Source organism: Diplotaxodon limnothrissa, linkage group LG13 (assembly GCF_057381915.1).
Source record: "Diplotaxodon limnothrissa isolate DT_005_m linkage group LG13, D_limnothrissa_male_GT1.1, whole genome shotgun sequence".
NCBI lineage: Eukaryota > Metazoa > Chordata > Actinopteri > Cichliformes > Cichlidae > Diplotaxodon > Diplotaxodon limnothrissa.
The window spans coordinates 16,322,236-16,579,113 of record NC_140608.1 but is presented as its reverse complement, the minus strand read 5'-3'; the positions used below and the strand labels follow the sequence as shown (position 1 = coordinate 16,579,113).

The window sequence follows — 256,878 nt, the reverse complement described above, 5'->3', positions numbered from 1 at the left end:
GATGTAGGTGATAGTAATCAAAGACAACGACACAGGAGAGAAGGTAAAACTAAACGTAAGATCCTAGAAATAAAAAACTGCCACAAGTGACTGAAGTGAGAATGGAAGTGATAACTAAACAGGGAAACAAACATGTAAGCGAACTTAATATAGGGGAAGTGACACAAGTGGATGGAACAAAAAGCACTGCGGGAACAATTAAACTGTTATGCAAAGAGGATGTAAGAACTTACGAGTAAATTCCCTAAGCAAATAAATAAAGTTGTAAATATAACCACCAAGCAAACTCAAATAGAAAATATATAAATAAACAAAAGTTGTAATAAACTCAAAAACACTTGTTCAAAGACCCAGGACCATGAGAGGCATTTCATGCAAAATGCTATAAAATTTGAACACAGGAAAATTAAGTGTTAGCTCATAGGAAATGTGCCCCGACACCTGTGTTCTCTTGTAGAAACACATGATTATATGAAGGGGAAATTTGCAGTCAGTTTCTGCTGGTTTTGTGTAGGAGGAATTGGAAAGTAAAAGCAGAACAAATAACCACAGGGTCTTTTCTAGGCTTTTTAAATATATATATATATATATATATATATATATATATATATATATATATATATATATATATATATATGCTTGAATGCACCATTATGACCTTAAAAATGGATATGGGTGTTCATCACACTTTGTTTCTGCCAGTCATTCAAGCTGGAGGTGAACACGAGGCTCTGCAGGATCCGAAAGAAGTGATTAATCTGAAACTATTTCTCATTTCAGCAAACAAACAATAGTTAGGCTCCTGGGAAACTTTATGAGAGAAAGGACATTAGTAGCTGTTGAAATATGCAAGATTGCAATCAAAATCTTCCCACAATATCATGCAAAGGATTTGAATTTGCATAACATATAGAGGCTTTAGGACCAGACAATATCAGATACAATGAAATATATAAAGCAAACAGCAAAACTCTTGAAATATTTGTTTTGCATCTTGGTTTGTCCGTGATTTTGTGATGCCCTCCAGCCTCACAATCGATCCTACCTGCATATTATATTGCTGTTGTTGCTGTTTTTTTTCCTAGCTGCAGGTGGCACATATCTAAGGAAAGTCAATTTAATTGTGCAGTGCTTCTGTTTTATTAAGCAGCTTCATGTCAAAGAGAAGTGTAACCAACTTTGACATGCAGGCACCTCTCACTGCAGCAGCCAATGAGCTGACATCCATGTTATTAACTCCATGAATATATAATACACGCTCGAAGCAAGTATTTATTCGAAGCCAATTGTGAGAGTGCTTCAAACTGTAACTGGAATAGCTGTGTCTTATCCATCCATCCATCCATCCATCTATCTATCTATCTATCTATCTGTCCATCCGTCCATCCATCTTCATTTTAATCAAATTCTCCATCTCCGCTGTTAAATAATGCCTGTAAATTATGGATGACATTTAACTGCCAACACAGAGAAAACAGTGCTGAATAAAAAGTAGCGAGATTGCCCCCTCACTGAAAATGAAGCATTGTGCATGCACAACATCTGTGCTTACAGCAAAATGAGATTGGAGTCACTCCAGACTCCAGATACTCCGACCAAATAGCTTCCATCTTTGGCTAAAGCTCCACTTTCCCCTCTGTATTTGCCTATTACCAGTTAAGATGCTTCATCCATTGTTTCAGTTTTTTTTGTGTGGTTTTTATTGCTATTAATTTGTACCCACGCTGGCTGCGTCTTTTGACATACGTATGATTGTCAGAAGACGCAGCCGGGCTGTCAGTCAAGAATGTAACGGGGCAGAACAGAAGCATCCCCTGAAGGTTCATCTCTACACACTTGACTGAAATTTAACAGCAGTTTCTTGTCATTAACATTGCCATTTGACCTTTTTGTTTTTAACATGATTTATGAGCATATGGGAAGCTGTCTGAGGGATCCAGATCCAAACAACCAGATATGAAGTCTCATCCTGACAGTATTACCTATCATGTAAAGTTTGTTTCTAAACAGTCCTCATCTGGTGTTAATTGGACGTCATTTAAGACTGATATATTCCAGCTTAAATTAAACACTCGTTCTCACATAACTTAAAAGTAAAACTTGTTGTAGTAGCACCCAGTCATATATTGCATACTGCTTGACATTTCATCTTGTTTGCTTTTAGAACAATTTTGGCCCTCATATGCTCACAGTGCCGGCACTCAGGGGTCAGGCAGGACAGGGGTGGGTTGGGCTAGTATGAGGCGACGACTGGCATCTACCCTATAGCACCGCTTTCTGATGGTGGAGCAACTCTATTTATATCCTGAAACACACGCTCAGGCACACAAACACACACACACTGGGACAATGTGAACGCGAGAGGCCTCAAGCACAACTATTCCCCACTGCTAAGTCTGCAACTGCTCTCATTTGCTACAGCAAACACAACATGTTCATTTTACTGACATACAGTGGGTGTTATTTATACTTAAAAGGTACTCAAGATTGATACCACTGATTAAAATCACACCAAGCAATGTCTTTCAGGTTGCAGTTGCTGTGTATATGTAAAGACATTTGCAGATTGCTCCAGTTAACTATGTGTTGAATGAATAAGAGGGGAGACAGACTGACAGTACCAGAAGGGAGGAGAGAAGAGACGAAAGATGCTAATTGGATGATGTAGCCACAGGCGTTTGTTCTCTCACAGCTATTCTGCAGTGAAAAACTATCTCTGTGGAGTGTGATTTTTGGAGGACATCAAGACTGAGCTCACATCAAGATTCGTGCAGGCACTGGGAGAAATTATTTGTAATCTGCTCTGGTTTTCATAGGAGATGAAAAAAAAACCCATGACATATACTGGCAGTCGGATTAAATAGATATGAATACCCAGGGAATACAAAGAATCTTTTGGGGAAGCAACAGCAGAGGGCTCCTATTCTGTGTTTTCCTACTTTATATCCCTGTAAGGAGGAGGACTCCCTTACTACATTTATTTATATTATATTATCTGTATAGCACTTTAAAGCACACCTTTCACTTTATTAAACACACCTTATCAAGCACTTTATTTAGCATTGCACTTTAAGCATGGATTTGCACACAAGAAGTTTAAATATTTATTGCCTATTTATTGGGAATTTTAAAATCAGTTGTTAGCCTTATTTCAGATCCTGCACAGCTGCTTCTCATCAAGGAATGTGGTGGTTGTCTGTCAGGAGAGAAGAATGGTGATTGAGATTGTGATTAAGGTTTACCAGTAAGGAAAACTAATGCAAATGTGTGTGTGAAATCTAGGAATAAAAGTGGTGCAAATAAGTGTTCGTAAGATGTTTCCCCGGGGGTCCAGACACCATTTAAAGGTTCCGGGAGAGACCATTGGTGAAGAGAGTGTGGTGAATCTTTTTGTGCTCGGGGTTTCTGGGTTTTTATAATATTGGGTTTGGTGTAAAATTAATGTGTGAAATATTTAGAATATTTATGTATTTATTTATTCTAATTGATATATTGTATACTGTGGTGGAAGGTTGGGATTTAAGAATTTACCTGAGAGTGGAAGAATGGGTTAGTCTGTGACAGCTGAACATATTTAAGGCTGCCAGTTGTCATTAGAGAGTGGGGATTTGTGTGCTGAGATTTGATGTAGAGAAGATGCTGTGGACATTAATTAGATGACAAAAGTTACAAAATGATGCATTTAACAACACAACTGCCATCAAAAAATAAGAAGATGAAGAAAGAAAGCTGACTAATTGCCATGTAAATTTCTGATATGATCAGTGTGTCTTAAACTTATCCAATAACCTCACAATGCTCTGATTTACAGACTATCCTCACTCCCCACAACTTGCAAAAAAAGAAGAAATGAATAAAATGATTAACAATTGGCTATAAATATGAAGCCATTTGTCATACGCCTTTCTGGACCTGAAGCATGCTGCTAAGTGTTCCTTGTGCAGCATGGGGCGATTAGTTGTGACCAGCTATCAATAATACTAACATGGCTGTAATGGACATAATAATGTGTTTCAGCTGGGAGAGGCTAAAGTTCTGCCATTAACTGAATGACTGCTGTCTGACTGAATCTATAGAGGCATTTGTTTGTTGACTGTATACAACACGGAGGGAACTTTCTGTGGCTACTTTATTCATTTGTTTGTCAGCAAAAGTAAAAAAGAGAATATCTAATAATGGAAATCAGGGCAGTTCAGTTTTGCCAGAAAAAGAAGACGGTTGATGCCAATCTTTTCGTCCCATCGGCGCTGTGCTGTCTGCGGCACACTGGTCCATGATGCTGACGCATAGTAGCATCAGCAGGAACTCTAATCCTTCAGGAATCTGCTTCTTCTCTCCAGCTGTGTGTCAGCCTTACCAGTAATGGCAGATGAATAACAATTGCACCCTAAAGAAATAACACAGGCCTTTGGAACTACAGGGGTCCCGCCAAAAGTTGTGACAGAATTCAGGGTTTTAAAATCAGAGAATATTTTACATCTGCTTTCGACAGGTGTGGGAGAGACGGTCAGTGGTCCACCATATTACTTTGTTTGTTTCATAACTTCTTTTCATAGCTATGATTATGTAAATTATATTTTAAATACACCTAATTCACTCACACAACAGACAGATAAAGTCAATAGTTATTGATTAAATGATAATAAATATATTTATCTATTTTATTCATTCCAGTTTTAAACTTAAACCTTCAAGATGATGGTAAATGGACTCATTCTTATATATTCTAACTCAGCTAGTCACACAATCACTTTTTTTTTTAATGCAAATGCTTTCTATCTAACATTCACACACATTCATACTCCAGTGGATGCATTAGAATGAACACAGATTGGAGTAGACGGGGATCGAACCACCAACCGTTTGAACAGGAGGTGACATGCTCTAACTCCTGAGCCACAGTCACCCCTGATGATGTGAAACGATGCGTGTCAGATTTTGGTAGCAGAGTAAATAGATCACAGAAGATCACAGAAGAAAATCTGCTGCTTCTAATTTGTCATCTGCACATCTTTTAGGGGAGAGGCTGACTCTGCAGGATTGATGACGAAACAGAAAATGTTACAGCAATAATTGATCCGCAAGAAATTCTTCTTGGGAAGAAGGGGCAGCTTTGACTGGATGCAGAGACTGCAGCACACATGACTAGATGTGTTAAGATCTCAGAGTGGAAACGATTACTAACAAAGCACTCAGGGAAACAAAAAGGAAATTAAATATGACCACTCGGAATGAGAAAAAGAACAAGGCCTAAGGAGAAAATCGCACATCAGTCCATGCTACCCTGAGCCTATGCCACTTAAATGTCATGAAAACAACGTTCAGTGCACCACAAATAATGCCTTTCAACAGTAACAAAAACGAGAGACGCCAATGTCAAAATGTCATCTGTTTTTTAATGCTTTTGAGAACAGTGTCAGTGGTACAGTTTCCTGCAGCAGTACAATAAAGGTCAATCAAAGGAACTTGTGAGATGCCGCCAGCACATCACTCCAGAGAGAGGATATGTTAGAAGATAAAGCATATTACAGGAAAATGAGTAGGAAGTTGCATGTGCATCAGAATGGAAGATGAAGAGCTGTTTCTTCAGAGACTGCTCTGCACAAGTTCAACGAGCTTTAGCTCAAGGAGGAGTGGAGAACTTCAGAAGAGATCCCACCAGAAAGCCATATTCAATTACATCACGCACGCATTCATTAAGAGACAAAGTGAATGGTGCAGCGTACCCACTGTTTAGTGATATAAACGATATTTCATCACTGACAGCAAACAAAAGGGGAAGAAAAACAAACAGCTTCACCACAACTGGAAAAACAAAGAAAACTCTGCACAGAACCAAAGAAAATGAACATATTGAAACAGAGAGGATGGCGTGACTCTGCTGCCGGGGACACAGACTGCATTTGCGTCACAGACACGAAGGCATGCAAAATAAACATATGTTTCGTGATGTAAAATGCTTTCTGCTTCGATTGTTTGTGGACGTACCAGCACAAATTGCGAAAGCAGATCTGCTCCGCACGATATGGTCTCCAGCATCCAACTGCACTGCAGATTCATACATAAGAAAAGAGGAATAAGAGACAAAGAACATATGTTTCGTGATACGTGCTGGTTTCTGTTCTGATTGTGTGTTCTGAACGCATCAGGAAAGACTGTCAAAAAACCAGATCTGCTCTGCACCATGTGGTCTCATGCATCCAACCATAAACAAAAAAGACAAAAGACTTTTAATAAACAACGAGGAAACCAGATGTGCCAGTGGGCAGCACACTGATCCAAATCAAGTCAAAGGAGGGCAGCTGGGATGTTACCAGCCGTGCTTTCTCAAAGCAAGTGAGTGCAGTGGAATCACCTGAAGAGGGCTTGATTAGCTTAGAGTCCTATTTTTCTTATGGAAAATAGATAAGGAGAAAATTGTAAGGACTGGAGGCGACTAATTTATTGGAACTGGAACTTAAACAGAGGAGTGCTGGGGGAACCGTTCTGAGACACAGCTCTTCAAGGACAGCCTCATTTGAAACGTATGTAGTTTTAAATGGAGATAAATGTTTTTCATTTCAGCCTCTCAGCAGCTCTTAGTTTGTTTCCTTGAGTCTCTACTGTGCTGCCTTCATAAAAGTTATGAGCCCTGCTGGTTGAAATAACTGTGTAACAGATGATGCCTTCTTTAGCGATGGAGAAATAGATATGTCTGTTTTCATTAGAACAAACCAAAATGCTCCTCGGTCAAACTACAGCGTGATAAGAAATGTAAAATGTCCATAAATCCTCTTAAATGCACAGTAATAAGTGTGACCTTTTTACTGGTTCAGGGTTTGTCTTCACTCTCATCATCGGCCAATCAGCAGTGGCCTGTCGCACTGTTTCCAGGCTGAATGTTGCATTAAATATTGATATTGAGCAGAGACAGGCTTTGCATCATTCTTTTTTTAATGGTATGAAGCTGGCCACCGAAAGAGGAATAACACAAAAGAGTGAGAAAGTAGATCAAAGCTCATAACGTGCAGAACAGAAAATAGCTCAAATTGAGCTTCTGCTGAAGGATGGGAAAATCTATGACTACTTTTCTATCACTGTATCAGTGCTGCTACTTTTCCAGGAGCACCCTGTATTCAGGGAGAACAGTAATTTTGGATTCAGTGTCCTTTATTTTGCAGTCATTCACAAGGTCCACTGAGAAATGCGCCTTAAGAAAATAGACCTCAGTGGAAAAGAGAAGGTGTAAATCGAGAAATTCTTAGCTGATTTCCATTTTTGGCTGGCTCACTTGCTCTCTTTCTTTCTAGGACACTCGAACAGTGAGGATTCATGATTAATGCACCAGTAACACCTGTGCTTCTCACAATTAAATCTGTTCTCCTGTTGCATTCATGAAAACCACTGCGTACATTCTAAGAGGATTTCTGAGTCCTTTATTAGGACCACAAACTACAAAACAAAGTTACCAAAAAGACTTGTCACTTTAAAAAGGAGAAAAACAAAAACATACTGGGGCAATATGGGTCACCTCACAGCAAGACGTTCCTGGGTTTGAATCCACCAGAAAGCTGGGGACCTTTCTTTGTGGAGTTTACATGTTCTCCAAGTGATCATGCTGGTTCCTCCCACTGTCCGAAAACATGCATGGGGTTAGGTTAACTGATCAGTTTTAAGTGGCGCTACATGTCTCTCTGTGTTAATCCAGTGATAGACTGGCAAACTGCCCAGGGTGTCCCCTGCCTTTTGTCCAGTGACAGCAGGGATAGGCTCCAGTAACCCTGAACTGGATAAGTGGAAGAAAATGGATGGATGGATGGATGGATGGATGGATGGATGGATGGACGGGGGAAATGTGTTGCTTAATTTACACACGCATATCCCTATTAAGCCAAAGAAGCTTTTTTTTAATTCAATTCAATTCAGTTTTATTTATATATCGCCAAATCACAACAAAAGTCACCTCAAGGTGCTTTATATTGTATAGTAGATACAGAGAAAAGCCCAACAATAATATGACCCCCTATGAGCAAGCACTTTGGCGACAGTGGGAAGGAAAAACTCCCTTTTAACAGGAAGAAACCTCCGGCAGAACCAGGCTCAGGGAGGGGCGGCCATCTGCTGCGACCGGTTGGGGTGAGAGAAGGAAAACAGGATAAAGACATGCTGTGGAAGAGAGACAGAGGTTAATAACAGATATGATTCAATGCAGAGAGGTCTATTAACACATAGTGAGTGAGAAAGGTGACTGGAAAGGAAAAACTCAATGCATCATGGGAATCTCCCGGCAGCCTACGTCTATTGCAGCATAACTAAGGGAGGATTCAGCGTCACCTGGTCCAGCCCTAACTATGTGCTTTAGCAAAAAGGAAAGTTTTAAGCCTAATCTTAAAAGTAGAGATAGTGTCTGTCTCACGAATCCAAACTGGAAGCTGGTTCCACAGAAGAGGGGCCTGAAAACTGAAGGCTCTGCCTCCCATTCTACTTTTAAATACTCTAGGAACAACAAGTAGGCCTGCAGAGCGAGAGCGAAGTGCTCTAATAGGGTGATATGGTACTACAAGGTCATTAAGATAAGATGGGGCCTGATTATTTAAGACCTTGTATGTGAGGAGCAGGATTTTGAATTCAATTCTGGATTTAACAGGAAGCCAATGAAGGGAAGCCAAAACAGGAGAAATATGCTCTCTCTTTCTAGTCCCTGTCAGGACTCTTGCTGCAGCATTTTGGATTAGCTGAAGGCTTTTCAGGGAGTTTTTTGGACATCCTGATAATAATGAATTACAGTAGTCCAGCCTGGAAGTAATAAATGCATGAACTAGTTTTTCAGCGTCACTAAGAGACAGGATATTTCTAACTTTAGAGATGTTGCGCAAATGGAAGAAAGCAGTCTTACATATTTGTTTAATATGTGCATTGAAGGACATGTCCTGGTCAAAAATGACTCCAAGGTTCCTCACAGGTTCTTTTTAAGAGTAAATCTAATCTACAAAAGTAATATACTCTCTCTCAAGGTTAGAAATGTAACATAAGATGATTTAAGGGAGCAGGAACTATGAAATAATAGTACACCTTTAATAATATTACACCTTTCTCTGTGAGAAAACTGTAGATACTTTTTTCATGACTTACTATTCGACGTGTCACGTAGCAACAAAGCCCACCACAGACGTCACATATTATTAATGAATGTGCTCTATTAAAGTGGGGCAGCTCCATGCAGGGCCCTGCCACTATGAAGGCAGGCTTTGACATTTAATGGAAGGGAGAAATTGTAAGTAACACCTCTGCTTTTCTTGAAATGGCAGGACAAAATGTCAGCTATGTAAAGGTTGATTGGACCTGCTTTTAGGGAAATAAATAGATTGTTTAAGTTTTTTTTAGCAAAAAAAAAACTGGGCTAATTTTATGTTTCTTGGCCTTGAGCTTTGGCTCTCATTTCAAGACAGAGCCATATTTAGAAAGGAGTGCAGTGTCCTGTAGATCGGGGCATCAATTAGATCACTATCAGAGGTCTGCTGGAGTGGAAGATGGTGTACTGGATAGCACAGAATGACTGCTTTGATATGTACGACCCGCGCGTCACAGAGATTTTGCCCACATGATTACGTTTTGGCAAAGACGAAAGTCAAACTGTGAGAATCGATTTGGCCTGGGCTGAGCTGTGAAGTTGAGAGGTGCATTATACAAGATGAACTTGAGCCTCTCCTCCCTAAGGCTGTCAATGAGAGGTGTTGACCTCCTTATCGATGACTCGACTCTACTTTTTTTTTGCCTCAAGTAAAGGCAGGTGCCCTTGCCAACCACCTACCACAACTCTGTGTGAGGTGTGGCTGCATTGATCCATGCAAAACCCATCTTCAAAACACAGTCGGCACACTGCAGTGAGGAGCTCACAGCATGCAGATGCAATGCAGCGGGTGGAGAACAGACCTAAGAGGTATGGACAACACTACCCAATTTAAGCAAGGTAGAGTTTCAGTCTCTGCTTGACCTGCATGTACTGTTTCAGTTTATTTAGGAAGAAGAAGAAAATGAAAGACTTCATTTAAACTTCGTCAGATGTTTAGAGAATGAGAATCATGTTTAGGCTGAACAGTGAGGATGTTTCTCATTTAATAAATCCACATTCATTTTATACCTTGATAGTCAGGACTATTCTAGTAAGTTGATTTGAATTTCCTAGTTGATACAATCACCATCAGTGAGCAATTATCTCACTGACTATACTTCTGATTGGATGTAATCAACCACATCAGACTGTTTGGTTCTGTGTTCGTGAAAATAAGCCTCTTCTTGAATTTCTACCACTGTTCACTCAGAAATTTGAAGCACCGGCCTTGCTATCGCCTTAAAACATTGTTGGAGATCTTCGGTAAAGTACTTATGAATAATAGAACAAAGCGAACCCCAGAGGCTTGTCAAATCCGCAGTAATAGTTGCTGGACAAGATAGCCTGGTAAAGATGTTGGCAGCGTGCTAAGAAACATCTTGAACAGCCTGGACGTGTGTAGCTTATATTTCTGTGACAGCCTAAACATTCAAGAAGGAAAATTCAATCTATCCTGTACTGGAAAAACAATGCAGGAAACAAAAGCAGTACTGCGGGACAATGACTGAGATATGTCAGATTTTTGTGCATTTCTGTAGGAAAAACACTTTTGTTTTTGTCAAGACAGTTGGGTTGATTTACTATTATTCTGCTTCACTGTCATTTAAAAAAAGCTTCAGAGGAGTTGATAAGGCTCTGAGACAGAAATAGCTGACACAATTAGTAAATACAAGAAACACTTCACATTTAAAGCAGGTTTATTTGTCTTTTTTTCCACCTTGAGCTTGGGGAGACTGACTGGTCCTGTTTGAACTATTTAGGGGAACTGTTAAAAAAGGAGAGACTAGTTCTAAAGCATTGCAGTTGCTACAACCTATAAGCTGCAAATCGTGCTGCAACGTACAGCTGCCACACAAATGTCCACTCTGCATGTTCCACATGATGATGCTTCCCGTGAATCCGGCAGATGACGCTGTTGCTGTGCCTCCAGGACTCGGCATCATCCAGAGCGCAGCACTACCTTTTAATGTTGAGACAGTGTGTGCTGTAGAAGCCAGGCAGTCATGTGTTTGTGGTGGTGGGAAGAAGCAGGACGATGCTACTTGTTTCCGTAAGCCTTGGTGAGGATTTGGATTCACAGTAGCTGCCCTGCTGCATGGCCCTGAGGATGTACGGCGATGGAGAGGGCACTGTGTGGGACCGGGTCGGACGGCCCCATCGGGACTGTATGTGCTACCTTGGACCTCCTACCACTTTAATGCCGCTGTAAGACATTTAAACTTTTACTAATGCAGTGAAGCCAATCGATAGGAGGCAGGACGACCTGTTGCGCACTTGATTTCATAGCTACAACGATCAAATAAATTGACTTTATTGAGCTGAGATGTAAAAAATACAAAAACAAAAACATCCCGATTGATGCTTTATACTTAACTGCTTTTGCTGCCTCGTAATAATTGTTTGGAGCCATATTACAATTCTGCAATGGTTATACGGTCTGTGCTAGAGATGTCTGCACAGGGGCACATTTTCCACACCAATTTTCTCTGAGTGGGTCAGTAAATCATGTTTTGCTGTCACATTATGCCAGTAGAAGCTGTCAGGTCGTCGTTACTTTTTGCCAGGTACTCCATACAGCAGAGCCATAGTAGTGCAGATTTCGACCGTTCTTCTTTGTGGTTTACAGACAGCACCAAGTATGCATCTCCTTTGCGTGATAAAAGCACATTTGTTGTAGGGTAGGCGCAGTTTTGTGGTCCAGTGCCTACATGAAGCTGTCACAAATGTCGCTTCTCCATCTCTACAAATCACTCGAGATCGATTCATTAGTTTCACACTCATATAAGTCTATAATAGGCGCTGCACAGTGCATAGTATACAACAAGTGCAGGAGCAGTCACTCTTGCTTAGTGTCTTCACAGTGTTGCCGCGCGCAGGGCCACTGAAGGATGATGATTTCTGTACTGTACGAAGGAGGCGTTGCAGCGGCCCTTAACCCCGGTCTCCGTGGAATAAGCAACACCGACTTTCCTGTTTTACCCAAGGAGAAGTCTTACATCATCGACTCATATACACGCTTTACTTCCCTTTGCCAACTGGCCCCACTTTGTCTCAACACCCCTTGTGCTCTCTTTCCAGCGGGATGCGCAAGTCACCCGACGTGAGCCCGAGAAGGCTTTCGGACATCAGCCCTCAGCTCAGGCAGCTCAAGTACCTGGTGGTTGACGAGGCTATCAAAGAAGACCTCAAATCCTCCCGCTCAGTTGAGGACATCAACAGCGCGTCGATAGAGGAGCGAATATTGCGCATCACCGGATATTATGGATATCAGCCTTGGAGTGCAAGCTACAAGAGTGAGTTACACCTGGAGCTGTTACATTTCTCTAGCTGTCATGAATGGAGGGGTTTATGTAGTGGCCAGAGAGGTCAGGTAGCCCAAATATAAGTACTACCAGATTATAAAGTCCTTCTTATCTTGGACACTGGCTTGGCTTTCAGACTGTGCTAATGTTGAGTCTTGACAGATTTAAGATCAGCCTGGTGTGTTCCCTTGAGTCCAACCCTCTGTGGTGGTGGTGACTCGGAACTTGGTACTATAGCATGCCCAAGCACTGTACACTATGAGGCCTTCACAGACAAAGCTCATCAGTCGGCATCTTCGTTATTATTTACACTAATATGAATGCAGTTTTGTTCCATTTAGAGAATTAACTGTTAAAGTCTGTGTTTCTGGTTGCTGCAGAAGGCGGAGCTGATGTTTGCTTCAGTGGAGCTGGCTGAGCTTGAAGTCAAACAGGGAGAATTTTGCTCAGAGCAATTCATTCTTTGAAGAAAGAAAAGTTGCTAACGTGGCTTTTATTTTCATCTTTCATTTCCTTCTCTGCATAGCTTCACTAGATTTGCACATTTTCTTTTACACATAACATCAATTGCTTGTAACTGCTCTGTAGCCTGTTACTGATGATGGCTTGATGATGTGCTGGATTGCAGTCTTGCTTCACCTGCTCTGTGGCCTCCTGGACTTCCTTGGCATGGTAGTGTCATGACAAACCAGTTTCTCTCCATTTATCTTAATGAATGTTTCACTGGGGTGACTATTTAGTAGATAACATTATGATGACTGACACCAAATAGCTGGAAGGCACTTTTTTGTAAATTTCACAAGAGACTGCAATGTAAATCAGCTGCAAGGCTCCTTTAAAATTCACAGACCTATGGCCACCCTGAACTCAGAGCACTATAAAATTCAAAAGACGGCTTCTCTTCACATTCAGATATATCCTTACAAAAATAATATCTATATACGTAGTATGAAAAAAATATGCATGTTGATCAAAGGGGGCATGTGAGATGCTTCAATTATTCAAATAAAAAGTTTCAGGTAAATAATGGAATAAAAACACAGATATCAATAACTGACTCTAAGCAATTTTTTTTTTAAAGCCCACATTTTCTTCATAAAATCTTACCATCCATCCTTCCATTTTTTTCTGCTTATTCAGTTCATGGCTGGGGTGAGCGTGGGGTAGGGGGGCACCGAAGCCTATCCCAGCTATGATAGGGCGAGAGGGCAGGGTACATGCTTGAACAGGCCGCCACCTTATCACAGGGCTAACATGCAGAGACAGAGAACCATTCACACTCAAATTCACACCTATAGCTAATTTAGAATCACCAATTAAACTAACCCCATGCATGTGTTTGCCTGTGGAAGAAAGCAGGTGAAAACCATGTTGAACATGCAAGGCAGAACGGCAGCAGCATGGGTTCAAACCCAGGACTTTCTTGCTGTGAGGCGACAGTGCTCAACACTGTGAGTGCTAACCCGGCCATACCAAGAGTAAACAAGACGATAAACAAAGACAAAGCAAATATAGAGAAATATTGGTCTTTAGAGCCTTATATGCATATAGCAGTAAGCAAAAGTCTCAAGCCTCCCTTTATTTCTTCTTCATTTCAATCATTTTGAATTTATCTTGTCATTTTTTAAAGTGGTCTTAAGCAATATTCTTCAGGATTTCTGAAAGTTATTCTAGGTTTTGGTTTTGCTTGTTTGCTTGTTTTTCTGTGGACATTGGCTATTATTTGCTCAGTTTCAGTCTAGTCCACACATCCAAACATTTTTTTTGTTTGTTTGTTTGCCACACTGACCTATGAGTGAATAAAAAAAAGCACCTATCTCAAGCGATGAACCAATTTAAAGAACTGTCTTTAGAGACTTTGTTTCTAGCAGTCTGTTTCAAATCACATATTTATATAAAACCCATTTTGCAAGCAATGTTTTTTGTGTGCAGGTGACTTAAATACATCATTAAGAACAATGATTTAAACAATTTCAGCATTTCATTCAGCTCTATACAACTGTAGCTGCATCATTTTAATGTAATGTAATTATAATTATAGTAGCTGTTCTGGAACGACATCACTAAAAATTGCTTGTTAAACTGGAACTGTTTTTATATCAATTGATTGGTACCAAAAATTGGATTCTTTTAGCTTTCTTCTGTTTCTGACAACGCAGTCCAAAAGTAAAATTATTACAGGCCAAATCAATACAGCCTTCAGATCCTCTGAGACCACCGTGTCGCAGGTGTTTTTCGTGGGGACAGAGGTCCCACTAGCCATCCTTTGCACACAGCTGCAGGCTACATGTTGATTGGAGAGCAGCTCAAAAATCTGTAGCTAATGGCTAAAGAGTGGAGGACTGATGCTGAAAGCAGCCAATTTCAAGACAGGTGGGGGGACTGAGTACATCTCAGCAGAGTGTAAAGAATTGCCTGTTTGTTTCATTTACCACCAGCCTTACCAAACTGGCACATGTGCTCTTTAACACAGGAGTGAGCACAGAGAGAGAGGGGAAGAGAGAAAGTGGGAGCTAGTAGTAAGGCATGACTCAGGCTGGGAATGAAAGCTGTGTGTGTGACTTAATGGATCATAGTAATATCCTGAATATGAGTCTGCAGGGATCACACACATGCAGGAGGCTGTAATAGCCCTCTGAGAATTACTGCATGTGCAACAGAGCACAGCATGAAAACCTTGCTTGTTTTTCAGGCCTGGCTCTAAGTTACTTTCCTGTTAGTGGTGTACATGCAAACTCACACTAGACACATTAATCTAGTGTTTTGCTTTTGATGTGTTAGATGCACGTAATTTAGTTTTCCAGTTTATTCCTTATTAGGGTGTGATGGAGCTACAGGCTGTGTTTAGCACGTGTTGATGTTTACACTTCATGCTCGTCTGGCTGCGTACCATGTATCTTGAATCTCTTTTTAACTAATGTGGCATCTTTCACTTTAACCTTTTGTCAAACATGTAAATACCACTAATCAATTCCCCTTAGTGAAGATCAACAAATCGTTCCATTTTCCCTGCTTGGGATAAAAACACACTTACTCCGGCCACAGATGGAGAAATTGATGTCTGGATCAAAGGAAAGGTCACTGGTTACTGGGGAGAATATATTAAGCCGCGATATCTACAGTCAATACATCATCATAAAAATCCCAATTTTTCTATGCCTATGGTTTTTAGTAGGAAGTCCATATAATTGTGTACTTTGTAACTCAGATTAAAGAAGCCGTTACTGGACAGCACAGAAAGGAAAAAGACACTTTAACCAACTTCCTTTGGAACAAAGTGGAAGAGCATTTATAAAACCTGCCCTCATCATGATTAATTAAGCGTAACTGAATGTCCTCTTCTAAGACTGATTAAAATTTTGAGTGAAGAGCGACTCCCTGAAGCAGAATAACGCTCAAAGGTACAAGAAAACTTTATTAAGAGAGTATCATCGCTTTCTTCTTTACCTCAGGAGCCTGTGAAACACACGCTAACAAAAAATAGACATATTTTACTGCTTAATAAAATGTAAACCATTTTAAACTAATTTTTTTTTTGCAGTTACTTAAACTTCTTTCACCTTTGCTGGATATATAAAATGTGCTAAAATGTGAGGTGGTAGTTTTTGAACATGTTGAGGATATTTTAATGCGCCATCATAAAAAGAGAGTTTGCTTGCTGCTGCTGCTCCTTTCAGAGTTTTGCTAAGGCGGGGTTTCCATTCGTAAGTTTGGTCTGCTCGTCATACTTCCTCCCCACAGAGAGAAGTGCTGTTCTCTAAGATTAGACCGTTTCTTTTTCTGCGTAATTGCCTCCTTTGGTTTCTCAGGTTCCACAGAGAAGGGAACAATTTGTCAGACAAACAGACTTTGCTCTTTCTTCTAATATACTTGCACTATCTATCACAAATGTAGTGTCCCCTCTGGTGCAAATTTAGAGCTTCACGAGGCATGAAATGAGGTTAGATTCTATTTTGAGCTCAGGGTTTGGGCATGGTGAGACACAAACGCTGGAGCAGGTTGAAGAAAGCACAGTCTATGCGCATATACAGATTCGCTGCTCGCTGTAACAGGACAGCTGGAAGGGGTGGGCGAGGTGTGGCTTTACTGTGAGAATGACTCCTTTCAACTCTCTGGAAGCTGAGGGGAAAGATGGAAATAGTTATGCAGATGCACTGTCTCACCTGCCCAGCTGCCTATGGATGAATGCAGCTTGCACACTAGCTTAAAACTCCTAAACGACAGCTAAAGATTTCCTTTCCACATTAGTGTTCAACAAATGATGGAAGGCGTAAATGCAGTAAATGCAGCTTTCAATCAACAAAGCAAAAAATAGACATAGTGTACTTATCCTTAGGTTGCATCAATGTAGGGACCAGACTTTGATATCAGCTGATATCATCCCTGTTCATATAGATCTATCTGCAAATGACAATTTACAGACTTTGTCATTTCACCAATTTGTTGTTGGAAACATGTTCAAAGCTGCTGTGATGAAGAACTGACGCAAGAACCAACAAAAATGTAAAACAAACAAACAAACAGGGGGGAAAAACTGGCATTGGCAACTCTCCATTACATTTTGCACGTCAGCAGTGATGTCGCCCCAGAATTGGTGCAGTCCAACTTTTTTTTCTTATTTTAATATTTTATTTCTTGATTTTTATCCTGCCACAGCATAAAAAAACACACCGACACTGCCAGACACTAAAATACAGGCGACTGAAGATGTTGTGACCGCCACGACAGTATTGACATTGAAGACATTATTTCATCTATTAAGTTGTCCAAACCCACCTGGCCATATGTTCAATTCAATTCAGTTTTATTTATATAGCACCAAATTACAACAGCAGTCACCTCAAGGTGCTTTATATTGTACAGTAGATCCTACAATAATACATACAGAGAAAAACCCAACATTCATATGACCCCCTATGAGCAAGCACTTTGGCGACAGTGGGAAGGAAAAACTCCCTTTTAACAGGAAGAAACCTCCAGCAGAACCAGCTCAGGGAGGGGCGGCCATCTGCTGCGACCGGTTGGGGTGAGAGAAGGAAAACAGGATAAAGACATGCTGTGGAAGAGAGACAGAGATTAGTAACAGGTAGGGATGGGTACCGGTGTCCGGTGCCATGATGGCACCGGTTCTGACATTTTTCTTATTTTATTCTCTGTGCCAAGTGGAACTATCACTGTGAAACCTCAGCTTTCTCCAATCCTGTAGCCCCTGTTCAGGTCAAGGGACTCGGCGCACAGAGCAGGCACGGGTCGTGATCATGCTCAGTCGAAGGAGAACATCTGTTTACAGATTCACTATTAAATTTCTGCCTGTTCACATGCGGAGTCATCCACAAAGAAGCATAAAGGGGTAACAGGAAATGAGAGGGCAGCAGAGCAGTGCTTAGGTAAACACTGGGTACCCTGCACAGCTTCTTCTGTGAACTATTCTTCTTCTTTAGTGCATTCATTATTAAAACACTGCTACATGTTTTAGTGATATGCATAACATAGAACACACTATAAAAAACCTAGATACCCAGAGGACTTTAAAATCATGACATATTTATTATTTTATTATGTAAATGGTCTAACAGTGGAGCATGTACAGTATAAGCCCCCCTGGACAAGTGTATTTTTGGCTTTTTACCATCTCCAGTACAGTAGATGCAGCTCCTCTTGCGTAACATCGCATCCATAATTGAGGAGGACGCATAGATCATCACACACCTGCTCCTGAAGTCCAGCTTGTGCTTATTGAACGGGTGGCGCTGCAGTTCAGCTACTGAAGAAACACTTTGAAGATGGGGAAAAAAAAGAAAGAAAATCCAATCTTGTCTCTGCTCTCAGTGTCATCCAAAGTGGTGCAGATTACTGCAGAGAAGTGGTAGATGCAGAGGAGTAAATGAGTGTGCAGGTCCAGTGGGTTTTGACATAGTATAGTGTTAGGATTTGGTGCTTCATGCAGAGGGACTCAGAGAGAGGAGAGAGTTTCAAATGTATTGCATGCATGTGCGGTGTAGCTGTATAGCTGTCGTTGTTGGTGCTTGTGTTTTAAAGAATTAATCCTGATGACAACAGCCCAAACTGAAGTACAGCTGTAGTGCTCGGTTCTCAGTGCTCGCTCTTCCTTGTAATGGAAATCCTGCCAGTTGAATGCCAAATCCGTTCTGCTGTCAGCCCTTTCTTCTTCTCACTCCTTTTATCTGCTGTTAATTAGAAGTTGGGAAATGATGACTCCTACCTCTGCGTAATTAATCCAGGGTCTGCTGTGGCCTGCACAGTGCATCATTGTCTGCGCTGGCCACAGAAGAGCAGTGCCTGGGAGCCGGAAGAGCAAAGTGTAAATGGGGTTGTGCGAGTAATTAGGAGGCTTATTTTGGGCAGCTTGATATACAAGATGAATACAGATGGCAGCTCGTAACACTGATACACACAAACACAACGGTTCAGTAACTTCTCCAAACCACAACATGTTGATACATTGGACTTGTGTTTCCATTCACTCTGCTCATTGCCTTTAGACATCATTAAAAAAACTGGTGCCTCATTAAAAACAAGACTGGAATTTAATCTTGATGCTTGGCACAGATGTAAGAGTCAAGAGTGAAAGTGTGGAAAACTTAGAAAGGAAGAAGTTCCTTCTATATGTCAGTCCTGTGGTTTTAGGGAGCAGTGTTATATCTAGTTATAAAAGTCCTGGACTGGGTAATATCCTGTGGCCTCTTTTCTCACCTCTTTCCATTTCTCGGTCACATTAAACAAAGATTCCTTTAATTTTCTGCCGGTTTTGCATGATCACCACATTATTCTCCCCAGTGCTCACTTTCTTATTACAGTCAAGCCTAAAAGTGCCGTAAAATCCAGCAATGACTCGGAGAAGTTAGTTACATACTTGGAAGAGAAGTATGTCTCAAAAAAATTGAGGAAAACTGTCAAGCTGGTTGCAAAACAACTAACACAGTTGTATTTTTTTTGTCATCTTTGGAATATTTTTTTAAAAATCCAATCTTTTTCGAAACACTTAGAGACACGAACGTGCTCGTACGTGCTTTTATTTCTTCGCGCCTTAGCAGAAAATCTGTTGAACGACTGCAGCTGGCAGACTTTTAACTAGAACAAAGAGATGGTATTACATCACTGCCCCTCCCATTTTGGTGTTTTTACGCTGTCTGCCAGTTTGTTTCCGAATCAATTTTAATACATTGATTATCTTTGAGACCCTACGTGGCCTTGCTCCCAGCTACACGCCTGACCTCTTAGCACCATATGCACTTTTGTTTTATTCTGTTGCTCTTGTAAAGCACTTTGTCACATAGATTTTGAAAGTGCTATATAAATAAAGTTATTATTATTATTTTTATTTATTAATTTGTTTTAATGGATCAAACAGCTATGTACTCTATAAACTGCGAAATTTAGATTTTATATAAAAGATAGTTGTAGTCACCCTGACATCACCCACTGGCGGTCTAATATGTTAATCTAGCATAGAAACATATGAGAAACGTGTTTACTGAGGCAATAAAGTGAGATCTAATGTGCTTTCTAACAAAAAATACATAAAACTGTGCTTTCGCAACCAGATAAGTGCTCTTTGCTGCATATTAGAAGGAATGCAGGTTCAAGCCGCTTGCACATCGTCATTGCATTTCATTGCAGACCTGGAATTGACCTTTTTTTGTACTAGCCATGCAGACTATCTGCCTAAAAATAAGAGGAAAACTAAAGTATCAACCAACTAATAAACATGATTAAAAAGTTATTTTCCTTAGGATAAGAGAGGTAAAAGGAAAGGATGGACTTTTAGAAGTGGAATCACAAAATAATAAATATATTTGTGTATGTACTAAAATATTGCAAGAGTTTTGAAAACCTTCTTTTGTGAGTATAGTGGCCTAAAGATAATACTGTAGATAAATATATTACATGTGGAGGTATATTTTTAGCCAGCTTCCAGGAGCAGGACCACAGTTAATACTGTCATAAATCTATAAATGCCTACTTGTCCTGCACACCTGCTTAATCTCAGTTTAGAGTTTCCTACCTTCCCCCTCCCTGACTCTTTTTTTCTTTCTCATGGGGGGATTCCCAGCAACACTTGGCAGCTGCATGCATCATTTCTCAGCATCACACTAAAGTCTGCTTCAAAGATCAGCTGTGTGCAAGCATTAAGGCTTTATCAGTGAAAAACATGCAGTAATGTGTGTCATCTACACCAAAAACAAGGTAATTATCCAATAAGCAGAAAATGTGAAACGAGCCCGTTTACCGCCAGCAATCAAAACAAAGGGCAGCGAATCTGCTGAACACTGTTGAGAGCACACTATCTACACACTCTGTGCAGTTTCTCCAGGGTCAGCGCTCCTCTCATCTGCATTAGTGAGTCACGTTAACCAGAGGCACACAGCAAAGAGCTGATGACTCATTTTCAAGTTCTAATTTGTGTTTGTTTTAAACCTGATACTTTGTCCCCGGGAATAAACACCGATGTTGATAAATTGCATGAAGTATTTCAGCAGGATAAAGGGACAGCTTTTAAAGGTCATAGCTGATTATGATCACTTTAAGTAAGCGAATAGTAATATTGTGCTTGAGTGTGCTAAACTGATGTGTTGCTGCAGATATACGGTCAGTATTTAACTGTTTGTTAGAAATGGATACAACTTTGTTGATCATTAACATCGGGCTGTGAGACTGCATCATTGCAATCAAGACTGTGTGAAGGGACCGGTTCTTATAAAGCGCTTTTCTACTCTACTTGAGCACTTTTATACAACGTGTCTCATCCACTCATTCATAAGAATTTTTTTCCTATCTAACATTCACACACATTCGTACGTAGAGCATCCTGGGGTTCAGTATCTGCACAGGTTTTCCTAGTTTTGAGAGCACAGTTACATCAAACCTTATTATACAGATTAAAAATACAGTATTTCATAATGGATCTGTAGTTTTTATTTGGCAGCATTGCTGATTTACAAGCAACTTAAAAATGCCCAACGACTGAACCAGTTATTGACTGACCTTAGCGTGGCATTGACACACTCGGCATCGCTTTACCATACCAGAGGGCGTTATATGTTTGGATTACATACGGTCCAGATACAAGACTTTGCTGGTAGCAAAGATGCACAAAGCCATGGCCATATAGTTTATGGTGCATGATTATCCACAAAACTAAAGAGCCTTTTAAAAAATGCACTATTATCTATTTTCTGGCACTGTAGTCATGCAAAGTCTGCGTACACCTCTTTCCTATTTACCTATTTAATGTGTCTGGAAGTTATTTGTTATATATGTTAATGTATTTGTGACTGAAGCTTTGTAACAGAGAGAGAGCTGCAGTTTTATTGCACAAATGTCAGTGATATACTCTTGAAACTTGAAGTCCAGCCACTCCCAGCCACAGGTTCATCTGGCTTAGACTTTACTCTTAAAGAGAAACTGGTCTGTACCATCACTGCTGTTGATCTCAGCATACAGTATGACACTTGAATGCATGTATTGTGGTCTTTTGCAAGGGAAAGAACAGCTATGAATGCTGCAAGGTCTGGTAAACAGACTCATTTGGCACAATGTTCATGTATCAGCTGGTCTTAGCTGTGCTTTCTGTTGTCTTTAAAAGATGGCGAACAGTTAGTGCTCTGGGGCTGGAGGGTTGTATTCGTGCAGCCCGGGGGGAAGCAGGGATAAAACATTACAGTGAAAGCACAAGGAAGCTGTTGCAGCTGACGGATAATTTTTCATGCTAACACTGTACATCACTATTCACAATGAAGCAGCTTCGCTCTTTGTCACTTTTCTCAATCCCAGGAATAATGGACTTGTTTGACATTTTGGGAAATTTGCATACTTTTTTTTCACCTAGGCATAAAACCCCACATTTTCCTGCCTCTGTGTTTTGTACAGATTTGTTTACACAGACATCCGTTTGGGTAATCCTCTTACCTGACTCTTAGGAAGAATGCGAGTAAGCACATTTCACCAAATGTCAAACTGTTCCTTCCAGTGTTACCTGATGATACTCGATGTGCAAGCTACTTGTGAATGTGTGAGACAGACTTGCTTCCTAAGAGAGGAACAAAAGCCACAAAAAGCCTGAACAGATCTGTCAGAGAAAAAGAGCGTGCTTTGGAAGAATAGCAACAATAAAGACTAACAGGATGAATCTATTTCTATATCTAGATGATAGAGACCTCCTATACACCCTGCATAACGTGTGATAGGCCACGGGCTATGATAGGCCAGTCTCTGCAAGAGAAAATGATCACCGCTTATCACTGGTAAAACATTTGACATCTGATTCCTTTTGTCTAAAATTGTTCAGAGGGGAATAATCATCAGTGAGCACTGCACAGGCAGCGCCTTTAATCTGTTTTGAAAGCGATATTTTGGTTTTATGGCCTGCTTAGAACGAGATCTAATTACCGTATTACAAGTTTGGACTTCAACCAGCCGAAAGGTTCAAATTAAATAGAAGGATGGCGGTGGTAAACTGAAATAGATAAGATTATACAGATGTAATACCACATCAGAATCACACTTATAAGGAGCACGCTGCTGTCAAGGCAAGTCTCTCAATCTCCTCTTCCATCTCACAGATTATTGGCACGCTCGCAGGAGTCTCACTAATGAGTGAGTGTAAGCAGTTGATTTTCTGTGGACTCTAGAAGCTATGAGCCACCAGACATCCAGCTATCTCCCTGGTTCCTCAATGAGTTTCTCAGTGATGAACGATAACCCAATGTAAGCTTTGAAAACTCCCCAGATGACTGGTTTTTATGAGTGTTGCTGTGCTTTAAAGTCTCAGTGCAGTATATTAATGCATAATTGAAAGAAAATGATCTGTACTGTGATTAAAGCAATATCAGTGCATCTCAGTTGTCTTTAAAACATGCAGAAAGATTCAGTTTTATGCAAAGTCTGCACAGGGGGATTAAAAAAGTATCTTCCTTGATTTGGTTCAGATGGTTTCATCTGAACTGAAACTTTTTGGTGTCTTCCAAGAAAGTCAATTTTCTGTGAGAAACACTCTTCTATATCATAATGGGAGGATTTAAGTATTAAATTAAGAGGTCTGTAATGGGGCTGTAGTTGGATGGTGAGAGATGCGATAGCCGAGGGAGTGAATCTTCCCCGTGCATGTCACTATAAGTCATTATTATAGCCTTCCAGCCCTCAGCGCACAAAGTATCCAACGCTGGGTCAGGAAATCAGGCAATTAAAGGAGCTGCGGACGTGGATCAGAACTGACAGCCAATGGGGGAGCGCAGAAGGAGCCAGGAAGGCTTAAACCTCCTCTACCCTCAGGGAACTGACTGGTCCACATCTCTCAGCCCACTACATGTACAGAGCAGCTACTTAATCAGATTGCTTATTCAAATCAAAGAAAGCAAAAGCCTCCATTTGCCCAAGTATCACACCATCATTTAAAACCAGTACTCTCACAGATCAGTTCACAGGATGAAAATTGTGTTGAGAATTTGCTGCTATTATTTCTTTATATTTTGTTTCCAAGGAGTCAGACTATCTTGTAACTTTTTAAAGTGGCCATGAGCAATAGGTCTCCAAGCTTATAGAGGGTTTTTTCCACATTTTTCTTTGGACATTGGCTACTTTTCACTCATTTCAGTCTAATTCTTGTACCTGACCATTTTCAGAGGAATTTGAGTTTTGTTTTCCTTCGTTAAACAACTTAACACTGACCTATGAATCCCTCAAGCATGGAAAAAGTAACTCAAAGGACGGATCAATCTTGTGTCTACACCTAACAGACAACTTAGCAAAGAACCAATGTTAAATTGTATATTTAAATACCTGCAAACAAGCATGTTTATTTAGTGAAGCCTATGAAAAATGACAAAGATAAGACAGTTTAACGGGCATGAAGGAGAGTCCTAAAGAATGATATTAGCGAAAAGCTTCATATATTGGCGTGCCATGTGGACAAAGGAGAAATTGCAGATGAACAGTATCTAAAATGAACTCGAGAAATACGCGGAACACCTCCAGGGATCTGCCATTCAGTTGATCCATCTACTGTTTGCTGAAGCTTTATCAGAAATGGTCTTGAGTCGTTCTTAAGGAAGGAAATCAGAGAGAAAAGGGCGAGGTATTGCAAATTCCACAAGAACTGGATGGAAATAACAGTCTTGTGGAGTGATGAATACCAATATGAAATTTCTGGCTCAAATATTTGTTAGTATGTATGGTAGATTTTTCCACAACACTAAATGGAACACCACCTCGAAAGCATTTAATGGGCAACAGCTTAAATTTTCAGCATGGCAATGATCCCTAACATACTGCCAATGCAGTAAAAACATACCTGGGGGGAAAACCCCCACAGTGTAGCAATATTAGTGATGGACTGGACTCCCCAGAGCCTGGAGTGCAACAGTATTAAATCAGTGTGCCATCATTTTGACAGAGAAAGGAAGAAAAGGCAGACAACATCCGAAGAAGAGCTTTGAATGTCCTTCAAGCAGCCCGGAGAACTATTCCTGAAGACTACTCAAAGAAACTACAAGAAAGCTTGGCTAAGAGATTCAGTGTTTTTGCCTTATTTATATTCTGTATTTCCATATAGGTTCCAGCAAAATGCTGCACCTATTTCCCATTTTCTTAGAGAACTTTAGATTATATCAGTTTAATGATTTGTGCATTGAATTAGTGAGGAGCATAGTGTTTATGACAGGCTATTGAGTTTACTGAGTTGTCTGCTATTTTTAAATAAGAGTTTTACATTTCCCCAGCTTGAATATGATCATTATATATCCTGGCTAAATGGCGTAAATGGTCTGAAAATCAGATAAGCCCTGAAATGCAGCGCACCTCTCTTTCCTTTCCACCCTTGAATCCAGGGTAATTACTGCAAAGAATGAAACATGATATTTTTCGCATATCTTTCTTATGCTACGCTTATAATGAGGAGACTACCCTGTAATAAGATCTACTTTCAATTGAAGGATGAATTGCCTCATTTAGGAAACTCCATCAGCAGCTGATGAAGAAAGCAGCTCCTCCATAAATGCTATAACACGCACACAAAGCTGTGCATTTTACAGCTATGGGAACACAAAGGCATCAAGCTCTATTTTTGTCCAGCACTGACTGCTCACTCACTGACTGGCTGTTCTCGGTGTTTGAGGTTGGAGTGAAAAAGGGGAGCTGGAGGAGAAAAAGAGTGTGAATATTACACTGATGACAGCACGCACACCTGCTGGTCTTTTGAAGGCTCTCCAAACACCTTCTGCTGTAGTGGATGGGATGATAGGTTTTACTAGTGTTCAGAAAACCAGTTTGATCAGTGGTGAAAGCGATCTAGCTGGACCCGGCAACTAATCAACACTTCAAAGACAAAGACTAACAGATCAGAAGCTAAATAATAAATCTCTTTTTTTCGTTTGGTCTCTAACAAGAAAACACTTTTCCCTCCCTGGGAAAGGCTATTATATTGTCGCTGCTGCAACTGACAACTGTTTTTAACTGCTGCTTTCTGTTGTTTGAGCCTGTTCCCCGTCTTTGCATTAACCACAGACGATAGAGCCCTATGCCCAGTTTTTGTGAGTCTGTCAGGCTCAATTACGTTCAAGAAAATCACCAAATCTGGGTGTAATTGAGGTGTAGAGTCTCAGGTGTATTGTTTCACTATTATTCTCATTTTGTGCCGAGAATGCGCGCACAGCTGTCGGGAGTCTCCATCGCGCCATTTGGAACAAAGATGAAGATTAGTTGAATCCCTCATCTAAGGTCTCATGTTAAAGGCTGTTTCTGTCGGAGCACCGAGTGAAAGTTTTCAACAGGTTCTCCATTTCATATGCAGGATCCTAGGCTTAGCCGCTGATTGTCAGTGTCATTTAAAGCCGATGTGCAGGATATGACTGGCAGCGAGCCAGGGTGTTTTCTAATTTGCATGTTTGGGGTTTGATCACCTGCCTATAAGTGTCGAGGAGACATAAATAACTCCTCACGCCTTCTGCAACCCTTTGAATCGACTGTGGTTTCCCAGTTTTTCAGTGCTGCATGTCAAATTAGAGAGAGAGGGTAAAATGCTTATGCTTTATGCTTGAGGGATCAATAAAACTATATCAAAAGTTCTGGGGATAAAAGACAGTCAGCGAAGACTTATTTTGAAATTCGACTTGCCAAACTCTATTCATGTTATAATGAATCTTTTATTCAACTGCAACTTGGTGTAAAATAACTTTCAGTGTGCCTGTGCATGAAAGCTGCTGATACATGAAGATTCCTCACATATCCAGGGTGTGACAGTTATATCTTATATATCCATAATGTACTTGTTATTTCTTTATTACCCTGTTATGCAGTTTTTGAGTTAGGGATATGATAGCGATTCTATTTTTTTTAATAAGCAAACCCATGAAAAGGTGAATACAAACATGAATTGTCTCTGGAGCTGCAGTGTGATATTGCTTTTTTCTCTGTGCCAGACTGTGCTGCAACCATATGTGCAACATTTGATTAACATCTACTGTGTCAAGCTGTTTCAATTAAGCTGTTTGACCTTTTAAATTCATTTTGCTAATACCACATTTGGCTGCCAATAGAGTAAAATCTAACGTTATGTTCTTTTTTGGTACTGAAAGCTGTAAGGTTATCGTTTATTATATGTATATAACTGTTTTCCATTTATAGAAACTCATTAAAATTCATCTGCCTCTGTTTTATTGTGTCGATCTGGAGTCTCTGTAGCCCTTATGTCACCTCACCTCAATGTCTGGTGGAAAAGAGAAAGAAACACAAACCCTCAAATACAAAATTGGAGTGATTCCCTCACAGCATGACAGAGCTTTAACCGTGTCCCCAGAAAGGACAAGAAAGTGAGTACAAAGAGCTGACATGGCTTTTGTTACTATTTTTACCTGTGTGTGCGTGTGTGTATTAATTTAGGATCTTGTCTTTTCTTCACCATGTGCTAAAGGTGTTTATTGGTTCTTACACAAGTGAAGTGTACAGGTTATATGTGTGTGTGTCTCTGTCTGCTGTTTCTTGTGTATGTGGGTCAGTTCATCACCTTTCATTACTGCTATTCCACTTTTTTTTCTTCTCCACTGCTGGGCTGTATTTGGATTTCTTGGTCATTTTTCATCCACAGTTTGAGCAAGTGTCATTTATGTATCAGCGAGTAGACGTGGTCACAGTGCCCCCTGCAGGCGCGAGGAGCACTTTGCAACGTGAGGATGTTACTGAGCGTCTAAACAACTGTTATCAGCAGGCTAGTCTCAATATTTTCAGTTCATTTATTATTTATACATTAAAACGGGAATTTAAAAATACTACATGGCAGCATTATATACAAAATATGCTATTTGGTTAGAGTGCATTTAGAGACTTAGCTTTGGCGTAAGAGCTCATCGCCTTGATATAATATTCAATTTTTTAACAGTTTTATGCTTAATAAAGGCTCATGTATAATAATGTTTTAGAATTTCATGCCCACACGTTTCTGGTTTGGGTAACAGCCTGATATGAATGCAAGTGGCAACGAGATGCTTTTGGAAATGCTGCCCCGTAATTACAGCAATTTAGAGCAATCTGAATAATTTCAAGCACTGCGGGATAAGTGCAGTCAAAAGAAGAGCAGCTTCGGCAAAAATAGCTGGTGACAGCTCGGAAAATGCATTAAAAAAAATATTTTTTCTGTTTTTTCTCTTTTTCCCCCCCAATTAAACACCGGACGGGTTTAAACTGAAAATCAGTTTAACATGTCCCAAAGTTTACTTTTTCCCCAGCTAAGCTACCCAGTAAGGCTTAGAGAGGAATTAATCATACTGTAACCTGACAACAGAGGGAGCCAGTGCCATTTAGTGGAGGTAAAATATCTTTCTCAGCAGACATAAACCATCTCCTAAGGGAAACTTCTCACTCTAACCGGTAAGCATGGTACAAGGATTAAAGTCTCTGCTCATGTAGTGTGTCATGGTTAAATAACTTCCTCGAGCAGAGGAAGCAAATACAATCATGCAAATGATGAAACCAGAGCTCGCACAGTGGTGAGGTAACCTCAAACCGAACCTGCTCTTTTCATCAGTAGCTTTGTTAAGAAATGTGATGAAGATGGCAGTTAGAGACTAGGACGATAGAACCGGATGCTGAAAGCCATTAAAACAGGTGCACAATATTTCTGTAAATGAGAATAATAACAGTGATCTCATTAATAATATTAAGCTCAACCCTCAAAAATGCCTTCTTTACATCCTGCTTAGTGGCTACACACCTGAAGCAGAAATTGAAGCTGAACCAACATTACGATGCCTACTGCATCTCTTATATCCTGTTCTTGATTTCACTGATGTTTGCCATAAAAAGATGAATGCTTGTTTTATTTCTGTCACTGTCTGTCACATTTATTATATGTGTAAATAACAGATGGGTCGTTATGTAGGTGAAACAATATAAATTCAGTTCAGTTCAGTTCAATTAAATTTTGTTTTTAATAATGTCAAATCACACCAGCAGTTGCCTGAAGGCTTTATATCGTAAGATAAAGAATCTACAAAATTATGAGAGAAAACCCCCAAAAATAACATGACCCCCTATTAGCAAACACTTGGCAACAGTGGGAAGGAAAAACTCCATTTTGAAAGGAAGAAACCTCCAGCAGAACCAGGCTCAGGGAGGGGCCATTTCCTTTGACTGGTTGGGCATGAGGCGAGGGAGACAGTGTGTGGAGGAGAGCCAGACATGAGCAATAACTAATGCTTAAATGCAAAGTAGTGAAAAAGGCATGGAGGGTCAATGGCTCAGTGCCCTCAGCAGTCTAGACCTATTTCAGCATAACTAAGGGAGGATTCAGGGACACCTGACCCAGCCCTAAGCTTTAACAAAAAGGAAAGTTTTAATCCCAAACTTTAGAGATGATGTCTGTCTCCTGAATCCAAAGGAGGAGGTGTTTCCACAGACGAGGGGCCTGAAGCTGAAGGCTCTGCCTCCATTTCACTGTTAAATACTGTAGGAACCACAAGTAAGCCCGCAGTCTGAGAGTGGAGTGCTCTACTGAAATGAAATAGTACTATGAGGTCTTTAAGACAAGGCAAGACCAATTATGTATTAATAAGGATAAGAGTCAAGTTACATTTACAAGTAACCTTCAACATACCTGCCTTAGCATCAGTTTCAATTTTCCTAACTGGCATAAACATGTAGTAGTGGCCCAAATCCTTCGTGTTTCACCACTGCCCAGTGTGCTGGGCTGTTTACAGGATTATAAAACCTTTTGGTGTTCGTGCACAGCTGCACCACAAATAAGACTTTTACACTTAACATGTGGTGGACTTGAAACATCCTTAATTAGGAAGGAGAAATGTGCTGGCAGGAGCTGATTCCTCTGGTGGGATGTAAATTTAAAGGAGACTCACTCTTCCTGATTAAGCGTGGGCCACCGGGACAGAGTGTGATTACAAGTGCTATCACTGGGTGGTACAACTTGACGGCATTTAAGAGATGCGGACGGACTTTATTAGCTGTGGTTGTAATTAAGAGGTAGTCCCACATTTTAAAGTGCCTCCCCGTCTGGCTCTCTGTCTTCCGACAGTGTTTTGAGTGGTTGGAGGTCATAATCTCTTTCACCTGTTTACAACCTTTGCAAAGTGCTAGTCAGACTGTTAATTTTGGTTTGCAAATGTTATTGGGCACTAATAAGCTGCTGAGAAATTAAATGAATAAAGTAAATATATTTGAATTTTTATGTAATTTGGCAGCTTTGATGTAATCATAAATAGATAAAGAACTAACCTGCTATCAGGATAATAGGATAATCAAGGTCACATGTGAGAATATGGGTTATTAGTTCTATCCATTTTTATCAAACTCTATGATTATTTTTCCATAACTTCAGTAAAACAAATCATCCTGCCAGCCAAAAACTGAACAAGTCCACTGAAGAAAGATGTTGTGTTTGCATACTCTCAGACTGCACACACATTGCTACTGTGGGGAGTGCCACAGATGCTTAATTATGTGGAAGCGCTGGATCAGAATATTATTGTTTATTCTATCATGAAATATTTATGGCGCTTTTGTCCTGCATAGAGAAAGAAAAGCAATAAGACTGCAATGCACCGAGGCAACAAGGGATTTGCAAAATCCATTAAAAATCATTTTGAATTTATGTGTTGTGTAAACACATATTTTCAATGACTTTCAGTCTGTATTTTAACAAAAATGTCCCTGCAGCTGTGTTATCAGTTACACTATGGCAGCAGAGATTTATAGTCCCAAGGGTGTATCTGAGATTATGTGAAAGACCAGCGCGAGCCTGTGCTGCCAAGTAGCTCTGCAGTGTCACAAAAACAGGGAAAGTGGTTTTGGCAGTGGTTTTCTAATTCTCAGAGGACCCCACTCAGGCCATTAATCCTGTGAATTGCCACTGTTTGCGGTACCTCGACAGCCACTTGCCTTTAGAGATGAGCTGTGTCTTTCTCTGAAGATGTAAAGGACCTCAGAAGAGGGAAAGTTAATTTGACTTGACCTTTCCGGTGCTGGGAACAAGCTGTTATTTAGGACTCTATGCCACAACCTCATCTTCTGTTTCCACACCCTGGGAGGTATTATTGCATAGCAAGACATGCTCTTTCAGGTTTGTAATGAAGTCCCAGCCTCTATGTTTGCTGCTTTGCCCCGTATTCTTCTCTGATAATCAGGAGTCAGAAGTCCCCTGGGAGACAGAAATGGGAAGATTTTTTAAAAAAAGGAAACAAAGAACGAAAACACAGCCAGTACTTTACATCAATAATAATGAGTCATTAATATTTATGGCAACATTAAATTTAATTGTCCTATTTTTGTTTGTTTTGTATGTGTGTGTCTATACCCCATTATCTTTGGGTGTACTGTGATTGTGCTCGATCATTTTAATGAAGTGGAAAAAGTTTGCAAAAAAGTGAACCTCTGGAAATTATCCAGTTTACTGCTGAATCATGAACCATCCCTGTGACGGCATCAAACACAGCAAGTTTAACTTGCAACATTTTCCACCTTTTTCCTTTACTTTTGTTGTAAAGACATTTAACAACATGACTAATCCTTGATATATATTTAGGAAAACAAGTGCAATTTCAAAAGCACGTCTCAGCTTTTCTACATTATTAGGAAATGCTGCTGTACTAAAACAAAGAAACATGTCAGCGCAGCTCTTTTGGCTTAAATGTCAAGAAATAAAAGTGCAAAATTACAATACTGGCAGCTCATTCAGTTTTTATTTTCAGTACTTTGTCCTGTAATGAAAAAAGTTTTCTGTTAATTCACAGGAAATGTCCTTTTTCATTTTTATTTTGAGCTACTAAGGTCACAAAAAAAATGACATTTCCCATGGTGAATGGTAAGAAAATGGTTTCTGTTACTTGATGGTTTATCTGTTACTTTTTTACTTTACTGTAGTGTACCAGGCTGTGGCTCTTTGTCAGTAGGAAGATTGTAAAACTGACCAAAATAAATTGACAGGCTAGTTCTGGCTCCTGGGTCATGTGTTTAATAAAATTACATAATGAACTGCATCACGTCCTTTAGGAGGTGACTGGGCGCCTCCAATATTCCCTTATTTCAGCAAACTGAGGCTTTCGTGATGTGAAGACAAGGAATTGATTTGTTTTGAATCAGGATTTGCAGTGTCATTGGATAAGGAAATGCCGTTAACAAATCTGGCAGTGTCTGGCAAAGATGCACTACAACAGCTTGGACTGTCTGTAAGAAAAAAAACAGCTGTGCACAAATTAATCTGGGCACTTTTACTCGTACTGCCACTGTTACTTTATTTAGGTCAGACAAGAAATCATTGAAACTTTTACTCTTGGACACCTTTTAGCAGTCCGAGTCAATCATCTTCCAATATCAAGTCCAACTTGCAGCTGTAATACTTGAATGCATTATCAGTGAAATAGATTTCCACACCACCTCATTTTACTCCTTCCCATCCAGCTCCAAGTTTACACAGTCTGGAAACTGTAAAAGGAGTGAATACATGTTATATCAAGTAGGGAGTTAATCAAAAGATTTGCTTCTTGTTTCATCTTAATCCAAAGCAAAAACTGCCCTTTGGTTATGAAGGTAGGTCAGTTTGTTCCCCAGAGATTCTGCTTCAAACTACTTTCCTGTTATGATTTTTGCTGGCTACAAAGAAAACTTCTAGCTGGATTTCTGTGTCTTCCTTGCATAGCTGTAGATGTTTTCCCCAAGGCCACCACATTTTTGGGGGAATGCAGTATCTCATTTCTTTATATTTTTCTTCCAAATGGTGACTTTTTTGTGTGTAATTTTATAAAGTGATAACCCCCCAGACTTTCTAGAAGCATTTGGAAGTTTTTCTTTGGACATGCTGTTTTTTTCACTCATATTCCGTCCTGGCTCCTGTACCTGACTATTTTCAGAGGGCACACAGTAGCTTGGTGGTTAGCACTGTTGCCTCACAGGAAGAAACTCATGCGTTTGCATCTTCTCCCTGTGTCTGTGTGGGTTCTTTCCAAATACTCCAGCTTCACCCCACAGTCCAAAGAAATGCATGAACTTAGTTTAATAGCTGATTCTAAATTGACTGCAGGATGGATGAAAAGGAACATAACTCAAGGGAAGATCTGGTGTTGTGCATATATATAACAGGGAATTTAATAAAGAACCAATTTTGATTAGTCACTTTGTTACAAGCAGCCTGTTGCAAAAACACTCAGTTTGTTCCAATGTCTTTAGTTGAATCTACAGAAAATGCTAAAAGATAGCACAGTTTAACTGGCATAAAATAGTATTTTTGCACCAACAATTGATTCCCGAAGAGCTAATAGTTAAAAATTGGCATATCTTCGCATGGTGCACTGTGTGACCTTCAAAAACATAAAAAATCATCAGATAACTGAAAGATAAAAAAGGAGTGGCAGGCCTAAGTGAGCAGTATCTGAAAGTAACAAAGAAAAAAAGAAACAGGAAAAAGTCCCGTGAATACCTGACACAGGATGTGAGAGAAGAGGGAGAAAATTCTGAGTTATGCCAAATTACGCAAGAGCTAGATGTAAAATCTGTGATATATCCAAATTTTAAATGATTGTCAATAAGTATGGAGGAGTTCAGGAGAGAGGTACAACAGTGACTGTCTACTATGTTTCAATAATTTGCTACATGTATTTCCCAATTTCTTAGCAAAATATACAAAAATGAGTGCAGGCTCAAGATTTCTGCACACTACTGTATGTGTTAATGTTGTTTTAGACCAAATATTTCCCTGATCTTTCAACACACAGTGCTGCTAAACTGTGTTGTTTGAGCTGGAAAATGGCTACTGTAGCTTCCCCCATTATTCAGCATGAATAAACAAAAGGAAGAAAAGTACAAGCCGCTCTTTGGAGCACACTAGAACATTCCTGTGTACATGGAAGAATAATCGCCTCTCTTTGCGGATCTGCTTCTTTTAGGGATAAAAAGGAGGATCCATACGGCTGAGTTGGTGCAGGGACAGGACCTCAAAGGATTTGGCTTTTTATGTGCCGTTACAGCTCATGCACACTGATTGCTGTAGATTGTTTGTTAGAGAGAGGGAGTTGTCATGTGGTGTCTCAGAGCATGGACTGGTTTGATCCTCCTCCGTGTTTGCAGATAAAAGTCTGTGAGTCACTGACTGGGATCTGTTAATGATCTCACCCACTCCACCTGTTTCCACCTCCCTGTCTTTCCTATTGGTAATAACATGTATACAGTCTCTGAATCGTCATGTCTTTAACACACAAAGGCACCAAGAGCTGAAAACATCAGCTCACAAAGACATCTGGCAGCTGCAGAGCCTTAAACACACACACTACAAACACACATACACACACATACACGCTGTGGAAATTTTTACTGTGACACACAATAATATAATTCACAGGTGACATGTTTATAATGTTTATCCATCAAGCATCCTGTTCTGCTCTTTTAGTTCATTCACAGTGAGCTCTTGCACTTCATCCATTGGCCCTCATCCGCTCTCCCTGACATTTCCCTTTTTCAAACCCAAACACAGGAGGTATGTGTAGCAGTGGAAAATAGTAAAGGATCCAGTAGAGCCAGTGCAGCATTTCCAGTGGTTGCTGAGGGATGCCAGAATGCGTCTGGGCAGAGTGTTTTTAGAGCTCCCTGTCCTAGTTAGCCACGGTCAAGGGATTGTTGCTTGACTGTGGATCTAAAAAGTGAATTATTCAGCACAGTTTCCTTTAGCTGGATCACACTTACATATGAAGAGCCTCTGCAGACACACACTTGTATGTCTACAAAGACATTAACTCTGATAGTGACAGGGATCAGAGGCACTCTCTGATAAGTATGGAGCTGGATAATTTGAACCGCTGACAGCTCTTCTCTGACGTATCCACCAATGGTTGCTCAGGAATAAAACACAAGCAAAACATGGAATGACATGACACAGATACACCGGGGCACAATTTCAGCTGACCAGCTGCTGCAACAGCAGCAGTTTAAGGACAGCTTTCAGTTTAAGAGAGTTATGAAACACACACAAGTCTGAATTGTCACTCCAGGCTTTAGAGCCAAGTTTTGTCGTTGATAGATCAAAAAGACAAGAGTCCAAGGAACTGGAAATGGTTTCAGCGCCTCTCGTTCGTTCACCTGAAGAAGAATCCAGATATCCTCGGCTCATTTCTGTTATCAGAAGAATGCAAACAGTGACATCTTTATCAAATCATAGATGTGACAAGCACAGAGAAGAAGTATTGGGAGAACAACTTAGGCCACTCAGTTTATTTGTACACCTATCTGCTAATATGGTAATGATATGCTACAATATAATATGCAATTTATTCATGGCTATGTAATAACAGGTGCAGACCATGTGCATATACGTAGGTATCACAGTGTTCTTAGTTTTCTTAGGTAGACGCTGATATGTCAGCTTGGTATCAGTGCAACTTATTAATTATTAGCCCTGACAACACCAATCCACAATAAGCTCATCAGTATCTGAATGGTTGGGAGATGGGAAACTATAGAAAAGACTGGGTGGGTGCATTCCTCCTAAGAAGTTTGCAGTAAATGCAAAAACATGCAATTCCCTGTGCAATTTTGAGATTACATAACCTTAAAGGCAATTCACAACTAAATCACAAATAAAAATCATGAGCTTGTAAAACCACCGTGTTAAAAGCCCATCAGCAAGCTGTATTACAGAGATACTGGAAGCTTCATTAAGCTTTAATTGTGAGGATTTTACTTCATCAAGAGGGGAAAAGACATCATATTATTTAATTATAATCATGAGCTATAATTGCAGTTTTTATAGACTAAATACACCCACACCAGCCTCCCACTTAAACTGCACTGGTCCCATCATATCTGTCACACAGGCCATTTATAGCCCAGAGTTTTAACGCACATCTCCGGGTCAGCGACTGCGTCTACTCACTCCCATGCAGACTTTGCTTTGTCCCGGAGGGATCGCGGCTGCTGGGAGTGTGGGAGGAAAGCAGTTTCACGACGAAGGGTGGTGGGTGGATGCGTGACGTTGGCGAATTGCAGCAATCTCCAAACTGTACGTGAAGGAGAGACCGACCAGGACGCACTGGATACAGCAGATCTGGGGAGGGAAGTGGAGGAAGGGGGTGGGGGGATCCGACAGAGGTAGAGAGAGAGAGGGAGAGAGGGAAGAGGGAGAGAGAGAAAAATTAAAAACAGGAGGTTGGATGGATGTGAGGGGACAGACAGCAGGACACCGGCTCTAGAAACATCAAGGGTCCCATCAAGAGGTCTGGTGTCTGCACCAAATCAGCCTCAGGGATGTAGTCGAAGCGGTTCGGAGCTCTGCCCATCCGAGCTCATCATCATGAAGAAACACTCTGCAAGGGTTGCCCCGCTGTCCGCCTGCAACAGTCCGGTGCTCACCCTCACCAAAGTGGAAGGTAGGGAGTTCCGTTGAGACCGCCTGTACCCCCGCAAACTGGGGGCTGCCGGTGTGCCTCTGACAGAGACCGGAGCTCAGCTCAAATATTTCTGTTCACGAATCGTTTTTTGTTTTTGTTTTTTAAGACAAGGATCAACTTTAGAAAATCTCACTGTGAGCAACACGAAGCGACGGGAATCAGTCAAGCGCTCAACTTCAAATCAATGATGCAATATTTGTGGGTTTTGACATCAAGGCTCAAGATCCATTTTCTTTACATGAGTGATGTCAGATGCTTCACTTGGATGTTAGGCTGTTTTATTTCTCTCGTTATACGACAACGATGACAAATTTGTTCCGTTGCGTTTAAATGATTGCGTTATTGACGCACTGATTTTTGGGAATGAGCGCGACTCGCGAAGGCTGTGCCAAAAATTTACTGGTCCTTGGGGAGGGTCTTAAGTTGTTATTGCAGCAGGGATTCCCCTCGCACTCTCCCCCGTGTACCCATCATCACAGGCTGCAGGAGTCTCTGCTTAAAATGCCAGCGGATAATGCCAGGGCAGCCGGGACATGAACCCAGCAGCAAGCGTGTTATCGGTGGTCCCATTAAACGCTCCGTGGTAGTGTCCTTCAGTCTTCCTCATAGCTTGATGTTGGGTCTCACTGGGTCTCCCCTGTCTCGTCTGAAAATCCCTCTGATCTGCAGGAGCGCTGGCATTTCCTGCTGACATCATTAAGAGACAACACCTCTCGGAGTTCTTGTGTGTGTCTTGTGTGTGTGTGTGTGTCTGCTGCAGCATTCTCAACACCTTCTTGAAAGAGTATAGTGTGATAGTCCCTTTGATGCCTGTACAGTATCCCTCCTATGATGTTCTCCTCTGCCTGATTCTTGTGCAAAGAGCTGATGTTATGCTCCCCCCCCCATCTATTACTCAGACTACTGAACATCAGTGTTTTTGCAGAAAAGATGTTCACCTTTCAGCTGGATCAAATAGAGAAATAACTGCAATTATTTTGGTGAGTTTCATAGAGCCTCATTATGACAAACTCACAACATGAAACTAGAACCTCAGAGCTTTTATAGACAAACTCATTGTGTGACCATGACGGGTTTGGTGGCGGCTGTACTTTTGTGCAGTGCAGTATTGAAGCTCAAGGTGACTGATCATCAGTGAAGCCACTAAAAAAAGCTATTAGGTTACATAAAACACAGAAATTTAAGAGAACAGTCACATAAATACTTGTTAAACTGTTTACCTCTCTGCTTCCGTCATGCAGGGCTCGAGTTGTTGCTGACTCAGACTTAACTCTGCCTCTGCTCCTGTTGTTTGGGAGTTTGCTATAGTCTGGAGCATTAATGTGAAACCATCTGAAAATGCTTCATTATTCATAATCGATCACTCAACCAGCAGATGGAAGGTGAGTGGCCAATTTTTATGCAGGTTTTTAAATGGACATGGATGAAATCGACGCCCGAGGTGTTTAGTTTGCATTGCATACACTCAGACAAGGCGCCCCGGGTAACTTCAGAATAATCCGTGCTGCTGGATTACCAAAGATTTTAAGCTCATTAGTGTAAATTTCAGGGTCGACGGGTTTTATTTTCAGAATAGCTGGGATGGCGGGGTGTTATCTGACAAGCTTGTGTATACAGGCTTGACAAAAACTCTGCTGTGACACGAGGCAGCGGGGAGAGAAAACGTGCATATAGGCGTCTTGTGTTGGGGATGAAACGGTATTGTAAATTTTTGAGGGGAGTCAAAGCAGTAAAGTTTGTGATGTGAGCGCTCGGCTGCTCGTTTTTAGCAGCTGCTGGTGGAGGAGTGGGGGGATCACAGGGGGCCACAGCATATCAACATGCAGCTTTTCAGAGTCTCTCATGCTTATGTAACACCAGCACTGAAAACTCTGTTCTCCTCACTAACAACCTGCAGCAAACTGTCAAAGACTTTTTATCCCCCAGTCTTGAATTGTCAGTGGTCTGTCTTTTCTCTTCTTTTTTGTGTCCAGTGAACAGGCACACTTCCACACAGCGTGAAGCAACAAGTACAGTATCTGATTTGAACATGAAATTCTATTTTTTCTTACATTTATTGCTTGAATTGATACATTTACTGGATAGTAACCAATCTGTTCTTCATCACAAAGCATTTCCATAGTCATCCTATGATCTCCTCTTTGTTGGTTGACTCATGGTTCTGGTTATACAGTTCAATGTTGTCTCTTACAGCTTTAATTCATTCCTTTGGAGTATTTACCGCTTCCTCTGTGTTTTCTTCTCATAGACAATAATTATTATTGATTTCTCTTTTAAACGTATTTCTATCCATGGCGTCTTTAGGGAATGTCGGTCCCTTTATCTTCATAAGCAGGGGTAAGAAGTTCATAAACGTCCCTTTAATCTCAGCAATTTAATTATATCCTCTGAAACTGTGCAGGCACGTTTTCAGAGTGATTCAGCACACATACGCCCCCCCGGGAAGCTGGTCACCAGCTGCCGTTATGGGCACACTAAATTTTTCCCAAAAGGCTTCATGCACTTTGACCATGAGTTTCTGTATGTGTGCCACTCAGACGATAGCAAATTAAAAGCCTTTGTATAGAGAAGTAGACCCTTTAGATTAACTTGATTAAAGCAGTTGGACGCTTGAGTGCTGGGCAATGTTAGGAGTTCTTATTTTGACCTTCCTGCTCTGCTTTTTTGCGCCTGTGCATCTATCTGATCCAAGTATATTCATACGGGCCAACTTTAAAACATAAATGATTTGGACGATTCAAGACAGAGAACATAAAAATCTGAATTGCAATCATTGCTTTACAGAAAGCGAACACCGCATGTTTGCTTCAAGGACAGAATCTTGAATCTTGTACTCATTTGCATGTGTCTTATTTGTATGTAAATGTGCAGCAGCACCCTCAGTATGGAGATCAGGCTACATGTGCCAGACAGAGGTCAACATATTGCATGTACATATTGTGCATGTATTAGATACATCAGTAAAAAGCTTACTGGGAGTATTAGTGGGATTCGTCTTAGAGTTTCTTCCTCAGCCTTATTAAATTCTTCACATTCATTCTTTGAGCGTAATTGGAGTTGAAATTGTTGGTTGTCAGAGGAGCAAAAGTAAATCTTGATCTTCGTGCTAAATGTATTTTAAAAGCCAGTGAAACGGGTCTTTGGGCCTTGATAAGTGTGCATTGAATACACAGTGACAGGGCTTTTGTTTTATTAAGAGGCCGAGCTTTTGCTTAGGTTTATCAAGTACAGCATGCGTGTGTGCAGAGAGGGCTGTGAGTGAAGCCGAACGTTATTGGAGGTTTGTTGCACGACTTCTTTTCTGTATGTTATATTTGTAATTTATATAGTAAAAGCAGTGCGTTTAAGCAAAGCCCGCTATAAATATGTGTAAAGACGAAGCTCCTCAGCGGTAATCCTAAATCGAGTGAGCTGATCCAAAAGCTTTTCGGTGAGAAGGAAGACTGCCTGTCTTCTCCAAATACACAATGCACCCAGCAGACTAGACGCTACAGCTGTGGTTGGGTTAACACGCTGTTTATGACAAATAATTTAACAACAAAAATGTAAAAAATTATATTTATTTGAGCCATTTAGACAGAAATGTGAATACTCGAGTGTGCAAACGTGCGTTTCATCTGTGAAAGTGAGTAAGCAGTTAGTTTGTTGAACATACTTTTTGATGCCATTAAAAACTCAATTGCCAAACTGCGAGTGTCTCACAGCAGTGACACAATAAAAGGGTTAAGATGTGTTAAAAAAAAAAGGTGCAGTCGTGACTCAGGTTTGTGAAATTTGATAGAGTCCCTGTGTCATCAGTGGCCTTGGGGTGCAATAAAGGGAGTAAAACCACAGTTTGGGCAGACACTCAGCATACACCTGCCGTGGTTGCCTTTCCATTACCTTAACAGGAATGCTGTGGCCAATCTCTTAAATATTGATTTGTCGCAGAAAGTGCTGGGACTCTTGCCAGTCTGTTAAACTGCGGGTACATCACAGTGCATTCACTGGTATAAGGCACTGCAAGCGAGGGAGGGCTGCTTCAGAACAGGGTTATCCTTTAGCGTACCCGATGCCAAATATGATTGCTATTACTCTGCTGCAAAACACAGTGCGCAGACCTGCACAATCACTCTCTGCTTGCATGCACGCAGTGTAACCAATAAGGCATGAAGGGGGCTGCAGCATTGACCTGTATCATGAGCATCTGTTGAACCAGCTGGGCAGGTCAAGGCAGACACAAACAACAAGTTTGTTCCTCGGTGAGGAAGTCGCCGCGCTGTCCTTTGAGGTTGAAGGAGAAACCGAGAACGAAGGAGAGCAGGATCAGTAACAGCTGACCCACCCTTGTCTGCCCTTCTGGGCCTTTAGTCCCCTCAGCCCATGTGGTCCTACCTATCAGCTGGTTGACGCAGCAGGGTGTGTTTTCCGCCTGTCTCTCTTTTGTGTTATTGAGTGGGACAGGCTTGTCAGATGAACCTGCTCTGGTGTGTTGAAAGGACGCTGACTGACAGCTTGGCCTGACCAAGTTGTCACAGTCAAGTATCACAGACTCACACTGTCTGTCAGACTCTGAGGCCACAAAGACAGTAACTGCTGTCTGTGTGCTGCTTGTCTTTCTAGCTGTCTCTGCGATTAAATTACCATCCTTTTTTATAAAAGTACAGTTAATGTTTGTTTGTTTTTTTTAAATATATGTATATATATATAAATCGCCTTTTTTTCCCAAGCAAAAAGAAAACAGTATTTCTAAAACACTCTGCCTCAGACTTATGTCAGACCTGACAAACCAAATAAGTCAACATGGATCTGAAGGATTTATTTTTATTGAGGTATTTATTGAGTGATTGATGCTGTGTGACAGCCATAAACCAGTTTAAAGAAGAAGAACTGTGATTTTGAATTTGTTTGCTTGTTTTTTATTATTATTTTTCAGAGCATTACACAAAAAATGTGAAAGGTTCAGTTCAACTTACTTAAAGACACCTCAGGCATACCTTACTATGCGGGTAACTTTATTTAAAAATGAGAGATTTTCTTCCCTCAGCCTTGTACAATGACACTAAAAAGTAAAAGTGTCAAAATTAAGACGATCTGACTCCTTAAGGTTTTTACACAAAGACTTCATGCTGTAATGTTGGCTTGAGTAAGTTGAACTACTTAATTTGTATTCATCACCAAGCAAAACCAAAGACAGTAAATAAAAGGAGAAGAGTTTCTCTGAAGTGTGTGTGTGTGTATGATTGATCTGTTTACCCTCTTGAATCGCTGAGGCAGAGCACTCTTGCTCCCACGGAGGTGTTGCCAAACAGACAAAACTCTCCTACCACTACGTCTCCCCTTGTTGAGGTCCCGGGTAAACACTCCCTACTGTTGCACCCTGCCGCCCTGGCAAACCAGGCTTGGGCGGTGGCCCGTTCAGGGAGCAAAGACAGGGACGTATCGAGACTTTCTCAGCCTGTCACGGCCGGGTTCTGTGAAGTGTGAGAGCGAGCAGTCAGGCAGGGCTCTGCTGGCACGTTTGGGATTTGCAGCTATCAGCAGGAGAGATCTGCACTGCAGAGACTGCAGAGGGAGGGAGGATAGCAGAAGTGGGAAGGCTGGCTGGGAAGCAGGGAAACACAGACTTATGAGGGAGAGGAGCTGGAAAACTGGCTCGATAGTGAAAACTGGCTCGATAGTGACAAGATTAATCTCAACATCCACTGGAGTCCTTTGCCTCTACTGGGAGTGGGATGTATGTTCAGTATCCGGCATACGAGGTGCTTAGTGGACTAAAGTACTTCAGGCAGATATATGAGCTTGCAGCACAAAGATTGATTTACTGTGCCATATTTTAACAAATATACACTTGTAGATAAATAGATAGATGCTAATAGGCTACTAGTTTACCTGTGCTTATTAAATCCTATGATTCTAGCGTGCTTTCATTCTACCGAGCAGTAGGGATGACTGTATCTGAGGAAGCAACAAGAAGAAGCCATACACAGCTGTCAGAGCAGATCACAAGCTGCCCCTAGAAACACTTTCTTCTTGTCTCCTGCAATTTTGCAGATGTCCGTTAGCATCCAATGAAGTATATTTGGACATAGAATGGGTTGAATAAATGTAGACATTTTCATCCAGGGTTTAATTTTTCTATCACAGTAATCTAAAACTAAAACTAATTTGCGATCCAGTGCACGCAAAGGCTGAGATTAATTATTAAAATGTCAGAAATGCACTGTTCCTGTGCTCCAGACAGCTAAGTGTGACAGACTCACCTTGACGGTTGACATTAGATTATGAATTAAAAAGGTGAATCATTTAACACTTTAAGAAGACTCGGTCTGAGTATTTCATCTATGGTCATAATAGCTTCAAATGTCATTAGTGGAGAGGCCCTTCGATTTTGCCGGGCCACTCCATCGACTCAGATCCAGCACACTGATGAGTTCACTCGATATGTTCGTTACTGGCATTCAGGGTTCATAGAGCATCATTAGTCACCATCAGTCTAAGTGTAAAAGAAGTGCGCTCCGTTTTAAGTCATTAGTCTGGGAAGATATACTTGCAGCTCTGCATTTAATTACAGGGGCTTTAATTAGTATTTTATTGCATGACACATTTTTATTTAGTAAGAGACAGACTATTGTATTTAAGTATTGTGGTAACTGCCACAGCCTGGAGTACAGGCTGTATAATATCACTAATGTTGTCACTTCACTAAGTGTGCCAGAGCTGATAATGCTTAGCTAGGCCCCAGAGTCTGCCTGGGGGCTGATTGGCTTGGTCCATTATCACATTTGGGAGATTAAACTGTGGTCCAGAGATGTGGTCAGAGCCACAGGATGCGGGATGGAGGCCCAGGAAGGACACAAAATGGGCAGCACCAATAAAGAGATGACCTTCAGAAAAAGACAAAGAGGCCTCAGAGCTCAGAATAGAGAAACTTAATTCTCACCCCTGTGCACAAGACTTTGATAAACATCCATGTGTGCCTGTTTCTTTTTTTGGCCACTGCTGATTCATCACTTCATTGCGGTGACAATGACAACAATCTCGAATCATCTTTAGTTTTTTTTGTGCCTCCGTGCTGTCAGATCCGTCAGTTGCTTTCGCAGCAGCAGCAGGGAACATTGTTCAGGTTCCTCTAACAGCGCCGCATCTTAACTCCATCTCTTTTTGACGTTTGCGATAGATAAAAAGAACGTGAATCTCTCGTGCAGCCAGTATAGGTAGCCCGGCGAAGCCGGGGCATTAGCATAAGAGTCATCAGGGGAGTTAATCTACGGTATGATGAGACCACCTGGAAAGGTCAGAGTCAGCTCTTCCAGTAGCAGTGAATTGCCTCATTGGGTGTGATGGATGACCCCTTACACAGCTCTTTTGTAAAATATGCAGGTTATATTAGACAAGGTGGTTTTATTTGTTTTGGGGTTTTTTTATTCTTTTATTATTACACAGATCACATTCACAGAACTGCAGACAGTGCCGCGTATACAGCAACAACTGATACGGCACAGCGACAATATTTTGAGAGCTGAGTGTCCTGTTGATGCCGTCAGACAATCATTTCCACAGCGTAATCAAATCAAGTTAAATTTATTCTTCCCTCACCGAGGCCCTTTGAAGTGCATTCAGTATTCCAGTCAACAGCATACAGTGCAGTGATGAATTGGCAAAAGGCTCCCCGCAGCACATCATTACCACTGGAAACACCATTAGGGAGATCGCTCATTTTCAACATTTTGGAAGGTAGGAAGCGACCGAAGATGCATGATGCCTATTATGCAGCTGTTATGAAGTAGAGCTGATATGAGGTTGTGCTGTTTATTGTGTTGCACTCTCACTAAACGGATTGCAGAGTTGCGGTCATGTAGTTTTGCTCTAGGTGGTGCGGGTTTAGCTACGTGGTCAAAAAGACAGCCTAAAATGATTTGTGAAAATCTGTAAAAACTTTATGTTACACACAATTTTTTACTGATTGACTTTGAACATCACAACGATATTATAGGCCTCGGGGGACGTCAGTACATAAGTTGGCTAAGCGTTTGACTTTGACTGTGGTTTTTGACTTTCAAGGTCAAAGTAGACCTTTAAAAAAATTCAAGAAATCATATTGAGTAATATGTCATATGAAAGGGCATGGAGAGGGCTGTACGATACACTTTTTAGTTTTTCAGTTTGACGCCATATAATGTCACAATCACGCCATAACAGGCTGATGTCAGCATGACTAAAAATATCATCGGGGGGAATTGTGCTATCTGAGTGCTCTTATTATTGTTAGTTTTAGAAAGACATTAATTATCAGTACAAATCGAGTGAAAGCTTATCTGTCTAAATTAACCCCCTTAATGCCCAGCGTGTCATATTTGATACATGAGTTTTTGTTCTGTTTTTAAGCAATAAATTTAAAAAAAAAAGTCAAAAGTAGCAAATATGATACAATTAAAACTCATATATGTAAATTAATATTAATACATTTTTATTTTATTTTTTTAAAGGTTCAATAACTCCTCCCATCTTCAACAAATTTGAATTTTATGGCAATTATTTAATTGTTTTAGCTTTAACGGGTTAAGAGCTGCCATAAATGTTGCATTTAACTGTCATATTTTTGTAAAACACTGTGTGTCATTTCCATGATCATGCAGCAGTGTCTGAACTTTGTAGAGGACACAAAGTTGGTAAGTTCAGTGATTCGAGAGAACAAAATGATCTTGGTAAGCAAATTGGTTCTGAAGCACAGAGTGGGTGAGAGTGGGGCCGAAAACTGTACGCCAACACTTCGCTTCAGTTCTCACATTAGTGAAGAAGTATGGAGGCTATCAGGTTTTGACAAGAGAAATAGAAAAGTTAAGTGTTGCGGTGTGTGTCTTTGCACGCTAGGGCAAACACACATGCCGCTGCAGCTCATGCGGTGGAGAAGAGGTCATCTTGGATTGGATATCACGTCTGCCCTCATATGCCCTCTGTTTCACTGCCGCCTGTCACACTTGATCGCCACATTTCTAACTCGGATTGATTACCTTCAAGTTCAGTTTAAGTTTGAAAGCAGCTATTTTTATCCGGAAAATGATGACAAGACTGGTATGATCTGGAGTCAGTTTTGCTGCAAAAGATAATATACTGTATCCACATGATGCTTGGGGAGAAAAAAATGCCACAACCTGGCAACCTCTGAAGGCTGTGACAAAAAGCACTTTATGTGACATTTTATCAAAATAATTTGATCAAATCAGGTGTAAAAGTAGGCATCAGTGAAGCAGGACGTGCATGGGAGTGGAAATAGTGTGAAAGTGCTACAAGGTGCTGGAAAACAGCATGAAAGAACTGAAAAGAAAGTAAGTACATGCAGAAACTCAGACACCAGGCAGGAGAGAAAGAATCAAGTGGCATGCCAGCAACAGTTTCATAGTCTGGAAACACCAGGCCCAGATGTTTCTATTTGGCATTGATGATTTCCTGCCCACCAGGCGCCTAAAGCACATGCAGAGGAAGAGGAAGTTGAGAAAAATTCAGCAATAAGCAAGGACAAATATGTTAAAATGTGTCAAATAATGAATGAGCGTACAGGTCTGCAGTATCGGTGTGTTTGGACATCAGTCTGTCATGTATGTGTCCGTCTTTAGGGGAAGATCGCTCCAGAGAGAATGTGGTGGGCACCACAGACGCTCAGTCGGCCGGTGCTGCAGGAGCAGAGTCCGGCTCCAGCAGACGGCGGCTTCACTGCTGCATCCGAGTGACAGCTGTACAAGTGCGGAAGGCTCTATGGGGAGTCGCCATGGTGATGTGCGTGTGTTCCTCCTGGGCAGGCTCCACCCAGCTGGCCAAGCTGACCTTTAAGCAGTTTGATGCTCCCTTCACCCTCACCTGGTTCGCCACCACGTGGAACTGCCTCTTCTTCCCCCTCTACTACATCGGCCACCTGTGCAAGAGTCCGGAGAGGCAGACAGCCAGGCAGAGGTTAAGGTTAGAAGACACTCTCTCCTTTAGAGCAAGCTCCATTAGAGGTCCAAGCACTAAAGCTGCTGTCACATTATGATCATTCTTTTTATATATATATAAATCGGCTTTTGTGCTCTGACATGTTGTGATCATCCTTTAATCTCAGAATTTTCCACATATCCTCCTTCTTTACATCCATGAATCTTCTCCATGATCTTCTTTCATGGCACCTCCATATTCAGCATCCCCTTTTTGTTTAATTTATGGGCTGGTACATGGCAGCGACACCAGCCTGGGTGCTGTAACTCTGTTATAGCTTTAGCCAAGACTAGTTGTCCTGTGACCAGTCTTACAGATGGTGGATTTTAGATGAATTAACACTTGTTTGACAGCTTTTGATGCACTTAAAGTAGGCGATAGCAGTAGGTTGTTATCAATTCTAGTCACTGTTTCTCTTTTTTCTGTCTCGCCTTTCCTGGTGCACATGGACTGTGAATAAAGTCTGTACGGGTCTGTGCCCCTACCCACCGACACGCACAGTGACAGCGGAGGAAACAGACGATATAAAAAAAAAACCTTAAGTGACTGTAAAGTGCAGTACAGGCTCTCACACAAATTCTGACTTCAGTCAAAGGGCATTGTTTCTTTTCTAAGGTCAAAGACTTCAGCAGTTACAGTTTTATAAGACAGAACATAAATCAATTTTTGCAACAGCAACAGCAGACCAGATTACAGCACAGTCATTAAAAATCAAATCAAAGTAAAGTTTCCTGTCTATATAGATAAAACCTACAACCTTTAAAAATAATATCTCAAATCAGACCTGAGGGGTCATCAGATCATTAACAAACAATTAATCTATCTGTATCAGCATTTGTAATGGCCCATAAGTTAAAAGCTGAAGACTAGATGGGAGAAACACACTTTAACCACGTTATGAGTGATGACATTGTATAATTCTTCTACCTGTATGCAACCCACAACTTCAGTGTTGGCTACACAGCCAAATGTTTGGAAACAGAAACCAGCTGATCCGAGCAAAGTTGGGCTTCGAAATTTAAATGTCAGTGAAATTTGTGCCTAGCATCAAAAAGTATCCTCCGATATGAAGGAATATCTGATGTTTAGATTGCCCAATTGTGGTATCAGTATCTGTATTAAAAATCCCATATGAGTTTTATTCTCCCTTTTTATTTTCTATCCAGTTTTTCTAGTTACAACAAGTATACAACTAATCGGGATTTACCAAAATATCCATTCAAAAGGTCAGTTTGATTCCCCAACGAAATTAACCACCACGTAACATCTGGCAGTGTACTAGTGAGATGATAGAGATGTACTAATTGATTTTTTTCAAACACTGTGTGACAGTTTCTGTCCTCTTTGTATTTCATGGAACAAACGCCACATGTTCAGCCTGATTCACCAGCTGCTTACAGTTTATCATTTAGGTCCATTTTCAATCTCGCTGAATAAGCTAATTCTGTTTTTGCTTGTCAGGTAAACACAGTCATCCTCTCTTCAGTAATCCTAATTGTGTTACAGTGGCTTTCACAGTTGAAGCAGTCCATTAATCATGGTCTTTAGACAAAAGTCTTATCTCTGCTACCTGCAATGCTACGTTAGTGCAAAGAGACAAAAGAGAGCGGTAGTTTAGAAGCTGTGGTGTGCTGGTGAGCTCGGGGGATTGGCTCTGTATTTCAGATGCTCCTCTGTGATGTAATCCTTCCTTTTTTTCTAAAGGCCTACATGAGGATGTGGGTCTCCCACTCCTCAGTTGGAGCTCATGTGAACTGACTACAAATTACAATACCGTCTTCTGTGAACCTGACAGTGCAGAGAAATAGAAACCAAAGGATAGCTTCGTGACAGCAGGCAGCCGAACGAGAGACAAGGACTTAACTTTAGCAGTATATCTGTGAGGAGAGGATTTTAGTGCACTCATCAGCCCTGTTGTTGTATAGACTTGATATTTACGGGCAGATTGTATCAGCAGTGGAAGGATTTATCTCTTAACTCACAAAGTGTCATTTTGCACGTTCATCTTTTAAATTCAAGCTTGTAGTTTGAGACCCTCTGGCTGCTCTTGGGTAATGTTAAGTCAGTTTAGATGTAAGTATAAAAAGAAGGATGGATTAATTCAATTCAATTCAATTTTATTTATATAGCGCCAAATCACAACAAAAGTCGCCCAAACGATTAACTCAGTTTGTGCCAAATTCTAAAGAAACCAAATAAAAGTTCTGTGCAGGCGCTAGAAAGTGATACTAAATGATTCTGGAAGTGCAGCGCTTAACTGTTTAATCCACGCGCCTCTAGGTATATTAATATCTGCTGCTGCAACACTTTATTTGGCAGCTTTGCAGAGGTTTGACGTATCTTAAAAATCACTGCGGATTACAGTGCACAAGTACACAAGTGCAGGAATAATGCGTGAAAAACAGTCACCGGTTTGGCTTTAAGGTGGTGTAACCAGTGTCTGTAATGAAACGCCGATAAACTGGTTGTCGCAGAATTAGTGTCGTGTCCACAGAGGAGGTTTGAGCAGTGTGTTCTTAGTGCAGACTCAGCTCTCTGGAGCTGATTCATAGCAGCGCTGCTCTACAGTATCCAGCAGGACACCCTGGCAAATATGCTACCTGCCACTCCTCACTTATTGCTGCTTCATCACTTTTCACTGAGCCAGATGCGCTCAGGGTAAACGCTACAACTCTGTAGTAATGGTAACAATAGCAGTCCGGTGTGGGCGGAGTCACTCAAGTTGAGGGTGAAACAGAAAATTCTCACAGCAGAGCAACGCAAGGTCTTACTCAGCAGACAATGTAGTAACACGACAGAGCAGGACCACTATGCAGTATTCTGATACTGATACATAATGTCATGGTTTGGTTCCTCTGTTGCATTACTGACTCATGCCAATAGCTTTTGGACCGTCAGCTTTTATTCAAGGGTATTTTCATTTAGCTTCTTGTGCGTAGTTACAGCGCCTGAAAAACATGAATAGTGGATGACTAAGCCTCATGCAGAAGCACTTAAAGATTAATCATTTCTTCAACATAGCAGACTGCCAGACTGACTGTTAATCATACGTCTCCAGATTTTGTGTTTTTTTTCTCAGTATTTTCTGTTAAAACTTGACTGGTTAGAATTCCTCACACAATCATGGTATCGCTTTTAGCAGCAATAATTTGAAGTAAACATTTTCTGTGTGACTTTATCAGTCTCTTACCTTGTTGTGGAGGACTCTTGGCCCACTGTTGCTTCAGTTCATTGAGGTTTGTGGGCATTTATACTCAGCTCTGTTTAGGCCCCAACACAGCATTTCAATGAGGTCTGGACTTTGACTGGATCATTGCAGCACCTTGATTCTTTTCTTTTTCTGCTGTTTGCTGTTGTGCTTGGGATCAATGTCCAAGTGCATGACCCAGTTTGGGACAAATATTATTTATCAGACAGATGGTCTCACATTTGACCGTATACTTTGGTATACAGAGGAGTTCATGGTCGACTCAACAACCACAAGGTTTCCAAGTCCTGTGGCTGCAAAACAAGCTCCAATCACCACCCCTCTACCCCCGTGCTTGACAGCTGGTTTGAAGTGTTTGTGCTGATATGTGCTTGGTTACTACTAAACATGGTGCTGTGCATTATATCCAAACATCTCCACTTATCTGTCCAAAGGACATTGTTACAGAAGTCTGGTCGTTTGTTTAGATGCAACTTTGCACACCTAAGCTATGGGTAGGGGTACTTGTATCGGTATTGAACCGTTCATACAGTGCTTTCGGTTCGGTACGCATATGTATCGAACAATACAAAATCTTAAAAAAATTTTAACAACTTTTCTTCTGACGATGCTGTTTGTGTTGAGCGCTCAGTGGATCTGCGTTCGACTACTTCGCCTAGGCTGCACTGTCGAGCGCAGATCCACTGAGCCCAGCGCAAGATAGCAAGACAGAAGTTAAGCTCGTTGCAACATAGCAAATTTAACCTCCCCCACCCTCATTCAGATCTGGCGTTTGGAACTATTTTGGTTTTCATATGACGTATGACCCTGAAGGTAAGCGCCTCATGGACAAAAGTAAAACTCTATGTCGGATGTGCCACGCAATGCTCAATTGCATTGGTGGGAACTACTGCGTTAGCGCAGTTAGCTCGTTAACGGAGATTTGCGGCGTTATGGCGTTAATGTCATTTTAACGAGATTAACGCTGACACCACTAGTGGGAACACAACGAATATGACTGCACATTTACACCGACTTCATCCTAGTGCAAAGACAAGTGGAAGCACACAAAAACAACAAGCACACATGCTACAAACTTTACCCGTGTCATTTAGACAGCCGTTAGCACATGATTCTCCTTACGGGGACCTGATATGTTTAATATGCTGCTGAGAATATAGCCCAGAAGAAGCGTATAGTATAGCTTTTATTTTGGAAAGAGCCATTTCTCTGTAATAAACTCTCTTTTTCAAAGATGAGCGATTTCTCGATTAGATAGATTTATTTATTTATTTTTGTTTCAGCAACATTAAATTTAAAACTGTACTTTTGAGTTAACATATATATTTATAATTTTAATAAATGACAAATTAAAAAGGCATGAACATTTTTTTGTATCGAAAAAATATCAAACCGTGAATTTTGTGTATGGTTGCACCCGTAGCCTAGCTGTGGGGTCACGTTCTTTTTGTAACAAAGAGGCTTTCTCTCCAAACAAGCCATATTTGTTCAGTCCTTTTCTGATTGTAGCATAAACCTCAACATTTAACTAACTCAGACCTGCAAATTTTGAGATGTAGCTCCCAGAGTCTTTTTTGAGGTTTCTCTGACCATTGCATGGTCTGACCTTGGGGTGAATTTGCTAGGATGTCCGCTCCTAGGAAGACTAACAGCTGCCTTGAATATTTCCACTTGTGAATAAACTTTCTCACTGTAGAATGAAGGATTTAAATTGATTGCCAGCAATAGTTGCTTCTCTAAGATCGCTGCTGATGTCGTTCCTCTTCGGCATTGTGTTAATACAACCTCTTAATTCCTTTGGAAGCGATAAAGGTGTAGTTAGTTTTTCACACACATCTTCTACATTTTAGCTCAATTTTAGTTAAATAAATAATGTCATGGTGTAATATGTCATGCTTTGTAATTCACCTGAGGTTTTATTCACCTAAATCTAAGACCAGATGATTTTTATCATACATAAAACCTTAGAATTGCATGGCTGTTATCTGAGTCATTACAAATTTGCCTGAGTTATTCATCACATGCATCAGTCACAGCAACATTTATTTCTGTCCCCATTTTCCCTTCATGTTTAAGTCCATACGGAAACTCATACCCAGAAGCGGAACCCCCAGAGTGTCCACAAGTAATGCTGAGAACGGAGGAAGATGAAAGAAGACTTTTCTGAGTACATTAAATACATTTCTGCCTGTTGTCACTATGAAATACCAAACAGCTGTTTTCTTCGATTTAGTCATTGAATATGTCCTGTTGTAGCAGCAAAGATTATCCCATTTCTTTGCTGTACTGAGATATTTGTCAGATGTAACCAGACAAAACACCTGAGGACCAAACAGGTTGTTTAATTTCTTAATGGGGACAGTTGAATATTTAACTTTAATGCCTTGTGGCAGATCTTAATTTGCAATTAAATATTAAACCATTCTTCTAGTAGGGTAGCATTGGTCCCCCGTGTCTATAATGTGGGACGAACATAATTTAGATGTAACTGTTGAAGTGGGAATTACTGCAGTCACTCATTGGCATTAAGTGTGTTTTTCAGATTGTGCTGTTTGTGTTCACTGGTGTTAATTGGTCCCAGAGTGATAATACTCATCAGCTTTAAAATCATACTACATTTTTAGAAGGTTAACAGTATTCATTTTGGTCGTGCACACAGGGAGTGCTGCAGGTTTTTCGGTGACGATGGCCTGACACCGAAGGTGTTTTTCACCAAGGTAGCTCCTTTTGGCCTGCTGTGGATCCTCACCAACTACCTGTACCTGCAGGCCCTCAGGAAGATCAACACAACAGATGTGTCAGCGCTATTCTGTTGTAACAAGGCCTTCGTCTTCCTGCTGTCATGGATCGTGCTCAGAGACCGCTTCATGGGGGTCAGGGTGAGTATATCTGCATGCGTGTGTTTTTTTTTTTTTTCTTTCAAGGGAAAATTATGAGTCTTTAGTTAAGATGTCTAACTCGAGCACAGGACACAGAAAGCAAGGATTTTCACACTGTCCCCTCTTGGCTTGTAAGTTTTATTTGCAGTAAACAAGCTAACAACCAAAAGCGTGTCTTTTGAATTAGTTTTGAAGAATAATTTACTATGTTATATAAAGTCACTATATCCAACAAGATATTTACCCCTTTGTACTTAATGTGGCAAGAGCATAACCACAACTCACCCCCCAGACAGCCAATGAATGATTTCTAATTACATCATTGTAGGTAATTGGCGAGCTGTGGGATGAGCACATCAATATATATAGATATATATATATCAGTATTATATGTTGTAAAGCAGTTTTGCACCATCATCTGTCCCACCATCCTGTTTTTAGTGCAGTTGTTCTGTAAAACGGAATTAATAAACTGGAGTTTCTGTTCGATTTTTCATCAGTGGCCAGATACGTTAATGTTATAACATCTGCTCAGGCTTTCATTGGGTCTTTGTTGTCTATGAGAAACCGTAGATCCATAACAAATGACAGCAAAAGGAAATAGAGGCACACTGAGTGTAAATGAAATGGTTGTAAAGTCTAAATATCTTTGCTTTTCCGTGGGTGTGCATGGTGAGCTGCGACGAATGGCTTTAATCGCTCGCTGATGCGGTTGTGAAGAATACTGCAAGCTGCAATCAGCCCGTTCTTCACTCCCACGTTTAGAACGGGCACTGCACTCGTGTATTTTTTGGTGAGATGTTTGAGCGTCCCAATTATCTTGAATCTCACTGATTATGACGAAACTTATTTAAGATAAGAGCGTGGCCAATATTGGCCCCACAGGCTGACTGTCACACGTTGATTTATGTGATTTATGACTAGGTCCACCAAACCTTTTATTTTTTTTCCTTCCTAGATTGAATCAGTTTGATTATGTTCAGATCCCCAAAGATACAAAAGTATCCTGTTCATCATGAGACACGAGACAAGATTGGGGGGGAAGGCAAATTTTTCTTTCTTCTCTCTTCCTTACAGGAATATAAATGTCTCCAGGACTTATCTTGTAAACCGATGCACACGTTTGGGTCATGATCCCAAGTTTGATATGGACAGATTAAAAAATTATCTTTGTTTTTCTGTATTGTTTATTATATTTTGAATATTACAGTATAATCTTATGAAACCTACTCTTTAACATGACTCTACATGAGATGGCAACATACCTCTGATTACTTTATGACTGGACCAAAAAGAAAAGAGGTATTTTCATCATCTCCATACTGGCATTTGAACCCATACATTACAAGAAAGCGGTAAATCCCTTGGAAAATCTAAGGACACTTTATGCATTGACTAAAGCAGACCCTGGTTTACTCTCCTTTTGGCTTTTATCAGGATCATACTTTCCAACTCTTACTAAACTTAGAACAGATGATTGACACTATAAACTTATCAGGAAAGTGCTTACTGAGGTCGTGATGTCATAGATGTTTACTTTACAACCAGATTTCTTTTTGAAACCAGAGTTGCTGCCACCTACTGGCAGATTTAAGGCAATCCTGCAGTTTTACCTTCTTAGAAGCTGCACTCATCTCTAATACTGTCTTCTCTGGTCAAATGTGCATTTTTAACTGCAAGTTTTTATACCAAACTCAGTTTTACACTTCATCAGCCATCATGACAAAAAAAAGGTTTCTAATCTGCAAAGAAATGCAAATTTGTGATGATTTGCTTTGACTGAATTTCCATTTGAATCTGTGAGCTACACACACAGCACGGTTGAGTAGAGAGCAGGTTATGAGCACCACGGGATGATTACCTACCGGTGATCACGGTGTCATTCAAATGTTGTTCCTGGTCTGTGCATGTGTGTGTTAGCCGGCAAGTTTGTGACTGATAAAGACAGAGAAGCAGGACAGTAAGGGGTTACTTACCTTTGTGAATTAAGATATCGGTTTATCTCCTCTCACTGTACGCCTCAGATGCTTTCACATCTGCAGCCGTCCCGCACTTCGCACGATGCCCCCCCTTTTTCCTCTCACACACTCACAAGCACCCCGTCTCTCCCTTGTGTATGCCCCGACTCGTCACCCCCATTATTTGTGATGAAAAGCCTCGGTAAGAGACAAGTACAGTAATAGTCCCGCTTCACTCACTCGCTTACACGCCCTCCCCTCTCTTGCTCTCTGTTGCCTGGTAGTAAGGATTGCAGTGTTTGGATGTCTGCAGTAATGCAGGGGAACTTGAACAAGTATTTCATGAAAGTGAAGGAGGAGAAACAGAAAGGGAAGAGAGAGAGAGCGATGAGGGGGATGCTACATCAACCTTGTTAAACAGGGAGGTTTTTTTCAGTGGTACTTTGTGGATAAAACCGATGACTAGCTCCACTCGGTGGTTTTTTTTTCTGTGTGACCCATGTTTAGATTTATGATTTGTAAAAAGTGCAAGGTCCACGTGCTGCAGTTACGCCACCGTAATGACATAAGCTACCCACCGGACTAATCGGTCACGCCTGCTCATTGCAGAACAAGTTTGGGTGAAGCCACAGTCCTTCCTCCCTCTGACCCTCCACATTGTGCTGAAACATCTTAAATTGTTGCTGACGCCGTGAGCAAATGGCCATTTTCTAAAATGAAAGGTGTAGCAGTGACTGACAGGCAGCCTGCAGTGCAGAAAGAGACATTTAGCCAGACTTGCTTAAGGTGCTTTGGCCAAGCAAAAACACGCGGCTCATTTATCTTCCCGACACCTCCTTAATGCGGTGCTAATCCACTCAGCTGGGCTGCACCGTAGCCCCATCACTGCTGCACAGTTCTCACATATACACTATGAACATATAACCCAGACAAACCAGATTTTAATGCAATAAAACACAAGAGGTTTGCCTTTTACGCATCACAGTTGACCCCGAGCAGGGTGAAGCTGATGGATTCTTGCCATCTTGAAGCTGTGATAATTGCAGAGGCGGGGAGTGGTGTGAGGGGGGATTTGGTTTGTAAACACGATGGCTTTGTAACGGAAATCAATGTAACACAATCAAGCCAACACTGTAAAAGCTGCCTGTCCTGTGTTGGAAGCGCTTACAGGGTGAATCTGAGAGCAGGTCTTTTCTGCACTGCACGTAGAAAATGTAAATATCAAATGAAAAGCTTGTTTCCTATGAAATAACAACCCACCCACTAATTAGGCTGCTTCAAGCCTGGTTCTGTGAGGCTTGTTATTTCTGCACTGAATGACAAAGCTGAGGCCATGTGGGCCTGCTGTGTCCCTCCGCGGCGGTAAGGGGATAAGGTGCCTTTTTCACCAAACTGTGAGCAGCATGTTGTCCATCCTTCACTCACTGTTGCTCTCTCTCTCTCTCTCTTTCTCTGTATAGATAGTAGCTGCTATCTTGGCCATAGCGGGCATCGTAATGATGACCTATGCCGATGGATTCCACAGCCACTCGGTCATCGGCATTGCTTTGGTCGTGGCCTCTGCTTCGATGTCAGCGCTCTATAAGGTATTTGCTGTGCGATACTGCAGATTTTGATATCGATGTGATATCAACTAAATCCAGGGCCAACATTGATGATATCGATACTTTTAAACTACAAAAGCAGCTTATGATTTATGAGATGAAGCATCATCAAGTGATATAACAAAAACACACCTTTCAGCTACTCGTGCATATTGAAGCTGTCCGTCTCTGAAACACTTTGGGTTCTGTTGTTTCCGTGTGCTATAGTCTATACACAAAAAGGACATTTTTCATATTGCATGTTTGAGGTATACTTTTCCACACAATTCAGTGAGCTACATACTGAACTTGGAGGACATTCTTTTATGCTAGTATCGATCTGATACAATGCCAACGTTGGTATCGATACTATCGGTATTTAGATCGATCCGCAAAACCTCTAGGATTTGATTGCATTTCTCAGTGTGTATTGTACCGCTGAGCATAAAGTTCCATTGTAGCGCCACTTCTATTCACGGTGGAATAAAAAATAGGTAAGCATGCTGTATGTATGGACACGTCTCTGTAAGTTGCCCTGTCTAGCTCCCTTCTAATTATGTAACCAGGTGGCAGAAGACAGAAGGGGATTATGTAGTGTGAGACTCACCTGCCAGAAGTACGCAATACCTACGCATTTGGTTGCAGGCCTCAGGCTGTGTTACCCTGATCAAGGAGGTTACAGGACAGATATTATATAGCTATGTTTTGACAGGGTCTGGTCTCCTTTGCCCTGCTGTCTGTGCCGCCCTAATGTGATAAACAGACAGCAGTGGCCCTGGGCCAGAGACATGGCAGGTACTTGGCAGGCTTCGCCCTCTGTAATATACCTCAGCTCCTGAAGAGGGCAGATTCGATGTATGCATCACTCTCCTTCCTCTTTATTCTCAGGTGCTCTTTAAGATGGTGCTGGGAAGTGCCAAATTTGGAGAGGCTGCACTCTTTCTGAGCATCGTTGGAAGCACCAATTTTGTTTTCGTCAGCTTTGTGCCAGTCATGCTGTATTTTACACATGTGGAGTACATCGAATCACTCAGAGACATCCCATGGGCCTACCTCTGTGGGGTCGCAGCCCTGCTTTTCGGTATATGGCGACAGAGCAGTAATGTGCACCGGCTGGTTGTGTAATCTACAAATAGCAACATTCTCATCGTGTAGTCCGCTGCTGCTCTAATTCTGCTTTGTTCCTACAGCTTTCAACGTCCTGGTGAACTTTGGCATCGCGATAACATACCCGACATTAATTTCCCTTGGCATTGTCCTAAGTGTTCCTGTAAACGCCAGTAAGTCTCTTGGCTTTCCTCTAAGAGTGCTAGCTTTTTATATCTGGTCACCATTTAATATTTGATGGCACTGGATTCTCCCAAAGGTTTCTATCTATATTTGATGAGAGACTCCATTTAATTTTCAAACCAGGCTCCCTCTCGATGTACAACTAACCATTTTTATTTCATAAACACGCACAGTTACAATTTATATTCATTTACATAAACCCAGTTGTTCCCTTCTATTGACACAGTACCTTTTTATTTATTTGTTTTTTTACAGTGGTGGACCTCTACACGTGTGAAATTCACTTTAACTCGGTGCGCCTCATTGCTGTGTTCATCATTTGCTTGGGTTTCCTAATGCTGCTGTTACCAGAGGACTGGGACCAGTGCATTATCCAGCTCAGCCAGAAGCTGCGCAAACGTGACGAGCCAGCAGAGGGCAGCGGAGAGGCCGGAGCTGGCACAGGGCTCAACTGGAGAGGGAGAGCCAGGACCTCCATGTCAACATATGCACTTTGAATATATGAAATATCATCACACAAACACATATACATGAGGTGGGAGGGAAATGAGGGGTGTTAACCCACGTGATCTGCCTGGTTCCTTGCCTTTTGGACTGCCCTCTGATCTGCAGCTTTTCAACCGAGGGGGAAGATCGCGTTTCATTCATTCGGCATCATTCTTGCTCACAAGTTAACCAAGTCGGTGCATGGACTTCTATCATTTGTAATCCTTAAAATGATCAGGTATAACTGATTGAACCATGCGTTAATTTTGCTGTACCTCTTAATCATTCCTCTGATTCCTCGCCTCTGGGAAGACTCGCCAACTTGCCTGATATATTTCAGTGAGGAGGAATAAAGAGGCAGACATCTCTCAAGGCAGCCCTAACACCTTGTAGACCAGCTGGCTTTAACATGTACACATTTACACACCTCTAAGATCCAAAGAAGAATGCCTACAAAGCTGAATGCCTGAAAACAGAACACGAGGCCCGGTAGCCTTCTGCGGGTGTAAACTTAGTGACAAATACCTGCCTTTTGTGCACTTGTACATAGCTATATTTCACACCTTGGATGTCCCGGAGTAGTGGACCTGTGAAGCTCATCTGGTGTGAAGGGACCTGTCTGGACGTCTGAGGATCAGTCTGGGCTGAAGAAGCTTTCACAATGTGTCTCTCTATTCACTCTTAGAGAAGAGGTCAGTTTCATTTCATCCGCACTGATTGGCTCCCCGTGGTTATGTGCTTTCCTTGGGCTAGACTCCCACTTCTGTCAACACTCACTCATTGTTCGGGCCCCACAGTTTAGTCACGCGATATCTACATTCGCTTTCAATGCATTATATCATTGAGGTGTTTGTCAAACAGTGGGATTGCTTTCAATCCATCCACAAAGCAGTTGCCTAACACTTGCTTTATGTTGCCAGCACACCAGTAGGAAATAGCGTGAACATTTTATTAAGCAAGCAATTTAAACAAACACATTCAAATATTGTTAAAAGCTTTGATATCTCAAAATAAGGCTGACAGGTTAATGGAACTACCCCTTTAATTACTTTAAACACAGCTATCTCTGAGCCTCTCTTTTAACATTTTAGTATCATATGCACACAGACAAATGTGCAGCAGTTCAATTACATCGTTTCATTTCGCGTGGGAATTACAGACTGGAAAACTGTCCCACTGTGGCTTGAGGAGAGGAGTGCTGACACACGGCTCTTCTAGTGATCAAAAAAAAGAAGAAGAAAAAAAGAAACCTTTGTCTGCTTTCGTTTATCACATTTCTGAGGCAAGCATCACAGCCACCATGGTGTGGTTGACCCCCGAGAGAAACTGAGGTACACGCCTTGTAAAGCAACGGTGGAAACTCTGCCTTGTTGTGAATGTACGAACATCACTCGACCACACACACGCTCGCAATGTGCTATCTGTTTTTTACAGTGCCACCACAGACTGCTGCACAGAGACTGTTTAATACTATCCTTCTTATACTCATCTGAACGATTTTCTTTTTCCTTCTTTCTTTATTGAGACAAACTTGACACATTTATATTTGTTTGCATTTGGTTGCCGACTTAACCTTGAGAAGACAGCGAGTGACGTCTTGCAGAACGAGCATGCACGTACTGTACGAGCAGATGCAGCCGAAAAAGTCCACTTCACTGCCTTTTCTTTGTTTCGCAATAGAGTACATTAGCACTGTTTCCCATTGTCATTCTGTATGACAATAAATAATAATAATGTATTCCTCTGGAATTATTGCTAGACATAAATGTAAACCTTTGTAAGGAATGACGATTTTTACACTGAGATGCAATATATGATTATCACATTTGAGGAGGAGATGTTCCGAACATGAATAAATGACGGGTTTATTAGAGCTACTGTTGGGTGTCTTCAAGTGTAATCACATGTACTATATAAAAATATTTCTTTTCAATACATTTCCTTGTCGAGGTGTTTTTTTCTTGCCAAAGAAAGTCATCAAGTAAACAACTGAGTGACAAACCAAACAATTTGGCAAGGTTTAGCAGGTGTTGGGTGAGACAGCACACTTAAAATTAAATTAAAAAAAAAAATCGATGAACCTGGAAACCAATTTAGAAGTACACTGCTTTTTTTTGTTATTTATATAAACAACTGTAGTCTTGGTTACAAATCAGTCTGATTTGAGCTTATAAGTCTGAGTTATCCAATAAAGGCAAACTAGAAACAACAATTAGCTTAGCATGCAGGTATCTGTGGAAACCTAACCCAAACAGGCAAGGAGGAGATGATGCAGACTCCACACAGAAAGGTGCCTGAGACCTTGGATTGTCCAGTGACTACTTCCATTTTTTTTTTTAATTCTAGGACAAATGAATTATTTGTTAGCTTTGATTTTTTTTTTTTTTTACTGATCTTCTGTGATAATAACGTCAGTTTGCTTGGGTTGAAGACTGGTGGTCAGACAAAAAAAAAAAAAAAAGGAAGATTAATCAGAAATTAGGTCAAAATGGGATGGACATTTCCATTTTTCTTACATTTTCTTGACCAAACAATCAATTCATTGCCGGATAAAATTAAAATAATAAAATAGTTGTTAACTGTGGTCTCATGTCTGACGCCACGGGTATCCTGACTAAGTAATATCATGCTCAACTCTCACTGTTATCTGGCCATAGAAAAAAGTGGCCTGCCGCTCCTCGGTCACAGCAGAAAAAGGTAGTCTGCTGCCCTCTTGTGGCCGGGAGGGGACTTGCAGGCAGTCTCCTCTCCTGTCACTTGATGCATCTTGCCACGTAGACCTCTTTTGAGGATGACACACACTGCACAGATGTTTCTCAGACTGATGTTTGAAGTCGGTGCTGACTGTGAAAATGGAGTGAGAACACAATGATCTGTTGCTCTCAGAGCTGGAGGCCAGCCCGGGATGGGTTGTGGTCAGCGTGCTGGGCTCGCTGCTCCTTCCATCGTCTCCCTCTGGTCTGAGCTCATTTCCCCTTCCCACTACGCTCCCCAGACGAATGCTTATTTTTTGCCTGAGTCCCTGAAGAGCGTTTTGGAAACGCTTGCTAAGCAGTGCGTACAGTAGAGGATTGATATCAGAGTTCAACAGCACCAGCCAGTAGGAGAAAGTAACAGCAGAGTTTGGGACTAGGGTGGACTGGCCTGAAATTGCAGTTTCTGTGGCCTGAACAAGGGCCACGCTTATGTAAGGGGTCCAGCAGAGGAAGAAGGCTGCGATGACCATGAAGAGCCGGACCACACCATGGTGGCTGTGATGCTGCTGGGAGTTCTGGAGAGGAACTTGGGAGGCACTTTGAGCCAGGAAGGAGAAAAAGCGCCTGGACGCCGACCTTCTCTGCTCTGTGGTAGCTTCAGGGAGAGCATCGTTGATATAATCTTCTTCCCCTGTACCAACTTGAGACACAAACTGTCCACTTATGTGGTAGATCAGTGTCGATGGGGTGTGGTGGCACCCGCTGTGCTGATTGGAAGAATCCCCAGGAGCATAGTCTGGGAGAGTCCTGCAGCGCTGCACGGAGTCCTCGAGAGTGTGGATCCTCCTGGCGTGGCTGCGGGCCACCTTGACAATGTTCACGTAGCAGAAGAGGATGACCACTGCAGGTAAGACGTACGAGAGGAAAGCCATGAAAGCGGTGTAACTAGGACTGCTGGCCCAGTTCACTGCACAGCTGTACATGGGGTCCACATAGCTGACTGAGCTCCAGCCCAGCAGTGGGGGGCAACTGGTGGCCAGCGCCTGCAACCAGATCCACAGGACCACAGCACAAATTCTCCACAGGGTCCAGCGGGAGCTGTAGCGCAAGCAGTCTATGATGGAGTGGTAGCGGTCGAGGGCAATGGCAGCCAGGGTGAGTACAGAAGCTGTGCAGTACACAGAGGAGGTGTAACCCACATACGAACAGAGGTCCTGTCAGACAGAGACACAACCTCATCACACGTGCACACAGTGGAGCAAAGCAAAAACGCCGTTTCCGGTGTTGTGCCAAAAACTGATTTCCAATGTTTGCGTGTGTTTTTTAATGTGTAACATCGTTACGTATGTTGCTAAACAGACTTTGGTGAACAGGTATTACAAAGGGGTTATATATAAAATTACAAAATTGCCTGTTTCTCAAGTATCTTTGTGACTGTGTTATTGCACTTACATTATAATCAATCAGCTCCCTTTTGTCCACGTAAAATATATTTACAGAACTATTTTCGCATTTGTTGCAATTCCAACTGTCCTCTTGGCCAGATTGCTCTTAAAAGAGACATTTTTCAAGTCGACAATATTTTTTTTAAACTGCATACATAAAGGATACATAAAACTCACTGCCAAAAACTGATTGCGGCTTCTACCTTGTTACAGGAATGTTGTTTGTTGCTCAAGATGACGTGATATCATTCATGAGGGATACATTTGACATATGTTTCACATATGAACCGCCAACGAGTTATTTATAGCAGTTTAAATTACAAGCAATCAGTTTTTGGCAAATACCGGAAATCACTTTTTGGCAGACAATCACTTTTTGGCACAAAATTTAATCACGCTAGACTGGACACGGGTGACGTACCGTGCAATCCACCCATCCACGGTTCATGACGGACAGGGCAACAAACGGCATGACCCCGATACCCACCAGGAGGTCGCTGATGGCCAGGTTCATGATGAGCACCGACGTCACCGAGTGGAAAGTTTTGGTTGCAGCCACAATAACAATAACAAGAATGTTGCCTACACAGAAATACAACAACACAAGCACAAACACGCCGTGACACACGGGTCAGACTAGTGGGTGGATTTTTTTTTTTTTTTAAGTATTTGTTTTATTTGTGACTCAGACAGAGAGGCAGAAATTAATTAATTCTAATTAGTGGATACTACAAGCACTATGTTAACAGAAGATCCTATAAACACCTAAAATACTGAAATGCAGGTAAATTAACCTTTAACAAATCTTTAAAGCTCTACTGTGTCAATCAATGAATTGTTCTGGTACTGAAAGTGCTTTTTTTCCACTTTATGGATATGAGAAGATCACAAAATTTTTAGTAATTAAAATACCTTAATTGGCAATTAAGTATCAGCAGATGAGTCTGTACCTGTCACGGCGCCCAAACACATCAGCACCATGAGGATCTCCAGGACCAGCTGGGTCTGCTTGGACACCCCCAGCTCCGAGCCTTCAGTCCAGTTTGCACTCACAGTAGTTGCTACCTGCAGGAACAACCTGGGCTCCAACCAGGAGCCACCCGGATCGTCCATATCCCAGTCAAATAACTACTATCCTCACATGATGAGTCGAGTACAAGCCCGTCTCCACAGGAAAATACACAACTGTTATCGCATGTAAGCTACTCCATCTGCTCCTGCTCTGCCCGGAAGGTCTGCAGGTTTTAAGGGGAGGGAGGGGGACGTATGAGCACCTGCTGTACCTTATTTAACTCTTTCAGTGCTGAATGTGTTATAGAAAATCACAAATCATTAAATACAGGTCAACATAAAAAACAAGAGTCATGTTTATTTATACATTTAGAAAAATACAAGCAGTATTTAAAGATTAAGTACATCTCATTGAATACTGTCATTATAATTCAGTCCCAAAGCTCCATAGTCAGCCTCCAAAGGGGAAAATTTCCATTGATGCTTTGGCTCTTCTAACACAGACATAGTCTTCATTAATATGACAGCAAGCAGAGTGGAACATTTAGACATAATAGCCAGGGCTGATCTTTATTCATGACTCTCATTAAGGCCTGAGAGCAGCGCCGATGGCTCCTGACCACGCTGTCTCGACAGAAAGCCCTTGAGGTCATGATGTGAAGAAGCTTTACGCCTTCATTTAAAGTCTCCCCAGGAAATACTTTTCTCAGGAGATCGGCAAGAGAGGTCAGCATCAGGTGTCTTCATCAGCTGCGTTTTGAGTCGACCTCTGCCGAGCCAGAGCTGAGATGTTGTCGCGTGTATTCCCAGATTAACAGGGCAGCGCTCACGTGCACGTTGAGTGAGCGGATGATGCCTTGTTGAGGGATCTCCACGCACACGTCCAACATTTGGAGTAAGTTGGCAGGAATACCTTCACGTTCATTGCTAAAAGGAAGAAAAATAAAGAGGGGAAACGAGTGAAGAATGTAACAAAGCATACATAAATATCTAACACTAAAATTAATTTCATTCAGATGAATCGTCTCTAATTCAATTCACATAAAAGGAGAGCACATAAATCTTTACTCAAATCCTCTTGAGAAAGGCCACTCACTATATTTTCAGCAAGTGGAGCATTTGGGATATGCTACTATCTTATAACTAAATTACACCTCAGTTAGCGAACTTGCTGCGCATCCTTTCCACAAAAACTTCTGTGAAATCATCCTGTGCAGCATGCAACTAGTGGGTATACTATTCAGTTCAATTATATTTATATAGCGCCAAATTACAACAACAGTCACCTCAAGGTGCTTTATATTGTAAGTTAAAGACCCTAAAATAACAAGAAGAAAAACCCGACAATCAGCCGATGCCCTATGAGCTAGCACTCATAGAGAAGCGGGAAGGAAAAACTCCCTTTTTAAAGGAAGACACCTCTGGCAGAACCAGAGGTTCAGGCTACGTCCACACTAGCCCGTATAGATTTGAAAATGGCGTTTTCGTCTAAAAACGCTCCGCGTCCAGACTATTGTTTTCAGTCGTTTTCACAGAGTTGTGAAAACCATTGAAAACCAAAACGAGCCATTGAAATGGCCGAAAACGCTTACGTTCCAGTACTGCGCATGCGTGAAACGCAAGAAGATTTGGCCTGCCTCGTTTAGTCTGCCGTTTATTTACTTTCCGGCTCTTTAAAATGTCGCGGCAAAATGTTGAGGAAAAGCACCGAGTTTTTTTAAAATGGACTGACAATGAGGTGGAGTTGTTGCTGCGAGAAACACAAAAGTACAAAGTTGCAAAAGCGATTGAGAATTAAACAATTTGAAGAAAAGCTATCTGATGCATGAACAGACTGATATTAATCTTTAACAGGGCTGTCAAAATTGAGAGCAAACAAAACAACTGCTGTATAATCCCCTCCGCTATCTTAGTTTAATTGGTCACATGACTGTTTTCGAAAAGGCTCCGCTGTCCACACTGCCACATGAAAACGGCGTTTTCAAATCTATCCTCTTTGGAGAGTGTTTTCAAAACGCTGTGTTTTCCTTGACTGAAAACGCCGTCTCAGTGTGGACGGAAGGCCAAAACTAAAACGTATTAGTGTGGACATGGCCTCAGGGGGGGGACAGCTGTCTGTCATGATCATTTGGGGGTGAGGATAGAGCGACGGGACAAAGAACCAGAGATTAATAACAACAACTGATGATTAAATGTAAGGTAGTGTCTACTGCAGCTGATGCTTTTTTTTTTTAAACTTTCCTGTGGCTTTGTGACGCTACCCATATCATTTCATTTACGAGCTCTTACCAGGATCAGCCTTCAATTTCTCAAGTCTTTGCAATTATGAGTGAAAAAGCTCTTAATACAGACAGCTAATGAGTGCAAGTCCAATTCAAACTGTAATCAAATGAGCTCCAGCAATACATGCCAAGCAAAGCAAACGCAAAGACTTTGACCCAGTCTCTACTGAGGGTGCTGCACAGTAAGAAAGCGTGATTTGATGAGCTACATTTATCTTCGCTGTGAAAGTGGGTGACATAATAGCAACCTGATGAGAAATTACAGCTTGGCCATGCTGCGCTGAGGAGAGCGCAGCTGTGAAAGCACTCGCATGGGTGCTTAAGCTAACAGCGCTGCTCACACCTCAGTTGCCTGAATGGTGAACAAAACCAGACACCCACACAGAAGCCAGCACTATTACTCTCTCCCTCTCTGCCAGGGCAGCTGCACAGAATGAGGCTGGCTGCTAAAAAAAATCCTGTCACGCAAGCTTCTAATGCCTCAGTTTGCTACAAACTGTAAAAACAAATACACGCACCGACTAGGAATAATTGGGCCAAAATTAAGACATTTCTCAATCATTGCACTGCTTGTGCTGTTCTGTATAATTCATGGCTTTTCCTCTGCTTCTCGGGGACAGCCAATTATATCTCAGCATGCCCAGACAGGTACACAATTGAGAGGAGATGTGCAAACCCCACAGGGACGCACACTAAACTGACGAGATAAAATGAAATGGCCTCGTCAGCGCTAACCGTTATCTATGTGACAGTCACAATGGCATGGGAACACTGAGGCCTGCGTATGTTTAGGCACAGCTGGTTGGGTTTAGGGGCCTGAATGATGGAAAAACACAACACGGAGCCTTTTTGGACTGTGACAAAATTAAAAGCTGCCGTACCCTAAAAGCAACAGGGTCTTTTCAGGGAACTGGTACTCCTGGAGGCTGTGACTGTTGGCTGTTTGCTCCACTCCCACAACGCAGTAACCTTCACTCTTCTTCACCTGCAAGAATTCAGTGAGCTCCATCGGCTTCACCTAAAGGACAGAAACAGTGTAAGATTTTAGAGATTGTTTACACAAATATTCTTTTAAAACAACAATTCCAACAATCAAGCTGTGATAAACTGTCCTCGTATATTTATAAGGACGGTAAATTCAGTACCCTTCTGCTACAGACTTTCATGCTGTGATATCAACAGCAGATTTTTCTGCTCCTTGCTGTGGATTAAAAGATGTTTCAGACCAATTTAATTTTTCCTGAGGAAATGCACCAGTCGCCTGGAATTAAATTGAAAGCACTTTTACATTAATACCAGAGGTTAATTGGTCTGGAGGGCAAACTTGCATACAAATCTTAAAAAGACTTGAGCTCAGTTTAGAATGTGAGATTTTATGACTTGAACATCATCCCAGCAGCAGGATCAATACTGCATCCTCTCTGAGAGGAGCTTTGTGCAATTTACACAGCTGGCCCGGAAGATCTATTAGTCACTTACATCACTTTTTTGCACGTATTCACAGGTTCTACAGTAAAGATCACAGGCAGTCGTGCTGAGAATGATCGAGCATTTTTAATTTTCAGCAAAAGTCCAAATATTGTTTCCTCCAGGGAATGATGTATCAAATTATCTGTGACAGTCTCCAGTTTTGCTGCATAATACAATCATATATTCTAATTCTAACATATATGGCAAGCACTAAAAAACCCACCAAAACCCATCACAAGGCAAAAAAAGAGCTTAATGATGACAAATGGTCTGCATGTATATGTACCTTAGAGTGTTCCCTGTGTTTTAGTCACACTTTGTGCAGGGTTGCCATCAAAAGCAACCTGGAGTTGAGTTTCTTCAGGATATTTCAAAAACATTTACCACTTTATCACCTGACTCACTGCTTCATCGCAGTCAGTCACATTTTATTACACTGAGCCCAGAAGTTACTGCTCACTATTTATTGTACTCAATATAAAAAACATTTTTACTTTTATTTAGTAGTGTTGTCAGAGTTTTGTGAGCCACTGTTTAAATTAAATACATGTATTAAAAAGGCCTCTATATTCAGAGTGTTATGTGTAACCAACTTTAAGGTATAAAGGTGAATTACAGCGCAATAATTACTTGGGCTCGTAATAAGACCCTGGCCAGAATCAGAAGACACCAAATTCGTATGGAGCCAAAGTATTGAGCAGCAATAATGACCTGGACACAATGTTAACTTTTGAGTAGCCACTCTTGTATTGTTACAAAGTATAACAGGTATTTGTCCAATTTGTACAGATAAAGTATAAAATAAAATAAATAGTGTGCACACTCAACAAAATAAAAGTACTCGTTGGGGCCCTTTAAGAATTTAGAGTTAAGCTGGCGATAGCCAACTTCAAAGGTCCTTGTGAATGTAACTGGAATGTATGAGTGTGTGGTGTGTATCTTCTTTGGGGTAGATCGTCCTCAAAGTGGTTGGCTCGCCATCTATCACAACCAGAATATAGTCCTGGTCCTTGGACTTTTCCGTCCTCTCCAAAAAACCTGACCGTTGCTCTGTTTCACAAAAGCCCAACACACACTGGCGTTGGAATTGCAGCAGCTCTCCGGATGAAAGGTGAGTGGTTAGCCGACGTTGCCTCTCTCCTTCATCCAGCCACTCGACTCCGGACTTCCAGCAGGTAAGTAGGCTGGCTTTCCTTCCTCTCAATCCTGAGTTTTCCTCTCTTTTGTCCGTGGATTTCTCGGTTTGAGTAGCAGATGCCTCCACTCCTCTTGCTGAGATAAGAAAAACCCGGGACACCATGCACCTCCACCTCACTTCCTGGCTGACAGGGTCAATGCGGCCTGGGTAGGCTCTGATTGGTTGCTGAGCTAGGTGTCCTCACGTGGGGTGAACTGAGAGGTGCATTCAATGGTCATAGGAAATACGACGCTTGTTGATGTGGACAGTTAATATAAAGAGAATAAGTATGATTTTTTTCATCTGGGCTACATATGGTACATCCATCATTAAAATTCCCAAACAGTACAAAAAGAATGAACCTTTTAGACACGTGGGCCTTTAAATACAGAGCTACTGTAACTCTCAATAATGCACATCTACAGATTAACTGAATAAACAGCATTATTTCTACTGCTGTCTGGATATTCTGTGTGTGTGTGTGAGATCCTGACAATCTATTTTAACCTTAATCTAACCATGTGCACTTCTGATCATCAAAATAAGTTTATTTTCTGCACATCACCTCTAACAAAGGAAGCCACAGCTCAGCTGAGACGCTCAGGGACTGGAAGTTTTTGTCATTCACGTGGCGGAGGCTATCCAGAACCAGAGCGCTGGCACCGAATATTTCACAAGTCCGGCAGAGACCTGCAGCGACAAAGACAGTGTGTTTGATTTGGGTGGGGTTTTTTAAAATAAAAATGCTCCATGACATCCAAAGCACAGGAGGTTAATAAAAAGACTGTTCCAGTTTTGAGTTTCCTAGAACACCACTGTGTGTACAAAGAGATGCAAATTGAGTCTGGGATTCAAAGTAAAACATTTACAGAAGGACCAGGCTAACAGTCTTTCTTGCATTACACAGTATCAATATTGGCTTAAAAAAATCTTTTTCCTCTATAAACAAATTCTCATTGTGTTCGTGCCTTATCACCTGAGACAACAGCACTCGAGTACACTTCCAGAGAACATATATTATGTGCTTGATGAAGGCAGGTGCAAAACCGTGTAAAACCAGATAAGATGGTTCAAATGGATGTGTTTCTCTGTTCTTCTATATCATTGTTACGAAACAGAAATACACTGACATTGTGTAAGGGGTTTGTGCACAAGGTAAAACTGAGAGCCGAGATCCAGGGAAGTGCAGAGTCATTTCAAGTCATTCTGGAAAAGCAGCTCTCATAATCTAGCTAAAAGGAGTTTTCACTTGTGGTTTCGAAACTCCTGATTGGCTGCATTTAGGACATAAGGGCAATATGAGTCAATTGTGGTCATGCTACTCGTGACCTCAAGTTCTCAATCTGTGGAAACTGCAGTAAAATTGTGGTGCTCTCAAAATAAACAATAAAAGTAATAAAAGTTGGTTAAATGATTTATTATTTAACAGCTCACTTTGTGTTTACTAGCAGCAACACGCACATGTTGTGTGTATATATCTCTACAGCTGTCTACCTACTGTCTACATGTGAGGTGTTCAGGGGCCATCTGTAAATTGCAGCTGCAGAAAACAACTCTGCTTACTCGCTCCCTAAACGTAACCCGTACTAGTAACCAAAAATGTACAATAACACATTGATGTGTGGTGCTCCTGACCTCCCAGATTGGTGGGCTTGTCGATAAGCGAGGCCACAACCAGCAAGGCACCGTGCAGTTTTCCCAGTCTAGCAGCCCTCTGTGGTGGAACCAGCTGAAGTTCAGGCTCCTGCTCCTGGATGCCCAGTCTCCAGGGCGTGATCTTCTTTTGCACCTCAGCCCAGCGTTCCTCCTTATCCTGCTCACCTGGAAGACATAAAGCCATGACGGTCAATAAGAGAAACCTTATCACTGACTGGTGCTTAAGAGTGTTACTACTACTACTACTGCTACTACTGTACTTCTGTCTTGCTGGATCCAGTCTCCAGGTTGAAGCTGGTTCAGATCAAGAGCAGGATTTCTCAAAGGCAAAGATGGACCTTCTGAGAAATATGAGAGTTTCTCAAATTTCCAGGGTGGTATCCACTCATCATCAGCCAACTCAGAAAGACTGGGAAACGTACAGAATATTGTCTAGGAAAGCAAAATAAGAAAGAAAACAAGCATGTTAGACTGTGTTACTATATTTTAGCAGGATTTAATTGCAAAATAGCGTACCTCAATACTGTAATCCCTGATTGGATGAAAGGCACCAAAGAAGAAGTGCTCCTGAATCCTCGTCCAGTTTTTGTTGGCATTTCTACATGTGAGACAGCAAATATGTACTAAAGCATATTAGCCTGATGCAAAGAACAAAACCTGCCAACATTTGAACCGCTCTGCTCTCACCCAGTGCTCTGCATGGCTTCAGCCTGGTTCAGACAGGCCTTGATCACAGAGGAAAGCCCCCCTAAACCATCTGCCTCTTCCACGTGGTTTTCCGCCAGGCTCCACACCCTTTTCAGAGCCAGTAAGGCATACAGGCGCACGCTGAAGTTATGGTTAAAACACGACTGCAGGATGACGTCTAGTGCTTTTCGCAACTGCGCCGCCTTAAGATATAAAAGAAAAAACACAATGTGAATACTCAAGAGTTTATTAATAAAAACAAATACTGTCTGGGTGGGAAAAAATAATTAGCGATACTACCTTTTCTTTAAGATTAGGAAAGATGACACTGAAATGTACGAGAACAGATAAGAAAGTGCAGACGCTCGTCTTAGTCTTTTCGTGATCCTGCACAGAAACAAGCACCAGAAGTGGTTTATAATTTAATTTAGAATGAAAAACCATTCCCTCCAGTTCTACAGAGTTTGAAAGAGCTGGAGCTCACCAGGCTGAAGCAGGACCAAAAGCTGTCAGTGTGTTGTGGATATCGGACAAGGATCAGAATCATCATCCATTCGATCAGGTACTTGACAGAAGCCTGGTTACTGCAAAATCCCGCTTCAAACACACGACCCCACAAAGTGGCAACAAACTCCTGCAAATGAAAGCGCAGTCACTCACAGAGAGGATCAGTCGATCCTGGAAGATTTAAGGTGAGTGTATGACTATCTTACCTCTCGGAGTTTGGGCAGCAACAGCAGCAGTGTTTGCCATACTCGGTTTTTAACACGATGTTGCAGGGAGTTGCTATAGTAACGCACTTTTGACCTTGATATATCATTATCCTGTAGAAATGAAACAAAAATCATGGGAAAGGATGCAAAGTGGCTGTAACTGCTACTTCGCCATTTATTTAAAAGAATCAGGAGCTCATCTAGTCCACAATCCATTGCAATTCCCAGGTTATTGCCCATAAAACGACAAGTGTCACCTTGATCTTGAGCAGAATTTGGGTGAACATCTATGAGATGATCATTGTGTGACCAAATTATGACCAAAACTGTGGGTTAATAATTCTTGTGAACTGTGACAGGATGGACGGATAACAAATCCTCGCTGTGGAATAAGCTCTAAGGCTAATTCCGCATTCTGATTTTCTTTGAAAGCTGTGAAAGAGTTTAACTTCAATTTAATGCCTGTATATATTAATTTGCATATATTTGTGATCTCCAATCAGTCACAACTGATGGATAAAGAGTAAAAAAAAAAAAACTATCATCATACAACGATCCACTTTGGAAGTTTGATTGCTGGCAGTCATGTAGACCTGGAGTCTCACCACACCACAAAAAACCCCAAAACACACTGCTGTGAACCTGACAAGGCCAAACGCACCTTTTTCAACAGCTCCATTGCCACTTCCTCCATTAGTCTTTGATGCTGGAGATTAGAAGAATCCAGGTGGCACAGGAAAGCCAGAACACATGTGCGAGGCAACTGATCATCTCTGTTATCACTGGAAAATAAAAACAGTTGTTCAGCTGTGGAAACATCCACACAGCAAGAGAGACCTCTAGTGGCACTATTATAAATCATATCAATAAGAAGTGAGCTTTCACTGAATTGTTTACCTCGTTACTGCGACATTAGCTGCACACTTTTCACCAAGTTGCTCCACATATATTTGGACATCCTGGACGAGTCTTGGAAAGAGCACGATTAAATAGTTAAAACAGCTCTAAGAAGCTACTAAATAAATGTGAAAAATGCGGCTAAGCCTTACCGTTGATCTCTCCTGAACACTGGACCGTAAACACAAGCTTCTGTAATTATGCTGATGTGGTTGAAAATACTAGAAAACACCGTGTCGGCCTGGTCACCGCTGCCTCCACCTGCAGGCAGCCACATCTGACAGCAGTGTTGAAGCAGTACGCCAAAAACTCCACTCTTTGACTGAGACAACTCCATCAGATCACGGGCGATCTAAAAACAAACACAGACACAACAAATATTAATATTTCATTATTGAAATTACATTTTCAAAGTCCAAATTTCTGTCTCGCTTCTTTCCTGCTGTGAGGTGAATCACCTGTTTCAAAGTGGCCGCCAGGGTCGGAGACTGAGCTTTTGTCAGCTGAAGCAGTTTATGGTGGAAAGCCGTGGAGATGAAGCCTTTAAGTGCCGGCCAGAAGTCATTGGCATTAGTGCTCAGGCCTTGTACCAGCTCCCAGCTCAGACTCACAGCCTCCACACACAGGGCCTCTTCATCACGCACTAACTGGAATCAAATGTCACCACAACAGACGCACCATGAGGAAATCGCTTCATTGGCAGTTAGTTTACAACAAATTATTCACATAAAAACTGGAAGAAAATGACTGATATGAAATTAGCCTCACTTGCGGCAGGACTGTCTCCATAAAGGTGAATACAGGGAGCACCAAGTCACTGGGCAGGAGAGCCAGGGCCTCCACACTGCAACTCAAAGCAGCCTTGAGAGTCTCAGCTGCTTCTACAGACTCAGGAATTCCAAAAGCCTTAATCAGGAAATTCAGACAAATCCACTGGTCTCGCATAAAGTTGGCAGAGAAGCGTCCCCAGTCCTGTAGCAGATCTTGAACTTCCAGATCACTACCAAAAGAAGAAACAGGCCCATCGCTCATTACGGCAGCCGAGAACTTATATTCATCTGAATTAAAGTCTTTAGTTAGTTACTTTAGTTAAAAAAAAATAAAAAAAACGGCTTCCACTAACCAGTCTATTGTCTCTGGTTTCAGTAGACGTTGATTGACATTTCCTAGAGATGTCTGACTGTGTGAGGAAGGCAGCTTTGGGCTGTAGAAGTATTCATTCAGTGATTTCAGAGCAGAAACTGTCTCTGGTTGCTTGTCAATCACTTCATGCTCCATAACACCACACACCGTGGCCAGCGACGCCATAGTAACTGCTCTAGTTACCTGGTATGCTAAAGAGGGGACCTGGCAACAACAATCAGTGAAACAATCAAAATAGTGACTGAAATCCTGCCTAATGAGAGAGACATTAAAGTTTAAGTTGGTACCTGCTGGTCTGGTTCTCGCAGGACTGTGAGCCCGTACTTAATCAGTTTAGAGAAACCACTGTGAGGAATCTTGTTGTGGTATTGTGGCATAGAGCGACACATGACAACCAGCTGCCTCAGGACATAAAGATAGAGCTCTGCTCGCTCGATATCAAACACCTGTTAAAAAAAACAGACAACATACGTGCAGACGTCAGAGTTGGCCACCAGGGGCATCTGTGTAATTGGACTGAGACTGGCCTGCTTGACTTGCTAAATACCTCCTGCAATTCCCCACACAGCCGCCTAAAGATGAACTCCTGGATGGGATCAAGAAGCCTTAAAATCGCCATCTCAGTAGATACCATCACACTGTCCCCTGTGAAACAGAGAGAGAGGTGGAATGTAATGAACATGACAGCGACGGTTCTGGACAAAATACTCAAAAAATAAAGGGATAAAATCAAACTATAAATCAATATAAATGTCCAGTGTTTCCTAATAAAGAGGTAGCAGAAGTACTGGGAAAAACAGCTTAATAATCAAAGGCAGTGATATCAAACTCATTTCCCATCGCACGCCACATACAGCCCACTTTAATCTGATATCATAAATGTCACCAATAGATGAAAGAAAAAGATAAAATATGCAGATCTCTCACCATCAAATACGGATGTAAAAGTGACATTTACAAGGACGTATGTTATACAATATAACACCAAATAATAATTTGGGAGGACAGGTTTAATGATTTGTTCAGTGAATAAAAAAATCAGATAGAACAGCTCGGACAATAATTCAGCGCTATCCTTGCAAACCTTGCTCCGCTCCGTCCTGTTGACTCCTTGGGATTTCTCCAAGCTGGAACAGTCTGAGCACCAGCTGCAGGCTCTTGTCACTCTTACGCAGAGGCAAGTAGATATTGGTGCTGACTCTGCTCAGGGTCTCCAGCAGTGGTGATAAAAGCGACTCCAGGGTGTTGCTGATCTCTGCCCCAGATTGACCCCTCTCCATGTCCACACACAGCAGAATAGCTCTGGCCAACCTATCGGCCTCTCTGGAGTCAGGTAACCTCTCGGTCTGACCTGGGAGAAGATAAAAAGCCTTAAAATATACACACACCAAACCAGCAGATACAGCGACTGTATCACTTCAGACTCACCTGTGCTAGCTGGGACTCGAAGATAGGAGACTATTTCGCCTTGAACATAAGCTCTTACGGTTTCCTTACTCGTTAAAGCACCAGTGCAATCTTCATCTGTAATCCTGGGCTTGAAACTGCCTTCATTTTCCAACAGCCAAGCACACAGCTGCAGTGATGCCCCAACATGTAGGATAATGATTAGGTAATCACAGTTTGCAATCTGAATCATGTTCCATTGTTGATACAGCGTACCTGCTTCCAAAGCTGCGTCCCTCTACACAGCGACTCGTCTGCACGGAAATGCGTCAGGAAGCTAAAAACATCATCGAGGGTAACTTCACTCTGACAAAAAAAACAAAACACAAAAGCTCAGCTATTGGACTGAATAACTTAAGCTATAGTCTTACAGAAAATCTAGTAGAAGAGATCGATAAAACGAGTAAATTAAAGTAAACACATCCATGTGATGCTGTCATGGCAATATAGACCAAAATATCAGATTTTTTGGTCGTAGAACAACAAAAGCTTGATCAACTCAGTACTTGGAAGATGTGCTTAATAAAGAGTCCAGTATTTTGCGTCGCACTTCTGTCTTACCACAACTGTGAGAGAGAGGGCACTGTTCAGCAGGAAGCACTGGGCAGCTCCTCTTAAGAGGACTTGATGAGTGATCATGGTGCAGCGCAGGACGTCCCTGTACAGACAAAAGACACACAATGACCACTTTATTAAGTGTCACCAGCTTCGACAGAGTATGTCTAAGTGTAACCACTGTAAGTTACCTCAGAGCAGTGAGCCCGCTGGTCCCCAGTAGTGGACAAGGGGGAAGTTTGGACAGGGCCTGACAGAGGAAGAGGAGGGGAACTGCACACCAGTGTTTAGAGCCCAGCTGCTGAATCAGCTGAAGCAAGACATAACCTACAATGTGAACACAGTAGTCAGAGGTGGATTTAGCAATTTAACCATGAGCTGTGAGAGGACTTTGTTCATAAGTGTTCGCTGTGGCTTCTGTGACCCTTTACCTCTATGCTCTGTTGGCAGGCTACTGAAGAAGGTAGCCAGAAAGACTTCGAGTTTAACCCCCAGTTCGGGACAGTCTCCCACACTCTGACCAACTGACCTATATGTGGAAAGAAGCTGGGTTAATTAAGGCTAGTGCAAAGCAGTACTTAACATAATAATCCCTGCATTACTATTACTTCCAATTGTTAATGAATGTTAAATTCTCACCTGTGGAAGAGGGATGTTTCCGAGAGAACATCCATAAAGGGGCCAACGATGAACTTAAGAGCAAAGCAACAGAAGAGGAAACTTTAATGCACGCTTTTAACTTTGTACTGAATGAAAACAATCAAGAGCCAAGGAACAAATTAAGTCTACCTGAGAAAAGGCCAAAGCAAAAGTCGGCTGCTGAAGAACCCGGAGCTCGAGCAGATGACACACTCCTTCTCGCATTAAGGATTTATTCTCACTGTGGAACATGCGCTGGTACACACACAGCAGCCAGGAGGGGTGGAAGAGTCCTTGACCTGAAACATTAGAAACAAACTACCACTCTGAGATCTTTCACACTTACTTTACAGTTACTTTACTTTTCAAAGAATTTAAGTGAGAAAAAACTGACCAAGGGATTTTCTACTTGACTTATGTACTTCTGAAAGAAGATATAATCAGTTCAGCCCATTTCATTCACAGAGGCCTAATAAGCTGGAAGACTCGCTACATCGAATCTACTTTTAAAAGGCTGAAATAATGTTTTTTCCTTGCCTTGATCATCATTCGCTGTTGTTTGGATCAGTGTGTCTATCCTGTTTAAAACTGGCCGGACCACGTGAATCTGCAGAGGGAGAGGAGGAACAGTAAAACAGATGTATCGAGATCCCTCCTTGGAAAAAGCAGTCAAACACTGGTGCAGGATATCCTACTTGGTTTTCCTCTAGAGTCTCCATCACCAGTACGTAATCCTCCCAGAACTCTCTGAGCAGCTTGCTCTTGCTGAAAGCCCATTTAAACAAGTTCTCATCTGCAACAGTTTAGGAAAAAAAGTTGTCTGACAAGCCATAAAATAACAGTAAACCTAAAACTGGCCTAATGTCTGCTTTCAGTGTGTGCGTGTTTTTTTTTTTTTATACCTTCCCCTGTTGCAGAAAGAGGACAGTCTAATCCATCCTCTTCAGACAGGGCTGCACACCTTTTCAGCAGGAACAGTGCTCTCTTTCTTGACACGCTGTCTCTGTGGATCAGTCCATCCTGAACCATCCTCCAGAACTGAAGGGACAGACGAGGGTCGGAGTCAGAGCAGCAGGAAGAGGGGAGGTGGTGGTGAGGTTTAAGGAGGTGGTCTGACAGGGCTGTCAAACACAGCAGAGTGCGCTCTGTAACCGCAGGAGTGCGGTCGGTGGAGTGCCAGCTGCATAGATCATCCAGGATGAGCTTGAGGATGCTTATTAACCGCTCACTGCTGAGGCAGTTCAGCAGACTTAAGATGACCCTGACTGGCTTGGAGACCAGTGCATCAGGGAGTGTCCTGATGGAAGAGAGACTAGAAGACACGGTGGTATGTGTGAGCTGTTCATCTGCTGCCAGAAACGGCAGAAGAGCAGCTACCACTTCACTCGCAACCTCCACACTGAGTCTTCCCGGAGAGGTCAGCTCTTCCTCTGACAGATGGAGTGAGGGCAGGATGGACTGACAAACTCGCCTGCACACAGCCTCGTTACAGAGAGGTACACTCACACTCAGTAGTCTGCACGCAGCTGCTGTGCTCTCCCTGCACCGCACACCTTCACCTGCTTCAGCCGAAATTCTGGAGAGGAAAGGCAGACACTTGGTCCAAAGGACCGACTCAACTTTATCTAAAACACAGCGTCTCTTTGCATCTGGAAACGAGGTCGAGTCCGGCTCGATCAAAAGCGGTCCGAGTCCCTCAATGAAAGCTGTCAGCGCCTCCACCCGCTCCGTGTCTGGCCACGACTCACTCGGCCAGGAAAGAGACTCAAAAAGAAGGTCGTAGTCAGGCGAGCTGGATAACACTGCGTTAATTAAAGCGGAATACATTGCGAGCGTCTGTTAAATTGCTAGGTATGAGCATAGCAAGCGAGCTGCTACCGGCTGCTACCCAGTAGCAGCACGTTTTGATAAAACAGAACGTAAACTTCCGTAAACGTAATTCCCAACTCTCGCGAGAAATGTGAGGCAGAAAAGAATCTAACGCTGAAAAAAAAAAAATGCAAACTGCTCAAATTTAAATAGAAAATTAATAGTATATCGGTGACACAGTACAAAGAAGACATTTTGGTTTATTTTAAGAGCGTAAAGAATTTATTTTCCCCATTATAAAAGAAAAAAAAAATAGTGCTTTCAAAAATATGACATTGACTTTATACTTGTTCATTTTACTGGCATTTAGTCAAAGTTTGTGTTTAATGACTGGGAACCTCATACAGGCTAAATACAGCAGTTCATTTGAACACAATAACAAAAAGGAAAAAAGAAAAGAGAAACAAATGCTCTTTGTTCGTGGGTTACATAATACAAAAATACTGTAGCTTCATTATACATTTATTGACAACAGTGGTTCACAAATAAAAATTTTCTATAGTAATCATCACAACAGAAGGCAAACAGATTTGGAAAGCTTTGGCTGAATACACTGAGCTGTGTAAAGAAGTTCAATTTTCCACATCAGTAGTTACAAAGCTGTAAAAGACATGGGAGTGCACACTATACAAAAGTGTGTGTTAAAGTAATAAAAAAAATGAACAAGATAAAACAAATCAACAGAGCTCAAACATGGCTATAGATAAAATGAGTAAATTTACATACAGAGAGGAATGCAAATCATGTCTTATGGCTGTCTGATGCATAAAACAACTGCATGGCTGTAAAATTTCACCATCAAAATTTTATGCCCCTGATATAAACAGATTCTGCCACTTCAGGAAATGTTTAAACAGTGTGAAATTTACAAAAGACAAACCTGATTAGGCATTTTTCAGTTTAGAAAAGCTGAAATGTAATAAAAAAGTGCAAGTAATATATATACAAAATATACAACATTAATAAATATGAACTGCTTACTACATGAAATGGTGCTGAAGTAATCCACAGCTTTTAAAAGAAGGCTAATGTGTCTGCTGTTTGAAGTATACACATCCATCTTTACAGAAAAAACACATGCTGGCAACCTGTGAATTAGGTGGCATTGTACAGAAAGAAGGAGGACAGGTATACTTGTCAGCACTTGATGTGTTCAAAATATGTATTCCATGAACTGTTCATCGCCCAACATGTCCAGGGAGAGGCAGTTGGTGGACCTGCGGCCATAGAAGATAGGATTAGGCTGGCAGTGCAAGAAGGGGTAATAGCTGTGATCAACCGTGGTCTTTGTGTTTGCTGAGGCATCTGGTAGTCCAAAGGTGTAGCTGTGAGAAGAATCAAGTGGCACTGCCATCCCCAGGGGTGCAGGAGGAGGGACGAGGCGGACATCATCTAGGCTGTGGCTGTGCCGATCCACACAAACTTGCGCTTTTGATTTCAGAACCTGAAAGAGAGTTAAGAACAAAAAGTAAGCCAATGCATGAAAGAGGCCAAGGCAACCAACCAAGGAAAGAAAATATGACCTACCTCTTTTAACATATCCTTGTTATACAATTTCCCAGCATCTTTGTCACTGTGTAGAGCACAGCCTGTGTTTTCTGTGAAACACACAGCATATGATTTAAAAACTTAGCAAACAGCATGTGAGCGGAAACAAACAAACAAAAAACCCAACTGTTTGCAGGGTTTAAAATATTTATACCTGGTGAATGATTCTTTGAACAGAGTTCTCCACAATCCACTGAAACTCCTTCCAGAAGATCAGCCAGCTGGAACATCTCATCAGGATCATCTACAAGAACCTCGTCTGGACTTTGGACCCTGGTCTTGATCTCTGGACAAAAGAAAATGAGCAGGGACAAAAAAAACAAACAAAAAATTAAAAACGTTTTAGAAATTTCATAAAGGGGTGCCCATATAACTCACTGGAATATTGCCTGGGTTTGAATCTGACCCAGGTCTTTCAATGTGCATCATCTCCCCATTGTCTGACAGCTTTCCTGTACTCTCAACTGTCCTGTCCTCATAAAGGCCAAAAAGTACAGTGCTTAATTTTATGAGACCACCACCAAATGAAAGGTTTATACCACAGTTACCCTAAATTAACATTAATGTTTATTACCAAAATAAGTTCTCATCTTTCTGTAATGGTTAATCCACCAATGTGCACAAGCTCTTTAACTGAAATGACATTTTTAATGCTAAAATATTTCATTATCGTTATCCATGAATTTTCAAATTTATCCCTTCCCCCCAAAGCAGAAAAACAAAACAAAAGACAGTAAAGTACAATATATATTTTTTCATTCAGATGGTAATGCAATGCTAACATGTTTACTTGCATTACTGAAAAGGAAAATAGTTTTGTTTAATGTGTTGCCCAGACTTAAAGGAAATTTCATAAAAAAATAAAATAAAAAAGGAAGAAAAAACCCCTGGAAGAAGCAAAGACCCAATATTAGATAAGACATTGTAATGCTTATTAAAACACAAATAAAGCACAAGTTTTGAAATGACAATACCATATTGTTTACTGAGCAATATGTTTTGCATAGCCAACAGCCTAAGAATGTGCTGTTCAATTATCACAGTACTAGCAGCCACATTTCTCTTAGCACCATTGAAAGGCCTGACCAGATGGAAAAGAGACATCAATGATGCAAAACACATGCTTAGCCAGTTTTATGTATGCAAAGTCAACATTTAAATTTCACATTCTGTAGTCCTGTGATCCCACTACCAGCATGCATCTTTGAATGAAACACTGAGAATTGCACCATACTTAACAATGCTGCTAGATCAGGCTAGCAGACTGGAAGCATTAGTTTAATTTAGAAATATCTGCAGAGGGATGAACAGATCCTGTTTAAAGGTTTCATTTAAGAATGGCCTCACCTTCCTCTTGCCACCCTTCATCTTCTATTCGTGCTTTGCTGCTTGTATCAAATCCTGAGGTACAGGAGCTGCCTCGGCTGGCTGCTGAGCTGAAACACTTCTCAGCTTGCTGATGACCTTCGTCCCCCATGGAGACCATCTCTGCGCAGATGCTGTGTTGGCGAGCGTCCGCCTCAATTCCAGAGCTGCTAGTAGAGTGTCGGGAGAGACCGGGACTGCCTTCACTGCCTTGTGGATCTAAATCCAGATCATCACTGATGTAGGACTCCCTGTAATGCTGCTTCTCTAAAAATGAAAAAATAAACAAGTTTCAGTGGGTTTTTTTTTTTTTTTTTTTAAACAAACAAACATACATCTAAACCATCTTGTTTTCAGAAATAGGTTTTTAGTACTTATATCAAAGTACTGAGGATCTTACGTGGTCAGTACACACAAACAAAACAGTGAAGAAGGCCCAGCAGCGCCTCTTCTTTCTCAGGAGACTGAAAAGATTCGGCATGAGCCCCCGCATCCTCAGGACCTTCTATCACTGTGCCATTGAGAGCATCCTCACTGGATGCATCACCACCTGGTATGGCAACAGCACCGCCTACAACTGCAAAGCTCTCCAGCGAGTAGTGCGGTGCTCTGAACGGATAATTGGAGGTGAGCTTCCCTCCCTCCAAGACATCTACAGGAAGCGGTGCCTGAGGAAAGCGGGGAGGATCATCAAGGACTCCAGTCACCCCAGCCATAAACTGTTCAGACTACTTCCATCAGGAAGGAGGTTCTGCAGCATCCGGTCCCGTACCAGCAGACTGAGAGACAGCTTTTTCCATCAGGCCATCAGACTGCTGAACACGTCATAGACACCTCAGCTTCACTACTGGAACTTCAACATTATGCACTCCACACTGTATATAAATGCCACTTGTTTTGCACATATTCAACTCTGTATATTTTATATATTTTATTTTTTTACTATTTAATTTGTAAAAATGTGTATACACACACACACACACACACACACACACACACACACACACACACACACACACACAGGAAAATATTTAGTATACACATCCAGAAATGCATACACTATTATATATTGTACATATATTTATTAGTTTCAGGTTGGCCATTCTTGTATTTTGCTCGTTTGTGTTGTTGTGTTTGCACATCTCTGTTGCTTGTGGGGCTCGCACACAAGAATTTCACTCGCATGTGCTGTGCCAGTGTGCCTGCACATGTGATGTGACAATAAAAAGTGATTTGATTTGAAGTACTAATTATTACTGTTCTATATATTATATTACTAGTACCGTAGTAGAAGCCAATAGTGACTTTATAGAAAGTTTTTGTCAGTACACACCAAACTTCAGCTATAAAATCAGAAATATAGTTATATCTAAAATACTTAAGACCCATTTAAGGCATCACAAAAATGTTTTCTAGTGAAATTGTTACAAATGTGATTACAGAACAGTTTTGTTCTTGGAACAAAGTTTAAATTTACTAACTAACGTCCAGAAGCTACTATGACTACAAAGAGCCACCAGCCAAACTGTGCTCTGTTACTTTTTTCTTATCCTTTGACATGCTTTCCCCTCTCCTACCTTTGCTCTCCTCCAGCTGGTGTAGGTGTTTGAGGACAGGTTGAAGGCTGAGGTAGAGCTGATGGCTGTTGCTCAGGTGCAAGAGGAGGTGGCGAGAGCGGAAAGATGAACCAGTGTAGTAAACCAGCTTCCTGGCGGATGGCAAGCCATCTGGCTGGATCTCGAATTTCTTACCCTGAATGATATTAACACATTATACAAAGTGTAAAAAGATAGCACCCATTAAATAATTACCAGAATTCTACTTCTTAACAGAGAAAAATCAGCTGTATGTGCTTACCAGGAAGGTAAGACGTCCTACATTTGACCAGGGAAAGTCATATATTAGCTCAAGTATGTTGTTCACCTCCTGAGAATACATAAACACACATACACACTTCATTTACAAAACAAAAAACCCCAAAAGATTTGTGATTGTATAATCTACTTTGATGCTTTTAAAATTACAGATCAATAATCAACTGTCTTTTGGAGCCATCTGGACTCAAAAGAGGCCAAAGGCTTCTTGAGGTATGCCACGGTCTGTTGGCTTTGAAATCAGCCAGGCCTGGAGTGCTAATCCCCCCCAGATGGTCCCTGACAGACAGATCAAAGAAATGACAGTCATGGCAGGCAGCTCCTATCTCCTGATGGACTGCTGGTGGTGGCAATCCCCCCCACATTCCTCACACATCTAGTCAGAGGTTTTATAAGACTACAGATACAAAAGAGCGATTCCCTGAGCGAATTAAAATGACTTTTCGCTTACATACTGTGCACTAATAATACGCTCACACATGCACGCACCTGATAAACTTGCATTCCTCGCAGGGTCAGACCAAGCAATGCCGTTCCCCTCTCCTCCCTCTTATCCTGAAAAAACAAATGATGAGCTGTCAGAGAGGCAGTGTGTCCCAGATAACACAGCTATTTCACTGTTACGCCCTGCTCATAGTTGGCTAGAAAATATGAGTTGTTATTAGCAACAAATTGGAAGCAATAGCAGATTGCTATTGCTTCCAATAGCAATAGCAATCTGCTATTGCTATTGGAACACACACACACACACACACACACACACACATATATATATATATGTGTGTGTGTTGCATTAGTTGGGGTATTTGGGTCAGAGGGAATACATATATGTGGAATAGATTCAAAATGAGCTTTGCATATGAAAGTGAGATGATTAGATTGACTCATAACCTTTTGCAATCTGTAAAACGTGACAGGTACATCCTCCAATTGGCATGCCTCTTTGATGAAGTGGAACATTGCATCACGAGTAGACATGCCCCACAGCTCCTGGTGTACCTTTGGCCCATGGCAGTGGAGATATTTCACTCCACGTTTAGCTATAATCTGAAAAAGGGGGAAAAGAAAGAGAAACATTGGCCTCAGAGAGATGAAAAGGTAAAAAACATTTCCTCATATTTCTGCTATGTGGTGATACCTACCCATGGGGGAAAGTACTCCTTGGGTTCAAAATAACGGGAAAGCTTTACGCCTTCCTCCAGCACTGGGTGGTCGCCAAGGTCAGCCTGCAGGGCGTAACCCGCCAGCTGGAAGTAGACCTCCTCCTGCTGACGACATTCAGAGCGTAGCACTCGCTCCCGCAAGTCAGAATAGTAAAGATGCCGTGTCTTTCGCTCACTGGGGGGGGGGGAACAAAAAAAACAACAAAAAAAAAACAAAACACAGGCACCCAAAAACAAAAGGGAAAGGCAAAGTTGAGAGAAAGTAGGACAATGTTTAATGGGGAGAAATAAAGCAAAACAGAAGCATCCAAGAATTAAAAAGATGCATGTAGAATGTAAACAGGAAGACTTACCAAAAAAGTCTACCATTCTCTATGTAGTACTGCACTTTAAGGCACAGAATCAGAGGCAATGATCTCTTTTGCAATCCCTGTAAAAAGAAATATGTTGCAGTAGAGTTGTGTTTTGCTGACTTCACTTCAAATAAAAAGCTGTACCATACAGGCTTTTAAACGCCCAATTAAATGGTGTAGAGAGTGCATCAATCCCATAAACTACAATACCTTTCCTAAATCTTGGTTCCATTCCTTAGAAAAGTACTTATTGAGCTTCTCCTCCAGGTCTAAAAATATGTGCTCATTGTCTGGTATGGAAAAAAAGACAATCGGGAAACAAGGAGACAGTTAGTAACCAAACAAAACAGTAATGTAGCCAAGCGTAAAATTTACTCAATGGGATTCATTAGGGTGTGAGGAAAAGGCTTTTGTTCTTCTACTTTTCAATGGGGCTACAAGAAAAAAAAAAAAACAATGCCAACATTAATGTATCCATTTTCCAACTCCAGCATCAGCAAAGCAGCACAGACCAACCACTGCTGGTAAGAGCTGTGGGATTCTTTTAAGATTGTGCAGACACTTGAAGAGACAGGTAGATGCCTTCAACAAACAGATTATATCTATATACACTGCTTTGGGTCTATCCTGCAAGCTCCCTGAATATAAGGCTGTGTTAATCACCAATTCATCATTGGGCCAAAAACCTGTTGCAACCCTTTTCCAAGCACAAAGATGTCGTATTAATCTCCGTGTGGTTCTATGAGTCATACCACAGGCATTTTCAATTTGACCCAACTTATCTCTTCAGTTCACCCTTGTGTAGCCAAATCATGCCATTTCACAATTTTTTCCTTAAACCACTCATCTCATTCCCACTCTGACTCACTCTCTCTCCTTTTTACCCTTTGTTTAGGCCTTTGAGTAAGAATTGAGTAATAGTCTCCCCCTACCTTTTATTCCTCCATTCCTACCCTCCTCTTCCCATCATCAATCCATCCCTCCACAGTGAAGCGGAGGAATGCAATTGTGCATTCCAGGCTTAATGAAGTTAATATTGCAGGAATCCAGGACTAAGTGATCGCTGACCCAACACCACAAAAACAAAAGGCTGCTTGTGGTGAGCCACACAAGATTACCAAAGCATTTCAATCTATTTGTACAACAGAAACGCTGGAAAACAGAAAGTTTAGAACTTTGTTCAGCAGCTAAAGTGGATTACACCATTCAATTATGCAGACTGGGAGGGCAAAATTATTATTATTATTATTTTTTAAATTTCAGTGAAATGGCTTCCTGGTAGAAGTGTTTCCCCAACATTACGTGAAGAAGCAAAAAGAGTAACACTGAAGTAAAACATTATTGTAACCTAAACATTACCCTCTTTAAAACCCTATATGCATCTTCTATAACTACTGTGTGATCTAGTGTGAAGAGTCCTGTCAGGTTCGCAGGCGTAAGGGGTCCAGTGGGGATTTAATTTACCTTTAACTACTGTCAGGCCAAAAAAGTGAAGCTCTTTGATTCCAAGAAGCTCTGCCACATGATTCAGAACATCCTGGCCTGTGGACTTCAGCTAGAGTAGAGCAAAGAAAAAGAAAGTCTGCAGGTTTCACAAAATACAAATCTTTATCTAACCGGGGCCATCTGTAAAGTCCTCTTACTGAGCAGATCCTCTTAAGAGCACATCCAAAAAAAAAGAAAAAAAGATATTAAACACTCACCCCGACAGTGATGTCCAGCTGTTCTTTGTTGGGGAGCAGAACACAAATAGTTCTCTCCTGCTTTAGTGATGTGGACATGATCTCTTGTGCAAGTTCGTGATATATGCTCTGTCTTTAACACTCAAGTCTTTGGGTATCTTTACTCTTCACTTTTATCTCTTCCAGGACAGTTCATCCATATTGCATCTAAAAAAAGATAGATAACAAAAGAGTAAGAAAAGTAAAGAAATGAAAAAAGAAAAACATGAGTAAACATGTAGTAAAGTGATCGGCATGAGTGTCTCATGACGTTTGAGAGAGAGATGGAGACGTTAGTGAGAGAGAGAGAGAGAGAGAGTGAGAGCGAGAGCATGAGTTACATTGTCTTAAAAATCATCTTCATGGAAATGTTCCACAAACGTGACAATCGTGTATGACTGAACTTGCTGATCCACTCATTTTTCGATGATCTCATAGTAACAGCTCATTCTAATTACCAGTCATTAACTGAAAGCAACCAGATAATCCTCTTGCATTTGTTCCATTCCAACAAAACGTGCTAAAAATGAATTAGAATATTGCTCATTGTGCCTTATCAAACGCTACAAATAGTCACAGTGTAGGGCACTGGACTACCAACCTGAAACATGCCCCTCTACGCTGACCCTAAGCCCCAACTGGTACGAGGCTCATCTGATTAACGTCTAAGAATCAATTAATCAGGTTAATTACTGCCGTACGCCCACTCAGATTCCCTTAAATCCTCTGAACGATAACCAGTTTAACAGGAAAAAAAAAAAAAAAAAAAAAAAAAAAAAGTAGATATATGCATCACTGAAGGAGGAGGAGGAGGGGGGGGATCTTGTGCAAATTATCTTCAGAAAAAATGGTTTCTTATGTCATACTTCTGTCTTTTACACCCTCCTTTTTTGAGGTGTGGAAGATTGTACATTCAAAAGCACTTGATGCAATAGTGTTTATCTGTGTTAAATGACGAGAGAGAGAGACAAACAAAACAATTTATGAAAAAAAAAGAAAAAGGTGTTGTCAGTGTACAAAACAAGTTGTGGGAACTCTTGGCTTAAAACATTTGTTGTACCACATATGATTTATGGGCATGTTCAAACACAGCCCCACTGACACCTGGGTGTCAGCGCAACAGACAAAATAAACCTGAAATACCAGTAGCTCCGACATCTGACTTACTATTGACAAAGTCAAATGAAATTCTACGTTTACACTGAAAACGTAGCGTGGAAAACAAGTACAAAAACCTCATAGACGCATGTACATTATCATGCATGCAAACATGTGTTACTTTAAAAAAAATATTATGCCTTCTGGGAGTCTTGGCTTGGAGCTAATTCACAGTAAACACACCAAATCTGATCAGCCAAATGAGCTATACCACTGCAAGCAGTACAATGCTGCTGCCATTTATGTAACAGACTATAAGTGAAACAGATGCAAGATAATTAAGCAGCCTTAAGCAATAGGAAAACACAGTTCAACATTACAGCTTGCTTTTTTGTTTAAGACAATGGAAGCAGAGGCTGCAGATCATTGCTTCACGTATGAATTTATAAGAGACATGTGACGCAATCGCTCTAACAGAAATTACGCTAATCTGAATGTTTTTGCTGTTTATTTGAGCACTGGCTCCGTTTTATAGTGCATTTTCAACAGCACATACACATAAATCATTTGGAGTCTTCATATTTCATAAACATATGGTTGAAATAAGAAACAGGTGAGCAACTACCAAAATCAAGTTAAACCATACAAATGTGACCCATTTTATCTACATAACCTACACTGCATCCTGTCAACAAAACACATTTACCATCAACCCCAAACGGTGCCACTTGAAGTCTTCAGACATCCCCCATGTTGCTGACCAATGCGGAACCTGGCATCCCATGTGAGCAACCATCTGTATGCTTTAATTCCCCTCCAAGATTGTTATAATCCCTGCGTATACTGCTGGCTGGTGGAAAAACAACATCCCCTGTGCAGTAAGCAAGCTTTCTGAAGGAGCAGGGATACTCACTGCCCGCTAAAACCACAACGCAGGGGGGGTGAGGACCCCCTTTACACGCATCCCACTTTATGAGTAGCAGTTTGGTGGGACTAGTATATATTTCTTATGACTGAAAAAGTTCTCTTTTTTCCCATAAAAAGCATAACAAAGTTCACCAACTGCTCGCTGATAATGGCATTAAAAGTTGCATCAGAAGGGTCCTCAACGCTCTCCAGGCAACTTAAAGTAGCTAGCAGTCGTTTAAATATAAACCTTGAGATGATTACACATATTTATGAGTTAGCTACAAATCAGTACAAGGCAAAAGTAGCTGACAACAAACAATTTATACCATTTACGTCTATATTTCCCTCAGAGAAAACGTGCTTTCGGCCCGATAGTTTTAACGCGCAACAAGTGCATCACTAATAAGTCTGGCTTTTCTTTTAGCTACTTAGGTAAAAGCGCTAAATTACTTACAATCACAGTATAAGAGATGATAGAGTTCAACTTTCAGTCGCACGGCTTCTCAAAACACATTTCTTCTGTAACCCATTTAAAAACATGACCGACGCAAGAAGCCCAAACTGCCGTTCACCTCCCTACCCATTGCGTGTTGTAGCTTCTTGAGGGCTTTGCAAAACCATCCCAAGCCTGGAACGTTTGAGCCAAACCATTTTGGATAGTTGTGGGGGTGCACAGTTGTAATCGAAATGTTTGTAAAACTTTAACTTCATATTTGATGAATATGCGAAATCTTGTCACGTTTATATTTTCTAGATAAACAAGTTTCTATACCCATATGAATCTATAACATTCCTACAGCGGGTTGCAGTTGGATACTGTTGACTAGACGGGGCAGACTCCCCTCATTTTGTTAGTGTAGTAAGACGTGCTAATTAGAGGTCCCAAGCACCGTCTTTGAAAACAGGAGCTGCACGACCTGTATATAAAACTCTGTGCAAGCCTAGGTGTTAAAACGGTTCAAATACCTTTCGTTTCTGACGTGTACTTCCACTGCTTCCTGCGAAATTAATATGTTGAGCATTAGGTGCGCCCAGAAATCACGTGACGTGAATGTGCACCATCCCGGTTAGTGAGCCGCGTTGAGTGTACCCAGGGTTTTTAAATGGGGCCCTATTTAATCAGACTGAATAGCTGATTTTACGGTTCAGGAAACTGCGGACTGAAATTAAATTCTGTTTAAATGATTAGAATCTACTTAACACCACTTATAACGGGTATGATACATTTTGTCTGAGACTTTCATTTTTGTAGAATAAAACTACTCTAGGAATAACAACTTGATAATAACAAAAATAACAATTGAACTCCATTAGCAAAAATTCACAACACGCCTAAACCTTCTGGGATAGTGCAAAAACCCTGCTCTCACGTCTTAAGAACAGGAGGCATTAATATTGTCACTTGTAAGTTTCAGATCAAGGCACACAACCTGTGGATCAAAACACTACACAAGAACCTCTATAGACACGTCAAACTGCGACGACACCGCCATCTGCAGGCTAATTGCTGGCACTGCATTGAATACGATCAATGAACACAATCGAAAAAGAACAAGTTGCACATAAAGGTTAAAATTAAAATAATATGCTACACAACCCTACTCTTAATCAAATTTAGCAGATAAGGATGTATTACTTACTGATTGACATTTCAGAGATTTTGCCTACATGCACCAAATGCTTAGGAGTGACAACGCTCCCAATTCCTGAAATGAACTCCAGAAAAAAAGACAAGTCGTATACATACTTCATAGTATGCATATTTAATGTTACATTATGATGATATATAAACAACTGTCCAAGAAACATTTCTCAGTTTCAACCAACATTTCCAGTTTAAACATAAATAATCACCAAATGATTAACCAAGTGCTTTCGATAAAAGGTTCATATTACCAACACGTGCGTTTCCTGAATCATGATCATTGCTTAAAACCCCGTAATCAAATGTCATGTTGTCGGCAAAGCTTTACGCTCCCAACGCCAGGCTGGGCAAATGTGCAGAATGCTGTAACTGTTAGAGACAGCATAAAGATTTCAACCAAAGCCAAGGCTGAGAAACAATCCTATTTCAAATGCAATCTTTGCCATTAAAAATGATGGAAAATTGTTGATAAAAAAAGTAACTTGTACAAATGACCATTTTCAGTACAAAAGCTTGTAAAATGTAGTTGTGGTGCAAATCAATGCAGTGTCTCTTAAATTTGGTGGAAAAAAAATCATTTGCAATGGTGAGGACAGTACGTGCAGAATTGACTTGGGTCAGCTCACCAAAACAGCCATTTCTTTTTTGTAGCAGCTACATTTCCAGTTCAGCATCTAAAATTAACTGAATAACTTGGGAGTAAAACAATGTTTTAAGTAAAAACAAAGCACATAAATAACACTGAAAATATAGCATATGAGGAGGGGAAATAATTTAACCACCCCTCCAAAGAAAAAAAAAAGAAAAAAAGGAAGTAGTAGAAAAATAAAAATAACAAGATCCATAACCACTGATTCCAACATCATCAGACAGAAACCACAATTTTCCTTATATGAATGATAATTTAAAAAAAGTTATATGCATTTAAAAACAAAGAGATAATCCAGATACTATAATCAGAATAAAATTTAGCTGCGTTGAGGTATACGCTCCACATTCCTCTTGTCCAGCCAAATGTCTGAATCTGTCGCAGTTCTACTGAAAGAACTTGAGGCCTGCAACAAGGAAGAACTTCTCCAGGAAGATCTCAGAGTCGAGGACGGCGATGTGAGCAGCCCGGCCGATAAGGGAGTTGGCTGTGTTGGGCAGGGCGTGAATGACATCATATCGCACTAGATTGCAGTCTTTGTTCTGAAGCACTGGCAGCAGCAAGTTTTCAATCATCTCAGCGTACACAGGACCTGGTGTAAGCAAGACCAAAGAGGTTGGTTATAGTCATTTACTTTTAAAAAGACAGGAGAATCATAGTGTAGAATCATACACTGCTCAAAAAAACCCAGGAAATAAACAACAACAAAAAAAAACAAAAAAAACAAACCCGGAACTTTTCAGATCACAATGGGGAAAAAAATCTTTCTGATATCTATACTGATATGGACCAGGTATTGTGAAAGGATGTCACATTATTCGATGTAAATGAAATCTGGGTTGAGTTCATGGACCCCCTGGAACTTAAACTAAAACAAACAAAACAAAACAATGCAGCAGACTAGTCTATTTGCCAGAATTTAATTAGAGCAACTCAAAAATGGTACTCAAGTAGTTTGTATTTCCCAATTATGTTGTTATTCATGTCTGGCAATGTCGAGTCGTGCTCCTATTAAGATGACAGATGATGTCCTGGGGGATCCTCTTCTAAAACTGGACCGGTGCATCCCTGAGCTCTTGGACAGTCTAAGGTGCAACCACGCAGCATCGGACATTCATCCCAGTGGCCTGCTTTAGGTATTTTGTAGGGCTCTGCCAGTGTTCATCCAGTTCCTCTTTGCACAAAGAAACCGATACAAATCCTGCTGATGGATTAAGGACCTTATAAGACCTTGTCCAGCTCTCCAAGAGTAGCCATTTCCTGGAATCTCCTCTATGCTCTCGAGACTGTGTTGGAAGAGACAGCAAACCTTCCGGCAATGGCACATATTGATGTACCTTATAAGAGGATTTGGACTAACATCTGTATCCTCATGCTACCAGTAGTGACACTGACCCTAACCAAACGCAAAAAAAAAAAATGGTAGGAAAAAAAAAGTCAGAAAAGAAGAGGGAAAAAAATGTCTCTCCTCATCTTTAAAATTTAAAAACACTCCCTTTTAGGGGTTGTCTCATTGTTAGCCCTCTGGGGCACCTGTTAATTTGTTGTCAACACCAAAGCAGCTGAAACTGATTAACAACCCCCCCCCCCGCTAGTTAGCTGACCAGATCAATATCAATGCCACAGAAGTTTAAGTGACTTGATGCTCTGATTAGTGTTCCTTTAATTTTTGAGCAGTGTATAGATTAGCATTAGTTTGCCAACATCAATTAGAAATCATAATTTATTCTTTATTTCTTTATGTACAAAAAAGACATAAAAGGAAAAAGGATGTAAAAAATTCTGAAAATGAGGAAGAAAGGAGAAATCATTTGAGAGAAAAAAAAGAAAAAAGGCCAAAAATAGTTTAGTCACTGTCTAAACACACAACCGGAACTGAAGGTCACACATTCGAGGGAAACTACACTACATGGTTGAACAATAAGTGTGCAGTGTAATTGTCTGAGCCTTTAAGTCTCAGCTTTTCAGGCTTTCTTACTTTTCTTCTGCATTTACCAGACATCTTGAACTTGCAAGTCACATAGCAAGGATCTAGTTTCAACCCACCTGTTTGTTTGTCCTTTAATGCAGTTTTGCACATTTCTATTCGAGCAGAATGATAGGGAACATAGCGATCCTGCAGTGACCCCACTAGCACCACATTCTTGAAAAACTGCAAACCTAGAAAGGTGTATGAGTATAAGGTTTATATATATATATATATATATAAATCTGATCTTCCAAATATACAAGCGAAAACACATCTGGTTTAAATTTAAAAAAATTAAATTAATTAAATTAAAAGAGAAAAAAAAAAAAAAAAAAAAAAAAAAAAGCTTACCAGATTTCTTGCTGAGCTTATAGAGGAAAGTTTGGCGAGGATCAGAGTGATCACGACATGTCAGCTGCAAAAGTGACCCAGACTTTTTCCACTTCTGCATGAACCAAAGGCCTAAAAACGAAGTTATATTAGTTATTTAACAGGATCCATCACTATGACAAAAGAGACAAAACACACACACAAAAATAAATAAACAGAAAACATCAGCTACCAATAAGCTGACTAAAATATGGAATCTCTGAAAATACAGTCAACTCTTCTGACGTTCACCTGTATTCACCAGAGCAGAGCTGTTGTATAGTGTCCCCAGGTGAGGCCCGGAAAGGGAAAGAAAAGTGTGTAGCTTGTTCAGGTAACATTTAAACCTGGGTCTGGTCAGCACTGAGCGGACTATGAGGTTTCCCAGCGAATGACCGACAAAGCTGCAAAGGATACATCGATAAAAAATAAAAAAATAAAAATGTAAAGACAGCAAACAACATTAAAATGGAACACTTTCACTGACATACTTTAACAGCATTAGACATGCTTTTGGAAATCAGTTAACTGAATCACCAACTTAAATCTAAGTTCAATAAAATACAAGCAATTTCTTAATAATTATGTTATGATATTAGATTTGGATTAACAGAATGCATTACCTTATCTTTGACACTGTAAGGTTGTATATCTGAATGTACTGGACTATTTCATCCAGCAGTCGGTCCGTCATTGACTCAAAGTCAGCAAAGGTGTCATTCTGCAGATAAAAATAGTATTAAATAAACAACGCAAAAAACCCCAAAAAAACATTTTCCAGGTTTATTTTCATATCTATACCTGATTCCTCTCCGACATTAGAAAGTCTATACGAGCACCAGGCAGTCCAAGCTCCAGGTAGGTCTTCACAAGTCTGAGGTCTGCACTGTTACCTGCAGCAATAAAGGGAACAAAATGCATCCATTAATTTTTTAATAAAAAAGCAAACTGATTTCAAAAGCAACTCTCAGAACTTTTTCTTACCATCCAGGCCATGGACACAGACTATGAGATGGATGCCTTCTTCACAGCTTTCATCTTCCTCCATGCTGAAATAGGGCACAGTGGATGCCAGCTCAGGCACCTCGCTGTACAAGAACCCAGGAAGCTTTAGCTGCTTCATTTCTTCCTTGGCCTTAATAAACCTGCACAAAAAAAACCCCCAAAAGCCACAGGTGGATGAATATTTATCTGTAACGTGTGAAATTTGACAAGTGTGTGCCTGAAGACATTAAGTGATATTTTAAAAAGAAAAAAGAAAAAAAGATGACTCACGCTTTCATCTGTGGTGTGGGTGCGCACTCATACCACTGCAAGCTTGAAGAAAGGGAAGTGGCTGAATAAGGAGGTCTTCCGAAGCTATATCCAACACTGCTGGCGGTTATGTTTGAGCAGATCGGAGCTTTTGATAAATCTTTTGTTTCATGGAGGTAGCCAATGCCAAGTTGTTCAAATGAAAGATTTGTCTCTTGAGCAGCTGCATCCCCAACCTGCTCATCATCAGCAACACCATTCACAAAAGCGTAGCCGTCACCTTCCTCATAGTAACCATTCTCTATCATCTCATGCTCCGTCTCATCCTCATCCTCCTCAACCTGTGGTCCTGCCTGAATTCCCAGTGTGATAGCAGATGTTTCTATAGGGCTGATCTCAGACACATCTGTGCTAGAGCATGAGCCGAAGTAGTTTTCAACCATTCCACGTTTTACCAGGTCAGTGCTACTGGTGGTGGCAGAGTTACTGGAAGGGCAGGCTGTATGAGGTTCACTACGGGACTCCTTATATCCAGAGCTGGCTGCTTCCTGTAGTCCCAAGTCAGAAATACATATTAATTTGGGGTCTGTTTCCAAATCCAAAGAAGGCTTTCCAAGTTGGGAATCCCCTGTAACAGTGTCAGGTTTGCAGGCAGCATCAGGCCGTCCGCTGATATCTCCAGAAAAGACTAAACTCTGCTCCTGCACCAAGATGCTCGATTTCCTGCCACGGACTTCAGCTCCACTGGAGGCCCTAGAGGAGCCTTCACCTTCATCATCTGAAGGCAAGGAGTTGATGGAAGTGAGAGATGACTGGACTCCACTGACAGCGCTGATGCTTTCTGGGTACAGAATTTCTCCAGCCCCTCCAGGCTTCTGCACTGTGCTATGCTGAACAGGTCGTGGTGCAGAACTCTGGAGGGCCCTCTCAGGCTGTGGGGCCACAGCAACACCTGATTCCCCAACACATACGCCAGCACAGGTGTTTTGTCCTAGAACAAGCTGAGTGGCAAAGGAGCTGGGCTCACTTTCAATGCCTGAGTCTGAGAGGCGAGATGAAGCACTGGGGGCTCCTCCGTCTGTTAGTCGGATACAATCACTCTTTACCTGTACTGAGACTACACAGGACTGGCTGCGCTGCGCTGTCTCTTTACTTGGCCTTTCAAATACAGATTCCACAAAAGACTGTTGTGAGTAACAGAGGTCTGTCTGGGTAATCTCAGGAATATTACTGTTGACTCTTCCTTCAGCCTGACATGGTAGAGCCATTACTTTATCATGTTGGTATGGGTCCTTGTTACTTCCTTCCACCTCATTTTGTTTTAGTCCAGCAGACCATTGTGGCATCTTTTGGCCACTGTGGTCTTGTTTGTCTTTTGGAATCGGTTGGTTACATGTAGCAACAGCCCCAGTACCCGCCTGGGGATTACTCTGAGTGTCCAAGATTGTAGGATTTGTAAAAATACCTTTCTGACAAGCAGCATTAGTTACATTATTGTCCACAACAGCATCATCAGCACGGTTTCCAGAATGTACTGATGTGACAACAGAGTCGAAAACAGAACTGGCATTAGTCCTTAAATGACTAGTTGTGTCCCCCAGTAAAGTACCTTGTTCCTCAGCTTGGTTAAGGGCAACTTCCCCTTCTTTGTACTTTGAGCTGCTGGCACCATAGGGAGCTTTGAGGTTCTTATAGCCCACCAAAACCACAGAGTCTTTAGAGCCTTGTCTAATCAGCTTCTTAGAGTTTTCAGCCTTTGAATTTTTCTTCAGTTTGACTGACTTGCCTTTGGACTTAGGTGGTGGATCACAGTTGTCAGGCCAGGGGTTATCCACAGGGGCACATCGTGACTCAGGTATTGGGCTGGCTGCTGCACTGAGGTCCTTTGCATTAGGCTTGTCTGTTTTAGCAGAAGCTGAGCCAGTCCTTGTATTGTGCATGCCCAGCCAGGGTCCATCCCGATCTTCAAGATTCAACCAAGTTAAACCAAAAAACAACAAAAAAAAAAGCCCCAAAAGGACACAAAACAAAAATATAAATATATTTAAAAATCAGAAACATACCTAATTAAACAAAATAATCAAAACAATTTTACTGACCTTCAGTGATAGAGTCCAGGTATCTATCCTCAAAGATGATTGGTAGTGAGCTAACATCACCATCCAGGTCAGCACATTCCACTGGAAGTGGAGGCAAAGACAAGAAGTAGCTGGAGCTTTTGACCGCATTAGTCATCTGTTGGTGACTGTGAGCACTGAAGGAGGGAGCAGAAAGAAAAAGAAAAAGAAAAGCAGACAACAACTCAAATAGAGAAAAGTTATAGTATGTCAGGCAAGTAAGTACTGGTCCAGGCCTGATAAAAGGAATGCTACATTTCACAATCAAGGCACGCATGCCAACTTGACTTACTGTAACTCCTGATATGCCAGTGCGGATTGTCTTGGATGTTCAAGACAAAAGAAAGCCTCAGCAAACCGCCTGACCTGTAATAACAGTATAAAATAAGAATTCAGTCTATACTGTGGAGGTAAGAGAATAGTTCTGGATCAAAACAGTAAAGATTATCACCACTAGCAGATATCTAGCAAAATGTTTAGTAGGTTTAAAAAGTTGAACTCACTCTTAGTGTATGATGCTCCACAGCTAGTATGGCTGCAACATGCTCCTGCAGGGACACAACCTCTAGGAATTGTCCCCAGAGAGCCATGAGCAGAGAGCAGAGTTGAGCCAGGTTCATATTAACTAGTTCTGCCAGCTCATCAGGTGACTCTGCTTTTTGCTATAAGTACAAACATACAAGTCAACCATCAGGGGGCTCAAGTTAGCAATAAACTAAAAGCAAGTTTCAAAATGTACAATCACAATATACTCAAAAAGCTCACAAAACGTACAAAACATGCTCTATTACTTTTAATGCAGAGAGGGCACAACTATCTGGGCCGGATTTGAGGGAGCAAACTGCAAAAGACTGGTTATCTGATCTACATAAATATGAAATACTTTCAGTTTCAAATGCTATTCAATCAACTCAGAAGCAACACAATGCCTGCTCACAAATGCCACAGACGCAATGGTATCTTAATAATTTGCTGACACACCTTGAGCCATTTGGTATAACAAAAGATTCCCATCCTACAGCAAATAAAGCTTTCTATGCAACCCCCCCCCCAAAAAAAAAAACCCCACAAAAAAACAAAATACCCCACACACACAACAGAAATGAACAGGCCTTACCTTGACTTGTTCACATAACTCAGTCAGACGGGCCTCTAAGTCAAGTTGTTCTGAGGAAGCAAATTCAACAAGTTATTTAATCATACAGAAATCTTCTGACCTTGTAATCCGACCACATTAAGAAAGTTTTATCAGAGAAAAGTATAAGAAAGTATTTTTAAATGTGTTATGAAACTCTTCGTCCAAAGCCTGGTTATTAAGGTGGAACGAAAGGATGAGTATACAGAAATTAAAAAGGTTACAGTAGCTTATTTTGCTTCTAAAGAGTGGGTTATACAGAGGCCATGGTGTTTTCAACAAGGAGGAAAGTGAAGTGAAAAGAAAAAAAAAAGCGGGAAAAAAGCAAGCGGAGTTGAGGTACAGTACTTTGGGACATACCTATGTAGACGTGCCTTTGACTTCGGGGATAGGGTCTTCTGAGTACTCGCTCATAAAGGACTTGCATGCTGGGCTTGGCTAGTAAAATTGCACATATAGTCATGTTTAACCTTTTTCATTATTTTTTCCCCTAGGATGGGTTACTATCTGCCAGTTGTGTGGATTGGGTTTCCCAAGCCATAATTACAACAGTGAGTTGTGTCTGGCTTTAATCTACTGGTTACCAGACTTCCCTACTGGAAGCAAGTGTTGTAAGTATAATGAACTAAGATCACCTGATTAGATCTCTAAAACAACTCAGTAAGCTGCTTGTGCAGTCAGTTTAAAGGGCTTAATGTGATAATGTGTAAGGATCAAGTGAAATGATATGGCCTCACAATAAATTTGGACACAGCAAACACAAAAGAAAAACAAAACAATGACAGTCCACTGATTGCAAAAACAATGATTAAGAAGCTATAAGTATTATATTTAATTGTGCGTAACTCTGAGAAAATGTTTTTTTTCCTCAGAGGCTATAAGTTTAAAAAGAGTGCAAAAATAAATATAAATTCTTATTTAATTAAGTCTTGTATTTAGGGATAATGCATTGCTTTACAGCTTGCAGTAACAACACTGTTGATGCTGATATTAATGCACAATGCTGCATACCTAATTCCATACGATGAGAGGAGGGCAGGTCCTTAGTAATGGAGGTGAAGTAACCAAAGAGGCCCTGGTAGGCTATTAGGAGATTGGAGCAAAGGTTATGGTGCAGAGTGAAGGCATGCTGCAGACACTGGTCAGATACCAAGAATGTCCTGCCCTGAGGAACAAAAATGGGAAAGAAAATGCTATAAAAAAAACAAAAAAACAACAACTCTGTGAACATTATTATTACCTTAACATTGTAGATAATTCGCTCATTAGCCACTGCCAAAACAGAAACTCTTGGACATAGGGGGGAAAAATATACATTTGTTGCCTCTATTTCAAGTTTTACTACTCAAAAAAGTGCCCATGAAGAGAATTTAGAGGCACCTGTTTTTAGGGTTGGTAGAGCATTTGACTGATGTATAACATCCTCAAAGAATTATTCTAGAAAGAAAATGATTTAAAAATGCCTCATTACTCTGGTGTTACAGTACCTCCACAGAGCACTATGAATCATAACAGATTATTCTGAGTTACTTCCAGGCATTTGTTTTCCTTATAATAGTTACTTTACAGTGGCTGCTGTACACCTTGTTGTCAAATGTGTCGATGGGTTATCCCCATGCTGCATATTAGTGGAGTGATGAGGGGAACTGCAAGTGTAGACTGATGTGTAGAGCTGTGAAATTCACCACTGTGTCAACATAATAATCAAAGTCTACATTTTCTTCCTTATAAGAATATAACTAGGGTTCCACAACATATTGCACACTGAGTACTAGATTGCAGTCATTTTTTACTTCACTTAATGCAGTCTTTGTACTATTTGTGGAACAACACAATACAAAAAAAAGGCATCTTTTAGATCAACTCTGAGGTGCACAATCATCTACAAATAAAGAAAATATTTCCAGATACATTTGGTTTGCTATAAGACAAGACCACTTACATCTGGCGATACTTGCTTGACATAAGTGCTGCCAAACACGACATTCTCCAGAGGTGGGATGACTGAGTCTTTGCTCTGTGCTGGAGCATTGCGGTTAAGCCATGTAGATTTGACGGGTCGAGGTAAACTAGGAAAAGAGACGCTGAAGTCAAACTCATGCAGTCACCACAAGATTTTAGTAAGCTTTTGACTACTTTATATTTAATTCTAACCCAAAGTCATAAGTTATCTTAACTGCTTCAAACAGACAATCTTGTGGCATGTTTAAAAACAATTTTAAAAAGGCATTATGTTGAAGTTTGCTGCATACAGCAAAGCCAAATGACATCATAAAATCATGTAAGAGCTTCAAGAGCTGTGCTTGAATTTTCAGTAAGGTAAATCACCCCTTGTCTGACCTGATAAGGGGCTGATGTAGTGCCACAAGGGAGGCATGGATGGCTACCGAGATGACAGACAGGTGGAAGTAGTCAAACATGACATTGATGTGTTGGTGGATGCCTCGCTGAAGGCTAAAGTGCAAACGAAGTGTGCGACCACTGATATTCTGTAGAGAGTTTGGATCATCTGGCCTGCATAAATTATATAATAAAGAACCTTAGAAGTGCCTTATTTGCATAAGAGATGCAAATATCAAAATTATAAAACACTGTATAATGCACACGAAATATTTCAACACCTACGTGTAATCACCATCTGTGAAATATAAATCCAACAAGAGCTGGAAATCCATATCATTGAGGGACTCTTCTACCTGAAGAGAATGAAAAACAGTAATTGGTGGTTAAATAGTGAACTTCAAAGCCTGCGTGCAAAAAGCAACATGTGCCGGGCTGATTTGAAGCTACCAAGATGTTTTTTTGTAATTTGATGGTATCAACTCTAATAAGTCTAATACATTTTGAAACCGTTTGTTTGTTTGACCTATGCCCCAAGAGCACACCAGGTGTCAAAACAGTTTCTGCTGTTCTAACAGAATGCACTAAACTCCACATATCTGTTTATTCACTGGAAAAGCAAAGTGGCACAAATAAGTTAGAAGCAATTTCAGAGAAGACATTCATTCTGACAGCTGCACTGCTTTGGGTGAGTAAGAAAGAAAAATCTCTTTGTCTCCATTTCTGTGATATTCTGCAGACGCATCATGCTCATACTGTACTGCTTTTGGCTGAAGGCAGCATCTGGACTTCCAAATTGTGCTCCTGTGTCTGAAGGAGGAATTACCCAGCATTTCTACCAAAAACATGTTCCACACTAACTCTTTAGATTTTACTTTATAGTTAGGACAATGAGTCTATGATTCCTAATATGACAAAAATGTTTTTGCCCGTTAAGACAATTTCTTTAATATAAATGCATATTAAATTAACAAGACAAAATTGACAAAATTTGTTAAAAATGTTTTATTACAACCTCTTTGCATGTTTGTTGCACATTTATTTTGATTTTCCTCTCTGCAGGGAGGGAAAAAAAGAAGAAAGAAATCTTACTCAACATCCACATTTCAGCTGCTTTTTTTCCCCCTTTCCTGAAACACAGAATAGGGAAGCGCAACTCCAGATGGTAGATGTTTGTATGGAGGACTCGCTCTCAGTTTCATAAACCACAGACACAACAGTATCCGATACAGAAAAACAAGAAACCTTTAACGCCGACTATATTTAGCTGTGCAACAGCCGGTTCTGCTTCATGTGACGTATTGGCAAATACACTGTAATAAATAAATGCCTTGTATAAGTAAAAACAACATATTTATTTTCTAAACGTACCCTCTTTTCATCAAGCAGCATCATCACTTTGAAGAGCAGGACATCATTGACAACAACCTCTTCATTTTTATACAGGATCTGGAACGTTTTGCTGCAGATGACGTCATCTTGGACTGATGCAGGAAACGCCAGATCAGAGCCTAGACAAAACTATGATGATTAATTGCGGGTCCATGAAAAATTATCATTAAAGAATTATAACCTATCCTGCCCTAACATTACTATTTCTAAAGATAATAGTGTTTCTATTATCGTTAGAAACACTAACACCATGCATGTAATGGTATCTCTACAATCTACATTGTAAATTATGTCACAAGATATATCTTATGTCTGTAGTTGCAGTGGCAGATTTGGTCCTAACAACAATTTTACAAAATAAAGATAAAACTGAAATCAAAACACCTATCCCCTACCGAGGACCCTATATGTCTGACACAAATGTTTTGTATTAAACAACAGTTACATTTTCTAAGGCAGATAAACAAAACCTTAGATAAACACTGAGAATAAAAATGGTATAACATACACCAAGTCTACCTGACTTTTTAGCAAAAGTTAATCAACATCACCTATATAGTTACAGGTATAAATCGAGCCCTCTGATATGAAAATTAGCCATGTACTACTTAATGCATACTGCAGGCTACCAAAGCCTTATTTAATGGCTTTAATTAGGAAAAATCTGAGAACAGTCACTGCTTCGGGTTTACCAATATTAATGCAACTTTTGAATACATATTTTAGTTACTATATCAAATTAGGCAAATGTATTAATAAAATATTGCCTTTTCATGACAGAGACATTACAGACCACATTTTGCTTCCCAATCAATCACACTTTGTCTTTAGTATTCTGCATGATGTTATCATTCATCATTTACATACCACATTTTAAAGAACTTACCTCCTGGGTGAAGTAGACTGGCCTCAACCTTGTGTGGGACGCGGGGTGGCACCTTAAGACTGGCACGCAGCTGGTAGAACCTGTAAATACATAGAAATCTTTTACCTCTTTCCCTGATAAAGATGACATTTGACAACCTCCCCTGCACACGACAAGTTTTGATAGCCTTGCTGCACAGGCAGAGACCACCTTCATTAACGTCTGATGAACACCCAGACATTTTATTCTATAAGCAGGCCGGAAATATAACAACGACTGCTCAGTTCAGCAAAAACGATTCAGGTTTTTAAACCTTTAAAAGCCCACTAGTAGTAAAGAGCTAAAATGAAGACATCCATGAAAGACAGCTCTACGTGCTTGGTGAACATTATTAGACACGCTGTAAAAGGGGAACAAACCGCACAGGTTAGCTACAAGTGCTTCAACTTGTAAAAGGACACTTCACCTCTAATAAATGAATAATGAGCACTTTCTTTTGCAGTCACTCATGTAGTAAACCTAGGCTCTTAAAGCACTGATGAGTCAGGAGCTTTGGGCAGGAGTTTTATCTCAGCACTGGGACATATCATTACAGTGCTGTTATAAAAAATAATTTCCAGATGTTAAAGATCAAAACTGCAGCTTAAAAAACACAAGTCACTTTTCTTCCTTCCTTATGCTTCCATTAAACGTTGCACAGCGCTGGACGTGTACAAAAAGAAAAGAATGTCTGCATGGGGTGTATTATTCCAAACTGGCAGGATGACGGAAACTTTGGACACCATCCTGCCCAGAGCCACGAGGAATTGTATTAGGGACCAGGAAGTAACAGCTCAAGTCAAAAGGGAAAGTTGGACTGAAGCTTCCAAATGAAGACAATAAAAGCCAGTAAGTGGTTTATTTAGAGCAATATGTGCTATGCTGCTAAGTGAGCTCAGCCCATAAAAATGATAAATGTATCTCTTAAATCTGACATGATGACCTCAAGCTCTGCCTTTACATTACTACTTAGATCCAGTCTGGCACATACATAGTATGCTGTAGTTAAAACAATATATTCAACCAAAAATATACAATCACCAATTTCTAGAGACACCAAATATTGGTATTTTAATAAATACATTAAAATACTTTGGGGATATTATGAATAAGAGGGCTCATCTAATGCACCACCATCCCGACATAACTTTAAACTGGGAAAAAAAAATCCTCCAACACTGGACACAAAGCTTGACGAAGCTACGTCCTAATTCAGAGCAAGCAGTGGCGCAGTCACACGAGTAATAATAGGACAGCAATCCCCTTGAATGCCCCCCCAAAAAAGTGGCTGCCTGGTTATTGATTCTTTTCCCCTCCACATTTTGTGCCAGATTAATAAGTAACATATGTTACTGAAATACTCATAGTATAATCACGTATACTGTGACTTTGCATAACTGTAAAATGTTAAAGTTGTAATAATATCATATTGTGGGGCGATTCCCACCTCTAATTAATTTGGTTTCTAAAATTATCACCAAATACAGCCAAGTAGCCGACCTGTGCCAGATCAAATGTTATTCTGCTGTACCACAGTCAGCTATCTTTTACAAAATTTAAGCACATTTGCAAAAACAACTTTATCTGTTTTTGTTTATTCAAGTTATTTTTGATTGTTATTCACAGCATGCTATATTTAGGCATCCTAAAGCATCAATGCTCATGCTTCAATTAACGGTAGATCATTTAACTATTTTACCACGCCAGCAGCAATATGATAATCAAGATGCAAATTCAAATTTAATGAGTCAGAAAAGAGGAACTCCTCCATATTTGTATTCACATGGTATACTTCACTGCATGACTTCAAAAGTTACTCAACTTCTTTACTGAGTACTTTTTACAAACTGTAAAAATTACAGTTTAAATACATTTACAGTATGGTCTTTATCTCCATTATCACTGTGGTGTAATAACAATTATCAAAACAAAGCGGTAGATTTACATATCTGAAAAAGTATAGTCAAGTACTGATTTGCATATTCTGTACTGTCTGTACAAGAGCATTTGTGAGTGCCCTGAAGGTCTGAACAACATTGCCAAGTGTCCTACATTGGCTGGGACACTCAGAGAACACTTCCTGATCCTCTCTAATGCAAACTGCAAGACAAAGCTTGTTCGGGTTTCTTCAAAAACATTCCAGCACAGTTGAACAATATTTAGCATAGCACATTGTAAAAGTAGATAAATATATTCTGGGGAAATCCATGTCATGGATAAAATCCATCTTAGACTCATGCCAGGAAGAAAACATGGAATTACTTTTCCCAAACACTCAGACAAAACTCACCCTCTCTGGAACAGGTCCACATTGTAAAACTTGTGGAGCTCCACAGAGAACTCCACTGTGGCCTGGACTTCAGTCATCTTGGTCTCTACAGGCAGAGGTGCCTTACATCATCTGGGATACACCTGTAGGCCTGCAGGCAAAAGTAATCAAATTAGTCATTTCAGTTCCAGCAATCAGGTTATTGCAAAACCTTTACACTTGAAAATGCAGTATTTAAACTGAGTTAAACTGAATGAGAACTTCTAAAAAGCTGTAAAACGACTCACCTAGGTTTACAAAAAGAAACCCAAGGTCAAATCAGTTAAAAGAAAACATCACCAGCAGTCACAAGAGTGAGTTTAAGAATATATAACAGTTGGGTTCATTTTTAGAGAAGTTATTAGGGCATAAGGTCTAAATTTGGCACACGAGGCATGCCGTCCTCTGGGCCTAATTAGTTAACAGCCCATAACAATTATAGAATTGATATGACAGGATAAGAGAAAATACTATTAATAACATTGCACAAAATAGCCCTGAAATACAATATTACCAAATGGTAGTGTTAGAAATACACACAGACCTACTTTAGACCTTATGTAAGACAAGGGTGTATAGTATTTCTGGCCGTAGCCGAGACAAAATAAAGCTGGCAAAAACAATCATGCAGACGCTTGCTAAATTAGTCATATATTAAATTAATAAATCATCCACTGGGAGATATAATAGCTGTTCATGCCAGTGAAAAGAAATGAGCTACAAAAGACCACCATGAACTTGATCGGGTTAACACAGATGCCTGACAAGATCCAAGGTTAATATCCCTTTCTGAATTCTGTTGCTTTAAAAACACAAAACAACAACAAAAAAAACCCTCCTGCAAATTAACTGGGCACAACACAGAGGACATACAAGGACACCGTCGGGTAAATTTGCCTTTGTGGTCATGTTTGTTTTGGGTATCAATTCCCTTTGCAAGCCTAGCATAAATACTTTATGGTCATACTGAGTTTGCAAGTCAACTGATTAACTAGTTTGTATGAATCGAGCAGCCAAATGCAATTCATACCAGACTAAATTAGATCAAATCAGTGACTGCAGCTTTTGTTAAGCTTTTGGTAACTAAGCTGCAAGACCTAAAATAATGTGATGGAAAACTTGACATCGTTACCCTGTCAAACAGTTCCCCGCTGTGTAAATGTTTCAGTACACTTTGATAACATTATGGATTTATGATGCACTGAAAGTTTGGTATTGAGATTGTAGCAGCAACTGGTCTATCAGGTTTAGTCTTTAGACAAAAGCCCATCTCCGACAAGGTATGTAAGCAAAAGTTATATACGTGGAGAATACAAAAGATTAAGTAAGGCGTTGACCGAAATCCTGAAGCATTGCTGTCAATACACCAAACAACCTGCCAGTGCGAGCTGTATCCACTGAAACGTTTGTTCAAACGTAACAATAACACAAAACTGTCACAAAAAACACACCACCAAAACAAAATTACATATTTCCCCGACCAACAACCCGGCGATTGGTGATAAGACGATGTCTCCGGCACTTAAGAAAATGTAAGACACCTCAGGGAAAGTAAAATCTAAACATCTAGTTCTGTTAAAATATACATGACAAGGCCTTAAGACGTCGGTCGGCTCGATGGTTTCTTCTAGAGCCAACAGCTAAAACCCCAAACCAATACAGACAAGGAAATAAACAGCTGTTTAAGTTGTAACTTAGCTTTAGGATTTAGATGCTATAACTAGAAGGAGTGAGGCAGCAAAGGTCTCTAGCTGAAGGGTAGAATCTTTGCAAGGATTTCATTTCGGTTACAGGTGGGAAGCTAACAAAACATATTTTCCCCCAAAAGGATCAGAAAATGTTAGGAAAAAAATCGGCAAAGACAATACACTTTAACAGACCACCCCCCTGAAAACAGTCTCCCTTGACAGTGCCTTAGCTAACGGTAACACTTAGCAGGGCTAGCCACCCACTGAACAGTTGCCACCGGGTAACATTAGCTGCGCAGTCAAGCTAACGCTACTCACCATTTCGCTGGGAAGCTAACATTAGCCGGCTAACCAACGTTAGCTCAAATTTCAGTCCTCTCGCCGTCCTCTCACAGTGAAGTGCGGACTGAAAACAATGCCCCGCTGACTGGTTCTCCTCCCGGCCCGGTCAGCTTCATAGAAAAATTGGCGTTAGAATGTTACACAGCGTCACTCGTCCATGTAGTTATGTCTGTGAGCAGTGTTTGCTAAGCAGGGAGCTAACTGTGCTCAATCTGAAGAGCTGACAGCAGACGCTGCTCTAGCTGTACGCCTCTCAACTGCGCGTAGCTGCACATACCGGAGACGCAGCTGACATGCAAAACTACTACCGTTAAATGGAACATCGCAAAGTTCAACAAGCACACAATAATAATAATTAAAATAAGAAGAAAAAAAGGGTTTTTTTTTCTCCAAAGACGTATGTTTATTTATGTTGTAAAACTTTTGCATAACACTGTCACTTTTTTAAGGCATAATCCAGCCTGTTCATTGTTCTTGTGACATCCAATTCACTTACTCAGTTTAATTTACTTTCATTTAATTCATTTTATTTTTGATAGCCAATGTCACAAATAGAGGTGCAGACATAAAAGCATTTTAGGAAATGTGGTCAGTTACATGTACAAAAATAAATTTAAACAAACCATCCGAAATACATACATACATAAACAACCCCACACACAGACTTAAATATAATACAGAGGTAAAGGAAATAATTCATATATAAAATCCCTTGAAACACCAAATGCCAGTGTGATTAAAAAGATATGCGTCTGTGTCTGCAAGAATACCAAACATGGCTGGACTCTGTAGGTACAGGTGGTATTATTAAGTGGAAGCACTAGTTCGATGTCGAAGAAGATTTTTTGCTCCTTAGATTCAATAAAAAGTCCAGATAAGGTTGAGTCTAAAGGTCTCTGACATGATTTATGTATGCATTTGTTTAATTTATTTATCTCTTCTTCTCAGTAAGCATGGACTCTGAGAAGCAGAAACTGAGAAGAAGAAACTCGGACTCTTACCTTCCAAAAAGATCACATCACTGCTCTGGTCTGATCACCAAGCCCAGATCTAATCTAACTCATCAGTGTAGAGTTCACTTAATATATATCACTTCAAGAAGTTTTTTTTAAAATGACACAACAGAAGGAGGAAATGTGGGGGAGACGCACAAATTCACAATCAACAGTTTCATTTCTTATTCATAATCACTGGTAATCTTGAAAAAAAAAAAGGGTCCAGTTTCTTAGAAATCCACACAAGACATTTCTTAGGCTCTGGGTGTTATGACTACTGTGAAAAATGCAAGTCCTGCACTTTATTGCCTTCTTCTAAGAACAAACACAGCTTGAATACTTCCCTGGTCAGAGTCTCTTGATTTTCACTTTGGACTGTACTGGAAACAATGTCGTCTGAATACCATGCAGCCACAGAGATCACAAAGAATGCAGTCCCAAAAGTTCAGGGGAAATTATGTCACCACAGGGTAACATGATCTTTTTCATAGTCAACTACATTTTATTTAGCATACACAATGACGCTCATAGAATTACAAATGGGTTACAATACAGAGGTTATATATGCCTGAAGTAACATTAAAGGCCTAAAATAAAATCCAAGGTGGGTGCAAGAGAACGGTGAAGTTGACACTGCAGAGACTGTTGACTCACTCCTGCAAATAAATAACAAAAGCCAAGCTTATAAGAGACCTCTCACTGAGACCCGAAGCTATTTACTTCTGCTGACCGAGCAACACTTCAGCGTTTTTTTGGGTTTTTTTGCTCACTACTGGAAGAAAATCAGAAAATAAATCCTGCAGCAGGTAATTTTTTTAAATGGGTGGAATCGAAAGGTAAACTTTTTACTTAATTACAACAGCAAGAATAATACAAGTTGTGTCTGGCTGTGCTGTCAGAAACCTGAACCAAGGATTTCTTCTGATTAACTTCCAGAAATATCCTGCTCTATTCATTGTGCTGCTGCTATGTGATCCCACTGTGCCTCTGCACTGGACTTCATTCCCAGAGTAAGTAATCTTCTGAGCTGTATGGTGCAATTGCTGACAAATCAATGACACATGAAGCTGGCATTTCATTAAAAAAAAAAAACAGGAACAAAGTAACAAGATTACCAGAGCAGTGCATCCCCTCAAATATGAGTCATGTTCGGTATCTGTCAACCGCAGCATACTACACATATTAATCATTAGTTTGTGCTTGTGGCAGCTGTTCTTCTTTGCTGAAACTGTTTCTTTGAGATGCATGATCTTCTTAACATGTTAAATAATTGTCACATTTTTGTTACTCTAAACAGTGTGGTCTGAGTTTATAGTGCTCTTTTCTATAGCCAAAAGACTTGGACACCCGCATTTATTTTTATAAGTATCAGTAAATCAATAAATCGACATGTATTGACTTAGGCACTTATTTCACGACCTTCTTTCCCATTAGGTTTACACTATTTGTTTTCCTTCCTCTCTCCATATGTCTTCCCTCTTTACCGCATCCTGTTCTTATCTATATTTTATTACATATATCCAGCATATGGGTATGTGTAGAAGCACTAACATCACTTGATTAGGAGCTTTTTTTTGTGCAAGTACATATAAATGTAGATTCAAATGTTCACTGAATTCTCAAAGTATATTAAATTGCCAAATATATATATAAGTGTAACGCTACAGCATCAACCCAGAGTTATACATCTGGGGGGAGTGAGGTGTTTTATGCAATGCTGAGACTCATGTTGGCAAACAGAAAAAGGAAAGATCCTCTTCACGCTCGAGGAAAACCTTAAACTTTCTGCACAGATGTGTAAAAACAGACAAATCTAGAACTGAGCCAAACAGCCAGAGATAGTCTAATATTTATTCAAGGCACTGGTGCTGCTTTCCAAACACTGAGCTTTTATTCCCTTCTACAAAACACAAACACACACACACACACACACACACACACACACACACACACACACACACACACACACACACACACACACACACACACACACACACACGCCCTTTGACTACTTTCTCTTTCCTTCTTGCAGCTGTGAGATTTTCATCTCAAGTTGGTATTCATTTGGAGCAGCAGTCCATGTGCCCTCAGATCAGCATTGGGGAGGATCATTTCCCAGGTGGACTCAAAATATAATACAGATGAAGTAATGTTATTGTGAAAAGAAAAAAGAGTGTATAATGAGAATGACCCCAACATTTTCTCTGTAAATAGACATTAAAAGAACACTTAAACAGCACATAAACAATAAGGACTATTGTATTGTAAGCCGTATAAGATGTATATTTAACCACTTATGTGTCCTTCAGGATTTTATATCATGTCACAGTTCCACATTGCTGAGTTGGCAAGAAGGGGCACTGTGAAAAAGGTGGCTGGACCATCTTCTCAGAATGTTGCTTATCAAATAGGCCCAGCATTCAACTTCAGAATCAACACAAGGTGAGGTGCTGTGCTTTGAAATGTGTGAGTGAACACCGACACCTAGTGGTTTGTCTGGTTTAATGCCGTTTACCCTGTCCATGGTCCTGACCGTCAAAGGCGCGATTACCTGCTCCACCCCTTTCCTTTTGTGACCCATCTTTAACTTCCACACAAATCACACACAGAATAAAACCTTCGTGTTGCAAGAGATGTCAATAGGTTTCATTTTATAACAGAGTCATTAATAACAGTCTAAAAAATCAAGAAAGTTCATACATTCTGATCGATCCGCTGACTTTTAATTGAAAAAAAAAAATTCTGAGGGTTTAATAACTGTGCACCCTTTATGCTGCAGATCAGCCTATCCGCTTGGATTGCCGGAGGAGTTTGCATTTTTGGCAGTGCTGCGCATGAGTGGCAGCACCGTAAATCAAAACTGGAATATCTGGCAAATGCAAGATGTGAACGGCGACGAGCAGATGGCCGTCAGGCTCAACGGGGAATCCAAGTCGTTGGAGTTTACTTTCACAGCGCTAAACGGAGGGAGGCAGACTGTCGTTTTCAGCCCACTGGGGTTTCTTTTCAATGACCAGTGGCACAGAGTGTTCCTGGAAATCAGCAGGGACTCTGTGGCCCTTTTCGTGGACTGTGTCCTGATCGATTCTCAGGATATTCCACCCAGACTAGAAGTCAGCCTTAATGGCTTCACGTTAATAGGAAAGCTCAAGGATAACCCGGTGGTAGCAGTTCCGGTATGTCTCTTTTAGGACTAAATTTAGTACTAAAGTTGATGGAATTCGCCCACTTTCAGACCCATATATAGTAGGGAACTATACTTTAGGATTTAACACCATAATTGGTCTTAGATTATTTCATTACAGATCATTTCCTTTTCTTTTTCTTTCTTTCTTTCTTTCTTTCTTTCTTTCTTTCTTTCTTTCTTTCTTTCTTTCTTTCTTTCTTTCTTGTTACTGTGGGCTATGCTTCAAGCTACACAAAATATAGTATGGATGATTGTAAGGCACATAAAAGACACACTTCCCTGATACATAATGACTTTTCATTATTTATAATAGAAAAATAGAATTCATTATTAAAGCCTAAGGACTGTTTTGATTGACCACCCACGTGACCCCAGGCCTACACTTTTTCAAATGTCTTCATTCTGATGTACAAATCTTTTGCGTTTATTCCCATAAACTTCAATATAGTGACATTACAACTTAAATATTTTTCAAGTGATTGCAGCGCCAAAGCTTTTACTATGAAAACAACCCCCAAACAGTCTTTTATTTATATGCACAGGAGTTCTTCCTTCCGGGCGCCCGTTAGCAAGGTTTTCCAACATCCTGTTTGGTAGTCTGTGGTCTCCTCATCCAAACTTTACTGATTATTATTATTATTATTATTATTATTATTATTATTATTATTATTATTATTATTATTATTAATTGTTTATGTTATGATACGCTCCCTGTCCATAAGCATGAACTTATTCGATAGTTTTAGTTTTTTGGTTTTATTCTTTAAATATTTTTTTGTCTTATCCTAACTGACGATATATTATTAAAGGGCCTAACCTTTGGGACACAGACTGTACTGTACTTTCACGGTATTGTGCTAATTAACAGTATTTTTTTTTCCTATTTCTCTAGGTTGAACTGCAGTCAATGCTAATTCACTGCGATGTGACTCGAGCCCGGAAGGAGGAATGTTATGACCTCCCAGGCGGGGCATCGGTAAGAATGATCAGTTGTAATGAAGAGGGGGGAATGGGCCAAAACAACGTCCAGGATTTGCGCTTCACAGAACAAGTTGCTGACCACGATGATCTCTTTGTGTCTTTAATTTAATTTAATTTTTTCATTCTTATATAAAGATAAACGGTAACACTAAATGTTGAATAAAATTCATTTTGGGTCGTAGCAGAGGTTAAATAAACCGCTGATCCTGCCTATTGGTAGTGTCAGCAATGTAGCCCCTCCCTGTGGTGTTCCCCTGCAAACCCTCCAATCACTTCCTGTAACCGGTCATTGTATGAATATACATGAGCCACTGAAAGCTATGGGACCTTTGGCTGTCTAGACAGCTCTAGCCGGAGTCAGTTGGGTTATTTTACAGGGGGCTCCTTCAACCTAACAAACCCCAGAGAAAGGACTACAACTTTTACCTTTCCTGCACAGGGGAGATCATGACAGGGGCCCAGCGCATTAAAGGGCCATTTCTGGTGCTGCTCTTGCAGCTTGTCCTTATTTGCTCCTCTCAAGTAAGTCTCATTATGTTTCTCTCTCTCCCTGTTTTCTCTATTATGTCTGTAGACAGATGTGGCAGAAGTGCTGGTAAGTTCTTCTGCAAGCGTGCATGTCAAACAAAAAGTTAATTTACCTGCAATTATGCTTAGACTGGGATTTCTTTCTTCGGTTAATTTGTTTGAGCGTCAATCTGTTGTGGAAAATGCAAGATTTTCAGCTTTCATTTAAATTGGTTCTTTGTTTCAGTGTTTTGTCAGCTACTGAATAATTTAAAGCCGAAATTCTGTTTCAGTATTTCAGAGACAGTCCTGTCTATAACATGGCAGTGCACCTGTTCTTGCTCTTTTCATATTGGCTTTTGTCAGAGGGACAAAATTGTTGGGTATTTATCAGAAACGTAATCAGATATTTTCCTATTACATTACAATTAATTTCATTATACATAGAATAACCAAGGACCCCCTGGCCCCCCTGGACCTGCAGGTGTCCCAGGAATTGACGGCATTGCTGTAAGTGCTTATAGTTTTTCACCATTGTCAGTATAATCTGTCAGACACTTTAAAAATAGTTCAGTGTTTGGACCCCTGAAAGTATTAAATCTCTTTTGTTTCAGGGAGAGAGGGGAGACGATGGCGAAGACGGTCCTCCTGTAAGTATTACATATAGTAAGAGATTTAAGTAATCGTATCAATTGTGTGTCTTTTTCACTGAATATCTGTAACCTTTGTTAGGGACCCGACGGAGATGCAGGTAAACCTGGCTCTGGAGGATTACCTGGAATTCCTGGAAATGATGTGAGTGAAGTATATTTTGTACTATTAGGATCAGCATTATTTTATAAAGTTATCAAGAAACCCTGAAACCTGCAAAGGGGGTGGGACCACAAGGTGTGTTCCTCCCACATAATAGGTCATGTTTGCACGTTAGACTTTTGGAGTGAAATTTTAGATGTAGAAGGGGATCTTGGTGCATGTGTGCAAAAATTTGAGGAATTTATTTGACAGGATGAACGAGTCCCAGTTTCCTTTGCATCACGGCCTGCATGTTTTAGGTTCCTTTCAGAGTTTAACAGTGGGTTAGGAAAACACAAAAGCCCATCTTATGCTTACATTTTGGTCTTTAGGTGAATTCACTTTCACTTTAGAAGTTTAAACAGACCAAATCAGTTACTTAATTCAAAATACAAGATAAAAAAAAGTCACTGCCTATAGAAACTGCACCCAAAGTGACAAACAATAGGAGCTTTGTTTGGCAGGCCACTGTTGGTGTCTCCTGTTGAAAATTCTCAAAACAGTGTGGAATGATTTCTTTCAGTGTCGTGTTTGAAAAGAGCCGGAGGAATGTTGCAGTCCTAAAGTTTTGCCCTCTGACCTGGCGCTTATATTTTCTTGTGTGCTTGATAATTTGAAAACCCTTTTGTGGACGGAGCAGAGAAGCGTGAACTAAAATTCTGGGGTGTTAAAGTCAAGTTATTCCCACTTCCGACAGAATAGAGCAGAATTCCTCCCACACAAGTATTTTGATGGTGTAACATATGGGGATCAGCTGATCAATTTGGAAATATCGACTGGGATGGTGGGGTGAAAGGCATTTTCTTTTGACATCATAAGCAACATATTTAAATTCTGAAAGTGTCTTTTTTAAATATAAGAGCAAAACAGGCACTTGATTTGTTTTGAGATTTGCCATGATGTGTTATTTTCACTCGATGACTCTTCTCTGCAGGGTTTGACAGGCCCCATTGGAGATCCTGGGCCTGACGGTCCCCCCGGACAGAAAGTGAGTGACTAATGAGCCTTTGCTTTCCTGCTTCAGAGACTGTCAGTGAAATGGTGCCAAGCTGCTGTCCAGTCTTTTGGCATGGCAGAAAGAGCCGCAGTGCATAAACCAATTCCTCATGACAAATGAGACTTAATCCTGCAAGTCTTCTGTGTAATCCCCATGAGGCACGAAGCCCCAACATCTTTCCTCATTAGGCTAAACATTGCCCAGCTCAGTCATGTGATGAACTGAAGGAATGTTAATTTGAACTGCTTGCAGGCTCAAATAGCTCAGTTTTACCTGAAAATGGAATTTCATACCTAATCCTGAAGTTTATGTTTGTTTTTTAGGGGGAACCTGGGAAACCTGGACCTCGTGGAGCAGCTGTAAGTAACATTTCCTCTTGAACCCCACCAGTCACAGGAAATAGCCAATCGAGGCCACCTGGAAGTCATATGATATAGAAGCTGTCTAAATTTTAGTGTTTAAGTCATTGCTATGTTCACCAAACCCTGTACATCACTCATATTGAATCATATTGTATGTCTCCTCAGGGTGTTGGGCCAGATGGACCCCTTGTAAGTAATTTGTTTACACAACAAATACAAGTTCCTGTAATTCTAAAAGTTTAAATTATTTTGTATTCAACATGTGTCAATAATACTGAATGGTCTGAAATGTGAGCAGGGGCCTCCGGGACCTGGAGGACTTGCGGGTGAATTGGGAAAAGCTGGACCACCTGTGAGTAGAGGCAGAGAAAAAGGACCATTGTTGTTCTTTTTTTATTGAGACAGTGAGGAGGATACAAGAGGATACAAGTATCTTTCATGATTACAAACTGATAATATAAAAGAAGAAGAAACTACTGTTACAGCCATTTCCTTATTCACAAGAAATAGCCACAGCAGGTAGCTCCATATGTTTGATCTGGCAGCCCTTACTGATACATCCTCAAAAGGATTTTTGCATCCTTCCAGGATCTCACCAGGGCTCTTTAGCTTATTAGGCAAATGCGTAAACCACCAAAAATACATAAACATATAAAAGTTGCATTGTGCATCTCTACACCCTGTAGGTATGATGTGTTAATACCCCTATAAAGCGACAAAATATATATGTGCACATGCAGAATGCATTCACACTCACACACTGTTACCAACCTGAAAGTATCATCTAATCAATTCAGTTTTCTTTTTATTACAAATAATTATTTTGTCTAAAAAGAAAGTCAACCCCCAAAAATGTAAATCATATTTTTCAATCAAAGACGGACTTTTGGCTTTTTAAAATAAATCATAATATACATTTCTAATCACAGTAAATATATTTTGTCCTATGAAACATGAAACAGTACATTAAATATCCAAAAGAAAAAAATCCACATTCCTGTGACCCAGCTGTGCTACAGTTTATTTTCTATATACCGATATAATTGACACAATCAGAGTCAAAATCTAGTGATTTAAAAATCCCTGTTAATAGTTTGGTTGTGTTCTGTAGATAATAATCCACATCTTTTATTCTGAAAATCAAATTGTAAGCTGGTAATGTTGGTTTGCAACATTACCAGCAAGAAATGCCTTGCTGTACTTTTATCCTCTTGCATGTTAGCAATTATACACCATGTGCACATCTTCCCTGTGTAGACTTGATGTGTTTACACCTCTTATCACAGGGGGCTATGGGTGTGAGCGGGCCACAGGGACCTCGTGGACCAGCAGGGCCCAGAGTAAGTGATTAAAGGTTCATTTGGGATTTGATGAAATTTCCAAACTTTCTAGATGTACATGTTAAAGCCATTAGGTTTAATTGGTTAGTTGCCATCAATAAACACTGTTGTCTTTCTTTTAGCGTATTTACAAGCTCCTCTAATCACTGATGATGTTGAGTTATGAAAATGTTAACTGCAGTTTTCACTCCATTTCAGGGTGCTTCTGGAGTGCTTGGCAGCACTGATCTGGTAAAATTACTTTCCGTATTTCTTGTTTTGTTTTTACACTAGATTTTAGGAATACTTTCTGACTTTTATTGTGTTGCTTAGTGTCCCAACTCCTGTCCACCTGGGACCTCGGGACATCCTGGTCTTCCTGGCATGAAGGTGAGTAGAAGTCACTTTTGTTTGCTCTGAAATCACATTAGTATCCCAAAATAGTGTTGTTGTTTTAATAGCCTTGGCCTGCCTTGTTTCTAGGGCCACAAAGGTGCAAAGGGTGAAGCAGGAGAACCTGGGAAACAAGGACACAAGGTAAAATATGTTAATGCTTGCAAACTGAAATCTACTCCACGACTATGCCTAGCCATATGAACTGATATAAACACTCGGCACATAAACAAAGTGAATTTATACTCCTATAACTGTGTAAATAATCACTAAAAACACCGAATTTCCCCCCGCAACTGTCACAACGTTGCACATCGGGGAAAAAAATGCGCGTGACTTAAACTTTAAAAAATTGATTCCCGACACCACTGAGACAAGGATTATTTGTGCTGCTCAATTTCAAGAGGAAGTGATACAAGCTTGTGTGTAATTTCTCTGACTCCTTGTCATGCACGGGCGATGATTTATTCGAAATGACATTCAAGCAGATCTAGCTTCTCCCTGTAATGTGTCCACGCACTATATAAATGGAAATGAGTCTGGGGCTATCTCCCTTTATCACCCCCATGCCAGGATATGATTTACTGTCAGCTTGCACTCCTTCACTGAGAGTGATTTTCTCCTTCACTGAAAGTTTCATTTGAGGCGCCTTTTGCCTGCCTGCAATTCACACAACTCTCACACGCAAAGATATTTACAGTTAACAACAGAACGGCACTGTGCGGGGCTTTAAGAGTATTATCTCACGATATTTGTAAGTAATGTTGAAGTAGAGAATAAGTAAATGTTGCGTTTATATGGAAGAAACTGGCATGATGTAGAAAGCAATGCTATTTATATAAAAGCATGGGGTGTATTTACATTTGAAGTCGAAGGAGACAATGGTAATCTAAATTGCACATTACATATGACATATGACCCGACTCCAACCTTCACCCAACATGAAGACTATTTTTTCATTCACTCAAAAAAAATCCGCTCACCAGAAAATCAAGACATTTTTTGAATGATTTAACAGTCTAGATAACTTTTATCTTCTTGAAGAGCAAGAATATTGTCCAAATAGAAGAATATGAATTCTGAATCTTACATCAGATGGTAGTTGATCAAGCACTACTAATTTCTCTCATAATAAAAGCAGCGGCTGACCTGTTTGACTGCATTAGTTTCGGCTTGTTATGTAACATTTCATATATTGTTTACATATTTTAATTGCTGGTTTTGATTCGCATATTTAAAAGAATAAATTGCCCTTTTTAACAAGAGAAAATGTGCTCTGCTCTGGTCCTGATAAATATCTGTCTTAATGGATATGCTTTCTCGGGTGTACCACAGAGGCAGCAAATATATTATTTGTAATTTGCAAAGCTGGGGACCGGTTAAATGCTTGTCTGGTTTCCCCACTTGCAATCCATTAAGAAGTGGGTATTAAACACTTTACAGAATGGCTGCCCCTATTTTCTAATTAACACACGGTGGATAAGAGCAACATCAATTTGTTTTTTTCTGCAAAAGAAACATGCTGATAGGTTGCCAGTGCCATCACGGTTCACAGTATGCCCACACTCTTATAATGTAGTTAAATTTGCAGCCCAATATTTCATCTGATTAACTAAATATTGCTTTTCAAATGATTTTCTTTCTTTTTTCACTCATCGAGGGCGCGGAGGGAGAGCAGGGAAGTCCAGGGGAGGTTGGAGCCCAAGGACCGAGGGTGAGATACAGTGCTTAATCAGTGAATTAAGAGTCTTTCAAGCTACAATTTGTTTGTTACTGTTCTGTGTTCTGTTAATATGCTCACCAGGCATCTGCTTAACCTGTTTGTTGATCCAGGGACCTCAGGGACTTCGTGGAGCTATGGGAATGATGGGCCCAAAGGGAGAGAGGGTAAATGTTTCTTTCATTTTTAAGCCCACGACACCATGTATGTAAACAGTAATTGGTAAATCATTTAAATAAACCCTAATTTTGAAATTAAATATTCTTAAAAGATAAAATATAAGTTCTGGAGAAAATATGAGTTCATTTTGAATTTGATACCATGAGTTCATTAAAAAAGTGGACCAGTAGTCACAAATAAAGTGAAAAAAGTTTAGCAATTAAAACGAGATGAACTTATTTGATTGGCAAACGAACAGTAACATGAATAAATTGAACGAGTCTTGTCTTGAATAAGATTGTTGAGGGCACTGCATTAATAAAAAGACACTATTCTATAGTGTAGATGCTGCAGTCGTCCACAAGCACTTATGAAAACAGTTGGCAGTAAACACTTTTTTTTTTCTTGCATCCATAAATGCAAAGTGAAAAGAAATGTTGTTCAATTGCAGTTCATTTGAAACAAAATGATCAATAACTATCCTGTGGTTGGAATATATTCCTGAGCAAAAGGACCGTGTGGCTTGTTATTAGCACTTAGCTCAAAAGCCAGCATTGCTTATGGTATTAACGGTGTGACATCGGTACAACTGATGGAACATGGGTAACTTGCACATATATATATATTATATTTTAGGACAAGACAAAATTATATTTTGTCTTGCTTATTTCAGCAAGACAATACCAAACTACTCCCATGTCTTACAGTAGCATAGCTACACAGTTAAAGACTGTGGATGCTAGCTTAACTGATTGCAGTCCAGACATGTCACTGATTTAAAAAACACCGTGTTGGCTTTATAATATGCCACATTATAAAACCAACACAGGGTTAACATGACCTGCCACAACATTTCCCAAACACACTAGCTAGATTTAAAATTCAAGATCATGTGTTTAAATTGTTTTCTTGTTTTTTTTAATAGTCTGTGCTGTATTTTATTGTACTTAAAATATCGTAAAAAGACTTTACTAAAAAAAAAGAATCAAGATCAATCATATTTAATTGGTAAAGTGTTGTAATTAAATGATATTAATACCTATTTTGTTCTTTGGCAGGGACCTCGAGGTCCTGATGGAGATCCAGGTCCACAGGGTGTTGCAGGGGCAGCTGTAAGTTTGTTTCAATGTAAATACATTTGTGGTTCATAAAGTTACCAAAACTAGAATGAGAGGCAGAGGGTTCATGCTCCTCTTAAGTTGAACTTGGGTTTGGGAGACAAGTATCCACTCTCCTTTCATGATTATGCTTAAATCTCTTAAAGCTTAGAGCTAGCATTGGATCAGGTGACCCTGAACAATTCATTAGTTATGCTGCTATAGACCCAGGCTGCTGGGAGGACTTCCCATGAAACACTGAGCATTTCCTCTGCACTCCCCCTGTTTTCACTCCTGATTTGTTTATATGCAAATACTGAATGTCATTACCTTTAGTGTACTCTTCCTTATAGTTTGCATTTTGTCCTGTTTGTTCTCCTCGGTCTCTACGTTCCTTTTTTCTCTCTCCTCTTTCTCTTATTGCTCATTGTGGATTGCCTGAATATTGAGGGGTCTTTACCTTGCTATATTGTATATAAGTCCCTTTGGCAGACTTGTTGTAAAACGGAGCTACATAAATAAGATTGCTTTGAACTAAAGATGACATGTAAATATAACCTGACAACTTATTTCAGGGGGATGTAGGCCAAAGAGGTGTTATGGGTGAACCCGGGCCTAAAGGCGAACAAGTAAGCAGCAGCACTTTATCATCACAGATATGAATATTTTCATAAATAAAACATAAGAATAACTAGACTGTTTGTTTACAGCCATTAGAAACTATTGACCGTTGGATTGCTTTGTTGTTTAGGGTGCTCAAGGACCAAGAGGACTCACAGGTGTTCCAGGTCCCAAGGGCGAGTCTGTGAGTGTTGTATCAGTGATGACAAATAATCCTGTGATTATCAGATAGTGCACATTGTGAGCAAACCATGCATTGTTCTTTCTCTCCTTTCTCATCAGGGCTTACCAGGTGTGGATGGTCGTGAGGGTATTCCTGGAATGCCTGGAGCAAAGGTTGAGCATTATTACACTGTTTAATAGTTGTAACTTGTGTTATAACTTGCAATATTATAGAAAGTAAACATCTATTTTTCTCAGTAGATTAATCTTTTGCTCTGTTTCCCTGTAGGGAAGCGTTGGGAAGTCAGGCATCCCTGGAGAGGTTGGACTTCAAGGGCTTCCGGTGAGTATGACCTCTGAACTCAAACTGTCACAACTAAGTCATTTCAACGGGTACAGTTTATCTAAGCTCACATATTTTCTCTGGGTTTACATTTCAGTAAAGAACTGTTGGGTCGCATCTTATAATGAATATTACACAGTGCGCACATAGTGGACGGTGCTGTCAGGTAGTGATTACTGTCATCCTCAGGCACAACTGCCAGAGCAGAGTTTTGATGTGTTAAGTTTAGGGAATTTATGAGAATCATCTTGAAATTTCGAATGATTGCAAAAGCCTTACGAGTTATTATCTTCTTATTTGTGTCAAAATGTAATTATATCCACTAATCCAGCTTTTATCCTCTCTTACTGTTATGATGATGTTCATTTTAAGAATGGTACATTGCTCCTCTGATTGAAAGCAGTTTTCCTTTTTCTAGTGTCGTATATAAATGCATGTCCTCTGTTTTTAGGGTTTGCCTGGTGTACCTGGACCAAAAGGCACAAGTGGCCCTAAGGTGTTTTCCCTGATCAATATATTAAAAAAACGTTTTTTCTGTTGTTAATTGATTTTTATTATTTTTTCTCTTAAATTGTTACTGTCTGAAATAAGCTTTGATGTTTCTATACAGGGAGATTCTGGTAACCCAGGCCTTTCTGGAGCAATAGGATCTGCTGGCAAACTCGTAAGTATGAACAGGGATTGTGGAAACATCAGTATAGCTAGTGTCACCTCTGTTATGACACTGTATCGTGTTACTGCAGGGTGAGCGTGGAGAACAGGGAGAGCTGGGATCTGTCGGGCCCATTGGTGAGCCTGTAAGTGTTTTTTTTCCCAAGAAGAATTTCTGTTATGCTTGTGCTTTAGATTTAAACTTTACTCCATTTCACCTTCTTATCATCTTCTTTTTGACCTACAGGGAGATAGAGGACAGCAAGGTCCTGCAGGTCCCGCTGGAAAGCCAGGTCCCCGGGTATGTTATAAAGAAAAATTCATTAGACTGTAATTGTTAAGTGAATCATTTTGATTGGGAAAACATTTATTTTTTATTTTTTATTTTTTTTTAGCTTATTTTAGCTTACATTCTTACCTTATTTGGGAAAATGCATCACTTTAAAAGGCCTGGCAGCCAATGTGTCCCCAGCAAACAACAACAGCAATCAGTAGAAAAGCTGGTAGACTACATTCCTTAATTATCTATAGATTTTTTTTTTAAAAAACTTTGAATGAAAGAAACCAAAGAGAGGGAAACTTCAGACTCTAAAGTCCTGGCTGTTGTTTAGCTGGAATGTCTCAGAGAATAGATGGAGGCCAGATCTCACACAAGGTCTATTTTCACAGTAAGGGGAGACCAAGCAGCGGGCTGAAAGAGCTCTCTGTTCTCCTGGCATTCCTCAGAAAGCCGGACGGTGATCAAAGGGAGAATGGCACACACACAAACACGCCGGAGAGAATGACTAGCAATGCTAAGCTTTACGACAGTTACTTCTAAGCATGGTGTCAAGGGGGCCTGTGCTGGACATTTTTTTTCTTTATCCTTGCTTAAATGTTTCGACTTCTCCGATGTACATATTTTTTTTTTATAGGGACCCAAAGGTGACCCTGGTCTTCCTGGTCTCCCAGGTCCTCCTGGTCTGCCTGGAATAAAAGGAGAAAGGGTAAGTAAATAAAAAATTCAGACAATTTGCTTAAAAAATGCTAAAAAAAGGTAAAAATGGACTCAATAATCAGCAACAACCAGCTGATCGGCTCCCTCTAGAGTATACAAATGGAATATTTTGTACTTCTGAGTTTTGCATGGCGTCTTCATCTGTTTTTATAAATTACAGGGAGATCGTGGAGAACCAGGACCCAAAGGAGAGCAAGTAGGAATGAATTAATTCTCTCTTAACAGGAAAATACTGAATTTAAATAACAAATGGGTTTCTTTGCATAGATTATTTGAAAACTTTTTCCTTTCTTTTCACAGGGAGTTCAAGGTGATGAGGGAAATCCAGGAGAAAAGGGGGATGTTGTAAGTGGTTACACTAACACTAACAGGATAAATCTGACATATTTTACACGTTCACTCTTACCAAAGCACATCTGTAATGTTTCCAACATTTGTGTTTGTTATTTTTGTCACAGGGTGACTCAGGAGAACCCGGCCCTAAAGGGGAAGTGAGTTGAAATTCGTTGTTTTTAACCTTAATAGCATCACCGTTTTCCTTTTGTGCCGAGTGACTGACAATGTGCTGAGGTTTTAAAATGCTTCTAGTCTAAAAGCTATTGTCTTTTTAGGTTGGGAACCCCGGTGAGGCTGGCAGAATAGGTCCCGAGGGAAGTCGAGGACAGCCTGGCATTGAAGGACCACCTGGCACACCTGGACCACGGGGCATGCAGGGAAACAGAGGCCCACCTGGAGTCAGAGGAACACAGGGTCCTGCGGTAGGTCCAAGAGAAAGTAGTTACCACTCATGAACCAAACTCTCGGGCCTAAGGCTTACAATTAACTGTAAATGTAATAAATAAAATAGTCAAATTGTAAATACATAAATAAATAAATGTTACTACATAAAATAACAATTTTGTCTTATATAAATGGTTTTCAGCAGAAGTGATGTGAACCCAGCTAAAATTTCATTATCTGTCATTTGTTTCTTCAAGTGGTTTCTAAAATGAATCAAGGATTTGCCTTATGTGTTACAGAGTATGCAAACATGCCACATTTTCCACAGCTTTAGTAAGCAAAAACACGATCAATCCATATAATGCAATGATTTCAGTGTATGTTTAGTGTTTTACTTAAAAAAAAGCCACAAAGAATTCTAAGTATAATTAATAAGTGAATTAAAAAACAAGATAATACTCAGATAGAACTTGAACAAAACTTTAAGACTGTGAAATGATACATCTATAGGATACAACAGACTTATGGTGGCCCTGAGAGGTCAAATACACTGCAACTAAACCCCCCCCCCCCCCCCCCCCCACACACACACACACACAAAACACGCTGCAAAAGCTCACGAAACAAAACAGGCATGTTTCTTAGGAGACAATAACGTGACATGCAGAAGTTGACAGAAACCAAAGCATGTGCAGGATCGCTCTGAGACGCTTTAAAAGAAGCGGAAGATTCATTTGTGGAGAGGGAGAAAAAGATGCAGGTACTGTGTGTTTTAGTCACATGATTCATTATATACTGTAGCTACATGCTTTCTATTAGCCGCTTACTGTTAGCTTGTAACGCCTGCAGCTGTTCTGTCACGTTAATGTTTCCCAAAAACACTTTGTTGTGTTTTTGTGATTTTTTTTTAAAAGTTGCAGTACTTTTGACCTCCCAGCGCCACCGTACCTGGGCCTAGATTTGAACTGCGGGCGTTGTTTCTTTGAGCTCACTGCGTCATAATGCCATTCATTTATTTTTTAGAAATAAATTTATGCATGTAGGTATGTATTTATTTTTTTAAATGTATCTAGGAAGTAATTATATAATCTCACATATTTTTTCCTCAGAATAATAATAAGCAGGTTAATGAAAAAACACATTGTTAAGCTTTAAGTTAATATAGGGTTCATCACAGCCATACACACTTTTATTATTTTGATGGCTTTGATATACTAATAATACTGCAAAATAAATAATAACACAGACGAGTGTCATATAGCAACAGTGAGTACACTAAACTCCAAAATTCAAGATGCTCCTGAAATACTGTTTCACTGATATCTTAGAAGTTTCTGCACCCACCTGATACTTCAGTCTGCGTGAAGTGAATCCCCACTTGCCCCCGGCTTGCCGGTGTTCTGGCATCCCTCTACAGGGAGGTGAGCAAAAGGAATGCTTCCTTATCAAGATCAGTGAAATCCCAAATTCAAATTCAACACCTGTGAGGTTGTAAGGGGAACACTTGTATCTCCACAAATGTCAACTTTTCAAGAGAGGAGAAAGTAAGCCTGGTATTCTGCTCTACCACTGTGCACTTTTTGTGTTTGTTAATCCTGTTATATAAGCCTAAGAACAGCAGTGTTTTCTCAACATAAAGAGGACTTAATAATCTTTCATTTTAAGATGGTCTGCTTCACTGTTGAGTTTCTGCATTAAATGCCTTAAACTCTGTCATGAAATCTATTAAGTCATCTTTTTCCTTCTTCCCTTCTAGGGTAAACAGCCAAGTGATCAGCACATCAAACAAGTTTGCATGCGAGTCATGCAAGGTAAGAAAAGATAGGCCTTTGACCCCATTTATCACTCCCCCGTGCCTCATTTCATGACTTTAATACGTCCCAGAATGCCTCATTACACAACCACACACAGAGCCACGGCTGCATTTTCTCATTTATCCGGGTGGTTGCTGAATACTCTGAAGTTGAAAAAGGGAAGGTCTCATAGCCAAAACATGAAATAAGCTTCAGCCTTTGTTTATTTGATGGATGAAAGATCCCTCCTCCGAGTTTTAGAAATGTTTCACCGAAGTCACAACCTCTGTTCTCTTCATTCTTTTGCTCTTACGTCTTCACAACTCATCTCCTATCCTCATGACTATTTTATACCCGATGTGCTGAAAAATTAATTTCACCTCCAGCAGACCTACACTCCTCTGCTCCAAGCAAAGAGTCTGCCTGGGAAGGAAATCTTTAAAAAAAAAAGGAAAAAAAAAAGAGCAGTCGAGCAGCTACAGCATGAATTTTCATCAGGAGCCAGAAAACTGGAATTTTAAGTGCAAAATACCGTGCAGAAGGGAGCCACGGGAGCTTATTAATATTAGATCCTTTGCACCATGAACATAAATTTTCTGTCACTGATTGGTTGAAATAAAGAATATTATCTCCTTTCTGCTCAATTTACTGGTGTCCTATGGAAAAAGGTTAAAAGCAGGAAAGGCTTGAGGGATATCATGACCACACTTTCACCTCGATCGTGTCCAGTGCTCAAGTTTAAGAGCTCCCACGCGAGAATTGTTTCGGACCTAAGTGTGACATTAGTTTTTAGAAATGAGCCTTCTGGTGACAAATGATTTATTCTCAAGTGTTATGCCTTGAAAGTGCCCTTGACAACTATCAACTAGAGCTGTTGAGAAGCATTCAGTGACTGTTTTTCACCTAATGGTTCATCATCTTTCTGTTGCGCTTCCACAGAACAGCTGACTCAGTTAGCTGCTAGTTTAAGGAGGCCAGAGTCTGGCATTGCTGGTTTACCTGGAAAACCTGGCCCACCGGGGCCTCCTGGTCCTCCAGGAGACAACGGCTTCCCCGGGCATGCTGGCTCAAGAGGCCTTCCAGGACTCAAAGGGCCACCAGGACAGATGGGAGCAAAAGGACCCAAAGGTGATGAACGCGCTCTCCTTATTTGCTTTTTAATTAGACATTAAACAAAACAACGGCACAATTCTTTTTTTCTTTTTGTTTTTTGTAAATAAATTATATATCATTATATAATACGTCTTACAGGTGACATGGGAGACAGAGGGGCCAGAGGACCCATTGTTCGAGGACCGAAAGGTCAACCTGGACCACCTGGACTTCCTGGTGAGTACATTTTTATCTCTGTATGACTATCATCATGCACAATTACACATTACAAAAGTTAAACAACCTAAAAATAAAATAATAAAGCCTACATTGCTAAATCTAATCTATTGAAAAGCAACCAACAGTCTTTTATAATAAATCATGTGAGTAGCTGTTACATTAAGGATAAATGTTAACCTGTTTGTTAAAGTCAGCAATTAAGTAAAGCATATTTTGTCATCACAGGGGAACCGGGAAGGCCTGGCTATGGCCGTGACGGTCAGGATGGGCAGAGGGGACCTCCTGGCATTCCTGGACAGCTCGGTGTGCCCGGGCCTCCGGGTCCAGCCGGTCCTAATGGTTACTGTGACCCATCAGCCTGCAACCTTCAGGCAGGAGCTGCGCAGCAGTCCTTGGATGTGAAGGGACCTGCAGGAAACTAAGAGACATTCTGGCAAAGAACAGAAAGACTGTCGAATTATCTCCCCTGAGCACACAGCATTTTTCACAGTTTCTTCCCAGGGGCTCTAGCTGGCACAGTGCCTTTGATTCGCTAACCTCTTGTCTTACGAGCATGTTTTGTGCCAGCCACATCTCCATCAGAAGCAGCCAGCCTCTTTGAGTCGTGGAAAAACACACACATATATATATTTTTTTTATGCGCTGCAAAAATCTAGCCTGTTCTGGTGTGTTTTTTTTCTACCTGAGAGCTGTTTTGATATATTCAGGACTGTGCTCCCATTTCCGACATATAAAAATGACCAGAAATGGTTGTTTATCCCACTCTCCTTGTACCTCTGCCTGAATTTTCTTTTTGTGGTCTCCCTTAACTAGTTTTCCGAAATAAAAGCTCTTTCTTTTCCTCCACTTTTTCCCAGAACATCTCAAATAATTAACTAAATTAAATCAGGATGAGGATTTTTTTGGGGGTGAGAGCTGGGGGAGCTGAGGGTTTCAAACCATCATGGTCTCTATGAGCTGATCTTCCAAAGATAACCTTTCTGATACCCTCTTTTGAATATATAGTTTTACATTTCTGACTGTCTTTTCAGGCTTGCTGTATGGTGTAAATCTGTAAAAACTGAACAGTGGTTACTTCTATTCCCTACAAACCCCCTGATGTGAAATGTTACCTCATTGTAAAGAATGACAACAGAGCACAGCTGTGCATATGTGGGAGTATGTTTGAAGGATGAGGGAAAACCATCATCAAAGTAAGAAATACACAGGACAGCATATGGAGTGTTTAATTTATTCTGTATACCGGTGTGATTAAAGATAAAAATATATTTTGTAAAGAGTATCAGGAAATGATTCTTAACCATTTTTCCAAGAACCTCGGAGTTAAAAATGAAATAAAATACAAATGTCACAACTGACTAAACAGTCTCACAATCTACCAGCTGTTCGCACCTTTCAATCACATCACCAGATCCTCTGCAGCAGATGGTGCGTTCCCAGTTACAGAGGTACAAATTTCCATTTTCTTCTAAAAAATAAGCACTTTTCCTCATGACATAGTCAAAAACTCTCCAGAGCAGCTACTAAATAATTGTTGCAGTGACAATGTTTGCCTCAGTTGTTTCTCTGATGTCACAGCTGCTTAAATAAGTTCAATTCCAAACTAGTTTGACACATATCCCTCGCTATTTACGCTACCACATTTAAAAAAAGCATGTTGAAATAGTAAACTGGCTACCACCCCACCCCCCAAAACAAAAGAACAATAATTAACACAGAAACAGCATCAGGTTTGTGAATAAAGTTTTATTGAAAAGAAGTGTAAGTGCAGAATATACAAGGAAGTCACGCACTGAATAACATTTATTGCACACGTGTAAGGCAGATGCCATTAATCAGTGTAAATGAAAGAAGCTGCAAAGAAGGCTGTAAAGTATAACCTCTGATGCCTGGTAACCACCCCCCCCCCCACTCCCCCTTACACTCCCCCAACAACAGGAACATCACCGCGCCTGTTCTCTGTCATCCCATCAGCACGTCAGCTGATAACAGGACTGCAATATGTGTGTTTTTACATAGACACGAGGCTTTCATTCGCTTTTTCAGTTAAAAGGCAACAGTTGTTTTGGTGTCTCCCCCCCAACAACAACAAATCTAATCATGTAGTTGTGGTAAACCAAGACTGAGGTAGGTGTTCAAACAAAGAACAAACATTGAAGTCACACGGCACAACATGAGCTTATAAAAGAGCAGAGATCAGTTTCACTGAGACCAGCAGGCAGACATTTTTAATCCTAGGGACCACGCTGAGAGTCTGCTACATATTACATCTCATTACAGGCTTTGCTTACAAGATTAGATCACATGTGGCAACCGGATCGACTTACATTACTGGGGAGAATATGCAAAAAAAAAAGAAGGAAAAAAGAAAGAAACACGTGCACGTATGAAAGCGGTGTTATTGTTTTAGGACGCTTCAACCTTCAATGACTCCGTCCACGAGTTTGCTTTCATCTGACATTTTCCACTTAGAACAATTGGAGTAATATGAATGGCTTCAAATTTCTAGTGAAGTGAGCTGTGTCATCAGCAGCCAATTTGTGTCCTCCCTACTTATTATGCTGTTTAGCTAAACTGAAGCCACAAACTGGTGCACATTAATATCAATTGAAGCTAAATTCAATATATGGAGGGAGGTGCTTTCATCAGCACGCTGAAAAAGTTTAGGTCACATTAGTTTGCTGATGCTGTCTCATTTGAATCTCATCAAGGTCAGTGTTATTGTCTCTGACGGGAACCCATTAAAACCGAATATGAAAATTACTTTGATGAAAAGACAGGAGCCCCTAGAAGGAGGGGATTTTATGTGGCCTACAAAAGCAAAGAATAATAGTTTCCCATTCACATTACAAAAGCAATGAAATACATGTCCAGCAGGGGGCTCTTTCAACTCACAAATGAAGTTTGTGGCAAGCGTTTGATTCAGTACTCCTCTAAAATTAAACCCACCCAGTCTGATAAAATTTAGCAGAGATAAAACCAAGCTGGCATGCTGAGAAAAATGTAAAAAAAAAAAAGGGGAAAAAAATCTGTAAGATGTGAGTTAAAATTTACATGTATAAGAGAAGAATAATGACTGTGAAGTACAAAGGGAAAAAAGTGTCAAACAGCAGATGTTAAAGGAGAGACAGAAAGAACCGAGCTCTTAATGTCACAAAATTTCAGATACACACACAGAACGTTTCAAACATGAATCACAGCAGGACTCTTTAAAAGTCAAATTAAAGCCTTTGCATCAAGCTCTAATTAAACAGAGCTCAAAATGAAAACCTGAGGAAACCAATATACACTACAGGCTAATTATCTTTTTCTTCTACACAAAAAAGTTATTTTTTAGTGAGATTATAAAGTTTGAAAGAACAAAAACTTTTTAAAGAAGTGAATAAACTAAAATCCAATGTGTAAATGCTGGATTTTTAAAAAAATTCCTTTGTCATCTTTAGCGTACTTAAGTTCTTAAAATGTGTGTTTCTGCACAAGATCTACACTACAGTTACACGGCCTGTTTAGATAAAATGCACAGGCTTCAAAGGTTTCAGAAAATTCATAGCACATAAATAAATCCAGTCTCAAAGCTCCCTGAAACCCAACTGTTAAAAACACCACGGTGCGATTACGAGAAAGTTCAAGTACATGAAAAGTTTGATGCGTCTGTTAGCTGTAGTGTAGTATTCTGATCTCCTTTGTGTTTGTGAAAATCAAAAATATACATAAAAACCAGAGGAATTGTCATACACGACACCTTGTAAACAATATGTGTTAATAATTTGCAGCACTGTGTGACAGGTGAGAACCTTAACGTGTTGTTACAATGACAAAAAATGGATGAAAATGATGTTTTCAGGTCCCTTAACGCACCCCATTACACAAGAAAAATGAAAAGGAAAAACAAACATTTAAAATACACAATATTTACAGATTAACTCCACAGTAAAGCTAAATGAAGGGTCACGCTACAATCACTGAACACAAACGCCATTTAAATTACATTCATTTCATGTGGAGAAAAATGATGTAAAAGGCTAAAAAAAGAAGCTCCAGACAAACAGTGTCACTGAGCTGTTTGTTGGTTTTGTCTTACGACGAGCGCTCAGTTAACAACTCGTGACTTGCAGAAAACTGGAAGACGCGTTAACCGACAATTATACGGCAGCTTCTTTTAAAAGTGATCATTGTACACGACGCAAACGTGTCACCAGAGACTCCATCGGGATTACAGGTAATCCGAAAATCCACTTTCTAGTAACAACGTCACTCAATATTCATGCTACATTTCCTACATTCATTGTGACCATTTTGAAAATACATTCTTGCAGAATGCGGCTTAAAATAAATAATTTCTATATCAGACACGTCGGCTGCACTTTGGTTACATAAGGCGCTTCATAAATCTGCTATTTTCTCACACCTCCACGTACAATAAGTACATTCGCTCAGCTAATCTGTTCCTCAAACGCACAGAAACTCGTGCAAACACGCACGAGAACACAGAAACATGAGATGTACCTTCGGTCGGCACAACAGCTTATCTGAGTGCGAACAGAAGAGTGCATAGACATGCCCATTAAAGAGGCAAACGCATAATTAAGATGGTGTTTTTTTTCAGACAGGAGTCATTTCATGGTCGTGAAAGACATGAGAGTTGACAAGGAATGCATCACGTCACAGTAGAGGATATGAAATTTAAAAAAAGGAAAATAACTTAAAAGTACTGCATTGCAAAGAGATTTCAGCTGTATTCAAAACAAACCCAACAGCAATCCCAGAAAAACAAAACCCAGACAGCATCTGAGTGTTTTAGTAAAGTGAAAAAAAGAAAGAGGTCAGCGGTGAGTCTCTCCGACTTCCCCTGCTGTGTGGCTGCAGCACTGAGCTCAGAGCCGGATGGCTGTCTTCGTAATAGCTCAAACCCCTCTGCTGGGCTCACAAAGATGGAAGAAGACAGTTGCTGGGGTCGCAAGTACCGGGGGGTCCACGGGGCCCTGGAGAGCCAGGAGGGCCCCGAGAAGAGATCCCAGGTGGGCCTTCACAGAGAATTAGAGTGCATTAATTACGGCACCAGGCTGCACTTTATCATCATTCAGAAGAGCTTTCAATTAGTGATAAAGCAGGCACATGTTCCCCTCACAAACACTCACAGCCATTCACTGTCCATACAGGCGAGCTGTATAGAATCACAAATGGAGGGTAGCCAGCTGTGAACATTATAGTGCTTCTGCTACATTTAGATCATCGCCTGGAAGTCCCGCTCTCACCACTCACACGGACCTCGAAATTGCACGGAGTATTAAAAGTATACTATCTCCAAGTAAAGAAAGCTACACGAGTTCAAAATTAGCAGTGTGGTAAGATAAATTCGTTGTACAAACACATGTACAAATAAGTTTATTAATGTTAAAACAAAGACAAAGAAACCCCTTCCATTCACAGAGCAATCTGCTTTGTAAGTATTTCCAGCCGCCAGCTTTAACCACCAAGATAAATCACTATTCTCAAGCCATTTCTTGTTAAAGTTGCATTTTCCCCATTTCCTTCGACTAACGAGCGGGCTGGCTAGCAGGACCTTTTTCTTTATTATCGTGAATGTATTGCAAGTCCTAAATTGAACTCACCACTGGAAATAAGCATCGGGGAATTGTGTATTCTTATTTTACTTAAAAGCAAATTACAAGCAAAAAGGTTAGCCAGTGTATCCAGGGTAGTGTTACCTTTGTACACATGTTTAGAAGAATTAAAACAAGAACCAGGCAGATTTTTACCTTTGGTTTGTTAGCAGATCTGCTCCATTTATATTCACTAATGTATACTTTTTTTTTTTTTAAACCAGCAGTGTCTTTGAAATCAAGTGTCAAGCAGACGACAATTCCTATTGAGAATTATTCATCAGCATTTCAAAGCACAAGAGATAAAACTTCCTGCTTAGTTAATTTAGTCAATATTTGATCAGAAAATGACTCAGCCATTCTAAGGTTTGCTGCTTCCAGTTTCTCAAAGCGTGAAAGACTAATTGCAAGGCTAATTAAAAATAAAAAACAAATATTAGGTGCAGCTTCTACACGGTCTTTTTATTTTAGAACATTTGAAATTGCATTTAATTTGTTTAGTTTTAAAATCAATTAAAAAAATCAGTCTGTAATTACAGTCGCAGGTCTTCTTCTTCTTCTTTACTTTCATTTAATTGAGAAATGCTCCTCTGATGTAATGCAAAGTGGGACTGCAGTGAGTATCAATAGATCACTATATAGCTGCATTGGAGGATCATTCAGAACTGAGGACATCTCATTTACAATTAATGAATTCTCCGGTTTCTCTGTAATGAGAATGGAGGAGAGAGGAAGAACACATCCTCGCTGTCTGATATGGTGAGGTCATCGCGGCCGATGAGACATTAGTATCTCATGTTACTTAGCAACAGCTTGCTGAAGTGTCAAAGCGGTCTGCATTGCTTCATGGTCTCTCGTATATTGTTCATATACGAAAACAACACCAAGAATAACACCTTCTTTCTCAGAAAGCCTGCAAAAAAAAAGACAAGAGACAAAAACAAAAACAAGCCCTCCACTGCAGTCCTGCCACAGGAGTGTCCATTACATCAGTCAACCCATTCACAGCTCGAGGGAGCCTTGCCTCCACTCTAGTTTGTACAAAGAGAATTGCAGGTACTGCCTTGTCCTTTACCTCCCTGCGAAAACACAACTTGCCCTTTCCATCAGAGCCACATCCATCTACTGCTTAAGTGCTCAGACAAACTATCCACAGTATCGTGGCGGTGGAAAGATACAGGAAAAAAAACCCTAATCATCTAAAGTACCTTATGTTCCAGTTTGTTAATTCTCTTTGTTAATACAACAAGTTTAAGTGGCTTTGTACAGCTAATAGCTTTACCCTGCTAATTTGGCACAATTCAGAACTAATGCACTCCAACGGCAGCACCTTCAGGTCTAATTACCATCAGAGCACATCAGGGAACGAACACGTGGAGGCAAAGATAGCAACTACAGTATGAGGTCACTTCTCAAAAAGAAAAACCCAACAACTTGAAAATACTGATTAATTAGAAGTGCCTTGATTCATCGACCTGTGGAGCCTGCCAGACAGATTTCTTACCCTTTATTTTATGTATTTATTATATTATAACTGATAAATCAAAGCTGTGCAAATTTCATTTACGTGACTCACATATCCCAGTCTGAGTCTGAGGGGAACCTGCTCTATGTACGGCTAGTGTCAAGAATACCACCAGGAAAACCAGAGGAGTGGGCCAGCTCGTTGATAGCACTTAGTTTAAGCACTTTCAAGGTCTTCCTGAGACGTGACTACAGCTTAACTCTAACCCCCAACCAGTTGAGCTGCAGGTGCTTCTTAAAACTGTGTGCCTACAGAGATGATGTCTTTCAAAAGCTGTGATTTGTCCTCTCCAGTGGAGCTACAGCCAAGATATCTTTCCCCTGCACATGCATTATGTGCATACATACACTCCTACAGTCACAGGCTGAAAATCAGCAAGTTAACCCCACTCCTCATCTTCCATCAAGATATGGTGAGGTTTGGGTTTTTTTTTAGTTATTTTGCACGACAAAGGACATGCTGACATCTTGGTTTGTCTCCTTTTGTTCACGACAACACCAAGCAGTTCATTTTATAGAGCGGAAGTCATTTTCTTTCACCGCCAAATTCATCCTCTATTGGGGGTCCTATTTATGTCGCAGGAGCACAGGGGTTTTTTGAGAACATAATGCAATCTAGAAGCCAAGTTGACTCTAACATGCTGAGAAACCAAATGAAGGCTGAAATAGAATTAAAGGCTGGAGACTTGACTCAGCCCTGGCGCATTTCTTTCCTTCTTGGGGGCAGCTAAAAAAGCCTGATAAATAATGGCGAAAGGAGGGGTGGTCAATGTAATGGTTATTCTTCCTGATCATTTTAATACCTGCTGTATAATTAAAACACGAGGAGGGCAATTTTCAGAAGTGCCCTTATACATAGGTGCAAATAGCATAGTTTCTGCCATTTTATTAGTATATGACTGATGGTTAGTGAGAGTTTTCAATTAAAACACTTTCTTATTTGAACATTTTAAAAACGCAGGACTGTGTCAAAAGAGGCAATCAGTATATGATGAGCTATGCTAAATCCAGTTGCTGACTGTGGCTTGAAACAATGTTGATAGAGGTGAGGGGGAACAAAAACAGTAACTCTGCAGTCCATAAAACTAAAACAATGAGCTTAAAGACAGTAAAATGCTCCATAGAACTGAGGAGAACAGCAGAGATGGGTGGTAATTCTCTGCATGTTCAGCACTTTAATTGACCCTTTTGACTTTACGCGTTGTCCTTTGTTTCAGAGTTGCTGTAAAACTGCTGGTGATGGTGTAAGGTATTATATAGATAAAGTCTCCAATGTAAAAAAAAAAAAAAAAGCCAAGATGCCTGCTGGATTTAGAAAGCCTGGAAACTATTGCTCATGAACACTTAAAAAAATGACCAGAAAGACTCATTGGAAGCAAAATACTAACAAATGAGGGGTGGATAAAGAATTTTGCACAGCATATCAAATTAAACACTCAAACTAAAACGGCTCTACTCATAAGGTGTTCTTACCTGGTGGCCCCGTGGGTCCTGGATCTCCTGGTAACCCCAGTCCAAGCTGGCCTCGCTCTCCTTTCTGACCCCTGATTCCTGTGGACACAAACACACACACACAACATTGTGGCTGAGAAAACAAATACTACAAACTTAAAGCAGTCCTGTTGTGGTGCCATCTCTACACAGTTTGAATTACAGTTAGTAAGATTAGTACAAATGCCAAAGCACGACAAAGTGTCAAAATGAGGACACACTTGTGGAACTTTTTTATTTGTCAACGGACTCCTAATAACACTGCACAGCTTCTCGATTATGTATAATCAGGATGACAGCAGTGTCAGGTATCAAGTATGCACTTATTTTGAGAGATGCACCCTTAGTAGGTGAAGTGGAAACAGACAACTGCATTGTGGATTTGTGCAGCTTTCTAACAACAGCACACATCACATCTTTGACGATTTCAAAACAGAGACAAGAGGCTTTTAACAATCAGAGATCAGACACGTGGGTCACTAAAGGCATTCAGAGAGTGGAAAGGTAGGCCAAGTCAAAGGTGAACTCCGCAAACAATCGTGGCTATTCATGACAGACGCTTTACTCTGATGCTCATTATGTTCACTCTGTCCTATGCTGGAGACTGGCTGCTGCCTGAGTACCTCCAAGAAAGAACACAAACTGTGAGCATGCTCAGTGTGTCAAAAGAGAATTCAAAGCATTCGCGCATCTTCAAGTCAGACCAGGCAGGCGGTTGCTTTTAACTGTATGCAAACAATCATATTATTCAAGGGCTTTTTCACTGCATGCAAAAACCAGTACGTCTACAGTTCAAAACAGCAGCATACCAAGTAAGAATTTGAGAGGCTGCAAAAAATATTTCCCCACGAGGCACTTAAAGTAATGGAGTCTCACAACCAGTGGCTGCATGGAGTGCATCAGAAACATTGACAGGAGTATCAAGCATTTCACTGCTTGGCCCAAAGGGGAAACGCTCCAACGCTTACATGTCAGAGAAAATCTCAGAAAAAAGGCTTATGAATGCTCCAAAACTGAATCTCAAAGAAATAAAAAAAAAAGGGGGGCTATCCACACATTGCCACAATAATGAGACTTCTTTCAACACTCACAGAGCCCGGGGCATTCATTCAGGCAGGAGACGTTCCATGGAGAAAAGTGCACTGTACCTTGAGCAAAAAAAATAAATAAAAAATTTCTGAATAGCACACAGGGCAATAAGCTTGGGGGCCACGGTGGATTGGTGCAGTCTGATAAATTGAAAAATGCCACACTGCGTACTTAGTTGAAAACAAATTGTGTCTTGGGGCACTAATGGACAAAGTAAGTTAACAAAATATAATACTGGCAAACAGTGGTTTTTCATGCTTCATTGAACCTGCACCTGTTGTACGCTGTTGTATACAATATTAAAAGACACATCTACTTAATCGTACCATGTCTTACAAAAAAGAAAGAAAAAAAAACAACTTTCTTTCTATTTACTGATATGTCCATCTCACAGGAAGAACAGAGCAGCTTTCAAACAGAGTTTACAGACATGTTTGTTTCACTCAGTATAAATGTTACACAGAATGCATTGAAATACAAAACAAATGTTAAAACAAGAACACAAAAAAAGAAGCAAAATTGATGAAATATGCACTTGAGCACAATGGCTTTCATCAAAGAGAAACTTTCTGAAGATCCCAAAAGTGAACGATGAATCACAAATGAGCACTTAATTACAACAAAGTAGGAAATAAAGAAATGGTGTTCTCCAGCATGAGCCCCTATGGGCGTTCTCTTAACAGCTTGAGACTTTCACCCATGTGAAATCACACCAAAGACAGAAGAAAGGAAGAAAAGAAAAAACTGTGAACTCAACAGAGGGGTTATTTTTCTCCATAAACAATTCATTTCGGCATATTGGAGAAGAAGTCAAATTGGATATTCCAGAGGAGCACAGTCTCCAGCGGAGGATGACGAGAAACAATGAGGAAATATTACCCCAAACTCTCAAGGCCCAAGTCAACAAAGAAAAAAAAATTAAGAAGTTGTTGAATTTCTGAATTATCAAGGGAAATAACTTTCCTCTTTGCTTTCAATAAATATTTATTGCAAAGCTGCATTAAAGATCACCTATAAAACACTTTTTTTTGGAAGCGTAAAAAAACAAAACAAGCAAAATAAAGTCCAAGACATGTGTAAACGCCAGTGGCATTAACGCACAAATATTTAGAGTTGAGTAGCTGGCTAATTTGGAGACATTCGTGAATGAAAGCAGCCCTTTATATCATAGCAGTGGGTTAAAATGTAAATGGTCTTGAATAATGTGAGGTAGATAACAAAGCTCAAAGAGAACGGCCAATGCAGCGGTGCTTTTGATCTGCACCAACACAATCAAATCACTCCTCTTTAAAAGTCACGATACCATAGTTCTGCTGCGGACACAGTACAAATCTAAGCAAGTCTGAGGTACAAAGCCTGCACCGGCAAACCATTAGTGTTGTATGAGCAGTCAGAAATTTGTATTAGTTTGATAAAAGAATGTCAACCCTCTTTCCTGACTACGCTCCTTTTGCATTTTAGGGGCTTTCTTTCCTGGAGTGAGGTATCAATACTGAGGTTCTTTCCTGTCCACATTGATAACACTTTCTCTTTTTCACAGCCAATTCTTCGTTTGTCTTCATATTTCCCAGAGAGCCGCTGTGCACCACACTCCCGGCCTTTCCTCTGCTCCCCGCCCCTCAGTCTGCATTGATATATGGGTCTATGCAAGAGAGAAATACCCATGAATCCGCACAAAGTGCAAGTGTAAGCCCGACTCTAATCCAGCCAGTCTCCAACATTTCAAATCAACATCACAAAAACACGAGATGCCAACCAACAGGGTGCATCTCACAAAAATGTGACGCTTTCCTCTCTAAAATATAATTGGCTAAATGTATGGTTCGGTAAACCACACGGTGTGTTTGCTGAAGTAATTATAGGAGTACATATATAATTTCTTTTCATTAAATAAATTAAAGTTAATCATGTTTCATTAACAGCAATCAGGTTTTACAAGTGTTATTTCTATTCATTCATTCATATTTAAATTATAGTATTTTTCCAGCAGTGGCATTAAGGTGCAGCCGTTCCGCCTGCCATCCTACCAGGAGGTCCACGCTCTCCTGGTGAGCCCGGTAATCCATCCTTTCCAGGAGGTCCAGGAGGTCCTTGGATCTGCGACGCTAAGATGCCTGCAGGTGTCTTCTGTAGCCCGCTGTTGCTAGAAAGCTTCTCTGTGAAGCAAGAGAAGAATGCTTAGAGGTAACACAACACAAAAAATAAAAGTACTCCAAACTAATTAAAATAAACTCAGTTTTTTTGTTTTTTTACCTTCAAAAATCCTCGATACTTCATTTCGGATAAACATCCGGAGTTCCTCTGTAAAGCTGGAGTCATCCTGTGAGCGGAAATAGCGATAAAGCACTATTTTAACACTTAACAAGAGAAACTAAAGCAATTAAGGGACAATAAAAATAAAAAGATACAAGTAAAAATGATAATTAAGTGGATATCTGGAACATTTACTAAATAAAACATTTCTTCTACGCAGATTGTTCAAACCAAACTCGACAAAAAGCAGGGCAGAGTCATTCAGTTTAAATTCAGCTTTTAAAGCTTCCTCCTGACTTGAAAGCCTACCTTGCATTGCAGTTTAATATAACGTCTGAACCCAAACTCAGCAGGCGAATATTAAATTTGGTATTATAGCTTTAAAGTGGTGTTACTTTATTTCCAATTCTGAAGTAATGCACTGCCTATTTAGACTGAAAGTGCAACTTGTCACACTGGCTCTATTTGCCTCCATATGTATGGAAGGATAAAGAAATAATATACATGCATAGAGCACGTACGCACAGCGCACAGCACACAGCACACAGCACACGCTGTGTGAACCTTTCTCAGCTGGATTGTTGGTGCTTTTTTGTGCCGTACCAGTTAGGAAGCCAAACAATAGTATCCCTGGACCTCAAATCTTTGCATTCAGAACAGTTTTTCATCCCTGTGAGTGTTATATAACGGTTGTGGCTGCATATAGTAAGTGTAAAATGTCTGTGACAGATGGAGGTGTTTTCGCTGCTCTGCAGAGCTCCAGGCACGCCCACATATCTGTCTTTCTTTCGGTTTCCGTCTCACTCCCTCTCTGACCTTCTGTTGCGCCTAGATGATCAGGAGTGGGAAGCGCTGAGCAGAAAGAGAACAGCAAGTTCCCGTTGCACTGCCTTGTTTGATGTTTCATGCAGAAAGCTGTAGCTACACCATTTCCCCCCCAGTGTATGAGAACTGAGGTGGTAACTCAAAGGAACGAGTTGCCCGGTAAAGCTTTTTAATTATCTGGGAGGGTTGTCTTTGTTTACGGTGAAAATTTTCAACTCACCAGGAGGCTTTCACTCCCCAGGAGTCCTGGAGGGCCGGGATCACCTTTTTGCCCCTGGGTACCGATGGGTCCAATTTGGCCGGGCTCTCCTGGGCGACCCCTCTCGCCCTGAACGCCTCTTTCTCCAGGAATTCCTGGATCACCCTGTAGCATTAAAAAAAAAGTAGCAGCTCAGATATATCTCACCTGTGTATGATGTTGAGGCACCAAACATGTGAATGTGCTACAGCTACCACTCCTGGCTAGAAAAAGCTGCATCAGTGTCACTATAATCTTCAGGTCCCGCTGTAACTTTACATACTGTGCACAATGACCCATTTCTCCTAATGTGTCCAGTTAGTTACTGGTCCTGGGGTTCTGCTGCCAAACATAAAGCTAAAACCTCATTTTGCATCCTCTATTAAAGGCGTTTGCAACAGATTACTGTGGAAGTGTGACCAAGCTTTTGCAAACACAATAGCAAACTGCACTGAGCGTTAAATGCCTTTATCTAGCGCTTATGTGCTTGTGGGGATTAGTCATATTTGTGCTGAAGTGAAGACTTTCATTACTATTCATTACTATTCATCAAAATCTTTTTGTTGTGTGTTATAGTTGGAGTCACAAAAATAGCTTCCTTTTAAGAAAAGAGGAATGCTTACACGCTCTCCTTTGGATCCTCGTTCTCCTTGTCTACCTGTAGCTCCCTTAGAAAGGAAAAAGGAAAAAATATAGTTATATAGTTGAGGTCTTTGTTGAGGAGTAAGAAGAAAAAAAAGGCAGTGAAACAGTAAAAGGAAATTATTCTGACCCTGAAACTTTTTAGTAGCTGCACACAAAGCATTGATGTTTGGGATTGTGTAAGGGCGCGAGCAACACTCAGTCATTCTATTATGTTCATTTGGAATTTGTTCATTTGAATTTCTGTTAAATCCACTATAAGCGATGTTTGCAGAGGATTCTTATGAATTATTTGACTTTGAGGAATGCACGCTTTTCAGTTGACGCTGCACTGATTGCGTCTTACTCAGCTCAGGCATAATTCCTCCCCGTATAGTGTTTCACCTTCTGCAATGTCACGGATCCTCTGCATCACTCCTGGTTTGTATGATGAACGCCTTCCCACCAGCTGCCTCTACTGTACAGAGGAGCAGGGAGAAAATACCTGTCTCTGGTTTCGTGTCACATCTTGTGTCTTCCAGTCCCTCTCTGTCACTCCTCATTGCTTCCCTTTACTCTGCTCACAGAAATACATTTGGGAGCATCTTTGTATCAATTTCCTGCTGGATTACAGGAGCCATGCAAAAGACAATCTGGCATGATGTGGTTTTTGAAGCGGGCATCGCTTTGTGATGCCGTTCTGCCCTGCCTGCTTTAATCTGCAGTACTCTGTATTCCCCGCTGCCTGATGGGAGGCTTAAATCTATCATCTTGCCCACTGAAATGTGCTTCCCTGAGCATTACATTAAACCTCAAAGCAGTGTGCAAGGAATTTTGCTAAAGAAGGCAACTATACCATCTGCTAGATGGCACTGTTGCCCCACCAAAAAGTCGTGCCTATCTATAGAAAGGCTCTGTGTGATGCTGAGATTATGAACAAATGGAAGGAAAAAAAACAATAAAGTACTTGGGCTGTCATTAAGGTGTAAGGTGAAAAAAAAATTGTAAATCAGAGAAAAGCTGTAATAATCATAGTCAATCGAGTTTGGGTATTAGATTGTATAATGTGCAGTGAATGGCAATTCAAGCCCATACTGTGAGACCATTCTGTGTGATTATGTAGTAAACAGTGTAGATTTGATCAGGTACATAAAAGTAGACTTTTATGCATATTTATTTCCATTTTGGCCAGGTTCATCAGGCAGAAAAATGCATATTTAATCTGAAGCATCTACTGCCCTCTATTACAAACATTTTATCATTGCCTGAAAGCATTAACTGTATAATGAGGGTGAAAAGACTAAAAGTCAACAAAGCCTTAAATCTGCAGGATTCCATTTAGGTTTTTTTTTTTAATCGTTAAAATCTCAAATATGCAAATAGCTTTAATGCAGTCAGCACGCTGTAGCTTGAGGGGGGATAAAAATCTGCTGTGCCATCTTTCTGTAGCTTGGCTGATGTAAAGCACTTTCTATAAGGGGATTTGCGACGCGTTCGCACAACTCACCTGGTATCCTGGAGTTCCATCTTTTCCAGGTCTCCCCTGCTCAAGAAGCGCAACACAAAGACATTTTGTATCAGCTCCCGCCTTCGATTGGATCAGCACTGTTGCACTCCTAGTAATCTCCACAGTTAATGAGATATCTCAACCAAGGGATAATGATCCTGATTGCTGTGCGAACATTGTTCCATTGTGCGCTTACAGGGAAAATTACAGAAACCATCTCTGATGGTAATTATGTGGAGCAATGTAATCATCTACAGGACAAGCGGAAGCTAACATATGTATTTTATTCATATTGTCCTTGAATCGTGTTGCTTTTCTTCCAGACACACACTACAATGGTAAAACAACTATGCGGCCATGTTTTAATAGCGCTGTTTCTAGTGTGGACATTATTGGAAGGTGCTTTGTCAACATCTAGTAGTGATAATATTAAGGGAAGAGCGACAGAATTTGTGTAGCATGCTACACAAATTCTGTCGATGCATCCTTACAGGAAGACCTTGGGGTCCCTCGGGCCCAGGGAATCCTGTCTCTCCCAGCGGACCCCTCTCACCCTGTCACAGAACAGAGACAGCCAATGTGTCAGTCGGCAGTGACAAAGGAATGACGCACAGATTGACAGCTCAAAGAGAGTTAGAGGCTCAGGCTCACCGGCTCTCCTGGGATCCCTGGCTCTCCACGAGCGCCGGGCTTTCCCTGTCAATCACAAGTATGGGAAAAGAACAGACCGTGTTTGACAGGTCCTCGATAGTGTGATATCTACAGCACCCCTGTAACCTTCCATTTAAAATACAGAGACCAGCATACAAAAGCTGCACAAAAGAAACCTTCCCAACAAAACACTGCACAAACAGACTGCAGGTGTAAGGCAGCATTATTAATCGAAATAGTTTGGTGCTATAGGAATTGAGAGCTATTATTCTGTCTACTTTAAAAAAAACATCACTGACTTGTTGCCAGAGGCAGACTTAAATAACATAAATGACTGATCAGAGAGAAGTATGTCCTAAATTAATTTTAAAAAATGGAGGACTTACTGGAGGACCTAGCATCCCTGGTGGACCAGACAAACCCATATCCCCCTGGAAGCACAACATATTAGGTAGATAATGTACACATAACATAAAGAATACTATAAATCACTGTCACATCAAGCAGACACACAGATAGTGGTATCAGAAACTCCGTATAATGAAAGCTGCTGGGCTGCTATGTGTCTGGACAAGTGCAATGCAAAAATCTGAAACACTTAATAAAAAACTATAAATATCTCCTCAGAAAAATCACACACATATATTTATTATAAATGACTTCCTTAAGATCTTCATATTTCAACAGCAAATGCTTTGCATATGTCAAACCTTTGACAGCAGGCCCTGAAAGGATAAATTACTCTGGATGTCAGAGAAACTGAAATATTCCACCCCCATCAACCTTCCACAAAACACACAGTCACACACCGCCAATCAGTGGAAACACTTCTGCACAGAAAAGGCAGGAAGTTATGAAAAGATGCCTCTAGGACTTTTTTTTTTTTTAATGAAGGAAAATTCATTAAGTAAATGTGCAAATTATTAATTATTACATGAATACTTTGGCTCCAGCTCAGAAAAATGTGGAATTCTCAGAATTTAACAGGCGGTCATCGTGAAAACTTTGTATCTTGACGTTTACCTTAGCACCCGGCAGCCCTTCAAGCCCAGGTAATCCCATGGGCCCTGGTTCCCCCTGTGAGATAAAAATACACCAACTGTTATGTTAAGACAAAAAAACAAACAAACAAAAAAAAAACCCAAGCCTCCTCGCTTTCCCCATTTCCCAACCAAGAATGAGGTTATTTCTGTCTCACAGTCCTAGAGTGAGGCTGGCGATAAGCGACTGGAAGGTAACAAGTGTCATTATAAAGCGACCATCATGCATAAATGAGCAGATATAGATCAAAAATGGATGAAGGCGAATAAATTTAATTCTGCAGGGGCCAAGATTTTACACATTTCCCACTCTCATCTTGATGATCTCGGTCAGGTATTGAGAGGACAATACTTCAAATGACCTAGGACACATGCTGTCACACCTTGAAGGCTTTATATTCATTAGAAAAACGAAAGCCATTTGACAATCACAATCACACCTGCTTTCTTCACTAAAAATAGAGAGCCATTCCCAGTGCTAAAGCAAGTGATGGCCTCTATCCACCTCATCTTGCTCGCGCTGCCATGGAGAAATGCCATTACACAGAATAGAGGGGCGACCGGCACTGACACAGACGGATTGTCCAGGTAATTGTCACACATGTAGATTGTCACGAATACGTTACTCAGGCTACGGGAAGAGCGGGCCAGCCAGAGGATCAGCTGTGAGACGGATTGGGGCAATTCCACCAAGGCATTGCGGACGCTTGAGCAATTTATTAAAATGTCAAATTAACATGCCAGTGAAAAATCACTGTGAAACAAAACAAACAAACAAAAAATAAAGAAAATTTAAAAAAATGCAACTGGGCCCGAGAAAAATGGATGATTCCCATGTCTGTGTGGACTGTTTTCAGGCGTCAGAGTTTGGGGGATGGGCATTTGAAGTGCAGTGAGGGTTTGTGGGTTCCCACTGGCAAGACAATATGGTACAAAGGTTTCATATTTGTAGGAGTCGAGATCATTTTTTTTTTTCTGTGTGTTGGAGTTCTTCTGAAAGTGGTTAAGTGCTCGGGCTTGAGGCTGTATTGACTTATTTTATCCAGTAGAAAGCCATAGAAATAATTATAGCAAGCAACTGGCAACTCTGACTTTTTGCGAGGAGCACAAAAACAGCCAAATGCCTCAAAAAATATAGCCCACGATGAAAAGCTTCAACTTACTGCAGGTCCTTCATCTCCTTTGGGACCCTTAAAAAGAGAAAGAGAGGGAGAGCGGACATATTACCCCCGTGAAAGTGACAACTGCTTCCATAAAAATCGTAAATATCATCTTTAATGGCATGTGGTTACTGTATGTTATTGTCATTTAAATTTATATTAGTCATTATTACTTGCCTTTTCTCTTATTTTCTGTGTGTAAATCATGCTAATAGTGTAATATTGTCTCAAGCGCAATTAAAATGATCAGGATCATATAATCCAGTCAAAAAGGCTTAAAACAACATCAGCCAGCAATTTTCCACATTAATAAGCACAAGCAATTATTGATGAATTGAGCCGCTTATCCTCCTTAACACTGATGAAGATGCTCCTTTATTTAGATTGCTCCTGTGGTGCTGTTGGCCTGTGATGGATGCAGTACCGGGAGAAGCATCCTTAAGATGTAGCTATGGCTCATGTCCATTGTGCACTGGGGATAGCAGAGTGTCTACTTTTTGTCACCACCTTAAGTGTTCGTTTTGGTGGATGGATCCCTGCAGGGCCTGTGACTGAATGTCTCTCAGGACTGGACAAGATTACAAACTGTCTGATAAGGAGGAGCAGGGGGAACCCGATAAGCAAATCGGGTCACTTCGGCTTGGCACTGTGCAGAGCAGCCGAACTTCTAAGTCCATTTTGCATTTCAATGATGTTGTGTGTCCTGGGGTGGATAAGAGGCACCTGTTTGAGAGTCAGGAAGCCTCTTGGCCTTCACCAACCACCAGATCTCAATGAGCATAATTGACTGTGATATAATAGCCTTAGAAGCCAAGATAACACCAGAGGGCTGGTCAGGCTATTTGTTATTCAGCTCTCCCAGGCTCTGCAGCTCAGACAGTATCCACATGCCTGTTTGCTAGTGTTACTCCACAATTCAGTGTAAAGGATTTGCTTCAAGCACAACAATGATTATACTTACCGGAGCACCGGGAGCTCCAGGGGGTCCTAAAATAGCTCCACCGCTCTGCAAAGAATTTTTTTATATTTTATAACACGGGCCAAAAACAACAAGCACAGAATCTTTTTCTAGCAAATTTGACTTAAGGCTCTGCACAGCACCATGCATTCAGAAGATCACAATGACAATGATCTGAAGTTTTTTAAAATCTTTACCTGTGGCTTGTACAGGCTGCCCATTCCGTTGCCCTACAACACAACCCAGAGTAAATCAGACATCTTCTCTAAGAGGCTCTTTTCATTGAATGTAAGTTCTAGGCACCGGGAGTCCTTACAGAAAACTGTACAGTAGGTCTGAAGCAGTTATACACTGCTAAGCCCTTAAAAGCTACATAAGAGAGATCAATAGCTCATTTGGTGATTACAGAGAGAGAAAGGAAGAGAGTGCGGGAAAGAGTGAGAAGTGAAAAGAGGAGAAAAAAAACATAGAGAAGCGTAGACTTAATAATCCTTGAGCCAGTCGTAATTCCAAAAAGACGAGTGCCTCAGAAATACAAAAGAGCACACTGATTAAAAAGATTTGGGTATGAGAACTAGGTAATCTGCTCTTCTTGTATAGTATTAGAACATATAATGATGTTTTTCCCATGATAGATTGATAGAGGGCAACTATTGTAAACGTAGAAGGAGTCAAGGTTCTCATTTAGAAGCAAGTGAATACCCGTGCCCTTTTCAGGCCACTGAGCCATCTCTTGTCCTCCCAGACTGCAGTTTATGAGGCCAGGGTGTGAGGGGAGGGGGGCAAGGCAGGTTCAAGGGGACAGCTGATGAATTATAGATTTGCCTTTGGAAGCGCTTACTCACTTTCCTTTTAAAGGAAAGAAACATAACTCAATGCCAGCGTGCAGGTCGTGACGATTTCATCGTATTTGTACCTGTTTGTCATTTATGCTTTTCCTGATACAATAAATACTGTTAGACTGAGGAAACATAAGTGCTGAGGACATGCATTTAACTCGCTAACCATAAGAGTGTTTCCAAAAGGATAAAGTGCCAGTAACAAAATAATGTGTAATCTATTACCCTAATGTAGGTTTTGAGACTTATTATCAACAGATAGCACTTGTTGAGGCACCAGGAACTTACCGGAGGCCCTGGAGGCCCTGGTCTACCTGGAGGTCCTTCATTTCCCTGCCAAACACAAGCCAGAGGAATTTTTAAACATGTCTGTGAAAATGCAAATGTTTATCAGCCACAGTCCCATGTTAATGTAATCAAGTGAATCTCATTTGCCGACCCTGGGAAACAAAAAAGAATCTCATGAAACGTCTATCTGCTCTCTAGCACTTTGATGCATATATTAAAATTTGGGGAAAATCTTAAATTATTTAATATTTTCAAGTATTCATCAACTGCAGTTTTTTTGTTTTTCTGTTTTATGAATCTGTCTTTAAGATTCATGATACCACACATGGAAACAAGAGGACAGTGCAATTTCATTAATATACTCTGTCAAAACAATTTACCGCAGGCTTTAAAGCAGTGGCTGAAAGCACTCATGTAACCAGCAGGTCATTTAATGTGCGCTCCCACTGACAATACACTGTATATAAAATCCAGAAATTTGTGCACTCTGCCTGTGGTATGCAGAAAAATACAGAAATAGTAAAAACATTACTTTATCTCCTTTGGGTCCAGGCTGGCTCGTTGGACCTGGTCGACCCATGAGTCCCTGCAAACAGAATAGCACACTTATTTTATAGTATGAAACAATTAAAGAGATTTTGCATAATTTTAGACCACATGGAGGACGGATTTCTTACCGGGGCCCCTGTTCGACCAGGCACACCTGGTAGCCCTGGTGCTCCTGAAGGCCCCTAGAGGAGACAAAATTAGTTATTATTTTTTAAAATTTACTTCTTACTATCATCAAAAGAATTATTACATTAATATTTTTCTGCATCACTAGTGGCTTCATAATGTAGTGGTTTACACATGTGCAGAAATAGTCTCTGATTTCTGTGCTTACTTCATGGATTTCTGGTAATAACTGTCTGTAGCTCTGAGTTCTGGTTCCTGCCTAGTTCTGAATTTTGATTTGTATTTCACTCCAGTTGCTACTTTCAGTTTGTTAATTGTCTGTTTAGTTCTCTCAGCGTTTCCCAATCTGTTCCTCCTTCTGTCTTTGTCTTCCTGCATTCCCTGAATGAGCTTATTTATGTTTTGTTCATCCGTCTTGTTTCAGTGTCTCCTTGTTACAGCTGTGGCCACAGAGAGCACGAAAACTGGCTTCTGAAGTTCCTCTTTGAAGCTTTCAGATGAACGTTTCTACCATCACCATCTTGGTTGCAAAAAAACAGATGTGACAAGAAGGGGTGGGTCTGACTGTGAAACCGCACACTCACTGGCTAATGACTTGTGATTTATTTTGCTAGCCAATGCACACGTGGTTACATAGTATAGAAAATGTCTCCAATTTGAAACATACATGGCCGAGATTTACAAAATAGACTTAATTTTTTATTTAGTATGAATCAGAATGAGTGAGTGAGCCCATGAACTCAGGAGGAAAGTCTTTCCTGAGGTCAAGACGGAAAAACATTTCTCCATAGACTTCACAAAGTCTTATTTTCAACCACAGCTGGTGGCTTTCACATAGAATGTAGATTTTGGGCACTTCTGCACTGGCTTCATTTTCCTGACCTGGAAGCTCTTTGTGGCTTGTTGTCTGTCGTTTCTCATTCTAATTTTACTTCCTGTTTGTGCCCTAACTAGTCTCACCTGTATTAATTATGTTCAGCTGTGTCCTGTTCCCCACTAGTCTCCAGTTTCCTATCAGTGCTCAGTGTGTGTAGATAGAGCCATTCCTTCAGCCTGTGTATCCTTGTTGTTCCTGGCTCCCTGTGGTTTTCTAGGATCTCTATTAACTCCCAGTTGAATGTAGTTATTGGACTTTTCTGTCAACCTAATAAAAGGCATGCCTTTTATTATTTTGTCTACCTTGGAGTTCTCTGTTTGGATCCTATATTGTACGAACACTATAGTGCTGATGGAGAGTTATGTGGCCATGCTGAAAGTCAGCTGTGCTGCTCCGAGCACATCAAGCATATATTCTTAAAATGTGGATAAATTAAATTATTGGTCATTGTGATGTCACATCTGTTTTGTTAAAATCTATGCTACATTTTAAAGGATGAATTCAAAAGCTTTTCTATACACTGTAATGACTTCTGAGCTTATGCTTGTATTTTCTTTCCTTTAGAGCTTATCTGAGTATGCAGAAGCAGCAGAACATCACATTTTCTACTGTGGGGCACTTCATCATGCGACAACTTTATTAATTTATTTGGCGACTAGGCCCTATAGTGTATTGTTTGCTATATTTTAGAGATGCAATTGCATGCATTTCTTTGATCACTGAAAGAAAAATAAACCTGCTATCTGACCAAAACATGTCTTTTATTGAGCTGTTATAATCTAGTAGCAAGTGTGCCTGCTAGTAAAACTCTTCTGCCATGGCAGTTCAGTGCTGAAAGCTGACCTATGGGAAACTTCTCAGCTGCTTTCAACACTGTCTTTTTTTAAATGAACACACACAAACACGCAGGGCAGGCTTTGTTCTTCATAAAGTAGTTCCTTGGAGAGCAAGAGATAGGGCATAGTGCAAATGCAGCTCTGCGGATAGCTTTTGATAGCTTCTTTTGAAAACAGACTCTGAGAGCAGACAGACTTTAAGATGAGGCCAACATTAGAATATATTTACATCCGTTTGAAAAACCTCTTTCTCAATGTCACGGTGACTTCTGACCTGGTTAGATAACCACTGGATTAATTTGTTTAGATTCAACTTTTTCTTCACTCACCTCATCACCTTTATCGCCTATAGGGCCTGGGAACCCTCTCTCTCCTTTTACTCCCTGCAGGAAAGCAGAAGCAATAAAGTAGGGAAAAGTGAATGTTTTTCACAAGGAAAAAGGGAAGAAAAAAAAAACAAACCTTAAACTAAAGTCTGATGGGCATAAATTTCAAAATGCATCTTCCAGCACACAACTTGAAATTGCCTAGCCTATTTCACCATGGTACAAGACTGTATCCATAGCAACAACTTCTGCAGTGAAAACCCAAGTGTGTTCAGAATAATATGAGTTGTGGAACAGCTACTTAGGCTTTCAGGAATAATGCAAAAATAAATTCATGAAAAGCTTTTTTTTCAGTGCAAATCTTTGTCTAGCAGATTAAATGCACATTTAAGCAAACAATATCATAAAATAAGGCTATATCTTCTACACATTCTTGTCATGCTGATAAAATGGGTTATTCATATAGTAATATCTTTATAAAATCCATTTTTGTTATTTCACAAGTTTACGTTTGACATCTTCTTGCCTACCTTTGGACCTTCTTTTCCCGGGTTACCCATCGGGCCTCTGACCCCAGGATCTCCCTGTTTGGAAAAGGAGTCCATAATGGATTTCTGTTCAATAGCGCAAGCATGCACTCAAAATATTCATGAAGGAGCACTGAAAGCATGATGTGCAATGCAAATCAAAGTCACATTTTTTTTGTAAATTGTCTAAATTGTCTGCTATGCTAATGAGTCACTTGTACCTTTTCTCCCACTAAGCCCTCTGCTCCTTGCACTCCGGGGGAGCCTTTTTCTCCCTTCTGTCCAGGCAGCCCTGGGACTCTCGTCTGGCACACACTGCAGGCATTCTACCAGTGCAGGCAAGGCAGGAAGCAAAAGTGGAAGCACAGATAAGATTTCATCAGGCTGAGCTGGAACACTGTATTTTCGCCCTTTATTATGTCACATCCCCTGGGTGGAGGACAAGACCCCAACTGACATAAAGTGTTCTCAAAATGTCCACAGAGCAGAAATAATGTGAACCCACCTAGAGTGCCTCCAAGAGTGTCTCTCACTGAGGTGAGTGGTGAACTTTGTCAAACTCACTGACTGTGACATTTAGGTGAGAACCTAAATATCATTGGACCAACTCCATTGGCACTGCTGCACGTTGTGACTCGGACATACTGTATGTGCAGCAGGATTAGTGAGCTGTTGCAATGCTGTATTTGAGTATTTTAAAACGAGTTTACTCGATCTTGATAAGGACTTTCCAGATATTTTGCTCAAGTGACTTTGAGCAGTGCTGCTTTACAGCTTTTACTAAGACCATTTTTACATGTGGATACTGAATTTTTTTTGCCAGCTACATACTTACGGCGCACATAAAATCTACAATGGCATTTCAGCACTGACCCCAGAAAAATGTATATTGTATCACATCTCATCTCACCGTATCTTATTGCATTACATTGTACTGTACTGCCTTGTATCACATCCAAGCCTAACGAACTGTATCACATCTTATCATATCACAGCATATTGTATCATATTACATCACATCCCACATATTTCATCCTATTGTATTGTATTATATTGTCCATAATGCATCACGTTGCATCCTATTGCATCCTATCATATTACATTGTATCATATTGCATCATATCGCATTGCACTGTATCGCATCTTGATCTATTCTAGATACACTATAGACTCTACTCCTAGCACAGAAAAGAATTAGGAAGTTTAAGTTGGAAAAAGGCAGTAAAAACAAATGCATTTCAAAAATAACAACAACAACAAAATCTCACTAAATTTGAAAAATAAAATGAAAAGCCATCGTTTCAATATTGCCATTTAAGCCTAATCTTCAAAGACTTCAACACAATGGCAAAATAATAAGAGCATGCTGTTACTGACATGAATGAAAAGAAAAACAATACCCGTATTAAATGTGTTTAGCGCTTTTTTTTGAAGGTGTCATCGAGGTGTCAAGAGTACTAATCACCAGAGGTGGGACCAAGTCATTGTTTTGCAAGTCTCAAGTAAGTCTCAAGTCTTTATCCTCAAGTCTCAAGTCAAGTCTCAAGTAATGTCAGGCAAGTCAGAGTCGAGTCTCAAGTCACTGGTGTAAAAGTCCGAGTCAAGTCACAAGTCTGAAACTTTGAATTTCAAGTCCTTTCGAGTCTTTAAAAAAAACAAACGAAAAAATAATGTTGCAGGTATGCTAAATGTAAATATTAGACCATGTAATTTTAAAATCTGTGTTTTTCTCAACACATACAAAATAGTGAACTTAGAAAATATACACAAATTGTGAAATTGCACCTCTTTAAAATGCAGCTCAATTAAACCTAGCTCCAATAATAATTTTCACCGACAGTTCTGAGATACGCTGCATGTTATTCTTGGATGCGGTTGTAGGACCAGCTTTAAAATCGCATGACAAAAATATCATACATATTAAAAAAAACTGTATCACCAACGTAGCCTGGAAAACATTTGCTAGTTAGATGAAGTCAGCTATCTCATCTTAGCATATTTATATGCATATTTATAATTATACGGTTCTTGGAGTGAGTGCATACACTCATGAAGTTTAGTAACTTCAGGTCACTGCAACAAGCCCAGGTACAGTTTACCGACGGATGGGTGCAGGACCTTGAAATGCACCGTGTAGAACGAAAGACCATCGTACGTATCATAAGTTTACCAGTCTCACAAATCGTCGTCATAAATACACATTCCTTAACCGTTTATTAATAGGACCTTTGAGCTCAACGGTAATTAATTAGCAGTGGAAATAATTTCTGGTAGCATCACAGAAATGTAGCAGTGACAATAATATTGTATGCTGTAATCGTACTGGACAATTAGTGATACAAAAAACCTGTTTTATCCTGTGAATAAAAGTATGTGTTTTTGTCAGTGTACCATAATAACAGAAGCGAAACGCAATATTGTGTCAGGATAATTTACTATTTATGCACAATAAACAAAGGAGCATAGCGCCACAATTTCTGTTCAGCGCCAGACTTGCTTGTAACCTATATCACCAATTATGTTAAGAAAAATGACGCATTAACTACAACAGCAGACTGACCTTTGTGTAAATGCTTGGAGCAGACTAACCTGTGAGCTGGAGTGTTCTGGGACGTTATATTTGATCTTTGAATGGCTGCAATCCAGTCGCCTCTTTGTTACTTCGGAAACATGGCTCGAACAATTTCTCTTCAACGACGTAATCCGATAACAACCGATCTCTTTACCCGTCGGCTTCCCGTGGCTGTCATGCGACCGGCTATTGCAGTTAATAATACAACAGCTTCTTGACATTTTTGTGTTTCTTTTTATCGCTGTGTGACTGATTTTAATTGAAAGCCTGCGTGCGCTAGTACCGCTTGCCACGAGTTCCCAGAATCCTTTGCGGTTCTACCCGTGAATGACGTCACATTTTCAATCTCCATATAATATGCATGTTAAATTTTATATTTGGGGTAAAATATCAAGTCTTTTCAAGTAAACCGGTTCAAGTCCAATTCAAGTCCCAAGTCATTGGTGTAAAAGTCCAAGTCAAGTCACAAGTCTTAGAACATTTTTTCAAGTCAAGTCTAAAGTCATAAAATTAATGACTCGAGTCTGACTCGAGTCCAAGTCATGTGACTCGAGTCCACACCTCTGCTAATCACAGCGGCGTTACGTGACTCTGATGAAGGCTGTAAACAGTAGATGAATCTAACGGAGCACTTAATGGACAAAATAATTTGACTCTGAAGGAAGAGTTGACAGAAAATAATAAGTCTGCTGACATCTGGCTTTATCTATCAATGATTAATCATGTGAAGGCATTATATTTATTGTCAGAGCTGACGTATGTTAAGCATTAAAAAGAAAAAGCTTTAATTCGTCTAAGTGCTGTCCTGCAGCTAACGACACGTACTAAGGTGACTAATCTACGTCAGTGGGAGAAAAGAAACAAGAATTGCATTTATTTTGACAGAGTGTTCACATTATGAAAGGTAAAAGCTACTAAAGGAGTACTTAATCCCATTTTAACACTGTACTATAATCTCAGGAGATACTGAGGAGTGTCTGGTATTAGGTTTAACTGTGTAGTCCTGGTCCACATTCAGCACTGGTCAGGAAAGGTTGGGATCCTGAGCACTGCTGTAACAAAATATATTTCAATATATGAGGAATATGTTAGAAAAAAGTTTTAAAGTGCTGCCTGTGTCATGGTCCTGCGGCCATGACTCAGTGACTTTGTGTTTATGTTCTTTATTGTTATTACTTTCATTATTATTCTTGGGCTGTTTTGGGATGGTTTGTGTTTGGGATTTTAGACACTGGGTTCTGGGTTTGTGCTCCCTCTATTGGTCCCTGGTGTTAGTGTTCCCCTGTCTCGTCAGGTTAATCAGGTCCAGCTGTTTCCCCCACCTGTGTGTGTGATTTCCCAGTGTCTCTTTGTGTACTTATAGTGTGTGTTTTCCTCTGCTCCTCGTCGCGTCGTCTGTGTTCATACCCGGTGAATTTCCCTGCGTGCTCTCCCTGCTGTTCTCCCTTCATGTTCAGGTTTGCCACTCCTTTGTGTAGTTTCTCCCAGTTTAGTTCGTCCTTAGTTCTGTTTGCCATCTCCACTTTATGTTCAGTATTGTCAATAAATCACCCTTCACGTCTGAAATAGTGCTGCGTTTGAGTCCTCCTTCCACTCTTCACACGGCCGCTGCCCCGAGCCGTGACAGTACGACGCGACCACAAGATGGACCCAGCAGCGCTTAATCCGTCCAGGGAGCTACGGGAGACGCTCATCGATGCCACACAGGAGCTGATCGACCTGTGGCTGGAAAACCCGGGTGGCACGTCCCAGCGCGCTATAGAGAGGCGGCTACAGCGTCTGGTGACCGGTCTCCCATGGCTTCTGGACTCGCTCTGTTCGTGGGAGCGGGAGTTTCTCCTTTTGGACCTTGGACTTCACCCCCCGTCTGCATTTACTTTCGAGCAGCCCGAGGCGGTGAGTGAGCGGGATGCATTGGCTTCCCCAGATTCCGGGACTTTGTTTTCTGGGGCTATTCAGAGCGGGATGGGAGACTACGGGTCGCTTACCTACCTTCGTGGTAACAGATCCTTCGCAAGTGGGCGTGTACAAACCCTCTGTAAAACCGAGAGACTGTTTCTCTGCCGCCCCTTCTGAGCCAGGACTTTATCGCCATTCTCCGGCTCAGTTCTGTGTCCAGCCACAAGCCTCCCAGTCTGTAGCTCAACCGCTAGCCTCCCCAAGGACACAATTACCTGTTCTGCCGCCGCTCCAGTTAGCCACTCAGCCACCACCACCTCTTGCATCACCGCAACCCGTAGTTCAGTTAATGGCTGAGTCACAATATTCACACTGTTTTTCCACCGCTGTTTCTAAGCAGGGAGATGAACTGTTTTACAATGGACCTGTTCCTCAAAAGCTGGCAACATTAGAGACTGTTGCTCACTCCGGGGCTTCCCCAGAGGCTGGGTTACTGCCCTCAGCTTACTCTGGACCCCTGGAGGCCAAGATGCCAGCTGTGAACTGCACCGGGCTGTCACTGCCTGAGCAGGGTCAGTGCTCTGCGCAGCTGCAGCCCTCTGTATGTGTGCCAGAGGCCCACGTGCCTGCTGGTTTTGTTTCGTGTGTGCCAGAGGCCCACGTGCCTCCTAGTTTTGTTTCGTGTGTGCCAGAGGCCCACGTGCCTCCTGGTTTTGTTTTGTGTGTGCCGGAGGCCCACGTGCCTCCTAGTTTTGTTTCGTGTGTGCCAGAGGCCCACGTGCCTACTGGTTTTGTTTCGTGTGTGCCAGAGGCCCACGTGCCTGCTGGTTTTGTTTCGTGTGTGCCAGAGGCCCACGTGCCTCCTAGTTTTGTTTCGTGTGTGCCAGAGGCCCACGTGCCTCCTAGTTTTGTTTTGTGTGTGCCGGGGCCCCGGTGCCCGCTGGTTCTGTGGCTGTTTTTGCTGGGGGGCCCGAGGAGCCCGTCCGGCCTCCTGCTTCGCCTGCTGGGGGGCCCGAGGAGCCCGTCCGGCCTCCTGCTTCGCCTGCTGGGGGGCCCGAGGAGCCCGTCCGGCCTCATGCCACACCGGCTGCCACGTCGGCTGGGGGGCCCGAGGAGCCCGTCCGGCCTCCTGTGGCTGCTTCTCCACCTGTGGCTGCAGCGCCGCCTCCTGTGGCTGCTTCTCCACCTGTGGCTGCAGCGCCGCCTCCTGCAGTACCACCACCGGCAGTGCTACCGCCTGCTACGGCCACACCTCCGCCTGAGGACGCATCCTCACCTGGCCCGGCTTCATCCTCGCCTGGTCCAGCTTCAGTTTCATCCTCACCTGGCCCGGCTTCATCCTCGCCTGGTCCAGCTTCAGTTTCATCCTCGCCTGGCCCGGCTTCATCCTCGCCTGGTCCAGCTTCAGTTTCATCCTCGCCTGGCCCGGCTTCATCCTCGCCTGGTCCAGCTTCAGTTTCATCCTGGCCTGGCCCGGCTTCATCCACGCCTGGCCCGGCTTCATCCACGCCTGGCCCGGCTTCATCCACGCCTGGCCCGGCTTCTGCTTCAACCTCGCCCGGCCCGGCTTCGGCTACAGCTTCGTCCTCGCCCGGCCCGGCTTCATCCTCGCCTGGTCCAGCTTCAGTTTCATCCACGCCTGGCCCGGTTTCATCCACGCCTGGCCCGGCTTCATCCACGCCTGGCCCGGCTTCATCCACGCCTGGCCCGGCTTCTGCTTCAACCTCGCCCGGCCCGGCTTCGGCTACAGCTTCGTCCTCGCCCGGCCCAGCTTCACCCTCGTCTGGTCCAGCCTTTGTGTCTGCATCCTCGTCTGGTCCAGCCTTCGTGTCTGCATCTTCGTCTGGTCCAGCCTTCGTGTCTGCATCTTCGTCTGGTCCAGCCTTCGTGTCTGCATCTTCGCCTGCAGCAGCGTCTTCAGCATCCGCATCGTCGCCTGCAGCAGCGTCTTCAGCATCTTCGCCTGCTGCGGCCCCGGCTTCCGTGCCTTCAGCCTTGCCTGGCCCAGCAGCGTTTGGGTCTGGAGCTAAACGGCCATTTTCTAGACCGCTGGCTAGGCTACTGGCCGTTGCCTTCCGCACGGCCGGCCCCCGGACCGCCATCGCCTGAGCGGCCGCCGTTGCCTTCCGCAAGGCCGGCCCCCGGACCCTCTTCGCCTGAGCGGCCGCCGTTGCCTTCCGCACGGCCGGCCTCCTGAACCTTTTGTGCGCCTCCACGGCCTTCTTCGTGGCCGGCCGCCTGAACTGTGCATCGGACTCTGCTCCCCTGTGAGTTTTGTGAACGTTTGTTTGGGACTCTGGGGCCTTCGTTTTGGTCATGGCCCGGTCCCTCCGTCCTGGGCCCCCTGCCACCCGCCCGGGTCTGGTGGTGTGTTTCTGTGGCTGTCGGGGGCCAGCCCTTGAGGGGGGGGGGTACTGTCATGGTCCTGCGGCCATGACTCAGTGACTTTGTGTTTATGTTCTTTATTGTTATTACTTTCATTATTATTCTTGGGCTGTTTTGGGATGGTTTGTGTTTGGGATTTTAGACACTGGGTTCTGGGTTTGTGCTCCCTCTATTGGTCCCTGGTGTTAGTGTTCCCCTGTCTCGTCAGGTTAATCAGGTCCAGCTGTTTCCCCCACCTGTGTGTGTGATTTCCCAGTGTCTCTTTGTGTACTTATAGTGTGTGTTTTCCTCTGCTCCTCGTCGCGTCGTCTGTGTTCATACCCGGTGAATTTCCCTGCGTGCTCTCCCTGCTGTTCTCCCTTCATGTTCAGGTTTGCCACTCCTTTGTGTAGTTTCTCCCAGTTTAGTTCGTCCTTAGTTCTGTTTGCCATCTCCACTTTATGTTCAGTATTGTCAATAAATCACCCTTCACGTCTGAAATAGTGCTGCGTTTGAGTCCTCCTTCCACTCTTCACACGGCCGCTGCCCCGAGCCGTGACAGCCTGTCTGCTGATTTTGGGACAAACTTATATAATATGTCCCAAAAGTTAACATTCGTTCAGATTTACATATTGAGGGTTAAGGTTTAAGTAATGTAAAATGTAGAGAAGAGACAATTAAAACGGAGCTAGGGCAGAAGAGAAGTCATTTTGCGTGAGTGTTTTGAGGCTTTTGGATCAAGTGGTGACACATTGTTTGAATGGAGAAGTGCTATTTAGCAATTATTCTTCTGTAAAACTGTATACAATGCATATCTGAAGCCGATCTTATCTTTTGAGACAGTAATCTCTTTATAATCTTGTTTTTCACTTTATTTGCATTGCACTTGTGTGATATTTCAATATTTCATTGTCACACTGAGAGGCTTTACTAAACATGTTGTCACACTGTGCACCTCTGGTGAATGAGTAATCTGGGCTTTCTCGTGAAATTGTTTTCTTTTATTTTCTGGATCTCCTTCTCCCAGTCATCCTGATGAAGGCACTCAAGGGCTTTCTCACAATATCTCTCAAGTGATTGCATCCATGTATTAGTGGGATAGTACTGTTTCAAGCCGGCAAATGCTGTTCAATTTAAATACCAACCCTCACGCTTTTGCATGCAATTGTTCTGTGAAAACAATGCAATTATCATCAACTATGGAGATATAAATACCTTAAGCAAAGCACCCATGTCTCCAAAAATCGGCAGGGCAGTCTGTTAGGAAAAAAGAAGCAAAAAAAACAAAACAAAAAAAACCTTAATTTCAAATCTCATCTCTCTTTATTTTTGAGATTTCTGCAGTTGTTTATTTTTGCTCGACTGCTTCTTTTAATAAAACATCACAAGGCACACAAGACTGACTTACATGCCTGGAATGCGATTTTTTTTCCTTGAACATATTTAACAAAGTTTGCTTTAAGTGTTTCATTCTCAGTTTTATCTGGATTGCTTGAGGAAACGGTTTAATAACTTTGTTATTTTGGAAGACATGATCCCAAATCTTCAAAATATTGTTGTTCTCTGAAGCTGAGAAAAAAAAACAACATTTTGATGTGAAGCCCGTGTATTTAAAAAAAAAAAAAACATAAAATGGTATAAATGGCTTTCATGCGTCTTTACAACGCATGAATATAAATGGGCTAAAATGCAAAAATTTCAAGGCTTTGATGCAGCAGCGGTAGGAATGGTGAGGTACTCACACTACAGCTATTAGCACTTTAGTAAATGCTCCTCATTTGAAACTCACAAAGACACAAGAAAGGAATAAAAATATGCTCTAACAACAGGGGGCCGCCAATTTGTTGTAAACTGGAACATTTTCCTGAATGTGGTGTCGGTTGCTGAACACTAGAACTACAGCTACTTATTATCCCAAAACTGCAGCTACAGTCTGAATACTGAGTTTGACTTTAAGGTGATCTCAGTAGGTCTCATGGCTGATCAGTGATGCTGAACCGCTGTAAGCAAAACAGAGATTTTCTTACTTACTGGTTCACCTGGAGGTCCAGCAGGCCCCGGTGGACCTGGCCTACCAGGGGAGCCCTTTAATTGAGACAGAACAAGGAGTTAACAGCACTTCTGGTTACGATATGAAGCACACAGGCAAGGCTATAACTTTCAGCTTTCACACTCTTCTCAGTTGGTGGGGATTTGTGTCCAGGAGCTGTGATACATTGTACGTGTTCATCCACAGTTGGTAGCTGACATTTCTCCATGCTTCTGGCCATCTTTTATCTGTAAACGTGCAAGGGAGTGGAAAACAGTGGAAGGACAGGCTGCCCTAACTCACCTCTCTTCCTGGAGCTCCTGGGGGGCCAAATGGACCCGGGGGTCCACGAGAGCCCTGAAAAATACCAAGATAGAGGCTAGCAGTGTTGCCCTATACAGTCACCCACACTTACTGTTAATAGTGCTGTAACAAAATTGCCAAGAAGAGATCCATGGCTAATTGGACGAACATTTTTAAAAATCGACTTGAACATCTTGTTTGTGTTGTGGATACAGAAAATTTATCGCACACACCTCAATTCCTGGCTCCCCGGTGGGTCCCATGGGGCCCTAAAAACACATCACACATCTTGTTAACACCACCTGCCCTCTAGCACCCAGGATCCAATAAAGGAATTGTGTTAGACACCTTTTGATCTATTGATTCTCTGTCTACAACCCTGTGTTTCAAAAATGAACACAGACTCACTCACTGTCAAATCTGAGTTTCAAACTAGCACCCCAGAGCGTGCATGATGAGGCGAGAGAGCAAGTAATGACCGATGTTTCTAATAAAAACACATCTCCAGTATTCAGAGAGTAGCCCATTCTTTCCACGCCTAAGACAAAAGCAGGAATCTGAAATGTTTCAAGGGTGCCACTAAATAATAAATGGTTTGGTGCTCACTGACCAATCAATACGACATCATACTCACAGGTGGCCCTGTAATGCTCTCCCCAGGTTCGCCCTTTTCACCGTGGTCTCCGGGCAATCCCGGGATGCCTCTTTCACCCTAACACAAACACAAGGGAGTGGTCAGTGATGATTTAATGATGGTGAATCCAGCTAAAGGAAGGGCTGCTGCATTGCTCATTAAGTATTCAAAGACTGCCAGAATCCATTTCCTGTTATCTTGTGCCTCTTTGCTTAAAGGGTAAAGAAAGAAAACATAACCGCGGTGAAGGCCGTTATCATGCAGATTTTAATTATGTCCATCATTTTGCCTACGTATGATACATAAGATACTCAACTGTGCAATTATTTTTCCATGTCAAATCCACTGATATTGATAGTACAAAGTGATCAGAAAAAAGAATGAAATCTCTTTGATATCCAAGCATGTTATGACAATTTCAGTGATATCAGTCATATTAGTGATTTCCAGCTGGTATTAGATGGACTTCAGGAGATATATCTTCATGTTAAAAAAGTAAATAACATGGAAGATGATGTAGAGCAGTAAAAAAAAGTCTCCAAGAACCTCAAAACTTTATTGTGTAATGTTTAAGTGAAATCCAAAAAAGACCATCAAAGCAAAATTAGTTTGATAATAAACTTCAAGGTAGGTTTGTTGGAATAATGCGCTCAAGGAAATCAGAGAGAATGGTTTAAACGCAATAGACCAGAGGCCAGTTTTAAGGAGAAGCTGTAAAGCAGTGTCCTTGAAGGCAATGTGTTCAAAAAGCTACCTTTCAACAGGATAATAACCTCAAGCATACGGGTAAATTTAGCAAAGAATGGCTCAAAAAGAAGAAAATTAAAGGTTAAAGAAGGGTCTGGCCAAATAAAAACTACACACAAGATCCTATCAGAATCTCACTGGAATGCTTATGGAGGGGATTTAACGTGGGCACTGCATGCAAGAGCAACATTTTGCAAATGAGGAAACTTTACATGGAAAGGTGGTCAAGAATTTGAGTGAGGCACAGTACGACCAGGAGGACAATGATGCAAAACACACTATAAGAAGTTAAATGGAGCAGCGCTACCGCGTAAAGCCAAGGCTGCACTTACTTTTTCCCACAGAGGAATATTGCACCAATAGATCTGAACAAAGTGTTCAGATAGCCACACAGAGCCCTAAGGTCTCAGCCTAGGATTACATAATGTTACATCATTACAGAACATGACACATGTAGTCGGTGTCAGGTTCTGTAGAACAAAGCAAAGTGTGGACGTTTTCATTCCCGTGACACATTTTCAAGCTCATGCTATCCTGGAATTCGTGCCAGGTAAGCTATTTGTTACAACTTCTTCTTTTTTGTAGTACAATTAAATTTATTTAGCTGAATTGTTTCTTTTTCACTTTTTATTGCTTATTTGGTGATGTTGGAGGACCTACCTTAGGTCCACGAGACCCTCTAGTTAAAGGCAACCCGTCCCCCTGTAAAAACAAAAACAAAACAAAAAAACAAAGAAGACTTTAGAATAGAAATTCACTGCACACTGATCAGCAATTCTCTTTGAGAACTGAGGTAAGGCCCGAGAAGCAGCCCTAGTGCTTTAATTCAAACAGGAGTCTTGAATCAGTATGAGCTACACACATTACAGTGTTGCCTTATGAGCACATGTTCAATACTGCTTACAACAATTTGATTAGTTTCACTGTACAGATGCAAGGTGATAATGCCGTACCACAGAGAGGGTGGGGGGTGGGGGAGAAAACAAAAAACCTTAATTGGAATCGAGGTGCGGGCATTATTTACTGTACCATCCAGATGAGACATTGATTTCTGTGGTCAGCATGTATTTCTGGTGCAAGTCCTACATTGTAAATTAGCTGGGCAGAAGCTGGGTTTGAGCCAACACAGCAGTTCTTACAGTTTTGGGGAGAAATGGACCAGTTCAGTCAAACGTAAAACACTAAAGTTTGGGAAGTACAGAACTTTTGAAACCAAAGAGATCTGATGACATTAGTGGGGCACTTCCACTCTACAGAAACAGAACTTCTCCCTCGGTATGTGAGAGTAGATCATAAATTTATAGAAATTTATATAAACAGCATGTTTAAAGTACAAAGACTTAGCTGGTTATTATTCAGTTGAAGGCAAGCTCAACAAAGTGTGTGACATCTTAGTTCAGTGGTTTATACAGTTGCCTAACAAGGAAACGATCGTGGAAGGAGAAACAGATTCCTTTGGGGTTGTGTCAGGAAGGGCACTGAATACAAAAATCTGCCAAATCAAATGTGCGGCGCTACCTGCTGTGGCGACCCCGCATGAATAAAAGTGGCTTTGTCCTTAGCTGCTTGAGCAGGCTAACTCATTAAAGATATGTTTTGTTTATTTCCTTTTCCCTTACCTTTGTCTTATATGATAACGTCCATAAATGCTAAGGACATTTCTTCCTACATCTCCGCACACTAATGGTATTTTCAAAAGACAGAAATATGTCTGCTTTAAATGAAAGCCATTTTTCTTAGTTTAGCTTTTTCACCTATTGCATACAACACTGTGAGAGGTCATTTTCACGTGGTAAACACCCCATCTTGACACCCACAGCCGTGTTTTTCAATCCCTTTCCAATTTTCCCAGTGCAGGAGAATGTTAAGAGGTTTAAATACGTCGGCCTGAACACAATCTTTCCTTTATTACTCTGCTCACGGTACCCATGGCTTGCTTGATCAGTAGGTCTGCTGTTGGGCTTAATGTTCAGATTGGTGTTTCCACACACAAACAAACACGACTGTTTAAAGCTGCAGAAGTCCACAGGTGATTGAGAAGTGCGAGTGCCATCAACCGGGATTGAGGCTGTGGCTGCACATGCACAGCTTCTTTGGGAAAGCTATAATGAACATTTCTATATGCAGAGCCATGTCTATAAAAGAAACTGAACAGCTATGTGCTCCAATTACGAGGATAGGTGATTATCCAGGATGGGGATATGTGATGGTGGACTATCTAATGATATTGCTACTTCATAACATCATTGCATCTGCGCTGCTGGAGGACCTAGTTTCTTTAACTTGCCTGCTGCTACTCTAGCTGTTTGCAGGTGATCTGCATTTCTGAAAGTCTCCTGTGTTTCCATCTGCTGTTTTATTGGACTGCATTAATAGTTTTTAATGCTGTATCCTGTGTCTTCAGAGCTGAACCCAACAAGGTGAGGTTACTGTCTACATTTGATATAATACCCACCATATATCCACCCACAGGTTCGCCAGGCTCACCCTTAGGACCTGGAGGTCCTGGTGGGCCGATCATTCCACCAGAGTCCCCCTACAGACAGAAAGACAGATGCTATTTAGAAATTTCTCCATAAAAAAACATTAAACCAGCCCTGTCTTCTTGACAAGCCAAAGAAAGTGCAGTGTTAGTTAGACACAGTGAGGTGAAAAAAAGGGTGAGAAGATGCAAGGATGCACATGTGAACGATGTCAACACCAGCGCATCATGTTAGTGGGAGAACCTTTTGTTTTGCATATTTGTCACACTCACATGTTTTAAATCATCAAAAAAAACCCTATCCAAACCCACCTGACCCTATGTGAAAAAAACAACTGCTCCCCTTGTTAAATCACTTCCACAACCATGTTTGACTGTTGCTATGGTGATCTTTTTATGAAATGGCATGTTTATTTTATGGCAGATGCAAAGGGACTGAAAGCTTTGAAAAATTTCAGAGAATGATTTTCCTCTTAAATTTTAGGGATCATCAAGATGTTTATTTCTTTTTGGTCAGCAGTTTTCTCCCTGGATCTCTCCCACAGATGCCATTTTTTTCCTGGGCTCTGTCTTATTGTTGAAACAGGAAGTTTGACCTTAACTGAGTGAGTTACTTTGTTCCTCATCTGTTCTTTGCTATGCCTTTGCTATCAACCTCAACAGTGCTTTATTGATACTTATCAATTTTTAGCATGGTGGTAATGACTAGCTGCTACAAATGAGCATGTCAGCATTGTTGGGTAAAGACTGCCACCATGCTTAGCATTCATATAGCTGTTCTTTTCCTTTTTTGCTTGTTTTTGGAAAATACTGCTTGAAAAATAAATGAAAGAATTGTAGCATTTTATTGTTTTGTCAATAATATTAGCAGCTATTACTGCTCAAGAGACAGTCTTCCACAGTAAAGTCCCATTTTAAAAAAGTCATGATTGCTTGATTGATTAAGCTGACAATATACTATATTTACTAGTTATCTTTAAAGTTCCTAATAAGAATATACATATATATGTATGTATAAACATTGTTAATTGCTGCATCTGCTAACATTTTTTACTCTATGCTACGCTAACTGCCTTCTACCCCCAGCCTCATATTTAAGCCACAGACGCTGCTTATTTTTTTCTCCTATTTATTCATAGAGCGCCACACGAATGAAGTGCCTCTTAGATTGGAGTCAGTATAGCAAATTTGACAAAGGAGGATTATACAATGGAAAAAACGAGGCTTAAGCATTTTATGTGAATGAATATAGGAGGCTTAAGCACTCTAGGTCTATTTCTCTGCTCTGGAGAATAACAGAGTGACTCTGGTGGGTGGGGAGAATTGAGTGCATCTTCATTCTTTCTGACAAGTAACAAACCCCATCAAATATGCATGTCAGCTGCACACTTTTCCACTTTTCTAGTTTGCCACTTTCAGCAAAGTGTTTGGAATATAACTGCAAGAAGAAGAAAAAAACATTTGTGTGCAAAAACAGAGGAGTGAGAGGCACCGGAGACAGGAACACAAAGTTACACAATGACTGAGGATTGGACGAAGGGCAAGTAATCTAAAAGGCATCTTTGCAAGTTGTCTGGCATGTTGAACCTGTAATAAAACATCATAGCTTCATTTTTCTTTGCTTTCAGGTGAGGACTTGATTTGAAGTTTACCTACCTTTTCTCCTTTCAGTCCATCGTTCCCAGGTACCCCTGGCTCCCCTGGTGAGCCCTGTAAATAGTGGTGAAAAGAGACACATCTATCACCAGGCCTTCATCTTCTCACACACATTTATCTCCTCCTCCTCACTGCTTCAGCAGGCTGCTGTGTTCCAACATAATTTCCCTTAGCCAGGATTTATGAAATGCCTCTTTTCCCTCCCTGCTTTTGAATAAAGACAGATGCTCATTACCGAAGCAGGTGTGGAGAACAGATTGGGCCTCTGCCTCCGTTCCCGGCATAAAGCGCTTAGATTTGCCTCTTTCCACTAATTAATTCTTAAATTTGATTACTGATCGTCTGTGTAAAAATTCTGGACTTTTCTCCCCTACTTCTTCTCTATCTCTGCCTGCTGAGGTTTATCTATTTATCTCTCTATTTGGCTGGCGGCGTTAAGAAAGAGGACGATACGGCAAGGTGACAGATAAGGCGATGAGAAAAAGGAAGACTTGACATGAAGTGCTGGTGTTTATGATGCCAGAACACTTACTGGCTTGCCCGGGAGTCCTGGGGCTCCAGTGGATCCAGGAGGGCCTTGCTTCCCCTGGAAAAACACAAAGGAAAACCAACACTATGGATATTCGATTCTCTTTGTTTGGTTATAGATATGATTTCTGGGCTTTGGGTGTTCTTGCCCAGCCCAGCTACAATGCAAACACTGACTTTCCAAAGAATTTCATGAAACGTTGCCTGAGCAGCAGTATATTTGCATGCATGCGGTATTTCAAGTTAAAGCGACGCTGTTATTCTGTAAAAGCTTCTCATATTCACTTCCATTTTGAACTGTATTGTTTTTATATGTGAGGATGATCTAAATGATTCATATGTTACCATGGAAACTGAATTTTTACTGTATCTTGGCTTTTATCTCACAGTACATCTTTTACAGTAGCACTGAGACAGAGTCTTCTTAATTAACACTTGATATCATCATGAGCATTATTCAAAAGACTACATTTACAAAACAGGCTTAGAAACACCAAAACTGCAGATTTAGAGTTATTTAATTTGGACTGAACTCTGAATTTCAGTGCATTTTACTTTATTTTCCTTCCATCAATGACCAAAACCTCAGCAGCTCTTGTTATTCTGCTCCTCGGTCAAAGCTATAATGGCCTTTCATGCCTATACGTGTATCATTTTACCTTGTATTTAGCACATTTTTAGACTTCAAAGTTTGACCTACTCTAAATGGCACAGCACCCCAGAGATAAACACAAAGCCTCACCTCTGGTCCTTGATCTCCCTTTAGTCCTGGCGGCCCCATGTTTCCCTGTTAAATCACCAAAAAGGGTGAATAAGACGCACACGGGAGGCAGGAAACTGCAGGAAAAACATCTTGACCTCTGTGCTTTGTCATACAGCGCTGAGAGAAAAACTACATAGATTTGATTTCTTTCTGAGTTCAGTGTTTAGCAGAACTTTTGTGTGCTCCATGAATGTTTTGGAGTATTTGGTGAAACCTAAACAACAGAAAGAAACTTTGTGCAGCACGGTACCCTCCGGTAACAGCTCAATAACATCACTGGACTTCGTAGGGTTACTGCCAACCTACCAAATATACACCGAAGAAAGGATCCCTTCTAAAAAAAATAGAATCCGACAGAGAAATCAGTAATACCCTGCTGCGACTACTGGTGTACAAACACTGTGGAGCTTGTGTGGAGAGTTACAGAGAGTACTACGTTGGACAGGAAGGAATTTTGTAGCCTTATTTTCTTGGCAGTAGATACTCAAGTTTTAGTGCAAAGGTTAAGTCTTTGATAAGTCACCTTGAAGCCTTGCGGTCCTTGAGCGCCTCTCTCCCCCTGCAGAAAGTAAAGGAAACAGAAAAACATCCGTTCTCAAGATGTGTATAAAGATCCAAGCCATTTCTCTGGCTGACTGTGGTTAAGGTTTAAAAAAAAAGTCTTCAAGGACTTTCGTGAAGTTAGCATATGATGTGAAGGTTAAAACACAGAATATTTCCTTTGCCAAGTTAGCTTTTTTCTTGCACTGAGAATGTGAATATAATAAAATCAGCAGCTGTTGAGAAAAAAAATGAGTGTGTGAAATTTTTCTCTTGGCTTCATACCACACTACATTTTTTTTTAAATGTTTGCACTGTTCTTCTGGCTTTTTCAACAAAGAAACACCGAAATATGATTAATGTGGCAATTCTCAGCTTTAATTTGACTCCGACTATGATGTGTCGCTGTTATGACACAAACACGGTGCTCAGTGTTTACGGGTTGATTAGTAGGGGGCTGATATACTCAGTGACCGGCTGCAGTCTCCAGGCCTTCCCTATACTTCCACTTTCCTCTTTGAGTGGTCTCTCTGCTGATAGTCTGCTATCCAGTCTGTTCTTCAGCAAGCAGATTGCATCCTCAATCACACTTAGATTAGAGTATTTGACTCAGTCACTTGAGGATAGTCCCACTCTTCACCCTGAAAAGCTCTCTCTAACTTTATGTTTAGGATGTTTTTTCTCAATATTACCACACATAATGCTCCTGTACGCACTGTCACTTCAGAACTGCTACAATGCTTTACACATGAGGTCACATGACCTTTGGTTTTTGAGCTATTCCTTTTTTCTCCCCACTACATTCTCCTCTTTGTAACATTTGATTGAGGTTAATTTTGTGTCATTTTGTGTCATTGCAGAAAATTGTTCCACAGCACTCGTAGCTTCCTATTGTTCTTTTTTTGGTCTGGTTTTTTTTGTAAATTGCACGCTTTTCTCTCCTATTTGCAGGGTTACCATGGTTTTGCATCCTGTTTTGAATCCTCTGAGGTCATGCTGTCTTAATCACTGACAGGGACACATGTATGCTGACACACAGAAAACATTTCTCACTTGCCGTGCAGTTACAAATGGGCTTTTTTTTTTTTTTTTTTTTTTACACACCACAAAAATATTTTTCCCAGCCATCAACGATATTTGTGTACCAGTTATTTTCCCACTTTGTGCTGCTTCACGGCAAACAACCTCTGACGCCTCTCTGACTCTGGATCTCCTTCATGTGAATGATGACCTCTTTATGCCTCAATCTGACAGGCAGCTCCACTCTTCCGCTCTTCTGGGCGTGTCCACTTACTTTTGAACCCTTCCATTTCAAATATTTCACATGTGATTCTTTCAGCATTGACATAAATATACTTTAATTAAGGCAGAGACTTGACACTTTATTATAGATTTTCTAAAACTTGATGCACTGACAAAGACAGTCTGATTCTGCATCTCTGCTTGTGATTTGTTTTTTTTCTCTTTTCATTCAGCTGACTGTCTTTTGATGTTTTGGCCAATAGCTGCGTCAGTGGCCTTTTGTAATCTGCTTGCTTCCAGTAGATGCGTCTGTTGTTTTGAGGTCCAAACAATAATTGCATGCCAATTTATTCAGCGGCTCACCTTGTGCTTCTTTACAAAGCGCAAGGATGAAATTCAACTCAGAAACTGCACAGTAGGTGAAGTCCCATTGTTCTTTCAAAAATCAAATGTCAGTCCCGCTTTTGTTGACGCTACGTAAGAAATTGGTGTTTTTCACACTGTGGTGTTGGAGGCAATGTCTGAGACCTAGTTTCCTGTTGTTAAATTGTCTTAATAATGACAGAAAATCTCACCTCATCTCCTTTTTCTCCTTTTAGGGCTCTTTCCTTCATTTCGTCCTTAAAAAGGAAAAGAAAACAAAAAAGAACAGGAGAAAGCAGATGACTTTAAAATTTGACTGTACCGTACTTTGTGTGCAGTGTGAACAAGGAGCTCGAGGAAATAAGACACTACATAAACATTTCATGTTCGGTGACATAAACAGCTGCTTACAGTTCCCGAAAGCTGTCTTAATCCATGTGCTGTCATCACCTAGGAGTAATGAAAAAGACACAGTGTTCTCTAAAAAGTTCATTGATCTCACAATTAGTGCAAGTGAAAACTGAAATAAATAAATAAAAGGAAACAAAGTGATTTGAGCTACTGAATATTTTAAGAATGCATGAGTGGCAGCTCCTATTTAATTCACAATTGGCTCTCTTGCCACCGGTCTGAACCCAGGTTAGATAAGAAAAGATTAAATCTGTATTTTTCCTTTCTCTTTCGCGGTATACTTTCAATACAGCTCAGAGATGGGGTGACAGTGCAGCTGGGCAGAGCCTGCTACAACAAAATTAACGAAAGGCACGAGGTCAAGACCACTCGATGCACCGAAATTAAAGTCGCAAATCAAAGTGTTTGTACGGAGCTCCTAAGTTTCATATTGTCGCTTAGACCCGCCATTAATGCATTCCCCATCTAATCAGATTATAGTTTGAAATGAAAGTGCACGTGTCGATACACCTGTGAGCGAACTGGCTAAACTGCTGACAAATTGAAAACGAGTAAACATGCAAAAGTGTGACTCCACAAAATCCTTCGCTTTGGAAAAATAAAGATGTTTTCCATAAAATCCAGTTTCACAAAAGACCACAATTGCCTTTGAGAGCATGCACACGCCGGGTAGAGGTGGCGCGGTTCAGCGGGCGATGATACGAGCGATTGTTTCAGTTGGATTGCTCACAATCACATTTCAGTGCTGACACTGGAGACATTTACTGAAGGCAGACCTATCTGTGCAGATGCAGATACAATCTGGATATGAGCTTCACCACAGAAATGTTGGTATAAAGTGGACAAAAGGTTTTTAAGTGGATCTGATGTTTCAGGCCTAGTGCATCTATCTGCAATCATCAGAACTCATTATATCTGAATGTCCTAAGGCCTCTTGTGTTAACCATGTGTTTTGTGCCTGTGTGCAGTTATAACCTGGTCATTCTTGCAAGATTTAATGATATCAGAAGCAAGAGGAAACAGGAGCAATCTGGGGACTAAAAGCCATATCTGTGGGAGATATCTGCATGTGCCTACAGCTGACATCATTTTCATTAGTAACCGGACTGTTTCTCATTTAACTTTGATCCTTTTTTTCCTCTCTATCCAGCTGTTACAGCTGTTCTTATTTCCTTACTAAATGTGTCTCTAAGCCTTTTGGAAATTTTGTTGCAAAGAGGCTACATACCTTGGGGTGCTTTCTCTTCCTTTAGCAACAATAGTTGCTAAGCTTTGACAAAGATACAGAAACCTCGAACGCATCCCTGCGCAATCAGTCAACCTTCAACTTGCATATTCTCAATGTCTTTACTCATTGTCATCAACATGTGACTCAATTTCTGTCCAAATTTGGCATAACAGATAACCTGGCATAACAGATTCAGTTTAATAGATTATAAGCTCTATTTTAAAGGCGGGGACAATAAAAAACAGCACAGTCTCAGAGCTAAAAAGACTGTCTTGCCAATTTAAGGACATTGGGGGAAGTGATGACCATGCATGCCTGTAAGCGCACTGCTCCTCCCTGTCACTAATAAACACAGGCACAAGAAGGTTTATGAAGGGAGGGTAATGATCTGAACCCTCGCTTCTGCTGTGTAAGGGAAATCAATGTTTAACTGCCAAAATTATCTGCCACGGGAAAGCAGAGAGCACAGACAGAGCCTGGTACTAAATATTCAAATAGCCTCATTTATCAAATGACTAATGTTTTCCTCTCTGCCGTGTGCTCTAGTACACATCTCATCTATCCTGGGTGGCCCACACCTCACTACACAACAATGAACACAATTTCTATTTCTGTTTCGATAGAAAAAGTCTTAATCCACGAGTAGAAACGAAATTCAAACAAATAAACAAAACGACACTTGCATTGACGTACATTTTTATCAAATTACATTTTTGTTGGGTACACAGAAACCAGTGAAACCAGCAGAAATTGAGTGATATTTGTTCACTCTATAATTAAGTTGTCTAATTTCCTTATGAATCATTTGCTAACGAGCAATGAAAGTGAGAATGAGAATCAAAGCCATCAAACTTTGTTTCCAAGCTCACGTCTAAAGCCTTCAGAAGTTCAATAGGAAGCAGATCTTTAGAACAAAACCCATTAGGGCCGAGTCCTCTAAATGTCAAAGTCTTTTAAGACACAAAGACTTTGAGACTGTTTTCATTTGATACTTTTTTATCCTTTTTTCTTTCTTTCCTTTAAAAAAAAGGCTACAAATAGTTGCTGCCTCCCTTTGGAGTCATTACTGCCGCCTCAGAGATCTTTACCTGATTCGTCACAGTGTATTTTTGTCTTTAAAATGTCTAAGTAATGAGTTCTATCATGCCAGCGCCACCCACTCTGTGTCACCTTCAGCATATGTCAGACATCCACTGTGACGTCAGTGTTTCTGTTTCTGATCTGCCTTTCAGCTGAAACTGTCGCGCAAATGGGAAAAAAAGTAAGATCGGGGCTTGTAATGGTTTGTAATTCTGTAATTTAAAATTATGAGCACCACGAGCGGGCCGTGTACCGCGTGACCCCCATTACTTCACACGACAAAGACTCCCAGGCGAAGGATTTTAACATCTGATGAGTGCAAATGCGTTCTGTGGATGCCAGACACACAAAAAGTCACAGTTCGTAGCTTTTCAGCGCCGTGAAAGCTATTCCGTGCACAATTCCCAGATATGCATGTGGTTTATAGTTCTCAGGGAGCTGCCAATTATCAGTGAATTCATTATCTGAAAAAAGGAGGGAGCTATTTCCAGAGAAATTCAACATGACTAATCTCATCTGCCTTAAAAAGGCTGCCCATGTTTGGTGCCCTTTATCAACACTGATCCCCTGCTCATATTAAAAAAAAAAAAAGAAAGACAGAAAGAAAGAACGAAAAAGTATATATTTAATGATAGAACAGAGCTGGAGGACTGTCAAAGAAAGGAAATTGGTTACAAGATGACATGCCACCATGGTCTAGGCGACTTGTGTCAAGCCAGCCTCCAATTCGAGACTTGCAGTCAAGCCAGCCTCCAGTTGATTTTACGTTCCCTGTGTATTCAAAGTATTACGGGAATGGATGTGGAAACCGGATTTCAAAATAAAAGCCAACTTCGAGTGAATTAACAGATATGTTAAGAACATAATAACATATAATTTAGGCTTTTTTTTTTTTTTTAGAAACTCTAATGTTACATCTACATGACACAGCCTTGTACCCTAATTGTGCCCTGTCACTATCAAGGCCATCTTATTTTGGATTTCAAAGTAAAAGCCCTGTGAATCTTCATTTTTGAACTACTCTTTCAATGAATTCATAATGCTCTTAAAAGCAAAAGTCGTATTTCCAAATACTATTTGAACTTTGTATCAACACTTTCCAACCGCAGTCTTTTTCACAGTAATACCATATCAAATAAATTCTTTCTGATTTTGCTTTTCATAGTAATGGCCCTTTGAAATTGCCGATATTTGACTTAATCTTCTAACGATTCAAAATGCTCTAAAATGAAAAATTGTTGTTTCCACAGGGTAATTCCACCTTAGATCAACAGTATACAACCCCACAGTGATACCATATCAATATCAAGTCATTCTGATTTTGTTTTCAAAAATAAAAGCCCTTTCAAATTGTCCACAATTGACCTAACTTTCAGTGATTTCAAAATGCTCTAAAATGGAAAATTCCTGTTTCCACAGGATAATTCCACTCTGTATTTACAGTATACAGCCCCACAGTGATACCATATCAATATCAAGTCATTCTGATTTTGCTTTCAAAAATAAAAGCCTTTTCAAATTGTCCATAATTGACCTAACTTTCAGTGATTTCAAAATGCTCTAAAATGAAAAATTCCTGTTTCCACAGGGTAATTCCACCTTAGATCAACAGTATACAACGCCACAGTGACACCATATCAATATCAAGTCATTCTGATTTTGCTTTCAAAAATAAAAGCCTTTTCAAATTGTCCATAATTGACCTACCTTTCAGTGATTTCAAAATGCTCTAAAATGGAAAATTCCTGTTTCCACAGGGTAATTCCACTTTAGATCAACAGTATACAACCCCACGGTGATACCATATCAATATCAAGTCATTCTGATTTTGCTTTCAAAAATAAAAGCCTTTTCAAATTGTCCATAATTGACCTAACTTTCTGTGATTTCAAAATGCTCTTAAATAGAATTTTGCTGTTTCCACAGGGTAATTCCACTTTAGATCAACAGTATACAACCTCACAGTGATACCATATCAATATCAAGTCATTCTGATTTTGCTTTTCATAGTAATGGCCCTTTGAAATTGCCGATATTTGACTTAATCTTCTAACGATTCAAAATGCTCTAAAATGAAAAATTCTTGTTTCCACAGGGTAATTCCACCTTAGATCAACAGTATACAACCCCACAGTGATACCATATCAATATCAAGTCATTCTGATTTTGTTTTCAAAAATAAAAGCCCTTTCAAATTGTCCACAATTGACCTAACTTTCAGTGATTTCAAAATGCTCTAAAATGGAAAATTCCTGTTTCCACAGGATAATTCCACTCTGTATTTACAGTATACAGCCCCACAGTGATACCATATCAATATCAAGTCATTCTGATTTTGCTTTCAAAAATAAAAGCCCTTTCAAATTGTCCACAATTGACCTAACTTTCAGTGATTTCAAAATGCTCTAAAATGAAAAATTCTTGTTTCCACAGGGTAATTCCACCTTAGATCAACAGTATACAACCCCACAGTGATACCATATCAATATCAAGTCATTCTGATTATGCCTTCCAAAATAAAAGACTTTTCAAATTGTCCATAATTGACCTAACTTTCAGTGATTTCAAAATGCTCTAAAAAGGAAAATTCCTGTTTCCACAGGGTAATTCCACCTTAGATCAACAGTATACAACCCCACAGTGACACCATATCAATATCAAGTCATTCTGATTATGCCTTCCAAAATAAAAGACTTTTCAAATTGTCCATAATTGACCTAACTTTCAGTGATTTCAAAATGCTCTAAAATGGAAAATTCCTGTTTCCACAGGATAATTCCACTCTGTATTTACAGTATACAGCCCCACAGTGATACCATATCAATATCAAGTCATTCTGATTTTGCTTTCAAAAATAAAAGCCTTTTCAAATTGTCCATAATTGACCTACCTTTCAGTGATTTCAAAATGCTCTAAAATGGAAAATTCCTGTTTCCACAGGGTAATTCCACTTTAGATCAACAGTATACAACCCCACAGTGACACCATATCAATATCAAGTCATTCTGATTATGCCTTCCAAAATAAATGCCCTTTCAAATTGAGCATATATACGACCTACTTTTTTAACGATTTCAAAATGTTCTTAAAAAGAATTTTGCTGTTTCCACAGGATAATTTCACTTTAGGTCAACAGTATACAACCTCACGATGTTACCATATCAATATCAAGTCATTCTGATTATGCCTTCCAAAATAAAAGACTTTTCAAATTGTCCATAATTGACCTAACTTTCAGTGATTTCAAAATGCTCTAAAATGGAAAATTCCTGTTTCCACAGGATAATTCCACTCTGTATTTACAGTATACAGCCCCACAGTGATACCATATCAATATCAAGTCATTCTGATTTTGCTTTCAAAAATAAAAGCCTTTTCAAATTGTCCATAATTGACCTACCTTTCAGTGATTTCAAAATGCTCTAAAATGGAAAATTCCTGTTTCCACAGGGTAATTCCACTTTAGATCAACAGTATACAACCCCACAGTGACACCATATCAATATCAAGTCATTCTGATTATGCCTTCCAAAATAAATGCCCTTTCAAATTGAGCATATATACGACCTACTTTTTTAACGATTTCAAAATGTTCTTAAAAAGAATTTTGCTGTTTCCACAGGATAATTTCACTTTAGGTCAACAGTATACAACCTCACGATGTTACCATATCAATATCAAGTCATTCTGATTATGCCTTCCAAAATAAAAGACTTTTCAAATTGCCAAGATACGACCTACTCTTTTAAAGATTTCAAAATGCTCTAAAAGTGAAAATTGCTGTTTCCACAGGATAATTTCACTTTAGGTCAACAGTATACAACCTCACGATGTTACCATATCAATTTCAAGTAATTCTGATTTTGCCTTCCAAAATAATGGCCTGTTGAAAATGCCCATAATTTACCTAACTTTCAGTGATTTCGGAATGCTCTAAAAAGGAAATTTTCTGTTTCCACAGAATAATTTCACTTTAAATCAACAGTATACAACCCCACAGAGATACGATGTTAAGATCAAGTCACTCTGATTTTGCCTTCCAAAATAAAAGTATTTTCAAATTGCCCGTAGACGACCTACTCGTTTAACGATTTCAAAATGCTCTAAAATTGAAAGATGCTGTTTCCACAGGATAATTCCACTTTAGATCAACAGTATCCAACCCGACAGTAAAACCATGTAAATTTCATGTTGGTCTGATTTCGCCTTTCAAATTAATGGCCCGTCAAATTTGTCCATATGTGATATACTCTTTCAATTATTTCAGAATGTTTTAAAAATGAAAATTGCTGTTTCAACACATATTGGGTTTTCATTTTGAAAAGCAAAATCAGACTCAATTGATTATGACAGAATTGAATCATAAAGATGATGTAAAAGGAAGCTGAAATTGCCACTAGGTTGTAATTGATAGTACGTTTATATTTTAAGTCTGTGGAAAGATGTCATGGTTGGTTTGCAAGCTGTTTTGTAATTTCTTTATTTAGAATGACATCTTTCCACAGACTTAAAATATAAACGTACTATCAATTACAACCTAGTGGCAATTTCAGCTTCCTTTTACATCATCTTTATGATTCAATTCTGTCATAATCAATTGAGTCTGATTTTGCTTTTCAAAATGAAAACCCAATATGTGTTGAAACAGCAATTTTCATTTTTAAAACATTCTGAAATAATTGAAAGAGTATATCACATATGGACAAATTCGACGGGCCATTAATTTGAAAGGCGAAATCAGACCAACATGAAATTTACATGGTTTTACTGTCGGGTTGGATACTGTTGATCTAAAGTGGAATTATCCTGTGGAAACAGCATCTTTCAATTTAAGAGCATTTTGAAATCGTTAAACGAGTAGGTCGTCTATGGGCAATTTGAAAATACTTTTATTTTGGAAGGCAAAATCAGAGTGACTTGATCTTAACATCGTATCTCTGTGGGGTTGTATACTGTTGATTTAAAGTGAAATTATTCTGTGGAAACAGAAAATTTCCTTTTTAGAGCATTCCGAAATCACTGAAAGTTAGGTAAGTTATTGGCATTTTCAACAGGCCATTATTTTGGAAGGCAAAATCAGAATGACTTGAAATTGAAGTAGTACCATGGTGTGGATGTACACTTTTGATCTAACATGGATTCATCCTGTGGAAAGAGCAAGTTTCATTTTTAGAGCGTTCTGAATTCTTTAAAAGAGTAGGTCGTATATCGGCAATTTGAAAAGTCTTTTATTTTGGAAGGCAACATCAGACTGATTTGATATTGATATGGTATCACTGTGGGGTTGGATACTATTGATCTAAAGTGGAATTATGCTGTGGAAACAGCAATTTTCCATCTTAGAGCATTTTGAATTCGCTCCAAGAGTAAGTCATATATGGGCAAATTGAAAAAGCTTTTATTTTGAAAAGCAAAATCAGACTGACTTGAAATTGACATGGTAACATCGTGAGGTTGTATACTGTTGACCTAAAGTGAAATTATCCTGTGGAAACAGCAATTTTCACTTTTAGAGCATTTTGAAATCTTTAAAAGAGTAGGTCGTATCTTGGCAATTTGAAAAGTCTTTTATTTTGGAAGGCATAATCAGAATGACTTGATATTGATATGGTATCACTGTGGGGCTGTATACTGTTGATCTAAGGTGGAATTACCCTGTGGAAACAGGAATTTTCCATTTTAGAGCATTTTGAAATTGTTCCAGGATCAAGTCAGATATGGGCATTTTGAAAATGCTTTTATTTTTGAAAGCAAAATCAGAATGACTTGATATTGATGTGGTAACATTGTCAGGTTGTATACTGTTGATCTAAAGTGAAATTATCCTGTGGAAACAGCAATTTTCACTTTTAGAGCATTTTGAAATCTTTAAAAGAGTAGGTCGTATCTTGGCAATTTGAAAAGTCTTTTATTTTGGAAGGCATAATCAGAATGACTTGATATTGATATGGTAACATCGTGAGGTTGTATACTGTTGAACTAAAGTGAAATTATCCTGTGGAAACAGCAAAATTCTGTTTAAGAACATTTTGAAATCGTCAAAAAAGTAGGCCGTATATGTTCAATTTGAAAGGGCATTTATTTTGGAAGGCAAAATCAGAATGACTTGATATTGATATGGTATCACTGTGAGGTTGTATACTATTGATCTAAAGTGGAATTACCCTGTGGAAACAAGAATTTTTCATTTTAGAGCATTTTGAAATCACAGAAAGTTAGGTCAATTGTGGACAATTTGAAAGGGCTTTTATTTTTGAAAGCAAAATCAGAATGACTTGATATTGATATGGTATCACTGTGGGGCTGTATACTGTAAATACAGAGTGGAATTATCCTGTGGAAACAGGAATTTTCCATTTTAGAGCATTTTGAAATCACTGAAAGTTAGGTCAATTGTGGACAATTTGAAAGGGCTTTTATTTTTGAAAACAAAATCAGAATGACTTGATATTGATATGGTATCACTGTGGGGTTGTATACTGTTGATCTAAAGTGGAATTACCCTGTGGAAACAAGAATTTTTCATTTTAGAGCATTTTGAATCGTTAGGAGATTAAGTCAAATATCGGCAATTTCAAAGGGCCATTACTATGAAAAGCAAAATCAGAATGACTTGATATTGATATGGTATCACTGTGAGGTTGTATACTGTTGATCTAAAGTGGAATTACCCTGTGGAAACAGGAATTTTCCATTTTATAGCATTTTGAAATCACAGAAAGGTAGGTCAATTATGGACAATTTGAAAGGGCTTTTATTTTTGAAAACAAAATCAGAATGACTTGATATTGATATGGTATCACTGTGGGGTTGTATACTGTTGATCTAAAGTGGAATTACCCTGTGGAAACAGGAATTTTCCATTTTAGAGCATTTTGAAATCACTGAAAGGTAGGTCAATTATGGACAATTTGAAAAGGCTTTTATTTTTGAAAACAAAATCAGAATGACTTGATATTGATATGGTATCACTGTGGGGTTGTATACTGTTGATCTAAAGTGGAATTACCCTGTGGAAACAGGAATTTTCCATTTTAGAGCATTTTGAAATCACTGAAAGGTAGGTCAATTATGGACAATTTGAAAAGGCTTTTATTTTTGAAAGCAAAATCAGAATGACTTGATATTGATATGGTATCACTGTGAGGTTGTATACTATTGATCTAAAGTGGAATTACCCTGTGGAAACAAGAATTTTTCATTTTAGAGCATTTTGAAATCACAGAAAGTTAGGTCAATTGTGGACAATTTGAAAGGGCTTTTATTTTTGAAAGCAAAATCAGAATGACTTGATATTGATATGGTATCACTGTGGGGTTGTATACTGTTGATCTAAGGTGGAATTACCCTGTGGAAACAAGAATTTTTCATTTTAGAGCATTTTGAATCGTTAGAAGATTAAGTCAAATATCGGCAATTTCAAAGGGCCATTACTATGAAAAGCAAAATCAGAATGACTTGATATTGATATGGTATCACCGTGGGGTTGTATACTGTTGATCTAAAGTGGAATTACCCTGTGGAAACAGGAATTTTCCATTTTAGAGCATTTTGAAATCACTGAAAGTTAGGTCAATTGTGGACAATTTGAAAGGGCTTTTATTTTTGAAAGCAAAATCAGAATGACTTGATATTGATATGGTATCACCGTGGGGTTGTATACTGTTGATCTGGAGTGGAATTACCCTGTGGAAACAGGAATTTTCCATTTTAGAGCATTTTGAAATCACTGAAAGTTAGGTCAATTATGGACAATTTGAAAAGGCTTTTATTTTGGAAGGCATAATCAGAATGACTTGATATTGATATGGTGTCACTGTGGGGTTGTATACTGTTGATCTAAGGTGGAATTACCCTGTGGAAACAAGAATTTTTCATTTTAGAGCATTTTGAAATCACTGAAAGTTAGGTCAATTATGGACAATTTGAAAAGGCTTTTATTTTTGAAAGCAAAATCAGAATGACTTGATATTGATATGGTATCACTGTGAGGTTGTATACTGTTGATCTAAAGTGGAATTACCCTGTGGAAACAGCAAAATTCTATTTAAGAGCATTTTGAAATCACTGAAAGTTAGGTCAATTATGGACAATTTGAAAGGGCTTTTATTTTTGAAAGCAAAATCAGAATGACTTGATATTGATATGGTATCACTGTGGGGTTGTATACTGTTGATCTAAGGTGGAATTACCCTGTGGAAACAGGAATTTTCCATTTTAGAGCATTTTGAATCGTTAGAAGATTAAGTCAAATATCGGCAATTTCAAAGGGCCATTACTATGAAAAGCAAAATCAGAAAGAATTTATTTGATATGGTATTACTGTGAAAAAGACTGCGGTTGGAAAGTGTTGATACAAAGTTCAAATAGTATTTGGAAATACGACTTTTGCTTTTAAGAGCATTATGAATTCATTGAAAGAGTAGTTCAAAAATGAAGATTCACAGGGCTTTTACTTTGAAATCCAAAATAAGATGGCCTTGACAGGGCACAATTAGGGTACAAGGCTGTGTCATGTAGATGTAACATTAGAGTTTCTAAAAAAAAAAAAAAAAAAGCCTAAATTATATGTTATTATGTTCTTAACATATCTGTTAATTCACTCGAAGTTGGCTTTTATTTTGAAATCTGGTTTCCACATCCATTCCCGTAATACTTTGAAAACACAGGGAACGTAAAATCAACTGGAGGCTGGCTTGACTGCAAGTCTCGAATTGGAGGCTGGCTTGACACCAGTTCGAGGCGTGACTGCAAAGGTAAACACTGCACCGCTCTTTATTTCTTCTCCTCGGTTCCCAAATTCTATTACGAGCAGCTCGCTGACGTACAAACATCGGACATATTTTTGTGTTCGTCACAAAAAAAAAGTACAAACAAATGCTTTCGTGACTCATCCAGCATGGTGTGTTGTCTCTCAGGATGAAACCTAAGAATGCCATTTCATGCCAACTCATAGTAAAGACTATTTCTGTGAGGCGGGGTTGCATAGATTTACTTACAGGACCGGGAGGACCAGGAGGGCCGACATCACCCTGAAAATCCAACAGAAACATTGTATCAGTGGCTGCTTATGACGGTGACAGAGCGACAAGCTGGCAGTGACAAAAAAGAAGGAACATAAAAAAGCACTTGAGAAACCAGTGCTGAAAGCAAGCTGCCACAGGTTACCTGGAACAACTACATCAATAGGTTTAAGAGCAACAGTTAAGAAAGCAATAACATGAGCAGTCTTTAGTGAAAACACTGCCACAGCCAAAAGACGAGCAGAAACAAAACATAATTCTCCTTAAAGAGCGTGCTGGGATACCGCCTCTCAGGTGTCTCACACAGAATGCTAATTAACGTTGTGTATGTCCATACCATGTAACCTATGAGCATTGTAATGGGCTTATTAAGTGCCCCGGGGAACCTTTCAATTTGGCAAAGCACGTGGGAGCGTCAGTTCTTTCATTTGCAATTTACAAACTGCAATTTTTGTGGTTGTAATAGAGCAAAAAAACCCCAAACAAACACATGTTGTACCTTACCACTTTTTAACAGAAAAAGGTTTCCAGCGATTTAAATGTCAGTTTAAAAATACCCACATATTACAAGTTAAAAAAAGTCACACAACTCATTTGTGGCACGGCTCTTGGGATGTCAATGTCAGTAAGTCCATCGCTTTGGTCCAGAGAGAAATACCCCTGTTTGATGGATTGCTATGAAATTGCACAGAGGTATGCATTGTTCCCCGATGATGAATCTGGCTGACTTTTGGACTGTAAGACTTCGAGAAATGTGGTTCACATTTCCATGCTGCCCGTGCCATATATCAAAAGACTCTGGTCATCCTTTAACTGTTCCTCTTGGAATACAAGCAAATGTTTGACTTTTAGTGCAATAGCTTGACAGCACTGGGATGGACAGCCATACAGTTGGCCACATAGTACCAAGTTTTCCTCTACTGTCATGAACAGCTCATGTTTTCTTCTTCTCCTACTAAAAAAATTGCACAAAGTTTCACGTGTTTAACGTTTGTCCTTAAACCTTTCGAGCATCGTTTTAGTTAGTTGGATGCCCATTCACAGTCCCAAAGGAGCAGGGGATCAAACTGCCAATACAGCCTACTGAGGCCAGGCTGCACCTCTGACAGAAATACCCCCACCTGTATGAACTGCTGTGGAAATTTTGAGTGCGATAAACCTAATCGAGGAGTTTAATCGTTTTGGTGATTCAACAGCTCATCATCTGGCACCATCAGCATCAGACCAAAACTTCAATTTTCCCAGCTATCTAAAATAATATGCAGAACACAGCCAGAATTATACATACTCGGGATCAACGTGACAGCACTGATATAATGGAAATGTCAGCAATTCAGCTCCAGCCTCACACCTCTGCAGGTATGACTGCTTTAGAAACAAACGCAATCAACTGAACTCCACATACATCTATTCAAAATCAAGTTTTGCATGCATTATAAGCTGTGCCTACCTCTCAGTGCCTACCTATTGAAATGACAGAATGCAATCATTTTGAATGTATGTAAAGGAATTGGAAAATAGGGCAACGCGGTAAAATAATTTGTTGCGTATTTGTTAAGTTCTTACAGTTTAAAAGTCAGGAGCTACTGTAAAAATATGTAAATTGCTCTGTCTGCTTGAACAATAATACTTCATTCTTCTTTAGACCTAACTTCCTGCTTAGTGACACATAAAGAGGCACACTGAGATAGATAATTAAAGAAAATACCGTACAGACGCCACTGAGAACTCTGGTCCTGGTTTGTTTGTCTTTACCGCAAGAGATTTCTTCTGCAAATTATTGCTCTGACTCTATTATATTAACACGTAGAAAACACAAAAATACACACATACACACTCTCACACATACACACAACCTGTCAGTAATGAGAAAATGAGCTGGACCATGCTTAGAGGAGCAAATGATACAAACAATTGCAAATGTAAAAAACAAACACGCACAACAAATCGTCGGCAGCTTCATTATTTGTTGGCAGATGATTTTAAAGATCACTGGAGGATAAACGGACTCGAAGAAGAAGAAGACGACTAACTCAGGAGGTTTAGCCTCAGAGTCTCAGGGAGCAGAAACAGAGGGAATCATCATATTTGCCACTTGACATTGATGTGACTTACTTTTTGTCCTTTCATGCCGCCGGATCCCTCGGCACCTGGCTGACCCTGTGGGAGAGGGAGGGAAGCCTCGGTTAATGACTCTGTAACGCAGCGGCATTGTAAATGTCAGTGCAGGAAAATACGTACAGGATCTCCTCTTTCTCCTTTCTCCCCCTTTTCCCCCAGGACTCCAGGCTCCCCCTTCTCCCCCTATATGAACAGAGCAGATCTCTGACAGTGACTGACAGCCAAAGCAGGACGAAAAGACACAAAGACACAAAGCTCTGAGAGTGAAACTTAGGTAAGGACAGTTGCTATGAATAAGTAATCAGAAAAAAAAATAAAATTCAGTACCGTGTCATCTCAAAATCAAAAGAGTTTGTAATTATGGAAGGGGCCAAAAGAAACACAGTGGCACAAGCTTCATGAGCCTGTGGCGTTATGTTAGACTTGCAGGATAATGAAAAACTTAATTCCCTGTTGCACTGCAGCACTTTCATGATGCCGTTCCCCTGCCTGCCAATAGATGGCACTTCATGACTGCCAGTGAGATGCCCTTGAAGTGTTTTGACAGGATTTTTTTCTGTCAGTTATGTGGCGAATATACTAAATAAACAGAACTCTAAGACAAATGTGCTCCATCCTTGGTCAAGACAGATAGTTAATGAATAATTTGTGATAAATATATATATATTTTTTGCAATCGTATACACATAGGAACTAGCTTTCTCACAATCTGCATACATTCAGCACCTACTTATGACCTTTATTGCTTATATTTTTTGTCATGCAAAGTCTTGGAGTCTTGGCTACATTTAGAGTGTGGCAAATATGTTGTCCGTGGCACATGTGTAAAGATTTGTAGGGAGTGCTTCACATACTCTGTGCAAAGACATTATGGAACATCTGTTTACCAATATAATATGACAAAAAGACATCTGAGAAAGTTTGCAGCACATTTGTACGCTCACTAACAGAGCCTGGACGCTAACAGACAATAATTGTCATTCAGTCCCTTCGACTTGCTAATGACAGCCGTGGTATATTCATTTAATGAGACATAGTCAGTGTTTCCTCATCCAAATTAGGAGCTGTTATTAAGTCAGCAGTGGCTGCAATGTATGAACAGATGGATTGTCTTATTAATATTTTAGTCGGGGAGGAGGAACAAGTGGCAAAACTGACTTTGAGCACTAATTTTTTGCAGCTTTATCAACTATGTGGAAACTCACCACACTACTGCGGAGACGTTGCAAGCAAATCAACTATATGAACGTTGGGAGGCTGTAAAGTAGGCCGCCAACCCACCATGCTGCACACAGAATTGTGGAAGTAGTTAACGGGTGAGTTATGACTGACATTCAGCGTAACACACAAGATGGAAAACTATTGTTATCCGAGTTGTCACTTGTACACTGTAATCTGGCACAGACTCATGGCAAAAAAGAAAAAAAATTCTATCTTTATCTTTGTTTGATCTCCACGGAAGATTATTCAAAGTCAATTTACTGGCAGAGGTGTATGTAACAAGTTAATAAACCTTTCAAACGAGATTAACTGCGCCACAGCCAATATTTATGTAGATTATGACTGTATTTATACGAAGAGAAAGCCCACCGTGTATAAGACAGGGAAGCGCTCCACCTGTGGGTGTCTGCGGGTGATATAAGATAAGATAAGATAAGATAAGATAGAACTTTATTAATCCCTCGGGTGGGTTCCTCTGGGAAATTCGATTTCCAAAAAAAGCACAGCACCGACAGAAGTTACAGAGTTATACACACACACATATATATAAATACAGAGACAATATAAATAAAATATACGAAGGGGATAAATAGAATAAATAGGAATAAAAATAAAAATACAAGTGAATTGCACATTTCAAGTATTGAGTCTATTGCACCGTTGACTATTTACAAAAGTATTGCACAAGGTATTGTACAGTGAGGTGAAGAGGCACTACAGCTTAGTTGTTCCCTCCTTTGTCCTCCTGTTTCCCCTCCCTCTCCCCTCCAGAGAGGAGTTAAACAGTCTGATGGCGTGTGGGACAAAGGAGTTTTTAAGTCTGTTAGTTCTTGTCTTTGGGAGAAGCAACCTGTCACTGAACAGACTCTTCTGGTTGTTAATGGCCGTGTGCAGAGGATGCCTGGCATTGTCCATAATGTCCATCAGTTTCTTTAATGTCCTTTTCTCTGCCACTGTCACCAGAGTGTCCAGCTTCATGCCGACCACAGAGCTAGCCCTCCTGATCAGTTTCTCCAGCCTGGATGAGTCCTTCTTTGCTGTGCTGCTCCCCCAGCACACCACAGCATAGAAAAGTACTCCAGCAACCACCGACTGGTAAAACATCCTCAGGAGCTTCCTGCAGATGTTAAAAGACCTCAGCCTCCTGAGGAAGTACAGTCGGCTTTGGGCTTTTTTATACAGGTACTCTGTGTTGCATGACCAGTCCAGTTTATTGTCCACCCACAGCCCGAGGTACTTGTACTTGTTGACCACCTCCACCTCCTCCCCCTCTATCTGAACCGGCAGTGGACCTGCTCTAGACCTCCCGAAGTCCACAACCAGTTCCTTAGTCTTTGAGGTGTTGAGTTGCAGGTGGTTTGTGTGACTCCATGCGACAAAGTTCCTCACCAGACTTCTGTACTCCTCTTCCTGATCATCCCAGATACACCCCATGATGGCTGTGTCGTCTGCCTCTGAGAAACCTTGACTCATCAAACTGCAATTAAGCCTGTCTTGCATCCCTCTATCCATCAATATCTGCAGCATTCTGTCAGAGCCCATTTGAGACTGTCAGTGGGAGATGCAGTTATGGAGATGTAATTCATGAGAACACCGTCTTCCCAGCACATCATCCACTGCAGACCTTTTTTTTTGTCTCCTTTAAAACATTCACCCGCTGTTGAGTGAGTGAGCGAGCGAGTGAGAGGGGGCTCAGCTCACACAGATGTTGCACAAGCTGCAGTTTAGTCTAACTTGCGTCTATTTTGTCCAAGTTAAAAAATGCACAAGGATGGCACTGAGAGGTACGGAGAATCCCCGGCGCTGTTCAATTATTGCTGCTCGTGAAAACTGTTACTTTTCATTCCTCTTGGAGGTGCGAGGGCTTATCTGCTCTCGCGTATCGTCCCCGGTTTGCTTAAATTCCTTTAAATGCATTACAGTTCTGTTTTTCATTATGGAAGATTAAAACGTGCAGTGATTCTCTGGGACACAAGTTTCCTTGTCAGCCACAGAAAGCATAAATTTATAATGATAAAGTGAAGACGTATCCGTGATGTAGGGGCATGACTGATTTATGGCAAGGGCGAGGCTGGCATGCACATTTAATGGAAGAATTAGAGCACGGGAACAATAGTGCTTAGCAGCGTATGTCTCATCTAACATCTACATAAGCATTAAAATGAATGCTTTAATCATGTCCTTTAATCAAAATGTTACGTTTAATCTAATCGCAAACGTAGCTTTAGTCTCCTACGAGCGTTGTCCCCTTCAGGCGTAACGCTACATTTAATAAGAATTCATTTTAATGTTTTAAGTCAGAGCAGGCCTGCAGGTCTACTTTCTCAAGCACTTGTAAACTTGTAGCACACGCCATAAATCCAAAAGCTCAAAATTAAGCAGATTAAGTTCATATTTACGTTCATATTTGCTCATACTAAAGGAGGAAGGTGAGCAAAAGGATGGAGCTAGGCCTGTTTTAAAATCAAAAATGCTCTGTGTTGAGTTATAACTTGCTCCAGTTGTTTCTGTTACCTTTGTGTCAGATTAGCAAAGGTGTGACACCATAAGTGAAGTGATATGTTGGGAGTAATGCTCTGCTGGGTGTGAAAATAAAGACCTGTTTGTCTCCATTGAGGTTTTGCTAGATTAAAAATAATGCTTATTCTGTTACAGTGTGATGCTGCTTAAGTCTGCGTACAAAAATTGGAAGGACGCAAATAAATACCTGGTTAAGGTAACACGGGTGTCTGTAAGTCAACTTATAATACCTGACAACTGAAGAGACGAGTCAAAAATAAGTTACGTTTTCCTTGTCAGCACCAATGGAAACATTTGACTTAAAAGTCTAGAGTCAGATAATCAGGACAGAATACTGTTTATTTTCTCTGCCTGAATCTGTTCTACAATAATTATTTGTTACTGTTTTTTGGTTTTAGCGAGTCTTATTCTTCTCTGTGTTCAAACTTTTTAACAAAGGGTCTCATTAAAGAGAAGCAGCATTTGAAAATTAAAAAAGAAAATTCCAAGACAACAATCACAGGGTTATTTTCATTTCTGACAAATAAAATTTGGACTTCTATGGATTCATTTTATGATTCAAGTATAAACACTAAAGCTGCAACTGAGCAGTCGGTTGGTCAAACATGAAAACGCCTGTCAGTTGAGTCACACGACCCCAATAGGCGCTCCACCTCCATCTGTATCTACTGCAATCCCATTTGTTTTGAAGTATAATAACTGTGTCCTCATATAGACAACTTTCTTTTTCAAGGTTGGCCAGCAGACACTTCTCCTTCCTCTGGGCAGAGGGAGCAGGAGGTTTTCTGCGGCCCAAGCTGACACCACCGCAAAACCATACACCTATACATCAAATGAACAGCTGCGGTCAAGAGGGTGTCCACTACACAATGGCTTTCACTCTCAGCATGATCACAAGTAGGCCACTGGAGGCTTGGCGGGTGGTGGTGGTTATTTTTTATTTTTTTTGAAGGAAGCAGGTTACAAGAAAGACAACGGGAGGTCTGGTACAACTTTTTTTCCCTTTACACTGCGTATGTCATGCAGCCTCTGGTGAGCTACAGCACCCCTGGGCTTCATGAAAATGATTGCAGGCCCTGTTTTTTTTTGTTTTTTTGCAAAAGCACTGTATGTAATGACCATCTGTCTGTTTGGAGTGTGAGCAGTGAGTCATGCTGGGTTGCACTGCAGGAGATGCAGGGTGGGAACAGCTATTTAACTTGCACAGTAGATAGTGTACAATTGACTGAAAGGTGCCACCTCTGAAGACGGATATCTGCTCTCGACTATAAACACACACACAAAAGTCAGTCAAGGGCAGAGCAGACTCTACTTCAGGTGGCACATACGTCAGACTTGTCCAGATGAGTTTCTTGGGACAACAACTTTGGCACATCTTTATACAGACAACACTTTGCAGATGATTAAACTCCTTGGCTATTCGGGAGGCTGCTACAGTGAACACTGCTCAGTCATCTTGGCAATTCACACGTGCTGGAAGTGAAGGTAAGGGCCAGTTTATCAAAAGCAGGAGACACCTCGAATCTACTTTAAACGCCGCTTGTCAGTATTTGTTTTGTAGTGAAAAATGTTTGGGTAATACCTTGGCACTTGCTCCTTCGGCGGCTCCTGCGGGACCCTGTGAAATAAGAAGACAATTATATGAAAACTCATGCGAGCGCCGCACATGTTATTCATCACAAATACATAACAATCGTAACCCTATCCTGACCCTTATCAAGATATAAATTATTCCTGCAAATATCCCTGTGACTGGCTTTTCCATATATTATATATTTTTTTAACCTTTGCACTGATGTTGCCTTTCATAAAGACATGGCCGGATCCCTCTAGTCGGCAGCTAATCTTTGAGTGCGTCTTTGTTATGCGCCTTTCACAGGCTCCCCTGTTGTCGTCAAATGCTAATTTGACTTTGAAAAATAACCGCTGCCTCCTCAACTGCGCACACACGTCCTGCTGCCAATGGACAAGAGAGAGTGATGCCCTGGAGTGTGTTTTGAATAGATGATTTTGCCCCTGAGATCTACCTCAGCAAAACAGGTGACTCATAAATGCCAATACCGGGGGACGGAGGCAAATCTGGCACATGCGAAGGGTATCATCAGGACATTGCCATTTAGAAATGTCACACCTTCTCCATCCTGCCTTTCTTTTCTCCTATGACTTTGTGTTCCACAACTTTACGAGTTATTAAAGAGAAAAAAAGGAAGAAGCAGGGGCTAAAATGAGTCACACGTGGGAGACACTGTTTAACAGTGAGTGGCTCAATTATAATGAAGATAATTGAACCTGGGCACCGGTAACAGACGCAGCACAGAATCTCTCTCGATTTGTGGATGGAATAAAATAAGCCAAACCCTATGTCTCTGATCAAGAGTGTAATCAAGACAATCGTGCATGAAAATAATTGGACACCCAAAACATCAGAGTTACACAATCCCCAAACACTCCTGTTTGTCCTGGCGTCAGAGCAGTTAAACATCTGACAAGTTGTCTCCTTTAACGCATCACAGTGTTTGTGACCTTTAGTGTGTGGGTCACTACACAAACACACAAATGGCGTCTGGAATTGGCTCGGTCGCCTAAGGAAAAGACCATATTTCAAGGAGTCAATGGGCCCTCTAGGCAGACTTGTCCTACTTGTCAATACAAACATTTTAAAGTGCTACCTTAATATACCCTTTGTGGTTTGGTGCCGATAATGTAGCCTGTTTGTAGCAGTATGGGAGAAGATTTTGAGCAAATCAATAAAGCACGAGAAAGCATGAAATTAGTTAACATAGAACAATGTTGGTGTAATTGCTCTTTTTCGGGGCAGATTTTGTATTCTGCAGCGCTGGCCTTATTGATTGTTTGCTTTAATATGTTTTTGTAGTTGTAATAAATTTGTAACTTCTTTAATGTGTCTGAATTTATTTGGATATCAGTAAAAAAAAACAACCCTTTTTGTGATCTCAGGAGAATTCCCGGTCTAATAAAGGTTGAGCCGAACTCTGTTTTCACTGCTGGTAATTGGGTGTTATAGGCAGACAGAGTAGATGTGCAAACCAAACAAATGATCTATTAAGCTGAAACGAATGCATTTGGATATTTTCGATAGCACTATAGATCTTGACCTTCTATGTAAAATCAAAAGGAAAGAGCCTATGTACACAAGTGAGAGTGGCAGTAGATAACTTACAGGCGAGCCTCTGGGTCCAGGATCTCCAGGTTTTCCTCTCCGCCCCTTAGGAAAGCGTAGGGGGAAAAAAAGTGGACCAAGATGAGTCAATATGCAATAACAGGTGTGGCTGGGCATGCATGCTGCCAGCAATTAAGGCTAGACAGCAACTCCTGTCACAGTCTCTAATTTGCTTTTAATTAACAACAAGAAAACTGCTTAATTGCTGCACCCTGTGTGGCCTGCTACTCTTTGTTCCCTCCTTTGGTTTACTGTCTCCTTTCCAGCTGTGCAAGTCCCTCAGTGCATCAATCAACCCGAGGAGTGAAAACAGCAGCAAACAGGACAAGCCAGCCAGCGCTGTCCAGTGTTGCAAAACAAAGTCAGAACAAAGCCACATTTTGAACCATTTTGTTCTGAGTTGTTCTTCACATTCTCTGAATAACAAACCCCCCCAGCTCTCTCAGAATCTGCGAGTCTTGGAAAAAACTGAAATGTAAATGAGATGTATTCCTGAATCTGAACCAAACCAAAGTTGGTTTAATTTACATCAAGAGGGTTTATGTACTAGTGAGAAAAGAGGATAAAGCTCTGTGGGATAGAACTGCAGATATCCACTGGCAGAGCATCGGTGGCTCTGTATTGAGGATTGCCTGAAACGAGCGCACGTGCACACAAAACCGATGTAAAATCGACTTATTTAAGAGATGACAATACTCTGGCGGCAATCAATGGTAGAAGTGTGAGACAATGCAGAGATCTGTAATCAGGCTAAACACGATTACATCTTTCTAATTTGAGTGTCATCATCTGACACAGTGCTGCTATGTTAATAATATCGCAGTTCTCTTCTACTGTATGTGTCAGTACGGGCGACGCAAAAACACTGCTCTCCTCTTCCGAGTTAGCAGCTGGGTAGATCTGTGGAGAGGAAAGGCTCAGTGGCTGCTGAAAGAAAAGTTCGGAATCACAAAGCAACGCCCCCGACGCTTCCCTCTGACATTTCATGTGTGCGCACTTTGATTATCTGGGTCGAATTTGACATGTACGTTTGCCTGCAACAAAGACAGAGGAAGAAACTTCACTGAGAGCTATTGCTTTTAATCATCTGCGTGTGCACTAATGCTCCTACTCTGTGTGTGCTTCTCTCTCAGATTACAGCATTATGAAAAGGGGAGAAGACAAAGTGTAGTACAGTAAATATTAAACTTAATAATGGCACAGTAGAACCGATGTGTGCCTCCTCTCGGGAATTGTGTGCTTTCCTCTGTTCGTGCTGTTTGATGTACCAACAAAGCTCTGGCCAGCATCTTTTGATCATCAGTGTTAATGCATTTCTGAGGCTACTGTACGTGTGCTTTAATGTGAACGTGAACGAGGGCTACATAGAGAAGAGGTGGAAAGTTGAATTGCCTTGATGGGAAGAAACAGACTCTTTAAACCTTAAAATCCCTTCCTTCAAATGACTGAGATTATATATTATGTTGGAATAACCTCTTTGAAATGTAATTGAGGCTGGTTTCCTTTGTGGGTTAGGGAGTGGCAGCCGAACCATTCGGAAAGGGCTCACGCTTTAAGATGCAGATTCAAAACTGACTTGTATAATAGACTTCTATGTGTCACATTACAGCATTTCTGTGAGGGTGGATGGCGCTCATTTTTCACACTGATAATTCATCGGCTGACACCGCATCGCTGCTACGACTGCAAAGAAGATCAGACTGTTTGTTCTAGCCCTCTGTCCCCGCTGCTGCCCTTTCCCCTCTGAACATAACAACAAAAGCAGATTACACATATAAGTAATTTAGGTAATGAATATTTCATACGCTATTATTTCAAGTAGGTCATGAATTGTGCAGTTTTCCAAACTATTTCTCCACATTTGCCCTTAAATCCCTTTAAACTCCAAAGTACGTACTAATTTTATGCCCATGTATTTGCATATGTTCATCAAAATAAATAGTGGAGCTCTGTATCTGAGGTTAACAACATATTACCAGCAAATTTCGATCAAAAAAAAGATGCCAGTAGAAGATTGCAGGAAGATCAGATCAGGTTGCAACCAGCTAAATATGTCTCCCTCACCCAACCTTTTCCCTGTGTATAAATAGTCAATTTATAGTCACAGGTGTTTATACGGTAATAATGACTGAAGAATGGCAGCGAGTGTGAGCATAAGGGAAAGTTTATAAGATGGTAGATGACCTGCTATGACGCATGGAGACAGCTCTACTAACAAAAAGTCAGGAGGCAGAGGTGGAGGTGACAGAGTTGAAGACGTTCAGATTTTCATCTGCAGTGACCAGAATGGACAGGATTAGAAATGAGTGCATCAGAGGGACAGCTCAGGTTCAAGAAAAAGGTTGGAGGAAAAGGTAGAGAGGCGAGGTTGAGACGGGTTAGACATGATAGAGGAGAGAGTCAGAGGACATTGAATATGGAGGTGCCAGGCAGAAGAAAGGAAGACCTCAGAGAAGGTTGATGGATGTAGTGAAGGAGGACCCTAGAGACAGGATGAGATTTAAGCAGATGATCCACTGTAGCAACCTCTTAATGGAGCAGGTATTAGAAGAAGAAGAAGTAAAAGAAGAAGTAGAACAAGAAGACGAAGTAGAAGAAGAAGAAGAAGTAGTAGAAGAAGAGTATACACTAATAGAAGCCCGACTGATTAAGCAAAAACCTCACATCATAGTTGAAGACAGGTCAATATCACTTAAAAGAGATGGTATTGGTAGCAATATGGATGATCTACTGGTGTATACTTAATAACTATAAATGCAATATCCCCCCTTGCACAGAGCAGAGGAGTGCCCCATAAAATACTTTTACAGTGTACCTGTTTTTTGTGTGTACATGCTGCAAGACCTGAGAACAATCACAGCTCTTAGAATTCAGTCTTTTTGGATCTTTTGAGCTCCTTTCTCTGGGAAAGAGCACAAAAGAAATCTTTGTGTGCAGTAAATGAACCATGAGATGCCCAGATGGCCTTCAGCTGACATTTAAAAACAAACATGTAAGCAAAGGTAAAGTGGCAGTTATTTGGATGACAGCTCTTAACATTCGTTGGTGGTGTCAAATTGAAAAAACAAAAAAACAAAGAAAGGAGAGAAATGCTAAAGGTGTGTACTTCTTGTTTACCCTGAGGAAGTGTCCTGAAGGGCCTACTGTGCCTTTGAAACTCCTGAATACTGACGTTATTTTATACACAATACAATAAATTATACTGTCCTCTGGATTGTATTGTGCGACCCTAGTTTAGTAAAAGGCAGACAACTAATTTAGCTATGTAAAGATAAACTCAGGCCAGGATTTCTATTTTAGAACTACATGTCACATTTCTTCTTTTATAGTAATTTCATATTTCTAAACACCTTCAGATAATCTTTTTCACGACAAAGTGATCCATTAAAACGACTACATCAGGCGACCTTGGGACTCAACTGATACTTTTCTGTCCAGAGGATCTCTGGTTAGTAAATCTGTGCACAGTGACAAGAAATAATTAGTGAGGAGCACAGCTGTCATCACCGTTTGCACTCAATTGACTCCAAACTGAAACACCTGCCAGTGACACAGCACTAGAACTACCTCCAAGCAGGCATGCTTTTATTACGACACAACAACCACAGAGAGTTTATAATTCTTTTTGCAGGAGTAGATTTTTAACAATGTCACCACCTATTTTTATCTTAATTGGTCAAAAAGATATTATAGAACACATTCAAGTGTTGTTTAACAGTCTAACAAAAACTCTGGATTCACAATTAAAGAACATTTACTTTAGTCAAACTTTCCTAAAGGTTTCTCATGCTAAGAAGCTAACCTGACTCTACAACCACCAGCTTTGTTTTAACTTAAGTGTAAAAATTTTTTCTAATTTTACATTTGAAGCTAAAAAAAAACAACTTTTTTTTTAGTTCAGTTCAACTAGAAAGCAATATGAAGATTGCTTTGAACTGTGCATGATCATTTCCCACTTTTGTATAAAGTTTGCAATAGGGCTGGGCCATATTATACCGTTCACGGTAATACCGGTATAATGTTAGGCAACGATAGGAAAATGAAATATCGCGATAGAATGGGAGTAAAACGCGCATGCGCAGTGCCTTTGTTTTCATACACACATGGCCGATTGTTGGTTTGTAAAAATGGTGCAACTTCCGTGATGTGGAACTGGTTTGGTGTTTGTCCGTCAGATACACAACAAAGCACATTTTTTTGCAGAACATGCAAGCGGGCGTTGTTATTGTCGTATTTGTCGGACTAAGATGCTCTTAAATCTGGGAGTAATCTGGGTCCCAAACTCCGTATATTTGACTTCAGGTCAAACAACACTGCAGCATCACTGAGAGTTGAAAACTGTCTAAATTCTTTGATCTTTAATAAAACGATCAGCATTGCTGCTTTACCAGGTGTAACTATAAAGTTTAACTTCCAGGCATCCATGAAAACAAAAGTTATTACATTTAACGGAGTTAGAAGTTAGCAGGAAGCTAGCGGAAGTTAGCTCGCTAGTTTCGCTAGTTACCTAAGCATGATATAGCACGTTCTGATGGAGAGATTTCTGAAAAAAATCAAACGTACAGCTCTGCTATCACTTCCAACATAAATGAAAACAGGAAACTAAACAGCAGTGACGTTTGTAGGGTTACTGAAGTTGGGCTAGCTGATATATAATGATGTGCTACGTGATCGCTAGCGACACAGCTATGTTAGCATAACATAAACAGTGAAGCTGGAGGACGAACACTAACACTTTTCCACTTATAAAAGTTAACGTGAAGGTTCCTCATGGTTAGAGACAAATGCAATCGCATGGCAGGATGCTGTAAACGGACCAAATTTCAGTCAGGAGAACAACTGAGATAATCCATCCACAATACGAGGTTAGTCATTAATATACTGCAACAACATGGGAATAGAGCAGCTGCCAGAGAATTCAACATTAATGAATCAATGGTACAGAAGTGGAGGAAGCAAGAAGAATGAGTTTAATAAAGTTTGATTTATCTGACTGCTTTGTTTCGCTTAATGTGCCTTATAATCCCGTGCACCTTATGGTCCGAAAAATGCGTACTGCACACTGCAGTTTAATGTTGCAAAGCACCTCTTTTTAACTTCAGTGGATATTATACATGGTTATGCTCAGGATATGTCAGCCCATTTCTACTGGAAATGCCTTTTGGTTAAACTTTCAGCAAGGAATTTGCATTTGCACTGTTACATTTTTATAAAGCTTTAATGTACATAAAAACCAGCTTCTTGTTTACGTGAAAATAAATGGAAGGTTGTCTTTTTGCGCTAGTAATGTTGTGGAGTTGTATTTTGTCTCGCATCAATTATATCGTCAGTTATATCGTTATCGCAAATTTTCAAATATATATCGTGATAAATATTTTTGGCCATATCGCCCTGCTCTAGTTTGCAACTTTATAAAGTTCTCTTATTGTTTTAGACTCAAATTAGGAGGAGAAAGGCCAAAAGTGGAGAAAGAAAGAATGAAAGAGATAAGGAAAAAAGCAAAGCTGTGACACCAAAATCCAACAAAAAGCATTTTCACGAAACACCACCTGTACGCCAGTACCATATTAAACAATGCAAACACAATAATTATAAATTCGACAGAGTGATAAGCGTGCAAGAACAGCCAGCAGTGTCTTTGAATCTTTTCTTTCAGCTAAGCCAACCTTAACTTTCTCATTTCCTTTTGTGCTTCTCCATTCCTAATTTATCTCTCCCTTTGTGTACATCATAATTCTATGACTCCCATCTCATCCCTCTCTCCCACTTTTCTTGTCAGCTCTCCTTCCTTTCCTGTCTCCTGTCACTCGCCCCTTTTCTCCCTCATCCAACTTCCAGCGCCTGTCGGATCACCCTGGCAATCTCTGTTGCTATGCAACGCTCAGTGTCCTATAAATTTGACAACATCCTACTGCTTGATTATTATTTGAGCGCTGCAGTGTGAAGCCCTCCTTCAGGTCATTGCAGTAGATTAGAGGGAGGGAGAGACAGAGGAAGGCAAGGAAGGAAATGAGGGATGAGAGGGAGGGAAGGAGGTGGAGGAAGATGAAGGGATGTGGAAGAGAGGAAAGGAGAAGAGAGGAGGGGGAGTCAAAGATGAGTTAGCTTTTTGAGTTAATGAAAGACAGGCTGGCACGACCAAACACATATTCACATGTACTATTTATCTGCCCCACTCTAAAAACCTGCAAACCATAAGTGTGAAAAGCAGACCGGATTAACTACTAATTCAATAGCTAAAGCTGGAGTGGGCACACATTTGAGCTGAAAAGAGGAGACCTCAGTAGACTGACAGCATATTTTGAACTCCCGGCTTAATCCACATGGATCCGAGCGTTGACTTGCTTCAAGTCTGCTATGAGTTGTAAAGTGTAAAAGCAAAGCACAGACATGGGGCCTGGCTCAGTCCTGCAATACAAGCCCCAATCTGAGAGCAAAGTCAACAGCGACAGTGACACACAGCAGAGACACTCCTTTTTGATGACTCCATAATCCTTATCCCAAATGTCAACATGTTCTCTGAGACATTCCATGTCTCGCAGCCCATAGTGGGATAACTCAGTAGTATAAAATAGAGAAAGCAGAACGTGTCACATTTCTTAGCAATAAAGCAGATATACCATCCAAAAGTCTCATAATCCACCTGACAAATGACCCTGCCGCGAAGGGTCAGCAGATAAGCTGAAGAAGCCTTCAGAAATGACCTGACACACAGTACAGAGAGCCGAAAGGATGCCTTTTTTATAAGCAGGGATAGATATCAATGCTAAAGACACTTTTTAAATGGTTATACATCTGCACGAGTCTGTTTCTCCTTACATCCAACCAAATCTTTCACCAACCTGACTTTTGGCTAGTTAATAATCAGAAATGTGGCTTTTCATTGATAAGTTTGACTTATATGGCATCATGAGACCTTAATGTCCTGAGTGGGAAACTGTCTGACATTGCCAAGCCAACTTGGTCTGCAACAATGTTATGTAGCTCACAGGAGAGATGACCTTTTCTTAACTGAAAAAACTCCCATGCCTCTCCCACTCTGCCTGAGCTGAGACCCGTCTCCCTCTGGGGACATGTACTCGGGCCTCTCGAGCCTTTTTTTTCTAAATGCTCTGCTGGGTTTAACAGGAGCTGACTGTTTAGCTTATGAGCAGCAGCTGCATTAGCTTAGTAAATAAATGTCTAGAAAACAGTGAAAATGATAAATTGTCACACTATCCTTAAGCTGAACCGATCATCCATAGGACAAAGAGCAGGAGGCTGGCTGTTAAAAATACACATGATGTCTTTTTAAGGGCCACCCCAGAAAGAAAAGGCGGGGGAAATGAATGCTCACATGCTTCATGCAACCACAAAAACAAGTTAGAGGAGGCTTGCCTGTCACAATATTTATTCCCCAGTGAAAATGCTTGTCGGCTCCTGGCCTGCGAAAGATGGGGAAAGGGACTGACACATGCACATGCATTTGATCCCCTCAGTCCTTTGGTCAAACCTCGTGTTCCTTAGCAGCACTTACTGCATCCAGATTCAGAGGAGATACAATTTCAGCACTCCTGGCAAACACTAATTTATTCTGTAATTAATGGCAAAATGTCATTCTGTCCCCTTGAAGGCATTTTCACATCTCTCATTTAACAATTTGCAGGATGAACCACGAGAATCCGCACAAGCTAGGAAAACAGCAATTTTGTGCAGGGGGTCTGTAAAATATGGAGGTTTTGCAGCAACGCTGTGAGAGGTTCGGTTTAATTTTTTATTTTTTTGAAAATGTGTGGCAAAGTGTTGTGATTTTGAATGTTATGTTAAGTGTAAATTAAGTGAAATGGCCACATTTACATTCTCACTAATCACACGTGCATTAGCCTAAGCACAGGTGCTCCTAGATGGTAGTTTCAAAATAAAAGAGAAAAAGCTGGTGAGAGGGAAACATATTCATATTCAGTAAATTCCCAGCAGCTACACAGCTAAATATCCTTCACTTGTCCAAATCTTCACCAGACCTATTTTCACTGTGTCAAATCAGCTATCAACTTATGTAAGGCAAATATCGATCATGGCGCTTGCTCAAAATGTCACAAAACATGTTGCGGAGAACACAGCCCCACCTGCTTGTTATTAAGGATCCAATTAGAGACAGACAGTGGAAATTCCTTTTCTTTTTTTTCTGGCTACCCTCGCTGGGTGCCATCTTAGGACACTGCACAAGCTCAGAAAATGCCTGGGCACTGGAGCTTGCAGAGATCCCTTGCACTTGGTAAAAGCCTCAATAAAATAGGATTTGTTCCAGTTGTTTACTGAGGGTTAAGAGGAGCGGCCGGGGCAGGAAGAGAACGGCAAAGCCGACAGCTGCCTGGCAGGGGCTCAAATGCAGCTTAGCATTTTTCACCATTCTGACTGGCACACAATGCTCTCTTTAACTCCCAGCCATCTAAATATTCAGGGACGTATAAAGAGATGGCTGACACTGCAGCCGACTTAAGACACAGCTCAGCTGGCCAAGATTGCACCTATAGTCTCTTGGCTTAAGCTTTCCATGAAGGCTTTCCTCACAGAGACTCAATCATAGACCCCGCGTGAATGGCTATTTGTACAAGTGCCACTAGATGGCAAACTAGTTTCATCACAAATGTTGTGCATGGCAGGGGACAGAGCCAATGAGGAAACTGTAAGTTCTCTCTAAGAGAGGATGGATGTCCTCAATGCATGAATGTATGATGTGTGTTGGGTAACATCCCTAATTAGGCAGTCTGGCAATTAGACACTGAATACCGTAAAAGAGATTTTTCAGTGGAGGGCTTACAAAGATGAGAGAAGAAGGAAATGGACGAGAGCAAGAAGCTGCATGAGAGCCAGAGAGTGACAATAATTCTCATACCGCATTATGCCTCCTTTCAGCTGTCACACAATGGAAGGGGACACAGGTGGCACTACATGAGTACACAGTCACAGAACGCAGCATATCATTGGGTAAAATAACTATTATAGAGCTATTTCAGCAAACACCCAGCTCTTCACCACCACACAGTGTGCAAACACTGGAGCCGAAGGCAAACAGAGGAAATGCAGACAGTGGATGTCTATGAAAACTAAGCCCTGAAAGTCCCAAAGAACAATCAGAAACATCTCTTTACAACCGCCACATTTCTACCATATCTTCACAGATGAGTTTTAAGAGCTCATTGACTTTAACAACTTCTAAGGAGAGGAAAGAAGCTTGATGATACTATCTGAATTTGCATTTTTATGCGGTGAAGAAGTGATGATAAATCTATATTTAACTATGAGCTCAATTCCCCGCCGATCCGCCGAATGTCTGTGCAGCGTTTCCGCGCAAGCTGGTTGCCTATTGCGTTGGCTCCTCGCTGGGACAGCAATGCCTCTTGAATGTTCTCATCTCCCAATGGATGCTGTTATTAGTCTTGGCTCTTTCACAATTTCACAGTCTCATCTGGACTTTTGGCCGTATTATTCATCCAGAGCAGATTGCTCCCATCCTATGTTTACAGATACTGAGTGTTTCATTAATGCATTATCCAACAAGTGAATAGCAGAGGCTGGAAATCTACTTTGAATAAACCCCGGTTCATTTTACAAACCAAATATTGGAGGTCAGAGAGAATACACTGTGCAAAGATCCACAGAGCGCTCTCCCCGGGTACTGTAGCCTTCGGCGAGTCTTATACTTCATATCACTTGCCACGCATAACAGATTACACAAAGGTCCCTCACATTACCATCTGTATAATATCAGGCCACTGTCAATATGCCGCTCCCTGGCATGCCATTAAAGTGGACGCAGATGAATGTATGTACGTAAATTGGTTGGAGGCAGGAGGAGAGTGTGGGAAATCAGAATATAGATGATAGGCTGCAACAGCGTGCTATAAGCGATGCAGCCTCCCACTACCATGCCTCTGTGTTCTGCAGTGTTCAGGGCAACGCCCCCCTCCCCACTGACCAGCCTTTGTCCCTCTGTGCTCCAGCTCCCACTGATCTCCTCCCTCTCCTTGGCCAACATGGCTCCTAGATAGCAAGAAATATCCTTTTAAAAGTATTTACATTCTTAGAATTTCTCACACTACTGCAGCTGACCTAGCGTGTCGGGAGGTATCTTTGCATATTGCCAGACTGTTCGGAGCCAAGAAATCCCAGTTGTTTGGATAACTTAGCCATGAGATCACGCTGTCACGAGGGGGTAAAATCACCTCGTGTCTACTTACTGTACATACCTCAACAAGTAAAGTGAATTCAGTTCAGCCGACCCTGTTTTATACATGACACTCCAGTGGCGGTGCTATGACCTGGCAGACACTGAAACAACATTTAAAGATGCTTGGAAAGCATTAGACACAGGCCTTGGGGGGCTCGCAGGCCATGAAGAATTTGAACACTAAAGCATCAGGGATACATATATTGCCCGCAGCGTCCCTGCTGAGCGGTACAACTCTGTCTCCTAAAAAGTTGTAAAGCTGTAGATGTGTGAATGAAGGCCATGCTCCAGCCAACTATAGCAAGTCTTTCTAATGCTCAGAGGATGCGTTGACCTACATTACCCCTCGTTCAAGATCAGCTTTTCACACCTATTCCTACACACATCGACTTACGGGTGCCCACAAAAACGGGCAGAGAGTCATTAGAAAAGCCAGCGAACAAGGTGCAATCAAAGTGGCCCTCTCAAAGACCTGCCCCCTGTATTCGTCCCTGTAATTAATTGGCCAATTAATGTGTGTTTATTCTGGACCCCCATGGATGTAGCCAAATTGGGGCTCTTTGGGAACGACGAGAGTCAGACAGATAAATCAAAGCACTGTGCATCTGTCCTCGCATGTGCCAAACGCTTCCCCCTGTAACCCTCCTCTTTCCCAACAGGCCCCAAATGTGAGACCTTTTCAGAGCCAATCAGGTCAAATCTTTGTTTCATCCTCCCTCCCAATGCACTTGACATTGACAAGATTAATTGCCTTGTGCGCTGGGCAAACGTGTTACCCCCTGGTGCAGTACAGGTGTCAAAAGCGCGGCTCGCCGAATTTCCTCAGTATGAGTTTCAGCAAGAGAAAAAGGAGAATAACCCGTTTCACTTTGCTCGACAAAGGGTTAACGAATCCTCACCCCCTCACCACCCCCGCCCCCCTCCTTGTAAAATCACACAGGGTGTAAATCTGGCCATAAAATCTCAGCTGTGAGCCCTGCTGACCTGTAAATTCTTCTCTCTATGTTTCTCTGCCACCGGGCTCCACCGGGTCAGGCCAAAACTGTAACTACATATGGACATCACGTTACCGCGTTTAAGCACAGCTGTGAAGTCACACGCCATCGCTGTGGTCACCAACTGCACCCCTGTTAGTTTAATATACCACATGAAGTTGGTTTATGGTTAAACAGAAACCGAGTTCCAGTAAGTTGAACAGATATAAACACAAATCAGTAGGCACAGGAGTTTCTTTACATCAAAAATGTGCCCCCAAAATGTCATAACAAAACAAAAAAGCCAGTAAGTGTATCAAGACGACACATTCTTGCTTCTGATTTTTCATTTCTTTGAGTATGGTTAAAGTTTTCCCAGTAAAAATCTAAATGTACACAGATCAGAAACATACCAGATCAAATCCCCATCAAGGCAAAGCACGGCAAACAAAGCAATGCACAAATTGTCCTCTCGAATTAAAATTTGAGTCCACTAAGCAACTCTAACCTTGCCTTCTCTGAGAAATTAATTTAGCGTATCGTTATTCGGTATAGTGAACTGGACAACAAAGAAACATGGCTCCAATCAAATAGTTGCTGTAATTTCATGCGTTTACTGTTTCACCCCAATCAGTGGCAGCCTCCCGTGGAGAACTCCTGGCAGGAAGGCTGGTATTCTCACCAGGGACTCGTTACTTAATAATCTCACGCTGCAGGTGCTCTGGTAGAGGTCAACAGTCTGTTACAGTGGCTGTTCATGTCTGCCTCCACCCATGAAGCAGCAAACCGCTGCCAAATGTTTCAGTCCCCACAAACTGAGCCATTACTCCTTCCCTATCACTGTCACTGCCTGTTTGTGTCTCTGCAGACACACCGACTGATTGAAATGAACCTTAGCCAAGTCCATTAGATACAATATGAATATTATATATGTATGCTGGAGTGGCTCAATTATTTCAAAACAACATTTGCTCTGTCCCATAGAGGAGAAGCATCTAAATTACAGTTAGAGCATGCATTTGGTTCTCAGAGAACAGCATACTCATTCAAATTAGGTTAAATGACAAAAGCTATCAACTGTGCAAGGAGGATACATGAATGCTATTGTATTTAATCTGGCACTAATGGTTTGACCTCAGCTCACCCACATGAAGCCTTTTAAAAAGAGAGGACTAGCAAGACAGTGATCCCCGATCTTGTGTCAAAAGAAAATGACCGCCAGTTTGGTAGCAGATAAAATGACGTAAGTGTAAGATTGCATGGCTTTTCCCTCGTCTGGGAGAAAATATTTGGCCTGTAATGTACATCTAATGGACTGACACTCTTTGAGACGTGTCAACACAAGGGTGAAGAGGAAAATATGGAAATAGATATGCTCGTGCCTTTGGTCGGGACTTACAGACAGCTGTCTCAGTCATTCAGCACAGGGCATGAATGGAAAATGTAAGCATGACTATCATTTCCAAAAGACAGCAATTACATCCCTTGTCTGCAGAAAACTGGATCAGTCCATATTTCTAAGCAGAGACAAGACAGATGATCTTTTCTGCTGTTTTGACAGATTATATCCGCGCTACAGTAAAGAGCTCAGGCAGCTGCCACTGATGTTACTTTCTCAAGATTTTTGACACAAGTGAAGGACTTAAAGTGTTTTTGCAATACAATTACTGACGTGCGCTGATCTGAGACTGTGATATCAGATGATATGAAGTGATGACAGCTGACGGATGTGATGCAACAGCAGCTGACGTTTTGAGGTAAAGACTTGTATCGTTTTACAGATCGCCATTAGCTTAAGGATTCTCTTAACTGAGAACTTGTCTTCCAACCCACTAATCCAAGTAGTGAGCATCATCTTCACACTTAAGCTGTTATCTAGTTTCACTTGACTTCCGATACAAGGGTCAGAGGTCTAACTACTCTCAGGTTCAGAAACCCAACGCTCCATCCTGTTGCAAGTCTGCTGTCACAGGATTCGGAAGTATTAAATCCAGTTTTATAAAGAACATTACTCAGCAAACAACAAGAATATTAACTTAGAAACCATCTTTACATTCATGAGGATAATTATTAAGGGGACAACTGCTGTAAACACACAACAACTTGGAAATAAATAATTAATGATCTGGTGCACACTGTAATTAACACCCAGGGTGGTTCTAAATGCACAAAGTCATAAAAAGGGAACTGACTCAACAGAGGATGAAAAACCTGTTAGTAAAATCAAAGCCCTGTCATCTTACAGCTCAACTCTATACTGTTTCTTCAGCAGGCATCAATAATCTGACTGGATTCTTTTATCAGCGGCACTGATGCGCCACATCATAGTATTTAGTGAGAAAAGATTCCTCCCGTCGCACTTTTAATGGCTTTTCCCTCCACCCGATCATCTTGCGTTGCCTGCCCAGCAAAGACATCTAGGTGTTTTCTTCATTTGAACATTTTGTCCTCTCTTATCTCCCTGACATATGTGGCAGGTATCTTCTGTGGCACAGTGTCGTCCATCCACATTTCCAGCTGAGGTACACGGGCACATGACAAACACTATTTTTGCAAAAATAGAAACAAAAATAATCAATAACTGAAAGGCAGTCAGCTGAGCTTAGCAGCACACTACACATATCGTCTTACCTCGTGCACAATAAAAGACGCCTACATGTTTCTTACTGAGCTGCTAGCCCGCCAGCTAGTTATCCATATACTTAGTAACTGCGTCAGGTAGTTCACTGCCGAAATAAGAGCAGCGCATAAATAACCAGCTAACTAGATTTGAATATACAAACAAATGAATAAATGAGTAAGAGGATCTTGAGTGCATAATTCATTTGAAGAGAACACATCTGTAGACACAGCAGTTGCAATGCTCTCCTTCCTCTAGGGCTTGCTGGAGTTTCATCATCTCTGCACTGGTATAGCTATGTCTAATAAGAACAAACACTGTGCAGCACATCTGTCAGATGTGTGCATTTTCTAAAGCCGGAGACTAGGAAACCTTGACACAGTACAAGCGCTCAGCTTATTACAGGAGGATTTCAAATACTCTGTATTTGCAGTATTTACGTTCTGCAAAATGCATAAAAGGAAATAATGTGTTGTCTGTCAATAAGGGAAATTCAATGTTTTACAGTGTTTACCAGTAGTTCCCAAACATTTAATCAGAACATATGACTGTGCTGTATTTTTCCCAAGAATCAACATGACATTTGTCAGTGACTTCATGCAGGATTTAAATGTATTTCTATATACAGGTACATTTATACTGCTAATAAGGCTTAATGTAGTGTTAGGCATGGATTAAACCTCCAAGACCCACCTTGCACAGGGGGATTTCTTAAGGTGATTACTTATTAATCCACAGGAACCTACTGAGTTACCCAGAGACCCATGTCAGCTCTGAACCAACTCACAACCCTGAGCCAACTACAGAAGCAGGGCATGCTGGGAAGTCTTGGCACAACATGAATGAGCGGTGCTCACTCTGGTGCTTCTATATGTGTTGATGTTAAGGATAAATGTGCACTGACCAAATGTGGGTTTTCAGATCTATTTTGAGCAGATGAAATGATGCCGTTTGTTACTTTTACAATTCTTCCTAATTTAAAATCATCACTGTTTTATGCATTTAAAACTTTATTATACAGTCACGTGAAGCAGACTTATCTCCGACCTGCACACAAAGATGTTCCCCCTCTGGTTCCTTTCTGCATGCATGTCTTTCACCTCCTCAACTTCTGTAGGGCAGAGCCAGCCTATAGTGACAACCCAGCGCTTAGCACATCATTACAGAGTGTGATGAATATTTTAGCAGGCAATAGTCAGCGGGGGGACATATCCCTTTTACAGGTGCTCCCTATCTTCGTTTTGATCGGCTGTAATGTACCACTGAATCCCAAAGTCCTACTCTTTGCCTGCTATTCTGTGTCAATTCCATTCATAATAGATAGAACCAAGTCATTCACATTACCATTAATGGTGATGTCTAATGTAGGGGCACGACATTCCCATAAACTCCTAGACATGGTTGGACTGGCTCATACCTCCATCCTGACAAACTTAAATAGCTCTCTATCATGTTAATAAGGTGAAATAAAGAGTTAGGATCACAGGGGTCTGGGTGACTGATATCAGTTCTTGCAAATGTTGCTTTAAGCTTTGGAGAAGGAGCAACGCAAACGGCATCCTTCCTCTTCTCCACCACCACAATGCCCTCCACATCTCCTTCAAGTAAAGCTAGATGGCTTAGAGTGGTTGTATTTTTTTTCAACAACAAATTGAAGCAGACAGTTTGAGAGATGGTCTGGCTTGAATCTAAGGCTTTGTGAAAGCTTTCCACTCCTGGCTATTCTATGAAGGTTGCGGGGCGGTCAGTCTACATCACGATATTCTGCATAAGTCGTACAGCAGCTACGGCTCTCACAAAACCAAAAGTTGCCTGCGTGGATGAGAGTTGCTAATTAGACGAGAGTCTCCGGCTGTATCAGTAGGCCACTAGCTGGCCCCTGATGATGATCCATGCCCAGCTTCCTAAAATAGGAACGTCAAACTGCAGAAGCACAAGTTGGTCAACAACTTGGATTCCGTGTGACTCCTCAAGCTAAGAATAGGCAGAAACCTTAGCGTGTTAACAGTTCTCATGAAGTCAGCCAGCCATCAAAGACAGTAGTTCAGGACGGTATCTTCAGCAACAACAACACCAGAGAGTCTGTGATCGCCTGTTTAAAGCCCTATGGCAGTTTTACCTGTAAAATCTTCAAAGAAATAGCAAGTGCAAAAAAATATTATGGGGATATAGAAGATAGGGATATAGGAAGCGAAGAAGCCACAACATCAAACACGGAGAGAGACACCCCTTTTTCTTCTAACCCAATTATGATTGAATGAAACTGTATTCCAGAAGAAAAGCACACACCATAATTGATGTCTCTGATGCTCGGTCCCTTTGACGCTGAGCCACTACTTAAGTCAGTCTAGGTATAAAATAACACAATGACTAATGAGGCCGAGGAAGCAAAAGCATAAAAAACGGCAACAACAAAAAAAACAAAACATCTGCACTCACTGAGATCGCTTTCGTTGACCGTGACTTCTCTCCCTCACAATAGAGTCGGATACTTTATGCATTATGGGAAATGAGCCATTGAGAAATAACATGGTCGATGATAGGTCATAAATTTATAATGGTATTGGAAGAAGTTTTGAGTCGGAATGCATTAACACACAGAAGGGTGGAATTTTTGAGATGCTCGTCTCCAGATGTCACGAGTATTGTGCATCATCTTGGGTTCGCCTTAATCTGAAAAGAACATTTCCCTGACCTACTTATGAGTGCTCTACAGCTGAACCTCCTATATATTTTATGTTTTGCTGCAGTGAGCCAAATGTTTTCCTGCTGTTTTATGACCATTCTCTGTAAAACAAACACCAACACCGAGTGGCATGAAGCAGCTATTTTTTTATCACAGGCGAGTCAATAACGGCACACGCAGAAGGACATTCTCTCCACCTGTGCGCGAGAGCTGCCTTTCAGCTGTGACGGCAAGGAAAAATAACATTCTTGCTCTTGTTCAAGCTTCTAACCACAGTGTTTTATGTTTATCTATTATTAATATCAGAACTTCATGCATGAATTAACAATGCTCCAAAACAATTAAAGTATAATCAACTGGAAATCACCATATGCTCCCACGGAGACTGAAATTTTGTGTTAAAAAGGCTTTGAAAAAAAAAAGGTATTTGAATAAAAATTGTATTAAGTGCACATTTTTGCCAGCAAAATCCTGACACTTATATTTCTAACCACAGAATAAGAGCTGACAAATAAATATATAACATTTCAGTTGATTCAGTAATGGATGCTGTGTCTGTCTCAAATCAAGCTGGCTTTTTTAAGAAACCAAATACTGTCACCCAATGGGACTGAACCATGTGTTCTGTCAGTGATATTATGAGTGTGTATGTGTGTGTGTGTGACCCCTTGACCAGTGAGCCCATTCATTAATTGTCATACAGCTAGCACACACCAACCCGTCTCCTTTTGCAGGCCCATTGCAATCCCCTTGCCACAGATCATCTTTGCCTCCTCTAAAACAACAACAGCCGTTCAGCTGCTGCCTGGCCTCTCCCCAGGCCAGGTCCTCTCCGTGAGTAGGGTTGCCAACCGTCCCTTAAAATACGGAATCGTCCCGTATTTCGAAACAAAAGTACACGTCCCGTATTGAGCTAATAAGGGACGCACTTTGTCCCGTAATACAGTGAGAATCAAAAGTAGTCTATAAATGTTTATGGAATTAACACTTTGTTTGAAAACATAATTCCCAGCCCCTCTCCTGCTTTGTGATCAATGAGCTGACAGCACACTTATGACAATTCGAGTATGACAATTCAGATTACCGCTCATCTCATTGGTCGAGGAAAGGTCGCTTGCGGAGAAAATACCGGAAGACAACAGATGACCACAACAAGAAGCATGGCCAACAGGGGAACAAACGCCGACTCTGCGGTGCAAGTCTCGGATGACAGTACACCTAAAGCTGGGCAGACACTGTGCGATTTTTTCAGTCACGTTATTCAGCTCCTGCTCAAACTGCACGATTGACTCACAGGGGTTAGACGTTCATAGGTCACGATGCAGGGTCTCACACTATACGGCCCGATGCTCTGATGCGACCTGAGTGCTCACACTGTGCCAACATAAAATGAAGGTTATAACAGAAAATCTGTCGCTCGCTCTCTCTGTCTTTCACTCACACAGACACACCACTACCATCAACTTTGCTAAATTGCTAATGAAAAACATTGATCAGGCAGCTGTGATTGAGCAGCAGTGTAAATCCAACTATTTTCACGGTTGTTGTGGTCGTGATAATTTTGTGATGCCACATCGAAAAGGCTCGGATGAGCTTTCCAAAGTTCTACAAGTTGTGCCTCCATCGCTTGTGTCCAGATCACACGCTGCACAGCCGTGCTGCGCCGTCTTTTTCACCAACGTTTACGTTTGCGCGTGAGCAGTGTGAGCGCCTGTGGTGACACCCTCACGAGCGATTGATGATCGGGAGCTGGTCGTGAGGTGTTAATCACTTCTCGTTACCCCACGTATACTACACGATGCACGATGAAGGCCAAAATCGGGCCGATCACCAAATCGGCTCAAAATGGGCCAAAAATCACACAGTGTGAGCCCAGCATTAGAGCAGCAATGTTTGTTCCCCTCAGAGAAAGGGAAGAATGGGAAAAGGAAAACACCTGGCTGGAAAACGTTAATATGGGCATGTGCAATGAATATCAGCGCTATGTGGCCAGAAGTGTGATAATATAATTTATTTTGTGTAATAAACAACTGCAAGGATAGATGATTACAACAAATTGATGACTAATACATAAAAGTAATACATAGATGAATAATGATGATGAGTTATGATGCGTAATCATGGGAACAAGCGGGTTTACAAACAGGAGCAGCTGATTAGCTTTAGAAAAGCTGAAATAATACCTCAACTGAAGCCAATTGTACTAAATGCACTAAATGTGCACTGTTACAAGAATATTTTTCTTTCTATTGTTTTCTATTATTTTAAGTTAAGCAGGACAGAGTTCTTTTAAAGAAAGATTTACTTATATTCTCAAAAGTTAAGCATGACAGGCTTCTGTTTAAGAAAGAGACCTGTTTTACTGTGTTAATGTTGTCATTTTGAGCTAAAAATAAATGGCTAAATGATCATTTGTTTCACATGTGTTCATATCACAAAGAATAGAATATGCATCTACTTAAATCAACTTCAAGTCAAATGGTTAAAAAAATAATTTCACACACAAAAAAAGAGCTAGAAAATTCACCACACTGGGAAGGGTGAAGACAACTGGGTCGCCCGGCCCTGGCCATGAGGTGTCCCTTATTTATTTTTCAGGGAGTTGGCAACCCTATCCGTGAGTACAACCACAAGCCAGGCCACACAACTGGCGATCTGTCTCTGTTTACTCACCCTTTTGCCCTCTTTCCCCGGTTCCCCTGGATGACCAGGCACTCCAGCCGATCCCTAGGGAAAAGACATCTATCATGGTGAAAAGGCTACTACAATTGGCAAAGCAGAACGGTACTAGAACTGGTCTGTTCTCAACAGACCAGTGGATTGCTAGTGGGTTTATAGAGGGTTAGTGGGTTTATTTACAGTGATAGGAAATACAGCATTAGCTTAGTTAGAACTTCATGAAGGATAGAAGACACTAGATAGTGCTGTAGCGTTCATTCTCACTTCTGAATGGCTTTTACATGAGTAGTGTCTCTTGAACGGGTAATTTGCAGCCTCACTTGATCAGATATTCATTCCATTACTCTACAAAGTATCTTGATAAGAAACTATTAGCAAGTTAATCAAGGTATCTGCTGAGCAATGTCTTGTGCAAGGGCATGCATATGGTGCTTCGGTAATTGGCTGCTAAACCAAATAGCTGTACTTTACTGAAAACATGGTATGTGCACCTTCTGCAGCAGCAAATTCAAGAACAATATTTGTTACCTTCTCTCCTTTTTCACCTTGGAGACCCTGAAAACAGCAAATTGTGACATTTATGCTTACAAAAAAATGCAAGTAAAAACACAATAGTACAGGATGCCTCAGAGAAAATACAATTAAGTAAAGTCAATGTACCTGATCTCCTTTCAGACATTCTTTCTCAGCCTGTGATTAAAATAAATTGTATTTTAAAAAAAAGCACTTCAGTCAGTTTGAAAATGCAACATGATTCACACATTAGGGGATAAAAATACATGCCACACAATTGTTCATGACATAATTATCCTTGACCAGAATAACCTGAAGAGAAATGAGGGCATGACTGCTACAACTCTCCTGACACCCTGCTGTTCACTGTCAAGAAAGGCCAAATGGAGTCGTCTCAGAACCAAAACAACGCCATGCACCACATCTCCGCTTTCAAATACAACCCAAATAATTGGTGTCGTCTTTCAATTGGCATCCACAAGTCAAAGACTGCTGATTTTCTTCACAGAGACAGCTGCACAGATGGACATTCATGACGCACGTCTTTCAAGTCAGTCAGACGCCTCATCCAAAGTAACAAAAGGGGAAAAAAAGCTAACGAGGAGGCTGACAACTCTCAGACTTTTGCAGCTGTGTCCATAAAAAGAAAGCCAGCTCTGACCTGTGACACTTTCAACAAAACATGACTCAGTCCCCTGCAGTTGTTTTGCACTGAAGCACCGCAGCAATTTCCTAATGTTGTAAACCTCAACATCTGGCAATAAACCCATTCTGATTCTGATTCTGAAATCAATTATTCATGTACAATGGTACAGTGGTCTTTGCTTGGGATTGTTAGCACAGAATCTTGACAATGGCTAACAAGCAGTACAATGCAAATCCACTGGCAGCACGTCTGCACTAAAAAATTCCTCCCAACGTTTTCTGCTCACGCTCGTGGACCAATTTACTGGCATGATGTTAGAAAGTTTGCTAAAATCCTGTTTGCCTGTCGGAGAAAGACTGTTGCATTGCTTGTCCTTACAAATGGGAAATTAGCATTAGAGAATAGCTAATGAATGGTGGCAGTGTTCTGTGGGCATTGTAAGCACTTTGGTGACATAAAAGGGGCAGGCCAGAAGCAGTGGGACAGTTTTTGTAACAGACTGGCAGGCTGATCCCCTCATGATATGCACATAATTAGCTAACCACCCGCAGTATACTTTTACTCTGTATCAGCAATCAACTCCCTTGCAATAACGAATTGAGCCTACACACTGTGCCCACACAGTCACAATGCAGTTAGATCTGTAAGTTTTTGGACAAAGACGCATTATTTTTTTCTTGTTGTAGACATGCCTCTGCACACCTCTGCAGTGCATTTGAAATCAAATAAGCAGTATGTGATTGAGGGACAGACTTTCAGCCTTAATTCAAGGGTTTTTGGTTTTTTTTTTAAACTGTTTAGGAATTAAAGCTATTTTTGCTCCCATGACAAAGCAGAACGTTCACCATTAGCAGGAAAAAACCCCCAAAATAAACCTATAAGCAATCCAGCAAAAACTTTAAGGGCGGCCAAATCAACAGTCTGGTGCATTGTTAAGAAGACTGAATGCAAGTTTCAATTGCAGTACTCATCATCTATCTAGTGTTACACAAGAGGAGCCAGCATAAACTCATTAACATTTTTCTGTAAGTGGTAGGCAAGAGCTCAACAAATATCACAAAGCAAACACACTGCATCTGCACAGTTTGTCACAAAACGTGTCTGCTAGGAAAAATGTACAGCTCCTGTATGTCTTAGGGAGAGAAAGTTCATGCGTGGCACTCGGAGACTGAAAGATGAGACGAAGATGAGAGATTATTCTCAAAGGTAAGCACTGCTCAGCAAGTTGAATTTTATGAACTGGAAATTTAAATCTTGCATGTAACGTCTGCATTCACTTCAGTTCTTAAATCAGATATTCAATCCCAATGTGACATGCTGCAGAATTATGTTTTTGTGAAATTGCTTGCAAAACAAATTGAAGCAGGTCTTTGTGTTACTCAAGCTGATTAGTTTAACTCACTGAATACTGAGTGAATCTGTATTGAGTGAATATCGGAGTACCAGCACAGGTGAGCTTGGACAAGAAAAATTATTATGGGACTGATTTCTAAGTGATTCTTTTCCCTGTCTTGCACCACCACATCCAATCTGCCAAATCCCACTAACCCTCTCAAGTCTACAACAGGGGACAAAACCACTTGTTTTGTCCCCTGTTGTTCTTGATAGCAATGTTGCTATCAAGAATGGGAATATCAGATTAGACTTTGCTAGAAAAAATCTACAAAAGTGTGCACAGTTCTACCAAAAATAAACAAATATTTGGATTTATGGATCCAGAATAATGGAAAGAAAAAAGCTATGAAGAAGGAGAGAAACACTCTGTCAAGATTGATGGAGACACTGTTATGGCATGGGCATGTGCTGCATGACTGCCAGTGGAACCGGATCACTAGTGTTTAAAGATGATGTGACTGCTGATAGATGTAGCGGGATAAACTGTGAAGTGTACGGGGATATACTCTCTGCTCAGATTCAGCCAAACATTGAAAAAAAATCCTGATCAAGCAGAACTTCACAGTGCAAATGTGTAATGATCCACACTGCAAAAGCAACCCAAGAGTTTCTCAAGGCAAAGACACTGGATATTCTTCACTGGCCAAGTCTGAGCTCCATATAGATCATGCTTTTCGGATACTGAAGACAAAACTGAAGGCAGTAAAGGCCTACTGGAGCTTCTCAGTGGAAGAAATATGGCATTTGGTGATGTTCAAGGTTTCTAATCACATCGTGACTGTCTGATTTAAAATCTACTGTGGTGGTGTGCAGAGGCAAAACTACAAAAACTGTGTTATTGTCCAACAAATTATGGGGCTACTTGTTCGTACTGTAGGTGACTAGACAAGTAAATACACTTAATGTATATGTGGTCTGCTACGGCTTCTGTTTGGTTGTGAAGTGGAACTTGTGTCTGATTTTATGTTTTCTTTCTGCTAGATATTGCCAAACAAGAGAAATATACAAGACGTAAATCCCGGTGTCATTTCTCACGGGTGTCTGTAAATGCACAAAGTCTGCAGGGACAGATACCATTCCAGTAAGTGCTTGTCTCACCCGTGTAGGATACAGCCAGTGACTACCTGTCAAACTCCACACCCAGCCCGAGGCTTGGAGCTCCATTCTTCTCTGCCTGGCTGCTCATGCCTATCCTTTTTGGCTCCAGTGAAACCGCCCACTGAGCCCTATCTATCTGCTCCTCGTTTGACCCATTCCCAGGCGACGGTAATGTGACACAGAGAGCGTTCACCGGAGTGCCCCACTTTCCATCTCTGTGGGCCAGATGTTTTAACACTATGTGTAGAGCCTGCCAAAAGGCTGTGGTATTTACAAAGCTCAGTTTTGCCATTTCATGCATCTCATTTCATACCCTCATAAGTACATTTTAACATCACCACTTTATTTGAACACACACACACATACACAGATGGCATAATGAGATGTAAATGAAGAAGTGTGAACTTACAGGCAGCCCTGGAGTTCCAGGCAGACCCGTATCACCCTGTAAGAGAAGACAATAATTAAAAATAAATAAATAAATAAATAAATAAATAAATAAAATGCACAGCATTAACTCTTTATCATACTCAGCTAAATTTATAAAATCTTTTATTGACTGATAATCATTAAACCTAAAGGCCATCTATCATGTTTGTGAGAAAAAACCCTGAAGGTCAGCTCATGTAAGATGACATTTCATAGCAGGTATATTCAAATATAAGCACTATGTACGGTAGAAGGCTATTACCTGGTATTTACACTATGTCCTTACATGAAGCATGTCTGATGACTTTCACATTGGCAGGTGGGCCATTAAATGTGACAGGCTTTAAAACAAATGCAGGCACACTACATCATGAGAGAGCTTTGCAGCATTAACAAGGGGGAGGCATGATAACACTGTTCGCTGACTGTTACATACAGGCGGTCACAAAAAGTCATATAAGGAAGGAGAAAACGCCTTTTGATGCCAACATAATGTAATGTAAGCAATGAGCTCACATCCTTTTTGCTGACTGTCTTGTTTTTTTTGTCTTTTAAGATAAAACTTGTAGATCACTGTTCACTATTACTGCCATCCTACCCCCTCTTAACAGCAGTCCCAACATTTATAAAGCACTGAGCTGAGAAATAGATGACTTTACTGCTGCCAATATTCTTTTATCAGATGTGCATGAAAGGGGAAAAAAAAGAAGAAGAAGAAGAAGGTGTTTGTAGTTCATATCCATTTTGTTGTCTAAATGAATGTCACAGCTAAAATATGCCTGCTATGGGATATTCAGGGGACTCATTACTTTATGCTTCCAAATCTGCCTCTCTCTGTCAGCTTCCATACAAACAAACGCTCTCTCCACCCCCTCTCTCACCCTCCCATCCGGAAAACAGGATAAAATACGCTGTGATTCTCTGTTGTCTTCACAGAAGCACACAGACCTCATTATAACTTCAAGGCTGGCAGACAGTGCATTGCACCTACAATTATGCGGTGAGTTCTACCAAAAGGCAACAACAACAACAGCAAAGAGAGAGAGAAAAAAGGGGGGAAAAGCCCTAATAAGGGAAGAAAAATAAAAGAGCAAGAGATATGGCAACTAATTATAGGAAAAACATTCCAACTCATATATGGGAAATAATCCCACTGTGGCATGAAAATAAAAGTTTAAAAAGACCAATATTTTCCACATCACTACAAGAGTTAATCTAATTCATGTCACTGATGAGAACAAGGTTTTGCATCAAACTCTTGTCTTAAACCCCAGACTTATGGAACCAGCTACAGCCACCTGTGCAGGGCATACCTATGCAACTATTGTATTCCTAGAATTAAAAACCTAATGTCAAATACTATTCCTATGAGTAGTCCAGCAAACTGCAGGCAATGGTATGCATTTCCCATTTCATCTCTAAGCTTCAGTATCAGAAAAGACCTGTTTAGAAAGGGAAAGATAAAGGGATTTGTTGGGCATGCCCATTACAAAAATATATCACTTTGAATATATAAATACTCCACAAATAGAGAGAGTGGACCATTTTCCCTCTGCCAGGATAAAAGCTACTCTATACGGCCATCAATAAGGTCTTGTTAAGTTATGAAAGCCATAACAATATCCTTTAGTTTGCCATGTTTGGAGTAGCAATTCACAGCAGCACTTCAAACAGATGGACAGCCACATTATCGAGACTGCAGCTCATGAAAGTAAAGCAGATTCCCTGATGACAGAAAAGCAAACTACGAAAAAGATTATTGTTCTAATGTTTTCCAGCCCAGCATGTACAGCAGACTCACTCACTTTGGTTCCTTTGGGACCAACTGGACCAACTGGCCCTGAGTCACCTTTCAAACCCTGGGGACAAAAAATATACAACACATCTTTTCTTCATTTTTCCTTTTAATGAGAATTATGGAATTTAAAAAAAAAAAAGTAATGAAAAATACCCCGGATGTGTTACTGTATGTCAGTATGTTGACACTCAGAAAACAAATCTACCATGCAGATGTGAGATTCTCATGCCTGTCACAACTGGTCAATGAGAAAAGAGCAGGTGATGTCAGTCACAGGACACTCAATGTAGCTGAATTATGGGGAGACGCTCATGATTAGCTGGTTACACTGTCTCTACCCCCCCAGCTCCTTCCCTCTGTGTTCCCTTGTTGCACTTACATTTAGCAAGGACAGTGACTGTCATTGCTTTTAAACCTCAAAGCAAAGAACCTGGGGGTGGGATTGAACCAATGCAAGCTCGGGGCAAAGTCAAACCTTTCGGTGGTGAACTGTGAAAGTACGAGGACGGCTCAGATGAAGAGTGATAGCTGATGAATGAGGCTTGACACATATTGACAGGCTAAATTTGCAGCGAGCCTTGTTAGGTGTGACACATTTGGGCCAGTAGCACCAACTCTTTGAAATAGGTTAGGGGGGAGCAGGGAAGATGGGGAGCGTGAGCGGGCTGTAAAATGACTCAGAAATACAATAATTTGTCATGGTTAAATTTAGAGTCAGATAGGCTATTAATAGTGAATTATATATCTGGAGAGGATGATTACCTACCCTTATCACATTAAGTCTTGCTACCAGAGACAAATTCATTGCCTGTTCCCTGCAAGCCTTGTCTTCAGCCACACCATTCAGAAAGTAGACGCCTTGCTAACAGTGGTGGAAAGTTATTTTCTGTAAGATAACGACAGCTACAGTGAAGCCTCGCTTTAAATTGCACCAACAGTGAAATGACAACGACGTGATTTTATCAGACTGCATCAATTTATGTGGTCCCTCAGCCCACATGCACTGTCAATAATAGAACAGCTGTCTCATAGTTGCACATGTGTGAGCTCGGTTCTTTCTTTAAATCAACAGCCTAACCGCTTTGCTGGGGCAATCTGACACAAGGGAATCCAGAAGCAAATTCCCCTCTTCAATATTACCAGAGCTGTGGCAGAAATTAAAGAGCATCGGAGCGCAAGGCTCATTTGATAACGAGGATGAAAACAACTGCAGATTCTGTCGATATGAGAGGACTTATTACAATGAAACGCCTTTTGTAATATAAACATGTTTTCTTGTTATTGTGATCTGTAACAGCTATTTTAGAAAAGGAACCATTAGGCAGGTATTGCTGCTTTTCACAGCTCTGTGTTTTTGGGTTACTGGGAAATTTTACGCACATATCTAACATCACATCACGACACAATATTTGCAATTTGACAACTTCTTGTTGAGGTCATTTTTGTTTTTGAGGTTTAAATCTGGGTTTGTTATCAAAAGAAGACGATTTAGAAATCATTACAGGTTTCTCACTGACAAATGTTGTTAGTAGATGTTAGAGCTGCGGTTTGCATGGCTCTGAAACAGTAAGTTAACAAAAGATATTTTAGTATAGCTGTGCTTCATTCTAATTATCAGCCATTTGTTATCACTCCTCCATACAGCTTAAATCTATATGAGCGCAGGACATTATAGCTACGGGCAATTTTCTATTCAGTTGTCTGAAGTTGAAGATTGACTGAGACTGTTTTGTCAATCCCACGCTGCTCATTCCTGTAAGCCACTATTAAAAGATCATTAGCAAGCTCTCTAACAAAATGTTATCGCCCTCCTCTTCATTCCCATAGAGGATTGCTCCTAACCTTCAGACTCAGACTCAACCCTCACTCACAAAGTTATAGAAACATATTACTTACTCCTGCCATTTCCAATACATTTGTACATTTAAATTGAATAAGACCCATATATTGGCATCTTTTATGACAGTGTCACAGACTATTTGTTCGACTTTTTCATTTTGAATTGAAATGAAGGATCCAAAGCTTTCCACTACACTGACACAAGATAGCAATGGATTGCATGTTACGTCATATAATGATGTAGCATGTCAGTCAGAAGTCTAAATAATCATCAGTTTCACAGGCTTCATAATGATCTTACCCATGGCATGCCACACCACACAAAATAAAATTCCAGGGTTTTAAGTTTTGTAATTTAGGTTTTCTTTGAGATTGGTTTGTCTATATTCTCAGCTAGTTCTGGGTTCACTAATTGTAGAATTTTGAACATTTTCCTAGTTTACAATCTATTTTTCTGGTATTAGTATAGCATTTTAGCTATCAGCATTTTGTTCTGTTATGATGTTGTTCGTTTTGCATTCCTGATAGTGACTTGTTTCTTGTGTCATTTGTTTAGATTTACTCTGTCCCCGGTGTCTTTGTCTTGACTGCTGTCACCTTTTTCTTGTTTCCCAGATGTTTCCAGTCCCCTCAGTAATCCTTGTATAAATAGCAGTATCTTTCACTTCTTCCTTGTCACGCCGTACTGTGTAGTTGCCTGTCTGTCTCCCCGCTGAGCTTCCTAGATTTCTTGGGATTTTCAACTCAGTTTTGCCTCCGTTTTAGATTTATGTTTCTAACTTCACCAGCTGCAATAAAGAATTGCCTTCCACTTGAGGTCCGCTTCTGCCTATGAGTCCTGCATTTGGGTCGTCTGACTTCAATTTCTCAAATATATAACATCATTAAACCAGGGAGTGATGCTGATGCATTTCTTTAATTCAGTATTAATAAAACAGCAGGATTTCTTTGTAATCTTATATTCGTGTCAGGCTGTTCACATGAATAGACGATTCATTCATTCTGAACTTTTCAGGATTTGAGAATTTCTTTACAATAAAAGGGGAAAATTTGAAGGCTTTTAATAGGAACTGTGGCCTTCTGCTGCACTTTTTTCCCCAATTGTAGACACAAAACAATGTGTTTACTAAAGAGCTGACAGGGAACTGCCATAATTCAAACCGAATAATACAAGTGTAATAAGCTTCTGTAAAGTGGTGAGCTATTTTTCAGGGGCACCACATGTTCTTGTCAAAAATTCAGGTCAAACAAAAATTGAGTCAGCCCACAAGTCACTCTCCCACCTTATTTTAAATTATAGTCATTCACACAGTCAAACTAAGCTCTGCAACTGCCATAGCCAATCTGCGAGCTACAAAAAGGTTTCCTTCTGGTAAATATTTTAATTAAAAAACTTAACAAAGTAGCTTTACAGAAAAAAGTTAGAATGTCTTAATTCTTCCAAATACTAAAAATACACACTGTAGTAAAAGACACATTGGCTTAGAATATAAATTTGCTTGATCGAAAACTTGGCACATCTGTGCAATTGTTCTGACCTATAAAGGTTTATAAGATATGCACTGCAGGCCTACACATCATCTGGAGAACAACCAGAGCAATTAAAAAGTAAGCCTTCATATTTTTTTGGATGACGTTTTTGGCAGCCTTGCAAATTTTTCGTTAAGCATTTTTCACAGATGTACAAAAATGAAAAGATGGGGAAAAATTTACCAGTTAATAAGCTTTTTTCTTGTTTTTACATTTCCCTGCAGACAATCAAAGTACAATTCAGAACTGTACTTTGAGCCTGTTGACTAAAGCTTTGGTATTAAATAGCCATAATGTGACCTTGTGGATTTCAAACTATAGCATCAGCACCTGGTGCTTTAATAATAATAATAATAATAATAATAATAAATTTTATTTATGAGCGCCTTTCAAGTCACCCAAGGACACTTTACAATAGGATAAAACACTTAGTAAAACAATGGCAGAATAAGAACAATAAAACAGAAGCACAAGATAAAATTAACAAACAGTGGATTCACAGTGAATATGCAGATTTGAACAGATGAGTTTTGAGTTGGGATTTAAACTGGGGGAGAGAACCAATGTTTCTTATTTCTGGGGGCAGAGAGTTCCACAGCCTGGGAGCAGAGCAGCTGACAGCTCTGCTTCCCATGGTGGTGAGGCGGAAGGAAGGTAGTGGTTAACAGGTCAGAAAGGTAAGGAGGAGCGAGGTTATGAATGGCCTTGAAGGTGAGCAGAAGAAGTTTGAATATTATCCGGAATTTCACAGGGAGCCAGTGAAGTTCCTGAAGAACAGGGGTGATGTGCTGGTAGGAGGGGGTTCTGGTGATAATGCGAGCAGCAGAGTTCTGAACCAGTTGAAGCTTATGGAGGGATTTTTGGGGGAGACCACGCAGAAGAGAATTGCAGTAGTCAATACGGGAGGTAACAAGGCTGTGGACAAGAATGGACGTAGACTGGGTGGAAAGAGAAGGAAGCAATCTGTTAATGTTACGTAGATGGAAGTAGGCAGAACGGGTGAGATTATTGATGTGAGATTTATAGGAAAGTGAACTGTCTAGGATGACACCAAGGCTCTTAACCTGAGGAGAAGGGAAAACTGTGGAGTTATCGATGGTGAGTGAGAAATGGTTCGCCTTCAAAAGTTTGGATTTGGTGCCAATAAGGAGGATCTCAGTTAAATGTACAAGAAAATTGCTGAGCAAAACAGGAAAACGAAATACAAAGAAATGCAAAAAAAAAAATCTACATATATAATATCATATTTTTATGTTGTAGTAAAGCTACTTTTTGATTTTTTAGAAACAGTACTAATATTTTTGTAACACACTGGTTTGATAACCATTAAGAGTTAATAGAAAAAGGTTTCACTTAATTCCACTATCTCCTTTAGGATATCAGAAGTTCAGATCAACTATTTTAAATAATCTCTTTCATAAAAATAGATGGAACCACTTTTTCCATTCAGCCAAAATCTTTTTTTTTTTTTTGGTGTTGATGTTGTTACTGTTGCAAACACTGTACATTTGAAACCTACCAGTTTTACACAGTTGTCAGGGTGTAAAGCTATCCCAGAATGCCCTCTGAGTAAGTTAAATGTCAGACACAATACATACGTTTGTTAATAGAAAAATGGTCAAATCAGATTCAGCACAAAAGTGGTTAAAAGGAAAAACAAATACACTATACTACCATTTGAATCCATACACCTATATTTTTTCATTATAAGTCAATGTGCAGTTTGAGCCATTCATGTACACAGTAATTACATGAAATATCTCCAACAATATGTAAAGTGATTCCTAAGAACAAGCCCGTTCTTAATTTATTTCAAGGAATGGATAAGATACTAAGTCAAAAGCAAACAATTAATCAAAATGCAAATCAATGAATGTAGGCGTTAAAGAAGCGGTGCTTTAGCGATTGTTCTGAAATAATGCTGTTTAAAATAATCTCGGCTGACCGTTGCTAAATTGCTAAAATGCTACCTGAAGAGAGAGCATCTAAAAAAGTGCATTTTTATTTCTTTTTTATTATCCTTCCTGCTACACTACAGCATGGTTAAGAGGCTTTGTCTCTATCTAATGGACTCAGTCGTGAGCCCATAGGCTTAATTTAGGTGCACGATGACAAAGAGCGAGATGCAGACAGGGGCCGGATATATTGTTAGCTTCTGTTGCAAGCTTGGGGCTTTGTTGCATTTACAGGGGAGGATAAAGGAGGCAGAAGGGGCTGGGAATAAGTTGGTGCTGACTGTGTGGCAGTTGTTCCTGCAGCACGAGGTCAGAACACTGTGGGGAGCTGTGTACACTTGCCTGCTAATTACACACACCACTGTGTCTCTTCGCTCAGGTAGCGGAGACAAGACAATCTGGCAACTCCCCAGCACAAGACAACTAAAGCAAGCAAATAAACAGAGCCAGAGAAGTAGGGATGAACAAATGCGGTCTAATTGTGTTTACTTTTACCTTTTACCAACTAGAGCAGCTGCAGGTCGGTGCCCTTGTCTAAGAAGCAGGAGAATGATTGCAAGTTCTAACTACTGTAAACAACTTAATCATCACAAACAAGGTTTGGCCTTATTGAGTGAAGGCTAAATTAAAAACTATAGTAAGTATTCTGAATGCTATGGTGGGGAAATGCTGTTACACCGAATGACAGGCCTTTAAAGCTCCATGGAACAGGATCTGTAAGTAACATAGATATCTTGAGTGCTGGTGTACAAATGCCATGGAGGTTACAGAAGGAAATGCCTTTTGTGACTTTCCCTTTGCTCAGCAATGCACTACCCCGTACATTCTGATATAAGACTAATCACACTGGCATCGGGCTGTAGCACTGACAGCTTCTGCACTTTCTGAATAAATACAATTTACCCAGGAAACCCAAACAATGGCTCGTAGTGCGAGGATATTAGACTACACTGTCACAGATCATCTAGAACAAGGGATATCATGTTTCATCGGTGTGACTAGTCCCTTGTTTTTTCCTATGACACTTCACTCTTCAGCTGAACATCCTGTCTCCACGAATGTAACTTGAATTACCCACAAAGTAACACGTCCCATCCCATAGGAGGTGTATCTGCAAAATGATACCGGAGCACATGCTCATACACAGAATTCCGGCTTCTCGGGTGTCTACTCTAGCTTTAAATAACACACCAGCTTTAAAAATGGGATATGAGCTAATTGCAGTAAAAGGACAGATCAGGTGATGAAGTCACAGGAGTGGTCAGAGTAAATAGGTTAACTGAAATCATCAAATACATTTGTGCACCATAGACAGCTTTTAATTTATTTACATTAAACAGACAACATTTTCTGCGTTGTTGTTATTAAGCAGGGAGTGTGTTTGCCGTGCTCCCTGCTTCTTACCTTCTAAATAAGCAGAAACAATAATTACAGTATATTCATTTAAAGTGACATTACAATACTAAGGACAGTATTTATTTCTCCTGCTAGGGGCTGTTTATTCGCTACAAATGACGATTTTAGGACTTTCGAGTCTCTTAGCACTAATTTCTGTAAGTGATTAACTGGAAAGACGGCCCAGCTTTATTGCAGATTTATTTAGTCGATGAGGCTCAGCTTCATCCTATCACCTGACACTGGGGATACTGGTTTTTAATCCTGTAATGCTCGCTGCACACTGATGAGACATGGGGCTAGTTTAAATCCCATCTATTTGTCTACAGTGTCCTGCCATCATATTATTCGAAATCGAATGCAAGTGTTAGATCAAGAAGTCAAATGACTCACAGAGAAAGCATAGCTGTGGGAAAAAAGGGACAAACAAATAATGAAAGCTTGATTCGTACCATAATTTATTCTCTTTCTAGAAGGATACATACTGGAAACATAATCCATTGTGTTGACGTTGATGAATGGCTGAAACTTGTGTGTATTTGAAGAAATTATCGCATGACTGCATGTCATGTAGAGCATTGGAGTCTCCCAGCTTATTGTCTTGCTTTAATGACACTCAGCATTGCTATTCTGGTTCAGTGTCACTCACTGCTGTCTTCAGCACCAAGTTTGAAAGCTTATTCTGTTGTTATCTATGCTGCAATAATTACAGATGATGAGCTAGTAGCCATTTCAGAGCACGCCGATTGAATTGGTAAAAATCTCAGCTTAAAACAACTGCTCGTCAGCTGGTGGTGCAGGAGGAAGAAATGTCGTTTCAAGGGTGATGATATAGTATGTTAAAGGATGTGGCTACAGCAGTGCCCCAAAATTTCTTGTGCAAGGAATCGAGATCCTAGCTTTCTAGCACAAATTTGTAAGTTTAAGTAAAGTGGGGCAGAAAAAAAGCAATTTAGTAAATAAAACTGTTATCACTTAATTAAAAATAAATACTCAAGGCATTTGGCTTGATTTAAAGCTGTATCCACTGCAGAATAAGTTCTCTATACACTCCAGAAATTTGCTGTTCTCTAAGGAACGCGCTGACATTTTGGGAAAATAGACTTGTTTTCCTCTCCCAGCATCAGATGAAAAGATAGATGTCAGTGTCATTTCTGTGATTTTCTACAAAGACAGGTCCAAAACATGTTTACGGACCTCAGCTCAAAGGCAAACCCCAGGTGCCTCTTGGATGTACTAGCGGCAAGCATGCCAGATAACAAGATACAGCAGGTCGGACTCGTATCTTCTTTTTCACTTTTGATTTAGCTAGAACAGCTGTCTTCAAGCTAAGCTAGGCTAAGCACGTCCAGGATCCATACGTTATTATCTATAATGGGCATCTGAAATGCTGGACCAACACGCCTGCTAGAAGCAATGCTTCACAAATAGGACCTCAATTTCTCAACTTTTTCTTTGTTTCAAATCACTCAAGGAAGTAGGGCACAGTATAATAAATCCCTTCAGCACACGCATGAAAAGCCATTTGAGCATGACCGAAGAAAGCCCCGGCGCCTAGGGATGCACAAAGATCAAAACAAGTCACTTCTCTAGGAAAACATATATCCTCACACCAAACTAGTGGCAGAGTAGTTTATGACTGAGCACCACTAACAATGACGCCTGCCACCCAGAGAAAGAGCGAGCAGAGGGGAGCAGGATCGCCTCTCAGCAGACCCTTGGTCCAATCCTGTCAATGTAGCAGCTCACTGCACTTTTCAAACAGCCGATAGCGATGTCAGTTCCAAAAGGGACAAAACAGACTATCTCGTCAAAGCCAATCCTTCCTATTTGAACCACTTCTTTAAAAATTTCTTAGGAAATAATATAAACAGTAGATGGTTTTTTTTCAGGTTTACTGTATGGCATCCAACCACACAACACTGTGTTTTTCTCCTTAAATCAGGAGCAGCGTGCACCATCGCATCGGTGTCTGACAGTCTGAGAACTTACAAGAAACAGGGAGGTAATTCTACTGGATTAAATCAGTAAATACTCTTTTGGCTGCGCACACTCATGTTTATCCGTTTTTTTTTTTTATCCACTTTCTCTCTCTGTTATATGGCAGATCACGGGTCCGCAGCCTGCAGGGAGGCTGATTTCTGTGGCAGCTGTTTGTTGACTCAAGTGGGAGATGGTGATGAAAAGAAGTCCCTTTATTAAGCTACTTTAAACTGACCATCTGCACAGCTTTCAGTACATCTACTGAGATTGTGCTATGTGAGCAAACAAAAGCAGTATAGCAAAAAACAACAAAGCGAGAGAAAAAAAAGGGAAAAAAAACACGCTTTCATTTAATTTATGCTTTAAAGGAAGGAAAACAGATTTGCTTGTGGCTAAAAACGCTTAATAAGATCTAAGTGGTGCTGTTGTTGTTTCTTTCGAATGGATATGTATTCAAAACAATTATCATTTAATAGTGCGCCTTATCAGAGTGTATATTACATACATTAGTCTAATCACTGCAGCCAGATTTAAGAGCATGCAATAAAATGTAACCTAAAATGACACAGAAAGGGCTTACAGTAATTTGGGAAATGAGTTTAGTCCATTAGTATGTCAAGCCTATGGCAGCATATCAATTAATTTCACTGCAGAAGGACAATGTCGGCTAGAGCACTCCTTGCTCTGCTTCAGATATGACAAGCACCTGAAAACAGCCACACAGAAAAACTCTGCTGCGCTCCTACCCCCAGGTCATCACACAGAAAATGAAAAGCCTATAAGAATTGATTCCCTGACGAAACCAGACCTGGTTGATGTGCTAGGTATGGAATATATGTCTGCTGAAGATAGTGGTACTTACTTTCTCTCCATCGATTCCCTTTTGCCCTTCTGATCCAAGTTCCCCCTGCAATGACAAGACTGAAAGTTAAAAGGTGCAGAAAAGACCCTTGAAAAGTTTATGCTTTCATCTTTTTTTCCCCCACTCTGACACCCAGCAGTGCTAAAGTAGGGTTAAGGAGACACATGGGGGCTCAAAAAAGATGTTAGCTTTTAAAAGTTTTTAGTGTTTCATAAGTGGCTGATGAGACATTTATTGCATAAGCTAGGGAACACATTAGTCCACAAATACTTTTAATTAAATCATTAAAGAGTTATAGTGCTTTCATTTATCCCTATAAAAATGTAAGTATAAGGTCCACCCCTCTCCTTCCCCAAGGGACGCCACACTAATTACATCACTGTACAGATGCACTGGGTGGTGTATGATATTTATCATGTGCTGCTCTGGAGTTATTGTGTGGATGTTAATACACTCACATGAATACAAACAGGCAAAAAAAAGGAATAAAGTTAAATACTGAACTTCAAAGAAGTTCTAAGAATCTAAGTTAAGGATCTTGGCGATGGCAGCAGAAAAACACACAAGAATTTATTAAGGAGAAGAAAGACCACACACACCACACATCCAGGAGTCACATGCAGTATCATTTGCTATTAAGCTCCCTGCAGCATTTCTGCTTCAGGAAAGTCTATAACATGTGTGGGATTATTTGTAGTCAGTAAAAAAGCTGTTAGGGGCTTATTTCCACAAATATCTTTCTGATCAGTGATTCTTCTCAGGCTGCCCAGCCAGTGATTTCGGAGAACTGTGCCAGAAATGTGTGAGCTGTCTTGGAACCTCTTATGAAAGTGTAACCTATACAGTTTAATGACCTCAGCTGGCCCATAAAGCTCAAGCAAACTGCAGTATTACAGTGTCCAAGGGCAACCATATCATTACTTTTATAATGCCAACAGCTGCAGGAATTGTTGTTCTCACATTAAGACGACCAAAAGAGTCTGAAAATCTGTGTGTCTTAGCTAAAAGTGCCCACAGCCATCTGTAGACATCTCCGAACACGCAGCATGTATAGAGCATATGCACATACTGGATGCCCACAGATGGATGAAAGGCGAGTATAACAATAGTCCACACACACAGGTTTCAGTAAAATATGTCTGGGTCAGGAAGAAACCTTATTGATGCAAAACTGAGCAAAGCTACAAAACACTTCAATACATGGCACTGTGCATTAGCATCTTTATCAATACTACTGCTACAGCTGGTGCTTTTCTTGTGCACTGTTGTGTAACAAAATTGCTTTTGCTGGCTCCTGTACAAGTGGAGAGAGCCGTGCCATTAAGTGCTATACCTTATTTCACAAATCAAGGTTCCCGAGCAAATAAGTCGTCCCACAGTGAGCTTAACGGATATAGATCCAGGATTAAGCCATATTCCACATTCAGGAATAATCCTGTTTACTGACGATGCATAAACAGCTTCCACAACGATCTTCGGTAAAATCGATCCCTAAATTCAATGTAGTATCTGGTGGATATATGTGTGTTTTTCTTGTCTTGTTATGCATTAGCTGTGTTTTTCTGAGAATAGAATCAAAATCCCACACCCCCTCTTTCCACTCCATGATATACTGCAAGGTATTCTCAGTGTAAGATATAGAGACAACACCCTTGTACCAGCATTACTGTAAGTAGTTGGCTGGCCTCCCAAAGCAGAGGAGATTAACACATGCATCTGAGATGCCACATTTGATAGTCAACAACCTAACTGATGACAATATCACACAACGCAATATGCAAGGGAATAAATAGCAACTGCAGTGACATAAATTGCAAATACGGTAATTTTCTCAACACTATCAGGAACGAGACTGGACTAGTAAAGAACAAAACAAGTGCTACGTCAATCTGATATGTCATATGAAAGATATCTGCATTTTTCTTGCCCTCTGAAGTTTCCTGTGAATTGCTTGTCACTCTTGAGTCCTAATTTTTACTCAGGGAGGCTGTACATAATTACATGTTTTCACAAATGCGCATCAAGTTATTCAAGTCACTTGTTTTTCACTCAACAGTGAAGGACTTCATTAAGAAGGTGCAACTGAGGCTCACGCATGCAAGACATCTTCTCAGGACAGACAGCCCAAACATCTAGCCGGGATTTCGAGTGCAGTGGCAAGGACATGATCTCTCGCTGGCGTCCCACTCGGGAAAACTGCCAACTATGTCCGGTGGGGGCACACAACCAAGCTAGAAATGCCGCTGGTTGGACCTGAACTTGGTTGGAACTGGATAGCGGTAGCCGTACTGAGCAGGCACCTTTATATTTCATTCGATTTTGATATTGCTTTGTTTTCTGTGTTGCTCTGATGAGGTCACCACAAGCAGGCCAGTAAATCAACCCAATAATGTTAGAAAATAATCTCAGAGAGGGGCACTGACAGATTCCATAAAACACTTAATCAAAAGAGCCATCTGCTATTTAAGCATCTGTATACCATACAGCAACACTAACTCAATTTGTAACTAAAACATATCTTTAAAAAAAAAAAACGTAGAGCCCGCGTTCCTCAAAGCCTTAGTCACAAGTGTGAGGGCAAAGCAACACTGAGGAGTGTTAGCTTTGCAAGTCATTCAGCGAGTGACCTACCTTGGGTCCTCCGTTTCCTGTAGGCCCAGCCTCCCCTGTGTTCCCCTGCAACAGGAACAACACAGGGACCTGTTAGTGAAAGGTCTCTCGTTCACACATTAGTGAATAGCTTTATGAACACTTGTCATTTCAACAACGATCTCGCTCCTACAGCTGCTCCAAGAGTTCTTGCTGACACAGGACCTCAGCAGCTGCAGATCAGGATACTGTTTCTCAACAACTGGAACGTGCATATCTGAACCCCATTAGGAGTCATCATATTGTTTTAATAACTGTATTATTTTTAGAAAGTTAGACAAGACAGGGCAAAAAAGGAAGAGAAGTTTAAGTGTCTTAAGGGATATACTTTTATAGACAGTAAAGACAGACTGGAGAGAGGATAAAAGAAAGAGGTACTGTCCGCAGTGCTGCTGAGAGGAGAGGCTGGACTGTTATTTAGCAAATTAAGCAAATGTAGAACATGCTGCAAGCTAAGAATCTAATTAAGCATAATGTCCATTCATTGTGACATCTTCATTACGAGCCCTGTTTGCTGGCTCTCAATAGGTTTGTTTGGAAAGTACAAGAAAATGTTGCTAACTTAACAAATGAATTGCTTTCTAGGCTGGAGGATAAACGATGAGCCTTATTATTGCATCCATTATTCTGAGCATGTCCACTCTACCTTTTAAAAATACAAAACATTTGATAATTCACTGGTCATGTGAACAATTGTAGCATGTTAAGCATTCATATTAGACGCGAGACATTCATGCATTGTCCGTGGTATGTATATTTCACAATGCTGTCAGCCATTCATTCTTCACCCACTAAAGTTTTCTTTTCACCCACTGACACGAACCTTTTAAAAAGCTAATAATAGTACAACACTTATTATTACAATAGGAGCAATGAAAGGTTTTCACAGCCAATCAAAGTGTTAGTGAAATAATAAACCATCTTGAGTGAAATTCCTATTATAACTCACTTTAGAGGTAGAATGGGTATAAATTGAATTAGGGGGTACTAATTGAAAACACAAGCCATAAGGGCATGAGAATTGTAAATGGTGCAAAACAAATTATGGGTATTGTAAAAGGGAAAGAAGTTTTAATTTCGCCATTACGCCTCTGTTTTATTTATTTATTTATTTTTTGAGCAAGTACATGCAGGAGCTGTAAATCTAGTAATACCAGGGTTTATGTGCAAGGCCATAGAAAATGGATTTCCTTTCAAGTAAGCTGCATTCTTATAACCCACTACTTATCTGTTTAATTTCCTGAGGGATTCTGGATTAATCATAGCAGTTTAATCCCTTTGCACTGCATTAGAATCCTCCATCAAACTCTCACTGTAATGCGGGATAGTACTTTCTGTCAGAGTAACACAGCAAAAGTAATCCCCACCCATTTTCCCAAGAAACCCTCTGTGTAGGTCACGATGATTGGCCTGCACTTCTCATTTTGGTTGTTTAAATGCTCTAAATTGCCCAGATGTCTTTGATTAATCTCTACAAAGTCAATCTAAATTGTTAGTAAGTATACTCGGACTATTTTTAATCTTATACAGAAGGAGATTCTCAAGTCTTATAAGATTACCTCAATAACAGAGTTTTATATGACTTTGTTACCCCTTGTTAAATGTATTGTAATATAAATCAGAGTTTCTCATTGTTTAACTGTCCCATGAATACTGGGCTAGCAATATGACAGCAACATGTGGGTCTTGCCAAACTAAACAAAGCGTTTAAGAAACCTATAGGTCTAGTTTTTATTATACTAATGTATAATTCCTTACATAATTTGTCCATTTTCCCATGATCTGAACATAAATTCCTATCTGTAATCATGGAGGAGCTAAAGATTCCTTACAAAATCCTGTCAGAGGCAACAATCAGGACGGAGAAGCTTGTGTTAAAAGGACAGAAACACAAAGGTATCCTGTATGCAAGTCTTTACATCAAGTGGCATGATGTGTAAATGTTGTACCTCAATACACAAAACAATTTACTTTCATGGCACCAACTTTGTAGTGTTATATATAGGAACAAGCAAATAATATAATAGGAAAACAGCTGGCGAGATGAAATATAATAAGCCGTCTAACACTTAAGAGCAGATAATAATTTAATTGAGTGTGGTGGCATCACACGAAGCAGCAGTCCCCCCCCCCCCCCCTTAAACAGTATGCGGTGTATCGTTGTGCACGTAACAAAAAAGCAGAAATTAAATTGCTTAGGGAAAGGTACTTTTACATTTTAAAAGCCCCTAAAAAATTAGTTTGGTGAACATTTATGCAGTTTTACAGATATGCACAAGTCATAAGTAATGATGTCTCTTAAGACTGAAGCTCTGGAGCCAAGGATTTGTAAGTTGGTAGCTACATCTCTTCAACACTTGCATTTCTCCCTCGCTTCCTTTAGGTTTCCATAATGAAAATCATTCTGGACCTTTGAAGCAGGCAAAGCCCTCCACTGCGCAAAATGAACTATGATGGCTCAGACTGCACAAACACTGCCCCATTGCTTGTGAAAAATCGCACACTGAAACACACACCCTACTCTATCTCATAACAAATGGAAGTTCTAAATGTTGGCTTAACTTAAAATAGATTTTTGTAAATTGGATTTTGAGTTTGTACAGAAATGATTCTCAGAAAGCATCCTGAATGTGGTCTGACAACGCAAACCTTCAGCTCTTCTAAACATCTAGCGCCTGTAAGTCCACTCCACCAGGGAGAAACAGGTAGAAACTGGCCTTAGAAACTCAGGGATCAATGAGAATTAAATATAACGTAGAAGAAGTGAAATGCTACCATAATATACCACACAGATGAATCTACAACAAGGCCAGTGTAAATAAGATAAAATAAATAAATAAATGACTGACTATCAAAGCATAATTAATATTATAAGAACAAACTGCCACTTGTGTAGAAAGGTTAGCTACTGTCAGTGAATAGAATACAGCCTACACTGTTTGACATCACATGTAGATCAGCCTGACAAATCAAAATCATAACTCTTACAGTTTCACAATTGGGTGACCAAAACTATTGATCATCTTTCAATGTGTGGTTTGTGGACTAATTAAAACGCCAAATTAGCTACATTAGTATATGCTCACTGGCAGCTTTATTAGCTACCCAGTGTTAGTACTGGGTTGGACCCTTGTGCCTTCAGAAAAGCCTTAATTCTTCACAGTATCAATCTAACAGCACAATGGAAAACTTTAACATAGATTTTTGTCCATATTGACACGATGGCATCACACTGTTGTTGCAGATTTGTTGGCTACACATCCATGATGTGACTCTCTTGCTTTACCACATCTCAAAGGTACTCTATTGGAATGACATCTGGTGACTGTGGAGGCACTTTAAGTACATTCGAGTATAGAGAATTCATTGGTATGTTCAAGAAACCAGTTTGAGATAATCTAAGCTTTGTGATATTGCACATTATACTGCTGGAAGCAGCCATCAGAAGATGGGTACACTGTGGATATGGTCAGCAAAAATGATGCCTATCTGGGGCTGAAAATGTACCAAGAAAATATTCTCCATTCATCACCAGCCTGAACCATTGATAAAAGGCAGGATGGATCCATGCTTTAAGTTAGTTATTCCAAATTCTGACAATTTTCCAAATGTTGCAACAGAAACTTATTAGACCAGGTGACATTTTTTATATCTTCTATTTTCTGATTCTGGGTGACCCCATGTGAATTGTAGTCTCAGTTTTTCTCTTTTTTAGTTGAGTGGTCCCCAGTGTGGTCTTCTGATGATGTCGCCCATCTGCTTCAACGTAACTTCAGACAGTTCAGAGATGCTCTTCTGCACACACTGGCTGGTCAGCTTAAAGCACTCTGGCTATGCTCCTTTGACTTGTGAGATCACCAAGGCATTTTGATCCACAGAATAGCTGCATACTTGACATTTTCTCTTTTTCAGACCATTCCTCACAAATCCTATAATTTTTTAAGGGTTTACAGGATTTAAAATCCCAGCAGATGAGCAGGTTCTGCCTGTTTGGCACTACCGACCAGATCTCTCAAATCAACAACATTCAAAGTAAATTAAACCACCTTTCTTCCCCATTCTTATAATTAAGTTCTAACAACAGGCTGTGTTGACCATGTCTGCACACCTAAATACACTGATCTGCCATGTTGCTGCCATGTCATCAGCTGATTAGATTTTTGCATCATTAAGTGGATGAACAGGTATACCTAATAAAGTGTCCAGTGTGTGTATCTTACTGTCAGTACACAGATGGTTTCATGCTGCTATAGCTGAAGTATTGATTTCAATTGTCATCTGCATATGAACAAGTATTCAACTTGAATTGCAGATTATATTTTTATTGAAAATGATTTTTGTAGCTCTGTGTCACACTAGAAAGCTGTCAGTGTGTACCCCAGCACTCACCCTACAGGAGCGGGGAAAGGCACCAGCTCCCCCGTCCCTGAATTAGATAAGCATAAGAGAGTGGCTGGATGGATGGTTTTTGTGTGTTCTGCACTTTGAGCAGCTAATTTACTACATCATAGCATGAATAAAAAGTGATTGAAGAGGTGAATAAAAAGATCAAGAAAAAAAGGTGAAAATAGAACTATATTAGAAATGTAAATGAAGTGTGCCTAGCTCTTAGTTTAGCTCATGTATAAGTTTCTATTCAATGTGGCAGCAAAATCACATTTATCTGATCAGCAGTCGCAACAGCTGGTCTAATATAACTACCAAAAAATCGCCAGGGTTCTTTTTAGCTTCTGCTTTTAATACCGGTGGTGTGTTAACTGATTGAACGAGATGGCTTAGTCATGAATGTGTGGCCCCTGATCATGTCTTTGCTTAACGCCATTGATTTAGTGTTCAAGCCAGTAATAGGATTTGTTATAAATTTTGTTGTTCAGTCAGTAAACAAATCTTGCCAAGTATTGATTTGTTGAAAACCTGAAATTAGATTTCAGGTGTTAACAGTATGAGTAACTGAGTCATAGCGCACGATGTGGCCTGCAGAAAAATAATAACAATAAAAAAGGAAGGGCCCTGGGTGAGAAGCATGTTCAAATTATTGTTGGTTTATTTGTAGACAGATAAAAGATATGTGCTAAAGTGCTATTTGGACATCGTTTAGGTACCAGGTTAACACTTACTGGGACATTAAATGGCTATTTTTTGATGTAACAAAAGCACTGACAACTTGCACAGTGCCTGCTATACTGCAAACTGAACCAGCAGCCTGTTATATTTTACCCACTTTAAATACCCACACCAATTACCAGAAACTAATTAATCACCAGCACTTCAACCACATTCCAAATGCACAGACACATTACAGCTTGAGAACCGATCTCTGCTGGGTCATTTAAGAATCATTAGTGTGTTTGTTGGGCAGCTTAGATAATGTCACTTCAGAAAAGAATATAGCCCATATGATCTTCACTGCCCTATGCATAGCCAAGAAAACAGTCCTCATGAACTGGAAAAATAAAAATAATCTTAATTCTAACCAATATAGAAATTATCTATTAGATTACATTAGTCTTGACACAGCCTCTGCCACCACATCAGATCAATTGCTCTGGGCCCCTTTTATCAGCTCCATCACCTAGTGGGGGTGGGGGGTCATAGTTTGGTCCCGCCTTCACTGTTGTGATTGGTGAGGGGGTAGGGACAGGCTTAGGGCGTCGGGGGGTTCCCCGGAGGCATCTTCCTTGGGGGGCTCAACCCGGGGTAGCGGTCACGTCCGGTTGAGGGCTCTGTTGGCTCTCAGGTGACTGTTTCCTCGCGGCTGCGTGCAGCGGGGCTAGGGGAGGGTCTGTGCTGACGGACGTGGGTTACTGACCTGGCAACCTGGCTGCCCCTGGGTGGGTCCGGGATGGGCGTGAGGTTCTGGGGGTGCTCCGTCTCTGGGCGGGGGCCCGGGCCGGGCCTCGGGGGCTCGGGTCCTGGTTGGTGTGTTGCCGGGGTTGTGGGCGGGTGGGTGCATGGGGGCCCGGCCCTGGAGCAGGGTGCCGCCGGTGCATCGAGCCGCCTGGGGGGCTCTTCAACTGGTGGGGGGGATGGTCACATCTGGCAGGAGCTTTCTTCTCTCAGGAACTCTCTGCAGGAGGGGGAGATACAGGAGAGGTGGAGGAAGATCTCAGCCTGGGCGTTTACCGTCTTATGTAGTCTGGAAGATGTGTGGTTGGTGGGGTGGGTGCAGTTTTCTCTGTGGTGGGGTTGGGTGGACTGTCCAGGGCTCTGTGGAGCCGGGGGGCGCTACTGCACTGGGCCCCGGTCTGATGGGCCTGGGCCCCCCTTCCCTGGCGGGTCGCGGAGGGTGGGAGTGCCTACTGGGGTCAGCGGGGGAGCTGGCCCCAGGGAGGGGTTACCTGCCCCTCCCTTCCTTCCCTCCCCATCTCCAGCTGCCTCCCTCTTCCCGCTCCTCCACAACCACCCACACATGCAGGGCCTTGGAGTGGGGGTATGTCACCAGGGTGCAGAGGAGGCTACCACCCCCCCCCTGTCCCCTTCTGGCTGCCTCTGCCTCAATTTTATCCCACATCTTAGACATTCACATTATTCACACTCTCATTACACATACATATAGGATCTTGGGGGTGGGCACAATCACGGAGTCCAAATCACCATCAGGGTGTATACCTCACCCCTGACGTCGTTGCCCACCTCTCAATTTTAAATACACTTAGTCATTGAGGGTTAGCAGGAGGGACTATGCGCTTACCTGCTGCTCCTTGGCAGGTAGCTCCATGCCCTCCTGGGTTTTAATTGCACCTTAGAACACATATGCATCAACACTACAATGAGCGGGTGGAGGGAGGTTTGGAGTCTTCTCCCACCCCCATTCTCTGCGGCCTGCTGGAGCGGGAGGGCTAGTAGGAGGAGTTGGCCGTCCGACTGCGGTCTGGGGTGTGGGGCCTCCCTGCTGCTGCGGAGTCGGGGTGGTCTGCCTCTCCCCACCGCAGGGAAAAGGGTAACACCACCTGGGTCTGGGTGCAATTCCCCCCTCCAGGGGCAAGGGTACCTAGACCCGGATTGTAGAGTACGCTTGGGGAGTGTGATTGTGTGTACAGCGTCTCTTTATGTCTGTCTCCACGTTGGTTGAGTGTGGAGTGAGTGCATATGAGAGCATGAGGGTGGGAATGGATGTTTGTGTCTGTGTGTGCCTGTATGTCTGTGTCTATATGTCAGGTTGGGTATCAGACGCCACCTCTCTGGGGACACCTCAGGCCCTCCAAGGTTTGGAGGCCTATCTCCACCCACCACCACTTCCCCTGCCGGTGGCGGACTCCCTCAGGTGTCGGTGTGTTGGTGGTTCTTTGTGTCTGGGGGTGGGCGTCCGGGTACACACCGGCTCACTCCTTGGCGGCCGCTTGTCGGGGCCTGGGGCCTGGGGCTCGCTCGGGCCCCCCTTTGGAGGTGGGGTGCCCCCGGCCTCTCGGCCTAGGGCTCGGTCACTCAGGCGCAGCTGGGGGCCGGCGGAGCTCACGGGCGCGTCACTGCAACCCCCCCTGGCTTCTGCTCCGCGGCTGCTGAGTGAGCCCTCATCTGGGACTCTCCTCAGCTCTTACTGGAACAGTGGCGCGGCTGCCCCTCTGTTGGTCTTCCATGGTCTTTTGTGTTCTGGGGGCCTCTGGATGTCTGGAGTTTTGATCTCCTCCATACCCGCTTCACACCCTGGAGGACGGGGCTGAGGCCCCCCCACACTCCCTAGCAGATCATTACATGGAGAAACCTTTGGAATGCAAGCATGCTGATCCACACAGGTATGCACACATGGGTATTCACAGACGCGGACTAAAGCTTTCTTGGCTGCTGCCTCAAAGCACACTGTGCGCTGTCTATCTTGCGTGCTGCACAATATTGTTTATTACTTAGTAAATACTGATATCTATGACTAGCTAGTTTATTGTGATGGTGCTTTGTTTTCTCTATTATTATGTTGCTCTTTGTTGTTTGCTGTCTCCTCTGTTTGTTTGTTTGTTTGTTTGTTTTTTTTTTCTCCATACAGGTGACCCAGGAGTTTTTTTTTTTTTGTCTCTCTTCCCCCCCCTTCTCACCGTCTCTTCTCCCCTTTGGTTTTCTTTCTTTCTCTCCCCCTCTCTCTCTCATTCATTCCCCCTGTCCTATTTATTAAAAAAAAAAAAAAAAAAAAAAAAAAAAAATGACAAAGGATGAACTGAAGCTCTGCCATCACGTAATGTCGCATACTGCTGTTTCTGATGTCATTTAGAAAAAAAAAAAAAAAAAAAAAAAAAAAAAAAAAAAAAAAAAAAAAGAATCATTAGAGGCCAATTATAGCACATCAACGTATTTGATTAGAGCAACCTGTTTTCCTTTGCTTCTTTCTTTCTTTCTTAAACAAAGCTAGTTTAAAAATGATATTTAAAATGATCGCTGCCTATTTTAAACATCAGCTAACAAAATAAAAAGCTAAAAAAGTTAAAAGGATTAAGCATCCATGTCTTTATTATTTGTTATGTATCTGTTCTAACAATTACAGATGTTCAGTGTCTCCAGATTTTCAGTGACATTGTGACAACTGGCATGCAAAAGTGACGAAATATAGTCCTTTTTACTCTGCTAGAAAGAAAAACAATCTATAATCATATGCTTGCACACAGGCAGTACATTTTTGGTGCTGTTCAAAGGATTACCAGCACTAATCACGATGCCTCTTTAGCAGCAGTAACAACTCACGGTGTAGAAAGCTCAAAAAAGCCCGATTACAAATTCCAGAGTTGGATGCTAAAGGTATAAATGATTTAAAATGATGCTTTTGTGCCTTGCAGAAATGACTGGTTTTCACGGAACAAAAACTCTTACAGTCATCCTACATATCTTAATCCCACAGCCACATCATGGTAATTAGGATACTGACCCCCAAAAGCCATATAGTCTTATCAGGCGTACAGTACCACCACCTGCTCGTCCCTGTGAATTCTTTTCATTCAGAGCTTTCTCCCTTTTGTCACTTTTTAACCTTGTACAGGCAGCTAAAAGGGGATTTGACTCTCCAAACAATGTGATTTGTCTAGGGAATAATAACACTTTTTGTCTCGGTATTTGATGGTTCCTTCATGTTTTTCTTGTCCTCCAACTGACGTGACACCCACAATTTTCAGTGACTGGGCATTTACAATTTACATTTCCACTTGTCTATTGAGCTGTCATGAATCTTTTTTTTAAACTACACCAATTTTCAAGTGATTGAACAAATGTATGATTTACCAATTCACACTGCTTGGGATATTTGGGAGAAAATGTGAATGCTTGCAGATAATTGCACAGTAGCCTCTCCAAAGGACCTTGATTGCAGAACATGGACTTTGCTAGGCATTCCAATATAGATATTTCCCTGCTGAAAGAAAGCTCTATTTCTCTTCCTCTAACAATGAAGTATAAATGCGTCCTACGGGGCCTTTCTGTCTTTCTTGACATTTAGACCTTGTAGCTGTCCTGGAAAACCAGCAACACTGCCCAGAAAGCAAACCCAGAGCTGCAGCTAAGAGTATCTGAGAACAAAACTATGGTCATTTGCAATAAAGGTGCTGAACACAATGCTGACAAGATCAAGTTGAGACTTCTGTGAAATCACTAACATTTCCTGAACAACTCCATTTTCCCTTGAATAGATGTCAAGACAAACACATTTATCAAAAAGCACTAAAAATCTGGCCCTTACCTTTTCCCCTTTATCTCCTTTTTGTCCTGGCAGTCCAGCTACGCCTGGAAGACCAGCCTGTGCACACATAACATGCAGGACTGAAACTATACATAGACACATTTATATCAACAGCATGAATCTTTTAACATACAGTTGCAGTCAGCTGTTTACTTACACACATCGTGGGTACGAATCCCATGGTAATACTGGGCTTTTAATGATTTCTTCGAAATTTTCTTTTTACCAGGGTGGAAGAATTGTGCAGCATACATCTTTAATGACTTTAAAAAAAGAACAATTGGGTGCAAAAGTTTGAATTTATTTTGGATTTTCTCCAATTCACACAGGGTCAGAGCCTACACACAGCCTCAAATATCCATACACACCCACTAAAATGTGATTAAATTTCCCTTAGGAAGTTGCACCTCAACCAGGTGCTTTTGGCAGAATCCTGACTGGTTATTTGACCACTCTTCTTGGCAGAACTGGTAGAGTACATTTAAAGTGGTTGATATCCTGGCACAGACATAGTGTTTAGGTAGATTTTGTTGTGAAGCCATTCCTCGACCTTAATGTTAGCCGGCTTTATCCAAAACCTTGGACTTTCCCATTTTTGTGATATTCGTCAGTTTTTTTATGCTGGCAAAGAGAAACTACCAGTTGTAATCAATCACACTATTAGTAAGATGTCAATAGGACTTGGCTTTGTCAAGTCAAAAGACACTGTAAGCACCAACTAATCCAGATTAGTGTTTTGCGAATATATTTATATATTTGAGCTTGTATGTATACTTTTCACCTTATGTGGATGAAAGAAAATCCAAAATAAACTGAAACTTATGCACCAAATTCTTGTTTTTTTAAGTGATTAAAGATATATGTTGTACAGTTATTCCAACTTGGAAAAAGAACAATTCAAAGAAATTTAAAAAGCCCCAAATTACCACGACATTCACGTGCATGATGAGTGTGTATAAGCATCGGACCATAACTGCATTTGAAATAACAGAAATATTGCTTCTGTTTTGCCAGTAAAAAAATACAAGTAATATACTGCACCTGCAGTAAGCAATGATGTTTTTAGTCATATGTTACTTAAAAATACAATCTTTTTTTTTTTTTACTATCCGAGTATATTCCAGTATCTCACATCTATTTCCACTGATAAAAGACATCACCTTGCGGCTGTACCGTCTTAGTTTGTTATTGAAGGCAACATTAATATCTGCAGGTGAAAGAATTCCTTACAGCTTCACAGATCTATTGCACAGTGCATATTTGCCATGCTTGGGAGAATTATAGCTGCATTTGTAAATACATTTAGACTGTAATGTGTTTGGTTGGCATTGCAGAAAAATAGTTTTTGATATAAATGGTGTTTAAATGTCTCTAGAATGCCCATATCGGATTGAGTACACGTGGCGTCAACTCAAAGGCTGGCTCAGTTTCAGCAGCCATTACATTCACTCAATTAGAAGCCCCTGCTGGGTTGAATTGAGTGTACCTTTTCAGCTGGACAGTGACATCTGTCAATGGACTGTGGGGCTGGCTGAGACAGCATCAAGGGGATCTGAGCTGTAACCAGGGGAGGGGCAGTCCCATTAAATGTCCTCTCGGCTCCACACTGGATCAATACAGAAATTTCACTACTTAGACGCTTTCCTTTGTGTTCTTGCTTCAGGGCAAAAAAAAAATCAAGCCACTGTCACGTGCAGCACACTTAACCCAGACAACCTTTTTATGCTTATGTGAAGCTTACAACCTGTCATAAGCGCTTCTCAAGGTTGTGAGAATTCTCTAAGAGTAACTTTACACTGACATGGCAGGATGCTTAGGGAGAGATGCAATGACAAGAGTTCAAAGGTCACGTCTCCATTTGGAATCACCGTAACATTAGCTCTTAATGATTTTATGATGATAGAAGTTCTATCTTATTTCATTTCTAACTGGGGCTGGGCGTTCTTTTGGATGACACAAAAATCTTCTTACACTTTTATGTAATGGTTAAAGTTGAGCCGTACAGTATGTGGCACACGATTACCAAGAAGCTTAAATGTCTTTCACTTTTTAAAGAAAAAAAGTAACCTAATTTATTTTCTTACTTGTGAAATGCATAACAAAACACAAATGTCTTTTTTTTTACAGCTCATTAGCTCTTAGTCTTTATTGTAAATAAAAATAATAATAATAGTAAATTCAGTTGTTTTCTGAGGCGTTAAAGCGTTTTACCTTTGGGTCCTGGAGCTCACAGCAGTTTTCCAGCTCAGCTATGTAAGGGTCACAGTAGATTAGAAATTGTTTCAGTTCAATCTGTGGAGACAATCACAGCATTATTCAACAGTTTCGTCATCTCGTCATGCTCCTCTTTTAACTGACAAATGTCTACACTTCACTGGCTCAGACAGCACAATTTGTTCACTTGTCAGCTACTGTAGCCATAATGTCCCAACGCTGCAACTCCTGTCGCCTGCAAAACATCTCCAAAGCACCACATTAAAAACATAACATATATTTTTAAAAAGCTTCAACTTCCGCATGACTTGCAACTGGTTCAGAGGAGAATTTGAAACCTATGTTGTTGGTTTTTTTGAGGTGTTACTTATACTATTATCAGTCACAAAGGATAAAAAGTCAGCTGTTAATCCTTCTTAAGCCAAGGTCTATCCAGAGGCACGGCTGACCTAATGGCAAGGTGACCTTTTGTTGTTTTTGGCACTTTGGCCACCTCCGGGGCTGAAAAATGAAGCCAATGCGGAAGTGCCAACAAATGCAGTTCACTGAATAGTCACTTCAGGCTGACTCCAAAAGCAACCCAACAGACTCCAGTGCTAAAGTGCCTGACTTGAATAAACATGAATAAACATGGTTACTGCTCAGCACAGTAAACACTTTTCTTCTCCAGTACTGCATTATTGAATAAAAGTGAATAAATATGCTCTTTTTAACTAATTTCCCACTTTTGTAAAAGCTGTACAGGAGTTACTTTGTTTATAGGTCACCCATTTGCATTAAAAGCGCTGCTGCTGCTTGAAGTGACAGGTGGGTGAAGACTAGGCTGCTAGTTGTCTGCTAACTCTACTCACACAGGTGGATGTAACTGGATCTCTGGACTGTTTCTGGTGCTGGTAGCCTTTAGATTATTTTTAATTCATTTATCTGAAAAATGATATGGCTTGTTGTGTGGTTAAACTTTACTAAAAGCCTGTCCAAGACGTTTTTGCTCCAGTTCTGTTGATTGAATTTCATGTATTTTATCTGTTTGTTTAATAGCAACCCAATTGTCTATAGATGTAGCTTGCTAACCATTCTTGCTAGTGTTAGCTAAAAAAAAGGCTCCCTCCTCTCATGCAAATGATTAAAAAAACAAGGTGCCGACAGCCGAAAAACAAGCTTTCAAAAGGGGACATTAAAAGCTTACACTACAGTAGAAGCATCCATCTATTATAGTATGGTGGAAAAGTTATGAGCCACCCCTCCTTTTTTCGTTTTCGCTAGGAAAATTGGATACATTGGATACAAAGCTCTTCTTTGGATGTTGGTTGCTTTTTAATATGTTCTCATTCAAGATCATCCCACATCATCTCATATCATCCCAGTACTTTTCTGTGTTCATGATTCCATCAGTTTTGACAAGATCCCCAACACCACTGGTTGAAACCCTTACAGAGCCTCCACCATATTTTACAAGTGATTGTAGACATTTGCTTTTCTGCAAACCTGCTCCATAAATTTGAACCCCAAAATTTAAAATTTGGATTCATCACTCCATAAGACCTTTTGCCACTTTGTGGCTGTGTATGTAATTTAGCATAGCTAAGCCTTTTCTCCCTGTTCCTCTTCCTTGGCCATTTCTGTTGAGGCTTCAGTGAACCGTAGACGGATCAACAAATGGGCCAGATGCATCTGTCAGATCTTTGTTGCTTTCCCCCCCTATTTCTTAAGGACATGACTTTCAGATCATGTTCATCTGTTGTAAATAGCTGTGCTTTCCAATTGTCCAGTTTTCTGAAATTATCTGGTTCTTTGGGAATCACCTTATTGGTGCAAAAACAATATTTATGCCTGTCAAACTGGACTGTTTGACAGGCATTTGAAATGGGGGAAAAATATGTGTTTGGCACCAATCTGCTAGAAACAAAGTGCCTAAAGATATTTTTTAAATTGGTTCTTTCCCAAATTATCTATTATGTGTAGACACAAGATTGATTTATGATTTAAGTGTCTTGACAAATAAATAAAATAATCCCCTGAAGTTACAAGGAGTGGACTGAAAATGAATGAAAAAGTATCCAATGTCCAAAGAAAAACTCTGAAAGACCTTCAGAAAGACTGAAGAGCAACTGCTCGAGCCTGTCTCACTGGGAACAAAATATAAAGAAATGAGGAGTGGCCCAAGAGTTTTGCACAGCACTGTATGTGTTGAGTATGTCATGAACATGTGTAAAACTGAAGACTTAAACTGATTAAGATGCACCTGACACATGTTTTGAATGTTGTTTGAAAGCAGTAGGGGTGCTTTCATATTGGACAAGTGAACATATTGAATAACAAACTGCTAAATTTGCAGTTGAGAAAAAAAAAACGTGCTCCACACATGTTTATCATGGGACATACATCTACAGGCCGTCCATCCTCTATTCGTGTTGTGATCAGTGTGCGCCCACTGGGGTCGATGCTGGCCCTCTCGTCAGTCGCTCTTCTTTCTATTAGCTTGCAGTCCATGTAAATGGAGACAGCGTTGGTCTGTACAGAAATGCTCAGCTTGTGCCACTGGCGATCAAACAGGGCATGGAGGTCACGGCTTTTAAAAGTGTAGCGGAGAGTGTTCCTCAGCAGGCTCTGGAAAGAAAACTCCACCACCTTCTTGTCGCCGTCAACCACAACATTTACCTGAGATGTAAAGAAGAGGACTGTCACCGCACCATATCTGTGTACATACTCAAACTATTACACACAATTAAAATATATATTGGCACTAACCTGACTGCCTCCTGACTGATCAAATATCTGCCAAAGATACCACCGATCTTTTTTTGTAGTTCTTCTTACCCGCCAGATGGAGACAAGGGAGTACTCACTTGGAAGCCCATTTGGAAATATCAGTCTAAAAAGAACATCAGGAACAGTTACATTCCAACAGAGCACCAATATTAAATTTAACTTTGAAATAATTTTAAAAAATTGAATAACAGTGTCCGGTTTAATTTCTCAGTGCAGAATGTAAGGCACTTTAAAGCTTTCAGGGACTGAATAATGAACCAGCCAATCAGCTTCAGTGATCAATATAATTTCAGTATCCTCTTGCTGAAGAGACATCCACATAAATAAACCTGACAAACTTAATTCCATTTAGCTTGATGTATTTTATACAGGCTTCCCTGTCACTCAGATGGATGAAAGCATATAGACATTGATCCAAAGTCACAGAAGTCAATCTTTTACTTCGCTGACATACGACGCACACCCACAGTTACAGAGGGTTTATGTCTATGACCTCAGCCACTCTGTAAAGTCAAATAACACACCTTTCCTTTCCTCCAGCAGAAGAAAAATACACAGAAAAAAACTGGAATATATAAGAAAAACAATATCATATTTCAAATCATACCCACTCCCAAATGATTTACATCTTATTCACTAACTCATTGCTCAGCCCACACCCTCACTCTCTTTCACTATTTTATACGTTGTGCTAAAAAAAACAAAAAACAAAAAACATTATATCCTTCAAAATACTATAACCTATAACCCAACTCCACACTCAAATTAACAGCCAAAAGTGGAAGAGCATAAACATAATAAATCAAGATCAGCAAAAATAATAATAATGCAATGATAAGGTCATTGAGAAGGCAGAGCACAGCCTGGGGGAGGAAGCGAGAGAGAGTGTTTCCTCAGACAGGTTGGAAATTAGTTTTCACTCCAATATATCATCTCCTATTCTCTCAGAGCTTCCTACCCTCTTCTATTGTGTCCCTTGAATTCTTTGCGATTTTTTTGGTGTGCACGGTACATGACTAAAATGATAAATGCTCCAAGTTAAAGCTCCTGAAAAATCAAATGCTTCCGTGAGGGGCCGAGGACTGGGAAGGTCATTTGTTGCCTAAGGGCTAAAGGATTATTTCAGCAGCAATTCAATATCAAAAGTGACGTGGCAATTTAGAAAAGTGAGATTCTGAAAATAAATGCAGTGCAGAACATTTTAAGGCTGCACATACAGTACCTATTTGTACTAAATGGATTACACATCATTTTTAAGGAGCAAGAAACATCATAAAATAAAAGAGAATTCTTATTCGTACCACACTTTACACCCTTTTTCACAAAGTTCTTTCACTGGGCTGGCACAGTTCTCTCTGAGAGGCTAGAGGGTTAAAGGTCATGACATTGTGTTGACTGCTATGGCTAAGTGGCTAAACCTGGAGTTCAGGGTTGGTTACCTTGACCACAGTTTAATTATTTGGTAAAATGCTACTCGGCATGATTTAGTAGGTGATAATGAGTGAATTTTAAAAAAAAAAAAGAAAGAAAATTTCCATTTATTTCTCCTGGTTCACAGCCAAAACAGCTTTTTATAATCTCTGTATGTGATTACGCCAACCCTGACCTCATGTTGACTGCCCCGGTGGTTAAGTGGCCAAATGTGGAGCTCTGTGTTACTTGTTTTGACACTGCTTGTCTGATTCTTTGGGAAAGTGCTACTCTGCATGACTTAGAAGGATTTGCATTCAATTTCCCTAGTACACATGCAAAACACTTCCACAACATGCTGTAAGTGATCCTGCCAGCATTTTCTTTTACAAGTCCCATTTGAATAAAAATAATTTGAATTGGGAAATACACTTTGGAACAAAAAGAAATGCATTCCAGATCGCATTCATTAGTAAATCTTCGTTTCAATGCAAACCTTATAATGACTGTTTACTATAGGCTTGTATTTTACAGTGTGAAGAAGTAGGGTCTGGTTTCAAGCCAAAGCAATGGAACGTCCATAGCAGTAAGGGAGAGCAGAGGAAAAACACCTCAGAGCATTACAATAGTTTTGTGTGTGCACAACCATAATAAGAGAAGCACACAAGATCACGCACAGTAACACCCTGATACAAGAATTACACTCAGAGCTAATTCCATTTTTATAAGGAGTGATCATGTGCTTTCTGAAAACTGTCACCACTCTTGGAACGTGCTTTTGACTGTCTGCGTTGCTTGGCTGACACAATGGTTTGACAGAATTATCACAGCAACACCACTTTTCTGGCAGGCAATCTTATGGAAGAGACTTAAGTCTCCTGCCTTGTAATAAATCCTATCCAAGAAGAGTCTTTAAACTGAGCTAGAGGAATCAGATTGCTACAGCTGAAACAATCAAATCTCAAATGCAAGCCTAGTTGGCTCGCGTCCTTATCACTGACATTCAATCTCTGCGCAGTTCAAAGTTGACTTTACCGTGTCAGTTTTTACCCTAGATCCATCATTCAAGCGCCAAATGGCTATTACTTCTTTTTCCCAACGTGAGCCCACCTTATGTGTTTACGTTCGGTAGAAGAGTTTTTTTTACTGGCATGGATTTGATCTAGAATATAGACATTTTACTTTGTACAGCTGAGGTGCACGAAGGTAGCTAGGTTTTGTAAGACGAGCTCATCCTCATTCCTATGGTGTCAAAGCCACTGGCATCCCAGAAGTATCCTTTGGCGTTTTTGGTGTTGTGGCAATAGTGAAGCAGCTTCTCGTCCAAATCCTAACATATTGTCACGGTTCTGGGTCCGTTGGACCCAGTATTTTGAGTTTCTTATGTTTTGGTTTATTTTGCATTATGGATTAGTTATTTTCTGGTGATACTGTTTTGATTACAATTATATTCTGATTCTTTAGTTATCTGATGATGTTGATGATGATTATTTCTGGTTTAGGTTTTGTTATCTTGCCCTTATGTTTGGTTTAGGTTGCCTGTGCTTAGTCTTCTCTGCCCGTATGTCCCTCTGTTTGTCCATGACGTCATTATGCCTGTTTACGAGTCTGTCTCTGTCTGGCGTGTGCTTCCTGTCTTATTTTGTAGGTCTGTGTCCTTTGTCAGTGCGTTCAGCTTTGTGCTCTCCCTGTCTCGTCAGTGTAATCTACGTCAGCCGTGTCTCCCAGCTGTTTCCTCTTTGCTCCGTTCACCTCTTGTATTTAGTGTCTGTGTCTTCCCCTACTCGGTGTCGCATCGTTAACGTCTGTTCACCCTCATGCCGTGTGTGGATCTCCCTGTGTCTCTCTGTGAATTCTTAGTTTGTAGTTTTCCCAGTTTAGTTTTGTATTTCCTATGTTCTGCCTCTTCAGCAATAAAGCTGCCTTTTGAGTTTATTCCCTCGTGCCTGTGAGTCCTGCATTTTGGGTCCTACTCCTGCCTGCCACACAGCCGACCATGACACATATGGACACTTGGTCAGAAGTTTAATGCAATGGCTGTGCTTAAAGCACAATTTACATGTAGGGCAAAGGTACTAAATGGGAGTAATTACTAATTACATGGTTTTGATAGCTCTGCATAACCAAACAGCAAGTTAATGTTAAAGCAAAGAGGGCACTCTGCAACTTCCCTATTGGCAACCCAGGTAGAATATAAACTAGTAAACTAGTAGACCACAGTAAGCCTGTATGATGAATAAGCTGCCACAACAGTTACAAATTGCTAAAACTGTCGGTTGCTAAACAAATCTCAGCATAAGCTACATTATAAGATTTTGCAGTCACATTAAAAAGAAGTGCTGATTAAATTCCTGTTTTGCTTGATTTGCATTGTTAACAAAAACACCCCACAAAAGCTACAGTACCTGCTCGAAAGCAGAACTTGGTTCCGATTTGAGCACAAAAATGGAGTCTATTGCAAATTCTACTGAAGCTTGAAGAGCTTGAGTTGCTAAACTATGTACAACAATATGTAAGACAGACAGTTGAGAACCATTTAAACATATTTAAAATGTAGTCCATAGACCAACATGCATTTCAGATGTGAGACACAAGTTAGTATATGATCCAAAGAGAGCCAGAGCAGACATAAATAAGCTATAAAAATGCTGGGAGCAACTGCAACACTCTGCTTTAATACTCTATGGATGAATATGTGTTGCTTTTTGCCGGGCAAATGTGCTCCCTCACACAAATGTTCCACGAGCGTGTCAGCAGTGATCTATGAACCGTAATGTGTATTGTGCCAAGGAGTGGGCAGAACATCAGCCATATCTACGCATCTATTGCTGCATATGCTGCGAGAGGAGTGAGCAATGTTTTACTGGCTGTGGCAGGGGCACTGGGGCCTCCTGCTTCGTGCAATTGCCCTCGCTTTCCCTCCTCAGCTGACATGCAGTATCACCTGTCAAAGCACTTAGATAATTGGATATGAGAGGGATCGCAGTCCTGCCACTATAACCAATGCCACTGTCAGCAGCGTCACCGAGAGGCAGCATCTTCTTGCACTATGGGCCCAGACTGAGTGAAGGGCTGAAGTGAATGTATTTTCAGCTGGTTGACTGAACAGGGAAGCAGATCACAAATCACCTGGCTCAAAGATTTTTTTTTCACCCAGCCAAGGAGGGAGAGGGGGAGAGAGAGGGAGGCAGTAAATGTTTACAGTTGCATATAAAAATACTAAAAATATCCTGCCCTCCTGGAAGAATGACAAAGTGTTCTCTTTCACTGTTACAACCCGAGGACACAAAACAATGAATATCTCAGGATTCATTTTTAAAACCTCAGTATAAGTTATGCAAACCATCGCGCTTTCACTTATGTCCCAGGTCTCATGTGATACAAATGTAAAAAGGGCAATAGGCTTTTATAAATTCTATAAAATATGATGCTACTATACACGTCACATCAGCAGCAGCAAGGTGACGCCACATCATGACCCTGCCAGATGACTGGGGAATAAAGGTCTTCAGTAAGTGAATGTGTCATTTACATAGTCATTTTAATATTCCTGTCTTATTATACAAGCTTGGGACTTTTTTCCCATTCCTTTATGTCCCAGTTTTTGCCCTTATGAGATTTCAAGAATAAAATGCAATATATATTAATTCTGTTCAAATTATTCCCCATCTACCAGCTCACCTCACTGCTTGCCCTTATTAGCCAAGGCAAATAGAACTATTGCTCTGAGCAGGGTGTATCTGGGTTGCATCAGTTCAAGCCTTCTGTGAAATTCAGTTATGGCTACACTGTTTATTTTTATTTAGATTTTCTTCAGCCAAATCCAAGAAAGCGAGCTCAAATTCTCATTATAGCCACCACAATAAAGACACACATTAGCAGTAAAATATCATAAGGTCCTGCAATATTTGAGTTATAAGAAATAAGCACATGAAGGAGCCAGAGAGCAATAGCCTGCAGCTCAATACTGATCATAGCCTTGGACACACATTTTTATAGCATGGTTGTATTGTGAGGTTTTCTCCCAGTGAACAATGCGAACATAAATAATGAAGAATGTACACACACATGCACCCCTAGCACAGATGTGAATGCTACCTACTTTGTTGGCTTAATAAGTGGACTGCTTCCTAATCGAAATGATGTCAGGTCTTCTGCGATTGTTCCCTTTCGGAGAAGAAACATTTCTGTGAGATCAAATCCTGCGGGACAGGATTACAATGCGTTACTAGATTTGAACAAGCCGACGTCTACATCCCCACAAAGCCACCGTGTTCATTCGGTACCTACCTGTGATTTCCAGGGGACGATCTAAAACATCAGAAAACCTGCGTTCCTCTACGCTCAGAGGGGGGCATGAGCCATCTAGGGGAAAGCAACCGAGAAATTGTTTGTGTTGGGTGCAGATGTTCATTTATATTTTGAAGCACTTTTGACTAGGATTACAGAAAAGACAGTGAATCCATCACGAAATAATTTCCACTGTGCATTTCTTGTAATTTTTTTAAGGCAAAAACTTCCTAAGGAGAAAAAACACATCAGACCAGAAAAATCAGTTAAAAGTTGTTGTTTTTTTCTGTTAATCTTTAAAAGTTTTGCTAGAACATTAAAAAAAAATGAAGAAACGAGAGTGTCGGATCCAATTTAGAGACGTGGCTACATCAACTTCACAAAAAATGAAATGGAGATCAGCTTTATGCATTTTGATTGTTGTGTAACATATTTATCAATCAAAAGTTTGGATTCAAGTAAAGTCATTGCAAACAAAAACCGATGAAGATGGATTTGGACACAGACAAATGTCTATTATTATAATAGAGTCTAAATATTTCTGTCTACATCTTCTTCAAATTGACATTAATAAAAGATCAGAGTCCAGAGCTAGTAGTTTATTCGTAAAATATCACCATCAATAATCTTATTTTGTTAAAAGGAATATGCTGTTAGGAGCAAAACGTTGCAGACAACAAACCCATGTACCTGATTGTTCGCTCACTGCCATCCCCAAAGCGCAAGGAATGGAATTTAAAGTCCAAAGGAGAGCAGTCCACCTTAACAAGCAAATCATGGCTCTGGCTCTAGAAAGCAGTCCACCTGAAAACCTGGATGGAAACAACATGGCTTTAATTTCAGCTTCAGTTTAGTTAAGTTAAACAATGGATAAACACGCTGTATTACAGAGAATAGCCAAGAAAACAATGAGCCCATTTTATTATAAGGATGCTATTATGTTGGGCAACAGTATCTTTTAATTTATTTGGATTCATTTAGCAATCTAGTGTAGAAAGTTGTTTACATTCAAGTGAGGAAGAAATAATATACACACATCTGTCACATTCTAATCACTTCTTTTCATTATTAGAAACATGACTCCATTATATTATATGCAAGTTGTATTATTGCAGAATTGAATTCAGCACTAACATGCGCCTGATTTTCCTGCTTTACCTAACTCACTTGTGCATTCAAATGTCCCTAAAGCCTTACTTTGGATTTATTTCCGTCACCATGGTGAAGCTGGCGAGTTGTTCGTTGTTTTGTTCTAATTAAGGTTTTCATACAGTGATGAATTCAGATGTTTATACCACAGCAGTGTTTACACTTAGCTATGTTTCTCTTTAAGTTCTGCTTATCCAGCGAGCCAAGCTTCTCCATTTACAGCTTGTAATCCATTCAGTCTGTTCATCTGCTCTCCTCTTTTTTAATCAATATTCCAAATTATATTTACAGTATGTGTGACAGTAATTGTACGATGGGTTTTATATGGGATTGGCTTCTTGATCATATTGCCACAGCCTTGATCTTTTATTTATGTAGTACTCAATCAACACTATGTTCTTCAAGGATATCACATGTGAGTATCAAACCTGGAAACCTCCAGTTACAACAAAGTCCCCTGAACCATTTCACTATGCTGCCAAACAAAATCTTCTGGATTACTCTCGTGCCATTGCAGAGGTGCCACACATTTTTTGGGTAGTCGCACTGGATGGTGAGTGTTTGCTCCAAAGTACAGTCGGTAAAGCACCCTCAACTTTAGTGGGCTTTTCAGACTAACACTTTTAGAAACGACTAGATTGCTCTGCCTGAAAAACTGGGGCGCTGCCAAAATAATGTTGACAGATGAACTCAGAAGGTAAAAGAATTTCGCATGGCTTTTTCAACGACTTTCAAGGACTTCAAGTTGTACAGGTTAAAAAGAATCTGAGTGCACTTGAGGTACTGTGCATGATAAAATCTCATGTTTTATTGTGCTATATTAAAATTATGCATTAAAAGTATGAAGTGACCTCCTAATGAATAAGCAGTTTGGAGGATTTTAAATTTGTGGCAGCGTAGTTGCAAAGACTTTATCTATTTCCACCATGGATGACAACTCTGAAGACATTCCTAAAAAAGATCTCAAAAGGCCCTAATACAGCTGCAGCAAATTAAGGTAATTCCAATATCTATCTTACAAAAAAGGCAATAGAAAGGCGTGTCATACATTTATACATACATACATAATTCCCATCCACCCTTCAAGCCTTCCCCCACTTGATCATAAAGTTTTACATGCAGGCCTACAGTATCATGGCGCTCGGTAATGAAGTGGCCATGCCACTTCCTACAGCCAGTCTATGCAAGCGTCACAGGCAGTACAGAGGTATCACATTCCGTGTCTGCGTGGAGGAGTAATATTATTCTGGTCATTTCTGCAAATGCATGCAACAGACGCGGCTCTGCAGGCGGACCCTGCTGTCGCAGTTACTCCACACCTTTACAAATCGCAGTCATATTATCGAGGTCTGTGCGCGAGTTAAGCTGCAACTTTAAACCCACACGCTCCCCCCGGTGCAGCAGCATGGTACACAGCTGCTCTATATCCGCATCAACTAAACGGACACAGGGGCAGTTTAAGGTAGTTACACGGAGGCTATGAGCCCGTATGTATCACAGGCACCAGGCAAAACCGTGCGCACTTAAGTTGTTCGATCCATCAGTCATTCAGCCACTTTCGCTCAGAGGCAATAACTCAGTGCAACTATGCAATATTCAAAGAAGCGTGTTTCTATGCGCGACCGCTGATTGGCTGTGGGCTTTTGAGCATTTTTTTAATAAGTATGAAACGTAGCACTTGATATTCGTTCAGTGTTTAGAATATTACGTAATTTGCGGTTAACAAATAGGCAAAAGTGGTGCGTGTTTACTACTGCAGAGCTGCAAGAAAATCAGAAATAAGCCGTTTCTAAGGCATGGGTCCCAGCACAAGTTACACGGATGAAGCCGGGAGTTTAAGTAGGGAAACAAATAAATAAAATAAAAAAACAAAAACACACTTTCATGAGAAAACAAGCAAAATATGCTCGCTAAAAGGGGATTTTCAATAAATTCACAAGCTGATTTCTACATTAAGCCGTTTTTTCTTCTTCTTTTTTAAAATTTTCGTTTACTGTGAAATTAATTTGATCCATAAGTACTTACAGTATCTGACAAAGTTTCCTCTAAGGCGAAAACAGAGAAAAAAACCGCGACAAAAGCATAGTCCATGTGTGGATACGACCAGTCCGATTCCGGATTCCAAGACTTGGAAATAAAAGTCACAGTGGGATCGCCAGCCCGATCGCTGTCCTTATTAGTTGCACCGAGTGGCCCTCCCACTCTGTCATTATTACTGAAATGTTCACTGACAGAGAGTTCAGCAAACAAGACTAGCACACAGTCAAACAGCTTTGATATTCAGTAAAATAAATGCCCAATTGCAGTTCAAACAAACTGTTATTAAAAGAGCCAGGTGCGGGACGGTATTGCACGGCGTTTGATGTATTATGATTTCATCAAAAATCCCCAATAAAGACCCTAAGCATGTGGCTTTACTTGATAGTAAGGTACTTTTATATTAGCAGTAATTAGAATTATCCAAGCCAAGCTTAAAAGTAAATATGTGCAGAATACAAAACGTGTCAACGCGTATTCATGCTGATCCATGCTTACCTGGCTATTCATCACTTTATAAAAAAGACGTTATGCTTTATTATAAAGCGGAATGATGAGCAGGTTTAATAAAGGCAGCTTTCAGGGGCAGTCCCTGTGCTACAGCAACAAACTCAATCCACATACTATTTTAGTTAGAAGACCCAAATGCCATGTTGCAATACTATACTGCTATATGGTAGCCAACAACTTATGTTTCAAATGCAGGTTTGACAGGCTTGTGAGCGTAGACTTTATCCAAACCTAGTGAGGGTTTGCTAATGTTTACCACTGTCCGAACTGAGTTTCGTCACATCCATATTATTGTAATCTCTTTAACAAAAAGAGCTGTCTTTGTTAAAAGTGTTGGTTGAATTAAAACTACTTAGCATCCTAAAGTTTTGTTTAAAGAAAAAGGTCAAGGCACCTGCTCAGTACAAACAGGTGTTCAAGATCCACACATGTAATTGTTTAGACAGATGATTTTCGTGCACCCTCCCCTTCACCACAGGGCCACACACTCCGAGATACACATTCAAGCATTGTGCTAAAAAGAAACCGAGACAAGGGCTTGAAAGAAATTCAAATTCAAATGAAACAGATGGCCAAATTTCTTTGTTTTAGCACAAACATTTCTTTAGAGCTCCTGTAGTTCTTTTAATTTTGAATCGCTATAAGAACTTTTCTCATCTCATGCTTAAAAGTGTGACTTGGTGTGTTAGCACTGGAGTCACAAGAATCCAAATGTTGGAAAATTGTTTTGTGACTGTTAACCCCCCTCCTCCGTCCTTTTTTTTAATGAACTGATTTATTTTTCATCAGAAACAGGCTCTGTACCACCTCCAGTATATGTGTGTGTGTGATTTGGGTAAACTTACTCTTAAAGTAAAACCAATAAATAACGAAATAATGAAAATGACAAGGAGCCTTAATGGTCCTTCAGGATACACTGTATTTATCAGAAATACACTATTAAAAGAGTTTGCATCAGTCAATTTGAATGTAAGCTCTTTGTTTGTGTTATTGTATTATTTATAACAATAATTTGGTCTTACTCGGGAAAAATGGTTGTTGCTGTGGTAACCTAAAGGTGTTACTACTGGCAAAGCATATATACATTCAGCTATTGCAAAATTATTTTTTTTATTTTTTTTTGGACTGCACCAGTTGCAAATAAGATTGCTTAACTTTATGTATTGGTAGAGCTGAGAAATACAATCCACTGAGTCCTACATCTATTAGAATAAGGAAATAATACAGTTTACAGTTAAATAATTATGTGCAAATACATAAAATGTAACCTTAAATATATAGAATTAATTCACTGTTAATTACTCAGGTAATGTCTGGATTGCATACCTAATTACTGGCCAGATTAGAGATCACAAATTAGGTCGAGAACTTTTAATAAAAGTCCAGCATATTCTGTTCCACAATCTTTGCTTGCAAAGTAATCCTCTCGCAGTGCTGTGAAAAGCCAAGCTGTTGCTGGGTTGCTGCTCTGTGGGCAAAGACAGATTGTGTGTGGTGTATGAGGTTGGGATTTTTCTTTTGCTATCCTAAAATCCTCAGTAAATCATAAGCTGTCAAAACTTTTCAGAAGCATTTCTTTGGGAGCTCCAATGAAATCTGCTCACGGTATTGTCTGCAGATTATCCAGAGTAATCAGGACATTATTTCAAAAAGACACATTGCTGCTGATGTTGTTTTGTCTGTGAGCAGTCCATTTTAAATTCTTGTCACCTTTCCTCTAAAGCATTTCTGAGGCAAACACAGAATTCTCAACAGGTTCCCGGATACATATATATATATATTTTTTTCTCCATTAAAAATTGAAAACCTGAGGTTTTGCTGTAAACGGACACCTGGTCATCACTTTGGTCATCACGTTGACATTTATTCCCATTTAATATATCTTCTGTATAATTTTTAAAGAATAAAATGCATGCAACATGAACTGAGGTACATGAAAATAAGTTATCAGTTCTTAAGCAGAAGTCACTGTCATTTAAAACTTGGAATACAAAAGCATTGGGGTTTTTTTTTTAAATCACAAGAGAATATCCCTCTAGATCTTTTTATAGTTATGGGGACTTGCCCTTTGAAATATTTTGTCCTGGCATTTCAGCTTTAATAGACAGTCAGGAGAGTCAGATAACAAAGGAAAATCGGGGTGGCAAGCGACAGATGCTCATGCTGATTCTGGCCCCAAGATATTAGGTTTACATGTTCAGTGCCCTTAAAAATAATAATAATAAAAAAGATTCAAAGACATTAGAGAGAAAGCGCCCTTTTAGAGATTTTTAACTCCTGTGATTTCCAGAGACTCAATCACACTACATGACCTAATCTACTGTTTTACTTGCAAGAGATGGTGTGGGTGGTTTAGGAAGATGACAGCTGAAAGCCATTTCTGCCTCATAAAAATGATTAATGTGTTATCATAAAAATGCAACAACAACAAAATGATAAACTAAAATTGTCTTTTGTTTCAGTTACAGTGATTTTTCACATCAGATGAGAAATGTTATCAATTGCAGCCTAGCAAATTCTTAAATTTTCACCTAATGATTGTAAAAACTTTCACAGAACTTCAGTTAAAATTAACAGAAAATAGGAACTACTAAAATTTGCACAACTGTATATTGCCTACATATACTAATCTACACAGCTTTAAGCATCATAAAATTGGGCAATTATACATGATGTACCTTGTACTAAGATAGACTAGCTAACTAAAGTAACAGGTGAAAACTCTCGAGTCTCTAGCTTAACCTTCACCCTTTCATCCTCTTTTTAGCTTTGAAAAAGCTTCTTTTGTCAAATGCCTCCAAGTTTTAACTTAGAGAATTAGCGAGCTACCATTGGTTGCTAACAATGACAAGCTGTGTAAACAGTGCGCCCATGCCCAGCGGTCAAACATGCTGCTTGAATATATCCTCTTATGTTCCAAGAATAAGGACTGAGCTGGCATAATTTTACCTTTTAATATTATCTAAACTGAAAAACATGCTCTCAAATTGTTAGCAAGACTTACACTGGCTAGCTTACAGTTAGCTATAGAACTTAGATCATTAGCATTTCTTTCCTTTATTTTTTGTTAAGTAGTTAGCTTATTACTTGTTAAATTATTTCAAAAGATTGCTGGTGAGGCAAAGAAATTTTTCTTAAGAATAGGAATTATATTTTTCTCAAATTCATTTAATTGTACAGACTATACACTAGACAAAGTGCAGGTAAATGATCAGGTTTCAAGGTGCTTTTACTACTAAAACATGCTTCAATACTTTTAACAAATTCGGTCACCATAACGTCTATATGTGCTAATTAAATTAAGGAATACATCTATCTTGTGGTAAGCTTAATATTAGTATGGTTAATAAGGACATTATTTTTTTCTTAATTTAGGTAGTGTTTCATTACTCATTTGATGGTGAAAAAAATGGGGGGTTATTAATGACAGAGCAATAATCTTACCAATTCCTCCTTTACATACATATTTACGTGTAAATGCAGTTTGTAAATAAAACAACACAACAATTTACTTCTTGTAATCTTTTTCTGATTTGCCCTAATACAATATAAATGCACTGAATTTCAAAATAATCTTACAGTATACTCTCCTCTTTGTGCGTACGTGTTTCTGCCTGTGTCTGTTTTTCATAGATATGCACATGCATAACCTCGGCAAATACTACTGTTTTGTCAAGCACCTGTTTGCTTTGAATATAATACTAATCGCTGCTCTGAACCTTCATTCATTTCACTCTTGTTAAAGTGGTTTAAGCGCAAAACACCTGCCTGTTTTACAAGATGATTAACTAAATTGACATATGTCAAAGCACCAGACAAAAACATCATATTGTGTGTCACTAATCTGTATGCAGACATAACCACTGATGTGTACCTTTCATGTGCACATAAAAATCACAGAAGCTATTAAGGAGTGTGTTTATCATTTCTGAGAGCTCACCTGGGCATGAAAGCTTCCAGTATGCAGACAAAAAAGAAAATGAATAAAAAGATACAATAATGTGTCAGTTTTGCCTAGAGCTATAGATCTGTGGGGTATTTTTGTAATATGATCATATAATTGGCTTGCGTATTGAAAGCAGTGAAAGAAAATCAGTTGGTTGCCAACTGACTGTCTGCTGTCTGAAGTTGGGCTTTAATGTGGTACGTACAACCAGTAGGCATCAGAATTTTAAATTAACTACTCCTATGTTATTATTACACCAATGGCATTGCATTTGACAAAAAACATTAAACACTGGAAAATATTACAGTGTGTTGCACCTACTTTGTTTGTATATGCAACATTCTGCTTTGCAATTGTGCACTTTTTTAAAATATGTCTGTATTGGGAATTTTCTACAGCCACTGAGTCACTTTACATAAATTTGCTTGTGATGGCCAACTTTATAATATGCAAATGATACACACCCTCTGTCTAGGCTAGGTAAGGTAAAGACAAGAAACACTCAGCATTGTAAAACTATACACGCACGTGCATTCTGGGACCCCTTAGTACCAGCTGAGGATCATTTAAATGCTACCAGAGCTGCTGACTATGTCTATCCCTTTATGACCACAGTACCTATCTTCTGTTGTCTGCTTCCAGAAGGATACTGAACCATGTCACAAAACTCAAAACATCTCAAACTGTTTTTTTGAACCTGACATTGAGTTCACTGTACTCAAATGGATTTCACAGTCAGCAGGTCTCAATCCAACAGAGCACCTTTGAGAATAAAGAGAAGAAAAAGACCTTGTTCATCTATTATTACATAAACTTGAAGAGATTTCCCATTTTAAATTGACTCTTTCAATACAATGGCCAATATCCTGTGTGCTAGTGACACACTGTGTACCTAATGCAAGTGCGTCATAGTAAGAGACTGATCGATAACAACGATAATAACAATGTGATTAGTCAAATGAATACATATATTTGTATACATGTATATATACATATATACAAGTTTGAGAAGATATTTTTTAGCACAGCTTTGCAATTTTCTTGCAAAAAGACAAGAAAATACAGCACTGACTAGCAGAATGACTTTAGGAAGTTAGGTGAAGGAATACAAAGAGCCAGAACACCTGCACCTACACCTGCAAAGAAGAAGGTGGTGCTTGATGAATGGAACAAATGCAGTACTTTGATCCGGGAGAGTAGATGTAATGTGTGGGTTTTTTTTCAGTGTTTAATAAGATTTAGGCAACAAACCTATATGTGGTCAGGTTAAGAGGTCAGGAAATAACGTGTTTTAACTTTGCCAGAAGATTTCAGAACAGCTGCCTTTAGTTATTCTCCAAATTTTTCCCTCAAGCTGTAAACCTATGACCTCACAACGGCATGGCTGGTCTATAGCGATGAGAGTGATGAAGCGACACTGATAACAATTTAGCAAAATAACCAACAAAGCTATAAGACCATGAGCTCCACCTGTTTTCTGACACAATAAGGAGGAGACTTCAAAGTTTACAGGGAAACAAAGACTATTTTGGCAGTACGCCTTGTGTTCTTCAGATGAATAATAAATGTCAGAATCAGAAGAAAGTGGATGATGGGTGAATGTGATGCTATAATTTAACTGAAGCTGAAGAATAAAGGGGAAAGGAAACAGCTACTGTTATAAAATCAAAATACACATTAAAAAGAAAAGTCTACTTAACTGACAGAAGTATGAACAATGGCTTTCCTTTTTTCTTTTCTTTTTTTTTTTAAACAGCAAGCCCACTTTTAATAGAATTTGGTAGATGGTCTCCATTGGGGCACATTGCCAAACAGCACTAAATAAAGGCATTTGCAGTTTTGAAAGGTTGCATGAATTAAGCAGACCTATATACCTTCCCTGTGCAAGTGAATAATGGGTATATCTTTCATTAGTTTAATTAAAATTCAGGGGCATAAATGAAGCTTAGATATAGGCCTGTTGATTTTAGAGAGTTGAATTTATAAGTGTCCAAACCAGTAGTGACCAACTAATTAACTGGTAAGAATGTTCTTCATTACAATTAGTTGCAGGCTAATTTCCTCAATACAATAGATAGCTGGTGCTCATAGAGATGTATTATTTTCACTCTCTGAAACGTTAGAGTCTCAATGTCACCATAGGCTGCTCCAGTGTTCCCCTTGCAAAAGTAATTACTCAAGTAATAATTTAATTTTGCTACAGTAATTCCATACACGGTGAAGCATGGCTGCACATTCCTTGCCTATTGTAATTTAAGAAACAATATAGCTCATAAATGGAGTAGATTTATTTTACCTATTGCACTTAAAACTGTGAAAAGGGAGCCAGAATGAAAAGATGAAAATTCTTTATAGTGAGATAGCATGGGTTTTTGCATGCAAGATAAATTTGATAGGAACTGAAAGAAATGGTGAGTAGCCTCTCAGAAAAAAGAAAAAAAAATCCCGAGCACATTGTCACAACTCACACAGAGTCTAGAGTCTGGAAAAGTTTATATAGTCCCAACACTGCACAGGTTTGGAGCCCACAGTCAGCTGTTTTGAAAACGTCAGTGACATAGCTTTGAGGAGGCTACAGCTCCTCTAGTCACTAAAATGAAAATAAAATGAAAAACATTGTCTTCCTGTTATTACACAGATATTACAGGTAGAAAAGTAACTATTTGCTGTATGTATTTCTGAAGCTGAAAAATTCAACAAACGCGTCAGACACATAAAACAGACCAATGTAAGCGCCTATATGACGGTTATGTACACAATCAAGTTACCAAAGCCAAGAAATAAAAAGAATACGGTCATAAAAGGTACTCATCCAGTGAGCCACTGATCAGACATATACTCTATACTAAAAGTACTAATTAAATTACTTTGATGGAGGCTAATTAGCTATATGGGTCTTTACTGAAAATACACTTAGCTTAGGGAATACTTTCAGCACAGTGACTATGGTGGTGTGGAGAACTGCAGTGTACAATTAACAGGTATACTCCAAAGATAGGCTCTACAAGAGAATGCAGCTTCAGGTGCACTGCACCCTGATTTCTAAAGCCACACTTTCTCCCGTTCAGCTAATTTAATGCTTAATGAACCAGATAAGTTTTCCAAATACACTGGACCAGTCCTGAATGTAAATTATGCTGCATATAAGTCTGAAAATGCACCAGCTCATAGATGCTATTTGACACTTTACAGACAATTCCTTGTACCAGAAGAGCATTTGCAGGAAAAAAAAGAAAGCAGAGAAAAATAAAAATAATGGGATACAAAGAAATTATATAATTTCACAAGAATATTTAAATGGCAGTCTCCCAGTTCAGCTTACGTGCCATAACTCAAGGTTGAGACAACTGGATAGCCTATTTGTCCCTCAAGTAAGCCAAAATGCCTGTGTGGTTGCACCACACAGGGTTGGGTTGCCCCATAAGCTAACAAAGGTGTTACATTGGTGGGTCTTAACGAAATACATTCAGATTGTTAACATAACCACAACATAATAAGAATAGAGGTGTTACTTCTTTTTTTAAATCTTCCTGCTAGAGCAGGATACTGTATCACATGAAGTAGGCAAAGGAATATGAATATGAGAGGTTAGAATGAAAATATTTCTGACAAAAAGAACAAATAACTAGTAACGCTTCATGGGCATTTAAATTACTCTAACTATTGCAGACTGCCTGTGTTTGTATCAGTGATGAAACACACTGCGCTGGAGTTATATAACAGCACAGATTCATTGCAGCCATTCATATTGAGATGCTTCAGCATAATGCATCCTCTTACTGAGTGTTTGGTGGTTGTTTTCCTTTCAGGACATCACAGGCCAACTTGAGATTTTCCCTTGAGAGTGTCTTTAAGAAGATTTAATTGTATATAATGGTGGAAAGTTGTTGACTGACTGACCTTCTGCTAATGAGACAGGTATTGTGTTGTAATGAATAATCTCTGGTAAGAAGGTTCTTGTGCATTTCTGTTTTACTTCATGTGCTGCATTTAAAGTGTAAAAAATACTCCACTATATCACAGGAAGTTACTTTGTTTTGTTTTAAACAATTGATTGGCTTATAAAATACTGAAGGCTGTGAACTTTTGCATTATGGACAATGAGTGCATAAGCTATTATAGTTAGAATAGCCTGACCTCGACTTCAGCAGCATTAGCAATTCTGCTTTCAGGCAATATCGATCTAATAATATACAATCTATCAAATGCCTGACATTACTTAGTTTCCCTTTTGCCGCCAGAACAGCTCTGTTATGTCAGCCCACAGACTTTGGCCCTCTGGCTGTGTTCTGTGGTGTCTGCCGCCTGATTTTAGCACCAGATCATTTGGGTTCTGTAGTTTGCTGCAGGAGTATGTTGCTGTCAGAGAGTGTTGTTGCCGTCGGGGTGTGGTTGTTTCTGAAGCAATGTTTGGGTGTATGCTGCCTGTCAAAGTGACATACAGTACTGCTTAAAAGTCTCAAGCTACTCCTCATTTCTTTCTATTTTGCCTCCAAGGAACCAGGCTTTCTTCTAAATTTTTTAAAGTGATCTTGAGCAGTAGTTCTCCAGGACATTTGAAGGTTTTTCGAAAATTTTCATTGGACACCAGCTGTTTTTTCATTCATATTTATGCAGTATTAATGCAGTATGCAGTGTGTCCTTAAAAATATGGTAAATGAAGGACAAAAACAGAAGTGGCAGGTCTAAAAAAATATCTTCACTAGATAAAAAGTGAAAATCATGCTCTTAAGAAACAGGAAATTAAACTCCGACACAGGACCTGAGAGATGCATCTAGCTCTTGAGTTAATCCATCTACTGT

General features: G+C 40.5%; 7 protein-coding genes across 9 annotated transcripts; 2 read left to right on the top strand and 5 right to left on the bottom strand.

Annotated features, from left to right (window-relative positions):
- The first annotated feature begins 11,186 nt into the window (after window positions 1-11,186).
- Window positions 11,187-57,656, top strand: slc35f3b (solute carrier family 35 member F3b). Its single transcript, XM_085369380.1, has 8 exons — window positions 11,187-11,296; window positions 12,170-12,384; window positions 45,887-46,226; window positions 52,109-52,328; window positions 55,747-55,872; window positions 56,758-56,950; window positions 57,060-57,149; window positions 57,415-57,656. Exons 1-8 carry the CDS (start codon window positions 11,187-11,189, stop codon window positions 57,654-57,656), a joined length of 1,536 nt encoding a protein of 511 aa, XP_085225506.1.
- A 2,603-nt stretch (window positions 57,657-60,259) lies between these two features.
- Window positions 60,260-62,899, bottom strand: LOC146620105 (5-hydroxytryptamine receptor 1D). The gene is made up of 3 exons (XM_085369865.1): window positions 62,737-62,899; window positions 62,208-62,368; window positions 60,260-61,555 (listed from the first exon to the last, which is right to left on the bottom strand). The coding sequence occupies exons 1-3, from the start codon at window positions 62,897-62,899 to the stop codon at window positions 60,260-60,262; spliced, it is 1,620 nt and encodes a 539-aa protein (XP_085225991.1).
- Window positions 62,900-63,340: 441 nt separating this feature from the next.
- Window positions 63,341-77,289, bottom strand: tarbp1 (TAR (HIV-1) RNA binding protein 1). Its single transcript, XM_085369379.1, has 29 exons — window positions 76,365-77,289; window positions 76,158-76,255; window positions 76,000-76,069; window positions 75,613-75,761; window positions 75,463-75,515; window positions 75,255-75,352; window positions 75,015-75,150; window positions 74,830-74,926; window positions 74,485-74,574; window positions 74,251-74,398; window positions 73,907-74,173; window positions 73,370-73,467; window positions 73,110-73,268; window positions 72,803-73,026; window positions 72,448-72,679; window positions 72,138-72,326; window positions 71,832-72,031; window positions 71,680-71,751; window positions 71,444-71,564; window positions 70,783-70,893; window positions 70,554-70,703; window positions 70,370-70,456; window positions 70,070-70,272; window positions 69,899-69,980; window positions 69,643-69,814; window positions 69,362-69,547; window positions 68,292-68,416; window positions 65,961-66,097; window positions 63,341-63,724 (listed from the first exon to the last, which is right to left on the bottom strand). The coding sequence occupies exons 1-29, from the start codon at window positions 77,287-77,289 to the stop codon at window positions 63,544-63,546; spliced, it is 4,860 nt and encodes a 1,619-aa protein (XP_085225505.1). The 3' UTR covers window positions 63,341-63,543.
- Window positions 77,290-78,424: 1,135 nt separating this feature from the next.
- On the bottom strand, window positions 78,425-87,853 carry LOC146620103 (FERM domain-containing protein 6). Its single transcript, XM_085368765.1, has 14 exons — window positions 87,817-87,853; window positions 85,338-85,523; window positions 85,099-85,189; window positions 83,845-83,924; window positions 83,635-83,711; window positions 83,261-83,456; window positions 83,010-83,165; window positions 82,608-82,673; window positions 82,102-82,170; window positions 81,822-81,996; window positions 80,227-80,511; window positions 79,034-79,165; window positions 78,859-78,929; window positions 78,425-78,775 (listed from the first exon to the last, which is right to left on the bottom strand). The coding sequence occupies exons 2-14, from the start codon at window positions 85,413-85,415 to the stop codon at window positions 78,485-78,487; spliced, it is 1,767 nt and encodes a 588-aa protein (XP_085224891.1). The 5' UTR covers window positions 85,416-85,523; window positions 87,817-87,853; the 3' UTR covers window positions 78,425-78,484.
- A 1,388-nt stretch (window positions 87,854-89,241) lies between these two features.
- On the bottom strand, window positions 89,242-105,712 carry fam135a (family with sequence similarity 135 member A). Its single transcript, XM_085368761.1, has 21 exons — window positions 105,451-105,712; window positions 103,427-103,556; window positions 101,119-101,198; window positions 100,212-100,351; window positions 99,126-99,196; window positions 98,841-99,014; window positions 98,443-98,569; window positions 97,512-97,665; window positions 96,861-96,938; window positions 96,483-96,532; window positions 95,869-96,027; window positions 95,658-95,731; window positions 95,348-95,502; window positions 93,270-95,211; window positions 92,979-93,139; window positions 92,796-92,887; window positions 92,618-92,715; window positions 92,247-92,398; window positions 91,977-92,087; window positions 91,703-91,816; window positions 89,242-90,248 (listed from the first exon to the last, which is right to left on the bottom strand). The coding sequence occupies exons 2-21, from the start codon at window positions 103,501-103,503 to the stop codon at window positions 90,043-90,045; spliced, it is 4,215 nt and encodes a 1,404-aa protein (XP_085224887.1). The 5' UTR covers window positions 103,504-103,556; window positions 105,451-105,712; the 3' UTR covers window positions 89,242-90,042.
- A 1,499-nt stretch (window positions 105,713-107,211) lies between these two features.
- Window positions 107,212-125,495, top strand: col9a1b (collagen, type IX, alpha 1b). The gene is made up of 38 exons (XM_085369378.1): window positions 107,212-107,305; window positions 107,406-107,479; window positions 108,502-108,588; window positions 108,779-108,911; window positions 109,249-109,645; window positions 110,549-110,632; window positions 111,212-111,232; window positions 111,592-111,654; window positions 111,759-111,794; window positions 111,877-111,939; window positions 112,871-112,924; window positions 113,257-113,292; window positions 113,461-113,484; window positions 113,594-113,647; window positions 114,582-114,635; window positions 114,834-114,866; window positions 114,948-115,004; window positions 115,098-115,151; window positions 116,668-116,721; window positions 116,841-116,894; window positions 117,945-117,998; window positions 118,559-118,612; window positions 118,735-118,788; window positions 118,887-118,940; window positions 119,056-119,109; window positions 119,561-119,605; window positions 119,720-119,773; window positions 119,853-119,906; window positions 120,008-120,061; window positions 120,675-120,746; window positions 120,918-120,953; window positions 121,058-121,102; window positions 121,216-121,248; window positions 121,369-121,515; window positions 123,234-123,288; window positions 124,210-124,398; window positions 124,522-124,599; window positions 124,828-125,495. The coding sequence occupies exons 1-38, from the start codon at window positions 107,289-107,291 to the stop codon at window positions 125,022-125,024; spliced, it is 2,778 nt and encodes a 925-aa protein (XP_085225504.1). The 5' UTR covers window positions 107,212-107,288; the 3' UTR covers window positions 125,025-125,495.
- A 1,059-nt stretch (window positions 125,496-126,554) lies between these two features.
- Window positions 126,555-247,715, bottom strand: LOC146620100 (uncharacterized). 3 transcript variants are annotated; one of them, XM_085368762.1, is made up of 54 exons: window positions 247,608-247,715; window positions 245,124-245,245; window positions 244,434-244,508; window positions 244,246-244,345; window positions 238,713-238,836; window positions 238,347-238,622; window positions 235,962-236,042; window positions 235,237-235,356; window positions 233,751-233,807; window positions 224,081-224,125; window positions 221,450-221,494; window positions 211,893-211,946; window positions 210,068-210,103; window positions 206,667-206,696; window positions 206,535-206,561; window positions 206,001-206,054; window positions 186,838-186,882; window positions 185,239-185,274; window positions 180,036-180,098; window positions 179,910-179,954; window positions 177,771-177,803; window positions 166,464-166,502; window positions 166,265-166,309; window positions 164,431-164,466; window positions 163,887-163,931; window positions 163,149-163,202; window positions 162,617-162,670; window positions 160,934-161,014; window positions 159,139-159,180; window positions 157,732-157,809; window positions 157,331-157,366; window positions 157,098-157,151; window positions 156,797-156,850; window positions 155,981-156,022; window positions 148,152-148,256; window positions 147,934-147,987; window positions 147,407-147,460; window positions 145,367-145,420; window positions 145,222-145,275; window positions 144,690-144,734; window positions 143,760-143,792; window positions 143,566-143,610; window positions 142,608-142,634; window positions 141,428-141,481; window positions 140,791-140,835; window positions 140,405-140,449; window positions 140,245-140,307; window positions 139,754-139,789; window positions 138,249-138,293; window positions 137,608-137,751; window positions 136,563-136,629; window positions 136,337-136,465; window positions 133,203-133,280; window positions 126,555-129,626 (listed from the first exon to the last, which is right to left on the bottom strand). In XM_085368762.1, the coding sequence occupies exons 2-54, from the start codon at window positions 245,209-245,211 to the stop codon at window positions 129,526-129,528; spliced, it is 3,372 nt and encodes a 1,123-aa protein (XP_085224888.1). In that variant the 5' UTR covers window positions 245,212-245,245; window positions 247,608-247,715; the 3' UTR covers window positions 126,555-129,525. The 3 variants fall into 3 exon arrangements, with proteins under 3 accessions (XP_085224888.1, XP_085224889.1, XP_085224890.1); XM_085368763.1 differs by lacking the exon at window positions 211,893-211,946; XM_085368764.1 differs by lacking the exons at window positions 126,555-129,626; window positions 133,203-133,280 and adding an exon at window positions 134,847-135,951.
- Window positions 247,716-256,878: the final 9,163 nt, after the last annotated feature.

Excerpts from the sequence above, each read along its gene's own strand:
- slc35f3b (XM_085369380.1), top strand. The coding sequence starts at position 11,187 with ATGGCCCTGAGGATGTACGGCGATGGAGAGGGCACTGTGTGGGACCGG. Across the intron at positions 52,329-55,746 it reads ACCGCTTCATGGGGGTCAGG|ATAGTAGCTGCTATCTTGGC; the intron begins GTGAGTATATCT and ends TTCTCTGTATAG. Across the intron at positions 57,150-57,414 it reads AAGTGTTCCTGTAAACGCCA|TGGTGGACCTCTACACGTGT; the intron begins GTAAGTCTCTTG and ends GTTTTTTTACAG.
- LOC146620105 (XM_085369865.1), bottom strand. The coding sequence starts at position 62,899 with ATGGACGATCCGGGTGGCTCCTGGTTGGAGCCCAGGTTGTTCCTGCAG. Across the intron at positions 62,369-62,736 it reads GTGTTTGGGCGCCGTGACAG|GCAACATTCTTGTTATTGTT; the intron begins GTACAGACTCAT and ends ATTTCTGTGTAG. Across the intron at positions 61,556-62,207 it reads GTGGATGGGTGGATTGCACG|GACCTCTGTTCGTATGTGGG; the intron begins GTACGTCACCCG and ends TCTGTCTGACAG.
- tarbp1 (XM_085369379.1), bottom strand. The coding sequence starts at position 77,289 with ATGTATTCCGCTTTAATTAACGCAGTGTTATCCAGCTCGCCTGACTAC. Across the intron at positions 70,704-70,782 it reads TGCTGCCCAAACTCCGAGAG|GAGTTTGTTGCCACTTTGTG; the intron begins GTAAGATAGTCA and ends TTTCATTTGCAG. Across the intron at positions 68,417-69,361 it reads CAAGCCCACCAATCTGGGAG|GTCTCTGCCGGACTTGTGAA; the intron begins GTCAGGAGCACC and ends TTGTCGCTGCAG.
- LOC146620103 (XM_085368765.1), bottom strand. The coding sequence starts at position 85,415 with ATGTCCACATCACTAAAGCAGGAGAGAACTATTTGTGTTCTGCTCCCC. Across the intron at positions 83,925-85,098 it reads TGGCCTGACAGTAGTTAAAG|ACAATGAGCACATATTTTTA; the intron begins GTAAATTAAATC and ends TTTCCATACCAG. Across the intron at positions 82,171-82,607 it reads GAGGAATGCAAGTTTATCAG|GAGGTGAACAACATACTTGA; the intron begins GTGCGTGCATGT and ends ATGTATTCTCAG.
- fam135a (XM_085368761.1), bottom strand. The coding sequence starts at position 103,503 with ATGACTGAAGTCCAGGCCACAGTGGAGTTCTCTGTGGAGCTCCACAAG. Across the intron at positions 97,666-98,442 it reads TCAAGCAAGTATCGCCAGAT|GGCAGGACATTCTTGGTATC; the intron begins GTAAGTGGTCTT and ends TTTGTTCCTCAG. Across the intron at positions 95,503-95,657 it reads CTGGCATATCAGGAGTTACA|TGCTCACAGTCACCAACAGA; the intron begins GTAAGTCAAGTT and ends TCCCTCCTTCAG.
- col9a1b (XM_085369378.1), top strand. Across the intron at positions 111,233-111,591 it reads CAGATGTGGCAGAAGTGCTG|AATAACCAAGGACCCCCTGG; the intron begins GTAAGTTCTTCT and ends CATTATACATAG. Across the intron at positions 115,152-116,667 it reads CTGGGAAACAAGGACACAAG|GGCGCGGAGGGAGAGCAGGG; the intron begins GTAAAATATGTT and ends TCACTCATCGAG.
- LOC146620100 (XM_085368762.1), bottom strand. The coding sequence starts at position 245,211 with ATGATTTGCTTGTTAAGGTGGACTGCTCTCCTTTGGACTTTAAATTCC. Across the intron at positions 161,015-162,616 it reads ATGGACTGAAAGGAGAAAAG|GGGGACTCTGGTGGAATGAT; the intron begins GTAGGTAAACTT and ends TTCTGTCTGTAG. Across the intron at positions 129,627-133,202 it reads AGGACCCACGGGGCCACCAG|GCCCACCTGGGATCTCTTCT; the intron begins GTAAGAACACCT and ends TTCTCTGTGAAG.